Raw genomic sequence first — 288,358 nt, 5'->3', positions numbered from 1 at the left:
AGTGACCTGCCAGCTAGCTGGGCACATCGGGAATGAGCAAAGTCGGCAGCTGCCTGCTTTGCCAATGGATTGGCTCCAAACATCCTATTTTTTGGATAGACATTGACACAGAACATTCTGGTTTAGGGGAGTTTCTGTGATGTGGACTTTGTTCCCGTATAGAATGTAGCACTGGAAAACTCGAGTTTCCCATCAATAGATGTTTTTATTTTGAGCCAATTATAAAGGTGTGTTTCAAGTCTGTGACATGCCCTACCTGTGATTAGGAGGCCTGACAGGGCTGGGGGGGGTGGGTGGGCATAGCTTGGCCCAGGTAGGGCCAGTGCTCCTTAGTTTTGGGATATTTTCGCTTCCACTGAGAGAGGGGAGAGCATCCCCCGTTTTCTCCTCTTGCACTGCCCCGGCTGCCTTTGGGCAGCTCTGCACGGCACCCACCCCCGCGGCGGGGGCCCCTTCCCAGCTCTGGGGCTTGCCTTGGCCTCAGAGAGACCCTAGCAGCCTCACCTTCCCCCAGGGACTGGAAACCTGAGACTGTGAGCATGCAGCTCCCAACGGGAAGAATATCATATTAGCCTGGAGTAACAACCTGGCCCGTCCTGTTTCCCTTGAGGTCTCTTACAAGGTATTATTTCAAACCTGCGATTGCCTTCTCAGAGGCTTAGTATTGAGTGTCAGCAACATCCCATCCGACCCTCTGGGTTTCCAAACATCCTCAAATAAAGTTGGTCGCCACTCTAATCTTTCTTTTCTCCATTTCTTCTTCCGTCTGCACCTTTTTTACCTTCACAGCAGCTCTGTGTCTAGATGGATCGGTACATTCTTGGGCTACATTTGTTATTGCTTGCATTCTATAAACCCCACTCCTCCAAAAATATGGATTATTGTAGGTTGTTAAATATAAATGCATTACGCTTCCCAAAGGATTATGAAGTGTCGGTTTTGCGTGTTTAAGAACTCCTTACTGGAGCTTTCCAAGTCCATTTAAGTCGAAAACTTACAATAAAGCACTGTCAGGTGGAAGTAAAAGAGATTTTGAAGAGGAGATTTAAAACCCATTAGTGAGAATGAATCTGTTTTTCTTTTGTTTAAATCACATAGAGATTAAGACTTTATTTTAAACAAGTCCTTGACTACTCCTAAGAAGCACAGTAGCATCAAAAGGAGTCTTTCAAAAATGCTATCATTACATTGCCTGTTGCTCTGACAAGAGGGTCCAGAAAATAATAAGGCTAAGCTTCATATTGCTCTTTCAGATTCCTTAAAACTGTTCTTCATGTGTGATACAGCAATTACTATCTGGATGAACAAAGCTATCTTGCAGAAGTACTTCTGAATGGTTGAATCCCAGATTAATAGATTGAAGCAGCAAGCTTAATTATTCTGAAAAGTATGCAAATGGTATTATTTTTATTCTCAAAGAAAAAAAAAAGACTCTTCTGAACTAATTTGTGCATACCCCTATTTTCAGAGTGGATTGTTTAATTCCTGTTTACAAGTATTTAGCTTTTGTTACTACAGTTTGCTGTAAGCCCCCCCCGCCTTATTTTCTTTTTCCCATTAGAAAGCCATGCTGCAACCTATTTGTTTAAATAATTGTGTTTTCTCTCAATACATCACCAGATGAGCTATTGGCTTCATAATCTTTACTTAAAAACAAAAATATCCACATGGGTGCACAGCATTTGACTAATTAATTTCTGATAATTTGCAATGTTAACAGCCAGCTGCCAGGGGCTTGTGTGACTGTTAATCTGTGGAAGAAGCCATGGTGAAATGATTGGAGATCTGCTCCTGCTGGTTGCCAGATAAATTCTTCTTATGACAATGTCACTAGGTTAATTAATTCAATTAATGACTCCCAGTGCAATGTTTTTCTTTGTCTTTTTCATTTGCCACAGGCTGCTGAACAGGTATTCCTATGGATGTATTCTGAAGTTATGTCACAGATAAGGAATAATGTACCATTTTCATGTCTGCTTCTGAAGTGTCTTGATTTTTTAATGAAGTTTGGTAGCTGTTAATTCTATTAGAAATCATTTTCTTTTCTGTTTTTCTTAAATGTAAGCAATCGAATATTCATCACTATGATTTTCGGAAGCAGTCATGATTTTAGCTAACTTTAATGTTAGATCTTTTTTTATGTTCACTTAAGAAAAGAAACTCAGTGTGGAACTTTGCTCTTCAGATGCCATGAACTAAATATTTGGTTTTGCCCTTGAAAAGAGGAAGTGCCAAGCCAGACTGGACTTCAGGTGTGCCTAGCTTATCATCCTAGCTCCAGTAATAGCAAGCACTATCTGTTTCAAAGTTCAAGAAGCAGAAAAATGCATCTTAGGTCTAGCTGATTTTTTTTTCACTAAGGGAAAAATGAAAGGAAAATTACTTCCAAAAGGGACATGTGGAAGGGGTCTCAGAGGCACCTTATGAGACTCTCAAGAGTCTTGAGTCCCATCTCATTTTTCTGAACAGAACTAGGAGAATTTGGAGACAGTGCTTTAAGAAGTATAGCCAATGCTTTTTAGATTAGGTCATATAAAAATGTAAGAAAAGCACAGAGCAAGCAATGAAGTGGGAATGAAAGTCATTTTTTCTTCTTGATCCTCAGCTAAGGAGCAAACCGGGGCAGAGCATCACGACACTCCTCCAGTTTATGCTCTCTGTTGATCTGCAGGTTTTGCATCACTGCCTCTTGGATGTCCTGCAGACCACTCTGGATTAACATTATATGTGGATATTTGTACTGAGGCTGCCCTATGGACTTCTGTATTCATTCTACTGTGTTTCCCATTCATAGTTTTAATTTCATTCCTTCTCTTGAGTATGAGCTGAAAACATGCTCAAACGTTAATTCCACATTTGGAACTGAACTGAAGCAAGTTGTAAATCCAAATCCCACTGACACTGAAGTTCTGCCCTGGTAGCTGTTCGGGGTTAGCCCCCATTTAGTATGTGAGTGATTCAGATTTAGAATAACTTTAATCATCTGGATGACTGATTTAACCCAGTGAAGACTCTGAAAGGCTTCCAATGAAAGCTAGATCTTACCCTGGTGGATTACAGCAACCTAATAAACCTGGAGAAAAAATGTAGTGAGGAACAGCTTGAGCTATTACTAGGAGATTCATTCTGGCTATCAGCATCACTCAAAAAGCTGAGGAACAGGTGATAGCTGATGTTACCAGTACAATAGAGGTGTGTATGGGGAAAGCTGCTGCCCTCTGAAGTATCAGTGGGAGCCTCATGCACCATTTGCTTTGCATAGGAATATCTGGCATTTTGGACTGTTTTCAAAGACCGTTAACTGACTTCACCATAGCTCTCTCTCCTGTGCAACATTAGCCTTGCTGAATTGTTGATGCAAGGGTCATCCTCCTCTTCACAGGTGAGCCGAGGGTAAGTTCTTCACTGTTTTTGTGAACCCTCTGTGGTTTGTGGGATGTCTGCTCTTCCTAAAGCAGATGCACACACTTGAATAGCCAGTTAAGGGAGGACTCCACAAGTTCACTGCCAAGCTCTGTGCAGCGCTGTGCCTTAACAAAGCCTGCCGTGAAGTTTATGGCATCTTTTGACACTTGTTATCTAATGAAAAGACTATTATCTCACTAAGGGGGAAATCACCATGTGCTTTTCTTTAAATTCAATCCAAACATATACTTCTTAAATAGAAACACTCTGGTGTTTCATGTCAGGGCCTTTTAGCATAAGCAGCTGCCCAGGCAAGCCATACACGGGAAGCACAATTTGAGCTGTCATTTCCCTGTAGTAAATGCTTTCCTTTGTCTCTAGGAGCTGAGTGATAGAAATCAGGATATGTAAATTTGGGCAATGGATCTTAATTATGAGCAGCAGGTGTCTGTGCAAGAGTGCTCAGGTGAGGGGGGGTGGTAGAGCTACCGTGACTTGTTTGTTGTTGGTGTACAAAGGGAGGGCTACAAAGCTCCAATTAATTATCCACATTAATGAGCTCAGCGACCCAAGTGAGAGTGCCTTGTCTGCTGCTTCAGTTTAACCTTCTCAGCATACAGTGGTTTAAAAACCAGTTATGCAGCTCAGCCTCTGAAGAGCACCAACAGTCAACAGTAAGGTTTAAATTACCATGATAAACCCTGAGAAATCAATTTGTGGGAGTATAGACTATGATGAATAATCCTGTTGGAGAAATTAATTGTCTGAGGAACATTTGTTTAAGATGTCTTGACCAGAGCAACATCTTCCTAGTGTGTTTGTAAATGTGACTGTCTTTGGGGAGACAACACTGTTTACCTTCTACTGATTTTAAAATAGGTAATTATTATGCTTTGCTATTTTCTTTTTCTTTTTTTTTTTTTTTTTTTTTGTCAGCACACCACTAATCACACTGAAAGCATTCAAGTCAGGTGAGCTGGGGGGCATAATTCATGCTTAATGTAACATTTAGATTACTGTTGGACTGTAGTGTCTCTGTCTTATGTCTAGCCAGGTACAGGTAAGGGAAGACAAACAGGAATGGTGCCTCCAGACCAGGTGTAGTCCACGCTTTGTTCACTCTGACCCCTAATCGGAGTGGGTAATTCAATTTCTATGCCCATTCAAACATGGCTTTTCTACCAATGGTGTTTAATATTATACCATTTATTGGAAAATAAAGCATTATTGATCTTTTCTGCTGAAGTTACTAGTCTGCTTTGCAAGCAAATGCATTTTAAAAGTTATATGTTATGATATGAGCTGATTTAAGGTTTTGCTGCTGTGTGAAATGGTGGGTTCCTGGTTGTGTGATGCTGCCCTCGTGCTGGCTTTGACATACATGAGGCTCTGTACTGAGTCAGTTCAACTTGCTGACCAACAGAAAGCTAACCAGAAAAAACAACAGATGGCTGAGATCTTCCTTCTTCGTCCCTTGGTGTTAGACTGTCCTTTTTTACCCTCACCAGAGACACCATAATTCTCTTTTAAGTAGGGCAGTTGAAATAGTAATAGACAGGAGCCCCACCATGTGGACAGCAGAGACCAGTCTGTCACCTGGACAATATACTTAAATCAAGTTGTTTTTCCCTTCCAACTTGCTTCCTGTTCCCTGCACTGATGGGTTGGGACGTTGGGCCATTCCCAGGATAACCCAATTTTGTTATAACTCCTGGCTTAGAGCAGGTTTCTGTTGGCAGGCCTTCAGTCAGTCATCTTCCCAACCTTTTTTTTGTCTTTTTCTTTGTTTGTCCCCTCCAACTGTGGCAATATCTAAGCAGACATATGGGCCCTCATTATGCATTGTCCTACACCTTGTGTGGCCACTGAGGTTGGTGCAAAGTGGGTGTTAAACAGCATCATTCTTATGTGGCAGTGTTTTACACCCCCTTGGTAAATGATTACATGAGGTCCAGAGAAACAGTCAGCCCCAACACCACAGTGCAATTTTGCTACAAATTTGGGGCACTGTAGTTTGAAGGAACCAAAGCCTGTTCTCCTCTGAAAAGCAAAATCAAAACCAAATGAAATAAACCCTGTATCAACTATAATCATGTGAAGGGAGAGAGTTTGGCTAGGTTATAGCAGAGTAACTTGATGGGTGACCTCATGTGTCAAACAGTACGTATAGACAAATAACTATTAAAAAAACCCACTTGCTTCTCTAGCTCTACTGCTTCTTGCAAAGCAATAGTTGCCATTTGTTTTTCAGTAGAAAACTTGTGTATATGGGTGCAAGTTTAAAATTGTAGCATCCTACCAATTTGTAAATCTTTCCATAGCCAGGAATATTTCTGAGTAAGTACCAAAGCATCTCTACTTGTTTAGAAGAAATGTTGTTACACAATGCAGGACAAACCAGTCAAGCCACTTTAAATAGGATAAATGAATGAAGGCTTCAAGGTAACATCAACTGTTTATTTACATCCATTGTCTCCTTGTTTCCCACACAAATATATTCTGTGTTTAAAATTTATAAAGCTGGGCAAGCCCTTCTCACGCTGTTCTCAGTAAAATATTGCTCACTGCATCTCTCTGAGGGGCTACTGACAAATAGGCTCTTGTTGTCTAACTTTCTCTCTGCTGAGGTTAATGATTAAGTGGTTCAGAAGGTTAATTCCTGAAGATAGTGTTGTCTTTGGCTTGAACAGATGTTGGTAGTGCTTTAATGTGGTTATCAAACTCTGCTGCCCTTCATTCTTTGCTCTGTGCAGTCCTGGGTATTGTTCACCAATGCATTCCAGGCCTACTCTATGGAGATCCAGCAGAGCTGAACATACCATCGCATTACCGCTGCAGAGCATCGGCTTTCCTGAGGTCACGCTGGGTAGTGCCTATATGTAGCATGTAAACTGATAACAACAGTCTTGCTCTTTAAAAGATCTGCAAATATTTGGGTATGCATAAAGATACAGAATACCTTTTGAGGATCTCATTGAATGATCTGTAAAGCCACTCAGTCTTTATATCGTCAAATCTCTCAATAGCCCCTATAGAGCAGCACATCACTGTGTAAACCCTGCCCCTCCTCCCCTCAGCCCCTCATAACTTGTTCGATGATATGAATCTCAAGGGTGTCTGAAGTAATCTGTTGTGTAATCGGTACCTTTAACAGCTTGTTAAAACACTGGGGGTTGGACCAATATTTATAGCACTCCAAGCTATGTCGTTATAGGAGCCGCTGGATATGCGCAGAAGCCCTTTATTCCCACATCCACTGTGTCATAACCATCCATTAGCATCTTGTGTTAGGCGGTAGGAAAAGCAGTGTCAGGAATGCGTTTACCAGGTAGCCTTGCAAACGCCTTCTGTCCTCTTCCTACACACTGCTCTAGACCTGCTAGCAGAAAAGCTGTTGGAGTTAAAAGTATCTAACCTCACTCTGTTTGCATATGAAAATATCATCATTTTAATTATCTTATTACATGTTTTTTAGCATCACTAGCTCACAAATTGTATCCAGATTCAATACAGTGTAAAGCACTGTATTTTAATTTGGGGAAGAATTACTAATAACTTGTAGGAGTTAACTGGCTTATGAAATTCAGGCATTTTCTAAGAACTTTGTGCTTCTATAGTATGGAGATTTTTTAACAGCAATTCACAGTTGTAAAGAGAAGGTGGGTCCAGTGACCAAAATACATGCTGGTATTTTAAATAGTAGGATGCAAAAGAGAATATAAACTTTATAATTTCTATAACCAGTCTTTGAAACAATTATTTTTAAACCAGCCTCGTGGTAGGAGTCAATATATTAGTATGTCAGTACTAACAATGCCATAAATTAATCATCATCTTGGACTTTATTATCTGTGAAACTGTAAATGGAGAGGAATTGTTGCTTATTGTTTTTCTTTCATTACCGGTTAGGATTAAACTTGAAGGTGATGATACCTGTGTCCCTACCCGACAATGCTGTGTGAGCAGCTCTGCCCTTGTCGTGTTGTGCACTCCTGGCTCCCTGATGGTTACCAACGCTAAGCAGTACCACACTTGGTTTTTAGGATCCCTGGTGCAGTCTTAGTTTTAAACCTGTTGGAAAACATCGGTGTCATTGCGTATGGTCACAGGCAATGCCTTAAGGCCACAACCTTTACCACAGATGCAATACCAGGTCCTCATCCTGACAGATTCAAGCACAGTTGTGCCCAGAGGCTGATCTGAATAAGGCTTTTTGGTGGTTCAGCTGAAGCTGTGCCACGGGGCAGATGGGAGTGAAAACTCCTAGGGCCAGAAAAAGAGAAAGAGCAAATTATCACAGTAATGACGGTGCTTCTTTGGGGACAGACTGCTAGGTCCCTACATCATGTGACTCTTCTAAAGCAGATATTTTGATTTTTCTTCAGATTGTCTTTCAGCTGAAGTAGCCTTTGCTTTCCCTTCCTTTTACCTATAGACATCTCTTTAAAAAACAATTTGTACCCCAATTCAGTTGTGATCTGCAGGAAGTTCTTTTAATCTCCTTGTGTAAAGCTTTTTTTTTATTATTTGCACTGGATTTAGGTTGGATCCCACTTTCTTAAAGAGAACGAGTGATTTTTATATTTGCTGAGGTGTCTGTGGTGTCCTGTTGGGAGTTATCAGTCCCTCCCTACAGCCAGCAAACAGCCCCCCCAGCTGGGCCCTGGGATCACCTTTGCCTTTTTTTGCAGCTGCATCACTTCAGCAGATCTTTGTTGGCCTATGATTGATTAGAAAATCCCTCCCACCCCATCTTTCCCTTTCTCTGTCACTTCCAACTGATGAACTTGCCATCACTGCTTTTGCTCCTTACTTAAGGCTCATTATATTTGCTGGTGGTGCTACAAAAGACACGGCTCAGAATTACAAGCTCGGTGTGCCAAGGGCTGGAAGGCATTCACAGCTTGGAGGAGTTTCCAGTCTTGGGCATAAGCCAGAGTGGGCAAAGCAGCAAGGGCAAGACTAGGTAAACTGGTCAGCCAGACTTCACTAGGCAAAGTCTTTGCAAAGTGCTCATCCTCTTCACCTTGCTGAAGGTGGAGATGTGATTCCCACAGATTTCCATGACAATTAAAAAGATCCTTTCCTAGTTGATAACTTAGACTTAGCCAAGGTCTTGGTGAGGCTGAAGCTCTCCATGCTGCTTGTATATGTATTAAAACCAGAGACTTACAGATACACACTTGACTTGATAAGAAATTTCTAGTGAATTTTATCAACTCCTGGTTGAATATCCCTCAACTATTTCTCTACCGAGCCATGCACACTGAAACATGGGATAGCTAGAGGGGTGGCAGCAGTGAAGCCCTGCACCGGAGGATAATGACCAAGTAGTTGACGCCAGAGAAGCCCGCCTGCCTCTTGCTCTGCTGCTGCGTGTGCAGCGGAGGGAGCACAGGGCACCGGGCAGCTTGTCTGAGCCCAGCACCGCGGGGGCTTCGGGCAGCCCAGCTTGTGGCAAGGAATGGAAAGGGGAAAGCGAGGGACAATTGGTAACATCAGAAAATAGTACTTTTATGTATGTTTAAAAAATCCTGACACCTGGATAGAAATACAGTGCCTTAATAATAAAGTGTCCAGTCTACCTGGGCCTTAGCGAAGCCTTTGGCACCGTCTCCCACAGCATCTCCTGGAGACACCGGCTGCCCGTGGCCGGGGCGGGTGTGCTCTGCGCTGGGCTAAGAGCTGGCTGGGCGGCCGGGCAGAGCGTGGTGGGGGATGGGGTGACATCCCGCTGGCGGGGGCACACGGGGTGTCCCCAGGGCTCAGCGCTGGGGCCGGCCCTGTTTGATATCTTTATCGATGACCTGGATGAGGGCACTGAGCGCACCCCCAGCCGGTCTGCGGAGGACACCAGGCTGGGGCAGTGCTGCCCTGCTGGGGGGCAGGAGGCCCTGCAGGGGGTCTGGGCAGGCCGGGCGAGGGGCCCAGGCCGGTTGTGTGAGGTTCAACCCGGCTCCGTGCCGGGCCCTGCCCGTGGGGCACAACAGCCCCAGGCAGCGCTGCAGGCTGGGGCAGGGGGCTGGGAAGGTGCCCGGCGGAAAAGGGGCTGGGGGGGCTGGCTGGGCCGGCTGGGCAGGAGCCAGCCCTGTGCCCGGGTGGCCACAGGGGCCAGCAGCAGCCTGGCTGGTGTCAGGAACAGTGTGGCCAGCAGGGCCAGGGCAGTGCCCGTCCCCCTGTGCTGGGCCCTGGTGAGACCGCCCCTCGAATCCTGTGTTCAGCTTTGGGCCCCTCACTGCCAGGGGGACGTGGAGGGGCTGGAGCGTGTCCAGAGCCGGGCAGGGGCTGGGGAAGGGGCTGGGGCACGAGGCTGATGGGGGGCGGCTGAGGGGACTGGGGGGGCTGGTCTGGAGAGGAGGAGGCTCAGGGGGGCCCTGACCGCTCTCTGCAGCTCCCTGGCAGGGGCTGTAGGCAGGGGGGTCGGTCTGTTCTCCCAAATAATGATAAAATAAAGATATCTTATCCCAGATAAGGGTAAGAGGAAACAGCCTCAAGTTGCACCAAGGGAGGTTTAGGTTGGATATTAAGAAAATTATTTTCACTGAAAGGGTGGTCAAGCATTGGAACAGGCTGCCCAACCACCATCCCTGGAGATACTTAAAAAACATGTAACTGTGGCACCAAGGGACATGGTTTGGTGATGTACTTGGCAGTGCTGGGTTAATGGTTGGACTTGTTGATCTCAAAGTCCTTTTTCAACCTAAATGCTTCTGTGATTCTACAGTTTATCTAGACAGAGCTGACTGCAGTACAATAAAGCAAATTGTTCTGTTTCAAATTCACAGAAAATTACTGTACTACAGAATCTAATCCCCTCCAAATTATCCCTACCTATTTGCATGGGTCTTTTCTCATTGGTAATATATAGGAAATTATTCTGACATTGTCCAAGGGGTGTTTTGAGCATAAGTAAGAATATACTGCAGTGAACAGATTTTAATTTCTCTAGGGCTGTATTTCTTCTGGTGAGCTGTTGTGTACTTAAGTGTGTTCATTGCACCAGGATATTAATTAACATTGCTAGATGTCTGCATGTAATGACAGGGACTCCAGAGGCTGGGAATGGTTTAATTTGCATGTGTATGAATTTCAAATTCCTAGTGGTATTCCTGTGATGTATCTGTTGTAATTGGTGTTTGTAATGTCTGAAAGCAGATGAAGACCATGATAAGCATGGTTACCTCTGAGGATGCCTGGCTTTCCCTGATCCTTCAGGAGATGACTGTTCTGTGAAGGTTCAGTGGTGACTCTTGCAGAAAAGCAGTCCCTTGTCCCTGACGCTGATTTCCACCTCTGGCTGTGGTGCTCGTAAGCCACATCATCAATTGAGACTGGCTGAAAAGCAGCCCAGCAAAAAACCAAAAAAATGGTCCTCTTCCACCTGGAACAATTTCACAGCTTGGTTCATCACAGAACTGCACAGATGACTGTGCTGTCATGGCATAGGCACATATAAGAGGGAGGAACAAGAAGCCCAGGATGGAGAGGGGGATGTGGCTGTTATCACTGATTTAAATGTACAGCAAACCCTGGGCCAAATGCTTTTTACCAAGCTGGTGCTGAGCAGGGCTTAGCGTTAATTCTGAATTAGAATTAATGCTAAAAAATGTTAGCATCCCTGAAAATATAAAGTCCATGTTCAGCAGTTTCCCACAGTGGAGGAGAAATATCATTTAGAAAGAAATATTTTTGTTTTGAAACCTTCCAAAGAAAATCAAGCCCAGCTCTCCACTTCACAGGGCTGGGGGATGTGACTACTTAGCCAGAGCTGCAGGGCCAGGTGCAGACCTCCTGCACCACAGGAGCCTGGAAAACCTGGGAGGTGAGTTAATTAACCATCTAGCACAGAGGAATGATCTTGGTGCTGGCAGAAAAAAACCCCAAAAAACTACTAAATAAAGGAAGCCTCTAAAGAGGAATCAGGGAATTAGGCTTGTCAGGGAAGCAGAGTAAGCAACTCTGCAGTAGAAAAGCATCACAGTCTGAGAAATGTGGAAGGAGTAAGGTGCTTTCTCAAGGTCCTTGTTAAGAGGCAGCGGAGTTTGATGAAGGTGCTTAGGAGGTGGAACATACTGCCAATGTCCTGCTGTGTGCCAGGGATGACAGGAAGCAGTGACACTGAGATAAGGGCTTGTCATAGATGAATGAAGACATTCAAATCATATTCTTAAAGAATTGTGTAAAAGTTGGTGAAAAGGGGAAAGGTGAGGTACAATAAGACAGTCTGGTGGAATTTCAGAATGGAGAAAAATTATTTTCTTTTTAGTTGAAGTGATATAATAGAGCAGAAAGTCTGAAAGATGTTTTTCATGACTTTCAAGGAGGGAGGAAAAAGTGCAGGTTCCTTTATTGTTTCCTTGGTTGCCTGTGTGAATTTTCAAAGTCACCTAAGACAGTGGGGTATACAGATTACAATAAGATTAAAAATCAACTAAATACTTATTGGCATCATCAGGTTCCTGTGGAAAGCCTTGCTGGCTGCAGAATGTGTGTGTTCTATCTGTCCTTGTCTATAATGAGCTATTTACCAATGCAACAAAATAAGCCACAGTGTGTGTGTCACCCAGGCAGGCTAATGTTTGAGACTGTTGTTATGAACATCTGTCCCACACGGGCATGGGTAGCAATCAGGTGGCTGAATTGTATGTTTAGGGAAGTCAGCCTGTGTGAGGCGAGCACAAATAAAACCTGGATTTGAAAAATGTGGAATTACTTGCTGGTACAGAACATGGGAGCCCTCAGGTTCTGTGAAAGTCCTTTTCAGATCACCATTCCTTGCAATATCCAAGAGTAAGACCAGAGTGATGCCCCTGTTATTTAAATGCCTGCTGCTCTCTAGAGGATGAAAAATTGTGGTGCAAGAACATGTCATGGATCCTCTTTTCTTTGTCCACGTTCCTGGTTGCAATATTTTTGGACTTTGAAACAATGAAAGTTCACAACAGAAATGTTCAATTAACTGTTAAACGCTCTCATCAATTCAGGGATCATTTCCAAATCTGATGGATGAGTTCAAAATATTCAATTCATTCTAACCATCAGGCGGAAAAACAGTCTAACTCCTGAGGAGAAAAAAAGCAGATAAATGCTGAAATGAACTTGCATATCTTTAAGAGGTATGGTGCACTGGAGACATTGAGTTATGAACAGAAAAACTTCCCAAGTGTGTACCATAAGCGGAATAATAATGGGCAATGCCTCTAGCTAAGCGTTGTCTTTCTCTGACTTAATTTTGATCCAAGTTTAAAAGGCATGGCATTTGTTTTTGGGTACACATGGAGAAAGTCTCATACCATGCACAATTCAATTATTTCCCATGACAGTAAATAAAAAAACCCACCACTGTTAAACCCAAAAAGTTTAAAAGTATATAAATTTTTAAGTCCAAGACTAAAAACTGAAAAAGGATAAATCCTTGGCTGAGTAATTTTTAGAATTCTCAAAAATAATGCCATTTTAAAGTTACTTTGTTTGGATAGTTAGGATATATTTTTGATTTTCCATTGGTTCTGTTTCTCACAGATGCATCCAATGGATTCATGCTGCAGAAACTTTTGAGAGAGTTTTCCAACAATGCAACTTGTAACCCACTGTGAACTGAGTAGAAACAAATGCAATTTTCTGCTTTAAAACAGTATGATTCTGTTTTGTACCAGCAGTGCTCTTAATTTCACAGACTCTATTATTAAAAATAGGTTATGTAACACAAACCCCCATTGTAGAGTACATTTTGCTGAATCCTGTTAGTTTCCTGTAATTCTGCATTATGTATTAACAGACTCAATTATACTTCCACTAGATTTTTAGACTCTGGTTCCATGGGCTTCCATTCAAAACTGCAGTTTGAATATGTGCACTGATAGCAACGGAACAGTCTTATTGCCTGACAATATCCACACTATTGCTTTTCAGAATATCCACAGTTTCCATAGCTGAGCTGTTTCCATTGTTATGGAATGATGTGATGCACTGCATAAGTGATATACCCAAGACAGAATAGAGGTCAGTATGTTTGCTTAAACAATCATTTTAATAGTAATCATTTTAATACAAAAATGTATCACAGTTGCTAATGGATTCCCATGAAGACAGCATCCATAATACTGTGCTTGGGGTTGCATAGAAAAGGTCAGGAATTTGGAAGAAAAGGAGGAGTTAGTAAGTCTCGGGGTGCAGTTCCATAGGGCAGCTGAGCTACTAAAACTGTAGCTCCCAATGAAAAAGGAGACCTTACTGCCTTTCATCTGCTCTCTTCTGCCAACGCTGGTGCTTGTTTGACCAGTCATTGAGCCAGTTCAGGGAGTCCAACGGGCAAGAAAACCAACTCACCCCCACTGCTGGGAGTGAGAGAAAGGAGACCCGGAACATCACGGGGTTCTCCTCACTTTCTCTTGCTGTGTTTTTTGAGTCACTGCAAAGATCTGATAATGTGTGAGCCTGTATCAACATCGTAATCCCAGGGCAGCAGAGGTTTGAGTATTGAAAAGGGATCCCGCCCTCCTTTCCACCACAGCTACTCCTTGTTCTGCTCTGCTAGGGCCTGGAATACTTCAAGCACGGCTGCTTGGGTTTCACTGTGGGATCCCTATAATGTATCAACAGCGAAACACAGACTGGGTTTCTCCTTACCAGCTAGGTACTGTGAAATAAGCATAGAAGTAACTGAAGTTGGCAGAAAATGTCATGTATCACTTCCTATCATTTGCCAACTCTATAAAATAACAAACTTCATCAGCTGACTCAGATGTAAGTATTGAAAATACACACATTGGCAACACTTTGCTTGGTCTTTTCAGAATAAAAATCTTCTCTTATTTAGAAAGCCTGATTTCTCCATTTCCCTTAATACACTAACCTTTCTTTACTGGCCTGCTTATTAGTAACACTTACTTTTGGGAGATTGTAATGTTGCTGAAAGCACACAAAATGCAATTCCTCTAGCCATTAATCCTTGTCTTGATGCTACCTCCACAGTACAATGCCTCCCTCTTTTACCCCTGGCTTTTTTTCTTTCCCTTTTCTTTCTGTTTTTTTTTTTATCCCCTCTGTTTACCCCAATGCAGCCACTCCACGAGGTAATTCCTTTTGTGGCAAGCCTGCTGCAAACTAACTCCTATTTACACTGGCTGCAATTTTCAATTAAAGACAAGAAATTAACTTTAGTGGCGAGTCCTATAGAAGCTGCAGAGTCCAGCATTTGGGACTTAGATTTGCTTTCCCAGCTTGAGACTTTGAAGCTGGGAAGCATGAGAGAGTGCCTGGATGAGGCGTTAAAGTGTCTTTCAGATAAGAGCTTTAAAGTAGAAAACATGTTAAACCAAGGGCTGTGAGGTTAGGGAAAAACAAAAGGTAGGAAAACAAATCTCATGCAGAATTGATGTAAAGGCCTGGTACCCAGAAACATGATTTAAGGCAAACAAGTTGCTGAATTACCCTTTGTACAGTACAATAATGTCAAGGACATAAAAACTGGACTTCTTTTAAAGAATATCTCTAAGGTGTCCAGTCTAAACCAATTAGGCTTTAAGCAGAAGACTGTGAAATGCCACTTAACATGCTGGTTTTAAGCTTATAAAAAACAACTGTAGTGAGAAGGAACTGCAAGCTTTTTGTTTTGCTAAATAAGCAAGCCACACCAGAAATTAGATTCAGACAATGAGAAAAATATCGGTGTATAAAACAATTCTCCTTACAGTTTCTCATTTAACTCTATGTATATTGGAATAGTTTAGTAGACTGCAAATTAATTTTTGATTTTTAAAATGACATGTCTACATGTGCCATTTTTTTTGTCTGTGCCTATCACACTATGTCATAAAAAAATCAGCCAAAATTTTCTGGGTACATAAAGTGATACATGTCTTACAGTGGACAGGAAAAAATCCTGAGCATTTTGCATCCTGTCAGCCCAGCCCTCTCCCCCTACAGATATGCACAACCATAGAACAACCGTATCGAAAACAGTCTTTTCAATTTCTTTGTCAGCTAATCAAACTTAAAAAACCCTACATGTTGTCTGCCAATAAGAATTAAATCATATAATATCCAATGGATAAAAATATTAGTAGTACACAAACACAATGCTCTACCTCTTTAACCATTTTTATCATTAATTTGAAGCATCCAAGAAAAACGGGGTCTGAAAAGACTTAAATCTGAATTAGCTTAACTACTTTTGACAAGTTTACACATGAGAGACATCGAGACTGTGTGTACTACTTGCTACTTTTAAGTTTCATCCTGGCTTTCTGTTTGAAAGATTCCAGCCAAAGTTAAATCAACCCACCCTTTGCTGATTTCCAACATTAGCCATGTCCCCAACTTTTTTTTTTTTTTTTAACCTTGCTTTCAGGCTGACTTTCTCCCAATTGAAATTCAGTCCCTGAATGCTTGGTTTTTTCCTTGCTTCTAAACGTTGATAAAAAAGGGTTTTCTTCACTCCCTCAATTTGATGTGACAGGGCCCTGACATGAATAATGGACGTGTTTCTTTCACAGGCAAATCAACTTAATTTAGCATGCTTTTATACTTTCAATAGCAAAGCCACAAGCCTGTAAATTCCATGAGATCCTTTAGGTTTGCAGAAATCTTTAGAATTAGCAGAAAACGTATAAAGTAAACAGCACTTATTTTGTCAAAATACTTGAATAACTTTTATACAGGAGTTAGAGATGAATATATCACTTCCTAATCAGTTTGTGATTTACATGCAGTTGAGGATGGGCTGCCCAGTCTCAGCCTGCTCTTTTGCTAACGAAGAAGGATAAGAGGAATAGATTGTCACAAACGTTAAATAGAACTAAAACCCCAAACTCTTCTGAAGCTGAAGGAAAGAAGTGGAATTAAAAGAGGTTTACGCAAGAAATGCCGTGTTAGGAGAACCCCGTTCTGTGCCTATGTCCCTGAACAATCATACTCAGAGGAGTTGCTGCTTTGCACAGGGTCCTGCTGCCCAAGAAACGAGAAGAGAAAAAGAACGTTATTTACTATCTACACAGGAGAGTGAGTGACCAAAACAATCCACCAGCTTTAGAAAATAACCTGTGTATGTGCCGCCATGTGCACTGATAGGTATTGTTTTAGAGATGTCAAACTTGGTGCCCTGTCTAGCTATGATGTCATTGTTTTAAGGGTAGCAGCTCCACCTACATGATGCTGGACATGCGCATTAATGAGATGCTGTAAGATTTCCTTTATGTTGAACAAGCAGCAAAACTCCTCTTTGAAACTTCAGAGAGCAACTTTGGATTCCTCCTTGTTTGTGTGGTTTCAGGATGTACCAGAACAGACTGGTTCCTCCCTTTTGACTTACTATAAATCTTAAGTGAAGCCAGCAACTGCAAGGGTGAGCTCTGCTCTTGCCCCTACAGAACTCCAAGGAGAGGAAATTAGGGTAACTTTCTCAGCTTGTCCTTTCCACCATTTGATCTCCCAGGATTGCTGCTGGTAGGAAGCAGCCTGGTAACACTATCAGAGGGAAATAGAGGTTAATTCTATTGTAATTACTTATTACTGTAACATCAAGCAGCTGTGACAGCTCATTCATTAAAATATCCTGATAGTGTTGATAATGTATCAGTTTGAGGGGTACAAAATCTGTTGCTAAAAATCATTTTGTTTGCATAACAAACTGTTAAAACAATTTCCTTCCTTTTCTTTGTAGTATTAAATAAATAAAATAGAAGCTAGTTTTAAAAAGATTCTTGTCAAATGAAATGCTACTTGACTTTAAACTATGAAGCTGGGTAGGAGGAAAATGACCCATACAGATGATGTGCTGCATTCAGCCTTGCTTTGCTAGATGAAATCAAGTTCCGTGGCTAACAGGATCCCACATACCTCCAGGTCTGCCTGTAATAAGTAGTTAATCAGCCAATTAGGGGAACCAACAATTACAAATTGGGAAGAAGAGAAAAAGGAAAGAAGAAGGGGGAATGAGTCAAGGTAGTCTGTAATCCCTTTGAAAAGATTTCTAACATTAACTCCTAAAGAATTACGTTCTACCATACCTTGACTGATTTGTTTTCCCCCTTATTCCCCCTTCCTCTTTTCCTACTCGTTGGGTCAGTTAATTGGCTGATTAACTAGCAATTACCTCTGGGACCAGCTCTATATAGGGTCTCTTTTAATCTAGAATTTTATTGACAAAGGCACCAGAGCAAATTCATCTTTGGTGTAAGCTTGTTGGAGTTAATGGGCTGACACCCAGGACAGAGTTGATCCATTGTATCACAGGCACTGTGTTTTTAAAGCATTTGATTAACTCAGGACTTTTAAAATTACATTCCTTTTCTGCAAAATCTGTTCATTTTGGTTAGAAGAGGGAACAAGAGATTGCAAGGGAAGTCGGTCAGATGGCTGATAACTGTCTGGAGGAGCAATATCCTCCAGCTGCTGTGTGTGTGTAACGATGTAACAGCTAAATAGGGTGACACCTTCCTTCTCTCTCTGGCTGGCACTGTTGCAGTCTTGCTTGCATGGACTTTTCACTTATGACATTGTGCATAATGATTAATTGGACTAAATTCCATTCTTAACCAAGCAGCAGCCCTGGACAGTAGGGGATGTCTCTTATCTTTGGCCCCTAAGCCTGGTACATACAGCTGACTTCCCCAGTGAGGGGAAGGTGTGCCTGACAGTAACTGGGCACTCAGTAGAGTGCAGCTCAGCTGTACCTGGTCTCCTCCAGGTCCCTGTTTGGGCCATTCTTTACATGACTTTCCCTCTTTGTGTTCCTGGCATGTCTGCCAGCTTCCTGCAGCCCTCTGAAGGGTATTTTGTGCTATGGGAATCAAATCCAGTGCAGTTACTGCAGTGCTCTAAGCTCTTATACGGGACACTGCAAATAGAAAACTTTCCTTCTTGCTTGTGCCTGTGCTGTCTGGAGGGTGGAGGGACTGGCTGCTCCTGTTGTTTCCTCGGGCTGCTCTGCTGGGGAAGGAAATGCTAAAGGGGGTGGACCTTACATGCAGTTACTGGGCAGTAGGGAAAGCAGTATACAGGAGGGGATGGAGATCCTGTTTTGGGAGAACTCAGACCAAAGAGCCAGCTCTGAACATTGGAGCCAAAAGACAGAGGATCAGATTATTGAGGGTCTGGCAAATTCCCTAGAACACTGGGACCTGGCAGGAACACATCTCTCCCCTCATGAAAGGGGCTCTGTATTTTAGTTTCGAACAGTACATGGGCTAAAGGTAGGCTAGCCTGGGAAGAGAACAGCTTAAAGACAAGTAATGTGGTTTATCTATGGGGGTGGGGAATGGAAGAAACAAGTCTTTTTCCCACGATATGCAAGGACATAAAATCCTGCTGCTGGGCATTATTTTCTGGGCAGACAGATGGGACAGTAACAGTTTTAGCGGCAGATCACTAGCTGCCATCCTATTTGTGATACTACAAATGCTGCAAGGAACAGCAGGTGGAGCAAAGCTGTTCTGCAAATTTAGAGGCAAAAGCTAGAGACACTAGTCATAAAAATGACAGTGGATATTTTATAGAGGTGGAGGGACAGAGGTGAGAGATATGGTTGCATCCTGCCCATCTACAGCTATGCCGCTGTCCAGAATCACTGTGCAGTGGTGGCATCTTCTGTAGCCAGCTCTGCAAGCTGGAAAAGTCACCATTTCTACCTGGAGCTCACCTCTGCATGTGAGTTCACTCTCAGTCCTGTGGTGAGGGCATAATGTGAACATTTTCTCCTTTCAGACAAAATTCTCCAGGCTAACCCAAGCTATCTTGTTAAAAATGTATAAATTAAGCCATCCAGGTTTTCTCTGGAGCAGTCTGAGGGCACTCAGAGAAACCAACCCACAAATCAAGCAAGCAAGTGGACAGTGGTGCTTTCTGGATTGCGGCAACAGCTGCCAGCAGAGTGGACATCTGCCTGTATTGCCAAGAGCTAAAGGAAGGACAGGGGGTGGTAGTTCCTTCGGTGCAGCATAAGTATGGGTAACATTTCCAGAGGATATCATTAATGACAGAATTTCACCTTTCTAGCCAAATCAGCTTGGACCTTTCATAGAGCACTTGAGTTCAAAGGACTGCTGTCTCCCACAGACTGAAGCGTTGTCTGCAGTAGAAATGCCACCAGAGAGAGCTGCGCCTGAGAGCTGGTGAGTACAGTGCTGCTGGATAAATGATAGCTGTTCTGCTTCTGTACAAAACTATTCTGACTAGCCATTTGGGTCAGGTCCCTAAATAATACTGGCATTTAAAAAAAAAGCCTAGTCCATTCTCTTTCAGACTTCTGCACTGTAGTATACTTGAAATGAGAGGAGATTTGGGCTGGAAAAGCAAAGAAAAAGAGGGGAAGGTGACTTTTTTTCATAATGAAAACATGCTATCTGGTTCAGGGAGCAGCTGAAAAGAATTGGCAAGAAAACAGTCTTAGAATTGGGTCTCCTTGCTTTGCTGAAAAAAGTCTGTTATACCCCTAGTGATAAGAAACTCATAATACAATTACCAGGATCTGAGGGGTGCGGGTATGAGAGGGAGATACTAGCTCTTGAGTATCATTTGACTAAGTTCAATCCCACAGGATATTTCTGAGTCTTAGGAAACACCTGATACCTGGTTTACATGTTTATTAGAGCATAATACATGTGCAGTATCACAAAAGTGATAAAACAGATTCCTCAGATCTGGACAAAGCCAGCACAGACTTGTTGCTTTGGTGGTCATAGTTCTGGATTCCCTGGAACACAGGTCATCCTAAACCTAGCCATTTAGCAGAGCTGTGAAGGGGCTTAGTGGAGAATTTACCCAGAAACCATGTGATTTACTAAAAATCATTCCTGTCTTTGCAGCTCTGAATAGTCCTTAATGCTAAAGGGTTTGGAAGCCTCAGATTAAAGGTAGATACTCTTTACATGCCAAGATTTACTATATACACCATACGGGCCACATTGAGACAGGAGGCCAGACAAAATAATCTTTATAATCATTTTAAAGCAATGTACGTTTGTCTTATAAATTAAGATCCGAATTTACAGACAGAAGCAATACCACCATTACTGAACATGAACGGAAAAAAGAAGTACATGCAGTGAGAGGATCAGGATTGAAGTAGTGTCTCTGATTCATTTAATCAGTGAAGGTGTTCCTAGGATCAAATCCCCCAGGAATGGCTTAGGTGATCAGTGTCCCCGTCCAAGGATAAAGCTTTGGTAGGAGCAGGTCATTCTTCATTCTATCTTCCTCCATCTGTGCTCTTTCCACAAACCATTAGCAGAGGTTTTCATGACGGAGAGTATGAAGGCAATGACTGGCAGGTCCAGGAACATATCCCAGCCCCTTGATAAAACTGGCCGGTTTTTTTTATAGGCTAGAAAAGCGCTTTTCATCCTGAGCCTGTTGAGGTCTGTAAGGAAAGGGGTGGGTGCTATGCTGGGCTAAGCACTTAAACGTTGCCAGTTTTCTGTCCTTGTAAAGGGAAGGAGGCAAACAGGGATTCTGTGCCAATTGCTTAGTAGAAGAAGGGATTATTAGTCCTCTGTAGCAAAGGACACCAGTTAGGGACTTTCCATGTCTAGGAAAATGCACATGTTAGAAGTGATAAATAAAAAGTTAGTCATTTCCTACTGCTTTTGAAACTTTTTTTGTCATAAACTATACACCTGTCATAATCATGGTGAAAAGGTGTGATTAGTGTGGTTTTGGGGTTTGCCTTAGAAATAAGGACATGGTTGCAGTATGTAAAACTAAGAGGAGAATTTTTGTTTATTCTATTCTAATTTCCTAGTCATTTGATGTCTCTTAATGTTGTGCTGCCTTCAACAATCTCTTGTATGATGGGGGAGAGGGAGGGGAGTCTTTAATTGGTGCTAGTCTCCAATACCTGTGTGGTGTCAGCAGCTGGGTGCTTGGGTGAAAAGCGGCTTGTTTGCAAAGGTGTGGAATTGCAGGTTCTCTTTCAGTTCTGGACTGGCATTCAGGCAGCTTTTGTTCACCACTAAATATGGATTAGAGACAGCTTAAACAGTCAGCCCATCATAACAGAAGTAAAAACATTACAAAACAGAACAATGGGAAAAGAACTGACTGGTTTTTAGTCAATCAATCAGTTCACCCTTTGGGCCGAACTGTGCCTCTGCCCTGCTCCCCTTCTTGCCAGGATGCTTTCCCTTCCCACTGATGCCAAAGGCAACCACAATAATACAAACAAGTTTAGAGCAATGATAAACTGTCACCTTTAAAAACCTAAAAATACAAAAATCTCGTTCTCCTGTTTTCCTTCTCATGCCCTCATGCATCATTGTACAGGCTCTGAACAGACAAGCCCACTATTACAATGTTGTCAGGGCCCTGCTAGTTTTCTAGTTCAAATCCTTGTTCATGCTGTTTGCTAAGTACTTGTTCACTGTGACAGCTTTCAGCAAAACAGAACACACTGAATGCTTCTTTCCAAACAGCTCTGTCCTGCTGGGCTTCAAGTGAAACAAGCCCTTCAGACTCCATCATGTGAACTTTTCATAAGGAACAATCTCCTTTAGACAATTCCTTTCAGAGATACTATCCGTGAAACTGGGACTTGGGGATGAGGTGACATCACAGCCTTCTTCCTCTGGCCAGGGTCATGGCCACCAAAGTTGTATTTGTCAGGAGGCCTCCACATGACATGGTGCATGATTTCCTTAATTACCTAATGTTTCTCCATTAAAAAAACCCTAAAATCTACAACAACTTTAAATTGCATTTTAGTATGTTTTCTGTTGGGAGAAAAGTAAATGCTTTTGTGCAGACAGTCAAATCCTGGGTTGTAGAAATCAGAACTGATTACTGAAAACATAACTCATGCAGTTAAACCTTAAAAGCAAATGTGCCAAAGCTGGTGGACAAAAACTGAGACAGATCTTTGCTGCTTCCCTTATCGGTGTCTGTGTCTTCTGCCAGTCCCCTCTGGCTCACTACCTGTGCTCCTCTTGGTAGCGGTCATGCACAGAAACAAACAGGAGCTTTGATGAACAAGGCAAAGTGTACATGCTCTTACCCCTAAGTTAACAAGTAAATGGGGCAGAAAGGGCTGGATTAGAGAGTTTAGGAGCATGCAAAATGCTGTGTGCGCTTCAGCAGCAAAAACTTAGCCCCCTGTGTTTCCTCCCAACCCATTGCTGAGGAAAGACCTTAGAAAAGTACCACCACCTTTCCAGGAGATGGAGGTTGAACTGATGACCCATGAAAGCTGTGCCAACCTAACTGAGCACTACCCAAGCCTCTGCCATGCATGGGCAGGGAAGAAACTGAAATATGGTAAAAGCACAAAAGAAACAGTGATGTGGAGGAAACTGATGGGAAAGAAAGGTTGCAGGTGTATGATTTGATGCAGAAAATGGTCCTCCCGGTAGTGGTGTATCCCATTGATATGGGAATGGAGCATTGATGTGGTTTTCTGCTTTTTACTATTCTCAGTTTGTAAGTTGATATACAAAAAAGGTATCTCATGAGTGACTTGGTATTTTGTACTGATATTTCTTTTTAACTTTTATATGGCATTAAAGAACTGTTCTTCTGCACTGCTTTACAAAAAAAAGAAGTTAATTCCAAAATGCTTTATGAAGGCATTGACCTTAAATAACTTCAAACAAAATGCCGGTTGGAAAACAAATGTAAATAAATGCCCTTTAACCCCAAGTGGTGTTTGGTCCTTCATGAAAACATGCTAATAGCATGTTAGCTGCCTATTGGTGAAATTGGTAACTGAAGACATTTTGTTTATCCATCTTCCATGATGAAATATATCCCAGTTATGAGCTCCAGAATGTGCCTTTTCCTTAACAGAGTTGTATATGATGTTGTTTTCTAATAATGGATACAAAGATTATCAGTTCAAAGGGAGTCTGGTGCACAAAGAAATTAATCATAAGAAGGGATTCTGAAATCACAACCTAAACTTTGTGTTTTCATCAGGCTCGTGTACCACAACCAGAATCATATGAAGTAGGTGACAGCTTTGGGGTGTAGCTGTATGGACCCACACATGAGCAGTGCAGTTGTGGTTTGACAATGCAGATGAGCCAAACCCAGAGCTATCTGTTGCCAGAAGGATTGTAGTCTTGCTGCTTCCCTTGCACTGCTACTGTCATTCATCTGAAACCAGCAAAATTCCTAGCCGGGCAAAAAATTATGGAATGATGCTCAAAAATATTACAGAACAAGATGTATTGGAGCACTATATTCATGACACGGAGCAAAGGTGATACAGCAAAGGTGACCAAAGGCGACAGCAACTAGAGACCCTCACATATCTCTGAAAGCTGTGGATCTCAGATGGTATTTCTTCCCTCTGTGCTTCTATAAATGGTAGTTTCCAAGCAAGGTTTTATTTATCTGGCTGACAGAGTCACTCTGTGGGCCAGACAAAGTTAAAGGACAAGTGATTTATGTGAAAATTTGGTTTACAACATGTCTTCTTCAAGATATTTTCTGTACCATCTTTGGATGAAATTCACTGAATAGACTGAAATTTTTTGCTTTCTTAAGTGCAGAAATAGAAATTTCATTTTTCTATCTGACTTCTTATAAATGTCATCCATTTTTAGTCAGCAGGGAACAGCACTCACCTGTGTGAATATGACCAGTAATCAGGGTTTTTGAACACCTGCTGTGAAGAGGCCAGGATAACTAGTCTGAGACAATGACAGAACATGAACTTCATGAGATTCAGCAATGACATCTCTTTGGGAAAGTCCAGAGTGTAGGCTTATGCATTTTGTGGCTATGCAGACAGGCAAACCCTTACTATCCTACGGTATTCCCATATCGTTAATTCTGTTTCCTTTCCTAAGGGAGCTGGGCTGCTTCAGCTACTCTCTGTACAGGCATCATCCCTTCCCTCCTGATTCCAGTAGCATAGATGAAAGCACTTGTGTCCAGGACACAGAGGTTACTATACAGCATGTCGTCCCCACTGACAGCATATTGAAGAGCCCTGCCAGATGGAAATTCCAATAATGGTGTCACTGGAAGATTAGAAAAATTAGGAGGTGTCACAGAGGCACGCATCTTTTGTGCATCACTTCCATTTTCTCTTCAACATCAAGGGGGTTCTGTTGGCTTGAACCACGTTGATGCCTCAAAGTTGAAGAAGCAATTGGGATAGTGGCAGCTTCTTTTTAAGATCATAGAGTTTAGCTCCACTACTCAGTTTAGCAGTAACTGAACCAACCAGAGCAGCATCCTGGATCACTAGCAGTGGTCCAGGGCTCTTTTGCCTATGCAGAAATAACTAAGAATGTGCAACACCAAAGCAAAAGGTCTTTTTATTCCATGTGCTTCTACTGGGACATATGTACTTATGAATGAATACACAATTATGAGTGAATATGTAACTGCTAGAAGTTGTGTACTGGCTGCCTTATGCATTTTTCCTGCAGGGTTCTAGATCAAGTTAGTAAAAAAATGAAACAGGCTTGGTGTAATTCCACAAATTGCTCATACTCCTGTGTAAGTTTGTACATACTTGGAGTTATCCTATTGCTGTTGTGGAAGCTATTCTTCTTTGTAGCTGCATCCTACCTTAGTGAGAAATCACTTCCATGTGCAATTTCACAGGTATTTCTATGCCCAAATAAAGAAGGAAACCTTGAGGCCAAATTTTAAAGATATTGAACAGATAATAGCTCTGCTACATTTCAAATGGAGATGAAACTGCTCAGTACTTGTGATTGCCTCATTGCTATGGAAAAGGAAGACCACCTTCAGGTGCAAGTGTTTATTTCTTTTCATCACTTGAGACCACAATACTGTGTAATTCCCACTGAGGACACTGGGAGTTTTTCCTACACAGTGATTTTAGATACTAAAGTCATTTTAGCAACAATTATTAATCCTGCTAAGGAAAAAATAAAAAACAGCAGAAGGAAAAGACCTCTGAACAATCCAAGAATATTCACAGATCAGTTTGCTATAATGTCTATTTTAAATGTAATCACATGAAATCATACTTGACATTAATAACACTGCTTTAATGTTGTTTGCATTAAAATGCTCGTCATATCCCATGCTGTCTAGTTCACATCCACCTGGACCAGCCAGTGATAAACAACCAACTTCAGGGTCAGCCAGGTGTGGAAGTTAGTCATACAACTTAGACCGTGTAACCTGTGTTTGTATTTTACATGACCAGCTTCTGCCTGTTCCTTGTCCTTTAAATTCATGTAAGACCTTACATATACACACAGAGGAAAGGAGAGCAAGAAGAGGAATATACTCCAGATGGGAGAACTGGAACAGAGAGTTATCTACAATCATGTATTGCATTTGTTTATGCTGTGTGGAGGAACGTAACTTCTGCGCTAAACTATTTTTCTTTGAAAGTGCGTATCACAGATTTCAAGTGCAGGCTGTAATAAACACAAACAAGTGTTGTATTCATTCAGCTGTGGGTTTCTCCCGTTCACTCCTCTGCATTCTCTCATCACTCTCAAAAACGAGAAACACACGTTTCCAAGTGGGGGGATGAGAGGGCACTGGGATTGAGTTTTTTCTATGCAACCCTTGCTTTTTCACGATTCATTAAACCCTTTCTCCCTCGCGTGTAATTGGACCCGTCTCATTTACATGCATGAGGGATGCATAATTCTGAGAGGTACTGTGGTCAAGGAAAAAAAAAAAAAAAAGAGACGGCCCTTGGGCCAGGGTGCAGGAGACTGGGAAATCTTGGCAAGCGCAACCCGAGTAGCAGCATTGCGCCTCTGGAGTGAGCGAGCGGGTCCCACTGCGCAGTGCTGGTGCTGTGCGGGGAAGTGAACTGCCGCTGAGAAAGCTTTGGGCTGCCTTGACTGACCCCAGGGCTGGGGCTTACTTCAAAACCAATCTTTGCAGTGACCTCAGCTCCCCAGAGAAGTGCTGCTCTGTGTCTGAGGCAGCAACCAGCTCGGCTGTCTGGGATCCTCTGGACGTTGGCACCTGATAGAGCATCCAGTGCTATGGTGCAGCCTCCAGTGTTTAAATCCCAGCCACTGAAGCTGAACTCCTGGTTATAGGGAGGTAGAAGAGAAGAGAAACTGCTTCTCCCTTCCCCTGCATGATGGAAAATAACTCTTCATATCCAAAGGATTTTTCCTTGCAGGACAATGTCAGATGTTTAATAGCTTTGTTCTTCCTGTTCATGGTGGGGAAAAGTCTCCCACCAGAAGGTGAAATATTTTAGTTGGCTTTTTACTCAGTTAAATTTTTACTTAGAGAACTGTACCCCATGCTTGGTAGAAACTGCTTCTCTCTTCCTTGGCACGGGCTCTGTTCATCTTTACACAGCTCTTAAAGCTGTGTCAGTGCTGAGCTATGTTAAAAAAATAGCTAATTTCTCTCTAATGTCGTGTGTCCCACTAGTAACTCCTGGTTTATCAGTAAGATGAAAATATAATCAGGCTTGTTATGGTCCAGATACTGAATAACAAAGCTTATTTTTTAAGCTGGGGTTTTGACTATGGAATGCACAGGCCAGACTGTGTGTGGGTCAGACAAAAAAATTAGGCACTGGTGCCTGTCCTGCAGCAGAACCACTGCCTCCCTGCTCTGTCCTCCCAGGCAGCCCTGCTGCAGCTGTGCTTTCAGCACTCCTTTGGGGGGAACAAGAAGAATTATACTTTTCCTGGTACAAAGAACGCTAACTTTTTTCTGACTGATACTGTGGGCAAAGTATGTATGTATCTTCGCTTTTCATGGCAATTCGTTGCAAGAGAATCTGCAGGGCATGGAGCCTTAGAATTTTACTTCTAGAGATAGCAGTGGGCTTTACTTGCCTTAAGGGACAATGCTTTATGGGGGCAATAATTTGGTCATTTTCAAACCCTTCAGAGAATAAAAGAATGTGGTATTGCCCTATGGTCTAGCACTTAGGATTGGGTCTATTGCTAAATGTCAAAACTCACTTCAGATTTATTTATTTATTTATTTATCTGATTATTTTTTATGAACTAGTTGAGTACATTTGATGGAAAATTTATTTAAACACTATGAGGGCTAATATTTGTTTGGTCATTGTCTATGGGAAAAGTTTTTAAGGAATGACATAAAAATATTACATAAATATATTAATGAGCGTTTCTTCTAAGCTCTTACTTTATATGCTCAAGCCCATCTTTTTTCTTAACTTCTGTTTAAAAAGTTGAAAGAAACTAGGAAATCCCTGCAGAGAACGGCCAGCCACACTTCTGAATTTCAATGTGTCCTTCTAGACAAGCGCCTTTGATTTTAAATGGTAACGTTGTTGCTTTAATCAGGAGACAATCCTTATATATTAGTTGTACTGGCCTATAATTGTAAGAGCTAAATGATACACAAAACTGGATACACATCTTTGCAGGCCGATTAATGGGGAGGACTGAAAGCAAAAGTAAACACTAACCTTACAAAATAAAAGAAGTTAAAAGATAAGTGTTAAGGACCTTTTTCTTTTTAGAGAATAAAACAAGATTTAGTAGCTTTCCACTTAATTTAAATGAAAAGAATCGCTACCTTACATATTGCACTGATAATGGGGGGGAGAGCGAAAACAAAACCGTCTTTGTAGCAGTGACACCTCCTATAGTTGTTGTGAAGAAACTTTTCCCCTTGGTATCTACTAACCAATTCTAATTAATGCTGCACATTCCTCCACTGAAATCATTTAATGCATAACAAGGGGGGGAAAAAAAAAAAAGAGAGAGGGAGAGGGAGAGAGAGAAGAAATTCTCAGTGCTGATGATTGCCCTGTTCGAATTATGGGAGTGAAAGCCCGGGCCCCCTAACCTACTGTCTATAAAGCAGAGCTTTGAAAGAGAGCTGCGACCTACAAAAGCTGTCAATCTCCCTTGCCCCGAAAGCCTGGGTTCACATGGATTCAAGTGACAGCCCTCCTCCCCCACACACAATACATCAATCTGTCTCTCCCCCGAGCACCCACAGCCCATTGTGCGAGCCGCAGGTGCCTAATATAGCACCCATGGCCGCCCCCGGCCCCCCCTGAGAACCAGCCCCCGGACAAAGGGGCCCCGGGCAGGGCGGCCGCGGGCAGATGGGCGCGGGGAGGGGGCTGCTGCATGCTCCCCCGGGCTGCCAGCACTTTTGGGGGCTCCCTCTGCTTCAGGCTGGCATACTCCCCCCGTCTTTAGCAGACCTGGTCCCCCACCGACGGCAAGGGCCAGTGGGGGGTGTTTGGTGCTCAGTTTCTGACACCTTGAAAAAAATGGGTGTTGCAAACGGATGGCAGCATTTTTTAAGGTATCAGTATATAGAGAGGTGGCGGCGGCTGTAAAGGGGCTCAAGCTGTCTTCCCACCGTCTTAATGGGCAAACAAGCCCTGGGGACATCTCTGTTCTGACTGACCTGAGTCTGCTTGGCACAAGGGCAGTGTCGGCACCCAGCTGCCCAGGCACTGAAGGATACTCCTGGGGGGCTGCTGCTGCTGGTGGCTCTAAAAGGAACCCACTGCCCGTTTGATACTGGGCTTTGGCTGGTGAAGATCTGGCCTGTAACGGTCCCCCAGGTTTTCTGTAGATCATGAGTAAACTGCTTTGTCACTTGATGTCTCAGTTGCCTCTACGGAAAACAGAGTGAAGGTTTTACTCTTCTATCCACTCCTTTCCTTGCTGGTAGAAACTGTAAATTTGGGGAGATGGGGATGAGATGTATGATTGTACGTTTCCCAACTCAGGAGAACATTTCTGCCATAAAACAAATTAGTGGCAATGGTAACGTAGACAGTGAAGACAACTTGCATCTTGTGCTACATCCTGCTAATGCACAGTGATAAGAGTGGCACTGATTCATCTGCTGCTGCTTTCCATGCCTCAACTGTGAATGTTGGCCCTCCTCCCCCACCTTTAATCTGTATTATTGAATAAGGTTTGGAGAATCCAGAGGACAGCCACCCATGCACATGCCATTACAAATGGTGCATAACTGGCTATTAATGTTTTTTTCCCAACACTTACAGTGCAGGTCTCCTATTCTGATGTCTTTCAACGGAAGTACATAGTCTGCTCCTGAGCAAACCAAGAAGCCTTGTAAACCCAAAAGTTACTCAATAACCTTGCCTTTACCAAAGTTAAATTTGCATGAAATAAGCTTATTTCAATTCCCCTTTATATACATAGAGCAAACAAGCAAGCAAACAAAAAACAACTGTGGAAGCTTGACTTCAAGTTCCTTTCTGGATCATTTTGTTCTAAAACATCTCAGCAAGTCTCCCTTTCTCATCACCAGTGACACAGGTCCATTGCTCCAGAGCTGCGCTCTCACCTGCAGGCTTGGCTGGGCAGGGGCACCCCAGAGCTCAGTAGCATGGCTGCTATAGCAGTGTGACTCCTGCAGCACTGAGTTGAGTGCAGGCTAATTGCTTTTGGTGAGGTTTTGCTTCAGTGATTGCAAATTAAAGTGACACTGCAATTGAAGTCAGCACAATGAAATGATGCTCTCCCTGCTTTGATCTTGGCCCTTAGATAGATAACTCTTAAAAAATAAAAAAGGAACTGCTGACTAATTTGGTACTAAGCATCAATCAGAGATCAAAAATGTCAAAGTGCAGAGCCTCCTTGTAGGTGTGATGATAACATCTGTAGGTGAAGACAGGTAAAAATTTTCTGGTTCTCCTGCAGCAGCTAAGTGTGTTCCACTTTGCTAGCTGAAGAGCTACATTTAATCTTTCATTTCAGAAGGAAGTTTTCAAAAAAAACAGCCAGAGCTAGCGCTGAGAGAAACAGCAGTGCGGCACAGTCAAAGGCAGCCAGGTGAGCCTAGTGGCGAAACTGTTCATTTAGTGGAGAAAATCACAGATGTAGGATGCCAGATTTGTAGCAATAAAGCAAGAAGCTTCATCATCATGAATGTATGAACAGAAACAGTTCCATGACTGTTAACTTCTTCTCAGTTTGGACTGACAGAGCACCTTCAGGCAGATTTGGAGCCTCCTGCCAAAATGTATGACAAATTCAAACTGGCACTGGCTTGTCTCAGCAATTTCTTGCAGTATGAGATCAAATGATTATGTTGTCTGATACATACGGTGTTCTTCACCGGCCTTCAACACTAGATGAGTGGATTATTCAGTATATCAGAACATGAAAAGCTCAGCTATTACAAGACAAGCTTTATCTAAACCGTTCCTACTGCTGTAGATAGTAAAGAATATCTAGCTTCAGGTGTAGGACCAAGTCATCAAATTGGAGGCTTACAGCAATTCTCATCTTCACTTCTGGGAAAGTTTGTGTCAAGTAGCAGCACCTTTTCTGGGTTTGGTCAGCTCCAAAGTACCTTGAAGAGTCCGTGGTTGATATAATAGCTCATTTAAGACAGGGATGCCCAAACTTTTCTGGGACAGGACAGCAGCGCAAAACAAAAAATGATCTTAGTAGCATCACATTTCGCTTTCTTTCTTGCCCTCAATCTTAGCTTTTAAATTCTTGTGACCACAAATGACATGTAAATGTTTACCTGAAGCTGTGCTTCACTAAAGATTTTAGAGAGACACCCTTTTGCCTTGAGAGGTTCAACCAGGCAAAAAACCACCCTGACGTGCCCGACCTCTCTGTCATGGTTATCTACACAAGAAGTAAGGGTCTGGCAGTCCTGGCTAAACAATGCTCTGAATCAAGCTTTGTTCTGAACTTAAACACCTTAGAAGAAGTTTAAATCTATGCCCGGTACAGGAAAAGGCATCCTAAAAATGACACTTCTCTTTTAAGGTAGCTGCTACCACGGAACCATAAATAAAAATAATAAAAAGGCTAGTTCTTCAAAAGACCTAGCTGCTTCTTTCTTACATAAGCAATCTTTTGCACAGACACACAAGTTAAAAATAAAGGCAACAACCTGGACACTAAGATGAGCTCAACTCCTCTGAAGTACAATTTGCAGTAAGGAAATTGAAACTGAACTATGGAAGTGATTCATTAGCCATATATTCAGTTCCAGCACGGTGTTGCAGACAGTTATGCTGGGCCTTAATTGCTTCTGTTAACATCATATTCTAGAGCTCATTAGTGATAAACAATGAGTATTAATATCATTCAGACAAGAACTAAAGATTAAGGTGGAAATCCATTTGCTGTGATGGCCATTAGTCAATTCAGAGATGTTGAATGATGCTTGAGAATCTAATATGAATTGGAAGAGTCAATATTTCATCAGGCAGATCCTCTCATCTTCCTGTGAAAAGTTCTTTGTCTAAAAAAAGTTGCTTAATGAAAAGTGCATGCTTGAAAAGGACACATACTAAGTACTGCCCTATTGGTCTCCTCAACAGTTTAAATTCTAAAGAGTGGATAAAGCCAATTTGGGATCTGAAAGAAGCATGCCCACTTTAGGAGGATTGTGCTGCTTGTCGCAGTGGTAAAATTTGGCCCAGCATTTCCAACCTAAGTGCTTTCAAATATAGAGTTCCCAGCTTCAGTTCCATTTTCAAGCTCTGGGCAGGTCACTTGCGTTTTTGTAAGTGACCGTATGCTGGGATTTCTCCAGACACAACTGACTGAAAGCACCATTTGCTGCTTCCTGTTCTTAATTCAGGGTAGAGAGATCCCACAAATACCCCAGCATTAGATATATGAACATTAAATGTGTCAGTGGCACAAATAGTCTTGTTCACATTCAGAGGCTGTTGTAGAGTAAGTCCACCTGCTCCCTCCCCACACACCGTTTCATCTCCCCTCTCTTCCTGAGTGCCAGCAAATGTCTATTTCTATTCATAACTTTGCTTTGAATGTGCTTTTCCTTAGGATGTAGAAGACCACATTGCTGGCAGCATGCGTGATCTGAGGAACAAATGTGGTGCAGGTGATGACAAGACACAAGCAGCAGCTGCAGCCCTGCAGTGGGGCTCCTGTTCCCGGGTCTGGAGGGGTAAGTCACATCCATCCTTCTGCTGTTTGTTCTCCCAAGTAAAGGGAGGGAGTATATCAAGTAAAGGAGCTGAACGGGGTCCTGCACATTTGAATGGGAACCCAGTTCTGGGGTAGAAGTTTGTAGGAAGATCTGGAACATCTTCAGAGAGTTCAAGGGAACTTGAAAAAAAGGAACTTAAAATCTATAAGGTTAAATTTGAAAAACTGCCTTGTTTTAGTTTATTTTTCAAAATAGTGGAGAGGTAGTTTGACTATTGAGTTACTTATAAAACAGGAGCTCTGGAAAGAGTGCATTTCTATATGTCTTTATAAAAGGCATAGCAATATTTAACAGCTAGAAGCAGAAACTTGCCACTTCCAGTGAAGCTGCCATTTCTTACTAATAAGCAGATCGTACACTGAAGGCTCCTGCTTGAGTGAGCCCATATAGCATTATTCTTTGGAATGCATCTCCAAGATATACTTTATTCAACTTCTGGGAAGATTTTTGTAAGCTCTATACACAGGGGTTCAGACTAGCCCTCAGAACACAAACTTACATGGAAGTTGAAAAAGAGCTGGAAAATCAGCTGGATGTATTTATATATAATTGCATGGGATTTCTCTTGATGAGTTGCATGTATTAATTGCCTGCCCCTCACCAAATGAACCCAAATTTCTCCCACATTTTTTGGTTGCTACCTGTGATGTGGTTCATCTAAAGATATTACTCCAGCCTACACTTGAGGAAGGCAGCATAAAGGTTTCTGTTATCAGAGATCCCCTATTCCTGATACAGAACGTCTGCAGTGGTGTTTAGGGTGATAATTGCTAATGTCAGCGCAGTCATCCCATGTTTAGCCCTGTTTCTTATTTATTCTCCAATGTATTCATTTCTTTCTCTTTTCGTGTAATTAAGAGGATATTTCGGTTTACGGGAGCAGGGAGCAGCTCTCTCCTATTTGTAGACAGTGAGCGCCACCTGCCGCAGGTACCACACTGAGCAAGATGCTTTTGGGGCAGGCAGGAGCTACCTGTAATATTTTAATTTAACCTCATCTCCAGGATTTTTCAGCTGCTTACCTCGAGGCTAGAGCTCAGATAATGCCCTCCTTAGCTGTCACTTATGTCCAGGGTACCACAGGAGGAGAAGCACTCTTGGGGTTACTACATTAATTGCATGTGAGTCCTCTTCTGGTTTGATTTTTTCAAATGTAAAGATTTTTTTTTTAATTATTTTTTGAGAAGCAGTGCACTTTCAGATGTCTGTAATACTGGTATCATTCAAAACTACAGGATCTAAAATGAGTACCAAAGATGCAGTTCTGGTATTTTTGTAACCTAAGTCTTTAGTGGATCATTTCAGCAGGCAGAAAGCAGGTAATCACCACTATTAATCAGAATAAAATCTAAATTTATACCAATTGATGGTGTTAATTTTCTAGTTTAAATGGTGATTGGCAAAAAAAAAAAAAAGTTAAAAACAATCTGTCTGTGAGTCAGGACCCTCTCTGCACCATATGGTCTTGCAGACCAGTTTGATCGATGGCTGTCAGAGCCCCGAGGGCATGAATGAGCCTTAATGGCCCTGAGCAGCCTCACCTGGGGCCTCCCCTCACACCCTGCCCAAGGGCACAGGAGCCAGTTTCAACCTGAGCCCTGGATTTTCAGTATCTCTTTGAGCTGCTCTGCAGGAAAGCTTGGACCTGGCTCAGCTTTTGGCTGTCCTTGGACCCTCATCCGTGGACTCGTGCCCTGGACCGATACTGGGATGTGTTTTATAACCATGGCCCTGCCTGGCCATCCCAGGGTTGTGTCTCATGCTGGATATTTTTGCTGGACCTGATCCTGAGCTGTGGATTGACTTTCTAAACTTGACCTCAGACCTGCTTTATCATCATGGACTTGTTTGGTGATCCAGGATCCTGGCTGAACCTGACTGACCCCCTGGCCTGCCCTGCTCCCTCGCTTGGGGCGGGGGGCAGGATGGGTCCTGGCTGTGAGGTCCTGATCTGGGCCGCCAAAATGGAGCCAGTGGCTGCCTGAAGCAGCTTTCTGAAGGAAATATTGCCCAGCTCTAAAGGCGATGGAGCAGGAGAAGATTTGAGCACAGGAAGATGCCCAAAACCCAGCCATCAACTACAAAGAGCTGATGTATAACTGAACAGGACTATTGTTTCTTCTGCTTTTGCCATCGTTGTTACCTGGCAAAAGCAAAACCTCTGATGGGCAGAGCTATGTCCTGTGTAGCAGCCAGGGGTAAGTGAAGAGCACTGCTGTGCTGGTTTTTTTTCTTGGTCTCATCAGGTGCTGTAGGTGCATGTGCTTGTTGACTCTGGAGCAGTGCCTGAAGCAGGGGCACTGCAGATTTGCAGGAGGCTGGGGATAATTCACCAGATCAGCTCTGTGTTGTTCAGATTTTGCAGAGGGGACTTCAGATGAAGGGGCTCACCTCAGCTGGAGCATTTTGTTCTAGAGAAAAACTAAAACTCACTTCACTGAAGTGGGAAACAGGCTGGGGAGCAAATGCATCAATGTCTTTCCACAGAGACCTGAAAACTGTACAGAGATGTTTTACTTGGCCTTTTGAACTCGAGTCATACTGTGCTGCTTTTACTCGGGCTGAAAGCAGCCTCATTTGCACATCTCGGTAAGCAGCCGTTACTTGTTCCGTTGGCCAAAAAAATCCCCCGGAGAATAACAAGACTGAGGCTTTGGTTTGATGTTGCCTTTAGGAAAGATTAGAATATAAGCTTTCCATGAAGGTTTAGAAATGCAGGTAACAGTAATATAAATACTCTGAGCAACTTTGTAGCTGCTCTCTTTGCAGTTGCGCTGGTACCAATCTTCAGCATGAAAACCCAGCTGCAGCAAAGGAACCCAGAAAGCAGTGCTGGTTAACTGTGTGCAGCTCTGCCTCAGATGGGGGCAGAGTACTACACTGAGATCAACACCTCGCTGTCGTTTTCTGCTTATCTTTCTTTTGTATACCGGCTACTGAGCAGAATGTACTTGTACAGTTGTGGGTCAGCCAAGGGAGTTGCTCTGGCGGAGGATGAATCAGTCTGTCAGTGCCTCTAACATTTGGAGCTGCTTTGCTACTTATTGCTTTACAAGGTGTGTGAATTCTGGAAGTTACTTTTTTCCCCCTCATGTTGAGCCACTTGCAAACCAAAAGGTAGGCCAAGACAGTGAAAAGGATGAGCAGCAAAATTATCATGGCTGCAAAGAGTATAGAGTTGTTCTGAAATCCAGGGTTGTTCTGTTCAAGGACACCCCTGCCAAAATAATGAATAGTATTAGTCTATATATAAGTGCATCATGTTGTAAAAAAACTTAAGAGTAACAGGACTGATTTATGGAGAACTCAGGCACAGTGGTGTGCACATTACTGATACGGGGAAATAGTGTTCCAGTGTCTCTGGGATGCCATCTGGCATAGACATCCAGTGCAATGCATTGAAAAAATGCCTATTCTGTGCTCTATTGCTTCAGGAAGAGTTGCTCCTCTCCTCATTCCCATGCTTTCCTGTACCAGGAAGAAGTGGAATAGGAGTTTATTCCCATCTTTTTTCCCCCCATTATTTTCAACTAAGAAAAAGAGGCAGTTATCACCCTCCCTTACGTCTAGAACTGACACAATGGTCTGGCAAGGCAGAAAAAACCCTGTCTCAGCAAGGGTCCGGCTGTAAAACAGGAAGGAAAATGAAATAATCTGGAATTTCCTAGATTGTGAGAGAGCTTGCAGGCTTTGATTTTGGATTTGGTGGTAGCTGAATTAGTTCATGTATGTTCTGGGGGGGAATCATCTATCTCAAGTCACCTCGCCTTAAAAAAGAGCTGCCCCCGATCGGGTACCCCATGTGGTACAAGCAGCAAAAAACTGCATGTCCCATTGCATGATTCACCCGCGATTGCACCCAGAGTGCTAATGGGGGTGTAAATGAGAGCAGTATTGGGGGTACTTTCATTGACAGGCACTTTTCTGAACTAAGGTGAGTCCATCAGATCCTTTTCTAAAATAGTGTCTGTGTGCTGCCACTAACTGCTTTTGGATTGCTGGCAGTGACACAGGCTTTTGCAACAAGCAGCAGTCCCTCACACAGCCGGTGCTCCTGTTCCTCAAGAGAAGTGGTTGTGACATAGAGGAGACGGAGGAGCAGCTCCAACCCCAGCCCTGGACCACACATGCTTATTCTTCCTCTGTGCCATGTGGCTGGTGACAGGCTGCCCGAAGAGTGTCTTGTCTTTGGAATAGCATGAGAATGAACATGGTGAGGCACCATGCTTTGGATTTTATGATGGCCTTTGGTGCAGGAAGTCAGTAGAGTTGTGTTCACTTATACCCCTTTGCATTTCTCCCACCTGATATTGTGTAGTACGGTTTTCTTTTTCATGTCATGACAGCTGGAAGTAGGGCTTGCTACTCCAAGCACTTAGGGCTCTGGTGTGGAACTTGTCTCTTGTAAAGACATCATGTGAAGCTCATTTAGTGCTTCTGGAATCTGTTACTTGTGAGGTAAAAAGTCTTAAATGGGAGATAAGCTGATAGAAGGGGGAAAACACTTTTATTGCAGACTGTGAGCATAGTTCCTGGGTGTTTAAAGCAGTTCTTGTGCAGTGAGAAGGTTATGCCGAGACCTTGATGACTGCCCCAGCTTGAAAACAGCTTGTTTGAGGCCCTGTTGCCAAAGGGAAGGGTGTGCAGAGATGCTGGAGCAGAGCTGCGTGCAAAGGCTGACCTGGAATGGCTTGGTCCGTGGAGTAATTCAGGTCAGAGGGGACTTCTGGAGGTCACCTGTCCAGCTGCCTGCACAAAGCAGGTCTAGTTCTGGCAGGTGGCTCAGGGCCTTGTGCCACCGAGATTACAGGTGCCTCATGTTTGGAAATGGTGGAGTTCTTTCTTCAGGCCCTTGTGTCACTGGACTATGTGGAGACTAATAGGAGCCTTGTGTGATGTCTGGGCTATGCGATGGCATGGTGTGAGACCTGCAGGGAGAGATGAAGCTGTGACCTTCCTGTGGAGAAGCCACAGGCAGTGCTGTCCCTGCTGCCTACTTTCTTTTGACAGGGCTGGATTCTTGGTGAGGTCTGGGTTAGCCCACGTTAGAGGTGATACCCCTTTCACCGGCAGATCCAGAGGTAGGTGCCTTCCCTGTTTACAGCAGACATTTTAAAAGTGCTTTGCAATGATCTTTGGTTCTTCTGCCATCGCGTGGCTGACAGAAGGATGCAGAGCTGGCTATCTGCTGTGCCTGGTAAAAGCTCGATTCCCTTAGTAGTTACAGCTTAATGAATAAAAGATCTTCTAATAAGGATTGGCTGGGAGCTTTCTCCCTTGGCTCAATCCTCTATCAGGGAAAAGAGGATTTGCAACACTCGGGCAGCTCTCCACTCCCTGCCAGAGCAGGGCAGTACGGGGAAGGTCTCCTCAGCTTGGGGTGGCTGGAGTTTGGGATCCTTGTCGCAGCAGAGTCTGAGGTGCAGGGCACCGAGAGCCTCCAGCAGCTGAGCTGTGCAGGGTGTTGCTGGGGGGTGGGAAGTGGTAGTGAAGACCACATGCTGTCTTCAGCCACCCTGCAGTGCTTCAGCTGTGCCCTGCATGGCCGCTGCAGAGGGGAGCTGGGTCCTGCCCCACCGCGACTGCTACAGAGCAGGATGCTAGAAAACCAAGTCAAGTGAGTGCCTACTACCATAGCCCACGGGAGATGCAGAGCAAGGAAAAGCAAAGCTGTTCCCAGCGTAGAGGTTCTTGCCAGCAATATCAAGGTACAAATGACTGCAGTGTGAACATGCAGGGAATAAGCCCTTAGGGGTGTGATGGGGTCTCATGGCTGACACCCTAATCTGCGTCATCCACAAGCTATCCTGGTTAAACCACGTAGGCACTGGTGGTGGTGTGCGTGTAAGTGGATGAAATTGTGTAAGAATGCACATAAGTGGGTTAAATCATGTTATCTGGAGATATTGTAAATAAATAGCACTCCTACAAGTCCCCCCACTGCTACAAAGGAATAAAGCAGATGGAGCTTTCACTTTCCAATATTTATTCATATTAAAACAGTGCTACTCATACTGACTTGTGACAGTGATTTGTGGCCTTACAAATCAAATGTATTAGTGTGAGCAGTTGGAGTTATACTTTCATCGCTTTTGTAAAAAGAAGGAGAAAGCAAGGTGGTACAAGAACATCATTTATAAAGGGGATGGGAGGGAGGGAAGGAAACAGTGGGAGGACAGTTCCTTCCCCAGCTGTGATGCACTGAAAAGAAAGGAGTGATGCAGCTGGGTGATGAATGAGACTGTCAGCTGCTGCCTTTCAGCACTGGCAGCACAGCAGTGTGATCTTCCCAACAAGGACCTGGGTGAAAAGCAGGGGATGAGGAACCATGTGAGCTGTCCGTTTGTACGCTGAGCTCTGGGACTTTTCTGCTGTGTCTTATATTAACCAAGTGTTTCATTGTCTTAGCTGTGGCTTTCTCCAGATCTCGTTCCCAAGAGCAGAAATGATGCAGCATGTTGCTAATGTGGAATTCATGTTCGGATGTTCGTCAAGGAACAGCTCCACAGTGAGGGGAGCACAGGCTGCTGGAGGCAGAGCATGGGGGTGCATCCAAACATACAGTGAGAATTACATGCTTTAGGTCTGCTTCCTTCCTTCTGAAGCCTTTTATTGATGGGTAATGAATGCTAACTCCAGTGATTACTTCTTCTGCAGGTTATCTGGAAAACAAGCTCACTTACTCTTTGAAGCTCCAGCTGCAGTATCCTCAGATGGCCCCAAACAGCAGGTCAGAGCATGGGCAAGGATGAGTTATGGGCTTTTCAACAGCAAGCACCTGTGAGTCCAAAAATGCACCTGAGCATCTTGGAGCAAAGGGAATCCACATCCCAGCTTATCTATGCCAGTCAGTGGTGATCTGATGAGCAAAACTATGCCATAGCTTGGTTCAGAGGAAACGCTTCAATAGCTCACAGCAGCTAAGCATCAACTGCTTTTTGAAGCAAGGTAACAAAAACTATCTGCCAGCCCTGGGGAGAAGAGTTAATTCATCTGGCAAGAGCAGCTAGGACGCAGCACCCACCTCCTGCTTGGCCATGCTTTGCCCAGCACTGTGTGCACATTGACATGCTGGTATCTGGCACAGAAGTGATGCCACCGGGTCGGTATTGGCCATTCCCAACAGAGCAGGTGATCCTCAGCTCTCCTAGGACTCTTCTATCACTGCAAAAGGAAAAAGAAACATCGCTTCAGAGCTTCTGCTGTATACATATCTTCTCCCTGCACTGCCTGATGGCAACTCTTCCCTACAGAGATTTTTAGATGCCTTGTACAAATCCTGCCTCACCTCCTCAGAAAGGTTTTCTTTTCCCTGCTGTGTCTCCATTACTTTCATTACAGATTTCTTGATGTTCTAAATGAACAAATGCAGAGAGGAGGAGGGAGGAAGAAGTTAAATCAGGAGAAATTAAGACAGTTTTCCATTGCCTTGCCCTAACATAAGCACCATAACAGTAACATGCCAGGAAAGTAAGATTTACAAGAAGAGCTACGCTCCTGGATGCAGAAGCTAGAGTAAACAAATTATTTTTAGCAGGCTATTAAGTAAAGTGGATGCTGAGAAGCACAGGATAACAAGGAACAGCATTAGGAGTAAGGCATGAGTTAGCCTCCCTGTTCTTTGCCTAGCACAGCACCAACAGACTCAAGACTGGGCCAGATGCTGCTGAGTATGGATCAGCTTGTCTTCTGCCCATGGGACTTTTCCCAAAGCTCCAAATAATCAGAGCAACTGGTCCTTGAACATTAGTTACAGACCTTCCTAGGAAGCACTTTTTGTTTGCTAAGCTGCTATAACTCATTCCACTGCGTGTCACAGCCGTCCACCTACAAGCCCTAGTCACTGGGCCTTAAGGGCACCACCTCGGGGACTGCTGGGTCCCCTCGTTTCAGCCTCTGGGCAGCTAGCGGTCAGGTTCTGAGAAGTGGATTAGGATTTAGATTTATCCACTCACTGGTTCAGGGTGCTTCCGTATCTTCTGACACTGCTTGTCTGGGGCAGACTTGTGCTCTTCACTGAGGTTTAAAGCTCTTTCTGTCTTCATTGTATCAACACAGCATTATCTGTGTTGGCACAAGACTCTTGCAAGGAAAAAAGAACAAAACTGTAGCCAGAAGAACATAACTCTTGTGCAAGTTTTCCCAATGGCAGCTCCCTGGCCTATATAAATTTATATATTGCTTACAACACGAGACTGAGTTTCATCCAGGACAGCATCATTTCAGTAACATAGTAAGTCTTTAAACAGATGGCATCCATGATCCCCTAAGGACAGAGTCTGACTTGGTGCCATGTTTTGGTCCCTTCTACACCATGCAACATATATTTACACCCATGGTGCGGGACAATCGTACAGAAAGCTCCACAGCCTTGCTCTGGCAGTACTCAGCCAGCCACCAGTGCTACAGCTGGCAACAGCCAAGCAGGATGCAAGAAACTGCATTCACAGCAAAACACAAGGACAGCTCATGCTCCCTTTGCCCTGGTCAGAACGGAGACACAGCCCAAGAAATACAAGCATTTATACCTCGTGGCTTGATGGCCGCTTAAGAAGATCTTCATGTGTTAGAAAGTGTCCAAAAGTTTCCTCTTTGCACTTTTCTCCACCTTGATACTTTCCTGTCAGAAAAGAAAACGGTGACTATGCTCCAGCTGAAACAACTCAGATCTTCTGACTCCTTTACTTCAGCCAGCGATGCACCGTGCCCAGCATGATGGTACACCTCTCATACCCAGTGGGGTGCAGCTGTGAGCCCAGGTTACACCTTAGACCCACAAAGTAAAATACACAGGGAGCTTATGACATTATCCCCTACAGTTTCAGAAACATACCCATTTAACAGATGCCTCCTTTTTTTCTGAAAAAGCTGCCTGCTGACAGTGCCATGCAGGGCATGGAGCAGTAAGGCTCAACAGCTGTGCAGTGGTTTGCAACTGGCTACGGGTACCAGAGGCTTTCATCTTAATCCCACCCCTCTGCCAGCACACATTGCATCGTCTGCATACATGCAGGCCTGCTCCGAGTACACAACTGTCACTACAGAGCTACGTGTGAAAAAGCTCATTCCCCTGCCCAACAGCCACAAATACAAGGTATAAAGAAGATGCGTGTCCTACACACAGCTATTCCCTTCAGCTTACCTCTAGGACATTTCCTACTCAGTAGACTGAACAGGTCCATTTTCCTGACAGCCTCTCCTTCCTGAAACAAAAAGGAAGATACACCGTGTTCCGTGTGTGCGCACATGGAGAACCATGTCTCTATGCCCAAAATTTTAAGTATTTACACATACAAACACTAAAAGCTTCTTCATAACTTCTCCACTCCAGAAGGCGAGGGACAAAAGAGAGGTTGTGAAACATGATTTAACTTAAAAGTAGCTAAACATTTCACCCCAGGGGCACCGCAGTTCCAGAACCCTCCGCAGCATTACACAGACATCAGTCCACAGATCCTGGAGTTCTACACAGAGCACTTAACTGCCACTATGCTGCAGACAAGAGGCTCAGATCACTCAGCAAATGAAGATCTTTGAACACACTTAATTTAAAGCTAAATATAGTATCAGATGATGCTTGAGAGTGTTCTTTTAATAAAAAAGTTATTCGCCCACAGATTTATACTTTTCAAATGAGAATTTGATACCTGATGATATCTCTTTTTCAATTACCTATGCTTTCCATTCCTACAACTGTCATTTTATCTACCATAAAATCTCAAAGGCTGTATTAACTTGAATTAAACTAAGAACCTTTGAATACCCATGCTTCAGTTCAGGTACCCAAGGCACAAAAGCCAGCGATGTTGCCTCCCCAGCATGCTTGTGGCGTCAGCAGTGCTCAGTAATTCAGCTACTCAAAATAAGACATAATAATCCACTCCTGTGGCTTGCTGAAGGACACAGAGCAGACCTAAGGGTTTACTCTTGAGTTTCCCAGCAGACAACCTACAACACACCACAAAGTATGTTGCGAGTCAGCTGCTCAAAGACGGGTTACTGTCACAGACCTGGCTAAAGGAGAGTAGAGCTCTTCCACTGCTCTGTGATAACAGCCTTCGACAACTTTATTCTCTGCTTCTGGTGGGCTGAGCCCGCTTCCATTTGGGAGGGCAGATGGTAGAACCATCCAGAGCCACCACTCAAGATGACATTTGCATCCTGCGAGTCTTCAATGTCACCTTTCCTCTCTGCTATATGGCCCTGTGTCCCCAAAACACCCACTGTCTCTAATGAGAAACCAAGCAGAGACACACAAATGATAGTTCCCAATCTCCCACCCAAGCCTGGCTGACATCCCCAATTTCTTTGCTTCTGAATACCTGCCTCTAGCCTTACAGCCAAGAGAACCCATTGCCCTGCAACAGCACATTTGACGTTTTGTGCTGATGCATTATACTTTCTAACATGAATTTCAAAAGTGCCCCAAGATTGTCAGCTGTAAAAGCAGCTAATATGGCAGCGGAGGTTCATCCAAGCATTGCTCCAAGCCATGAGACTGGCAGCTCATCAATAGAGAAGGGACACCAGACACTGAAATGCTTCAGATCAAATAACACATCCTTAAAGAGAACGCTAAAAATAGAAAAGCAAACCCGCTCTTTGCCAAATGCACAGCTCCCTTAGTGCTACTGAACATGCCCTGTTCCTAAAGCCAGCACAACAGACAAGTATCTGCACTGAAGTCAAATACGCAAGGGGTGTGCGTGTCTCTCACCTGCTTTAACAGCCACTCAGCAGAGTGATTTGAAGTTCTCAAAAAAGAAAGTGGCCTGGACCAAGAAAACCTCCCAGATACTCCCAAGCTCCTTCTGGGGGCCTAATGGGAACCTATGCTCCAAATACAAATGCTACTGAACTTCAGCAGCATCAGTAGGTCACCCACGCAGGGGACTGAAGAGCACCAAAATGTGGGAGGAGTGTTTCTTAGGATATTGCCAACAATTCCCTTCCCTACCAGAGGGTGTAAATGCAAGTGGAATAAGGAACCAAAACTCATCTTTGACTTGGGCTTACTCAGCTCACTGCCAAAAGTACACAGCAAGTATGTCTGAAAAGCTCGACAAACCTTTTCCATGTGCTCTTTGCTGCTGATCTCTCCTTCCGAAGTTTCTTTCCTGTCTCCTTTCCCAGGGCTCCCTACGGAGAGCTGCTCAGTAGCACAGGAAGCTGAAACAAGAGAAGTGCAGGTATCTGAGGAATTTGCATTATTGGTGCTTTTGCTTTTTTTGGGTTTGGTTTTGGGTTTTTTTGGTGCGGTCACTGGATTTCTAGCAGCTATTCCTTTTACACTGCAGCACTAGTCTAGGAGCACAGGCTCCCACTATCAAGTGACTGAGTGTCAGCTGAGACATAATTGCTCGCCACATACACAAAGCTTACTGCCATGGCAAAGAAAATGCACCAGGCTGGGGCGACCGAAGCAAAGGCATTTGGCTTGGTACCTTGAATTTGCACAGTGAATGACTGCCTAGTCTGACAAGCACGGGTCTGGGCCCGCAGAAGTGCAGGAGGGTTTATCTGCCTCAGTGGGACCGGGCTTGGCTGGCAGGCAGCGTCTTCATTCCCTTTTCACTTTGCCCAGCAGTTTGCTACCAGCATATTGGCCCCGATTTCAGCTAATAGCTCAAGTAGGTTCAAGTCAAGGACAGGTAAGTTCAGCTCAGGTTGTTTCCAGTTGGGATTATTTTTTGCATTTTTAATAATATGTAGTCACAGAGCATGTGTAGGATACTTTACTACTCTGAAAATGGACCATGCACTTGTTACATATTTTAAAAGGTGGGACACAAATTAGCAGAAATGACGTATGTGACACCTCAGCTCTCACCTTCTCTCTCTGGAGACGTGTTCCTCATGACACAGGAGTTACTGGCTTTCCTCCCAGCTCCCAACATACATTCACTGGCACAAACAAAAGTTCTGCTAGGCCAGCAGTTTAAGTCTGAAGAAGCTTGTGCCCATGGCAGGACAGCAATAAAATTTAGGATGGAGTTTATGTTCAGCTAACATTATCTTCACTTTAGCAATTACCATAGAATTACAGAGTTATTTAGGTTGGAAAAGACCTCTGAGATCATTGAGTCCAACCCAGCACTGTCATGCCCACCACTAAACCATGTCCCTAAGCACCACTTCTATGTGTTTTCTAAATACCTTCAGGGATGGTGATTCCACGCCTTCTTGGGCAGCCTGTTCCAGTGCCAGACCACCCTTTCAGTGAAATAATTTTCCTAATATTCAACACAAATCTCCCCTGGTGCAGCTTGAGGCTGTTTCCTCTTGTCTGGTCGCTTGTTATCTGGGAGAAGAGACCAACACCCACATCCCTACGTCTTTTCAGATAGTTGTAAGAGCAGTAAGGTCCCCCCCGAGCCTCCTTTTCTCCAGGTTAAACACCCCCAGTTCCCTCAGCCTCTCCCCATGAAATTTGTGCTCCGGACCCTTCCTCACCTCCCTTGCCCGGTTCTGGACACGCTTCAGCCCCTCCACGTCCCTCTTGCAGCCCTTCCCAGTCTGTAAGCAGCCAGCCTAGGGGGACATCTCCCCGGCTGCATCACTGACCTGCTGTGCCAGGAAGGTCTCTTCCACACACCACAGGAACCTCCTGGGCTGTTTTCTCTCCACTGTGTTGTATTTCTGGTGGACATCTGGTAGGCTGGAGTCCCCCATGAGCACAAGGGTTAGCGATCATGAGACTTCTCCCAGCTGCTTGTAGAATTTTTCATCTGTTTCTTCATCCTGAGTGAGCAATCTATGCTTATTAACTTTCCTTCACCCACAGATACAGGTAGCTTTCAGAGGCAGCTTTCATGGTGCCAGGGTCACTATACTTCAGCAAACAGACCTAAATTTAAGTCAGAGGACTCCAATTTAAATAATCAAAGCACAAACAACACAGAAAAAGGGGGAAAAAATTGCTAGCTTGGACCCCCAAAAAAGTAATCACAGTACTAACAAAACAATCTTCACTGGTGCAACTTAAGAGGAAGGACCCAGAGGCCCCAGGAGGCCAGGCTGCTTAACCAAGTCACCATGGCTGGAAGGTGGGAGATAATCCAAAACCCAAAAATGTTCCCTTTCCTGGGAGGATTGGATACCTTTTTTTCTGAAATCACTCAGTGCAAACCCTTTGTATATAATGAAGAAAAATTTACACAGATTTTTACTTAAGAGATGCCGATACCAGAGGTAGCCAGATAACTTGAATCGCAGCAGGCATCATCAGAGCAATGACGTCGTTACTGCCGGGATGATGGCATGGTGCTCCTGCCCGGATCTGGGGCAGCCACATGGCAGGCAGACCCAGGAAAACTGAGCAACACCTCTAATGCCACAGAAACTGATCTCCAAGGAACAGTTCACATGCACGGTATCACCGAAATGTACTGTGGGGGTCTGACTGCAGCTTGTCTGGCTGTTCCTAAACCGAGTTGATTTTAAGAAATTGCAGCAGCATGGATTTTAAAGTGCATTTGCTCTAGTACTTAATGTGGTAGGTGCCTCATTGCTACAGTCATTTGGCTTTAACCCTGCCATATGGGACACGTCTGCATAAACTGTGGTACCATTGTGGTGCATAAATCTGCCGTGGATAAGAGAGAACAATTAATGACTATAAAACTTTGTGTTGTTTTTCAGTTGAAAAAGAAGTCTAGGAATTATGAAGGTTGTTTTTTTTTAAAAGCTGCCTCATATGTCAGGGGAAAAAAAGAAGAAAAGAAAAAGAGAATCAGCCTTTTGCATGTGATTCATGTCTAAAAACACCCACGCAGCTCATCACATTGACCTCAAAAGACAGAAATGCTGCAGCAAGACATTTCCAGAGAAGGAATCCATGGGCACTAAACCACAGTGAACAAAAAGCCTGTGAATTATCAGCTCTTCAGCACTAATCTGCCAAGCAAATATTAATACAACTAGTGCTGATCCCTGAGTCTCATCATTTTCAAGTTATACTGGATTTTTTGAAGGACAGAGACTTGTCACTGCCTTCAGCGGATCTGAGCTGGGAGGAAAAAAACCTGAGAAAAACCTAACGAATCGAGGAACCATTTCTCTTCTCTCTGTGTAAGGAAGCAGCAACTGGGTATGGCCAGAATGGCAGAGATGATGCTTAGTGCTGCTTTCATTAGGCTGTTCCAGAAGCACTACTCTCCTGGCTCTCAAAAAGCAGTATCGCCCATGACTGCTTTCTGTGCTGTCTCAATCTGTCGTATCTCGGGCTGGCCTACACTTTCTGAGAAGGGAAAGTCTGAAGGGTCTGTCATTGCCCTATGCTCATGCTCTCTGTGCCTGCACAGTAAAACAGCGCATGTGAAGAATGTCACACACCCTAACTGTAGCTCAGGCCAGCCCAGGCAGGAGGTTGCTCATGGCTCCCTAGAAGTGACGAGGCTGCATACTAGGCTGTGATCCAGAGTGACAGGCCAGCCACCCTCTCCTCTCTGCAATCCCCATTGAATCCAAGCAAAGAAAAATCCCCTCTTTCTTAATCTCAATTAGAAGAGTAAAGAAGAAACCTACTGCTTGGATACACACAGATAAACCTGCATGAATAATCACAAAATTATCTTCTGTGACTTAAAAAGTGATCAAGACCCCAGAGGTTTTCAGCCTCTTTTCCAACTGCTTCATGTGTTTTCCAGCCAGGTTCCGACTTCTCCACAAATTTTTGGACTCCTTGTAAGGTGAACCTTTCCACGGTGATAGAATCACCAAAAGAGTTTGCACAGAGACCCTGGTTTGCTCAGTACACATTTTGTAAATTGTAACCCTCAATGTTCAACCCAGGCAATTCTTGCTAAGAAACAAGGAGCAGACCGCAGCTACCTGTTGTGCGAGTGCTGTAACCAGTGGATCAAACACATCTGTCCAGAAAAGATGAACAAGCAGAAATACACTGTCCAGCCATGAAATCCACAGCAAGGATATCTGAACGTCAGCTACAGCTTCAGCCCTTTGAAGATGGGGGAAGCCTCTATATATCTTCAGGCTACCAGAATTACAAGATACTCATAACTAAAAGGAAAAAACCCTACTATGGCAATACTCTTGCAATTCATTCATACCTCATGTGCATCCAGGATAGTTTTTCACATTATTAACGTTGTTAAGTATTGTTCTGGGAAATTCCCAAAGTATTACTGATTGTGGTTCAAAAAAAGACGTGTCCCTGAAGGTAAAAAACCTCCTGAAAATATGGAACAATACCAACATGCAAACTTAACATGTTTTTTCTAGAAGATGTATGAAAAACAGTTAGCAACACTCTAACAGAGCTGTTTAAGCATTTTGTAAGAATTCATTTTTTACTTTCCAAATATAAGCACTTTTTAGAGTTAAAAAAAGCCTGTATTGAATAAAAATCACGAGGACACAAAATTCTAAGTTTGAGAGAACACCATAATGACTCACACGACTGTCCACCAGTCCTAGTATGTCACTTCTAACAGGAGCCAAAAATAAAGGGAAGGAAAGAGCAAGGCAAGACCATGAGATACTAATGTTCTCTAACACCTTAACCCCCTTTCAGCTTCTATGACTCTGAGGCAGACGTGATTCCTCTGCCTTTAGCAGCTCTAGTAGGAATATCTTTCATTAATTGATCATTTCCCCATTGATCCCGTGTAAAACTTTGCCACACGTGATGTCCTTTGCAGGAAGATCTACAGTCCAGCCACCAGCTGAGTGAAGAATCCCAGCTTTTTGCTTGCTTCCAGACTGCTCCTATCAGTTTTTATTTGGTGCTGCCAGCTACTAGTAGTGGAAGAGAGGTTAACAGTCAGTGCCCAAGCACTCACTCTGTTCTGCTTATATGTATACATGTTGTGAGCATATAGATGAGATACTGGAGTAGGTATTGGGGAGTGTAACAGGACAGATAGTGGAATTCAACGTGAAGTCTTTTGATAGACTGATTGGTTCCCCCCTCCAGGTTGTCACCGGGCAAGAAATTTCAAAGGCTTCATTTTTAACATTTCTGCATGAAAAACAATTTTAAAATAGCAGAATTTCCTTTCATACAAAAAAAAAATTTCTGGTTTCTGTTAAGCAGTGCTGTTGAACAAGCACATTCTGTGGCACTTTTCTTCTACTGTTTCTTTGCAGAGACAAGCTCCATGCTGTCCCCTTTCCAGGTGATGTCTGTTACCAGTGAGAGGATGCGACAGGCAGTTTAGAAGTTCTCTTTTTCACCTATTCAAGGAAGGAGAGCTCTGAAGCTTGCAACGGTGAAGTGATTTCTTGCCATTTTCTCTCTTTGTGCTTAGCTGCAGGTTTCCACCTCTAGTCTGCAGCACCCCAGGGAAAATACATACTACTTGTAAGCTGTCAAGACGAGGTAACTCACTGAAGGAAGTCATAATCAGGAGGCTTAAATTAGCTGTAGAGGAGGCTGTATCTTCACTGGAAAATACTTAGATGCTGCATAGTGATCAAATTGAAAACAGAGAGGGCAGCCCTGGATGCAGTGGTTAGCAGAGAAATTACAGAAGCAGCATCTCTTCTTCTCTCTTCTACATCCTGAAATATTGCTTCTCAATTTCTGCACACTTTTGGTCTCTGTCCATTTTAATCAGAGCAGTGCAGAGGCTTTCCTCTTATAGATGCTTTGCATTATTTGTTTTTGGTTGGGTTTTCCACCCCCCACCCCCCCTTCTCCTCATTTGCCCCTTTTTCTTTTCTCTAAAGAGCTTTCTTGCATGGAAAATGGCAGCCACTTGCTTCTATTGTGAAGCTGCTGGGAAATTCGAGCAGCCACTTTACTGAACACAACTGCCTTTGGGCAGAAGCAGGCCCAGCTGGGACTGAGATCTACAAGTGGACAATTAGCAGCCAAGTAGTGGACTAAAGCTGGTTATTTTTATTGCTGCCCTGAGGAGATAGGTCAGGCAAGGCAAAACATTAATATAACTGGCAAACTGTAAGCATCTGAAGCTTCTGCAAGCCCTGAAATGCCTGCGTGCTACATTTCTGCACAGCACCGGGTAGCAGAAAGATGTTTCTCATATCGTGTTTGTAGCAAGAAAGCTATTGAAAGAGACGCGTGAAGCACCCTTGATTATTATTTTGTGTGTCTCAGTTTTAAAAGCTGATTTTGTGGTTTTTCTTTGCTCACCATGTTATGATTTTTCAGTGCTGGCTGCCAGCACCACTGGTCACTGACGGTGCCAGAATGGCATCTTCCACTTGCACATGCATGAGACGAGATGGTGACCCTCTGTGCTAAATTCACATCCCAGAGACACAGGGCAGACTCCAAGAGACCCACCTGTCCAGTCCTGCTGACAGAGGACCTCGAGAGAAGGTGGCCACAGTTTTCTCACATTTGTTTGCACATCAGTGCCATCAACCAGCACTGCTGCTTGGTGGAGCAGGGCTGCCCTGCGAGGTGAGGGTGTAGATCAGAGGTGGACGTTGCGATGGAGAAGTGGCCTTAAGCTGTGGATAAGCCAGTGCAAAACTACAAAGTCTGCTGGGAATGACTTCCCTTATCACAGGCATCTGGCTGGACTTTGCTTCATTCCAATTTTCAGGCACGTTTTATTGCAGGAAATGGAACATTAGAGACAGAACTGGAACCTGCTTGTCTAAATCCTCCACGTACTGTTACAACTGTTCTTCAAGCCACAGTGACACCCCACATAGTGCCAACCTGGCAGCTGAGTTCTCAGAATAGATGCACATGATCTTTTTTTAAATCTGTTGTGATGTCAGAAAATTTCCTTTTTTAGCTTTTTCCTCATCTATCAGCTATAACTTGCTCATGGTTGCTGAGCCATAAATAGATTCTAGCAGTTAACGTAGGCTAAGATTCACAGAATCATTTGAAGAAGTTCAAGATCATTAAGAGGGAGCCAGAATCTCCTTACACTGCTTTTATTGCCTTGACCTCATGGCACAATGAGAAGCATGAAAATATAATGGAAAATACACAATATTTCATTGTGATGCAGGAAAGCTCTTCCAACATATTTTATATCTATTACCATGAAAGACTTAAGGCACCAAGTAGATAAATGTTTTTGCTTGGCCTAAAAAAGTCAAAGGCTGAGAAGTGGGGGTCGGACAGAGGGACTTGTACTCTGCTTCCAGAGCATGATTTCATCTCTCCCTGCAGTGACTGGAGGGAATCATCTCCTAGAAGTGGACTATAAATTCAGCTTTGAGTGAAAGCTTCATAGAGACATTTGAACCATAGATATGAGAAGCGAAACGAGGAATTAATCTGCCCACTTGTGAGTGCCTGCAGCTCCACCAGTGAGACCCCCAGCAACCAGGGTCCTCAGCACAAGCTGAAAGCTGCTGGGGAGCCAGCAGGGTGAATCCAGACTGCACCCCTTTCGTTCCTAAAACCCTCTGTCACCTTCTGAGGCTGTGCCAGTTGTCAGGGCACTATTAGTCTTCCCAACCAAAACCCACCTCACTTCTAAACATCTATTCAGTCAACATATTGAACACCTCTGCCACAACCAGTGAATCAAAAAAATCACGGAGTCCAAAAAACAACATGAACCTGGCTAAGAAGTTCGTATAGATGATATACATTTAAGCCAGAAGCATTTGCTATCCTTTCTTCCTAGTTATTTACGACAAAGCAAGAACATGCAATGACAGAACAGCTGCAGCAGCCCTCACATGCATCCACTTCTTAAGTAGCTTGTGAGCATAGCTAGGGATCACCTATTGCTGTGGCAGTTGATGAAAGCTTGCTTTGCAGCATTAGATCCCATGCAGGAGACAGTCCAAAACTTAAGGGGGGAGCAAAATATGACACACACACACCCCGCCGCCAAACCAACAGCAAAACACTTTATCTTTTCCATCCCCATTCACTTCCTCCTATTCCCCCAGCTCAGAAATGACAGCTTAACTTAAACACTCAGAAAGAAACCATTAAATGGTGAATTTTGGAAAGTAGGAAGACTGCTTCTTCATGTGTGACTGAATGTAAAGCAGTTTGCCTTAGAAATCCCGGAAACGTGGGACAGAAATCTTCCTCCAATTCCTTTATTAAATGCTTCTCCTTAAACAGATTTGTGAGGACTCACCCGTGCCCACTTCAGCCCCCCTTCATTCACCTCTGTACTTTTTCCTGAAATTCAGTTTATGCAATTCCAGATCACCCATTACAGCTGGTAACCCTGAGGCAAGCAGAGCATAACAGAAATGTGGAAAAAAAAAAAAAATGGAGCTAAGGAGCAAACCTTGCCGCACATCATGGGAAAACTGCACCCAGAAAGCACATTTCATCACCACAGACACGCAGAGCTGTGCTGCATCACGACAAACGGCAAAGGTCAGAGTGAGATGGGGGCTGGTATCTAAGCCAGGAGATGGCCCTCTTGCATGTAAATCAGGAAATCCCCAAATGGGATCCACATAGTGTAAGAGTCGGTCTAAAGAGAACAATATTGTCTCAACATTGCCAACAGAGACCTGGAGATAGAATGTGGTCCTCATGGACACCAAGGCACAAAGACCCTGGGAAAGAGAACTGCACGGTACGAGGAGTACTATGCCGTTCTCTGCCACCTGGGATTGAATAAGGCTGCATAACAGCTGTCCAGAAGATGGATCACAACCGTGGTCATAACAACGAACCAGAAAACAATGCAAGAACACACCTCCTGGTCTGAAGCTACCCGCCTCTGGGGCAAGATAACCTGGCTCGAGAGGGCGGAGACTGGCAGCAGTCCATGGACCAGAGGAGGAGCAAGGTGTGTTGCTTGGCATAAAAAGATGCCTTCTTAGCAACTGAACTCTGGAGATCTTCCCCACCAAGGATCACGACAATCGGAAGGACCGGCGGGATGCTGCCTGGACCTGGGACCACAGGGACGCCTTGGACCCGTGGTGGTAGCTATAATCCTCTTTCCTTTTCTTTTTAATTTATCTTTTATGCAATTTCTGTCTTTCTAATCGCACGCCGCTTTACAGGCAAACAATAAAATTGTGCTGTTTGATTGAAGCATAACCCCTTGGCGTGGTTGCCTTGATTTTTGCGCTTCGAGATCATAGTTAACGAACCATCACGAGTCCACTGAGTGGACCGTGACACATAGCCATGAGATAAAGATGCCCAGAACAAGGGGAGTGAATGGTCTTCAGTGAAGATTTCTGAAACTGACAGTCTTTGCTCCCAAACAATTAAAGAATGGAATTATAGTTATTTTGAAAATACAGTCGTAACCACTCCTTTCCATTACTGTAGGACAAGCAGCAAGAACACAGTCCTGCCAGGAATAATTTCTTCAAGAGAACTGCAGTGAGGTACAGAAGATAGCGCAGTTTATAAAAGCACATCTCTATGATTATTTATCTCTGTGGTATAATTGCAGGTCTCCGTCTGGTGACTTTCATGTTGTTTCAGATAGGGATTCTTGGAAGATTTCAATTTCAGATTAAAGATTTATGAACTTCATGTTAGTGACAGTATAGCAAGTTTGCAGGTGATCTGTCCAAAGGCATATGGTATTTGAGGGCAGAACTATTTTAATCCAGAGGAGTTTGGTTTGGTTCTTTTGCTTTGGTGTTTTTTTTGTTTTGTTTTTTGGTTTTGTTTGTTTTTGGTTGTTTTTTTTTTTTAAAAAAGAAAATAGACAGAGGAGACTTTCACCTTAGTAACGCTTAGATACATACCTAGATTGACAGATTGAAAAACAAAGCTCAGTACATTTGCTTACCTCTTAGACTTTAATATTAGTTTTGCTAATTGCAGACTCAGTGCTCTTTCTCTTAAATCAGTACAGAGCCTGCAGTAAGGTCAAAGATGGAGCACTACCATGCAACTCCTACTCGTGCCTGACAGGTTTTCATCTTTCTGCCAGGGAATCCCTTCAGGGATAGTGCCTGTTCACCCAAAACACCTGCTAGTCCAGACATGGCAACGCCATTATAAGTCTTCATGATTTGTCTCAGCAGCCCTCCGGTGCTGAGCAAGTTGACCATAAAACTTGATGTCAAGACCTTGATGGCTTCGCATATTCAGAGCCCCTGATCAGCTCCTTCTCATCAATCTCTCCTAAATTAGTTTCCAGTTAATTTATAAGGTATTTATCATCTAGGATTTGTTTGCTGCCTTCAAGCTACACTTTGCAAGAGAGTGAAACGTCAAGGGAGCCATGGCTGGTAAAACAAGTATATGTCATCCTTTTCACCTGGAGATTCAGGGCTGAATTTGTGGGAAGCCAACAATTCATGGAAGCATAACTCCAACTGAAAGACAAAATTCGTGAGGGGAAAAAAAATAAAATAATGGGAGAGCAAGGGAGTATGAGGTTACGCAATCTTCTGGGATAGTTTTGTCTGATTCAAGACTTCAGTTCCCAAGGCCTGCCACTAGATGGCAATAAAAACCAAAATAATAAGACCGACTTGGCATTAACATATTTGCCAACTGCGGCCTCAGCAGCTTCTCAACACTGCGCCACAGCCTCTCTCAGCCTGCGAGCCCAGGAGAAAGCCACTTGTCCCTTCAAAGCCCAGCAGACCGGCGTTGCCTCCTAACCACAACCACTTGCAGCAGCTGGGCTGCTCAGCTGGGCTAGAGAGGCCCATTGCACAGTGGTACCTGCCACAGGGCCAGTGGTGTGGGCGCAGGACAGAGCTAACCCACGCTACAGTCCCCTGTAGTGCCCTGGCTACTTGCCACACAGGAGCTTTGGGCAAGCCTTTGCTCCGTATTCATACAGACACCCACGTTCCCAGAAGCTATCCATGCTTTATGCACTGGTTCCAACCGAGCTGGGTTTCCCCACCCCCAGTTCAGACAGGAAAATAAGTTTTTCCTGGACACATCATGTCACAGGACTGGGAGGGACTGCCAGGCTTTGTGTCACATTAGTCCCTTTAAGCCTGGTTGTGGTTCCGATATCCTTCTCCACTGCATTTAGGATAAAGGGGAGATATGCCACCTCTGCTTTCTGCTCACAAAGATCCCAATTTCTCCCAGATTGCTTCATCTACTAAAAAGTATTCAGTAAAGCAGTGAATAATTATAGCCTTCAGCTTGCCTGGGGCAGATATCATACCAGACATGGAAGCAGGTCTGATTGGATCTTTTAATAGGGTGGCATCATTTTGGGGTCCAAGATCACCTGAGATGCTCTGGGACAGAGCCAGACTTTCAGCAGAAAAACTCATTGCCAAGCTTGAGGATGCCTATGGATGGCAGGGTGTTCTAGCAAAACAATCCCCTCCTAAACAGAGCTTTTTAAAATGCTAGGTACTTGTGGAAAATTACTGGATTTTGGATACAAAACTAGTCTCGAAAACAGTATGAGCTCAAAGGCAGTTCAGAACTCTTCTTTCATCATCTAGTCATCAATAAAACCAGTGCTTTGTAGAAACACCCAAGTGGATGCACCTGTTTTGTCACCTTCCCCCGCCCCAGACCATCTTTTATATTTTCCTAACGTTCAATACCCTGTGGTTACTTGAACTGGTTTGGTCTCATCTCCTGTTGTCAGTTATGATGGCAGCGTGGGGTGTAGCCCGTGCCTGGGATTTTTCCTTCCTTCACGTAACTTTTGGCCTGACTTTAGCAGAACCAGCAGATTCAGAGCTTCAGCTGCCCATTTGTGATGTTTCTGTGTGCACTAGGAGAAAGCACCCCTGGTCTGTGTTGTACAAAGCAGTCACACGGCTTCAGGAGCCCAGCTTCTCTTCAGAGGCAAGACAACACGCTTGAGGAATGGGAGAGTTTTGCTGTTGCCAAATAGGGTCATTCTTTACATTTCTTGTAGAGAGGCAAACCCAGGGCACTGTGGTCCTGGCCGCAGAGTGCTCCCGGGAACAGACACTTGCCTTTCCTCTTAAGGAAGGTCTCCACAGAGCATCCCCCTCGCTAGGGCACATGCACCCAGGCAGGGGCTCCACCTACTGCCACTTCCACAGAGATTACCATCTCCCTCTAGCAGGGCTTGAGTAGTCTGGAAGGAAAATCTGAAGTAGAACATTTAAAACACTGAAATAAGTGGGACTGCTCGAAGCACCGCACTGCTCGGAAGGTGTCAGGAGCTAAATTATTCCAGAAGCACCCAACCATATGCTGTCAGGAGCAATCCTGCGTTGGCAGAGAGAGGATGGACAAAGCAGCCTGATAGATCCCTTCTTTCCATCCTAGCATCTATAATTTTTCTGTTAATGACTTGTAATTGTGTCCCACATGTCAGGACACATTTTGATTCCTTTCTTGATAAAGTGCTGGGGCCAGTAAGATCATTCAATTAACCGCACAGTCCAATACCTCCCCCAGCACCAAAACTCCTGTCCCAGATCAGCCAGGATTGCCTTTCTGTCCCTCTGTAAGGGCCCAAGGGGGACGGGAGCAGAGCAGAGAGAAACGTTCATTCCCCTTATTTAAAAATGTAAAACACATTCAGGACTGCGTGTAATAGTGTTGTAAATCTTATTTCCATAAAGTACCTCCAGGGCTAATTCACAAGACATTAATCATATTCCAGCTTCTCCCAGCTGTTAATTGATCTGCAGGGTTTTTAATGAAAGATTTCATGTGCGTTTTCAAGAGACAAAATCATACTAACAGGGGCTGGTCTACTCAGAGAGGACATGTCCATGGTCTGGAACAAAAGCCACCTTAGAGGCTTCCAAGCCCCTTGCCTGGCAGGTTTCACTCCATAGCTCTGACCAGGGTTACCTCACCCTCCGTTCAATGACGCCCTATGGTGATGAGGTTTGGCTAAGGGACAGGCAGTAATATATTTCCAGATCACTTCCTTCAAGTGCAATCTGATTTATTCCCAGCCAGTTCATTGGCATTGCTCAGTGGCAGAACCCTTAATTATTCCTTTAAACCTCATTTCAAATTCCAAGCACTGCCTCCCTGCTCCTGCCCGCCTCCCTCTAGCCTCCTGGAATTGTAATCTGATTTGTGGATAAACACACTGTTTCCTTTTATCCCACCTGTCTGAAAGCTCTTCTTTCCAGGAAAGAGCTTATTTCACCTCTGCGTCATGTTGGGCAAGTGACAAGCTCTCAAAGGCATCAGGTCTTCTGTCTCAGGGACCAGGGAACACAATTGTCCTCAACTAGGGAATGCCACAGGACATCCAGAGAGATGGGATACGCCTCTTTAAAATGCTGCACATACAAATCTCCCTTGGCAAGACAGCAAGTGACTTCAAGTTGCAGCAGCAGGGTGACCAGGCATCGGTGTGCTGCATTACAATGTCTGTTCAAAGTCCTCCTCCACTAACATCTCCCACTCTCCCCCAACCCACAGCCACATCTGCATCTGCTCACTCATCCCCTGGGTCCCATCAAGTCCTTGTCTCTTGCTCCTTGCAAAAGGAATCTTTCCGATTGCCATGCTTGTGCCTCCTCACACATCCTGCAAGTTTTTCCTCCAGGTGAGCCTGGGATAACAGGGGAGAGCTGGCCTTGCGATACCAGCCAGGCAGCAGGTCTGCCCTCAGCCTCTTCTTCCTCAAGTTCCTTTTCCATATGCAAATCCAGATTTGGGAGGATTGCATTGTCTAACTCCATCCCCTAAATCAGCTTGCTGGCTAATCCTAGTTTAAGTGTACTCCACTTTCAAGGGAATGTCACTGTGGTCGCAGAAGCCCCTCTCTTGCTCTGCTTAATTACACAGAATAACATTAAACCCAGCCTTAAACTACAGAAGCCCAGTTGTCAAAGGGAAAGTGGCAGAGGCTTTCCAAAAGCAGGATCTTCTCCACTGTGACAGCTATAAAAATTAAAAGCCAGGAGCCACTGGCATTTATTAAAAAGGGAGAAAACTGGACATCTTCCCAGCATCAGGACAGCTAGTTTGCAGTTGCAGTTACTCACTCAAGGTAGTATTCCAACCTGATGATTCAATTTTTGAGTTGCTTAGCCACTTAAATAAAAAAAAAAGCCAAGCCATTTTTAAAATGAAAAGTGCCACTTCACACTGAACTGTCCTGGTGTTTAATTTGTTATTTTCCAAAGGAAGCCTTTCAACTTTTCTTTCCTTTTCTCAGGTGAAGTTAATCAGCAAATTTGCCTCAATTCTTTTAAGCTGCATCTTTAGAAAAAGAAATCACTGGTGTTACTAAATTTAGGAAATTTTTTCTTTCTTTTGAAAAAAGGATGTGAGTAATAGAAAACCAAATTAAACATGGGTGGGACCACATTAGATTTAGACAGAACCACAGTGAAAGGAGAGACATGTCCTAGTTTTTACAAGGGGAAAGAAGATGTAGAATTGATGAGTAATTGTTGGTGGGCAAATAAACTTCCATATTTCAGCTTCTACATCTTTCTCTGTAATTTTTTTTCTTAAAGACCAGCTTCAACTTCCTACTTTTATCGCAAGCAGTTGTGATGTCAGCACCCTCCAATGATCCCAGATGTGGAATGGGATGAGCAGCTATTCCCAGCTTCCCTCCCAGATGCTTTGCCAGCTTGAAGCAAACCAATGGCTGGTTTAAGACTAACAGGTGGCCTCCAGCTGCTCATAAAATTCAAGCATCCCCCAGCACTGGGTCAACTTTCAGCCAGCTGCATCACAAGCTACGTAAAGGCAATCAGCGCCTGGGCAGGCCGTGGAACCAAGGGACTGTACTCACACATGTTGCAAAGCTGTGCCCAGGCTTGCTGCTGCTGCACAGCGGAGATGGGGAACCAGCATTTGCTGGGAAGGGGGATGTGGCTCTAAGTCCACACTGAGCACACAAACCAGGGGAGGTCTGACCTCACCAGTAAGTCATTCAAATGTATGTGAGGATAAAGCTACAAAAAACCACAAACCCAAACTGAGCAAATCAGAGTCAAAAATGCTGATTGATGCTGCATTTTGGGTAAGAAAGTCTAGTCCATGCTCCAAACCTTTTGTCTGTCGACATCTACAAAGCCCATCTCCCTAAGTTCAGCACTGGCACAAATGCATCCCCATGGGACTGCAGCATTGTTTTTCTCCATCTACCGCTCTGTCCTCAGAGGAGCTTGCACTGCCCCTCTCCTCCCTTCTCTTCACCTGTGCTTCTTCCTTTCTAGGAGCCTTCCTGCAGAAATGACAGTCCAATACTGCAGCTATTCCAGATATTCTGCACTCCAAAGAAGGGGGGACATTTTTCCTACGATTAGAAACCTCTCTCCTACTAACCCACTGCCTACCATGCTGCAGGCCTCACTCTTCCTTCCTGTTGCATCTCAGCTTGATCTTTAACACCATAAAGCAGCGTTACAGGAATACTTCATTAAAGGCAGAAAAATTCAAGAGCATGCTATCTGGCACCCTGACTGTATCACAGCTAAAACGTGGTCTTGCAAGTGACACAGCCAGCAAAATAAATTAAAAAAAAATATCAACAACTCTGATTCCTTTCTTCACCTTTCTTTGGCTTTCATTCCTAGAAGATTATGGTTTTGTTCTAGTATTTCTGTAGGTTCCCCACTGTCCCATACAGCCTTTTATTATGAGAAAAAACAGACTCTTCACATCATTATCAGACAGTTTTATTCACACTCTGAATTTGTTTTCCGTGTTTCACCTTGGAAAGTACCATTCTTATCACTGCCATTATCTGTGTACTTCTTTTATACAGTAAAAAAACCAACACCAAGTGCTATAGTGCTATTAAACGCATGTGATACCAGCAGTTATCTTCATGTTTTCCACTGCATGAAGTGTCTATATTTCCCTTCTCCCAGCCCCCACTGAAGAACCAACCCTCTCCCCAGAAGTTCCAACCACCACACATTTGGAAGCTAGCAATAATTATTTTGGAGTCCCACAGCTGCAACTGAACAGAACCACCATGAGTTCTGTGAGCAGCTTAATTTGGTCATCTTGGATAATCTATTTGTTTTCTTAGTGTTAGGTAGTTTAGATTGATTTTGCTATTATTTTCAGCTCCACAGGAAAGAAAACTGGTAAATAACTTTTTTTTTTTTTTAAATTGTGACAATCATTAACTGTCAACAGACCATCAGACAATCAAACTGCCACCAGCAGAGATCATTCTGTAGGAGGGAAAAGACCACAAGCTCCACAGGCACTCTCAGACCAAGCTCAGGCAGAGGTAGACCCAGCGAACACAGCACAAACCAGACAGCCATCCCACTTCTGGCCCCACACAACCACAGAAATCCAGCTTTCCTCTACGAAAAGAGGGCTTATGGGCCCATGAGGCTGCAGCATGTCCTTGCACCTCTGGGAGGGTACAGGCACACACAAGACAGCTCTGAACCTGACCTTCCCCTCCAGAGCTCAAACCCTGCCTGGTCAGATCCTGTACCCATGCACACAGCAAGCTGTCTGCCACTGCTCTGCTCACAGATCACCTGTTGATACCACCCTGCATCGTCTCAGTAACACATCCCAGACCACTGACAAGAAAAATTAAAACCACCCCCAGCTCTAAACTCCAGACCTAACATACAGCCAAAGGCAACTTTTCTGTTCCCCAAGCCACTCCTTACTTTGCCTTTTCTTCTCTGATTTTTCTTGCTCCTCTTCTTCCTCACCACTTCCCCCGTCTTTCAGGCAAATCTGTAGCAGCAGCTCCACATCTTCAGACCCTCATCTTCACACTGAATCTTCCCGCTTCACTCAACCCCTAGCCAATAAAGCAACTCAACACACCCCAACACTTCCCAAAAAGACTACTCTCCAAACTCCACCACTAGCCCAACCTTCCTCCTAAAGCAGCCCTCACCTGCTGGGCTTTGCCCCATTTAGCTCTAACTCGGTACAGCTGTGGCAGGCAGGGCTGGCTGAACCGGGCTGGGGAACAACAGGGTGATGTCGTATGTGAGCACAGTTCTTCTGAGATGAGGCACTCCATAAGCATGGAGGGTGGGCAATCAAATATTGCTTCTTTTTCCTTTCCAAATAGAAGATTTCAGGAAGCCAGGGAGAAGTACACCTCCTGTTTAGAAAGCATTGTTCCTGTAGCAGCACTACAGGGCTTGATGCTCTTCTACAAAGCATCTGCAGATACTATAAAACAAAGCTCCTGCTGCTGCTTGCTCCCAGAATTAAAAACATTGATCCAACATGATATTCAGGTGATTCAAGCACAGGAATCACATGCAATGCACTGCTTAAAGAAAAATATTGTAATTTCTTGTCAAGAGCATCAAGATGTTCTGATACGAACCTTCTCCCCACATCTTCCATATACTTCCATCGAAATATGCTCTGCTATCATCCATAGCCAGATGGCCACAAACCCCTCAGTTTTTTTCTAAGTGAGCATCATAGGACAGATTTTGTTCTTGCACACTCTGGTTATGATGACTCCAGGGGAGACTCTAGTGCAGCATTTCCAGTGAGGACAGTGCAGGACTGACAGCACAACCACTTTTGGCTAAGGAGAGGTTTGAATAACAGACAGAGAGAAGAAGCAGCAAACATTGAGGCTTAGTTTTATATTCAGCCAAACCTTCACATCTCCTTCTCACTCAGCTCCATATGACAGGCTACCCTTTTCCTAAATATTTTTTGAAAACAGTTCCTGAGTTTATCCTGGGAGCTGGAAAGAGAAACTCTGATTGTTCCTGTATCTAGCAAAGCTGCCTCTGTTACACCAGCCCAGCTCTGTCTGAAGGCAGCGTCTCTATCCCTGGGCAGGCTTTTGAAGAGCTGTTACACCGTGACATCTAACATCCAGCTCATGCGCCTTGTTCTTGAACACCAGCCTTTCACCCTTTGTACTCAGTTTCATTTCACTCTCAGAACAAGAAGAGCCACTGTGGAAACTGCAGCAGCCAGAGTTGCTGGAGCTGGAGGTGGCGTAACCTCTGTGAGAAGAGGAATGATGGCATGGTGGCAGCCAGGTGACCACTGGCAACTTTGGTCTGTTTCCTTCTGGCATGAGGGCCATGTTCTGGCTGAGTGCTGGCACTGACACCTCAGTTTACCTCCTTCCCAGACAATTCACCAAGCCTTCCCTTTACTGCGTGGTTCTTGGAGTGTTTTGTGAGGCAGGGTGGGACTTGCTTCACTTTCCCCACCCAGGGCACTCTCAGTGTCCACGCTCTTCCTTTGCTACTGTGGTTTTTTTGTAGCACTTATCTCTATTGGGTAAACGACTAGTGTACATGATGATCAAGGTTTTCAATCAAGATGATTGTCTGATAAAGGAAAAATCACACACGTTACACCAGAAAGGGAAACAAGAGATTTTTTTCAGGCCTTTGTGTGCACTATTAGGCTTTAGTTGCCTGGACCAGCCTCATCTGGGACTCGCACCCATCGCCCATGGGTCTAACAGCTATATTAAGCTCTGGCACAGTTTCTGGCTTTATTTTCAAATACTTCTGACTGAACGGCTGTGTGGGCAATATCTTCCCTTGCCTGATGGTGACCACAGGCTCACCAGAACCTCTTACTGTCACCAGGCTGCCCCGTTCAATGTACTGAGGTTGCACCCTGCTGGTTAGGGTACTGCTGGCACTGTGGTCATCCTCTGCCCCTGGCTTGGTTTTCCTTTCCTTGGTTTTCCTTTCCTGCTAGATTTCATGGGTAGACAAGATCAAAAGGGAGGATGGAAGAAGAAAAACCTGCCCCTGTGCTCAGACTGTCACTGGATAAACAGCAAAGGCTGAGCCAGGATGTGATGGTTGTTTGTGACAGGCAAATCTAGAAATTAAAGACCAAAGTCACTTGGTAGGTGGGGAATACAGTGAACCACACTTTCGACTGTCCTGTGCACAACCCTTTACCAACCTCAAAAAGATGCAGGGGATGACCACACAGCTCATGTGCTTGACTGTGAGCATATGATTAGCTCGTTGAAAGCTGCATTTCCAGGGTGCAGCTCAGCTCTGGTGAAAGCCTCTGGCAAACTCCTACTGCTTTCAATGCATGGAGAAATCCAGAAACACCAGGCGCTCTGTTGATGTAACTTGATGGATTTGTCAAACACATTTTTGCAATTTCACCATGTTTTTATGTGGTGCAGAATCACGAGCTTTTTCTGCATTTGATATAGCTTAAATGCCTTGAATTGCTTATAATGGAAAGCTGACCTTTTGCATGCTGGTGCTGTACCACATCACGTTGAGGCAGGGAGTTTGGAGGCAGCATGTGCCAAGGTTAGGAAAAGAGCAGTTTGCCATGGTGGGACTGTATTATGTGTATGAGATGAGTCTTGACTTGGGAAAGTGGGAGGCAAGCTGAACTGGCTTTGGGAGGATGGGAGCATGTACCTGGGATCAGCAGGGCTCCCTTGCACTGGGTTTGCAGGACGGCACAGAAAAAGTGTTCCGGTCCCTTGGCAGATGATACAGGGCCCCTGCAAAAGGCAGCAGGGAGGACACAACTCCTGGGTGGTGGGGACAGACCAGATGGCCTCCTGCACACCGTAAGGGATAAATGTGTCTTGCTCTGCCAGGTGGTGTGGCCTTGTGGTCTGAAGAGAGGGTAAGCGTCCCAGAAGATATGGGGAAGGAAGTGTCAGATCATGCTAATTGTCCCGTGGGTGAAGGAAGGGGGAGCAGCCATGCTGTGCAAGGTACAACTGCTCCTGTGAAGTCGGCTGCATATTGCATGAGGAGATGTATTTACAGTTCCATAGGTGACATACTGGTACCCTGGGTCCATTAGTTAGGGCTTTTCGCAGCCCAGCTGTGTCCCTAGCCCTCCCTGTCCCTGCTGGCGAGGGTGGCCGGGCGCAGAGCAGGTCCTCAGTGTAACTCAGGCTCAGGTCCCTCTTGTAGGGGATGTCTTGTGCTTTCTGCCTCTCCCTCTGCAGCATGCAGGCCCCCCCGATAACTGCTGTATTTGGTTAAAGGAGCTCATTTTCTTTCAGCCAACCTTCAGAAGAGTCCCTCTTGGAGCAATTTAAAGTTTTTTCCTTTAAGTAAGGCTTTGGCTGACAGCAGCTGCTCCACTGTCAGCGATGACAAGCAGAGAGGAGTGTGGAGCCGAACGTGAAGGAGAAGCAAAAGGCACAGTAATGGAGAGCAGCAGCATTGCAGTGCCTTGTTGGTTTTGGCATCAGCTAAACTGGAAATGGGGACATATGGGAAGCAGGGTCAGGGGAGGGTGAACAGCAGAGAAGCTGCTGAACATCCCAGTCAAGACTTTGTATGGTTGCTCAGCACCAGCACTGCCGGTGCTGTTGTGAGGGCACTTCAGGCTGTTACTGGTCTCTGAACCTCGCAAGCCTAGCTGCAGCAATGGAAAGGGGGTGGGAGCAGGGATTCTTCAAGGCCGAGCCTCTGACTGCTGCCTTCAGAAGCTGGTGGTGGGTGGTGCTGGGGTCCCCCATGCCTGTGACTGAGGTCAGAGCCTGACTGAGCTCCTTTACAGGCCATAACTATCTATGTTGCACTGCATCTCTCGTCCTCACAGATGTGACAAGGATGTATAGGCTGATGGGGCGTGAAATTATGGTCTCAGCCATGTCTACAGTCCACTTGAAGAAAACAGTGCTCTGCCTTCTTGTCAGGGAACAAATGAGGATTCTTCTGAATGCACGTGGAGTCCATACACAGCACACAAACAGACCCTGTGAACTACAGAGAGATGTTGCCCATCTTCACGCAGGCAGGAACCGCTAAGTGGGGTCAGGCAGTGACACTCAGGAAGATGGAATAGCTTTGTGCTGGAGACTTCTTCCCCACCTCATACACATCCTCCCGGCTGGTCCCAGCCAGAGAACATCAGCGGCCTTGCTATAAACACTTGGTGGAAATCAGAAGAGGTGGAGGAGGTGTGGGTGCTCCCACACGTGTGGATAGCAGTGCAGGCGTTGAGGGCTATAGGAACTCACTCATACTCTTTCCAAGGCTAACCCTGGCTCTTGGACTCAGTGCAAAGAGCCTCAGACATCAGGTACATTAACAAGTAGGCTTTAATGGCCCTCAGCAGGCAACCTTGGCCCTGCCAGGCTTCCCGCAGCACAGTTGGGAAGATCAAAGCTGTCATGCGTGAGTGCCAACTTGACTGATGGTGACACAGGGGAACAAATACAATTAAGCAGGAGGGATAAGGCTCTGCTCAGGTCTTCCCTGACAGCAGTGGGAGTTTGGAGAGCAGCTGGTGTTGATCTGATGTCTGGTCCTGGGTTGGGAAGGATGAGGAGCAGGTAGGGGAAGAACTGGTCCCCAGCCCAGTTTCACACAGCACTATGTGGGAGTAACTCAGCTCCTGGCACTGCAGTTTTCAGCCGTTCCCTCTGCTGTGAGTGCATGGGGATGCTGTCTCCTTCTCCCCGCAGACCCCCGCACCACAACTGAAAGAGGCACCATGATGCACACCGAGCTTGCATCTTTTCAACCCCCTCATCAGGAGCTCGAGAGGGGGATGGGGGATTTCCCTGCAGTGATCCCACTTCTGGTGCTGACTTTGTAACAGACACTTATCATGAATTAATTATGCATTATTAGCATCCATTATTCATTCCTATTATGTGTACATACATGTGTGGTGCTGAATAATAAGGGAATTATGCCAAACAATTAAATGACCCTCCACCGAGAAACAGCCTTGAGAGGAGGGAGTGTATCACAAATGGAGAGGGGTTTAGTGAGGACGAGCATCAAACTGGGTGGGGGAAGGAGGCAAACAGACCGTGCAGGAGGAAAGCCAGGGCAGAAGGCAAGAAACTGGAAGAGACGTGTGAATTACAGCTGGTTGAACAGACTATTTTTCATGCAAATGGCTGAACCTAAAACAATCAGAGGAAATTTGGGTCAACCATTCTGGCAAAATAAAATTAGACCCTAAAGATCATTAAAGTCAAGCCTACGTAGTTCCTTCAACAGGAAGAGAAAATTGCCTTTATTGTCCAGTGTGGTTTTAAACGTCAGGCTAAACAAAATTTGCATCAGTTTTGGAATTTTAAAAAAGGCTGTTTCAAAACATTTCAGTCTGATGTCAAAACAAAAATGTTTCAACATGTCCCACATGCTTTTGGCTGAAACTTTTTGTGTAATTTGACCCAAATTTGCACACAGGTTGGATCTACCTCAAAAAGGAATTTTTTAAGCAATTTGGCACATTTGGTTTGATTATTCATGGCATGGTGGGGAGAGGAGAGGAAGGAATCACCCAGCGCTTAGGCCAGAAAAGCAGATCAGCCAGCATGGCTCAGAGATGCCATTTGTGTACAAAACACCAGAGCTGCAGCAAAGCCCAAGAGGGGAAGCTCAGGTTTTCAGAATCCATCTCAATTGATGGAGATAATTACAAGTGCCACATTCCCAATTTCTTCTTCTGGGGATTTTCTTTTTTAATAAACTCATTCTAACAAATTGATCACAGCCTCTCCGGTACTCAGCACATATCAAAGCCATTTTCAAGATTGAAGAGAACACTTTAGGTAAAAAATAGGAACCAGTGCCAGACTTCGTAGAGATCTAATCTACCTCAGCTATAATACAATTGAATTAACTTGCTCTCTTCACATGCCAATTACTTAATATGTTCATGGATGTCTGCTTCTGAGCTTTGGTCAGTGCTGAAACCAGAGGCAAGGACCGGTAGGACCTGCCTACGGTGTTTCCTGTATCTCGCACCTGCACAGGGGAGCCCTTGACAAGCTCAGATGAGTAACACCCTGCAGTCACCTACCCAATGCAGCTTGGAGACATCTGGTCTCTGTGCTGTTTCGGGCTGACTTCAACAGGCTGAGCCCAGCAGGACATTCATGTAAACCTTCTGCAGGGGTTTGAGTACACAACTGTTTGGTTGGGTCTAGATTTCTTCTCTTGGTCCTTTCCAGTACTTTCTTCTATATTCTCAGTGAAGTGATTGTACCAGCATAATTCTAGTGAAATAACTAGACAAAGAGTAACTTTCTCATAGGAGCATCCAGCATGCTGAAGACCTTGCTTTCTAAACCAATATAACTAAAACTGCTCCAGAAAGAAAATCAGCAACTGCCTGGGTGAGCTTTAAACCTAATGCTTTTAAGTGCATTTCATTAGACCTATGCAAATGCTGGGAGGATGTCCTAATTTCCTATTGCAAGTTAGTCTAAGCCCATGAGGAAAACATTACAATTAACTCCCCTGCCTCCAAAATAAACATTTTTTAACCCAAACTGAGAGCACCCAGACTGGCATTGTTCACTTGAATCAGCTACCAGTTCAGACAACCAGCGCAGACAAAACCTGAGCTGTGTGGACTTGGTTTGCTCTCCACGCAAAGGGCAATGACCCATTCAGCTGTCATCTGGCCCATGTTCTTCCACCAGCCCAGGCTGTCAGCTGTTTACCGCAAGCAGAAATACAGGGATAGGGCTTAGCCTGGACTGTTTTCCTGGTGTCTGGTTTAAACAGTGCTCGATCTAATATGGACTTCCCCTTCTGCTCTATAAGCCAAGCTGGGGGTGAGAAAATGGTTTGCTTTCCTCAAGGAGGCTGGGAAGGAGCAGCTGAGGTTTGCATTAAGAGCCACACATCTCAAGGGAAAGAGAGGTCCAAGGCTCAGTACGGCACATTTGTCTGCTGCAACTACAGCTGGGGTTTGTCGTAGTTAGGTCCTGTGGGGAGTTACAAGTCACTTTTCCCCAAGATGCAGGAGCTTTTTTGCAGCTGCTGAAATTCCCAGAGTGATGGGGGCTGAGTCAGAGATCCCCAGCCTCCCCTTTCTGTTCCTCCTGTTCTCCCAAACCTGCCTCTCTCGTATACCCTTTCTACCCAGGAGAGGCTTCATCTGCACGAAAAAGTTGCATCAGTTTTATGTAACATGCAGTTGAAGCCAAGACAGACACCTGCACAAACCCTCTTTTGGCACCCCTTGTGCAAGCTTTCGGTGCCAAAGGCACCTCCTCCTGCTCCTCAGTGACAGCATTGCTAGTCTCAGGGCTTCATAGGCAGCCCCAAGAAAGGGAATGGCTACTCTGCATCTCTCCTTTGCACTCCTGCCTCCCCTGGTCAGCAGGACTCAGGTACTGACTGGCCACGTTTCCTTTCAGCCTCAGGAGAAGGGTACCAGGAGCATCCCACCAGTGTCCTCTGCTGGGTGGCTAAAAGCAGCACTGCTGGCCTTGCGGGGGGCTGTTCAAGCTCCCGTCACTGCCACAGCCACTACACTATGTTAATAGCCAGAGAGGGATGTGGATATCACAGCACAAAGCCAGCCGCTGGCACCACACGCCTTTGGCTGGCAGGAGCTCAGCACCGCAGGCAGGTGCAGGCAGACCAGGGGCACAGGGAGCGTGTGGAGCAGCCAGTGGTGGCTTATCAGCAAGATGCTTCTTGGGGCATCCCAGTGAGAGAGATCTGCTTTTGCAGGCACAGCAGCAGCATTTTGCAGGCCTGGGACTGCAGAAATGAGTTGCTGGCAGGCTGCTTATGCCCAAAGGGACTTTGCAAAGAGCTGGGTGGGTGGCTGACAGCCTGGGAAAGGAGCCATTCAAAGCAGTGGGAAATAATTCTTCCAGTTCAGGTGTGGTTTTGATGTTTCATATGCATCTTTTCAGCCTAAATGAGGAAGAAATTTTCAAATGGAAAAATAGGTTCTAAAATGGACCAAATAAGCACATTTGAGCTGCTGAAACATTGTATTGGCAATTTTTGTGTTTAATTTCCCTGTTGATCTTTTAAATGCCCTGTATTTTGAGCTACAAGTGGATATAAATTTATGGAAAAAAGATTGACCTTTTTGTTTAGAGCATTTTTTTTCAGTTTTTTTTGGAAAATGTATATTTTATTGAGACCTTCCCCGTCTCACATCTACTTTTGGCCTTACAGAATTGTTCTGTGATTACTATAAAAAGAAAAGAATTCACCAAGATGCTCACAACCTCTCTCTATCTTCCTGCGAGGACTATGTAAGGCAAGGCCATGATTACATTCATATGCCCAAGGGATCCTATATCTAGACTTCCAGAGGAAATGGAAAAGTTGGAGGCCTGTGGCCTGAGGCTCATCCTCCATTAGTTCAAAAGTGCTGGGCGACTGAGGCTAAATTTCAGCTTCGTAATAAAAAGTGAAGGAGGGCAGACATCATTCGCTCTGCGGGTTTTACCCAGTGGCGGGAATCAAAGGTAAAGAGAAAGCCGTGAGTGGGTTAAAAGCAAAGCTCCCAAATCCAGGATCCAAATCTCAAATACCAGCCTGGATTTGGTTTATAATGGCAGAGAAGAAAGTTGGTGGAAGACTAGACAGCACCTTTGCTGCAGGGAACTGGTCTACTTTTGCCTTATTGCCCACATGAAGCTCCACAAGAAGCATTAGGGCAGCACCAAGAAATAGATCTAAAACGTGCTCAGTGTTGCACAAAGGTGAAGGATAGAGACTGCTTTGCTCCGAAAGGCTTGTACCTGCACATCACCCGCTCTGCAGTGGCCACTGCTGTGCTGGGCTGCCCTCCTGGGGACACCACATCCCACTGCTCCAACCCCAACATGGTGGCAGTTGTCAAGCAGGGCAAGCACCATGAGCTGTGCCACATTGGTGTTTGGGGAGAAAAAGCCTTTTCTGCTGTGCAGAGAAGTGCCCAACCTTAGCACTAGGTGCCTCCAGCAAGCTGGTGGCCTGAGAGCTTTTTGCTGGGTGTCTATGGAGATGTTATATGGCCATTGCTCTGGTGCCTTTCCTTGCTATCTCACCCTCATGCAGCTTCTCAGCCCCCTCCTGGTACTCCCTCCTCTGTGTCCTTGCCACTGTCCTGCTGTCAGCCTGCCTCTTCCCTCCCCAGCCCCGTGGGATGGGGCTTGGCTGACTGCAGAGGAACAATTCAGAGAAACTCCACGAGAGACGAAGGGATCACGCTGCTGGTCAGGGTGAGCAAGCAGGACACCTGGCTGTGCCGTTTCCCCTCCAACCTTGCTGTACTTTCATTTTTGGCTGGGGAGGGAGGTCAGGGGGAATTTCATTTTGCTGCTTTAAACACACACGGGCTCATCTGCAACGAGAACATTGCTGCAGTCATTAAAAGCAAACAGAGCACGCTGACGCCCAGCATCAGCACCACTGCAGAGGGGCAAAGTGAGAGCTGGCAGCCCTCCAGGGAGCCTGTGACTTTTCTGAGGTGGGGACAGCTGTCCTATATGGACGAAGGTGAAGACACTCTCCAAACCAGCCTCCAGATAAGGAGCCCATCTATCCCCTGGAGAACAGAGGAAAGACCAAACCACCTATCCCCAAGATGTCAATAATCGGTGCAAGATCCTCAGCTGGAAAAAAAGCATGTTATTGCCTTGGCTTCCCATCACCACTGCTGTTTCATCAGTTTTTCACAAGACAAAGCCACACTGATCTGGCCTAGTGATGGTAGCAGCCCTATGTTGGCCTGCATGGTCCCTACCACCAATGCCTAAGGCATGGAAAACCGATGGCCATCTGAAGGGGGTTCCTCCCCAGACCCCAGCAAGACTGGCCAGGCTTCCTCAGCATTGCTAACAGCAGAGGAATGGAAGGTTCTCTCAGGCTGGGCAAAACCTGGAGCTGGTGGGCTCTTCTGCACCCCCAGCTTGGCTCGCAGCCTTGTGGCAAAGGATATATTATTTCTGAGACACAGCAAGGTTGAATTGTGGTGTGGTAAGGCCCCAGAGTGGCAGTGTATTAGTAAAAAGGCACTGGCCTCATGCAAGATCAAGCAAGAAGGGTCAAATCTATTACATCACCTTCTATTCTGGCTGAAAATGTATTCACTTTTAGCGTTAAAGAGAATTTTCTCCTGGGGTTAATATTTTTGTGGCATTTATGGGAAAGCAGACCACTGCTGTCTTGCTTTTCAGGAATATTTTTGAATTTGTTAGGTCTCCTGGGGTGGCCAAGCTAAAAATATTATTTGGGTTTTGGCTGTTACTGCTGCCAAAAATAAATCAAAACCAAATCCCTAAAAAGAATTTCATTAGGCATTGTTTAAAGGTCAATTTAAAGAGTCCTTACAAGATGGATTATTAAGTTTGTGTTAGGGCAGCCTGGCCTGGAGCTTGGCATGGGTCTGGAGAAGTGAAAGTCCTGTTCTTCTCTGCAGGCACACTCGCTTGCCCTGGCGCCTGCCAGAGCCAAGCGCCATCCATTCCTGTGCTAGAGCAGCAGTGATAGCAAATAAAAAAATAATGAAGTAAAAATCTTGGTGCCACACAGGGCCTGAAGCTCCTGCTCCCCCAGGGCACATGTCAGCAGTGGCATTTGGGAAGGAGATAAGCACATGGAGAGAGGGAGCTGGGGATGGGGAGGGAAGAGACGCAACAGTGCAGATGAGCCACAGAAGCCATGGTAGGACATCACAAGTTCCCCCGAACAATCTGTTATATGCAGAGAAATTCATTATGACGAATTCTAAGTCCTGAATTTACATCTTCAAGACTACCATCATAAGGGAAAAGGTTAGACTATTTTTTGTTTGTTTGTTCATTTTCTTAAGTGGCAGCTCAGATTAGAGCTGACACCAGAAGGATAAGCACTGAATCCCAGGCTAAATATTTCATCTCCACAGATGCTGACATCAAGTTGGTTACAAAGAAACTCTTTTACTTTATTTTCTTTTGTTTTGTGTTGTTTGAAGGCTTTCACTTAATTTATTATTTTTTTTTTAAACAACCTTCTGCTACATTTTGGGGTGGACAAGGAAAAAGACATTTCAGCTCAAAAAAACCGATGTGGAACTGAAATGAGGCAAGTTACAAGATAAAGAAAAGGCTGAAGCAGCAAAACAACAATATCTCTGCCTTCCTTACAATTTTCATGAGTTCAGCTGCTCTGCCTCACACAAAGATCAAGGAGGGCTTTGCCCTAATTCCTGGCAAAAAAGAGATTTTTCTCAAGAATCAGCAGAAACGGGGTTCAAATTTAGGCAGAAGGGACTGCAGCCACGGTCATGGTAGGTACCTCATCTTGCTATTCCCTGTGTCATGACAGGTATCACTGATGTCAGGGAGCCCACCTGGGACATGCTTGGCTTTAACAATCCCAAGGGCATACTCCCCTATGGCACCACACCTCAGACAAGCGGGTAACACATTGCTTCTGGTACAATCAGTGAAGGGCAGCTAAAGCAAGAAGTGATGCTGAGGAGCCACAGCTTCCCTTTGTTGTATTTCAGAGAATCACTATGAAACTTCACAAGGGAAATTATGCTTCAATGCAGTGAGCAGAAGCATCCCATTTCCCTCCTCAGCCATTCAGGCTAAATGCAGCTCTCCCTGACACCGGTATCATTGGAATACATCCATTCTGGATTTCCACAGTGGCATGTGGGAGCAGAACATGGACCTTATTTATTTATTAAGGCTATATGGGTTTGAGATTTGTTGTTGCAGGAGGAAACTTCCTCAGCATGTTTTATGCTCAGTTGCGGAGGACTCAGTGCTCCATCCAGAGGAACGGAGCCAATTAGCAGAGACAGGGCTGCAGCTGTCTGCGCACGGCAATCCTCCCGCGCCGCTGCCGAGTGCCAGCTTCCAGGAGATCCGACCAGGGTCTTTCCTGGCTGAGGAGCCTTTGACGTCGGCACTGATGCTGAGGCAAGGGAGACACAGATGGATTAAAATAGCACCACTATCATCAGCTTCACTCGAAATTCTGTTTCAATTTAAATTCATTTGTCAGGAGAACAAGAAAACTGACTTTTTCTTTGAGCAGTTATTCTCCCTCCTGGCTCCAGAAGCATCTCAGTGCCAGGAACAGCAGACTTCAAGGCCTCATGACAGAGACACTGTTTGGCTTCTGGGGATGCTCCCAAATTCTTTCCAAACACAACCAAGCGCTTGGTGGCTCATGTTGCTTATCCCACTGGATAGCAGTGGGATATAAGGGGTCAACGCCATCCAACTGCCCCAATGGCTTTCAAGGGAAGGAATGAGCCCATGCAAGGAGAAGTCCCATAGACCTGCTGTGGTCAGAAGACACCCTCTAGAGCCATTAACTGGAATTCCAGTTTCACCTTCATTTTGGGGAAAGCGGCTCCCTCTCTCTTCTGCTCCACAGCACTTATGAATACAGCCATTAACAGCACTTTCCACTATGCAAAAAGTGTTATCTCTGAATGCAGTTCTCTCTGCATTTGTGCAGGCTGGGATGTTCTCAGACTGGTCTTTAGGAGCTGGCACATTAGGTTTCCCTTATAAACACACTTAGGTACTTGGTGCTCCAGAGCTTGGGGACATCCAGTAGAACATCCCAGCTGTACATTGGTCTAGCCCATAAGAGTGGCCCCAGTGTCTCCTCCTTACCCCAGCTCTGCCCTCCTGCCTTCCCACATTATATTACTGAACACTAAGCACTGAACAGTATTTCCTTCCCTTCCCTCACCACTCAAAAAAACAGGGCTAGCATCCATACAGGGTGCCTCAATACAAACAAGCGTCTGCAGAAGTGGTTTAATTTTTCTTGCTCCTTCCGAAGGGAAGACATCTCTACAGAGCCCAGTGTGATGCTAGCACTGGGCTGGTTGCCTAGTCTTCCTGTGTTGAAGTACCTTCACCACGCAAGGCTGCTCTCAACCAGGTGACTTGGTAATGCTGCTGACATGCTTTTATTTCAAGCCAAATTCCCAGCTGTTTGGGAAGCTTAGGTAGGAAGAGAAGAAAACCATTCCCTGGCCTCACACAGGCTGTTTCCAAGTCTGAAGTAGGGTAGGATCTGCTGAGTAGCAGCAGCAAGGAAAAACCTACGACCCAATTCATGGTTGCACTGCTCCCTGAGTGCTCAGGTACCATGAGGGATAGAAAATGCTTCCATATCTGAAACGAATTACCAGTCCTCAGCATGCATGTGCCAGAGCCAACATCTGCAGCTGGGTTTTGGCCATCATCCCCATCAACAGGAAAAGACTCAATGCTGGTCCTGCCCTCTGTGCTGGAGTAGCATAGCCCCTTCCTTGGGTACCTCAGACCCCAGGGTGCCAGCTGCTAAACAACAAAAAAATACTGAAAAGCTGATGCCAGCGCCCACCGTCTCGATTCCTGAACATGAAAGTACTAGTCCCCCACCATCCCCAAGCAAGGAAAATGATAGGAATGTGATGATGTGACTCAGAGGCAACTGCTCCTCCTTTCAGTACGAGGCACATTAACACGTTGTGCTCAGCGGTGAGTGCCTCCAGCTCACGGCACATGGGCAGGACAGGGATGTGCTGACAGGCAGAAACCCAGCCAAGGAAGAGTTAATGGGTAGAGACACAGGTGGACCTAGTTCTGAACAGGGTCGTTGTGTGGCTTGGCCAGGCCACACACACCACCACAGCCCACCCTGGGGAGCTTCACGCACGCAGCCATCCCTGCGGCAGCTGACAGGCAGCTCAGGATTTGGGGTGGTGAGCTCCTGTATCCCACGTGTGAGGCAAGCTCAGCCTGCAGGAGAACAGGGAGAAGCATGGGCAATGGAGGAGGAAAGACCATCACACTCAACAGCCAGTGGGTTCGCAGTACCTCTGCTCTAACAGCTACAGGCTGCCTCAGTTGCCCCCCGCCCCCCCCCCCCCTCCACAGCTCTGCTTGCCTCCCCACCTCACTCAGCCTCTGGATCAGAAGATATTTTCCTTTCCCTTTCCTCCCTTCCCGGTGGTAATTCTTGCTGAATTGATGAAAAAAAGATGAACATGTTTCACACACAGCTGCCCATCCCTGGAGACCAATGGAGCGAAAGCAGGAGCTGCATCACTGGGTACTTTGCGGCAGAGCCCCTGGACCCATCCTCCCTTTCCTTGGGGATGGGGCTGCTCTGCTGACGTGCTTGGCTGGGCATGAGAAGGGCTCGTTAGGGACAGAGGGGTCCCACAGGCCCTGGCCATGGCACAGGCAGCACAGCCCCGACACAACCCTCGCTCGCTCTCCTCTGCATGTCCCTGGGGAGGGATTCACCTCCTCCCTACCCTCTCAGAGCCACCCCTGGACTCCAGCTGGAGACAGACACTTCCTGGTCATCCACCCCAGCCCCACAGCACATGGGCAGCCTGTCCAGGGAAGTGGAATTTCAGATGGGGTTTTAATTTGTTAAGTGCTGCAGCTACTTCCCAGTAAGAAGATACTGAGCATGTGAAACGCCTCCCCCTCCTCTAGAGCCTGTCATGAAGTCTGTAGTGGATGTCTATAACCCTCCTCCTCCGAGGGGCTCTCCAGGACCATTTGGCCTCCCGAGTGGCTGGTGGAGCAGCCTGTGACTTGCTGCACCCCAACTCTCACTTTGCAAACCCCCTGCCTCTGACACAGGGGTTACCAAGGCTCTCGCTAGCTCTGCTCCCTGCCGTACTGCAGCCACCTCGTTGGATTCCGGGTGTGCTCTAGGCCTCAGCTCTCCATCAAAAAGGAAAGGGTAATATATCACCATGTCAAGGGGCTGAGATGGGCAGAAGCAAAAGGCTACCAAGCAGCATTCAGATGCCTAAAAGATGAATTCAGCAGATGACAGTGATTTTGCACAACTTCCCTTCATTGCTGACCACACAGCTTTCAGTGAAGCAGAGTTGGCAATGCTGATTTTGGGCAGGATAGCTGCATTTGCCCATAATGGCACTTGACACAATAGTGCCCCTGAATCCTGACCCCACCACAGAGCTGGTCCCTGCTGGATGCTTAAGTGTGGTTCAAAGCAGAGCTGGCATCAGGAGCAGAAGTATACCCGCTGGACTTGTGGACTGGCCCCATCACTAACTGCAGTGACACAATGTTCAAGACTCTTCCCCAGACACCAGGAAGAAGTCTCCACTGATCTCTTGCACGTCTGAGACCTTTCACTGTTCACTGAGGTAACCTGAGCAGGATTCCCCCTTCCAGGCACAAGCAGCATCATGCTGATTTGGACAGCTATGTGGGTGTGCTAATTGCTACTCACATCTACCTCAGGAATGCAAACCATGGGCTGTTAGTTGCTTCTATGAGAGTACAAGAAAAGACTGGTGTCATAGCTCTTCAGCTGCCCTCTCCAAAAATCAGGGACCTCACCATTGAGAAGCACCCATCAGTAAAGAAAAGGTCCCTGGTTGCTCTGAGGAGCGGTGCTTTGTCCCAGCCCACACAGTAGCTGCAAAAACATACAAATTCCTGACTAACTCATCTTGTTCAATTAAATCCCAGAACTGTTGGACCAGAGCTTGAAAAGTAAGCAGAGGAGAGGAAAGCAGGAGGACTGGATCCCTTTGCAAAGATTTGCTCCCTATGCTGGGAAGGCCCCATGCTTCCCTCCTTCCCCAGCTCTGGAAGAACTGCCCGCACAGTTTTGATTTGGTATTTCCCACCTCTCTCCCTCATTTCGCATCCTTGTGTTTGCCGTACCTTCTGCACTGGAAACAAAGCCTTAAAATAAATTTGAGGAGAAAGGGAAAAGAAATCACACAGATCTCCCAATTAGCACGGAGCAGTTAAGCAGTTAGATCTTTGCATTTCAATTGTAATCAGTCCAAACACAAAAAGCTGAAGTGACAAACCCCACAGCTAATTCTGGCTGATTAAGTCACTCTCCATCCCAACACTTGTGTGTGTTTCTGGTTTAATTTCTTGGCCTCTGGGCACAGCCCACTGATAAAGGCAGTGCTTTATTTTTACTCTCCTCCACCCAAATCAGTTTGCTTCACTGAATCCTATTCCAAAGTAATATCTGCACACTGGAGCTCTCTCCCCTGGTCAGGGCCGTGCCCTTAGATCTTGTGGTGCCAGGGACATGCCCAGCACTGAAGGCTGGTGGTGTGGGCTGAGGAGCCCGTGAAAACAAGGCAAAAGCCAACACAGGGTTCACAACATCCCAGAATAACTCAGGTGGGAAGTGAGCTGTGCAGGTCGCTGGTCTAAACCCTGACCAAAGCAGGACCACCTTTGAGGTTAGCGTAGGTCCTCAGGTCTGTCCAGTCAAATAACGAGTATCTCCAAGTACAGAGATCCCACGGCCTACTGGGCCTGTGTTTTGATGACTGCCTTCCCTATGGAAATTTCTTCCTTTTATCTGATAGGATTTCCTCTGTTGCAATTCTGCCTCTCATTCTATTACTGTAAAAATAAATTAGAATCAAATTAAATCAGGGAGTACACAGACCCAAGAAGAGTTCTCGATCCTCTGTGAAAAAAAACACACAGGGTGCACAGCCCAGCCTCAGCGCTGAGCACAGCAGACTCACACCAAGCCGCGGATTCAGACTTGCTGGGGCTTTAGCTCCAGATCAAGATGTGCAGAGCTGTGTACACAAATAGATAAGACTCTCAGTAAGCAGCTTCTCCGCAGTCTTCCCCAGAAGGGGCTCCTCTTTCCAGTATTTAGCACAGATACAGTGTTGATCTTCTGAAATGATCAGTCCACTTTTTCCACCCCCTACACCACATATTGCTACCAGTTACACCTCTAATCACAGGGACTCTCTGAACCTGTTATGCTCTCCTTCCAGCCACAAACACCCAAGGTAAAATCACAACAGAGACCAAAACCGGAGACATTTGTTACCAGTTGAATCAACATCACTAAAGCAACACTGTGTGTGGAAGGACACACGGTGTTGGATCACACTTATACCAGAACAGTGCAGAAGGGGATGTGTGAAGAGAACCACAGCTGTACACGCTGCTTCAGACCCTTTACGTTATTGTCTCTGCATCAGGTCCTAAAGATGCCAAGCAACATCACTTATCAAAGCAGGATGAAGGTGCAGACCTTCAGCTTTGAGACTGGCAATTCTTTTTGAAGGTCCTGAGAAAGCTGGGACAGACATCAAGAAGAAAAAGAAGTAGGAAAACTGAGAGACTAGTACGGAGCCCTGTAACACAAGTATTAAAGACGACAGTAGAGAGGCAGATAGGAGCTGTAAGTCTAATGTGACATTACATGGAAAACTCCCTCTAAAGTGGAATCTGAAGAGCAGAATGACTGGGACCCCACTGCTTCATGGCAAGATGTTCTGTGGTAACCATGGCCCTACTCAGGAGGAGCTGGTTGTTGAAGGACCCAGGTGACTGAAGGTTTGCACGACCTTTCTGGTGCCCATTATTCCTGTTGCTTCAGCACAGGAGGCAGCATGAAATGTCAAATTGGTCTTTTGAGCTTAGAAGCAATGAGGTGCTGTGGCTGTTGTACAGAACTTACAGAAGGGTTTTCTTTGTTTTTCATTGCTTTGTAAATTAGTTCTTTTAATCAAAGTGTTCTTTACTTAAGAGCGATTCTTGGAAGCAAAAGTATAAGTAGATATAAGAACTCAGCTCTTCTCTAGCACACATCCCTCTCAAGTCCTGCAGCTGGGTGCAAAGGGGCTGGTGCAGCACAGCTGACACCAGCAACCAGGGGAGAAGCTGGCCCTGGTCATCACCACTCCATAGGACAAGGGATGCACAATGTCACCTCGGCTCTGCCACTTCTAGTTCTGCGGGTGCTCAGCCGCACGCAGGACTGGGTCTGGTGTGGTCAAACATGCACTTCAAACATACCCCCTTTCTGTAGAAAGGATGGCTCAGAGACTCTGTGTTTAGTACATCGAGTTAAAGAATACCAGAGCCTGAAACTGTGAGCAATGCTGAATTTTCATTTCCTCCTGTAAGTAGGGCTGTGCTCACACAAACACAGTACTTTTTGTTAGTCAAAGTGAAAAAGCACTTCTCACAGGAGGGTGGGAGATGAAGAGTGTATGGCTTTACACTGAATCAGACATTTCATACAGAAGGCTTAATTGGTTTTTTAGTCCCGTAGGAAGAAAACAAATAAAGAAACGGAGTAATCTTACAGGAATGGGGCAGGAGGAAAAATCCCGATCCCAACATATGTTCAGCAGCTGCAGCCAGGATGTGGGCCCACTCAGCTCCGTCTGCTACCCAAAGGGGTCTGAAGCAGGAGATCCAACATCTCTAGGGTGGGGAGGACATATCAGGTTGTTCCACCCCTCCCATTTTGATGGCTTTCCAGTTTACATGGGTAACAAAATGTTCGCTATCGCATGAGGTAGAGGTCATAGACTGCATTCCCAGAGCATGCTCTCCAGCAACAGGTAGGCAGTGGGTTTGACCTTGCGCCTAGGAAAGGACTGGGAAATGGTAGTAAGAAGGCAGCAAACTCAATACCCCTCTGCTCTTCTATTGCCTGCTTTTAAGGCCTTTTTGGCTTTGTGTTCAGGGAAACTCCTCACCTGTGGGAATATCGCAAGATCACCCCATGCACCATATAGAAAAAGTTCTGACCAAAGAAGCTTGCTGAGAAAGGAGAAAATAAAAGCATCTGCACATCTCCCCACTAAGCAGAGTGAGGGACCTGGCAGGGTAAATCCTGAGATGCTCAGGGAGAGGCCACTTCTACTGCCCAGGCTTCTGACTCCACAGACCAGCAAATCACACAGATTTTCACTGTGCACACTACGAAGTAACCACATCCAGGAGACCAGCTCTTTAAGCCTTTCTGCCAAGGTCTCTGAAAAGAGCTGTTTGTCTATGAAGAGCCAAGGAGCAGCCCAGACATTTGGCAGTATTGATCCCTCACCTCCTGATTAGGCAGGAGGACAGGACTGCCCAGCGAGCACAGCTGGGGCAAGGAAATCAGGCATAATTTGGTGATCAAAGGGAGCCTGCTCTATTTGCTCTGGTGTCTCTCAGCCACCTTCCTTCCCTCTTGCTACGTACTTACAGAAATAAATCATTTCATTATATCAGCCTTAAAAGAGAAATACAAACCCCAGGTAGGTAATGAGTTTTAAGTCTATTTTTTTAACGTGGGTTTTAACAGTTGTGCTTCTAGGGACAGAAACCCAGATCAGTTACTGGAGATCACCATTCATTCATCTACGTTAGCAAATGCATTTGCCTGCCATTCCAGGCCCTGACCACCCAGGTGCAGTACCTGCAGGCGTTACGCACGGCATTTAACAATGTCCACTGCCTTCATGTTTTCCACAACTTCATGAGCAAGAAGACCACAGATCTCAATGGTTTTGATATAAAGAAACACACTGTGCAAACCTGAACTCTGAAGTACTGGGCACCATGGAGGACACAACACATCTCAGGAAGTCCCTTGCACACTTCAAGGTTTCCTTAGAGAGCTTCTGCCACCCCATCCCTTCTCCTAGAGCTCAGGGCTCCTTGCATCCCAGCCTCAGAGGGCAGGGCTTTCATCACATGTGTTTTGGCTGTCTCAGATTTTACCTTTTTAAAGTGAGTTGTCCCAGCAGTCCTGCTACCAAATACCACTAGATCTTCTGCAATGATGGGAAGCAGCAAAAGCAAAGATGCTCCATAAGTTGTGACAAAGGCAATCACAGCACCCAAGCAGAGCAGGACCAGTAACAAGATCAACTGACAGCCCAGTAACTGTGGGACAAACATAAGGCAAAGAGACAAATCCAACGCCAATCCCGCCAGCAAGCCAGGACAGAGCCAAGCACAGCCCCACCAGCAGCACAGTTCAGACCAGGACTAAGTCCCATGTGAAGCTGTTCAGGCTAATTAAAGCCTGTTAGTGCAGGCAGGGCCCTGACACAGGACAGCAAACAGCCTGACTCAGGTGTGCATCCCCTGCAGGTGCCTGGTTTGCTTTGGGGGGGTTTGCCTGCTGCCCCCCCAGCACGCAGCCTGCTGCAGGGGCAAGGCCCAGCACCTTCTGCGGCTCACCAGGCTAGCACAGCAGCTTCAAACACTTGCCAAAAAAGAGAGGAAAGCCACTTTTCCTCCTTTCTCTCTTTGGCTTTAATGTCTCTTGCGTCAAGATGAGGTGGAAATGAAGGTGTGTTGGTAAAAGGAGCAGAGCAAAGGCAGAACATGACAATAAGCTGCATGGCTCAGTCCCTACAGCTGCAATGAGGAGGTGCAGGACTGGGCTCATTGGAAGCTGCCGCACCCCAGAGGCACAAAAGAGAGCAAAGACAAATCTTCATGGGTAAATTTGCTCTGTGTGTGTGAGAATCCACCATGGTATTGAAAAATTCACAGCACGTTAAACAAAACAAAGCTATTCAACCTGCCAAGGGACTCTGGCCACTGTGACCCCGTTAGCTGTCACTGGTACCCAGTCCCTTCAGCCCCAGTCTTACTCCTTATTTCTTTCTTTTCTAAGTATAACTGATAACTGTGCCTGCCCTTCTTTGTTTCATGCATACTCTTAGGAGCCTCTCTCCTCTCATTTTTATTTCTGCTCTGTGTTTTGCCTTTGTATAATGCATCCTGTCTTCGTTTGCCTTCTGGCTGAAACACTTAACCAGCTGAGGTTTCCTCCTCCTAACATTTTCTTCTCCTCCTGGAAAGCTTGCAGAACTGCTGAGGCTGCAGCCTTTGTCTGTCCCAGGAAGATGCATGGAGCAGGTAGGGTTGCTGTCCTGGGACTGTGGGATACTCTCAGGTTAATTTAGGAAATTAACTTCAGACTCAGCAGCTGCCGCGGCTGCTACTATTTCAAGCGAGAAGGAAAATGCTGATGGTAACAGCTGCCTCTATGATTTATGAGCCATATAGGAACATCTAGCAAGCTCTGGAGAGCTGCATATGGAAGGGGATTTTCCTGTGAATGACCTTTAAGAAGAGGTTCTAGGCACATGTTTGAGGGGAGACTGCAAAAGAATCCCTCAGTGGTGAGCAGTTTCATCTTCCTTTTGTCTGTCTACACATCACCCCACTCTCTGCCAAAAGGAATGATGTCAAAGTGGTGATCTGAGGACGTTTTCAGGGAAAGGATCCTCTTCTGTAAAACACTGTCCACTCACCTCTAAGGTCTGTGAAGAAGATGCTTTTCACTGTCCCAGTACCTCAGCTTGACTTTGTCTAGGAACTTTGCATTGTGGCAAATAGGTCGATATGTGTGCAGATTTGTAGGGCACTGAGAAGATGGGTGAAACATCCGCTTCTCTTTTATCCTTCTTGACACCCTTGTGTGGACAACCTTTTTATATGATTACAGCGACCCAGGGTGCACAACAGCTTCTGCCAATACAGCACTCACATTGTCGTAAGAGGTTGTAGGAATTTCTCTCTAAGTCACACAGCAGGTATCTTATCCTGCCTCCAAGGACAGTGCAATGCTTCCCCCCACTCCAGCTGGACAGCTCTACCAAAAAATAACATCAGCTGATTGGGATGACAGTCCTGTCTCATCTTTCTGAACCATCACTGGAGGGGCACCAAGTTCTCCTCTGCAGCAGGAACTCTTGTAAATTCCCCATCAAGATGCTAAATGCTCTCTGCTCCAGTGGATGGGGTGCTGCACCAGGGGATCTGGAGAACCGAACTCTGCATTTCTGGTTTTATTGTTTATACCGTTCTTGGGTGCTTCCTCTTGCTTTGCTTACGTACCTCCTGGGGCATTCACTTGCTCCTGTAGTGTGAATCATCATCGCTGTTTCATAACATGAAGCCAGGTGGAAACTTTATCCAACAAAATGTAAAATGAGCAGTCACATACTTCTATTCCACCTTTGCTTGCACTGCATAAATTATGTTTTTTCCTTTGTCCAGTAAAGCTGATAAGAAGCAGTGGTGCAAAAGTCCCATATAAGAAAGTTAAATTCTTCTGTGGGGTTAGGGATGGTATACACACATTTGTATGTTGCAGGGGAAGGGAGCTCAGGAGATTTTGGATTGGGTACAGAAATACCGTCAGACACAAATATTCAATAATCATTAGTTATTTGCCTTTTCAGTTCTCCAAAATCTTGATTTTGACTTGAAACCTATTACCTGATTAATAAACATTCAATGGCAGATTCCTTTAATTTATCTTCTGATAACAGGCTCCAGCAGCCACATCTATGAGAGCTTGTTTCCATGACAGAAAGTTACTTTTTGTTTTTAAATGCAAACAGAGTCCTGGATGTATTCCCATGAATTGAAGAACATGTTGTTGTTTTTTTGAAGAAGGACTTAGAACTAGGCTCATGATTAATTCACCAAATTAAATTAAACCAGTTGGCAACTCTGATTTAAAGTTGGCTCATTTTCACTCATCTGACTTCAAAATGGCAGAATGGATTTGGCTCAAACTTTAGGAAAAAAACAAAAGAGCTTGCCTTTAGGAAAAGGAACGGAGACTAGAAATAGAAATATGCAATAGTATTTGTGCATCCTCTGTGGTCATCCCATGTTAAATAGAAGAACCAGCTTGCCAGCAGCTCTTCCTGCAGGTGCAGGGCAGTGGAGGGATGTCTTTGTCAGATGGTGATGGCATCCAGGTGCAGAGCTGAGACACCGGAGTGGTTCCTGCTCCAGAAGGAGTGTGACTGGCAGCGCTCAGCAGAGTGCTGACTTTCTGCCCCTCTCCTAACAAAAGGCTCCATCTGTACCTGCAGCACCCATCTTTAAACCCAGTGTTTTAACAAACTGGGCAGCAACTCCTGTTGTGATCTTCACAGCTCCCCGAGGAGGGTGCATCTCCACATAGCAACTGAGAGATGAATCCAGTTGAAAATGTACTCATCATTCACCAGTAAACCCACAGAGTGAAAGAATATACAGTGTGAGGATGTGGGTGGGTGAGGATGGATCTACCCAGTGGGATCAGGTACATGGTAGATGGGCCATCTCAAAGCAGTACTGCTGTGAGCTCTGTATCATGCCACCAAAATGCTGGCTTCTTCTGCATGGGGAGAGTTCTTTCCTGAGGGCTTGCACAGCAGAGATGTTAGACACAGAGCGTAAGGAATACAGCCTCGTATCTGCCATATCTGCTGATACTGCTTCTTACTTCAATGACTTACAGTTTCTAATTGGTCTTGCATGTTTACCTGACAACACCTCCTAGGAGAGTAGTGTGAGTGCTGACACTGAACTCTTCTGTTGTCCCATGAGGGCAAGTACGGGGAAAGGGATGAAATCTTTTTTCCATGTAGTTGGATACAGGCTGAAGCCAGAACCTTCCTTGACACAGTATAAAAAGCTTTAGGGAGCTCTAAATCCTGATTTACGACCTGACCTGTAAATACACAACACAAATGAGAGCGATATTTAACATACAGGCTACAGAGGTGAATTTTCAGTCCTAAAACTGAGATGATCATGCAAAACCACTGTCCATAACAGCTTGTATAAATCACATTTTTAATGAGGAACTCCTCTGGAGACTATTTTTCCAGCTACAGACCTTGGTTTCATAGGCCTTCACTACTGCAAGGCCAGACTCCTGCACTGTGCTTAGTATGATGTCAAAACTTAGGTGACCCCATAAGCCAAAGATGGTGCAGACCCTGACATGATGCTTGTCAGCAATATCTGTTGCTGGGTTGTTTGGCCTCAAGCCCATTAGCTTCTGGTGGTTTCGAGGAAGCAGGTTTTATGGTTTGGGTTTTTTGGCCAAGTAGCCAAAGACCTCAAACCTACCTGTTTTGGAGGTAATAGGCCCTCAGTTTCATGGAGAAGGAGCCTTCATCCCTTCAGCAGACAAGTCCTGGGATGCCGAGTTACTATCGCCTTGTGTTAGCAGCAGCCTGCCCAAACAGACCCTGCAGTCATGGAAAAGTCCTGTCTGCCTGCGTAGCCCTTTTGTGTAAGAAACGGAGTGACAGAGGGGGCTTTAGGAAAGGCATGTGGGCTGTCTCCAGACTGTTTGTGACTGAATAGTTCTGTTTGGGGGAAAAAGTCCACGAGCAGGATTCAAGGTTGAATCCTCTGGCTGATACTCCATTTCCCACGGGCTGGTGAGACCACATGGACCAGTTAATATTTAAACTGTTGACACAGTGCCCGATTTAGACAGCTGCTTCTGCGTCACCCTCATTTGGAGAAGTGTATTGTCTGGGGGAAAGCCACATGATCTAAACAGCAAGCACAAAATGTCTAGGCTCCCTCAAACCACGTGTTTGGGTGGCAGCTGAGTTGGCTCAGCTTCTTCTACTTGCCAGGCAGAGAGTGACTTGCAAGGGTTTTTCAGCACAGGGTCTATTAGATGAAACTTCACAAGACAACTGGCTGGAAAATGTGTGTTGTTCTTTTCTTTTTTTCCCCCTTCTTTTCCCTTCAGAAATCTGTATTTTTCCAAAAACAGTAAAAAAAAAAAAAAAAAAAAAAAAAGTGAAATCATGGTGATTTGAATGAAATGCTTTTCAGCTGCCTTGAAATAAAATACTTTATTTCATTTAAGCTTTAGTATCCATTTTGCTCTCAATTTTTCTTTTTCTGTATTTCCCTCCTGTCTCTGCCTGCCTGAAATTAGTCAATGAAAATTGTGTTGATACAGGTCAAAACATAATTTATTCTTGGACACAAAATGCTCCAAAGATACATCAACGAAAAATGAAACTTTTTTCACACTGAATATTTCACATGCATTAAAGACATTAGTTTGAAATTTCCAAAAGAAATCTTTTTTTTTTTTAGAATCTCTGTTCTTTCTCAAATTTAAGGGGGTTATATATTCGCTTTAATGCATGATAGTTGGCAGAGCAATGCACTAAACTCTGCCTTGTTGCTACCTTCCAAACTTTTGGAGGCTGATCTGCAGTGGTATTTCCTGCAAATAGAGTTAGGAGGGATTGTATTGATATTCTTGCATGCTGTTATACAAACTGATCTTGAGGATTTTTTTTTTCCAACAGCAAGAGAATTCCCAAAATAAACCAATCTAAACATGCTATTAATGTTTATACAAACTTTGCATATCACTTTGGATATTACTGTTACACAACTTAAATGCCCAAGCCATTGAAGTCAGAGGAACTTGGATGCTTTAATCACTTAAGGACTTTTGAAAATGTGGAGCTCTATCATTATTTGAATATTCCATAAGTTTACTAGCACCATTAATTATAACAATATCCCTGCTGTTACTAACAAAAATTTCCTTTCAGTACCCCGTAACAGAGGTGGGCAGGTATTGATTTAATAGGGTGTTTGTTGCTGCACACAGTGTAATCCTGCCCTATCTGGGCTTCCAGGGTGTTTGGTTATGTACTGGTGCCGCTTACTGAAGATATGGATTAATACAGCAGAATTGCTGAAATTCTAATCTAGACAAAATATTCTTCATAAAAGGACAGAGGGTAGTTATCTTGGGCAGGTGTCAACCCTGAAGATTGTCTATGGGTGTGAAGTGGTTATTAGCACCTTGTCCCAAACTACGACTAAAAGAAATCATTAAAGCTTTTGCCCTGTTGCAGTATGAGATCTCGCCATGGAAACCCAGGGGACAACAGATTAAACAGACAAGAACAGGAAGGTAAAGTGAGATTGACAGGGCTAAAATCTCACTTTAAATTAAATGAGATGGCAAGATGAGGAGTTTTTCCAGCAGCTAAACATAAACACAGTTATCTCTTTAATAAAATGAAGGCAGGAGGAAAAAGAGCATCACAGAAGCTCTCTGGAGTGGCAGGTTAGCAGAAACTGTAACTCACCATCACAGCTTGAAAAGATTTCCATTGTGCTGCTCTCCTCCGCTCTGTTCTCCCATTATATAAACACAGCAGACACTATCCACTTGCTATTTCTCTTTTAAAGCTACCAAATAATTGACTTTTGCTATTTCTATTGGGGTGAAAATCCTCTTTAGCTTTCATCTATGATTTTAGCGAGGCTGAGACTCTCAAGAGTTTGGGCATCCAGGACTGAGAACTGGAAATCTAGCTCGTGTGTTAGGTTATGAAAAATTTCAGCTTTAAGCAAATATGGGGTCAGTGGGAAGGAAGCCCAAGGGGAGCGGGCAGCAGCGCTCCCAGGGCCTCCCCACCACTGCGGCTTTGCCAGGAAAGGGCATCCTCTCAGCTCAGCAGGGCTGTGGAGCTTTTAAAGACAAGAAGTGTCCCAATGGCTGGTGAGGAGAGCTAAAAGATGAATTCTCATATTTGATGAAAGCAAGGTAATGTTTTTATATTATATATAGGCTTCAGTGAAAAAAAAAATCCAAAGAAAAAAAGAAACTCTCTTCTCCATCACCTGCCAGGTATCATACAATCAGTCTGCTGGACGGGTGGTGGCCTCGGTTGGTGTTGGAGAGGGGAACAAGGACTGGATTTCATGTGTTGAGTGCTGAATGTAGCTCCTAGCATCATTTTTTTCCTGACTTTTCATCCTAGCACCCACAGTGATCCAGCTGGCAGTAGGTCCCAGCCGAGAAGAGATCCAGATACCTGAATGCCTACCTGGAGCGTATCGGGCAGTGTAAATTTTCCTATTTTCCTGCCTGAGCGTGGGAAAGAGAGCATCTCTCTGCTTCAGGGATGCAAGGATGGTCCCATCAGTTGCAAGCAGACTTCCAGCAGCCCACCAGCAGCCCTGCACCACTTAGTTTCCCTGTATTTTTAATCCTTGGATGTATGCTTACAGTGTAAAGCCGTGGAGGTGTGGAGCAGACCAAACTGTGAAGAATGCAGCCTGGATGGAAGATGGACACCCAGTGCAGTTGTAGTGAGGGATTTTGGGGTGGTAACATCAAATTACACCACAAAGAAGTGGGGATTCAAAGTCAGCTCCCTCCTTCTACCTGCAGCTACAGCTGACCATGTGTCCCACCTCCCTACCAGCACCCTCGTGTCCCCACAGTCCCTCGCTGAGCAATGCTGACAGGCTGCGGCACCTTGGCTGCTCAGCACACTCACCCACTCTGCAACGGCTGTCCAGCCAGCCTTATTTGCACATCCAAAAAACTTCTAGATGACTTCAAAAGGCCAAGACTTTTAAACTTCTAAAAAGAAATTTGGGAGCTTAAGACTCAGCCTATTAACATGAAATACGCTTTGCTCTAAGTGCATCAGTCGTTTCTGAGCATGGTCCTGTCTAATCCACTTTTGGTCGGCATGGCGAAGTCTGGAAGTGCTTGAGCACTTTATTTGCTTGTGGAAATAGGGCTGAAGAACCACTGAAAATGTAACCTCTGCTCTTTTTTCCTCAAACTTAGGGTAAGTTACGCACCTTATGGTGGAAGAATAAAGTAAGATTTACTCTAATCTAATTTTCCCCTCTTTTCTAGGTGGTGTCATAGAGCTTGTGTGTATCCCAGTTATTGGCTCATCGCGGCAGAATGCTTGGACGTGCAGAACACTTTGCTTAAGTCCTAGCAAAGACCTTGGGACACACATGTCAAATGGCATCGCTACAGTTACGATCAAAGTTAAGGACAAGTTTGAGTGCTCTGGATGGTAAGGCTGATCTGCTTTTCAGAGGCCAGTAACACAGATTTGGCCTAAAGACAGTGCCTTGAAAACAAAAACATGTAAGAACATTGAAACCATCAGAGAAAAAGTTGACTATTTCTTCTTTACAGGCTGTATTTTATAAGTGTTACTTTTGTTCTGGGTAGGAAAAAAAAAAAAAAAAAAAGCAAACCCAAAAGCCAAGAAGGACTCCTAACTGATTAATAGTTAACAGCGTTCAAGTACATTTATGTCCACATACAGCATTTGTTAAAAAAGAAATGGTTTTGTGTTTTAACACCTTTTTTTTTTAAAAAAAAAGAGAATAAATTAATGTACACATTACATTATTTGGCACTGGTATGGACCATTTTTAAAAACATTTGTTGTTAGTATTTATAATGGTTTGTACAAAATTGTAAACTATTTTCAAGTTTGTTTGCTTTTGCTTTTGTTCATCATCACCTTTCAAAAACTGTCAATGCAGGAACAAAAATGGCCCAGAGAAAACCCCAAAATAAAATCAAGGCAACTTTCCTCACCCTTTCCCACCCTTCCCCCTGCCCTCCTGCCCACTCCCTATAAAAGAAGATGAAGGAGACAGTTTTTGAAAGCACCTGGCAGTAGTTGGTGAGCACACCCTTCTCAGCGCCCTGCTGCAGCATGGGTGGGCTCCCTCGCCTCTCCAACTGACACAGGACGCTTCGGAGAGCAGAAAGTGCCACCCACCAGCCACACCCCACACCTTCCCACTTCTAGAGCAGACAAAGATGGCTCTTTAGGTAATTTTATTTTATTTCTTTGTTGTTTTTCTCTTTTTTTTCTTTTTCCCTTTTTTTTTTTTTACAAAAATTTCTACATCTAAATCACTTTGCTAGAAACATTTTTCTTTCCTTTTTTTTTTTTTTTTTACATTACTTAAAGCAGAATCTGCTTTTGTGAAAAAAAGACAAGGATCAAGGTCTTATTTCATGCAGAAAATGCAAATTAAAGATCATAAAAATGGGTGGTTGGTTCTGGGAGTTTTTTTGTTGTTTTTTTTTTGTTTCTTTGTTAATTAGCGCTGTACAGGATGCAACGCAGCCACTCAGTGTGTTAAGATGGTTCACAGCAGTCCCTTAGATAGTACACATTGACATTGATCTCCCTGTCCTGTTGTCATTGGTGTTCAGTTAGTTGTTTGACTGAATTTCAGGCCACATAAGATGTCCCCAGTTAGAGAAGACGTTGGCTCTTCTTCATCTTTGAGAGGAAGATGGATGGGTGCAGTTTGACAGGATGATACATTGGCATAAATGGTCTGGATTTTCCTGGGAAGAATGCCCCAGCCTTAGAGGTCTAATCTTGTTTGCTTTCATATCTCTTGGCATAACATGCCTGTAGTGAGCACATCGTGGGAGGGCATTTGTCCTTCAGAAACTGGTTTACCTTCAGAAAGGGGATGTGATTTCACACAAAGACACAATATTATGACATGCCAGGCAATGGAAAGAAAAAACACTGCAGACAGGACAACGGTCCTGCCACCAGGGTCATGTGTACTTGCCAACAGATGGGATGTTTCCAGGTAACTCTTGAGGCTTTCCTTTATTCTAATTTTTTCCATTTTCGTCTCCAGCACCTAGCTATTAATCTTTCCAGATGTTAGAAACTCTTCTCTGTGATAACTGCTGAGTCCTTCTAGGGGGTTGTCCACTAAGAATCTTCCCTTTTGGCCCGCCAAGCAGATTGGCCCCAACCCAGTGAAGCTGTCAGATCCAGGCATGATTTTAAGCAGATGCGCTGTTGTCAGGTCTGCTCCTATGCTCGGACCTGACAAAAAATGGGGCTTTGCTGGACTGGGGCACGGTGTGGGTTTAATCCCACCATATTTCTCTGCTATTGCCCTCTTGCTTCAGTGCAATTGAAATGGGAGAGGGGAAGTCTGGGGCAACCTCACCTCCCTTACTAACCTCTTCCTTCATCATCACCTAGACTTGGCAGGGGCTGAAACTCAGGGATTTCTGCTGAGTTTCTGCTTGTGAGAGGCTCTGGGACATGCCTGCCTTCTCTGTGCTTCCAAATTCATGGGGTATGAGGCTGGCGAGATCTCTAACAACAGTCTGTAAGCTGCACTAGCAAAAGATCTATTCCTGTTAGAAACATCCCTGATGGGTCCTCAGAGGTACCTGGAGGCAGGTAGCACAGCGATCCCCAGAACTTCAGGTCCTATGGGCCACTGTCTCTGAAGAAGCAAGGTTAAGCATTGCCGGCTATGCCAATACCAGCTTTCTCACAAGTGCACCTCCCCTTTGGCCTCCCACCTGACATGTCATGATATTGCATAACACCCATCTGCTTGCCTCCTGTACTCACCAGTGAGACCCTCTGGTCTCATTGGGAACAGCCATTGCCTTGGCAAGGCTTGGTGCTACAGCAGCACAAGCTCCATGGCCCTGGCCACAGCCAGGGGATGGTGACGAGAAAGAAGAGACCAACCAAATGCACCGCACCCTACAGGTAAAGATAAAGAGGACCTGCTCAAGGACTGAGTGGTGTTGAGTGAGTCTGTCCCAGTGTGGGGCAGAGCATCTGTCAGCAAAGAGGCAGTGCCAGTTCCTTTCTCTGCAGAAAGGAGTTGAGATCAGCCACAGAGAGGAATGCCCCTGCTAACCTGAGATAGGGTGTTCCTGATGCTAAAACCCAGGTCATTGTCCCTTGTCTGAGTCCCCAAGAAGCATCACAACAATTGCAGACACATTTCCTTCCTTGCTGGCCTGGCTTCTCCTAGCCTGTTGGTTCCCAAGCCCTCCTCACCTGGCTCAGCACAGCAAGGCTATCCGTGCAGCTGGGCAGTGTAAGCCACGTGACAGCATACCCAGTAAAGCACGCTGCAGTCAAAGACGTGTCCAGAGGGGTGGGAAAGTCAGGGAAAAGATCTTTCACCCTCCTGCCTGGACACTGTCCACTGGATGCCCAGAAAGGTCCCCAGATAAGACCTGGACCCAGCATCTAACTGAATATTGCAATTAACCCGGAGCCGCCCCATGTCATTCAGCAAGCACAGCACTGAGGGATGGGAGGCATTAGCCTTCAGAGAAGGCAAACCTATCCTGATGTACTGTTTAAAACACATACTGGAGGAGAAACTATCACCTTCTTCAAAAAAATGTTACTCACCGCTGTGCTATCTCATCCTTTTTTGAGGAAAAGTCTGCCGGTATAAATGCCAAGCTCAGCCTGTGCAAATGATAAAATGTGCATCCCTGTATCATAAACGGGTCTACCACCTCTCCTCTCCCCACTTTGTCATACGCATATGCAATGCTACTCTGTAAGTACTTTCTGCCTGTGACACTGGCAAGTTCTGACTATCTTAGATGGGAGCAGGCAGCCCACAGCATGGAGCTGAGAACAGGAGGTTTGGGATGGGTTGGGTCCGTTGTCTCTAGTGGGAGATGATGACAGTATAAGCTTCTTGGAGCAAGGGGCCACATTTTGTTCCAGGTTTTTCTAGTCTAGAGCACAATGGGGTGCAGGAAGTCATGCACACACAACTCATCCTTGTTTTGTCTCTGCAAAACACCTGTCCTTGCTTATGTACCAGTCCTACTTGGCCTGCTCATCAGCAATGGCTGAGTCAGGGCTGTGTGGCTGCACCATACTGATGCACTCTAGCTGGAACGGCAACTGCAGTGGAGAGAAGCCTTAATGCTGAAGAATGGCCTTCCCTAAGAGGATTGAGACTCCCCTGTGGTCTGCCTTCCACGTAAAGTTTTTTTTTTCTTTTAGCCTTAATGCAGTAACACAAAAAATACAACATTCACTGGCCCAGCTGTAGAAAGACGCCACACTTCAGCCCCGTAGAGGCAAGACTGTCCTCTGCTTTTCCAAAGCACTAAACATAAGACAAGACAGACGGACAATTTCTCATATTTTCACCCTTGACACTCCCCCCAGTGCGGACAAAGATGGATTATAACACAGAGGGTTACCCATAAGCCTCAGACCATCATCATCCTTGGCATTCCCCGTCACTCAGTTCTGCTACTTGAAAGCTGCACAGAAACCAGGTGTCCCTCAGTCCAAATTCAGTCAGTGTCCTACACCTGAGCCCACTCATTCGTACTTCTGACCCTTCTGTACTTCTGCTGAAGAATTTGCCTCTGCAGGGCCAACGGCCACTAAAACAGATAACTAAGCTTAATGCAAGATCCCTGCTTTGCACTCTCTTCCAAACTCATTCTTCCCAAACAGCCAGGACCCTACAAGTAAAGTTCTATTGAATTGCAGTCTCTTAACAAAAGTCTTTTTACATGGAAGTCTTTCTTTGCACCTCTTCTGAGAAGCTGGGCATTTCCTAGCCCGTGTCACTCTAAAGTAAGTCACAGGGCAGAAAGCAGCAGCAGCAGCAACAAAAGCTTCTCAAAGAAAGTTCAGGCTCATACTGCCTTTACTCCACCTGCATCACTTCATTTATGCAAGTGATGCCTGATATCATCTTCACCCCCTTCACTACATCCCAGGATACAGTAAGGCATAGTGCAGGTTGGCTTTACAGGAAGAGACCATGTGTGCAAGAGGTTAGAGTCTAATACACAGCCTCCTCCCATTGGCCTCAGGGGTGTTTTGATCAAACACTGAGAAGTTAGTTACATACCATCACTTCCACCTCCACTGCCCACCTCTTCTTTACTGCGCTTGGAGGTGGATCAGGGAGCCAGCCCTAAGGTCACCATCCTGGCGGGCTGCGCCTCCATACAGGCACAGGCACAGGTTTGCCCTCCAGCCCCTGTGGGAAAAGTCTGGGGAAATGCGTTATAGCATCAGCCTGGAGGACAGTGCTTCTTTATTACACTTGTCACCTTTCAGCTGTTCTTTACTTCTGAATGTACAGAACCGTTTTTATTTGGTTTACATCAAGACATTAGAAATCAAACATTTTTTTTTCAAAAAAAAAGAGAACAAAACCAAACAAAAAACAAATGAAAATAAAACCCAAGCCCCAACACTATGTACATCTTCTCCTCCCCAGTTTCCACTCCCCTCCCACCCTCCCACCCTCCCAGCATCTGCATTAGGTCCTGCTTCCAACATGTAGGTTTCACATCTTCAACCCAACCCATGTCCCTGACCCAATTTCCATGTCTACTGTAGAGACATCCCACCCTGCTTGGTAAGCCCAGTCTCATCTCAAGGAAGCATTTGGTAACCCGCATGGTGTTCCTTGCCCGGCTGGCTCCGACCTCTGACACCAGGGCAGAGCTCAGCCACTGCCCCAGCTCTGCACGGCAGTAGCTCCCCTGCACATCCCAGCCCAGCTCCTGCAACATTGTCCGGATGCAAATGATTGTCCCTGCCTAAAGGGACTGAGCTCATACTGGCGGCAGCGCTCGCGCCGTGGTTCTCCCTCTATTTTCCCTCTTCCTGACCTCACCATCTCCCAGAGACCACGGTCTCTGCCCGCTGGGGACTGCTGCCACGGCTGGGTTTCCTTGAGTGCTGCCTGCAGCTGCACCCCGCCTGTCTGCTCAGTGGAGATCTCTGGTGTTCAGTGCTCCAGTCCCTTCAAACCTATTGTATTGCACATTGTCCTGGTTTATATTTTCACTACCTCTCTACTATTTGCTCTGTATCTGTAGTTACAGCTCTCTCTCACTAACAACCTCTTCCTCATCCCATCCTCTCCATTAGGATTTCTGTAACCACCTTCCCTAAAGCCACTGTCCTTTGATCTGCAGCTCCAGAGGTTTCTCTTCTGCCTGATAACAGCTCAGAGACTTAAAACCCCTTCCTCTCCCTGAAAAGAAGAAAACAAAACCAACTCCCTCCCCCACCCCTTATCTCCTCCTGCCAGAGCCTCTGGAGCAGATCTGGTCAAACAGACTGGCCGGATCAGTTCCCCACATGGCTCTGTTTCTGGGAAGTGGATGTGCTGTCCATTGGACAGAGGAAGTGCCAAGACTTGGCAGGTTCCCTACTTATTTGCAAGACATAAGCTGCTGGCATGGTGTCAGATGTGCATGCAAGAAAGCTGGATGCCAGTTAAGACCTACAGTCCTGTTTGTTTCATGCACTGTGAACTTATCCTATATACACTACGGGCTGGTTTATGCTTGCAGGCATGAATATAAAGGTATGCATTTTCCTTTGACTTTAGTAACCAAAGCTTTACCTTCACCCATGGAATAGCAGGGATTTGCTAGCAGGGCTCTAATTTTCCTCATTCGCTCTTTTTCTCATTCTCTATTCACTTCTTAATACTCAAGGTGAAGGGGGGATAAGCGGGGGGACAGGTAGGATTACAGTCCCAAGGTCCTAGTTCCTAAAGGTCCCTGAGTGACAGCACTATACAGTGTCAGAAAATGAAGCAATAGAGTTGCATTGGCCACGTATATCCTGAGAGAGATTTAATTTCTAATTCTCCTCTTCCTTCTCCTCCTCCACATGCCTGCCTTAGGCTGTTACGCATGGGAAAGGTGCAAAATGTTCTCCCCCAGCCCAGTTACCTCAAGCAGCCTGGAGCATCCCTCATGCTCGTGTTATAGTCTCCACTAAAAACCATGGCCCAGCAAGCAGCAATCCTGCCCCAAGCTACAAACCAACCAAGCCCCACTCAGAATTGCCTCCTGCACCACTGCAGTGAAAGTCAGAAGCAGCTCTGCTTTGGAACAGCACTCACACCCTTTCCTCCCCTTTCCCCACGGCTCTCCCTTCACAAAGAAAAGGTGGGACAGCAGCAGGCACACAAGCTGCAGTGTGGAAATCCCCTCCACCATTCCAGTAACACCAGCTTTGCACCCACTGCATGAGAGGTTCATGCCTTGCCTTTCCTCATGGCTTGTGATGGCTTGAAACCTCTGAGCCTTGAGCATTATCAAAATACCTTTTTTTCCTCCACTATCGCCTTTCTGGATCACTGGACCTCAAAATGAGAAATGGGTTTGTTGTCTTTCTTGGGGGTGGATGCAGACAGCTACGGAGGGGGAAAATGGAGATGCCACCTTGGTTCTGAAGGAGGGCATTTCTGAAGGAGGGCATTTCCAAAGGCCATGGGCATTGTTCCCCCATCCCTGTATGGGAACATATTTTCTATTACTCATCTGAATCACAGGACACTCAGTTGTTCTCCAGCGTTCTGCCCCATCACCAGAAATTATAAGGCAGTTCCTGAACTGTGGAAAGTCCTGACTGCACACTCTTTGGCAAAGATTATTGTGTAGGACCTAATAGTCCAGATGTCTGGATATACTAAGACTGAGTCTATGAAGTAAAACTGACCTGGTAATATGAGGTCAGAAACATTCAAAGAGAGAAACTAGGATGACTCCTGATAAGAAAGAGAACCCAGCCAACAAAGAACCAAGGCAATAACAAAGGAGTCTGGCTCCTAGTCCCAGCAGGTGAAGAAATCAGCTGAGCAGTGCTTTTTGCCTGGAAAGCTTTTGGATTGTCACTATGAAATTCTAGGCTCAGTTTCTGATTGAAGCCTCAAATATTAAACACAGCCTCCATGTACCTGATCCCCAGCTGCTGGAGGCCCTGGGCTGTCTCTGCAGGGTGCTGGGTGGCGTTGGCCAGGACCTCACTCCGTGTGGGGCTCAGTGCCTGAGCAGCAAAAAGCATAGGTGGGTTTTGCATCATCTGTGTGCTGCCGCTCCTGCTGGTCTTTGGGACCAACTGAGAGAGTTCTCAGGTGCCTAACTCCTACCACACACTTGTCAGGCTTTTACTACAACTATCAAATTCCTGGAGTTTCTGAGTCACCTCCCTCAGTTTCATGATTTCTTACCACGTGGCCATTTTTCTCCCTTCAGTCTTCATAGGCTTCTTAAAACTGCCTCTTTTTTTCCCTTCTATCGTTCTGACCACCCTTTACATCGCAATCACATATATAAAGGGTAAGATATTTTATTTAATCATCAATCAGCTGGTTAGACTCCCCTTAAAAACTGAACCTGCTGATAGGCAGCCTCCCTCTGGAAACTGCAGTCATCTGACATGCATGTATCCACCAACATTATACTGTTGATGTCATAAAACATGACTTTTATGACTTCTATTAAACTATTAAAAAGCCATTTCCAAATAGAATCCCACTAGAAAGCGTAACTTTCTCCACTGGCCAAGCTTTAACTTCCCGCATACTGGGTAGACAGAACTACCTGTTCCAGCCCTAGCCCTGTCATCCAGCACTGTTCACTCCTCAGATTCCTATTCCTATACAGATCCATATAGACCATAAGCTGCAATAATATTAGGAAATCCCACGTTTAACAGCATCACTCTTGAACATGGAAACCAGCAAGAGACCATTCTCCAGGGCAGCTGGGAATCTAAGTCTGATTTAACAATTGTGCTAAAACCTTGGTGAGTCCAGGGAGACCTGGACCAAATGTGTGCATGCATGAACATGACTGAGAGAGGGAGACAGAGATTGTGGGCAGTTGAGAAGGATAGATGCTCTGCTTTTATGCTTAAGATTCTGTTAGTAGAAAATGCATAAGACACATTACTGATATAAAAATAACAATGCTTATTACTCTGATGAGCACTGATCCTGTTTCATCCAAGTCGAGGCAAAACTTTCCATGGTTTCAGTGTTACAAGGTCAGGCGTACAGTGATTCACATTTTCATAGCACTGCACAGACATAAATTAGTGAATGTAAAGATGTGCATTAGATGCATCTTTTGCCTGAAAAACAGGAGTTTCCCTGGCCTGAGGATCACTCTGCTCTACCCAGCAGTGAGAATCAAGGAAAATGGAAAAGGACACTAGCAGGAAAATAAAGAGATGGTTGGATTCAAGGCAGTGTGTGTGTGTGTCATGCGTCAGTAAGTAAAAACTTCCATCAGGTAAGAACAAGGTTCTCATCATTATTCCAGGAATGGCAGAATGACCCTAGGGTTAAAGTTTTGCACTTGTGAATTTATTATTTTCATGGCTTTTATTAACCTTATCAGGGAGATTATCAATCATCAGTGATTGCCAAAGTGGCCAATAATTCAGTGATTTTCCTGAAAGTCACTGGCTCCTTTGGAAAAAGTTGACCTTGATGTCCAAGGCCAAGTTACCCTTTTGTACCTTTTTAACAAGTGCCTGTGGATGGAAGCTGCTTCCACAAGCACTGGCAAGCTCAGCACTTCCATTGCAACCTTCACCCTGCCCGGTCTTTGAAGACCATCGTCTTCCAGTGGGATGACGATCCATGGAATTCTACTGCATCCTTAGTTACATCTTCTGCAAGAAGGGACACAGGGTGCTCTTCTCTACACTCTGCATGTAATAACAGACACAAAGCAAGGCCTGACAGAAGCAGTACAGATCAGAGGGTGTCAGCCCACCATTTGCTTCTGAACTTCTTAGGAAAGTGGATAGTTATAATTTCTGGATCTTTTTTGTCCTGAAGCACAACAAAGTTAAATGACATCCACCTTTTCCGGCACCTTGCCATAGGCTATGGTCTCTCAGTGGGCTGGAGAGTGAAGTCCCTTGTCTGGCACAAGGAACAGGTAGAGGGGGGGAAGGGTTCAGCTTTCAGAGTCCTGCAAATGCTTTTCTCCCCAAACTCAGTAAGAAAGATGCAGGGTGGGGATGATTACGAACAACCCATCCTTTCAGGACTGAATCAGCTGTCTACTAGAGATCAGATGCCAGCAGCACCGCCCCATTGCTGATCCCCAGAGCCCACTATTTCCTCAGCAAGTAGATATTTGCACAATCTGCCTCTCCAGCTCCACCTTTCTAACACAAGCTAGGACTCCGACCTCCAGCCTCGCACAGTTGCAATGAGCAAACAAAACCCTGCTATTCCCCCTCAAAACACTGCCGGTTAAATGTCATCTGTGTTCTCCTTCTACAAAAGACATTAGAAAACCCCCCTCCCCAGCTCCCCTCCCCACAAAACATGCTTGCACACACACACCTGTACCTACATACATGTGCTCACACGCACACAGATGCGCCGTGCGCGCACACACACACACATTCATACAGGAAAAACAGCTTGCAAACTCCTGAAGGTGGAAAAAGGCAACTTGCAAATGTGCCTTTGATTTTGATAAGCTCCCTCCTCCCCCCCTCCCATAACCCCACATTGCCCCTTCCCTCCCAAATAATTGCCTTGTCCTCCCCCCTTCCCAGCTCTTCCAAAATAAATATTCGTTTTATTTGTTGGTTTAAAAGATTCTTTTAGGCTTGTAAGCAAGAGAGAGGGAGAGAGAAAAAGAAAAGAGAAATCTTGTAGCATGAGAATGAACCCCCACCACCTCACGAATCCATGAAAGAATCAACATGAAGGGGTTAAGGGCAGTGACAGAAGAAAGATTAAAAAAATGTAATAATACTGAGAGGAGAAAGATGAAATTCAGTAGTGAAATGGAAGTGAAGATAGCGCATTAGTGAGCACAGCCAAAGATAACCTATCGCCCCCACCAGTTTTTGACTCAATTTCTTTAAATCTCCTTCCCCCGCTTTTTTTGATTTTTTTTTTCTTTTTTGGGTTTTTTTTAGTAGTTTTTTTCTTTTTTTCTGTAATTTTTTTCTTTCTTTTTTTGGTTTTTGGTGGTTTTTGTTTTTGTTTTTTTTTTACAATGGTTTAAGTCCTTCAGCAGGAAACCAAAATCAAGACAAACACATCCCTCCCTGAAACCAAACCCCTTCCCATACACCCTTCTCTCCCTTACCCACCCCCCCACTCCGTGGTTCTACATGTGCTGAAAAGAGAAGAGTAAGCTTAGAATAAATCTAATGAACCAAAGGAATAAATGATAATGATAGTAAAGAGTAAAACCCAAACCCAAAAGACCACAACACTCCTGTGTTGTCATTGTCTGAGTGTCTGTCCCTATCTCTCTTGGAGGCCGCAGGCATCAATTTACATAGTACAACCAGTAAACAAGGTTGAAGAATCCAAAGGTGATTGGAAAAATGATTCGTGACCACTTGTCAATGGTGCTGACGTCTGTCAGGTCTGGGATTTTGAGCTTCAGCTTAGATGACCGCCGGCGGAGACGGCAGTTGGCACGGTTGCGAGCCGCAGCATGGTGGGTCAGTGGGACATGGCGGTCCAGGGTCGGGTGGTGACCAAATCCATCCCGAGAGGCCAGCTGCTTGCGGAACTGGATTCCTGAGCCTTCAAAGGACATGACAGAGTTTCGAGAGTCGCCAACGCTGCTCATCATGTCTGTGGCCAGCAGCTCGTTGTTCATCTCCAGAGTGCTGAGGAGGATGTTACCATAAGGGTCAACCTAGAACAGGGAAGACAGAGAGAAAGGTAGCAGGGATGTCCTGTGCACAATGCACACAGGGCCACACCATCAGGGATGATTTCGAACTGTTTTCTGGGTAACAATACCACTGATTAGGTCATTTGTGCACTCTGAACCTGAACTTCTGCGGTTGAAAATGTTGTCCACTGATGCTGGAGTTGAAGGACAAGCCGCATGTGCTTGCAGCAAATTTTGAGCGGAGTAGTGTGGTTCTGTCAACACAGCAGGACCAAAAGCCACAGGGGTACTTTTGGGTACGCCTGCCCTGTGAAAGAGGATGGTCCTGATGAGACTGGCTTGAGGATGATGACAAAATGATCAAGGAGAAAAAATTCCCAGTAATCACCAGACAGGGGAACTGGAGTTCATCTCTTGTGATGAGGAGAAAGGCTGCTCCACAGCTCACCCAGGACTGAATGAACGGTGGAGAGTCTGAATTCTCCTGCCACAATGAAAGAAGGGGACAAACCTGCTCTCTCACCCTCTTCTCCTCATAACGGTGGCGCTCATTGTTGGCCTTGCTGATCCGTTCACTCTGTTTCTTTTGCTGCCGGGGGCCTCGCCCGAAGAATATGTAGTTGACAAAAGCATACTCCAGGAGCGCCAGGAACACGAAGACGAAGCAGCCCATGAGATAAACATCAATAGCCTTGACGTAAGGGATCTTGGGGAGAGTCTCCCGCAGATGGGTGTTGATGGTAGTCATCGTAAGTACCGTGGTGACCCCTGTAAGGAGAGGGTAGGTGCTCTGTTACCATGGCGGGATGGTTTCCTGAAATACCACTCTCAGCTTCCCCATCCCTTCTCCCAGTTGGACAACCTCAGGAGGGGTGACAGCAGTGCAACTGGGAAGAAAACTACCATTGTTCTAAGCCCAGCTGCCCAGTACAAATTGCAGCAGGAAATAAACCAGCCACCAACAGTGGGAGAAGTTGTCAAAGCTGAGTATCATTAGGATGATGGGGATCAACATACTCCAGACCTTGGTTCTTTAAAGTCCTCCCTGCTCCTCCTTCTTTCCCTCAGTGGGGTAGGAAACATTCAGTTTTGCTCTCAGTCTCTCAACCTCTTCTCCTCCCTTTTTTCCACTTCAGGAACACCCTGCACACTACTGAATGCCTCAGTATCTTTGACATGAATTTATAATCTGCTGTGTTTTTCCAATGCCATGAATAGGAGAAAGAGTGAAGAGATTATCTTTTCATAGTGGTCTCTTTTTTTTGCCTGCCTCATAGGCTTCTGTCTACATCCCCATCAATTCCCGCCTTCCTCTCATCAGCTTTACCACTCACTACTTCAATTATCACCTGTACACACTCCTCCCGTGGTTCTCATGCTCTCCTTTTTAGGCCTACTCATATTTCCTGCATCTTAAGCAAACATTTCTTGGTCTTATTGAACACTTTTTTCCCCCATCTACTCAATCTCCAAGAGCCTGGTGCACCATGATTACTCTCACAGCTTCAGTCCTCTTTCTTCTCAGCCTCTTCCCTTCTCTAGACTGTCAAGAGTGGCCTCAGATCTGTCTCTGGCAGCCTTCATGCTTCTTTTGGGGGCAGTAACATTCCCTCTTCAACCTAGGCTTCTTTTCCCACTTCCCTAGCTCAGCTGTCCTGCTTTTCTTACTACCTTGCTGATCTTTTCTAGTGTCCTTTACCCTCCTCTCTCTCTCTGCTGGCAGCTCTCTTAGTCTCCATGACCTTAATTTGCTCTTCTGGTGTCATCCCTGCCTCTACAGTGATGGCTCTCAAACCTCTCTGTGCATCCTGTTCCCCTGCTCATCCTGTTTGCCCTCCACCCTCATTGTGTCTGTAGTGTCATTCCTGATAAAGGATTTAAAGAACTAATTGTCTTCAGGTCACAGAATAGTAAACAGAAAGGAGATGTATTTATATACATGCAATATATTATATTGTCTATATTTAGACGGTAGTCTAAATATCCAGAAATCTGGGGCAAATAAAGGGAGACTAGAATGTTCTCCACATCTCCATTAAGAACTAGACAAATCACAATGGAGACATAGGAGAGAGGCAAAGAGGTTTTTAACTGTGCGAGCAGGTAAATCTGGAGTACCTAGAGTACCCAGAGGAGGCTGTGGAATCTCCTTCTCTGGAGCTTTTTAAGGACAAGTTATATAGAGAACTGTCAGGAAGAGTTTAGAGAGAGCCGTTCCAGTTCTGATCTACAATGTTTTTCTTCTGTCTTCTCCTTTGAATCCAGATGTCAGCAGAAATTCAACAGCTGTGTGTCTCATGTCCAGCCCTCTTCTTGTACTTTCACTGTGCCAGCAATGTCTACCATGGTCTCTTTTCCTTCTCTCACTTATTATACCCTTGTCAATGCAACTTACCTTTTTAATTTACCACATGTTCCCCCCCTGTGTCCCTGCTCCAGCCTCTCCACACGAGCACAGCCAGATCATCTATATTATATCTTTGTACACACCATCCCTCCTCTGAGTCTTCTCAAACTTTGTCTTCTCCTAGAGCTAGTTTAAGCCCCCAACCTTTTCTGTAAGACCCAGCCTCCACCTGCGCTCCATTGCCTCTCTGGGCCTTTTCCCCCTGGCAGATGAAATCCTTCTCTTTCCTTGGCTCTCCTGTTTCCTCTGAAGTTTCTATCATGTTGCACAGCCCCATTCTCAAATGCCAGCCATGACCCCTTTCTCCTGTTCCTTCTTTAAAACCCTCATCTGCAATCCACCCCCACTTCCCTTCTGTTGCTTAAAAGACCTCATTTTTTACCCTCTTGTAGGAGAACATTCCTATTTAGGGGAGCATGTTCTTAAGAAGAACTTTGACTTCAACTACTGTCCCATATTTGCCTTGGTCATGAAGGTCTTCAGCTACAAAATGTGACTGTATGGGGCTTAAAATATGAGAATGTGTAAAGCCAATTCCTTTACTTTTTTCATCTTTTAACCATTCACTCATCATTCTTACTACTCTTTGGCCAGCCACCCTCAGCATTTATTATCCAACTAATAGGTCTTGGTACATGTGTTGACCAAGAGATGCCCAGATTTATCCTCTGCAGAAAAGACATACAAACCAGAGCAAAGGACCTGGCAGGCTCATGGCGTCTCTGAGAAGCTGTGACCATTTATGCCTTTGTTGTAGAGTTTAAACATGCACCCACAGAAATTTATGGCAGAACTTTAACTGATTCAAATAATACAGAGTCAAGCTTGGGAAATACTGATACTTCTGAACAAAAAAATAAAAAGAAAGTAGTTCTTCTGGCTGAAAATTTGAAGTTTGTTCTCAGAAAAAATGTCCTTCATTTGGGATGACAAATTTGACAGACCTACGTGGCTTGCTTAACTGCTACAGCATAAAGAAAAAGGTATTTTCTTTCTTACAGCTGGTCCTAGCTTATCTCTCTCAAAAAAATGCCTTCTTCAACATATGACGAAAAGGTACCTACCTAGTGCCACTCGTGCAGCAGAAGCATCATAATTGATCCAGAAGGAGACCCAGGACAAGATGGTGATGAGAATAGATGGCATGTAAGTCTGCAGGATGAAGTAACCAATGTTCCTCTTAATCCGGAAACTCAAAGATAAGCGCAGGTACGAACCTGTCAATGAGATATGAAAGGGAGATGCTGTTTAAGAGGAGGCTAAGGGTGTATTTATGGTAAGAGCTTAGGTTAGGAATTGAAATTTTATTTTGGAAAATGTTCTCAAGAGGCAACTCAAGAGGCAAGGATAATGAGAAATCTATCTTTTTTTTTTTTTTCCCTTCATTTGGTTTTTGCAGATTCATCAGGTTTTTGGAAGGGGGCTCTTCAGAGTCTGCTCAGTTGGCTCAGAATATTAAGAAGAAAGGAAACTCTACATAAGTTACATTATTATATCCAGCATCATGGGGGAATGTCTGTTCAGTACTGAAATTGCTATTATGGTAAGTGCTGATTTGATGCAGGCTTACACAGGAGACTTTAACCCTATATCTGGATGCAGTGAGATGATTTTCCAATGTTTCATGTACTAGCTTTTCCTCCAAACAGCAATGAAGGTCTGAATCGTATTTTTCCCATGCTGTTCTAAAAATAGATTATGGTCAGACTGGGCAAATTCATATGCAAATAGAATACTCTTAGTTAATCTGTAGGGTTGGGGTTTTTTTCCCAAGTTGTTGCAACTTCCTCCTAATCTTTTAGCAAACCTATTGGGGATAGTGATAGACAATAAGTACTTTTTACAGTCCTTCCATGGGAGCAGGGTCATTTTGACAGGGACAAAGCCTCTCACATTGCTGTGAAATAAAGTCCAAGTCATTCCTCCTTCCCACCTCCGTCCCTTAGGCAACACAGCAGCCTGAAACATGGGTGTAATCATGGGGTGGCAGCTAAAGTAGCAAAAGAACAATAGTCTTTAATGATCAAGGAGGTAGACTGGGGAAAAGGAGGTTATGTTCTCTCACCATTATGTGCCATTTACGTAGCTTGAACGCGTATTTCACCAGTTTTGTTTTTTTGGTTTTTTTGTCTTGTTTTGTTTTTGTTTGGTTTTTTTTTTTAAGATCTTACCTATTTAGACTGCAAACTTCTTTTGGAGGAATGTTGCCTCTTGTTGTGGGTCTCTAGATTACCATCGCAATGGGACCCTGCTCCCAGCATGCCCCCGAGGCACTATTAGAACAACATCACCATCTGCCACCACAGCTGAAAGACTCAGGCTGTGATTTCATGGCGTTTCAAAAATTGTCCTATTTAACAGGTGTGTGGCATGCTGCTTTGGCAGTGAACTCCATGCCAGATCGAAGTGAAGACAGCAATCAAAATCCAAGCCCCTCCAACTTTCCAGCTAGCAGTATCTGAATTGTCCAAGGTATGCTCTCCAGACCTTTTTAGTGCTGTGGACAGATGGGTTTGCATCATTTCATAGACCACTTGCATTTCAACCGATATATTCTTCTGTTTATTATTGCACCTACATTAGCTTCAAAACCCAGTTGCAAACAACATCAAAATAAGTTAAGGGCTGAAAACCTCCTAAAGAGCTTCTACTTTGAGCTCAGTTGGTGTTTTGAAAGAAATGAAAACAAGTTGAAGCCTAGATTCTAAGTTAGTGCCTCCAGCATCTCAATCAAAGGAAGAACCACACTGACACTGGTCAGCAGAGGGTTTGCACATTCCATGGCCTCCCTTCAGCAGACACTCACCGGTGGTGAAGACCACTTCCCTGCTGACCAGCCTCTGCTCGATAATGGTGAACTGGGGCAATTCTAGCACCTCCATCCCCGTGACGGCAGAATCATTTCCTTGCCAGAAGAAGACAATGTCATCAACTGTGTAACCATCTGCAGAGATGAAGAAGCACAGAGAGAGAATTAAGCTGACAATCTGGAGCAGGCGACACCCCCATTTTCACTAATGTGATTTGGAAGAGGATCCAGAGGAAAGCCCACACCATTAGACAGCAAGCATAGCCCTTCTCTGCAGACATACTTTTCTTCTTCAGCTGAGCTTGACAGTACAGACCCCAGGAGAAGAGGAAAAAATTGGTCAGAACTCCCACTTCTGGCTAGAATTCAGGAGGAAAAGGTGAGAAGTGGCCCATCAAGCCTTGACTTCACCACATAATCTCCATGGCTGACATGACAGGGACTTGACCATCAGAAGCCTCTGTCAAATGAACCAAACACAGCATCTTGCTTTGTAAAAACTGCCTCCTTGTACCAGAAGGGGGAGACCACACAATACATCCTGGTGGGGACTAGGTAAACAGAGCACCGAAGTATTTAAAAATTCCCAGAGAGAAAAAGACCTACAACAGCAGCTGAAAAGAAATTTAACCATCAGAGCACCTCCCTCTTCTAAGTACTTTTGGCCAAAATTTGGAGTCAGGAAGCAGACGGAGTCTCTGAGATTGGGGGCTGCTTTTACCAAGTGCTGGCTGAAAAGAGCGGTAGTGGGAGAAGAAAGGGGAGTCAGGCTGCTAACAAATACTCATCCCTTGTTTCAGGGTAAGGGGTTTTTTAACTCAGCCAACGATACAGCCTCCTACTTTAACCCCAAAGTATACATGCCAGAGAGGGCTGCACAGGCTGGAAGTGCTGAGGAGCCTAACGCCACAATCCCAGGAGAAAGAGTCCCCAGATGCTCTGGACTTATGGGGAATGAAGCCCAGGGGACAAAATCATGTGTCTCCCCTTTCATTGGTGTGATGTTCACAACCATGCCTGTTGCCTTTGTGGGCAAAGATTCACCTCCTCTTGGAAATTAATGCTGCTTGTGACAAGCTGGGTTTTGAAACACTGTGGCTGTTGCTGCACAAGGGGTGGCCTCTTATTCCAAGCAAAGTGCAGAGCTGCATGGGAGCACCTCTGTGTGCAAGAAATCACAGAATCATAGAAGGGCTTGTTTGGAAGGAACCTTGAAGATCATCTAGTTCCAACCCCCCTGCCATGGGGAAAGACATCTGCCACTAGACCAGGTTGCTCAAGGCCACACCCAGCCTGGCCAAAGAAGCAGTAAGATACGTACAGGCTTTGGTGTGGCGTGGTGCAAGGCTTCCTTTAAAGCATGAACTTCACCTGTTCCCACAGACTCCTTTTATTCACCTTCTGCACTGCAGCACAACAGCCTGCCCTATCCACAAGCCCTCACAGCAGAAAGGCAGTTGGCTAGCAATACCCAGCAAGGCTAACATCCACCAGGGAGAGATGCCACCAAAACCAGCCTCACTGTATTAGTGGGATCAGGGGAATGAAGAGCTATTGAATGCACCATGGAAGAGAAATTCTTCTACCTAGCCTTAGAGACCAAGGGTTAACCCAGACGTGAGCTGAACCATTGAGGATGGTGTCAACCTGCAGGTCCTGAGTGGATAAAGAGCTGAGCAACTTGATCTGATCTCATAGCTGACCCTGCTTTGAGCTGCAGGCTGGACTAGAGATACCCTGAGGTCTCTTCCCAAACAGGAATGATGATAGTGTAGTCTCCAAGACCACATCCTGCGCTCTCAGTCATTTCTGCACTTATTCATGGGTACTAAAAAATAATAACAATCTTCCAAATGCCATGCTAGATCTGCTTCTCATCCCCCATGTCATGATCCTGCTCCCATGGCAGTAAGGCACCCACACCCACAAGCCCATCAAGAATCAGGGCCTTCAGGTTATCATCTCATCTGCTGCAGACATTGGGGAGTCACAGGATATTACACTACCTCGAGTACCCCAGCTTTGTGCACAAGAACTGGTATTTGCATCTGGCTGCAGCACATCTGGCTGTAGCATCTCTCTCAAAGCATCCGAGACCAAGTGTGGAAAGCAGCAAGAAACAGCCAAGTCCCCCACTCCTCCCGGTGGACGATTCCAGCAGCTCAAACACTCTTGCAGCTAAAAAACATTGTGTGTAATTTTACATCTGAATTCATTGGGCTCAGACTTTCAGACTCCGGTGGTTGTTCTGAATTTTTCTAGGAGGATACCGAGCCCTTTCTACCCAGTGCTCCCCCTCTGCAGAGGTGCACCCAGCCTGTAAACAAGTCACCTCTCCACCTCCTTTGCAGTAAACAAACCAGATTGAGCTATTGAGGTTCCTCGCTGCAAAACATCTGCTCTAGCCCTTGAACCACTTTTTAGCTTCTTTTCTCAACCTCTTCTGATTTCTCAACTTCCTCTCTAAATTTTGGAAAGCAAATATAGACAGAGTCCCTTTCCCCATCTCATCAGCAACGTATTCAGAGGCCAATCGATTCCCTGCTCTGACTCACAGCTCCCCTGGTTTATATAACCCAGGCTCACTCCAGCCCTTTTTGTCAGAGCCCTGCTACAAAACCTCCAGCCGTGGTGCTCAGGGCTGCTGTCCCTTCGTCGCTTCCCCTGGTCAATACCTGCACGGGTACGAGCCTGGCAGCCTGGCCCGCGCTCCCGCACACCGGCACAGACCTCCGCATTTAGCTCTGTTCAAACGTATTCTGGATGTATTCAGATTGGGAGGAATTCAAATGTGCAGCAAGCAAGCTACGCAGGCTGCTATCTTCATCATCCGCAAATTTAACAGCAGTGACTTCAAATTTACTTCCTGATCAGCAATGAAAATGTCAAATTACAGTAACTAATTTTAGGAGATTTTGCAGTTAACTAGCTCTATTCCATTTACGCTATGACCTGCTGGCATTGGGTACCAATTTTTGCATTTTTTTTTTTATTATGGCATTATGCAATATGAAATCAAACGTTTTTCAGGAAGCCATTTTTAAAAAGTGAATCTAAAGGGAAAGGTTGTTCAGTCTAAAAATAAATGCTTCGCTTTGATTTCTAGCTTTAAAAAGGAAATCAAATTTCCATTTTACTTTTAAAAAGTAAAAGAATGTTCACAAAGACAAGTCATTTCAACCTGAAATATCATAAAGTATTGATACAATGTCTTAAAATGTCAGATTAACAGCCTGTTTGCAGCCTGCCTCAGCAGGTTTTTGTGGAATCCTGACACGTGGCTGGGCAGGGGCATACGTGGTGAGAGATGCTTTAGGGATGGAGCGATGGGATCAACAGGCAGTGCCAGCACTGGCTTTCCTCCTGCAGGTAGGTGCCCCAAGCTGCTGCTTTACAAACCCAGCACCCCTGCACCACAGATTTTAGCGGTTTGCTTTGTTGTTTGTTTTTGGTTTTTTTTTTTTTGTTTTTATTTTTTTAAAAATATAGTTTGTTTTTTAAACCAGCCATAACAGGACTGTTATTCCAGAGTTGTGTGGACTTGGAAGCAAACAAAATGGAGCCCTGCAGATTTCAAAAGTGGAAGTGTGTAAAAGATAAAAGCTCCAAAGAAGAAAACAATTGACTCTCTTCATCTCTGCATGGATCTTAGAAATACTGTAAGGAAACATAGCTTTAACTAACAAATTGGCTCGATGTGTCCCATTAAGAGCAAAATCACTACACGAGGAACTGTGTGGGTAATTCTCTGTCTTCTGTTTTCTTGGTTACACAGAAACTATTCTCAAAATGCTCAGGAGTACCAGAACCAACATGTCATGAGTGCCTGCAGCAGGACCTGATTTACATCCCATTACGCGACGGCCACGCATCCCGAGCAAGCGGTGGATGGGAAGAAGGCTCCCAGGCGCAGGCAGGGCTGGTAAGGCGGCACGGCACCTTCTGACTGTGGATGCTGTGGGACCTCTTTTTGGAAAACAGCAATTCTGTGATAAACACCACTGATCTGCTGCTCTGGACCGCTCCTGCAGGGATACTGCAGTGCATTTTTATGAGGGCGAGCCAGACCTCCTCCGCTAGCATGGTCAGAAGAGGCTTTCCATAGGAGTCAAGGGACGATCCAGATGGGAAGGGACTGTGGGAGGGTTTGAGTCCTACCTCCTGCACAGAGCGGGGCAGCCACGAGTCAAGGCAGGCTCCCAGGGCTTTCCTAGGGCTAAGGGAGGCTTCCACCACCCTTCCGAGGGTGAAAGTGATTTTAATGCCCAGCCTGCTGCTAGAGCTCCATTTTCCTGGGCATACTACCCACGAGTTCCCCTCAGGGTAAAGTTTGGATGAGGAAGCCAGGTCCTGCCCCGGGGGACATCCTCCAGGAGGGGATGGCCTGTAACACCCCTGGGAGGCATCCCATGAGTGGGAAGTGGCTGGGGCAGGTGGCATCAGGTGGCACTGCATGGCGGAGGGTAAGCACGAGGCATACGCACAGCTCTCGATCTCCAGCGTGCAGTTCTGCTGGTCCAGGGGGTACCTCCGCAGGTCCATCATGCAAGCAGCCGTAGTGGTGATCCTGAAAGGCGAAGGGAGAAAAAACATCAGTTGTGCATTTTTTCTTACCTAAAAAAAAAAAAAAAAAAAAAAAAAAAGGAGAAATGAAAGGCAGACGTGAAAGTCAGGCAGCATTTGGGGCCGCTGTTTCCCTGGAAACCAGGGAGATCCGTGGTGGGAGGTGTGCAGAGTGGGGGCCTGGATGCAGCTCACCCTCAACTGCATGGCATAAACCCTTCGTGACTCATGTCAGCAAGGCAGTATCTCTATTAACTGGGTGGGGAGGGATTTGTGTTCCTCCTCTGTCTCTCCTGTGAGAGACAAAGAAACCGGCAGTAGGCAGAGCTATGGGCATGGGGGGGGCGGAGAGGAGAGGCATGTTAGTTTGTAAGAGGGAGACAGCTGACACGTGTCTGTAAAACAGAAGATGTATTGATTACAATGCCCAGCAATGACCTAGGGAGAATAGCTGACTACATTATCACTTCCTATTCTTCCCGAGCTGCCTCAGTGACCTTGAACTTGCCCCCCCCCCCCCCCGCCCACACCCCCTCCATCACACCCACGTTAACACGGCGCCCTTCCACTCCTGTAGACTCACAGCTCTGGTAAAGAGCCATTCCTGCACAACCCATTGCACGATCAAGATCCATGGAAGACACGTTGTGGGGCGCGCATCCCCACGAGAAATAAATACGGGGAGAGAACGAAGGTCTGTGCTGCTTTGGGGTGTCAGCGCGTGGCGTGGGGGCACAGCAGCACAGTGCTGGCGGTGGGGCTCACGTGAGGGTGCGAGCAGGGTTTGTGTGTGCTACGTGTCGCACATGGAGGAGCATCGCTCTCTGCGATGGGATTAGATGAGGGAAGAGGGCATGAAGCAGGGACAGAGCAAATCAACAGCTAACTCACCAGCCTGGCAATGCTGCCCGGGAGTTAACAGGCTGCCCCTGCATCTCAAATATATCGCTCCCCTCACCCTTCAACACAGTTTTCGTCCTGTGCAATGCATGTGTGCAGAGTGCTGAAGGGGGGGGGGGTAGAGATTGGTGCTTTTCCCCCCCCTCCCTCTCCTTTTTTTCAATTAACCATCTGGAAGACATTAATCAAGCTACACATTTTTTACTATGTGGGCATAACCAGTGAACTGTTAACGAGAAAGCTTTATCTTCTGAGCCCTGTGGCTTGGGAGAGAGAAAAGGGAGGGGGGAAAAAAAAAAGCAAGAAAGCAGAGAGGATGAGATGGCGAACCAGCAAAAAAGAAGGGGAAAAAAAGAGAAAACTTATAGAAAAAGAGACCAGGAAAGGGAAAAGGATGGATGAAGCTGGACAGAAAATTGGAAAGGAGGGGTAGAAGGTGGGGGGTGGGGGGGTGGGGGAAGGCAAGCATCCACAGGAGAGGTCTGCCCCCGTGGGGGTATCAGGGTGGGGGCTGTAGCATGGCAGGCACACAGCCCTGCAGAGCTACTGGCTCTTTAAGAAATCTCGTGTGCTAAATTTATCTCTCTGCTGTCTGTGAAGTCTGTTTGTAGGAGATGAAGCCTTGAGGAGAGCCTTTGCCACTGCCTGCCGTGCTATAAATAGATCCAAAGAGACGGAGGGAATTTATATATATCCTCACTGGGTCTAGATACAACATTGCAACTGCCCTCTCTCTGAGCAGGGGGCCCAAGTGAGCTCTTAACCCTTTTATCTGTAATGTGGTTGGGGTGGAGGAGAAAGCTCCGAGGGGGAGAAGGATATTAGGACAGGAGCCACTTACAAACTATAACCACAGCTTTGTAAAAGCATGTATTGCTTTTGCAGCCTCCCAGTTTGGCATCTCTCAGAGGGCTGCTGGAAACGCAATGCCTCCCCCACCCTAATCCTCCTGGACCGGGGTAGCTGGGCACAGGAGACCACGGCGGAGGAGCAGATCCAAAGCACACCTGGGGGGAGCTGCACTTTGCCAGGAAAGCCCAAAGTGGCAGGTGCAGAGTCCATCCTGGCCAGGCACCGAGACCAAAGAGTCATGCACAGGTATGACTCATCCCCCTATGCCGCACACGGCATATACTGTATATATTATACTGCACTCGTGGGAGATCGCAGTTACAAATGCCTTTTCCTGTTTTCCCTAAAGTGTGAGATGCAAAAATGTATTAAATGAAAACTTTCCACCCCGTTTGTGGGCCCCTGTGGGCTAAAACCTTTTCACAATGTCCATCCTAAAATTGCAGCCTGGCTGGCTAACTTGACCACACAAAGGACATCCAGGGGAAACCTTTTCTGGCTCAAGAGGGACCATCTCACCTCGCAACAGGATTTGCTTATCGCCTGCAGTGCTGGTTGGAAACGCAGAGCACGACACAGTGAGCTATGGCTACCACACTCCATGCGCCAAATCCTGCTCACACTAACAGCCAGCATAAATCCAGAGCCACTCCAATGATTTTTGCAAGATCACACCAATTTATATCAACAAAGATTTACATCAGGGCAGAATTTAGTCCCATTAATTCAAAAAAGAGAACCTTATGACAAGTAAGACGGAAAGGAGAAAAAACCCCAAGATTACGAGGGCATCTATCCTCAAAAGCCAGATAATTTCTCTTTCCTTCTGACTAAAGGGTGAGTCTATCCACACCGTACAGTTCAGAATCCTCTGGAGATACCCTAGTTGGCTGCAGGTCCCAAAATCCTGGTGATTTGCCTATGTAATACTGTCAGGGAGGTGAGAATCGGGACCTCGCAGGGAGAAGGTTTTGTTAGGTTTTCATTGTGGAGGTAGCACAGCCACGCACGGCTGTCCTAGGCTGTAGTCACCTGCTTGTCTGGAGTATTTCAGCTGCGGTGCCATCCCCACAGTAAGGTGTGCCTGGCAAGCCCAGGGACACCAGCACCCCAGGGCCACCTGGATGTGGGGCTCCTGCAGCGTGACCAGATGCAAGGGGCAGCGGGCCTGAGGCATCAGATTCAGTTCAGATCCTAGGTTTTCGAAACCATGATAAATCAGCCCTACTTAGGATAAAGCAAGTGGTATCACAGAAAGGAAGGAGAGATGTTTAATTCTTTAGACTTCAAGTCTCAAAAAGCACTCTGGACACGAACTTCCCTTTGCCGTACCCTGCCTGACAGTGATTGTGGGTGACCACAGCAACACAACAGCTGCCATTGTTGGTGAAATGTCCACCTGTGGCCTCTGACTGACTCAACATTCACTTGTTCCTAGAGGGACCAACAAGAGATTTCTCTAGCTCCTTTGCTAGCTGTGTGCCATGGGCAGGTGGGACTCAAAGGGGTGAGAGGCTGCACCCACCTTTTGCAGCTAAAGGGGAATGGGAGCAAAACTCAGGCACACAAGTGACCTTGTGGGGTCACAGCACATGCCATCTTTAGTCCAGAAGGCCACAGGACCAACCTCTGTCTGATTCCTTGATGAGTATAAACGTATTACCTTGATACACTCTGAGCTATTGTGTGAAGAGGTGTTTGCTTGGCACATAGAAACAACGTGGGGAGGACTGGATGGAGAGACATGTGGAGGATTGACACTACGGAGCTCCTGAGTGCCTCAACAGGGTTAACAGGCAATAAAGATGGAAGGAAAGTAAGAGGTGGAAAAATAAAGAGAGGATCGAAGAGTGATGGTAACATGAACACTGATGGGGGAGGCAGGGGTGGGGATGAGAGACAGGCGGCCACTGAGGTAAGGAAACAGAGGAGAGGGATCAGGGGAAGCAAGGGGTAAAAGCAGCTGGCGAGGGAGAGCTGGAGAAGAACGAGAAGATAAAAGACAGAAAGCAGAGGAGTGGATACTCACTCTGTAAGAAAGGAGATGAGGAGACAGAGAACAAACCATCGCCTTGTAAACAGCTCTAGACAGAGTATGCTGCCTCCAGGAGATGCAACCGAAGTGAAAGGGAGCAGGGAGTGCGGGGGCCAGAGGGAACGCTGGGGAAGGATGCCACCTTCCCCGTGGCATTAGCGAGAGGCACTGGCACCCAGCCAGGCTGCGTCTTCTCCCTCCCCCTCCTCCTCTCCCACTTCTCTACCCACCTCCCTCCCCTTTTAAATTCAAAAATTTGTGTGGTGTGAAATTTCATCTGCTTTGACCGCAATTCACAGAGACACTGCCCATCGGAGGGGAGAGGCTCGCCTGCGCTTTGTACGATGCACTCAGTGAAGCGGTCCCACTCCCTCCAGCTGCCAAGTCCGGCCACCACCACCAGCCTCCGTCTCTGGCTCCCCTTTCCCCCCTCAATCCCTGCCCATCCCGTGGGCCTCCAGGTCAGCCCCCTCACATGTCACCACCTTTACACCTCTTTCCCCACAAAAAAAGACATTTGTGCCCTTGCCCTAATCATTTCTCCTGAGCTCTGTAGGCAGCTGTGCTACCAAGCAGCCAAGTCCTCACTGCCCTGGTACTCTTCTGCACAGCTGGCAGGCTGACATAGTTCATCTGGGGCTGAATACACCTCAAGAAAAAAAAAAAAAAAAAAAAAAAAGAGAAAAAAAGGGACATGCACTTATAAGGTGTCAAGCAGCTCTGGCAGGCTGTTGACTGACAGAGATCCCTATTCTCTACCAGCACCCAGTGGATTCAAGCAGAAGCCAAAGTAGTGTGGATACGTCACTCTGAAAAGCATCCTTCCAGCCCAGGTGAGGTAGAGACCGTCTCTAGAAAAGCAGCCACAAAGCTCTAAGTCACGCTGGGTGAGTGCTAGGTCTTTATTTGTTACAATGAGGAAAGCTCTGCTCACTTGAAGCTTGTATTGACAAAGCAGATGCTGGCGCAGAAAGGGTAGCGCAGCTTCAGCCCGCCGTCCCTCCACCGCTGCCTGCTCTGCAAGCTGAACCTGGCGGCAGCAGAGGACTGTCCCACCACAGCTGCAGCTCAAAAGGGAATGCTCAAGTTTATGCGAACCATCAGTTCTTCACAAATATTTCAGTTCTCGGACATGAACACCACCAGCCATTTCATTCCCTCTCTGATCTTCCTCATCACTGTTTACTTATTAATGGTTTCTTCTATGTTATTTAGAATGATTATGTAAGTCCAGAGACAGGAGCAGCATAGAGCTCCAACCTGCCATTAAAACCTGCCACAGTTGAAGGTCTTCTTTCCATCTCCTCCCTATCCCATTGCCGGCCGCCTCCAAGGTAGCTGCCCTTTCAGCTCCTGCCCCAGCCAGATCTCCCTCTGCCAAACTGCAGCTCTGAAGGTCCTTGGCCATCAATTCATCCTCTAGATCACCTCCAGTGTGTTGGGACAACCAAATTCACCAGATCTAAGTGTAAGGTGCAAAAAATGACTTTCCCAAAATATCATCTGATTTTGAAAAGAGCAGGTCCAGACTCTCTAAGGAGGACTGGGTGGGAGAGGGGGGAAAACTAACAGTGTACTCCCTCTGAGAGGTTCCTAAAACAAGTGGGGTCCCTTTCCCCTTAAGCTTATCCTTACAAAATAAACTACTGCACTGTCTGCGTCATAACTGTCTATACCAGAAAGCTGAACGTGCCTGGCACTGGTTTCTAGGGCTGATGTCAACTGGTACAGAACAGCCTTTGTCTACACTTAAGTTCTTACCCTCCAGAAAAAGGGTCTGGCCATGCGCAAAATGCCTGTTGAGAATGGTCACCATCCTCTGCCGTGTTCTAACTGGGAAATGCCTAAGGGACAACGTTCGTGGACACAGACCAAACCCAGGAAAAAAACTGATTTTGCAGGCCACTGACATCCAGTGTCCAAGAATGTTCCCCGATATCTTTGGCTTCAAGGATGCTACCTAAAATTCAGTATGGGTGAGAAAAGATGTATAGCACAAATACCCCCACCATTACCTTCTTAATTCAAGGGAAGACAGAGCCAGCAGTTCAGGCACTTACCCAATTTTGCAGTTACGGATTGAGTGTCATTATGCAGGGGCTAACACAAACAATCTCATAGCAAAATATAAACATTTTTTAAGCTGCCGGTTGCAACTTTTTGGATTTCAGATCTCCCAAGATGCTGAAGATGCTCCTGTCCCCCTGGGATACAGACTCTCAGAGCTCACAACAGTTTGCAGCAATAAGGAGAATGGATGGAAGCAGCTTGGTGTTTCGCAGGACTTGTGCAGGCTCACCCCATGGGGCAAGTTAGACTCATAAGGGAATTCTGGTGACTAAGAGTAGAAAGAGGCAAAACTGCTGTTTTGCTGAACATGGGGAAAAACCAAAACTGAATTTTTACTCTCTGCATTCTCAAAGTCAGTCATAAAAACATGCTGGTAAATGTCACCTTCTGCCTGGCAGTAAGCACAAACTTCCAAGGGCCTGAAGGGATTTATAAACCCATGGTGAATTCTGCCATTCTTTTAACATGGTCTGATCTTTGCAGACTCCTGGAGGTCATGTTAGAACCAAGAGAAAGGCAGGGATATAGAATATTTTCCCCTTGCGTCTGTTTGCCTAAAACTGACTCCATAAGCCTTGGCACAATCCTGCTAAGGCCACTCTGTTTCCAAAAGCATCTGTGCTTGCATAGGCATCATTTGATAAATAAGAGTGTGCACTGCACTCAGATAGGGGAGGGGAAAAAAAAAAAAGTGTGCTCTTCTAAACTATTGCTCAGGCTACCAGTCATCTAAATCAACCATTTTTCCACCCTGAGAGAGTACAAGGCAGAGCTGCCCTCACTGCAAGGTTTTGCTTTCCTGCCTCTATTCTATTTGAAATGCAGTGTGTGTCTGCAAGTTGTCAGCTGGATTGGGGGACAAGAGAGACCCAAGTGGAACATGTTTAAAAAGAGATTAGTTTGTTATTGTTGCTCCAGACAACAGTGATCTGCATTTAATGGAGCAGGAGGTCTCTTCCTTCAACAGCATCGGGCTGGGATGAAGCTGAATTAATAAAACAGTAACCTACAACTTAAACCTGCGGGATTTGGCAAAGAATAGATAGGGTTCAGGGATGGGCTCAGACTGGTGGCTGGGACAGAATAAGCAGGAAGACTAAGAGGTGCTGCCAGGGTGAGCCAGGGGTTCAGGGCATGCAAGCTGCTTCGGTGATCTTCAAGGAGGCAGTGGGAGTCAGCTGTTTGTGGATACTCCTTGACCAAGTCAAACGTATAGATGTAGGCCCTGATGATGCTTGCCTCTGTTCTTGCAACATTAAGGGTGGAGAAGCAGCTCTGGCACACTGTTTTATCCTGTTTTATTGAGCTCCGATTTCTTCCACAGCTTCTAAGACTATTCTGAAATTCCATATTAAGCTTCCTTCCAATGTTTCCAGCTAAATTCCCTCATCCCAGCCCTAGAAGGCAAAAATGCAGAAGGCAATCTGTCCTTAACCTCAACTGGGAAGCTGAGCTCCTAATTAAATTCTCATTTTCCCTCACCCACCTAACGAACTCTTCTCTGCCCCCACACCTTTGTGCTAAGGAACTGGCCCAAAGCAGAGCTCCATGGTAGGAGCTGCACAAGGCTGCAGGACCAGCTGGATGGACATAAGCCCAACTGTTTGCACCCGAGCTGCCAAAGGAGAGATTTTTTTGTTGCCTTTGCCTAACTTGCAGAGGGAGCAGGCACAGTTACTAGGGTAGAGCCTGAATAATCTCTCACATTTCTAGAGAAACCTCTCTCAGGGAGGGGAAGCAAAAATCATGGATTCCTTCCCTTCTGGCCTGTAAGATGGGAGAGGAAAATTGCTCAGTGGTCTCAGTACAGAAAAAACTCCTGTCTTAACCCATCAGGACACCTTCTCTGCAGAAAATCAAATAACACCCATCGCGAGAACAAGGACATGTCTGCAAACAGCAGGCTTCGAGTGAGACAGGAGTAGGAGAAACCATCCTATCAGCTGGAGAACCCAATAACCCCAGACTGGGACCTGGGGAATGTAATGCAGACAGGGCTGGGTCCTGATCAAGAGGCAGGTTGGAGATGGGAGCTGTGATGAACTCCAGTGGAGTCCCAGCCCCTGGGAGCAGGCAGGGCAGCCCTGGAGGCACTGCACACCAGGGCGGCAGGGGGTTCTGGCAGCATACCTGCTGTTGAATGAGAGAGTGGGTGAGATGCCTGACGTACATCTGTTAGCTTGCATTGTTTCCCTGTGTAAGGTGAGCTAGAAGTGGTGCTCTAGCTGCTGCCTTGCCCAGGAACAAGGTCAGGTCCATAAGCGGGTCAGCAGCAGCTTGCTGCAATGCGAGGGCTGATGTCCCCCAGGAGCCGCTACCTTGCAGAGAGGAGCTGACTGATGGCAAAACTCACCCCGGGAAAAGCAGAAATTAAGTGCTCCAAAGCAGATACTTTTCTCAAAGCAAAGCTTTTCTCAGTTTAAAACTAAAAATTGTGAGTTGTTTGAAGTATGACAATTGTCTCCTCCTTGCTCTAAGCACTGAACAGGTATTTGCACTGATGAGAACAGCAGGGGTCTGCTTCCCCAGGAGAGTATTCCCTGGGCCCAGAGCCCCGCTATGCCTTGGCGCCTCTGCATGCATCCAAACTGCTTCACCTCTAAAACACATCTCATTGCAGCTGACTATCGTGGACAGGAATAAAAAACCCACAAGACATATGCACACGCTCCCCACCACAACTACCACCTTCACAGGAGGAGATTCCTCATTCTCTCTGCACAGGATTTAGTCTCCGTCATCAAATTCCTCTGCAGTTTTTTAGTTGCTCAGTTTACATTGCTTGGGCTCCTTGCCAGCCAGGCACTGCATCTCACTTGCTGTCCACCCGGCTTCACGCCTGCTTCCCAGCATCCCAGCCCACCCGCTCCCTCTCAGAGAGCTCAGGGATGCAGTCTGGGCTTCTCAAAGCACCTGTGTTGCTGGAATCCGGTTTTGTCCCTAATTAGAATGAAATTAAATAGCTTCAAGATTTCCCAGAAGGATGTTTTAAAGTTGGTTTCAAATATGATTTCAAATTACCATACGAGAATTTCAGCATTGTTACAGTTGTGTCTATTTTTAGGTCTCTGAAAACGGATAGCAAAACACTGATGACATCAGCATTTGAAAAGTGTCAACTTGTTTCACTACCAAATGGATGCTACATGGTCTAGAAAAGGAAGTAAAAATCTCAGGCCATAACGTATAGCTTGTATGTGGGATAATGTAAAGCTTCCTGAATATTGTGGCAGGTGTGGACTAGACAGTCTCTGGAGGTCCAGAGAAAGCCTTTGATGATTCTCTCTGTTACTCATACATCAGCAGTGGTAGTAAAGCAGCTTGAAATGGTGAGGGAAATATTGACTTAAGTGAAAAATTCTCTACATAATATTGGGAGTGAAAGATCAACATTCTCTGAAATGCTTTTTCTTAAATGAAAAATTTTGCCCTAATTTTTTGTTTAAAATTTGATGAAACCAAGGCAGTTTTTGACAAAAAGCCATTAGGAGGATAAATACATTCAATTCAGCCAGTACTATCCAGCTCTTCCTCACTATTTCATCCGCCTCCCTCTACTACCCAGTAGCCGATCACTTTGTCTCTGTGGGTAGCTACTTTCAGCCTCCCTTCATATTGCAGCTTTTCCACATCATTTCAGTGCTTCCCTGCCACGTGCCCAGGGTGACCAGCCCTCCCGTGCTTCCCAAGCACTTTTAATCCCCGCAAGGCGTTTGGGGGCCAGGCGAGTTCAGGCACCATTGTGCCAGTTGCACCTCTTAAACACCCTGTCAGCTCTGCAGGTTTGCATCCTCCCATCCTGCTCCGTGTTTGCAGAGATGAGAGTGCCCTCTGGGTTGGATCCGGGCTCCAGGCCCCTCTTTGGCCTTCTGGGATTTACGCCATCTGCTAAGTCGTTGGGAAGGGGGTAGGGAACACCAGTCCTGACTCCAGCCCTGCAGCAGCCCAGCACTGCCACCCTGGCGCAGCCTGCTGCTGTTTATGCATTCCTTTTGTTGGAGACCTGGCAACCAGCTTTTAATCTGAGCCCAGTGGGAATTAATTTTGGAGTAAGCTTTTGTATCGAACGCTTTCCTAAGATGTAGCTATATTACATCTGCCGCACTCCCTTCATCCATTAATTTGCTAATTCTACCAAAACCAAGCATATGCTTTTCTGACACACAACTTCCACAATGGAGTGGAGCGGAGGAATAAAGGGCTTCATTCACTCGCGCAAACAAGTTATGTGAAGCCTGATCTTGTTCTCACTGAAGTCAGAAACAAAATACCCATTGACTTCCGTGTGAGCTAACTTGGACCTTGGGGTCCGATCCAGCGCTTGAGCTGATCCTGCCGGTTGCTTGAACACCTGCTGAAGACAGGGCCCTGCCAGGGTGTCATCCCTCCCGGTCTCTGACATCAGAGACTGCTGGAAAGAAAAATGACTGTTGTGCCACAAATAGCATGATTGAGTCACTTTGCTACAGGATAAGCTCAAAGGAGGGGGAACTGGCTGGGGAGAAGGTAGCAGGAGAAAGAGCAGAGCTGTGGTTTCTTGCTTGGGGAAAAACAAACAGACAAAAAAAGGAAAAGAAACAGAATTCTCCTCCTTTGGCTTTCTTCCACCAGGGAAACTCCATTTTATGAATCCTTCTGAAAAACTCAGGAAAAGACAAGAACAGGCTTCAAAGGACAGAGGACCCACACTTTTCTTTGCAGGACAAACGTGGGTGCATTTTTACAAAGATAAAGGGAGCACAGATGAACACTCTGTGACTATTTTCTTACTTGCTTACACCTACTGTGGACATGGCTACATATTTTTGAATAGGATCACAGTTATTTGCACCTGCAAAACTGGACCGAGTACTTCTGTTGTCAGCAAAATCGCAGGTGCAGGACTCAGTACATAAAGCAGCCCTAAAGAAATCATTGTCTATACCACTATGACTAAAGCTAGAGGGACTTTAAGCATTCAGGGCACCTGGCTTGTCCCTCAAAATCCCAGTGCTTTCAGGATAGTAAAAGCCAGCCGCCCTGACCTGAGGCACTGCTCATGAACAGGAGCTTCAGTTGCTCAGTGCTTCATTTTTGCAATTGCCATTTTCTCCAGGGGAGGAAAACCAGCCAAGATTTAAAACAACACAGGCAGCTCTTACTATCACCCTGGAAATAACAGGGGCAAACAGCTGTCATTTTCTTTCTTTTGGCCTAGATGCAATTTTCCTCATCTCACCCGTTTACACAGGTCATCATGCGAGGAAGCTCCCTTCCCTGCTCTGCTGGGCCCTGTGGAAGGGGACGGGAAGGGACATCCAGGAGGTGCTTGCACAGTGTCCCAGCCTGAGCCAGGTCGAGTGCAAACCCTTCAAGGACTTCTACTGCCTGTCGCCTGTGCTGCAGGGTTCACACTGCTCTTTTGAGCTGACTAAATGGCAGCTGATAAAAATATACTAGCATTTCTTCTTTTGCCATGCAGGTGTGTGCAAAGATTTCCCACCAGCCTGGGGGAGGCAGCTCTACGCTCAGGTGGGCTGGCTCAGCAGCAAAGAGCAGCCTGAGCTTAACAGCAGTCTTTGCTCACTCCTTCCCAACAGGCAGAATTTATACTCCTACCTACCCCAAGTGAAAGCGCCTTCTTGCCTAACCTTCACTCTTGTTTTAACACAATGAGGAAATTCGGGGTAGTCAGCTGTGGGAAGGCTGCTCTCTTTCTGGTGGCTCAGTAGAGCTGGCTCAGGGCTCCTTGGCAGTATCAGCCAAGCAGCACCAGCCCAAGGTATAGAGATGGATGTACCTGGCCCGGGAAGGAAGGGGGAAGAACTGGAACAGAGTCACAAGGTTGGGCTTGTTGCATGTTTTGCTGTCTCCTGGCTTGGAGCAAGAGGCATCCACTAGTTCGAAGGGAAAAGTAGCACGTACATTCCCCCACATGCTGCAGCCTGTCCCTCAACACCAGCAGCAACTGCTGCTCCCTCGGCTTCCCAGAGCTCTGCCACGGGGAAAGCCCAGGGCACAGCCACCTTGCTGCCCTGGCAGGATGATGCCCTGGGCAGCTTCCTACTTTGCTATGCCGAAACCCAGCCTTACCCTCCCCAAAACAGCTCTGCTACTTAAATAGGAGGGAAAAAAATCATAACAAGTCAGACTTTGCCACAAAACACGAAGCAGCAGAGGAGCTGATACTGTAAATGGGAAGGGTGGGTGTACCTTCTTTGAAGGAGAAAGGTCTTTCCTCCTCCTTTGGTGCACTGGGATGTAAGCCCAGAGCTGCTATCGCAATCATTTGTGAATGTGGAGGCAGGTCTAAAAAGCCAGCTGTGAATTTTGGTAGTTGAAAAGGAAAAAAAAAAAAAAAAAAAGAAAAAATAAAGAAAAGAAAAGCTCAAAGCAGACAAATAAAGGGTTGGGAAAATCAGTGCCCAGATTTCAGCTACAGCATCCAAAACCTGCACTCTTACCTACAACCACAGACTCCCTTTCAGGCCTTTGCCCCACCTCCATTTGACTTTCTTACCTACCCTGGCATCTCCACGTATCCAAATCATACAGTAAAGCCAACCTTTGCCACTGCACACAAGCACAGCACTTTCAAAGGCTCGTGTCCCTACATTAATTTATTCCAGACACCACAAAAAGCCTCCTCACTGAGGACCATTCCCCTACCAAACATCAACTTTCAAGCCTCAAACTTCAGAATTGTTCTGGGAAAGAGACATTTTTTTTTTTTTAACTGTACAAAAACATGCCTCCTATCTCATACTCAAAAATGACCAAAATGATTTGATTCAAATGCTACAGAAGTTCAGCCTTAGATACGAGAGTAACAAAGTCTCATCTCGATAGGCCAAACTTGCAGAAAATTATAAGCAATCGAAAATGAGTCTTTCAAATGGAAGTGTTATGCAACATGAATGACAGTGACCTGAAATACTCAGAGAACACTATTCCCATCTCCAATATTTGTCTACAGCAGCAAAGGAAACTTTGGAGGCCTGAAGAAAACCATTTCCACCTTGGAGAAAGAACAGATACTTAAAACTGCAACACTTGAGTATCTTTGGGGCTTCCGATTCCTTGCCTTACCAGAATACCTTTGGAAATGGAGGAGGTTTAGATGATGTGTCATTCTCAACTACAACCAACAAAGATTACCCTTAGACTTACCTCAGGCCGTACAGGACAGTCCCATCAGGATGGAGCCGAATCATGCGATTCTTCACTGTCACCCCGTGCAGAAAGGACTTCTTGTCATTCAGGAAGTAGGTGTCCGGCAGCCACAGCTGGTCAGCCACCCGGTTGTCCAGGGTCAGGTTGAGAGGAAGGTCGTTATACGCCAGGCGTTTGTCCCGCCAGCTCTGCTGGAAGTACATGGTGATGGTGTAGTCCTGGGAAAGAAAAGTGCAAATGTCAGCCCAGATCTAGGGTAGGGATGGAACTCCATCCCTTCACTACTGCCACTGCCAAGACTTTGGTGGGTCTCCAAATTCCTTGGCATCAAAATCTTTGGGTCCACACCTCCACCAGCTTGGGGGGCACTGTGCTTTTTCTGGGAAAATGGAAACAATCCTGAGCTTTGCAGGTGACAAAATGACATTACATGACTCCAGCAAAGCAAAACTGCATCCCACTCACATTGTCCCGGCCTGCTTAGAGTTTGGCTGCAAAACCAGTAGTAGTTAGGACTATGATAGCACTAAGGGATGTCAAGCAAGTGGGCTACACCACGCCAAAGACTTCAAGGACTGATCTCCCAATTAAATCATGTCAAGGTGTCTGGACACAATGCCCAGCCACTGCTTGTTACCATGCAGTTGGTAAAAGCCAATTTTATTTTGAGCAGAAATTCAGGAGATTCCAAAGGGCACATGGAGAATCTGACCTCGAGGCCAGGGTTTCAAAGCCAACCCAGGCCAGCCGTGACAAGCTATTAGCACTTGCCTTGTTATATGAGCTAAGTTGGGAGTTCATTCACATTCTCAGGAAGGGACATATGTGGAGGAAATCTGTCATCAGTGGAGCGTGATCCACTGGTAAAGGGGCAGCTCCCTCACCATCCCCAGCCAGCACAATGCCATACATATCTCCCTCTCCTCTCCTTTTCAATAGTAAAAAGTTGACACTTAAACTTGCCAAGACAAGCATTTTTTAGAGGACGGGGAGGGCTGTTTGGTGGCCCACAGCTGTAGCTCTGCAGAAACCACCCTACTTGTTGGCTAGTAACAGCACCATCCAGGGGAGATCCAGAGCCCCCCCATCAGCTTGTTCAGAGGCACAGCACTGTGGCACTGTACTGGGAGAATGATCATTCCTTCTCAGGTAAACGAGTGGTACAGGAAGGGGTCTTCTACACACCAATGACAGGAAACCTTCTCAGAGCAGGTCTCAAATAGGCTAGGATCCAAGATTTTGAGGGTAAAATAGCTAGTGTTAAAATAACAGGATGTTGATTAGGAAATGGGCACAAGCCTTGCTGACAGTGGCCTTACAGAAGTCAGTGATTTTTCACAATCCCTTAAATAAAAAGCATTTTTGCAAATGCATGCAAATGATCTAGAACAGATGGGGCCAGAGACTCGTTCTCTACCCAAGCAGATACCTACAGTGCCACAGTAATCCTCTTGACTTTTTTGATTTGCATGATGGACATTTCTGCTCTGCAAATTCCAGCTCTGCGCAAGGGGCTGGTGATGACCTTGCTCATGCACTAGCATCTGGGCTGAGCACAGAGGCATCCTGCCTGCCTGTCTTCTCCCACGGACTTCATTTGAAGCCAGGTTTGATTAACACCTCTGAAAACAAGCTCAAATAATCCCACATTATTGGTATGCCAGCTTTCGGGTATCTAAGTATGATTCAGAAATCTAGACCCACATGCATATCCGAAAGGTCACAGAGTAAATCTGTGGTGTAGACTAGATACAAAAGCTATATCTGTCACTTTGTGTGTTATATTGAAAAGAACAAAAACACAGTGACAGCTTTCTGGCCAAGAAACTGTTTTGCTTTGCTTTTTAAAGGACTGCTAAACTCCTGCCTCAGAAGCCTCACAGTCCATCTCTCAGGGGCACAAACATTTTTCATTTTGGTTAAGACCTTGCAAAGGAAAATGTTCTCTGGGGTACCCCTCCTTGGATGTTTGGACCTGCACTGCAGTGAGAGCACAAAGGAGCAGAGCTCCTGGATTCTTGGAGCCTCTTATCCTCCTTGGTGACAGATTCTTCCCCTGCCTGTAGGAAACTTGGCTACAGAGGCATCATTTCCATTCTCCCCCTTTGAGAACTCCACCCGGACATCTTGGCAAGCTGCTTCACTGACCTGCATTTTCCTAATCCTTGACAGAGCCCTGCAACAGCTCACCCCTAACCAGGCCACCCTGCTGTCATTGCAGGCTTCTGCTAGCCTTCAAGCACCAGCAGACAAGAGGTGGCACTGATCTCAGAAAACAAAAAAGGCAAGCTGTTTACAAAGTGAACAGTCATTAGCACCTAAGAAATTCACCTTCTAGGTGCAGAGACCTTTCTGGGGAAGAACAGCCAGTCAGGCCCTGGGCTGAGCTCCATTTCCCAATCTTCCCAGGCTTCTTGGCACAATAGATTTCTTTGGGCATCCTCATGGAAATCCAGAGTACTTGATAGTCATGGTTCATCTAGTGCCTGAGGCTTCCCTCAGCCCCTCTCTCTGCTGATTCCTGTGCTCCACTTCTCATTCTCCTGCTCTCCCTGTCCCATCACGCTGTTGAACAGTGGGCAGGATTTCTGGGCAGAAGGAAAAGAGCAGGACAAACGTCCACCCCACAGAGTTCAGCCCTCTGTGGGAGAACAAGTACCACTGACATACTGATGGGCACAGCCCTGAGCTATGGGGAAGAGGGATGCTCTGCCTCCAGCCCCTGGGAGAGGACAGGGCGCAGACCAGGGGTCTGGACGAAGCACTGATATGGCCCACTAAAGCAAATGAGAGGGAGCAATACTCAGGAGAGAAAGCAGTGAGCTTTCCTTCCCCTATAAGCCCCATAGCCTGGTCAGGCAATTATGAAGTACCTGTGTGACACCCTGACATCATCACCTGGCCAGGCTCCAGGCCAGAGCTGATGAGATCTTAATCATAGCCTTCCTTTCAGAGGCATGTAAAATAATGACCAAGGGTGACATCGTTCTGCAGAAGCAGAATGGCCAGATGGAGTCAATGCATGCAGTGGTTCATAAGTTCAGGAATCAGAAGTAATGAAGCTGATTTTCCTCCAAGTCTTGAACGACAATCCCTTTGTTGTAGGGTTTTATCTGTCATTCAGCTAATACGAGGCTTTCCCAAACCTCCCAGTAACCAGTGACATTCACAAGCCTGCTGATGCCACAGGTAACACCACAAGCAGGGTTTCCCAGCATCATCAGCAGATAGAAAGTTGTCCCATTTACCAGGCTCAATGTTAAGCTTCAAAACCAAACACACCTAGAGCCCATACACCCCTCCAGCTCACCACTGAACCGCCTTAGCAGGACAACACAGCAGAATTTCCCCACTGCCTGTGCTAGGAATAAGCAAGGGGGCTTTCTCCATGCACACATACCCAGTAAGCAGCTTTCTCCACTGCTGCTGCTCGAGGAGCAAGCAGACAGTGCATGCAAATATGATTTTCCACTTGCCTTTAAACTAGAAGCCTAGACCCTCTTCCATACTGCACCAGTGTAGCTCCAGTAGCAATAAAAATGCTTCCAAATTTCCTGTTACAGATTCCACTGGGTCTTTCTGGAGGACCATAAAATGCTCAGGTGTGGCCAGTCTAGCCAAGGCCGGTCACTGCTGCAGCTAGGATGGGAGAGCTCTGCAGAGTTCCCAGCTCACCCTGCCAGATACACCTGCTGCACTGGAGAGAAAAGGCAGGACCACGCTGGAGGGAGCATGCATGTTGCAGGCCAGCCTGTGCAACCTCCTGCCTCATCTGGTGGCTACCATGGAAGGGGAGGCAAGCATGGAGGAAGGGAGGTACCACTTCTCATCAGAAACTCTGTGCAGGTTGCACTGCAAAGACCTTTGGAAATTATTCAGTATGAACTTAGATTTCAGTTTTTTTTAAAAAAAACCCCAAAGGCTAGGACAAGGGAAAGGGGCTTCTGAAGCGTGGACGTGACCAGAAGTTATGTGTCTCCACTCAGTCCTCTGTCTTCCACTCCCAGGAAAAACAAGCTTTCCAAGGATACCTGCAAACTTTCTCTGGGTAGGCTTTGCTACGGTAGCTTCACTGGCCATGTCAACCTGTACCTACCCTGACCAGCATCCCACCGCGGGAAGCTGAAATGAACAGCACTGGCAAGGGGAAAGCCTGTTTCAGACCCAGATGAGCCCTGCTGAGTCTCATTGACCTACAAATCATGTGTCGCTTAGACCAAAAGAGCTTGTGTTTTCCAAAACAATCTGTTTCTCCCTCCCTATCTCACTAGTCCAGCAGCGGCCAGATCCCTTGCTCTGTCCCAGAAGTCCGGTACCCAGTAGCTCACAAGCTGCACAGCTCTAATGCTGCTTCCAGCCTTTTTACTGACCGTAGCACCGCTGTGCTGCCCTCCCTGCCTTGCAAGGCAGACCTCATGGCCCAGCTGCGTGCAGGACTGCGCTCAGCACTACAGCTCCTCTTCAGCCCCTCACGAAGCTGAGGTGGCACCTGAGCCTGCTGGAAAGCTGTTCTGCATGACCATCCCCGTGGGACCCCCCCTGCACATGCCTCCATTCGCTCTGCTCTGCTGAGCAGCTCCTTTCAAGCTGTCAGTCCCAGACCCCCTGCCTCCCCCGCTCCCAGGTTTTGCAAAACCATTGCTCTCTTTCTCTCTCTCCCCCTTCTTGCTGTGTGACGCATATACAACAGAGGTGAGAGCAAGATGTGGAACTGGCAGACGCCTATGTTGCAGAGGTGCCTCCCTGTGAGGAGGGAGGACAGCTCGCTTGGAGATCCACAAAATCCCTGGGGAAGGGGAGCTTACCTGAGGAACTCACACGCTGAAATGGCAGTGCACCCTACCAGCTACCGAGAACAGGGCTGCTAGCATCCATCTCCAGACGAGAGGAAGAGACTGATAATTACAGCCTTTCCCGAAACTCAGCAGAGACCCCAGACCAAAGATGTTGTGAGAGGACTGAACAGCGAAAGGCTGAAATATTGACATGAGAGGGGCATGGATGAAGGAGGGTATTTCCTGCAGAGCCCCAGAGGCAGCAAATTCAATCAGGCAGGCACAGGGATTCCCCGGTTTCTCAGAGGACAGGGTAGGTAAGGTCTAAGGGAACACAGCTGAGGCACAGCACAAGGGAAATAAGCTGGCACCATTAGTATGAATTCAGGAATGGATTTCCACGGGCTTATATTCCAAACACCTTTATTAGCATCTACCATATGAGCCCCTCCACCTCACAGAGCCTCTTTGGGAGTGCAATGCTCACCGATCCTTAGAAAGAAAACTTGTACTCATTCATCCTGGACCCCTCCCCACTTGTGCTGGCTCTGCGCAGCCTGGGAGCAGAAATGAGCCTACTGTCAGAGGAGACCAAAGCCGTCTCTTGGAGCAGAAAAGTCCCAGGAGGTGGATGCCAGATCTGAGCCTAATGAGAACAAACCCACTTGTGTAGAAGAAGGCAAAGTTTAGGGCGGCCAAGTCAGTGAAAGGACACACGGGTCCAGGAAATGGAACTAATACAGGACAGTGGGTCACTCCTGGCACCGTAAGCACAAGTTGGTTGCCACCGAAACACTGACAGACTGGAGGGTAGGAGGATGCTGGAGCACTTAGGGGTAGCAGATACTATCTGAAGCCACCACAACCCAGGTGAGGACATGGGCATGTGGCCAGTTGCTTGTGGGCCAGCCACGCACATTGAGCAGTGTGCAGGGATGTGCCCAGACCGCCAAGGGACACAACAGTACAGGGAGTCGGTTCAGGGTGGGAACCTGAACTTCCATGTCTACAGATCTACGAACAGCAATGGGTAGAGCAGGCCAGTTAAGGCACCTCAGTAACAAGGGCAGCACTCTGCAGAGAGCACCTGCAGTCTTTAACCAGAAAGCCACCTAAGGCAGTCCTTTGCACACACTGTTAGAGTCCCTGGGCTCAAGGATGCCCCTTTGGAGGTTAGCATCATGTGTCCCTTTCTGTTCCCTGCAGTGAGAGAAAGGGTCCAAAATTTAGGACCCCCTCTTCTCAGAAAAAACTGCTCTTCCACACAGTTTTGTGCCAGCACGCAGAACACAAACATGGTATATGTCCCAAGTGGTTTTCTTACAAGTATGCTTATGCTGATTTTGGAGACACAGTTGTCTTGTGTCAGACCAAAAGTCTTCCTACATTAGTATCCTCTCTTCAATAACAGTAAAGAGAACAGCAGAGAGGAATATAAGCAAAACAGGATCTCTGTTGTGGTACTTAATTCTCCAGCTATTTGAAGCTTAAGGATCTCCTGAGCCAGAGCTGGTACCTTCTTAATTGAAGATAGTCAGTTTCTTTTCTGAAAATTTGCCTTAGAATATTCAGCCTTTGGCATCTGCAGTCTTGTGGTAGTGAGTTCCACAGTTTAGCTCTTCACTGTATTTACATCACTTTAAAACAAGTACCAATCAGTCTCAGTCTTTTCTGATTCCCTGTAGTGCTTGCATTAAGTCAGTAAATAATAATAACCCTATGCTACTCAAGCTTACAGGGTTCCACCCCCTTTTAGATACTTAAGGGTTACTGAGCAGAAAAAACTACATGAAATAATAAATAACTACATGAACTCTCAAAAGTGGTAGAAAGGCTCTGACAAAGGCAGAAAGCAGCAAGGAGGGGGGGCAGAGGGGGGAGAAAAGTTGCATAGGTTAAACAGAACAGAGACATATGATGACAGTATCTGACATTCTGCAATGGGTTGTTGCACAAGAACAGACTGAAGACAAAGTAACAGAAATAACTTTCCACAGAGCCTGTGGAATTTGCTGTTACAAAAGCATGAAGTCAGGAGCTTAACAGTATTTTGGAAGGTCTAGGCATTAATGCGGAAAATACAGTCCAAGACATAAAAGGGAGGAACTAACAGGAAAGAATAGCCCAAGGACACAGACTTTCCTGCTGCAAGGCAGAAGCTCCATCTTCCAGTAGAAAGTCACCAGAAGCATCCCTCCTGGGCAGGCTGTTTCATAAACCCTCAGCACCGCTCCTGGGAGGTGCAGAGCATTGGCAGGTTGGGTCAGATCTTTTTCCTTTGTGCTGTGACCTATAGAGTACCCAGTACTAAACTTGTCCAGAGGCAGAAGTGTGCACGCTCATCGGGAGCTACACTAGACTCAGAAGCCAGGATTAGAAATGGAAAGAATAATGTATGTGAAAGGGTCAAATCTTTGCTCAGAATACAGTATTTCTGGTAACATGGATGTCTCCTGTGTCTAGTCCATTTACGTGGATGACAAATGACTTTGATACCTTTTGGAGGGGCTTTGAAAGTGAAGGTGACTATTCCAGGCTGCTAGTGGAGGTTGTGTATCACCAAGCACTTGTAATGTACTGGAAGCAGTAACTTCTCTGCAGGAGAAAGTACACACTGCTCTTCTGCTGCTGCATGACTTTGGGCATGAGGGATCAAGGTTTTGCAGCTTGCCTCTAGCACTAGCTGTGCCACTTGACTGGGGTTTCCCCCCCCCCCCCCCCATATCCCCTCCACCCTGACTTTGATAAAGCACCTCTGTTTGGAGAAGTGACCAAATAAAAGTCCTTCCCCATAAAAGCAAATGACATATGGTCTCCTTATCCAAGATCACAAAAGAACATTAGGAAAGCCAAGATGCTTCAGAAAGAGAAGGAAAAAAATGGAACATCTGACTTAGTAAAAGCCAAGCTGCCACTGCCAGAGACTAATGAACAGTTTGCTGGCTTCAACTTCTTTGATGATTAAACACCATCTCCTGTTCCTGTCATTCTTGGGAAAGAAAGTAAAGGACAAAGTAGTCCTCAAGTATGTTTCATTTTAAGGAGGGGGTAGGGGAAATAAGAGGAATTATTTTTAAGGGGAGGAGAAAGGATGTGCCTGCAATCAGTTGCAAAGAACTGGAGCAGTGTAAAATGTACAGCAGAACACAGGAAGGACAGAGCAAGACAGCCACGGTTCTTCCTTAGCAAGCTTGTTTAATAAAACCACTTTGCCCTCAATAAGGGGTTTTCCATTACCACACAGGTAAATCAATGGGTTCCAGACCTTAACGAGCACCAGTTAATCTGACATAAGTTAATACTTGATAGCAGTCTCTCCAGCTCTGAGACAGCACAAAGTCTGTTCAGACTCTCACCTTTGCTTAGGGCAGGAGGCAGCTGCTCTTGTACTTACTGTACTTTTCATGGGGAGGGTATTCTGCCAAAATACTGCTTTTAATTTCTCTTTTGGTGCAAGGCTGTGCCCAGTTTTACAAGTCTGAAGCTCTGCATGACAACTGTTATACATAAAGTGACAACAATTTTAGGTACTGCCCTTCTCCCTACCTTTCAGTTTAGCAGGTGAGAAAGCAACAATCTTTTTTCCACTTCCCTTATTCTGAATAACCAGATGCCAGCACTAACTTGGGGATCAGGAAAAGCACCTTTCACCTGCAATCTCTCTGTCAGTAATGCAGGGGACAGGAATGGTTGGCTTCTGGGGTAAGCTCTATGCCCTACTGTGGTGCAGGTCTTTGTGCTCTTGAACTCATTTTCTTTAGGACCTGAGAAGTACTTTGCATGGAGATGCTCCCCTCGCTGATCTACTTTTGTAGTATTTTGCATGTGTTTAATTGCTGAATGTATGTCCAGAAACTGGGACAGGCATCAGCTGTATCCTCAACAGCTAGGGGTGTGCAAGTAAAGTGTCACTTTGTCGCCCTATTTCTCTCCTGCTGTGCCCTATCCCTGCAGCACCTGGATTGGTGCTGGTCCTGCAGGTGGGTCGTAAGCCAAAAGGGCATTGATGTGTTCATGACAAAGCTTTCAGACTTTCAAACGCGTATATCAATGCCCTGTCTGAGCAGGAGGCAGCACTACAGTCATCTGCTTAACAGCCTCAGTCATGCTGGAAGCAGAGGTCAAGAGGAGAAAGCCAGAACTGATAGGCACAGGGATGCTATCACCTGCTCTATGAGCACATGCAAAACAGCAACATTGTTCAGTGTTACAGGCAGCAATCCCAAAATCACCACCTGCAGCATGACATCTTCCTCAGGCAAGATCTTAGAAAACAATGCCAGGCAGTTTCTATTCTTAAGCCATGAAAATCTGTGAGCTACTTACTGCATACCATTTCTGCTGGTTTAGCCTCCTCCCTCTGTTCCCCATGAACGAGTAGCTGGACAAAACCCAGAGCCCATTCTACCCACAAAAGCAGGATTGCCTGACCTTCCCATTTCTGCATAGCTTTCACTCCAAACCTCATCATAACTTGAGAAATTGTCTCCCAGAGAGGAACCACTTAATAAGAAAGGGTCAAACTAGTTTTTGTTTCCTCTACCTTCCCATGCCAGACCAGCACAGGAGGGCATGCTTTGTGCAGACAGCCAACTAGGGCCAGAGAAGCAAGGCCATACATTAAGTTTAGAAAAAGACAATGCATGAATTTTACCAATTTTCAGGCAGAAAGTCAAAGGGAGGGTGCTTACACTATCCTCTCATCCTGGATGGTCTGGGAACTGGTAAGGACTGATTGTAGTACCAGGATAGCTAAGAACAGGGAACACGCTCACTGAAACAAGGAGGGAGCTCAGGTCCTCATCTGAGTAATTTCTTCCAGGAAAATAGCAAGTTAAGAAGGGTGACTGGCTTGCAATAGTGCAGGGAGGGCAGCAAGCCAACATCTCCCCCCCTGAGAAGCACAATGTGTGTTTTCCCAAGTGAAGTCTGTCCCAGGAATGACATGGGTTCTTCCCCTTCCTGGAGATCCTGAAAGGTTTATTGCTTACATTTGAGTTCTGCTAGTACATCAGATGTCTCCAAACGGCTTCATCAAGCTCTCTCTTACTGTATTTACTCAAGGCAAAATATTAACTTAGCCCCTTCTATTGATTCTCTTAACCTCCCTCTAGGTATGCACAAGGTCACCCATTACCACAGTGTGAGCTACACAACCATTAATGCACTATCTCTGTGGAGTCTCAGAGAAGCATCATGATCACGCACCGCATAGCTGGGAAAGGGAGTCTGAGGGCATGCTTATATTACAACAAGCTTTCTGGTTTAAAGTACTTGGTAATTTAAAACAGATTATGGCTTCTGCTGACCCGTGACAGGAAAACATGGTGCTTTCAGAAAGGTTGTCTTTACCTTCTACCATTTGTCTGTTCTAATCCAGTATGCTATACAACTCCCTTCTGCACACCGCTGCCGTGGGTCAGTGTTGGTGCCTGCATCCCAACCTCTTCACCTCCCATCTCCCCACCTAGCTTCTCCCAACTATTTTTGTACGTTCCTAGCACCACCCTCACTGTCTTACAGCCCGTCACAAGTGTCCTCCTGCATACACATATGGACATATCTACTATACAGCCATTACAGCTCAAAAGCATTTTAAATAATCACTTTGTATTTAATTAAACATGCAACAACTAGCCTATTAGAGTAAATTAAATTTGAGTGAGACATCTGAGCAGTGACTAGTGAAGATATCAGTTTCTGAAGCCCTCAGAAGGATGGGGAGAGAAAATTAGATTATGTCAAGGGGAAAGTGATGCTGGAAGACCAGCGATGCTCCCTGAACCTTTTCAAAGGGGCTTCACAGCCTCTGCACATATCCTCGAAAATTTTTCACCCTATAGTGACTTTCTTACCCTTGGTTGCTGACAGGTGCTCACTTCAAGTCGTTAAAACTCAATAGTCTTTCTAGCAGGAGCAACCTGGTAACAAAAAAATGTAATCTCCAAAACATTCCCAGAACTCTTCACTCCTCTGTACCTTTTTTATATTTAAATGAAACTTACTCTTCACCTTGCCAAGAGTTTTACTGGACACCCATCCAGACAGACTGTGCCCCAAGCAGCAGAGGTTCTGCAGCCCTCCACATAGGAGATCAGGGGGAAGAAAGGCTGGAGGAAAAAGTTTAAGGGGCTTAGTAGCCCATTGGAATTAGCCACTCTAGAAAACACCTCTGCGTATCAATTCCAGCTCACCCAGTGATAACTCTGTGGACTTTGGGTACTTTCACCTATGCTTTATTTTCTCTTATCTGTAAAAATAAGACATTGATGCTAACTTGCCTCCATGTTGCAGTTTGCAACCCCCATGTCTCTAGGCAGGTGTTTAATGTGTAATGAACAGAAAAGATTTTTCTCCCTGGGGGGGAGAAATAAATAAATAAATAAATAAATAGGGCTTTTAATTCTCCTTGGCAGCGAAGACCAGCAATGCAGTTTGCAACTGCATAGGTAGGGAATCATGTTATGAATGAAGCAGTATTACTACTTTACATGGCAAAATAAAATGCTGTATGTACACCTCTGAGCGCTGAAACCACAGACTCTCTGCAACAATATCAAGGCACACAGTGATTTAAAGACACTACTTAACTTAGAGAAGGAAGGTTTGATATTCCAGATTCTGAAAATTGCCATAAAGATGTCATTTCCCAGGAGGTAGCCAGAGGCAAACAAATCCTTTCAATGATGTAAGGTGACTAACATGTCCTGGGCAGAACAATCACCTCAACTAGGCTGGCACAGATTGGCTTGACCAAAAGGTCAGAATGGTGCTTATTTGCTGTAGAAAGCAAAGTTTGGTCATGTAGGAAGGATAACTGGGAGTAAGCAGATAAGATAGTGAAATGCAGAAGAGCAGGATATATTTTTGGCAATAGGGTTCAGTTAGGACAAGGGTGGTCTCCTAAGGGTAAAGAGTAGCAGCCCTGCAGTTTGAAAAACTGCATATTGCACTTGAAGACCCTAAGACTCCTGCACACAGAGACCCAGTTCTATATCTGGGGAGATTGTTTCTACATATAAATATTCTGCAATGCTATATCTGTGGTTCCTAAGTTGAGAAACTCCGTAAGATTGAGTTATCATTGGAGAAAAGGGCTAGCAAATCAACTTTCTCAACTGTGGTGTGAACAGAGCACAGTATAGTCATGCAGGAACAACCAAAAATTACAGGAGTATCAACTGATTTGTTCCAGGAAACAATTTCTACTGTCAAGGGTACCGACCAGACAATGTATCATCACAGATTTAGTCTACCTCTGCTTCTATCCACAGGTTAGTCTGCCCTTGGTTATGCCAGGGTAAACCCAAGGGAACCAGTCCAGGCTGGCAGCAGCACACACATGGTCCGTACTAACCTTCTTCCACTTTTAACGGTTCAAGTCTTGTCTGCAGGATCATAAACCTGGTGGACAGGTGCAGTGTAGTTAACTGACAAAGGCATTCAAAATGCAGCTGTATGAAACACTCCTGATTCTGCTGGACAAGTCAAGCTTATTATAAGAAGCAGGAAGAAAAATGAGATTTCAGCAGGCTGTGGAGGTCCACAAGCAAGCAGACTTTGACTTCACGGCCAACTGGATGGCAGAGAACAAGCTGCAGTCTCTGTCCATGCTGAGTGAGTGCTCTCTGCAGTACCAGGACCAACAGTCCTGGAGCCAAGGAGCTCCTATTTGCAGAGCTGGCTGAAAGTTATTGGCAGTAAGCCCATGCAAGCTCGGTAAATAAAGTATCCAGATAATAAAAATACCCAAAAGCACTGTTTAATTTTTGTAAGGCTCTGATACAGCCAGTAATATTGAAAGGGAACAGAAATCTTGCAGACAGGAACAGAAGCACAGGGCAAAACCATCCTTCCAGAAGAGTGGAACACAAGGCACCTGGCAGATCTGATGGCTCACAGCTTGTACAGCTAAATACCTGACACTCATTTATGGGGGGAACTGCTTGCAAAGGAAGAGGGTTTGTGTTCAGGAACTAGACTGGGACTCAGAAAAACTAGGCTCACACAGGAGCTTACGTATTGTAAATTCTCAAGTCCCCTTGAACCTTAGCTGGAAACCCTTGATGGATAAAGAGGTCAGTATTTTGTGCATCTGTGACCTGGGAATGCATCAAAGGGGATGGGCAGGGAGATACAAGCAACAGGCTGCCTTCCCCTGGGGTCACGCTGAAGTTAAGGGAGATACTGTGGTAGCAGGTTGCTGCAGAAGTGGCAAAGGGAGATGAGGTCCAGCTTGTAAGCAGTGAGTATATTTTGGGTTTGCTTCCCTCTTCACTGGAGCCTCAGTTGGGAGCTCAGTGCAACTTGCCAAGGGGGGCAAAAGAATGTGTAAGAGGGCATACTCCAGTCTGGCAACCCTCTGCACCCTGGCACAGACAGTAGGAGGCCAGTTGTGCACACCTTGCAAGCAACGATGTGGAAAGGGCCAGTGGATCGTGCCTTTTACTCCCTCCTCTGCCATTTTGCTGGCTGAAGCTGGTCTGAAACTCTCCTTGTGTCAAGGCAACAGGGACTACACACATTTCATCCCACATGCATGCACACCCTCCTTCCCCAAAATGATCCCTTTTGTCTGACTAGAGGACCTTTCTGGATCTACAAGCAGCTCAGCAGATCCTCTTCCTTTTACCATCCCCTTTCCTTGAATGTTCATTTTTCTCTGTAGCCTAGCAACTCAGCACAGACTCAGAATATTAACAACTCCTGTCCCCACACACTATCTTCTCCAGAGGCCTGAAAATGCGATAGCAGAAAGGCTGAGAGGGGTAGGAGCAAGCACGGGATATGTAGGGAGCATGCAGGGAGCCTCTACCAGCATTCGGAAACAGCAAAGCTATTCAGCTGTCTTATCTGCCACCTTCACTTAACATGTACATAACATATAGAGCTATATATAGCCCCATTTATTTACATATTCAAATAGCAACGTGCACGCACTTGTATTTGGATTTAGGTTCTATATTGAGGTACTGACACTCTTGCGCACATACACTCTTTATTGCTAGATGCTTCAAATGTATATATGACAGGATGTCAGAAGGTCAGAGTCTCAAGATCTGATTTGGTTTTCAATCAAACCAGACGAAGTTTTCACTTGTGGGAAGATACTTTAGCATTCTGAAGTAATCCTCTCCAATGCTGCAGCATTGCTATTGAAACAGGTGGCAGTTTGGAACATTGCTCTCAAATACAGACAGCTTTTTTATACATACATACATATATATATATATATATATATATATGAAGGCTGTGGGAGTTCTGCCTGTGTAAAAATCTGAATAAAAACTTAAGCAGGGAAAAAAAAAAAAAAAAAAAAAAAGACATTTTTATCCTGGGCAAAGTTTTCTGCAGTAGCAATTCTAACTACTACAGGCATGCTGGTGTGCAAGCTGAAGTGGTTCATACCAGCACCATACACCACTGACATGTTCAGATCTAAAGATAACTTGGCTGATACAGGAACAGATGGAGCACTGCAATACATAGCATCACTGAGCTGAAAGTATGCAGCACACTAGACTCTCTTCCTCTCCAACATGACTTCTCTCCTGCCATGGGGTGGAGTCACCTACGAAAGACAGAGTGAACCTAGCCTCTTCAGTGACAGCACAGAAATGTTCTCATTTGGGAAATCGCCTAGTGAGCAAAACACATGAACTCTGTTTCTCAGTATTGGAGCAGGGTTGACTCAGCCCTCCTGAGGCTTGAACTTGGAATGCTGGAGGACTTGCAGAGCTGCTCCTTAGGGATAACAGCATCATGGAAAGATGCACAGGGGGGAATAATTTGCAGCAAGCATTGCCACCACATTTTATTCATGCTGCAAAAATCAAGGTCTAGGCTAGGAATAAGCCAGTCTACCCAACAGCTTTCCCATAACCATGAATTTCCAGTTATGCAGACAAAAAGCTTTCTGCAAACTCTCTTATTAAGATATCACGTGAAAGCTACAAGAAATAAGCATGGTAGAATAGAAAGCCTCAGGGGCAGAGAGTCATTCTCTAGTCAGGCAGTTCACAGCCTTTCTTCAGCTGAGAGCTTGTTTCAGCAAGGTTTCCACAGTTCACCATCTACTGATCTATGTACGCGGCAAAAATCATGCAATTCAGCCAACAAAAATATTTCATTCAAGGACATCATTAATGTTCAAAGCATCAGAGCCCTTCAGCACAAGCACAGGAGACCTCTTTACAGGGGAAACAAAGCTGTCCTCTCTCACATGAGACCTCCAGACAGTACAGCAGCAAGGACCTGGCAGGACTGCTGCTTTACCAGGCTGCTCTCTGCTACACGGGCACTGGAGTCCTTGCGACCTCTGCCTCAGAAGGAATTCCTGGTAGCTTGTGCAGACCCTAGCTTTCAGCTGGCCACAGCATTTGAAGAGTCCATGCAGTGATCTTTGGGTTGTTACTTAGCAACTTGACTCTAAGATGTAGTGAATTTACTGGGCTGTCTCCGCAGCCAAGCAACACCAGGACCAAGGGCATAGGAATAATTTTTTCATGGAAGTGGGATAATCTGTGAAATATTATGGAAGACAGATAAGATTTTTCTCTTCTACAAGTTGCCATAAATGCTGTAAATATTGACATATGAGTCACACTGACCTATTTTCTAGTTCTTAAGCCGGGACAATCTCTTTGCCACCGATTTCAGAACCAATGAATGGGAAGCACTCCAGAGCCCTTCATAAGTTTTCTTTATTCTTAACTATTTTAAGCAAGAACCCTACCATCCTGTGGAAGGACCATCCCTGTCTTTTGGGCAGAAAGGGGATTGCTGCTTGTTTAAACTTGAGCATCCACTCCCCCCTACCACCACACTGCAGAGTGCCCTTGAGGCCAGATGCTTTACTGGTCCTCATGCACTACGTTAGTCGAAGGGATCTTTCAGCACAATCAGTGGGACTTCTATTAAAGAAAAGCCTAATGTGGTGTGAGCAGATATCCACTTCTGATTCTTGACTTTCTAGACTGTATCAGTGCTGGCAAAAATCACCCTGAGTCCCAACATCCGCAGGATGTCACCACTGCAAAGATAAACAAAGTAACCTCAAATCTAGCAATGGTAGCTAAGATGAGTCCCTATCATTTGCTTTGCTGCAAAGTTGTTTCTAGGAGCTCAGTAAATTTCTACTCTTACCTTCTATCTAGATGAGCCACAGAGCAAGAGGTTGCAGCTCCTGCCTGCAAAAGAGACCAGCTCAAAGCTGCCATCTCTAGAGTGGCTTACAGGTTACTCTCCACCCTGCTATAACCATCTTTCATTTCTCCAAACACCCCTCTAGCACAGAAAAGCATCATGACGCTGTTGCTTCCCTTTCAGCTAGCCAAGTCATTGCGTGTTTATACACAAGCTACTTCCTATTGCTGGAGAAGCAAAGACATGAGAATGTCGCCAAAGTGACTATACGTAGCTGATGGCAGCGTGCACAGGACACTGCACACAACCATGTACAGGACTGCCTTTGGCATCCTCTGATGACTCTTCCCTTCAGGAAAATGTTGTTTCACATGTACAGAACTGCCACTGTTTGATTTCCCAAGCCAAGAGTCATCCAATGCATTGCAGCCCTGCACGCAGAACTTGAAGGGACAATAGCTGCATAACCTAAGTAGTACTGAAGTAATCATTGGCAGAGGAAGTCACAGACACCTGCCAGCCCTGAAGAAACCTTCCATCTCAGCTGCACATTTGCAATACTTTAGTCTAAATCACGGCACACAGAAGCTCCTAGTGTGTGGGGGGGGGGGAGAAGCACATAACCACACCTGTCCCTGCCAGCAGAGAGCCTGGGGATATGTCACCCTAGTCAGAGCTGTACCATTCTCACCATGCCACACTGGTAGGATCTGGCCCCTCTGCAGCACCAAGACCCCACAGCATCCTCTGCTACCTGCAACGCTGCCATCCAGGAGCCTACAGTGATCCAACAGGACTGCAGCCCCTGCAGTACCATGACAGCACACCATCATTAGCTCAGCACCAAAGCTGTCTCTTAGTTTTACCTTATTTTGGCAGTCTTCAATATTCAGCAGCCTTAAATACCAAGATGTAATGTATACACACAGACACAGTTTAGATACCACAGTGTCACAGGGCTGAAGATACCCTAGGCTACAGAGAAACATTTACAGTACTGGAGTGTCATGTCGTACTTTTATCTCATAGCGTATAACTCCAGAAACCTCTGACTGTAGAATTTAAATGCTTTAACCTTTGCTTTTTTAAACCCCTCGGATACCCAGGGACATAGAATAGACTGACTGGGAAATATCTGCACGTTATTTTTCCATTAAAATGAGACTGCAACAAAACAGAACACTTTCAGTTAAGAATAAGAAAAATGCTGATATATTTGAAGAGATGTATGGCAATATAAGGTACAGCATAATAGCAGAAACCTGTTCCTAAAAATCTTGAGTTTTAAAGCTCAAGGCATCAACATACCAGTGGAAAATCCTTTTCAGAGCATATTGCAGCAAAGTAGTTTCTGTTCATTATTGCAGGCATACAGGTCTGCTGAGAGTCTGCAAAAGCTACTGCCAACACTGCATGAGCCCCAAGAAAACTAGGGTTTTGCACACACAGTTTGACTGTCAGAACAGTTTAAGCATGGATTGGACATCATGCATCCACATCAGCAATTCCACACAGCTATAAATTTTCCTGACTTTCCCTTCCCCGTTCCTGAAAGGGCTCAAAGGTCAAGAGTTCTTACAGGAGAATGTACAGCCTAAGAGGCTGCTGTGTTGTGTACCAAAGAAAGCCTCTCATATGAAGCCTAGCCATCCAAGCTGCCTTCTTTCATCAGTTATGCCCAGCACACAGCAGATTCAGGCACATATATTACTGTGCACAGGTTACACTGAAACAGATTCAGCTAGTCAGTGCATATTCGTATTCCAAGGAAAACAGAACTGCAAAGCCTGATCAGGACAGATTCCTCCACAAAGGCTATTTCAAGCATGCCTAATAGAAAATTTGACATACTGAGAAGAGTGATGCCCCCCTGATAATGGCATAGCAGGTTGTAGGATGAACTTTCCTAGTCAAGAACACCCTTACACACAACCTGATCCACTTTCTTTTGGATTAAAAGCCAATTTAAAGCCTTTGCAGCTCACCACTGTCTTCAGACATGCTTTACATCTCTCTTGAACAGGGAAAACTTCTTTGCCAAACAAGACTGCTTGTTTTTCAAGCAAGCTTTGGGAAGTTGTGAAATAACAGACATGATGCTTCCTTCCATAACCCCCAAGAGTTCCAGTGGAGCATGCCAATGGGAGTGCACTCCCTCTGACAAGACAGTAGTGCGGCAACAGGTGATACAGGAGCAGGAGACAATGAAGCAAAGCATCAAGGTCAGCTTTGCCAAGCATCTTGCACCAGCCTTTAACCTATCTGCAGACTGTGCCCCAACAAAAAGTATTGCCAATCCCACAGGCATCCTTCCTTTGACACACATATTCCTGCAAACATTTCTGTTTGAAAGCCTTGTTTCTTACACTAGCCCATTACAACAATTCTCTTGTAACTTTTCAACTTGTCACCAGGTTTATAAAACTTTAAAGCTAGTGCTATAACAAACTGAAACAATGTTATTGCAGATGTAGGAGAGCATCTTGGGATGAATAAATTATAGGAGCCACAAAGAAATCACAACCGTAACGGCTGGATGCTCCGAGCTGTCTACAGTGTGCAGATACACAGGAGGAAGCAGGTTTAGGACTGCACAGATCATAGGGCAGGAAAATTGAAGCGTTATGAAGGGTAACCACCTCTTATTTCAAATGCACACAAAACTTCTTGTTGTTTTCCTTATTGAAATAGTTCATTAATGCTTGAAGGGAGTCTGAACCGTCTGGTACTAGAAAAATATTTCCCCAAAGACTACCTGGAGAGAGAAAAAGCTACAGTTGGAAGTATTAGCCTCTAGTCCCACCATGCAGCAAGTACAATATACTCTGAACAGGCTAGTCCTTAGCTGTCTGTTGAAAGAGCATGCAGGAATGTGGGAAGACTTCCAGCTCGTTCTGCAGCCATCGGTACTGGATACCATCAGAACTGGATCCACCAAAGCAGGCTGGTTGAACCAGACCATTAAAGTGATAGGGGCTTTGGGCAGCATTCAGGCCACGTACCAGAAGGTGTTCTTCATTCTCTCAGGTCAGGAGTACTGCCAGGCTCCTTAGGAATGTAGGTACCATACTAAGGGGTCTGAACATAGCACTGTCCAAGTAGCACTATACACCAACAAGCACCTATAAATACCTGCATGTTATTCCATGCTTACTGCAATTCAACTACCTGTAGAAAAAAGGCATTTACCAGATAACTTATACAACCTATTTCCTTTAATGAGAACTAGGACATACCATCCTTCCATTCTTTGCAGATCATCTGAGCTACTGAACATCATTATGAAGACGTTTCCTCCTTTCAGCCTGCTTTTAAATCCCCAACTTGCAAATACGCACAGGGTATGAAAAGACTCCAGCTAGGCCTTTCATCTTCATGGATCAACACTTCTTAGAGGGTCTGCCACTCAAATGTGCCCTCCCCAATACCTGTGTGGCCTGGCCCTGGCATCCTTTCCCAGGGATTTCAATTGATGTCACTGATCTTGGCCCAGCAAATAATCCTTCTAATCACTGACAGGAGGAGAGGCTGCAGCTTGGTGTTGCTTAGCAGGGCTAAGAGCAGTACACAGTAATAAAGCATTACTCTGGCAGGTGAGCTTGCAAATAAGGCTGACCACACACAGGCAGCAGCTGTGATGAGCAAGAAGGTGTCATTTTTATTTTTTTTTTAAATAAGGACTGTACTTTTGGTCCCTCATCACTGAGAGATCATTACAAAGCCAGCACTGTACCTAAGAATGTCCTGCATCCTGGCATGACTCCATCTTCTGAGCTGTACCATGGCACATATCTGGGCATGGCCCTCAAGTAGATGGAGATGCATTGACTTTGTGTAGCAAGGCACCAGGAAACACATAGCATGTACCGGCAGCTAAAAAACATTCTGTGTATCAGAGTGTCTGGGAACTTCCAGCTTAAAAACATGACTGTGTTGCCTTTACAGAGTCCTGTATCCTCCAGGATTGAAATGTCACCACATCATCGTTTTGGGAATACAGTTCTCATGGGAGTGAAGGCAAGAATTGCTCCTTAGATCATGAGTGGTGCTGTATTCCGCCGCAGCACTGCATCCAGCTGGACTCTGTGGAAAACAACTTTTTGATTCATGCAACAGCTAGTCACTAACAGCACTTGTTCCCCACCATCACAGACCCAGCAGATGCCAATAGTTCCAGGCAAAAGCATGGGAAAGCTGGGGGCTTTCCTCAACCTGCCCAGCCCCAGAACCAGGGCCATTGTTCCCAAAAGGATGTCTGAGGTTTAATTAATTATCCTACAAGGGGCAGTAAGTAATAACACTCCTTGTAGAACAATAGAAACTATTTGGTTGCCATGACAACTCAGCTTCACTTGTGTGCCTTTAATTTATCCATTACACAGTCCCTTTCCCAATCACACATGATGCCAAAAAAATGCCTTGTTTTTCTTGCCAATATCCATTGCCCAGAGCAGGGGTAAGACACAGACCTTTCCCTGGGGCATCTGTCACATGGAAGAGTGATGCACATAAAATCCCTTCAGCTTGGAAACTTATATCACATGAGAACTCTTCTGCTCCCTAAATGTTTGGGTTTTAAGATTATTCTGATTTTTTTAACCCCTTTTGGAAGCTGCCTCACCACAGTGCTTATAGACCCTGATCTTGAGTAGGTTCTCACATACGGCCACTTTGTCCTCCACTCTCCCCACACCCCATCCCAACACATGCAGGAAGGATGGGTAGGAGATTGTATTTGTCACGTCAAAAAGAAAGCCATAAGGGATAACCAAATACCCAGAAGTGACATGCCTTCATAGTATCAACAGGACAGACAGTGCCTGGTGCCCAGCCTGATTACAGCCATGCCACAATCACCAAAACTCTCAAAGTCCATCAACAGTGCTGCCCAAATTCTGCAAGATCCAGAGCAGCATGTGAATGAAGGTCCATGCCAGGAAACCTGCACTCCCATGCACCCTACAAAGATGATATCGTTGTTTATCCCCAGCCCTGAGCACGCACATTTGCCCCAGCCACCCAGAGGGAAGCAGATGTTCACTGGAGAGGAGAGGACACCACATTCATATGGCAAGGGTTGAAAAGTGGTGTTAGGAGAATGGCTACTAGCCTAGGACAAAGCATGCCTGGCCATGGTAGATCACAACAGGTGTATGACAAAACACTCAAACAGCCTTTATAGTGCCTGCACACATCTCCAGCAGGAGGTTCATCCTGAAACAGCTTCTGCGGTTCTCAGCTATCTTCTCAGGTCTTCAAAGCAAGGTCAGGACAGGTGTTACAAGTAAGCTGGGAACCAAATCCCTCATTCCTTCCCAGTTACATTTGTGCAAGCTGGGGACTTAAGCTACAGGTCCAGACCCCAGGTTGTTCATGCTGGCTCTAGCAAGGAGGGTGACAGCTGGTTCACTATGTAAGAAAATTCAGGTCCAAGTTGAGACTGGGGGAGGACATGACTCCAAGTTGAGCTCTGCCCTGACAGGCAAGATAGATGGAACTAGGTTAAGCCATCTGGCTCTTCTAAGTTGAGCCTAACCTCAAGCACAGCTACCCAATGCAATGGGGACATAGGTCTGTACCTGAATTTCCTACTGTACACACTGTCCAGCATCACTGTTACTAGTCTGGGGTGTAAGATGCCATGCAGATAATTACAGTAATGGTGGGATGATAGCAGCGAGTCTTCAAAATAACCTGTTCCAGATAAGAACCTGAAGGTTCATTATAGACATTTCACCCTGGGTCATATCAGCACATGCATTCAGGTTTTTCAAGCAGGTTGGAAACCAAAACGATGAGTCAGATTGTCTCACCTCCCCTCCTCCCCACCATGCAGCAGCAGAATAGCTGGTGGGCCAAAGAAACAGGGCAGGAGAGTCCAGAAACAGATAAATAGGACAGGAGCATTGGGAGACAAAGGTTTTAATTGACTTGAACAGCAAGAGCTCTAAACTAGCCTAGGATTCTCCTGCATGGGTCAGGAACTGAGGAACAGGATGGCTGCTGCCAGAAGGTCCCCACTAACCTTCCACTCCACTCAGCCTCTTGGACAGGAGAGGAGTTTGGAGGAGAAGCCTCTGGGCAGGAGGGAGGAAGGCAAGGTTAGGCAATGATCAGTGCAATCCATGATTTCAGTTTTGCTGGGTGTTAAGGGCTTCTGAGACAGACAGCACAGACCTGGGTGTGTACCCAAGCCATGACCAAAACAATTAATGAATTTCACCCCAAACCATTGCTATCTGAGCAGATAACTTTTTTCTCCTCAGTGGTATGAAAAGCTCCGGTCTATTAATGCCACCTAAAACCAGATCTCCATTAGATGCCTCCCTTTCCAGTACAGATCTCCAAAGAAATGCCAAATTAACAACAGCAAACATGAAAAGCCACTCACTTTTTCAACTTGTGAACTTTACAGCCTGTGCCTGACTGTAAAACCACCGCTGCCTTTACATCCACCAAAAATTACAATTCACATCGACTCTTTTAAGGCACGAGCATTGATGGCTCAGAGAGGTGGCTGTGCAACCAGCACAGAACTATAAGGGATGAGAATCTATTGTGGGTAAGATGCTACTAGCTGAAGAGGTGCCAGCAGAGATCTCCATCCACACATTCACAGGTAACACCAGGGACACTTCAGCGTGCCAGTATAGATACTAACCCTACTAGAACTTACCAAAGACTAGGAAGTGAACTACAGTCTTTCAGCATGTCCAACCCTATCACAAGTACCACCAGAAGGGGTAGGTGTGTACCACAACAGTCCCACATGCCAGTCCTGTTCTGCAAGTGTTGTTTGGGTGATTCAGGATTGTTTCAGCCTGGAGCTGGGCTGAGGCTGTGGGGACAACTGACAGGCAAAGTGACACAGGCCACTCAGCAGGTGGAAGGAGCAAGGCTCAGCCTGAAACCAGTATGCTGAGAAAGAAATTTGGAAAAACAAACCTCATCTCTTATGGCTCAGTTAAGTGTTTGATTTTCTTTTTCATCACACATGGAGAAATCATCCTTGAATTCCTTATGCTTTAGTGAGGAAGAGTTCTGTCTTAAGTCAGATTTCCCATCACCCCTCAAAATTCTGTGTCCAAAGCAGAAGAAAAAAAAAATAATCTTTCTTCATTACCCGACAAATGTCACTCTTCCTCCAAAAACTTCCCAGCTGCAAAGACCATAGAATCATAGAATGGTTTGGCTTGGAAGGGACCTTAAAGATCATTTAGTTCCCACTCCTCTGCCATGGACAGGGACACCTTCCACTAGACCAGGTCGCTCAAAGCCCATCCAACCTGGCCTTGAACACTGCCAGGGATGGGGCATCCACAGATTCTCTAGGCAACTCGTTCCAGTGTCTCACTATCCTCAGAAAATAATTTCTTCTTAATATCTAACCAAAATCTACTCTCTTTTAGTTTAAAACTGTTATTTGTCCTATCACTACATGCCCTCATAAAAAGTCCCTCTCCAGCTTTCTTATCTGCCCCTTTAGGTACTGGAGGCCACTATAAGGTCCAAAGATGTTAAACAGTGCCGGTCCCAATACCGACCCCTGAGGAATGCCACTCATTCTGTAGCAGAAGGTGAAGGAAGTAGGGGTGTGACTATCCTGCTTTTCAGAAGTGCACCCTGAGATCTCAGGTGGCTCCAAGAAGCCATTGTTTTGGAAGTACACTTCAACCAGAAAATGGAAGAACAGTTTATTAGAGTTCATGGTCTTTTGTTTGTTTGGTTTTTTGTTTGGTGTGGGGGTTTTGTTTTTTTTTTTTTTTGTTTATTTGTTTGTTTGGTTGGTTTGGTTTGGGGTTTTTTTTGTTTTGTTTTTTTCTTTTCAGACTTACCATGTTGACTTCAGAGATCTGGTCAATGCTGGAAATATGGATGCTCATTCCCACTGTGACAGGATTACCTGAAACACAAATGGACTGGATTAGGACCATATTCAAGCCCTCCTTCCTCTATCTGTTATCAGAGAATTGTCTAGAAATGCAGAGATATGATTTGAAGCAGCCTCACGTTCCTCAGGTACCAAGGGTTTCCAAGTCACGTGTGCTCAAATGATTAAAGAGGAGTAGATTCCTGAAACTCCCAGCCTTACAGACTCACCCCTAGGAGCAGTGCAGCCTAAAGTTGATTCTTTAATTCCTGGAAGTTAATTACCCCCTGGTTATACAATTATCTCCAGTTATTCCAAATAATGCCTTCAGAAACTACCAGTAGGCTCCCAGCAGGCTTGTGTAAAGTGTTACTGATTGACCATACAAAAAACATAGCAATGAAGCCCATGCAACACATGGGCAGGAAAGATACTCCAGCTCACTTCTCCATCACTGTCAGCTCCGAGTGCTCAGTCTGAAAACTCCAAGTAAATTTTAATACCCAAGATACCAGACAAGTACAGGAAACAGACCTATGAAGTGAGAAATGTAGAGCAGCTTTTCAGAGCAGAGCACTGCTTGGATTAGAGAACCGAGTCCTTGTTTTACCATGGGCATCAGGGCTCCTTTCACCTGCAGCCACGGAGCTGTGGTAGACATCTGTGCACAGGTTTGCTGGGAAATTCAGAAATTCCCTTATCCAGTGACCAAGCTACCCTCACGTCACAGTAAGTGCCACTGGCTGCAGCATGCAAGATGAGCTTGTGAAGAAACACCACGCAAGGGCAGGCGCAGCCAGACCTGTTGCCCCCTCTTACCCAAGTGCAGCAAGAGCTGCATTACCACTTCCCACAAATTTGTAGAACTGGGGCAGACACCAGCTAATTCTTCCAGCTGTGTGGGCATTCCAAATAGATCCAGACTCACACCCAGCTCTGCCCAAGCCCCTCTGACTAGCAGCTCTCACAGCCAGGCAACAGGACAGCCCTTTCAGTGGAATTTAAGCTGTGTAAAAAAAATTTGCAGGGAGAAACACATCCACTACCAAAACCAGCAGAAAACTTCCTGTAGCTTGAGATGGGGTTTCTGAGAGCTGCCCCTCACTGTCACCCTCACAGCCCCAAAGCCAGAGCCCAAACCCAATCCCACCGCAAGTAAAGCCCCTTTTCTCGCATGTGTAAGGTGGAAATTTTTTCCTTGCAATGCAGCACTAGAAAGGGAATGGCAAACAATTATGCCACTCAAGGTATTAACTCTTTCATGGACTCATTAGTAGATCTAAGTGCTGAAATATTTACAGATAATCATGAAATGGCTTAGAAAGTAATTAGGAGATTGGGGGAGAGGGGAGAACCACACAACTGGAAATGAAGTGATTTTTTAATTATGTGTTACCAGAAGTAGGGAAGTAGTGTCATTAGGGCTGCCTTGTGATTGGGTGTACTGTTAACCGAGACCCTCTGCTGCAAATTAAGCAGCATTATCCTTTAATGGAATATGAACAACACGGAAAACATCAGAATCAACAACTGTAATTAGACTCCGCTATGCAAATCTCCTTAAAGAGGCAGTGCTCTTCTCCAGCCCTCCTGGCTCGCTGTCAGGGGTGCCGGAGGCAGGGGTGCTCAGGAGACCTTGCAGAGCCTCTGGAAATGCCTACAGAGGCACACTCCTGGCCACATCGTTGCTGTACTGCTACATTTATCTTTCACAAGGGAACCAGGTGGGAAAATAACCAAGAGTCACTCCGGGGTCTCCTGCATCCTCCCATGCACCAGAGGCAAGCAGTGGCACAGGGAAGCTTTTAGGGAAGTCTCACTTTGGTAGTTTGCTCTTTTCTTTCTGAAATCAGGGCCTTGTGATGGAAGCCATAGCAGAAGGAGGAAGGCACCGTTGCCTTGAGAATCTTAAAAGACTAATTGGTTACAGGAGGAAAGACAGGGCCATGCACAGGGCTGCAGCAGAGCTGGGGAGAAGCCAGCTCCCAACTCCTGAGCCTTTCTGCCATGCAGTGCTGTATCCTCCAAGAGTCACCCTACTGCCCGCTTTGCTTCCACTCTGTCACCACTGGTACTGGTGTCACTGTGGTTACATGTCCCCTCCTTCCTCAGTGCAAAAAGTGGTTCTTCCCCTCCCTCCTGTGTAGGAAACCCACTGAAACCAGCAGGCTGGGCAGTTATAGCAAGAGAGCACTGACAGTGGCGATATACAAATATTTGTCAAATACAGAGTCTATCCAATCTAATCTATCTGTCTAGACATTTGTGCTGTGTTCATCACCATGGTATCTGAGTGCCTGAGGTCATGCAGTGACTCAGTGTCAGAGCCATGGATAAGATCCAAAGCTCCCTACTCCCAGCTCTAAGACACGCGCTGGAGTGGAGATCAGCCACACTGCTCCCCGTCAGCCTGGGCTCAGCTGCGCTCCGGTCCCGTGCACAGTCAGCAATGTTCCTCTTGGCCACTCTGGGCACTGCCAAGGCCTCTACACCCCATCTATCATAGCAAGTGGGACGCTCCACTCCCTGCTTGCAACCCCTGGGCTGTGTACCCACCAGCCCTCAGGCAGAAGCACAAACACTCCAGCTACAAAGGTGTGTAAAGTCCTACCTTTACCGCACCTGCTCCTAGCTTGATCACAGGGAAGCCATTTCACTTTCTCCATCCCTGTTGTGAAGACTGGCTTGCAGTCTCCTCAGGACAAGGATGCAAGAGCATGTACACAGCCAACAGAAAACACATGCCCTACCTCTTACTGCAGCCCAGCAAAAATCTAGACCGGCTGGTGTCCAACACTCAGGCTGTAAGTAGTACACAAAATAAACAAAGGACATAAATTCTGCCAATGTTAATAGCTTCAGGCAAGAGGAATACAAAAGTAGGGTATTTAAAATATGAGATAACGTCATCTGTAAATTTGTCCAAAAAGGCAGAATTCTGCGTTTGTCGACCTGAGACAAGGCAAAAGAAGAAAACCTGATATTAAACCTCCATGCTTTTATTTGTGCCTTGCCAACAAGTGCAAAAAACTAGACCTTCTCCCCTTAAAGAAAAAGCTTATGCTTAGGAGAGATTTGTAGGCCAGATCACCAGTGAGGGAGTGTGAGAAATTCTGCCACTTTCACCAGCGAACGACACCCTCACATGTCCCCATTTCTCACCACCACTGGAGAAATCACCAACACTTTGTCCTGAAAGTGGTCTGATGCCATGAAAAATGTACTTGGGAAGTTGAAAGGGAAGCAGACAAAAGAGTTATAATAAAACCTGTCCTTTTTCTGCAAGTGATCCTTGTCAAATGTAAAAACAGTCAAGGTAGAGAACAAGTTGTGCTAATCCGCAATATTTTCCCAGCAACCAGTTATTACTTTCACATTTTATTTTATAATGTTTAAAAGCCCCAGAACTTAGAGTCATGTTGCTACAGAAGTAATTCCCATGGCATGACTGCAGAGGACAGGTCGTGTTTTCAAGCCTGCGTCTGCCTACACTACAGCCAGAGGTGATGGCAGCCTGGATCAGGACATCTCTTCCAGATGTCAGCCTGGTACCTGAGCTGCAGATAGCAGCAAGGACAGTAGCACAAAGTTCACTGTAACAGGTCTCCAGACAGTGGATGCTTACTTGGACAACTGCCCTGTACTAAGGTCCAAGCTGCCCTCTCTTCACTTCTACCCAAGAAAGTCAGACTAGAGCAAGCTTGGGTTTTGTCTGCCACCAGATCTCCAACAGTGGTACAGACACAGGCAAAGGACTCAAAATCAGTGAGCAGATAAATAGAGCTTACTTTATCTTCCACTGAAGCCACACCATTTTTATGAACTACAGCCACTGCTTTGAGGAGTCTGGTTCATGCATTTCTGACCATGTGAACTTGGCAATGCTGGCAGAGCCAAGGCTTGTGGTTGCTAAGGGAGAGGCATCAGCCAAAAACCAATCCTCTAGCCTTAACTGCAGGAACAAAGGCATTAACAGGGATCTTGGGAGGTTGCACTTCCCATATCTTTCATGGAAGCAGACCAGATCTTCTTTAAACCACCAGTGTCAGAAATTCGACAGCTCCCCTGGACAATCTCTTCCTACATTCCACTGCACCAATGGCTTTTCCTAAATATCCAAACTAAAGCTTCTCTGCAGTGTAAATGTAGTTTTGTCTCATCATTTCCCCCCAGTGATAGTGAAATAACAAATCAATCATCCTTCCTCGACAACAGCTTTTATGTGTTGAGAAACCACGATATCCATCTTCCTCTCCCACAAATACTGTCTTGCCTAGATTAAATGCACCCGATTTCTTCACCCTCTCCTCAGAGGTCATGTTTTCTAAAGCTCTGACAATTAGTGCTGCTCTCCTCTGGCTTCTTGCCAACTGCTTTACATCTCTATTTTAAAGCATGGTATCCAGAAACCAGCCACTGAAGCAAAGATGTCACCAGTACAGAGAAAAAAAAACAACCAACAAACTTCATATGCGCAGCATTCTCATCAAACCACAAAAGCCTCTCCGAGCCTACTGCACCCATCCTGGGAGCTGCTCACTTCTGTAGGAGGTTAGAGATGTTAAAGGGACAGCCTAGCTCTTGCCATTAGAGCACATCACGCATGCAGGAAGAGGGAATACAGCACTGTGTCTTTTGGACAAGAGGCAAGATTATTCAAGACAGCTTTGTGCATGAGCCCCAGCGTTCCCCGTCCGCACTCTGCCTGTGGCATCACCAGTCTGAGATCCCTGCAGCAGCAGGAAAGCTGCTTTAAGGTCTTCTGCTGAGTAAACAAAGCCAACCAGAGAAAATTAGAGGCTTCAGCCACTGAACCTACATACAGAGCAGGTCTGTGCCTTACCCTGCAATGGTAAATACCCACAGGCAAAATACTCCATCCCATACAGAACTCTGCTCCTCATCCCCAGCTGTCCAGAAGCTGGAGGACAACAGTGGCAGTAGAGCCCAGGAACAGCAAGTCCCAGACAAGGTTGCCCTGCACAGGTTGGCAGAACTGTTTCTGCAAATGCAAGACTATAGTCAGGCATGAAGAGGGTGAGGTTTGCTGATACATGTAGCAGCTACAGGACTGCAATGTGTCATTTGCATTTCCAGTGACCCCCCAGGATCAGCAGTTAGGATATTCTCAGGCTTGCCAAAGGCATGACATGGACTGTAATTTCACTCCCAGGACTTTTTCCTTCAGTCTTTTTCCCTGATCTCCTGCAGAAGGGAGAACTGTTCCATAGCTCCTTTCTCTTTCTGCAGAAAATGGTTTGCTCAAGCCACCGCCTCTGCTTTGTTCACAGCACTGAACCTCAGGGCACCCTAGCTGTATGTTTACAGCTTAGAACCATGACCCACGTCACTGCTACGTGCAGTGAGGGGTTGGTTATACAAGGGCTGACAGACACGGTTAGTTAGGAGGCAAGAGCTCCCAGGTAAGAGGTGCAGAAGGCTGCACGTTCAGCACAAGGCTTGTCACTAGCTGAGGAGCCTGGATGCAGCCATATGTTCTCCTCAGAAATCCCACTCTGTCCCTCCCAAAACAACTTTCATCTGATGGACTAATAATTCCTGGGCCATATTTTTTTAAACACACCTAAAAGATAACTCAGAGGCCAGTCTATTGTCAGGACACTCAAATTCACCATGGAGGAGGATACCTACACCAGGGGACAGGAAGGGTGGAAGTGTTCCTGGGTTTTCATCATATAGAAGGACTGCAAGAGGAATTCACAGATTGCTATCTGCATAACAGCTGTGCTCACAGATCTCAAGACTGAGGCTCTGCTACAGCAGTTAATAGGAAAACATCTAAAAGATGCCATTCCAGCAAGCTACAGAAGCTAAATCCTAAAGAAGTTTCCCAACACTAATTTTCCAGTTCCTTTCCTATTTTTTTCAAGCTTACGTTCAGCATCAAGCACAAACTTGGTAAGTGTTCATGTTACTTGAGAAGTGAGAAGAGTTGGCCACATATCATGAAAGCAGAAATGTTTTGGGAATCACTTTCATCCAGCATCTCTGATTTGCAGTGACATCTAGAAGCACTGAGTTCAGCAGGGTCTCTTAAGAACCTATTTAAATTTTTCCAATGAAATCTAGGTTTAAACATCCATTAAACACTCCAACCCTTTCTCTACTTGTTTTTTTTAACTCATATTTCCATGACCTCTCCCCCACCCACAGCCAATGCTGCACACTAAGCTTGCCAGCCTCAGCAGAACAGCCAGGAACATCAAACACATTCGGAGGCTGATATCAAAGCTCTCTCCCAAATCTTAGCAGGTCACTCCATCACATATGTTGGGTTTAAAAAAGCGAAGCATACCATGCCATTATGTTTTTGGCCATTGTTAAACATTACCAGAAAAAGAGATGGTCTCATGGCAAGTCAGCAAATATTACATTATCTTCTTCTCTGTGGGACTATGAGGAACTTGCTGCTGCTGAGGAATCTCCTCCACACGAAGCAAGCATTGCATTTTGGAGCTGAAAGACAGGGCCTTGGTCTCCAGAATATCTGGGGCTGTCAATGTCTGCTACATCCCCATGGATTCATTGTTCTGCTGGGGCAGGAGGGGTATCCACCACCACTAATTCTCACAAAGATGGTAACTTGTCTCCAAGTAGGTCTGGCAGAAGATGGTTTCTTCTGCCTGATAGGTTTACAGTGATTATTTAGGGAGCGCTTGTTACTTTTGAAGCCACTGAGCCCGCATGCAGACCAAGATTGTGCCTAACCTTGCTAGGTTCTCCATCCATTCACATCAGACCAGACAGAGCATCACTCTGCAAGAAGGCTAACGAGATTTTCCAGCCTGTACCATTCCACTCTCCTGGCAGCCCGGCTTTTCACTTCATCCAGTCAGATGACTGAGTTTGCACTATTCATTTAAGAAGGGGGAATACCAGGGATTTCCCAAGAGAAATGAAATGTTAAAGCACGCTCTCACCAAGATGGTGATAACAAGGACAGCACACACATTTGATGGAACATCTAAGGGAGGGTACATCCATAGCATGGCTCTTGAGCAGACACTCAGAAAATCCAAACAGTGAGCAAATCAAGGGCTTCAGTAAGAGGCAGGCTTTCCTCCAAGCAAGCAATGAGGCCAATTCTTCAGCAAGGAGCAAAGAGACATAGCACTTGCAGAGCAGGCAGAACTGACCACTTCAGTACCACTGTCCTGTGATGCTCTTTGCAAACACATAGGTTAACCTTGATAATGGCAGCCGCATTTCCAGCATGTTGTCAAATGAAGCTGTCCCTGTAGATCTGAATAGATACAGAGCAGTTTCTCAAGCAAGCTGTGCCTGTGTGAGCCAGTGCTGAGGGATCCTTTTGGAAGAACAATCCTTTCCCAATGCAGATGCAGCACTTGTTCTGTGACTATTCTAGGGAAAGCAGAGAGCTAAGGAGCACAATCTGTGAGGCACAGTGGATTACCTAATCTATCTCATGGGCATTTTTAATGAATTAGTAGGTATTAGAGTGGGATATTGCAAATATCCCATGGAAATTTGGAAGTGAGAGAGAACAATCAACTGGCTGTAAAAACAGTGTAAAGGTTGTCCCAGAGGTATTGAAGAATTACAAAGGAAGCTAAATCAAGGTTGATTTTAAAAGATGTTGGTAGACAGCTACCCAAGCTGAATAAAAACAACATCTCAAATGTACAGGCTTAAAAATGGAACAAGAGAGTAAACATCAACCCTTACAGCATCTGTACTACTGATGGACTCAGTTCAGAAAAGCACCTGTACACACACACACAGGGCTTTCAGCACTAAGAAAAATCACTGGCTACCCAGAACACCATCTGCTCTTGGGAGAGACCTAGGTCAGTGTTCAGGAGACAGATTTTGAAAGCTGTTTCATCCTCGGTGAGGAAGGTAGTCTTCCAAAGCCTTCCGTGTGCGTATCTCTGGCCTGTGTTATGCACACCCGCTAAGGTTACAGCAAAGTGAGTGGAAAAATTCCCAGTTTTGTCAAATTGCTTATTTGGTGTCATTTACAGACATGTTCAGTGCATCACCGTACCAGACCTGATCATTAACAACCTGGCACCACCAGTGGGTCCCAAGCAATCACTTTAAGAGTAACTTTACCGAGAGCTCCAATTCCCAACTACCACCCATCCCTTGAAGCAGGCAACACCCAGGTCAGACCACAGCCAGTTTACTTTGCATGGCAGCCACAGCTCTCACTTTCTGTGTCGGAGCAGGGTGGTTGCAGAAGGCAGATCCAGACCTGACTGTCAGGAGATAAAGGCAATGCCCTGACCTGGTGCACTGTGCTACCAGAGCAAGGACTGGCTACCTGCCCTCCCCTTCCAGGGATGTTCCTCCCCATGTCCTCCAGGGCACACACACACACACACACACACACACACACACCAGCTCAGTGGCTTTGCAGTCTGAAAGGCACACACTTTGCATTTTGCTTTTATATCTCTGCAGATATGGTTTCACTATGAAACATCGCATTTCCCTGTGGTTACACTGAGCTAACCCTGGGAAAAGCAGAGGCACTGATCATCCCATATCCCTTCAGCTCTTACTCTGCACCAAGAGTTGCAGAAGGGCGACAGGGCTTCCCAAAGCAAGGGTATATTGTAGACTAACAGCAGATCAACATAAGCCAAGCAGTTTTTCCTCCATAGCAATATGAAGCATCAGACCCACACTGATCAGCCACCTCCACATTTCTCCACCTGAGAAGACTTCCCTCCTACACCTGTCAGGATCCTGGCAGGCAAGTGCATCTCCCCTGTAGGCCCTGCCAATGCAGCCGTGGGGCACAGTTCTGCCCCCTCTGCCTGGGAAGCTGAGGGAGGACTCCGGAGCAGTCTGCTTTTACTCAGGCCCTCAGGGCTTGCATTTGCTCCATCTCCTCACAGCCAGCCTGGACACTTGTCTACGCTCCCAGACCCGCACGTCCCCCCAGCTCAGGCAGGCTCAGAAGCCTTTGGCACCCTGCTGCTCCCCATTCCCTAGCCCACCACCTGTTAAGAGGGCAGAACTTCAGAAAGGATTGCAAACAGACACTAAGTATGTTGAAGCCCATAGGTAAATGAGCAAAAGGGAGCAAGGTATTTAATCATGTGCCTACAGCTTTCCACCACAGCACACTCATCACAAGCCTCAGGGCAGGCAGCTGCCCCCTCCTGCCTTATCTCCAGCTCACAAGGTTAGTGTCAGAGCAGACCCCCTCCCAGGGCTCCTTCACAGCCTGGAAAATACTCTTTACAACCCAAAATGCTGGATTCCTGCACAAACATTTGTGCTACAAGGTCCACAAATCCACACAGACTTTTAAGCAAGATTAGGGCTGAATCCCTAGAGCTGGAACCCCCACAGCACGACGACATCTCTTACAGCAGCCCAGGACATAGAAGTGGAGCAGATTACCTGGGGAAACCACAGGAACATCCTCCTACCCCACAGCCAAATAGCTCCTAACAGCAAGGGTGGTGCTATATGTGGGACATCTCATCCCATCCCAGCACTTGCTGGGGACAGACACAGGATCCAACCACTCAGCTCCCTCCCTCCACAGGACCCTCCGCCCCACTCAGGTGAGGTTGCCAGGGTGGCACACAGGTGAGGCCATTTTGCCATTTTTTCTCCATACCAGCTGACAGCTATGGAAGTTTCTCCTATGTTGTCCATTAGTCTGTCTCACTTCCCACCAGCCCTCTCAGGGCACAAAGGTCCTGACCCACCTTTTCAGTGCTGAGCTCTTCTGGCACATACCCGTAAGCATCTGCTATATGGAGGAGCCTCTCTCTTATGTGTACTGGATACATCACCCCCCAAACAACTGCCGACCTGGCCTGTACTTGAGTATGTGACCTGTCTGGGAAAACACTCTCACACATTGCCAAATCCTGAGCCATCTAATCCCCTTAGCTGAAAATGAGCTGAACCAAATTAATTTAAATGGGTTAACACAAGCTTCTCTGTTCATATCAAATCCATTACTCTGTCTTGGATGTATTTGTAACAACAACAAAATATCTGGACTTGTCATTTTTATCAAAGTGACAACAAGAAGGTATTTTGCTTTTTTTCCCCGTTTTCAACTTTTAATGAGTCAGTCACACCACCTCATGACTGTTTAAGAGCTCTTGCCTTTACAGGATACCACATCTAACCCCTGAGCTGAAGAAGAGAAAGAAGATGGCTAGGTCAGGACATGCCAAACTGGCACATATATTGAAATCAGGGCTGGGACATCCAGGAGCAGCAGGGGACAGCCCTGCTGTGGCCCCATTGCCATACCTCCACGAGATTACTTTTTGGTGGTGCCAGACATGGTCCTTCACCCCCCAACACAGTGCAAAGTCAATGGCTGGGGTCTCCAAGGTAAAGTCACTCATTTCTTGTTACTTTTGTCAAGCCCTTTACAGAGAGCCTTTCCCGGAGCCCACCTCATCCTTTCTGACAGAGCCTGCTCCTAGGGCTTTTGTTAATGTTGACTTCAGATGCCTCCTACCACCACCTCTCCATCCTGCACGCTCATCCTTTCCTTACCCTACGAAGGGCCTTTGGCTCAGCTCAGAGGCAGAGCTTTGGGGCTGCACAGTGCCCAAGGTTTATGCTCAGTGACAGTCAGGACAATTTTCAGAGCAAGTATTGAAAAAAAAGAGTGAGTCAGGCCTGAAAATACCATGACATTCACATTAAAATCATGACTCTGAGTTAGAAATCATGAGAAACAAAGCACACATACAAACAAGCCTCTTGTCTTTCCAAATGTTATACATGGGATTATATGTTTTTATCTCCCAGTTTCTGAGTCTCTTGGATATGCCTTGTTCAGGTTGTTCTGCTTTTTCTCAAAACAGAAAAGCTTACAAAATTCAGTGATAACTAAGGATTGTAAGAGTCTTGTAGGAAGAAGAATGTGAGTTTGTAAGTTGGTCATTTTTGAAAGACTGACCTCTGTACTGGTGTTTCCACCATTTCAGTAATGATTGATTTGCAATAGTGTCTTGGAAATTCAGCAGGACAAATGTTACCAGGTTACCTTTTACCCCAGCACCTCTTATTAAAAGCTAGAATTAACTGCCATTTGTTCACCAAAATAATTGCTTTCACTCAGGATGCATGGATGATCAAATCTTGCAGAGCTTTTACATATATATTCATCTCCAGCAATTCATCAACATAATAATCACACATTATTAACTTGAGTACTCATCAAATTTTTTTCTCTAGCTTCAAATACTAGCAAGGAGCTAGTGTGCAATAGGGAAGAAAAACATGTAGGGGAACTTGTGATGAATGTTCTATTTTTGCTGTGAAAGGAGAATAAGAAGAAAAATTCAGCTCATAGCCTACCCTCTCACTCACTTCCAGAAATTTCCTACCAAGCTAAGACCCTTCCCTGGAGGCCAGCAGACTGGACTTTCCTGCAGACCTTCTCCACAGCTGGAGGAGTTTTCCTTCTTCAGGTGACAATGTCCCACCAGTAAGCTCCCACCCATAACCTGGGTGACCTCCTCTCCTGGTTTGGCAGCCTCTGATGTTACACCCAGAGCTTTGCCACCTGCAGTAGGCAGCCCCATTCTTTATACATCATTCCCTGTTAAAGTGCCCGGAGCAGCCCCTGAACCTGGCCTTTCCCATGGCATAAGTTTCCCCCGTCCTAGAGGAATCATCTGCTGTGGTCTCACTAATGCAAAGCTCCTTAAAGAAAGAAGCCTGCAGGTGGATTGTCTTGCTGTGGTCAACTTGTAAAAGAGGAGCAAGAACACCAGGAAGTGGCTGGTAGCTGGGGAGATGTGTTTAGAAACATCTCTTGATCAGAAAACCCATCCTGGTTCTGCAGCACAGCTGCCGTTACGGCCTGTGGAAAAGGACAGGGCAGACTGATGTTCTCAATCTCACTGATGAGCCTCAGTCCCAAACGCAAGCACAGGATGATAAACTCTCATAGGAACCAAGGCACGCTACTTTCTCTTGGTAGGGGCATAGTAAAAGCCTACTACAGCTTTTAGTGGCTGCAATGACCCTGCAGGCTCAGAGAGCAGAGTCTTGCACTGGGACAGGCAAGGCTCTGGTGTCCCTTCCTGCCGACAGTCCATGGGAAGATTCATTACAGAAGAAGAAGAGTGAAGGCTGGAACTAGTGCAATAGCCACGTCACCCCTTCTTATTTTTTCTACTATATGACATGATTCAATGCAGTGAATATATTGCCTGCCACATATAATTTTTTGAAATATTCAGCCAATGACCAGCTTTTCAAAATTTCATTTTTTCTGAAAAGTATGGTAAGGAATGCTCTCCTGCTCTGCCCACCAGAAGGGGAACTATTTGTGAAAAAAAATAATGCTCATTGCATATAAGAGCCTGCCCTATGGCTATACCCCTTCCATTTCTCTGTAGCAAGAAGTGGGCCCACCTGCCTGTTGCGTTTGGGGATTTCACAGGCTACCACAGCTGAAGGAAAAGTCATGGTTTGGTGACCAAGCAGTGGACCAGAGCACTGAGGGTGACCAGGTTTGTTCTCATGAACAAAGAGCAGTACCAGGAAGCAGGATTTCACAGTGCTGTTCCTTGCACTGCCACAGGTTTTCTGTGTCGTCTCCAACAACCTGCCCCCTCTTGGTGTCCCCTAGATGTAAAATGGACCTAGCAGTGGCCCATCACCCCACAGGTGGTGGGCAAGATTTGTTAGTCAGTGTTTGTACAGCACAGGAGCCTTGCTGCTATCTGTCACACAGAGCTTGTAATACTACCTGAGAACAAATTATATTCATGCATAATCAAAATCACATCCAGCTCAGCCCTTATTCGAGAATCCTTTTTGGCTGGTGATGATGTCCAGAGCAGAGAGAGCACAGTTTGATTTCCAGAGCCCAGGCTGAGCTGGCAGAGCTGGCAGGTAGAAATATCTTGTTTTGACTGGTAAACTGAGCAAGTTTGACACGGAAACCACTGAGGGAGAATAAATATGGAACAAAAAGATGTAATTTTTACAAAGGCTCTTCTGCAACTCTAACTGTACTCGGAGCCATCCCAGACTTGAACTAAGAGGTCCTGAGGTCTGGGAGGGAAATTCGGGCAGTGGTAGGTCTGGCTGAGGCTCACCCCTGCCACAAGCGCAGTAAGTGCACAACGACTTACCAGCGCTGTGCCTGCGGGACTGCAAAGAGCAGGAGAAAGAGGAAGGGGAAAGATCAGAGAAGAAAAAGAGGTTTTAGCTCTGACACAGAACTAAGGGTAAATGCCAAAACAAGAAGAATAGCCTATAGGAACTGCGTGATCAGTGTTCCCAAAACCAGCCTGAAATTCATACCCTGCTCAAAGCAAACTGCAGCGCTCCTACAGCCTGGGAGGGAGGGCTGACTGAGAAGAGCTCAGTTTCTTTCCATTTGATGGGAACAGGATCAATCATTGGATCTCCAGAATACCTGTTTATTTGACTGATCCGTTCATGTTATAGGGGCTCCACCACCCAACATCTCTCTTTCTTGCATACATGTTGTGAATTCCTTTAATGAACTTTATCCCATCATTAAGCACATCATTTGTCTTGTCCACATTTCCAGTCATGTTTTAACAAGTGCATGGTATTTCATATGTTATAGGATATAGACACCTAACAAATCCTACCAAGAGCTCTCCACAATAATGGATCTTACAGACTCCTGCACCAAATGCTGTCACTACCACTGAAGAGCCATCTTACATCATTTCAGCCTGACACTTTAGTAGCCTCCAACTTGTTTTGCTTTGAACAAGACATAGGTGAGAAAAGTGACATGCACACACAGTCTCTTTCATGTAGCAGTAAAACTATGGCATATTCCTTGGCTTTTATAGTTCATGTTATGTGAGTTAAAAATATTTTTCTGCCTAACTGGGATATTGGGAGTCTTAGGAAATGAACAATGCAGATATGTAAAGCTGCTCTGATGAACAGCTCTAGGGCTGTGGGAATATGTTTTGAGTAATCAAAAGAACTTGTACTAATGGGTTTTACACTCTTTAAATTTTGTTTTCAGTGGCAGTCCCTCAAAGGCAAGTTTACCAGCAGGAATAATCTCAGAAATGGTGAATGTTATGTAGATGTTAGTCAAGGAGGAAGATGGGTCCAGGATGAGAGGGCAAACAACCTCCAGACTGGCTATAAACAGCAATCTGCTTTTAATCAGTGAATTAATTAAGAAGTATTGGAATTATTCTACTAATCATTCAGTGCATTGTATTCAGTTATAAAAAAACTATGACTAAGAGAAGAGGCAAAATTCATGGAATAAATGCTTTATTAAAATTATTATGATACCTTTCTTTAGAGAGATATCTCAGAGCCCCTTGCTAGCCATGGTGCCCTACCAGGGAAAGACTGCACCAGCCAAGGGTGAAAAGAAAGAATGAGGGCAACCACGCACAATTATCTGACATGGGCTTTGGCACAAACATGAGAATCAACATCTTCTCCAGTTCCTGTGGAAGTATACTGGCCTAATGGATGACAGCAAGACTTCATGTCCTCCACTAGATACCAAATCCAGGAAACTGCTTGGTACTACCAAGCACAGCTCTAGGGCAGGCACACAGATTGCTCAGAAACCCACGTCCAGTTTATCTCTGGGCTGAGACTCAGGGGAACTCATCTTCATTGCTGTCTTTGTCATGCCACCCAAAATTCTCTCTACTGCCCTGTGTCAGAGCTTTTTGTCTCTGAAGGAGGACAACAAGGATCTTGTGGGGCCACAGATGCATACACAAAGATGTTCAACATTCAGCAAGAAGTTCACAAGCTCTATCACACTGGAGGAAGAGACTGGTCTAATATTCTAAAATATTATTGCAGTAAAAAAAAAAAAAAAAAAAAGAAGCATGAGAAAATAAAATGGATGAAAGTTAGGTGGAAGGTTGCCCACTGCTGAATGGAACTTATGGAGCCAGTTCTTAATTAAACAGTCCACAGGATCCTTGTTCATTCCTCTTCTTTCTTTGATAGAGGATGGATTTGCTCTGGGGATGACGCAGGATTATATACGGGAGGATAGCACTGATGGGGCTGGATGTGTCACAGCGCTCCTTCCTATGCAAGCCACCTAAGCCTCACAAGTCTACATGAACTCTGTATGTCTCTCTCTTGGGGCACTGGGGCTGAGCACTCACAGCTGTGGCTGAAATCAATAGGAGCTGTGCTTCGAACATGCAGTGTGCTGGCTACAATGCTGCTAAGTATTCTGGAAAATCGGGTGTTTTGGCTGGGCTCCCCACAGCAGGGGATACCTTTGACTCCTTGGAGGGAAGGTGTGAACACGCTCATGCTGTACTGGTGTGCCTGACAATTATAAAACCAACAAATTCTGTGTTGTGAGCGGGTCTGAATAGAGAGAAGTCAAGAAAGCATGAATCCAATATGGTCTTTGCCTACTCAATCCCAGGATTTGCATCAGACATGCGTCTCACTCCAGTCTGGCTCAACCTGTCCTTATCACCTGCTGTGACCACCTCAGCTGGTCCCCACTGTCATGGTCCCAGCCCATCCCCCTCTTGAATGAAGGGAACAAGAAAGATCAGGTCCATGCGTAAACAGCATCTCTTGTGTGCTCTGCAGAGGTGTTCAGGAAGAAGCGACTGTTGGACCTTGCCTCCTGACGCACCCTTACAAGGGGACCAAATATAGATCCAGGGAGAAATCCCAGTTTTGGCTTTTCTGAAGTCCTGAGTGTCTGACTACAGCCTCAAAGTCCTTTTCACAGCATGTATTTCCTATAAAAAGAGCAAAGTGAAAAAAATAGAAATTCTATCATGTGGCAATGTGTTAACATCCACATATGTCCCAAGAAGGACTGGATCCTTTCATTTCCTGCCACTTCAGTTAATAAAGTAAGACACAACAGCAGGAGGTTGTCATCTTCCTTCTGGATTAGCCCTAGAGAGGATGTGACCCACGGTCTGGAGCCAGAAGTCACATAAATGGGGGAGGAAGCAAGGGCTGCACAGCAGCCAGCTTTACTGACCAAGAGCATCCTTTTCTTAACACCCTTTTCTCAGGAAGGAAAGTGGGACTACCAGCAGCCCTGGTGGCACATTCACCTTTTCTTTAGCCCCAGGTGACACGGGGTTTGCAGACTTCTCCAGACAGCTCCTCCCTCTGCTTCCTCAATATTCCCCCCTCTGCTTTCAAATCCAGAGCTGCTCCTCTGCCCTGCCAGGGTATTGGGAAGGAAGGGTGATATTTTCCACCATAGTAAGGCTCTGTGAAGTGCAGCATTTCAGGTTAACCCTGTGTCCAGCTTTGGGCAATTTCTCCTGCAGACAGCGAAGGAGATGGCTGTGGCAGCAGGAGTCCCTTCCTGCTAAGTCTCAATTCCCTGCCCCGAAGCATGCAAAAGAGTTGGCTCAAGGCATCTCAGAAGCATAGGGAAAATTGAATCTGGCTGCTCTGAGATTTAAACATTTTTGCCGTAGAAGTGGAGGGGAAGAGAGCTGGAGATCTGAGGACTAAGCCTTAGAAAGGCAAGTTTGCAGCTTCTACTGCCCCAGGACAAGCAGCTCAGGACCAATACCTGCCCTGCTGCCAGGCTGCCCCTTCCCACCCTGGCCCTCCGGCAGCAGCACCATCACCCTGGGATGCTGCACCAGCACTGGAGGCAGAGGGGCCACGGTGCTTGTGCCATCCAGGTCATTGGCGGTCCTGGGCACCTGCCTGCTACACATGCACCAGAGCCAGCCCTGCTGGAGGTGCTGCCAGTTTCATCCCCCAACATTTTATGAGAGGAAAAAACCCCAGCATGTAGTTGCCTCGGCTTGCTGTCAGAAATTTCTACATCATTTTGTCTAGAATTTCCCCCCTCCCCTTCAAAAAGTCTTAGCAAGCCAGCTGCACGGAAAAAAACACAACCACTGTGGCTGAACCTTACATGCAATGGAAAACAGGGACATTTTCAGGAAGCCATAACAATGTGCAATACCACCAGCCTTGACTACGTAAGAAACCAAATTCCCATTCCTTCCAGTACAGGACCACTAAGACTAGCTGTTTCCAGCCACACAGGGCTGGTGGGCCAGGGCTTGGGCCCCCCTCCACCTCCTGCTGCATTCGTGCCAGCCAGCGCAGCCGCTCAGCCTGCCAGCTCCGCCAGTTTCAGAGCCCTGAACTACTGACGATGCTTCACTGCAACACTTTATGCATCAGCAATCATTTATTTTTACAGTTCTGGGTTTCAAGTGGTGCTGTTATGCAGGGAAGGGCTGAGGGTTTCATCCCCAGGTTCATGGAATTTGGAGAGGACTTTGAAGGAGAAATGCTGGGGAACAAGCAGGATGTGGGGGCAGGCAGGTCCCCAGGAGGGTTCAGGTGTGGTGGAGCAGAGAGGGGCTAAGGGCAGGAGGGGCAGGGGAGAGAGAGGAGGGAGGCCAAGATATTACAGCTTAAGGAGGGGGTTGGGTGTCAAAGGAGGAGGGGTGAGACTGGGCAAGGGTGACAAGAGCTGGGGAGCCAGATCCATGCCACAGAGCAAATGAGGAGCAGGACACAGGCTCGTTTCAGTTCAAGACCCCCGAAGCACTAATTCTCCTTAGGGAAGTTTGAATTAAAAATGGGGCAGGGAAAGCTGCTGGCTCCACAGGCATGAAAACACGGGATTTACTGTGTAATCCTGAGGGCTTCCCAGTCATTCTTTTTTTTTTTACCAGTCATTCTCAGACACTGTGCACAACACCCAGGAGAAACACTAGGAACCCAGCACTCTAGGTGGGCTGGATGCAAGGAACAAAGAATGCCCTCACCTTGCTTTTGGCTAACGAGATCTGTAAATGATGCTGGAAAAGCATAAAGGGTCCCCTTTCCATCCACTCATGAGAAGCGGAGCCAGCTGCTGGAAACTGTTGTTAAGTTTTGGGCTGGAAATGTTGCACCAACAGAGAGCAGCTGAGTCACTGAGCTTCAAGTGGGATCCTCCTGCCATTCCCTCACTGAATTCTTACCCTGGGGCAACAAGGTCTTTGTTTGCTTTCTTCCCCCCGCCCCCCCCTTCTTTCTTTTTTTTTTTCCTCCTATGGAACTAATGTTTCTGAAAGTGAGTGTCAAAGAGTACCTACAAGAACCAGGGTGCTGCTTTGAAAGCTCCTTCTCTCCCCCACCCACGGCCCTGCAATGCTTCCCAGACCTGATCTGCAGCATCCCCTGCTCATACAGTCCTAAATCGTGAGCATCCTGCTTGTCTTACTGTGGTGTGATTATTGTGCTTGCAATATACCCACCAAACATTGCTCCCCATAATGTCCTTCCCCCAGGCCAGGGCCAACTGGATGACACCTGCCCATGATTTGATCTCCCTGTGAGATACACTGCATGCTCCCCCAGAGAGGAGCAGGCTCCCCAGCACACCCTGCCAAGAGACCTCGCTCTGCATAGTTGCTGATCTTGCAGTACCAGGACAGACATCTCCCTCTTCAGTATCCAAGAGCCCTGGCTAGATCTTCTTCCTACCCTGCAAATCCTTCCTCCAAGGCTGTTCCAGATCTTCACCACTGGCCAAATGGCTTAGACCTGCTTTACGATGACCCTCTGCCCTTTTGGTCCCAGATCATCTCCTTGCTCAGCCCATGAAAACTGGGTGTTGTGGTCCCTACAGTCCCACTCTGCCGCTGTCCCACATCTTTCCAACGTGGTGTGCTACACCAGGGCTTGGGGGACTGGCTGAGGGGACTGTCCAGGGCCCCTCAGGCTGGAAGGGTTTATCACCTGTGCCCCAAGGACCAATGGACCTGCAGACCCTTCAATGCTAGCCCCTCCACCTCTCCTGGTGCTTGACCCCCCTGGGCTGCCCCCACTGAGCCAGAACAGCTTTCTGGAGGAGTTGCTCCCAGGTTTTTCCATCACCACCACATGGCTGCAACTTTCCCCCTTTCTCCCATGTGTCCCCCCCCCATTCAGCCCAGCTCCCCAGCTGAGCACGTCATACTCATTGCCACAGAACCACCCCTGAGAGCCGACCTGCTCATCGGCCTAATGGGTTTCCAAGAGGGTGGGGGAGAGGGGAGGAGAGCGAGTGGCTGATGCTTCTCAGCCACTCAGCTCAGCCCAGAGCTAACGAGGCATCTCAAAATTAAAAAGTGAACTGCAATCCCCAGCAGGCCTGTCCTCCTTTTGGCATTAGTCGGAGTTCTCTTTCTCTCTCTCTCAAAAAAAAAAAAGAGGACTGGGGAGCTGTGAGTTGCATTTGGAGCTGTTGAAGCACCACATCCCAGGGACAGTGTAGGCGCTGGAATGAGGAGGGCAGCCCAGAGCTGCTGTGCCGTGGAAGCACTGTCTCTCTTAGAAAGGTTGTGAGGTGCAAGATCTGCTTCACCATGGCAAGGATCATAAATGGTACATGGGAACAGCCAAAGTCCCCAGCCCAGCCCCCTCCTGCTCTGTGGGCAGCAGCCATGGGTGCACAGAGGAGGCACCCCAGGGTGCAGAGGTGATTGCCACCAGGCACCGATGGGGGAGGAGGATGGCAAGAAGGAAACACTCCTGTAGGAGGAACACATGGGGAAAGCAAGCGGGGAAAGAGCAGAGCGGGGAGGAAGGGAGGGCATGGCGAGCAGCCTGGTTTATTGCTTTGTGGGTGGCATTTCTCATATAGGAATCAGTCCGGGAAGGACCTTTCTCTGCCCACACCTCTGGGGTGCCCAGCACCAGCTACTCTGACCTCCCCTGCCCCCAGTGCCCTCATCTGTGAGCTGCAGAGGGCCAAGGACTCTGGCTTGTAGAGGTGCACTCTGAGGCAGCTGAGCCTGGTTCACAGGCAACTGAGTGGTAGCTGCTTTGCTCCAGTCCACTCCTGCAGGCAGCTGCCTTGGTCACTGCTGGGACAGCCCTGAGACAGCCCCATGACATTCCTCCAGGTCATGCAGCTCCAAGGAGGACCTGCCACCATTCTGAGATGCTGTCTTGCCCATTCACAGCTCACCATGACTGGTCCTCCTGGGGCTAGAGCACAAATGGGTGAAGAGTGATCGCCTCCCCCAGCAGAGATGGCTTATACCCATCTTGCCCAGATTGGAAGGCAGTCAAGGGGAGGCAGGACAGTCCAGGAGGAGCACAAGGCAGGCTGTAGGGCAGTGTTATGGAGAACAGCCCAGTCCTCCAATGGGTGGAACTGGGGTTCGGTCCAGCCCCACACACCCCTGAGAGACAGCAGGTCTGCATACACACAGGTTCCAGGGCTTCGCCCAAAGCGTGCCTTTTCCAGCTGTACACAATTTACTGGGGGGAACTTCACCTTCTCCACAACCCAGCTGTGGATGAGCTTGAAGCCACAAAGGGTTAGACATGTCCTGGAATGATCCTACTGGATTTCTCCTAGCAATGCATTTGGACCAAAATCTCAGAGAACTGGTGAGCTCTGGGGACAGCAGTGGAGCGAGGAAACTTCCACCCCTTTTCGCTGGGGTTGTAATGCTAATGATCTCCAGCTTTCAGACTCACCTCTGAGCTCACCCTCTCCTCTACTGTAAATGATGCAGGAGCAATTTTTTTCCAGATAAGCTTATCCTCAGGGGAGGGGGCCAGACATGCTGAGAGCACAGTCACTGGTGCTGCCAGCCAGGACTTCACATTTATGAGCAAAGGGAAGGACAAAAAGGGGTGCAAGGCAACAGCGAGATGAGTGCAGGAATGAGGGTTACTGTCATCTTTCTAATTCTCTGCTTGAGTGAGGGGAAAAAGCAGTTTTCTACTTTGGGAATTCAGAGTAACATCAAACAAAATGCAACGGTTGCCCAAAACCATCCATTTTGCAGTCAGGAAGGACGCAGTGCCCGCTGAGCCCAGCCCGTGCACTGCACAGGCTGGCAGGGTCAGCAGTACCGCCCGCACAGAGCCCCATGCTGCCTTGCCCAGGCTGAAGGAAGGGGTGGCCCATGTCCTGCGGGGGTGGCTGGATGCCCTGGGGACCTGGCATCAGCGCACACAGGCTGTGAAGTGGACGTGGGCTGCTGGACCTCCAGCCCCGTGGCTCCCCTCTGCACCCCTCTGTTCTGTGCCTCCGTGGAGCCAGATCACCTACTGGTTTACTGTATCATAATCATCTCAGTGGCTTACAAGATGGTTTTCTTGCAGTTTTTATGTCATCTCTGCAGTTCTCCCCCTCATAAAATGTGACTGCACCAATTCCTGTGATTTGGGCTGGTCAGCTAATAGGGACATTTCATGTTTCCCAGACAGTCATTAAATCAAATCCAGCCCTATCCCATGTCCAAAGGAGAGAAGGGGCAGGGGGCAACCCCTGTTTCCTTGTGGGCTGCTGCAAGCCCCTCCAAACGGGCTCACCCACTGCACTGATCACCCAGATGTTTCTGCACACTATGGAGGGGTGAGTATCTCCCCCACCCCACAGTCCTTCCTGATGCCAAGGCCTCACAGCACTTGGTGCAGCCACCTGAGCTCCCTGCTCCGTTCCAGGGCAGAGCACGGTGGCGAGGGCAGTGTGGGCAGTGTGTGTGAGGAGGGAAGGCAGTCTCTGCTGAAGGGGAAGGGGCAGCGAGTGGATGGGGGCAGGTTTGGATGGGGTGCATGAAAATCAGATGTTTCAGGAACAGGTTCATTCATGGGGTCATGGGAAACTGGAATACACTGGGGTGACTTCAAAATTTGATGAAATTAGTGGGATTATTCCTCTACCCCCAATTTCAAGGAGCTCTGGATCACGCCCTTTGTGAGAAAACTCCTCCCTTGTATCACCACGGAATTGGCCCTGGCATCTCTCCCCATCCAGAGCACAAGCATGAATCTGCTTCCCAGCAGTCATCTGGAGGACATCTCAATGTGGTTCCTGTTCTCCTGCAGGCTGAAGATCCCGCAATCCCACACATCTCCTTATGAGGAGGAAATAGCATTGCTCAGAGAAGACTGAAAACAGCCAAGCTCGGCAGGCTGGAGCCAGAAGCCCTCCAAAACCCCCTTTCTGTGCAGTCAGCTGTAGTTCTCCACTACCTGCTTCTCCCCAACAAATGGACCTCAACTGTGCCCTGGAGTATGACGGTACCCAAGGATTATTTCGTATTTCATCTCCACGAAGACAACAAAGAGAAGGCCCTTCCCACTCTCCTTTTTGTTCACAGGACACAAGAGAGGAATTGCAGATTCTTGCACCTCCTCACATCTCCTCCTGAATACCAGCCAGGACACCAGCTCCCCAGGGAATATTTTATCCTATATTGTTGCTGAGAGGGCAGCCTGGCAGACCACCCAACAGCCCTGCCAATGATGACCCCAACCCTCTGCAGGGAAAAGAGCTAAAATATCTGGCATGGGGAACAGAAGTGGAGAAGGGATGACCTGTTGTCTGTGATGGACAAAATTCTGGAGTAGATGAAAAGCAGAGTGTCTCTGCCCCAGAAACATCACACCATGGACAACCCAACTGTCTGCAGAAATGTGTGACAGCAAGAGGAGAAGAGCCAGTGAGAGGAGGATGGAAACCAGAAGGCAAGAAAGAAATGTGAGGGAGAAGGCAATAAAGAGATGAGGACTAGCAAACAGGGGAGGGTAGGAGACATCAGATGGGAGTGTTTCATGAGGTCAGTGTGTGCTGTGAGTGCCCAAACTGGCAGCACAGACACGTGATGGCCCACATGCTCTGCTCCCCACAACTGGTTGTCACCATACCTCCAAAGTCAGGCCTGAGTCGGACGTCATAGCCCTTCAGCAGTTTGTCCACAATCTCTTTCACCACAGAAATATTCCCAGTGGATGGGCTGAAAGACAAAAGAAGAAAGTCCTCGTCATCCTGTGTTCCACCAGCCTGTGGGAAGGGGTCCTGGCCAGGCAGTACCACCACAGCATCCCTCGTGCCCCATGGCACCACGTGTGTGCTACAGACACCCCAGCCACGGGCAGAGCCTCCCTGTTTCCTTTTCTCATTCATGTTTTGTCCCAGGCACAGCTCTCAGCCCCCAACCCGCACATGAGCGCCGCAGGGCTGCCAGGGCTCCTAAACCATCCTGGGGTGTGGCACAGGAGTCCTAGCAGGCTCCTCTTCTGTGGCTCACCATGACTTGTAGGTACCCCAGACTCCATCCCCCCATGCTCCCACCTGGTGTGTGCCTGCATCCCAGCAGTCCCACTGGGCTCTTGCACCCCTCAACGCAGGCACCGCTCACCACGCACACTTTCCCCCTGGCCACCAACCCAGACACTCAGGGCACATCACTATGCCCTGCCCGTAGGTGGGTGCACACACACACATGCAGGCAAGAAGTTGTCCTTTCTGTTCCACCAAGGCATGCAGCGGGCAGCTGCAGCCTCTCTCTCGCAGGGCTCGCTCCCCTTCCCCTGCCACGCTGGGCACTTGCTCCTGGTCTCACAACACACAGCACAGACTTGTCAACGCACTGAGGTCCCTACTAGGCAAGTCCCCCCTCGCAGGCACCCTGCACTGTCACACACACCAGTGCAACCTCTGCTTCTCAATGCACCCAGGTATTCCTTCATATTATTGAAAAAGCAACTCTCCTTTTGTCCTATGGCCTCAACATACAGCTGATCTTTGGCGTGTAGACTCATTTTGTCACTCAGCATCACCATGACTTCTTAGCAACGCAAATCAAGAGACAGAGACACGGAAGGAGAGTCCATCTTTCCCTCTGTATGCCAGAGCAGTGATCCTTCCCCTCCCAAACCCCTGACTTGCACACGGAGGGGGGGTGGGTGGGGGTGGGCAGGCGTCCTCCCTAAAGCTGCTCCAGCTCCTCTAGCCATTTCAGCAAGGAGGGAGCTCCCTCTAAAAACAGCCCAAGAGCCAAAGCAAAACTGAAGGTGGAAAACCAGAAAGCAGAGGATGCTAAAAATATTGAACCTATTCAGTGCTGCAGGGTATATAGGTTTTCTACCTGAATACCCAGGCTCTGTGCCACCCTCATCCCCTGCTTTGCATGAGAATAGAGACCCTGCCGGTGACAACTGCTGCTCTTTGCAGTCACCCACCACAACAGCATGTCTCCTTGTCAACACCGCCTCACACATCCATCCAAGTCAAGCTGCAAAGCTGCACCATAGCACTACCTCTGCCAGCCAGCCCCGTGCCTCACTGGACACCGGGGTTTGCACGGACACATCTGTGTGTCTGCACACACACACACACAGACATACATGCCCTCCTGACTGTATGGAGAATATACGGACTCCCTGTCTGTGCACAGACACGCAACATGCAGACACATGAACACACTGGAGCTCAAGGGTACATCTGTACAACATGCACAAACATGTGTGCACATGTGTGACCCCATCCAAGTCTGTGTGGAGGTGACTGTGGGTGCAGATCCATTGGGTTATGATGGGACACTGAACTGTGGACACAGAATTTATGCAGGAGCACAGAAACAGGCATTTGTGGGTGCCCGAGACTGGGTTCCCAGGTGTTCAGACTCTCAGTACAGATGTGGGTGGAGGCATGTGGGACCACTGGGGAGTCTGGTCATGTGTTAAAGCTCTGGGTGCACAATCTCTGTGTGTGCAGGGATTTCTCCACCACACAGGCATGTGCAAATGTGAGACAGCACACTTCCCAGGCCCAGCTTTGATGCACGGGCAAACTGTTCAGCACTTGTGCTGGGGAGGGAAGTATCTGAGCTGTACTCCAGAGCATGCACCTTAGAGGGGTACAGCTCTTCATTGCATTGCTTTAATAACTGTAAAAAGGCCAGAGAGGTGCACACAGGTGGACATTTTCACAACACTGTGTCTCGGCTTGCAAGGTCTGCTTGCACCTGTGGATTTCTACGCAGGTGTGTGAGGTTTTGCAACATGTTTGTGTATACGTGCTCATCATGGATTAGTAATGTGCACCAGCATTTGTTCATTTCTAGACAGTCATTCCTAGGTACATAGATTTCCATATTCATAATATAGCCAGTACGTATTTCTCAAGGGATTTAGACACCTCTCTTTAGCTTCACACAGGACATAAACTCAGGAAGCAGTGTTACTCCTTAATATAGCAAGGAAATTGAGGCAGACAGTAACCAATGTGCCAGGGGCCATACAGAAAGGGGCAGAGCAGGAAGAGGGAAATATGGGCTCTTTCCTCCCCATCAGCTACAAGTTGGCCCAGTGAGGGCATAAACTGGCATCATAATTAAGGGCAAGGTCTCTTGCCTCTCAGGGCTCCTTTTGATCCAAAAAGCCAAGTCCCTCCCACCAAACATGCAAGTTGTACATTTGCCCAGCTGTGGGCGAGCAGCTGCATGTAAGTGCTATTCCTGGCAAATATGGGTCTGCATCCGCTTAGGGAGCACGTACATCCAGGCTGTGAACTGAATTTTTGAGTACTGTGTCCCTGATACTGTGTGGATGTGCATGTGCTTTGCATACACACATACACTTGCAGACAAACATCCACATATATGCACACCATGCTGCTAGCTGGGATGTGTGGGAGTAGCTGAAGGCATGTGCACATGGGAGAGTGTCTGGTCTCCAAGGTGTGCACAGATATACACGCAGACTATACGTGAATGCTAGTCCTGGACATAAGCAGATATAAGCACACATTCAAGGACACATCTGAGCAAAGCCTTTTGATATGTGCATTGCTCTTTACGCCTTTGCTTGGACACTGCCTCTATGCATGCCTGTGTATGCGCCCATACACAGTGGAACCATGCATGAATGGTGTGGGTAAGGTGGGCATGAATCTGCGCATGTGCATGTTTATAACTGTGGGAACATAAATCTGTATATACAGATCTGAAGCCTGTGCAGGGATCTGCATGTGTGCTTCAGGAACACACCGCTCGGTGTGCATGGCTGAGCAAGGAGATGCCACAGCTTCCCCCCCCCCCCCCCCCCCAAGCAGACTTCATGCACGCCATTGGCACAGAGGTAGAAACCCACCTGCCCGCATGTGTGAGGAGGGAGGGTGAGGAGGAGTAGGCAGCGCTACTCCCGTGTGTGAAAGCAGGGAATAAACGTCTGTGTCGGAGCAAACAGGTGTGCTCTGTACACCTTGTCCAGGCTGGATGGGTGCCTGCACCTCTGGTTGCTTGGAGCACTCAGTGCTCAAGGCATATACCAGGAATAGCTGCAGCGTGAATATGCAGGGGTTTAGTGCAAACATTTACACGGCTATACGCAGAGCAGGTAAAGCGTGCTGTGCTCTGTAGGTGTGTTGTGATACACATGTGTGTGCACCCAAATGGGCATGGATGAATGTGCACATGCAGGGATGTATCTGAAGGGACTGCGCCCACAGATGATTCTGTTGCATGCCATAAATCTGTGTGGAGGCACAGACGTAGGCATTGCCTCCCGTACACTGCAGAGCCAGAGCTTTGGTACAGGCACAGCACGCTTGGATGTGAGTGTGGCTGCCTGTGTACTGTGTGTGTGCAGACCCCGGCATGGCCAAGGCAGCCCTGCGCCGGGGTGCGTATGCCCACAGCTTGGTGCCATGCACTCCCTCGGCTCCTACGGACACCATGTTCCTCAGCAAAACACTTCATTTTGCCATTTTCCCCCAGGTCGCGTAAGCCGGGGGGGGGGGGGGGGGGGGGGGGCGGCACACGCTGCAAGCGGGCTGGTAGGTGGGCTCCGTCTGCAGAGAGCCTGCTCCACGTCTCATGTATGAGCATCCCTCCTCCCCCTAAAATGACACGGACTGGGAAATAACAGCAGCAGGCAGCAGGGAAAGCAATTTGGGGAAAGAACCCCCTCCCCTTCCCCACATACAGATCGATGGAGAAAACCCCAAACAAAATAAACAAATCCTGTGTCAGCCCCCCTGTCCCTGCAGCCTGGGATCGCAATCCTTACCTTTGCGCACAGCAGGCGAGACAAAGAGCTGCTAAAGCAGAGACAATTCCACTCAATCTGTCTGCCTGAAATGTCCACATTTCCACAAAGACGAAGGATGAAAAAAAAATCTTTGGAGGGGAGGGGAAAGGACTGATCTTGTGAAATCCCCCTCCAAAAAAAGGGGGGGAGGGAAAAAAGAAACCAACCCCCCCCAGTTAATGATTTCCTAGAGAAAAAGAATAATGAAAAAAAATTAAAAATGTGGGGGAAAAATATCCCCCCCCCCTCCTTCAGTGCCAGTCAAAGAATTCGTTTCTTCTTCCTTTCAGCATCCTCTCAACAAGAGACATCCTCTGGCAATGGAGAAAATCCCAAGAGAAAGAAAAATAAAATGCCCCAAAATGGGCTCAGCAAAATGTGAAATCGAATCTCACAGGTATGCAGAAGAAGGAGAAGAAAAAAGAAAAAAAAAAAAAAAAAGAAAAAGAAAAAAAGAACTCAGTGTCCCCTGAGCACTCCACTTGGATTATTTTTCCTCCTGCTCTTTTGCCATCCGGTTCTGCAGATGTTGCATGGCTCCTGCTACCCACCTTCAGAGAAGAGGAGGAGGAGGAGGAGAGAGAGAGAGAGAGAGAGAGAGAGAGAGAGAGAGTGTGTGTGTGTGTGTGTGTGTGTGTGTGTGTGTGTGTGTGAGAGGGGGGAGGTGTGAGTTATCTAGCAATATGATTTTATTCTGGATTTTACCTACTTGCTCCCCCTTCCTTCTTTATTTTCCGAGGGGGAAGGGGAAGCAACCCAATCCCACTGTGCAGTTATTTTTTAGGGAAATCTCAGGCTCATCAATTGGAAGGTTTGGGGCTTTTCTGAATGGGTTAAAAAAAAAAAGGAAAAACAAATGCAACCCAGTAAATAAATAAATACATATATGCATGTGTAGAAAATAAATAAATCCCTGTCTGCGGAAAGAGCTGCTCTCCGAGGGAGGACTTGATGTCTCCCTAGTGCTGTTGCCGCAGCTCCTGTGGAGTTTTGCTGCTCATTGCAAAGTCACAAGAGGAGGGGAGGAGAGAGGGAGTTTGTGGATGGGGAGGGGGACTCTCCGGACAAATTGGGATCCTGACGTCATGGCTGACAACATTAACCCCTGCTGGCTTGCAGAGGGGAATTTTTTTTCTTTCTTTTTCTTTTTCTTATTTTTTTCCCAGGGATTTGGGAGCAGGGGAGAGGATAGGAAAGGTGATAGCATTTTGGCAAGCGGGGGGATGCGCCTGGACTAGAGTGGCTCAGCTACAAGCACTGATGGGTGCTGGGGTTGCCTAAAACAGTGTGATCAGCAAAAGCTGAGCTTCTTCCTTCAGCCACAGAGATAGAAAAGAAGGTGATGTACTGAGACTCCCTCTATGCCATGGGGCAGAGTGACCTAGTGGCCTCCTCCTGGGGCACTGGGGAAGATCTGAAGCCTCTAGTGGGGCTGAAGGCTTCCCCAGGCCAGGGAAGCCCAGCTCAGCAGAGATGTTCAGCTTTCCCTGGAGGTGCTGTGTTATGGGTACCAGAGTTTGTGGGAAAAGGGAGCCTGAACTTTTAGAAATACTGCTGAGGATCAGCTCCTGGTGCTGTGGCTTTGCAGCCATAGAAATCTTCACAGTCACAATCTCCTGTGCATCAGTTTCTGATCTTTATCTTGAAAAAGTAATATAATTAAGGAGGTCTACATCTCTACAACAGGCATGCAGTAATGTATTTCCATGAAGGACTTTTTCCTAGGAAATAAAAGAGATCCAGCAGTACTTTGAACACAGAGCAGAAGACATGGCTCAAGGAGGAAATGTCCAAGCTCTCATGCCAAGATCATCCCAGATGCTGTCTCCTCTGAACCTGCCTGGCAGCTCAGAGTAGACCCTCTGAGGAGGTAAGTCTCCCCTCCCCTGTCACTGGCTGACACCTGTGTGTGGATGGTTTCCAAAGCCCTCTGGGCCAAGAGTGCAGAGCAGATGTGTCACTGCAGCTCAGCAGGGTGATGTCCAAAATGCCTCTGGAGAGGCACCACCACAGGCACAGTGGCTGCCGGGCAGCACCCCTGTCCTGCCCTTCCCTGCAGGGACATCTGCCCTCGCTGGGCAAATCCTTGGCTCTGGGGTTTGTAACGCTCCCTTCCCTTGTGCTTGGCATGGCTCTTCATGGCTTCCTTATCAGAGGCATGCTACAGACCACATGCTCTGCAACTCCTTCTCCCAGAAAGGAGGGTAGAGAGTGACCATTTTGAAGAGCTTCCCCATTGCAGGCCAGACTGAGCTGTTGTGATGCAGAGACATTAAAACAAGGAAAAGCTGGGTTGTGTGATGCACTATCCTGATGTCACAGCTTAGACCTTCTTCCCTGTGGCTTCTGTCACAGCAGGGAGGTCCTGGGGGCAGTCAGCATGCAAGGCTTGTGGGGAAGAAGAGGACTCCAGGAAGGTTTTGCATAGACAATGAGGCCGTGCTAGAACAGGAGGGAAAAAACTCTTCTCACCTGCTGCTGAGGCTGGTAGAAAACAATCTCGGCTTGGGTTAGACCCTGGACCACACCTGTTCCTCCAGACCTCTATGAGTTAAGTTGAAAGCAGTGATCTCTTGCTGTGTTTTCTCTGGGGCCAAAGCAGGTAAGTGGCACTTGTCATATGCCAGCAAATATGCCTGCATGTGCAGAGTCAGGAGTTGGGATGTATCACGCTAGTCATGAGCTTTCACTGCAGACCGCTTGCTGTGGCCTCCCAGGCTGCAGTTAGAAGCAGGGACTCAGCCATGACATCCAGCTATGGCTGGTGCTATTTAGCTGCATTGTAGCCCGAAGCAACCACTGCCTGTCTGTCTAGGCTCTCGGCGGTGGGCTGCCCGCTGTGCCAAGGGTGTGCGCCCTCAGGACATGCCCTAGCTTTGACATGCCCTGGTATCATGAGCAATACATGCTTCGTCAACTCCCCCTGAAGCTTGCAGCTCCCCGATTCCTGTGGCTGAGGAGTTCACCTTTGCTAAAGGGCTGGGGGCAGACGGGTCAAAGCAATAGGGTTTCCCCATGTACCTGTTGAAGAAGAGGAACCAGCCCAACAGACCTGGGCTGTGCTTGGTCAGGCTCAGCCCCGATGTGAAAAGCACCTGGTCCCACCATTCCCACAGAGCAGTTTGTCTCCTCGTGGTCACTTGTGCCTCACGTGGCACGCCTGGCTCTGCAGTGCAGGGCACAGCCAGCCATGGCATGGATATGCTAGGGTCCTCCAAGATCTCCCAATGTGTGTGTGTACCACCAGGAGCCCCGAGTCTGGGATGAGCTGCCCCTGTGCCTCTCGGGTGCCTGCCACTGCTCAGGTGCGGTATTTACCTCGTTTGCTGCTGCCAACACACAGGTCTCCTGGCAGCGGTGTGTTTCTGAAGCACTTACTCTGAATTAAGTTGCTGGGTACCAGGGCGGAGCTCTTGGGGAGACAAGAAGCATTTGCCTCTGCCAAGGCTCTGGGCACCAGAGGCCCCATTTAGCCCCCCCTGAGCCCTTCCAGTCCCCCCCTTTTCTGACCCCTTAGCACTGCTCTCTCCCACCAGCTATGATTGCATGTTACTGACAAAAAGGTAAGTGGAAAGCAAATGTCAGAGGCATACATGAAGAGGAAAAATTATGCTCACAAGTGGTGACATTTGTGCTTGCAAGTTCACCCAGTCGGGAGCAGAAACCATGTCACATGAATTATCTGACCACTCAGCCACAACGGGAAACTTTGGAAAGCCGATTGAATGTATTCACTGCTAAGCAAAGAAACTGTTGTGTGTTCTTGAATAATCTACCTGAAGCCATGTTCATGAATAAAGGACTGCTTTGGAATTAGTCACCCATCTCTGCTGAGTCTCATTAAGACTGATGTACACTGATATGTGATGATGCTGAGGTATTTGTTTCTTGCCCTCCAGAAGATGGGCATTCTTCAGCCACTTGCAGCATCCCAAACACTGGGTCTCCCTCCCCTGCTGGGGGGTTGTCTGCTCTCCAGTGAGAGCCCAGCAATGGGTTTTTCTGGAGCTCATATTCCAAGTCTGAAAAAAGCTGTGAGAGGCTGCTGGAGATGACATGCTGTGGCTGTGATCACCCTGAAGAGGCCATGGAGGATTGTGTTTGTGACCATTTGCTGTCCTCCACTACTAAATCATTCTTCTTCACTCCTCTCTTACTTGTTGCTCCGCTGCAAGCTCCACACACGGACTTCCCTTCTTATCCTGGCGGCCACTGCTGACTCCAAGTTGCAGTCAGTGTGACAGTGTTGAGCCAAAAGCCTCTGCAGATCATGGCTTATGGTCTACAGCCACCAGAGACACCACAATTTCATTTTTTTTTCCTTTTCCCCCCTTTTTCTCCCCCCCCCCCCCCGCCCCATGTCTAACATTTGAGCACTTCCTGGGTGTTCATGTGTGTGCTACCTATACCTTTGGGTTCATGGTATAGGACAGAAGGATCGGTGCTGTCCTGAGGGGGTTGCACAAGTAAAGTAGTGAGGCAGTGAATCAGATTGTCTCTACCTCTTAGCAAAAACAGGGAAAGAGAGGGAGGCTGAGCTTTGCCAAGACCAAGACATGCTTTAGTCCTCCTCTCCAAGCATGCAGATGCACTCAGCAAATGGATTCTAGGGTAGATAATTCAGTAGAAAGTATCCACCATAAGGAACTACTATAATTAGAACTAGTGCTAGGGAGCATCCAAAATACACGTCCACCAGTACCACTTAGCTGTGTCACCTCCTGCCCTGAGGAGGTGTCATGTGTCCCTCTCACAGCAGGAGGGAACAAGGAGCTCTTTCCCTTGCCATCACGGTTATCACAGAAGTGCTGCTTTTCCCATGGGCTTGCCATCAAGGTGGAAAATCTTCCTGGTCCTCTCTCCCTGCTGGTAGGATGGCTGGCTTTTCTGTTAAGCCAACAACTCCCAGCAGAAGATCTTGTTGTTCTTCTAAAGCAGAAAAAGGACAGGAGAAGAGAAAGCAAAACAAACCAGGCACTAAATCAGAAGTTTAATAAAAGCCCTGCAGGAAGGGAGAAAATACTCAGCCTTAGAGCCAGCATTCCCGCATGGAAGGTGGAAAACACTCTGAAAGTAAGTGAAGTGTACTTCATGAGGCAGGAACAGAGAAGGGCAGAGACAAGGGACACTTACCCACCTGGTGTAGCGCACAGCCTCTGTCTCCTGCTGCAGTCCAGGACTGAACTCACCAATTTCGAAATTCCAGAAAGAAGGGTTTTCCCTCAAGCTATCCTGCAGGACAAATGTTCCATCAGCAACTACAGGACTACCTAATCACCCTCAGGCTTTGGCAAGAGAAGACCAGAAGTCTCCACCTCCATGTACTGATGGGGCTGACAGCTACCAGCAACTGCTTGGACAGCTGGGACTGTCATTTCAGCAACTCTGTGTTCTCTAACTCACAAATCACTGCTAATGTTTTAGCACAGGAGCCCCTCTGCTTGGACACACCATATGCTAGATGTTATATATTCCTGAGGAAATATCCCAAAGGCATAGTGTATATACAAGGTTCATTAAAGATCCTTCCTCACTTTGCAAGACAGTGCAGACTCCAGAGTAAGTGGAAATGTTGACCATTCTTAGGAACTGTGAATGGGTGAACTGGTGAGTAGAGATTTGCGTGCAGTCATGTGTCTCTGCTGTGCTCAAAATGTTTAACTACAGGATAGAAAGTGTGGAGGGAAGGGAGAAAGGATTGCCCATGGAAATGGATTCATGCACCAGCTCCCATTCCAGCCTGTCTTCTAGGTTATGTGGCTGCAGACACAGTCTGGGCTTTCCTTCACTTGAAAAATGTTGTGGCCAAATGAAGGACTTTTGATTATGAGAGTGCAGAATTGCTGTGATAGCTATGGTTGTTGCGAAGGTTCAGCTCCTATGTCTACAGTGAAAGAACAGCCCTATGCATGCTGGTCTCCCCATACCACAGCCTTCTCCTGCCATGCACAGACAACCTGCAGGGTGACGGTGACACCATGATGTGCCCATGGTACAGGGACAATCTGCTCCAGCCATACCTGAAGGCTGGTGATGGGGAAGGCAGGTGAGTCAGGTCTACAGGGCAGCCTTAGAGCTGACATGCAGCTGCAGCAGAGCTGTGGTACCCTGGGAGATGTGAATTCATTCCTGTGTGCATGTGGAGGGATGTAGAGCCTTAGTCATCTCATGAATGCATGGATGGCTTCGTCTCTTGGCTACTGACTGCTGTGGAGGTTGAGGCCAGGTCCTCTAAGGTGTCAGCCAGCCTGGTCCTGCTTACTGCAGGTGCCTGTCATCGACTTATCCCGCTTGCATATCTCACCTTGGGGCTGTAAACACAAACTCCTGATCTGTGGCAAAGGCTTGCTCAGGTTTGAGCTTAACATATAAAAGGCCATGAGTTTATTTTTTCTTTGCATTTCCATGATGGTGGTTAAGAGCAGCAGCGATGCCCTTTGGGACCAGCATTTCTGATCATATTATGACTGGCAGTGTGAAGGGCCCAAGGCAAGGAAAAGGCCCTTCAACCCCTGCAGACAGTTAATAAGTGCCAAAAAATGCCTCCCTGCTCATTATCGTTAATGATGGAGATCTGCTTTGACACAGAGCGTGTCTGTTGGGCCTGTGTCTCCATGAAGCATCTCCATTTCAAAGGATGTAGCACCTCTCACTCCTAGGGATGCTCTTTCCCATTTACACCAGCAGGGAAGTCCCCTTCTGAGTCAAAGCCCCTGGTCTGAGTCATGGAGATCCAACAAAAAGTGCTGGAAGCAGCAGCTGGAAAACAGATGGCAAGGATCTAGGTAAAAAATTCCTCTCCTGACCACCACATGGAGGTGTGGATGGTGTCAGCTCCTCTTTCTCCTCTGCCCCTGCAGATCTCCTGTCCTGAGAAGGGCCAGGGCTCAATACCATCACCCAGGAGGCAGCAGGAGCTGAGAAACTCAGTTGCTGGTCCCTGCTGGCCAAGGGGACAATGTGTTCCCAGAGCAGGTGCCACCTGGAGCTGTCTTCTCCCAAAACCTTGCAGCATCCACCACCTGCGCTGAGGGGCCACAGCAAATGTGATAGAAAAGATTGTTCCTGCACATCATGGGGCACCTGCATTTGATTTCCCCATCAGCCTCAGGGAGGCCAAGCCCTTGTCTCCTGCATCCCAGGCATGTAGGAGAGAGAGAGAGTCCTCATCTGTACTTTATTGCATGGCAAAGCTTATGGTTGTGTCTTCCACAGGCAATGTCCTGGTGGTTGGAGACAGATGGGGGTCTCTCCCATGACGCTCCTGCTCAGCAGGGGCTGGTTGGGTCACCAGCTCAGGGCTTGCTTGCAAACAGAGCACCCTTCCACAGGAGAGGCTATGCATAGGGGCTTGCAAAGGTCACCAAGGCAGAATCACACTCTGGACAATGGCAGGAAAATATGGCCAGTGATGTCATGGGTGGAGGGCAATGTCAAGTGATGATGTCACGGGGGGAACACATGCTGAAGGCAGCATCCTAAAGATACGTGAACTGCAGTGAGGGGCAAATGCATGAAGTCCCTGGGCTGTGACACCAGTGAAGGACACTGGTGTCACACACATCAGGGTACCCATCTAGGCTTTCTACTCTGAGCAGAGCTGAAAGAGAGAACATAGAACTGCATTCAGAGTTTCCAAGACTGAACGCAGAAGGAACAACCCTACTCCTTTGTTCATCATAAATTTCTGGTTTTATTTTTCAGGTGGGAAATTGAGGCAGATACTAGCTTAATTACCTGCCTACAATGTACAATGTCAGTCCTTTAAAACTCCTGCCTCCTATTTAAGTATTAGAGTATTCTCTTTGAGGTGATTTAAAAATCCTGGACCTTTGTAAAGTGACATTAGAGATTAACAGGAAAAAAAAAGAGTATGAAAGAGAAGTTTTCCCTGAATTGATGGTTTGAATCAAGAGCCAGGAGGTTGTCTGTCCAGAGGCAGCTCTGTGAGCAACCAAGAATCCGGGAAAGCGCAGCCAGGGCAATGCCACACTGAACAAGCATCTCACCCCAAACATGATGGATTCCTGCAGTTGAAAAGGCAAATGTCAGTTCTTTGGATCTTTCAGTCACTAGGATATTTCGGCTCACTGATGATTTCTGAGAGGCTTTTATTACGTACTTCTGGTTCAGAATGGAAAGTTGAGACTTCTGATGATCAGATATACAAAATACTTGAGTAAGGGAGGAGAGACAGGTGCCATGTCTGTGTCCTGGGTAAAGCTCTGATTTTGTTCTGAGCTACAGAGACTAGGCAGGGGTGGTTATTTATATGGGGAGTGCAAAACTGGGTAGGAAAACTCGCTCAGTGTCAAGTGGCACCAATCCCAGTGACTGTTCCCTCCAAAGATTTACACCACAGCTGACCCCCTTGAGGCAAGGCACTTATGTTCGTGTCCCAGTGTCTGTAGAGCATTTAGCACAGTACAGCCCTGTAGGCAGGGCCATGGACACTGTGACAGCAGAAAGTCCTGCACCGCAGCCCTGTCAGCCTGCAGCTTTCTAGTGTTACACCATGCTGGGAAGCTGCTCTGCTTAGCTGCTTCCCTGGAGCAGACCAGGACCCCCTTAATTATGTGCTGGATCAAGAGGTTCCCACTAGTAGTGCAAGTGCCCCATTCTCACTTGGGAGGTCTCTGACTGTCCAAATTTAGTCTCTCTTAGTTTTGACTGGACACCTAAGCCAACTCACAGGCTTGTTTCTGCGATGGAGACGGTATACTGGGTTCAGTTTTTGGTGTGGAAATGCAGGACACATCTGAAATGCACTTTCTGAAGTCATATGCTGCTTTGGGAAAGGCATGCTTCCTCTAGGACTCGTCCTGCCTGGGACAGGGTATTTGTAATACATTCTCGCTTGGAACACGATGTGTGCTCCTTATTGACTCAACATTTTATGTGAGGTAGTATTTATGTGTACTTTTCCATGGTGTTTAACCACTGCAGTGGTTGTAAGGGGCTTTGGCTGACAGCTCTAAAACAGGTGGCTGAGAGCTGAGTGACTTTTACGACCTGGAAAGAGTGATAATTGTGCCAAAATTTACTTTCAGGGGTATTATATGGCTGTCATGAAATGCAATTTGTGCATTATAGGATGGAAGATAGTAAGACATGTTTCTTGTTCCTGAAATAGGTCTGACAGTCCATCAGCCTGCTGACAACAAGTAAGCTTGGGTCATGCCTCAACTTCTGAAGTCATTTTAGCATTCACTCTGTAGATGTGAAAACAAAATTCCTGTGTAAGTATGCAGAGTACCAAATTAAAGCCAGCAGACTGCCAGTCCTGTGCAGGCTGAAGGTGAGGCATCAGTTGAACAAATCCCTGTGGAAGACAAAGATCATGCCAGTGTTTCCTACTGCTCCCAAGTGTCTGGCTTCCAGCTGCCTGTGGGCTGTGCCCGGAGGGAACCGTTGCCTTCAAACAAAACTGAGTGTGGGACTTCCCAGCTGTAAAATTGGTAGACAGGAGGGTAAAGGGAGGAGTGGTGTGTTACGTATGCCTCTGCCTTGGAACAGAAAACAACCGAGATAGGCTCTGTGTTCCCTCTGACACCAGTAAGAAACGGCCTTGATCCGAACCAGCGTAACAGAAAACAGTACTGGTCCCGCACGTTGGCTGAACTCTTGCTGCCTGTCCCTTGTGACTGCAGTGTAGGTGTCAAGTATGGGCAAGCTGGAGGGGAATGAGGAAACTATGGCCGGTTCAAGCAGGAGTTACAGGTGCCTCCTCTCTGCCTTCACCACCCAACTCTGTCCCAGCTTTCCTGATCCAGGCAGAGCAGCACCCCAGCAAAGCCAGCAGGCAACAGCGGCTGCTGGAGAGCCCTTACCTTCTCAGACCTGTCAGTCCCCATGTCCACGAGGTTCCTCATTGGAGAAACAGGAGGAAAATCCCCTGTATATACAGTTCATTTTGGAGCTTGGGAGTGAAATCCATGTGATGCTGTGTTGCCTGGCAACAGGCTGGGAATGGTGGAACACAGGGCAAGTCTTCTCCAGGGCTGTGTTGGAGAGGAGCATCTCCAGCCACTGTGCAGATGGAAAGGGAGCATGCTGCAGCAGAGGGGGACATGTCTTGGAGCAAAGGCACAGGCACAAAAACATGAGAAGAACAAAGAGGGAGATGAAAGTCTAACTGAAGATAGGAGAAAAGAGAGAAGTCAGAAGGGAAGAGAGGAAAGGGGAGCCCAGGTAAGACATCTGCAGACTCATTGAGCTGCAAGGGCTCATGGCTGTCACCTCCCAGGGACAGCTGCTGTCTCTCTTCAGGTGTGTCCTAGTTTTGACCCAAAGAACTGCAGGAAAAGGCAGTTTTCCTCTGAGCACTGGTAGCATTTCTTCACCTGTAAGGGATTCACAATGTCCTGCTGCCCTCACCATCCTTGGAGACCTCAGACAAGTTCAGATGCTCATTGCACTGATTTCGGCTAAGGGAATTTTTCTGAGCAATCAGCATCCACACAAGTTTACACTGGGAATAACACCACCTTTCAGACAAATCCCTGAAAAGATCCCACTCCCAGTTCAACTGTCCCAAAGGGACCACGCTCAGACTAAGGGGTCAGCTATACTAAGCAATGGCTCAGGGAGGGATGGCAGGCAATGGGTACAGCCAGCCCTCAGGGGAGATCCCTGGGGAAGGCCACCGAATCCTTTCCCACTGGGAAATTCCAGGCCTGTGACCAGTCACTTGTTCACCACTGCTGATCCCTCCCCAGGGGATGTCTGTAAATCTCCCTTACCTAGAACATGGCACCATGAGTCCTGGCTGCAGACCTCTGCCCCAGACATCTCAAAGAAATTTTTTGGACTGCTGTTTTGTCTCACACATGATGTTTCCTCACCTCCCTCTGCTTGCATTTCAGCCCGTTTTCAGCACTGATTCAGGCAGGAGGCTGAGAGCTCAGCCCTCCACATCAGTCCCCCGACACCTCACAAGACTGCCCCTGCACAGAACACATTGCAAGCAGGATGTCAGCCATCTCTTTGGCCACCCTCTGGCTTTCCCTTTTGCTTTTTTTTTGAGTAACCACACTATCTCACAGTGTCCTCAGGAGGAGGCATTCATCCATGTTGCCTCTGGGACACATAAAACAAGGTATCTTGTTCACACTCACGTAGTGAGGGAGTAGTAGGGTTGCAAGAGACTGGTTTCCCCCATGCTCAACTGTAGAGTCTTAATAATTAAGATAAACCTTTTAGCTCAGTTCTTTCCATCTGCTGCTTTTCCCACCCAGTCCAGCCAAAACCAGTCCTGTAACAGGACTTTGACCTGGCAGGAAATCCCAAATCCAGCAGTTAATTTATCCCAATTTGGAGAGATGAGCAAAAATATTTTTTCTAAGTAAAGCTTCTTCTGAGATGTTGGGATAACATTTTCTTTTAGCTGTACCTTTCTTGTCATTTCTAATATGAGGCAATACTAAATTTAAACTGGTAAGGACTGCACCACTTATCAGAGCGAAGTCTATTACAATGTAGCATGAATATTGAGGGGAAAAAAACAATCCCTCTCTGCAGAAAATTTCCATTTTGTACTATGTTTTCTGAGAAAATTAATCTGTTGCTTTCTTTTTAAGAGTTAAGGTTCAGCACAGCACCTGAGAGCATTAGGGGAGGCCGTGTTCCTTGGGGCTGGTGTTCACAGGGTGAAGCAGCTGCAAGACCAGGACATGCACCGGTCACAGCAAGTTTGCCTGTGTCAGCTGTGTTGCCAGCTATGTCTGTCCTTGCTATAGCCTGAGCTTTGCAAGGAAAAGAACTTTTTCATAGAGCGATGCCCAGAAAACTTGACAGAGAGGAGGGTTACAGCATGTTCCCTGCACAGGGTAGAGGGGAGCTATGAATCCTTTCTCAGTCATCCTCATGCTGGGCTGCTGTCCCTCTCACTCCACTGCCTTTTCTCAGGCAGAAAAGTCTTTTCTCGGGAAGAGCTATCTATAATTGAAGCAATAGCTGAAACATCTGATTTTCCACCAGCCAACACCTCCTGCTCCAGCTAGCACCAGCCTAAAGTGAGTGCAAAGACATAACACTTTAGTAGCATGTTACATTTTCTTTATGCTGGTGCCAGCTGCTGCAGAAGGTAGTAGAAAGTGAGTTGAAGCTAGCACAAGAGCTTTTGGAAAGCTATTGACATAAATTTAGTCTATATCTCACATGTACTGTGAACCAAGGCATGGATATAGGGGTGCAGGCTTTCTCAGTGCATGCCCATTATTTCTTCACCAAGGTGCTTCAAGTTACTTCCAGTCAGGTTCCAAACTGATGTTTTCTGTGCTCACCAAATCCATTGAGGGGAAATGTTTCCATCTAAAAACGTCCATAGGGAAAATTAACTTTTCCAAGGAAACTGCAGGGAGGCAACAGAACAAAGCAACTGGAAGGGAAAGTATAAAGCATTCCTGCAATGCTGCTCAGTACAAACCTCCTCTGAGAGGGGAAGGTAGTTTCCTTTATGAATGGGAAATAGGAATGGTCACAGTGCTCAGCCTTCTTGTGGGATGTGCAGGCAAGGGCTTGCAGGAAGGAGCAGCAGCCCAGATGAGCAGGGCTGTGCTGTCCTGAGACTAGTACATTGGGTCAGTGGTGGGTTTGTGACCACTGCTATATGCTCCAACAGGCTTCCATTTGACTTCCCAGTTCCTGGAAATTTAATTTTCCTCTGCTTTCTTTGCAGTTTCTGGCTCTCATTTGAAAACCAAAAGGCTATAGGAGGTGACCTGAACCTAGGCTAAAAAACAGACATGGTGTGGTCACATATTTGGCTGGACATGATTTTCCAAAGAGAGCAGCTAGCCATATTGGGCTTGCAGATATCAGTGATGCATTTTGTTTTGTTTCTTTAATTTAATAAAAGCAAATCCCACTGCTGCCTTCCCTGGGGACCCCAGTGGAAGTATACTGCAAAGCCTACAGAACCCACAGCTCAAGCTAAATCCAGACCTTCACATCTTCTTGGGTCCTCTTCAAAAGAGGACACGGCACAATACTACCCACACTGAAGTGAGGTGACCTGTATTTCTGCTATCCCCTTTCTCCAGTCACTGTTACCCAGAGCAGGGGCCACTTTTCTTCCAAGCTGAAGAGGACAAAGCACTTTGTAGACATAACCATAAGGTACAGCCTCCAGAGGCAAGCCCAGCAGCAAAGACAGAGCTGCGTGTCTGTGTCCTCAGGGAACTTGCACTGAGGCTGCCTCAGACAGCAACCTCCCAGCAGCTTCCCAGCCCATTGTCCCAGCTTCTGGCTGTGAAGTTGTTTGCCAGACCACCAACATAACACTTCTTCCAGCAATGACTGCCCAGTTCTGCAGAGAAAACAACCAACAAATTGGTGGTGCTCAGAGATTTAATCATAGAAACACACTGGTTGCAAGGGGGCTCTGGAGATGATCTAGTCCAACCTCCCCTCACACTGCAAGCCATCCACACCTGCTTTGCAGGCAGAGCAAGGGACACTCCTGATCCAAGGGGATTTTTGTTTTCCCAGTCTCAGGTAAGAACTGGTTGGTACTCCATTGTTTTCTCTTCCAGCACAAGCCCTGTACCCCTTTCCCCCATGCTGACATTCCCTCTGCCTTGCCCCCAGAAACAGAAGGAAGGACAGCCTGGTGTAACCTTGGGACCAAGCAGGAGATCCACTGTTTCCCTGTCCTTGGCGTCAACCAATACCCTAGGGGAGGCTATCTCCTGGTGGTGGCACTCACATTTACATCCACAACTCTTCAGCAAGCGTCTTCACCCTGGCAGAAAGAAGCAAAGCTCATCAAACTTTCTCTTCTTTGTTTCCTGACCAGCCCTGCAGGACATAGTGCTTTAAACACACTCTAAAGGAAACCATGCTGGCACAGGGCTGGGCAGCTCGGCTCTGTGGAGTCTCCACTCCCCATTCCTATGGATGTGGAGAGAAGAGTGCAGAAATAAGCAGGCAGAGGCCCCACAGTCCAGTCTGATCCACAAGCTCCCTCCCCACGAGCTGCATGCTCACCTCCAGCAGCAGCAGCGAGGGCAGGAGGGTGGCGAGGCATTGCGGGAAGTGGAAGAGCTGTTTGCTCTATTGTATCTAATTCACAGTGGAAGCACAGGGGTCAGGAGAAGGCTGTTTTTCATGCCAAGATGTCCTGATTCATTCAGGCAGTGATGATGACATCTTAAAGGGGCTGATGAGGGGTAAATCATCTCCTGGCATTGGAAGCTCTGGGGAAAAACTATCAAAAAATGCCCTGGTTTGGGGTCAGCATCAGCTGGGCACATGCACATCCCTCTGTCACCAGCCCGCGGCCCCCAGGAAAGCAAATCGTTCCCTCACGACACAGGGGATGACAGCCTCTGTTGACATGGCAACGCAGGATGCTGCGGCAGGGATGGCCGGGCAGGAGTTTGCAATCGGCAGAACGGGGAAATGTTTGATAGATTTAAAAAATACCAACCGCACGCACTCTCTCTCACTCACTCCACCTTGTGCTGCCAAGTTGAATAACGATGTTATTGTGGTGGGAGATAAACAGCATAATCTGTACTCCAGCAGTCAGGGGGAGGGGAGAGAGGGTTTAACCACTTTTCTTCTTGATATCCCCCCCATTTTCTTCCCATCACCTCTCCCTAGGGAGGCAAAGCCAGGTGATGGACAGGGACCTGGGGGTGCAAGCAGGAGACCCAGGCTCCGTTTGTGCCGTGACACCCCATGAATTTCATCACCATTGTGGACTGCTTTACCCTCCTCATTACAGGGTGGAGAGAGTCACTCTCGTTTACTTTCTTTTTTACAACAGTTCGAGATCCTGGGCTTTTCAAGTATTAGGTAATTCTTGTTCACTATTAGAAATCATGCAGAGTGTTCCCTAAAGAACAAAGAGAAGTGAAAAGGTAGAGAGGTTAAAAAAAAACAGATCTGTCTGCATGGCCAAAACCTTCACTGCTTCCACCCAGGATCTCTGAGATGCTGAAGAAGGCACCAGGACTCCTGCACAAACGGCAACTGCACCAGCCCCTGTTCCCACCCTGGAGCGGTGGGAAGGGGACCTCCCAACCCAGAGGGGTTCATCCATGCACCCATAGCAGGCAGGCGCATGTTGCCCTTATACAGATAATTTGGGACAGTGTGACACACCACACAATTTCACATCGTTTTAGTTAACACCAGGCTAAATATTCTGCTGCTTTTTGTCCGAGTATGTCAAGGGGATGTTTCAGTCTGGTTCTGGTTTATCCCTGGCCAAGACTGCAGATTGCTCCAGGTTGCACTTCAGGTGGCTTGTAAGGGTTCACTGAGGTCTCCCTCTGAGCAGCATCCAGCTCTGCAAAAGTTCTGTGAGACTTTTACTTTACACCGGTGTGTTGTGTGCTGCTCCTTCCAAAACCAGAAACAACAGCATAAATCTAGATATGATGAGCAGAAAAGTCACCTGAGACACCTAAAAATGCCCAACCATCAGGATACCTACCCCTGGAGAGTTTTGCCTTATGTTGCAGATGTGTCAAGACCTTGAGTGCACCACCAGGACTCAATTGCCCCAACCAGCCTCACCTGGGATGTCCACTGATACCCACTCACCCACTGGGCCATGACTCTATTTAAGCTCAGGCCCATAGTCTCACCCCATGCTCTGGGTAATGCTGTAGCTGTCTCTGTCTCTTAGAGCATTCTCATGTATTTTGCAGCTTTGACCCTGCCTGGACTTCCTAGATCTGATCTGTTTGCCTTGTGTGGGAGACTGTGCCCTGGGTGGTAAGGGCACTGCCCTTGCTGTGTTCACCTTTGCTCCTGGTTTGCTCCCACATATGGAGTGGCCCTGTTCTTGCTGCTTCCCCAGCGCTCAGTGGGAGTAGCTTTCTGAGGACCCTTCCATAGCTCATATCCAGAGGAAGGCAGATAGCAGATGTACTCCTGGAAAGAAAGTACCAGTTGAGGCCCCTACACTGCAATTTCTCTTGCAACACTTTCCAGCTGGGCAGAGCCTTCCATGGGATTGGGCAGAGCAGGAGCCATTCCTGCTGCTAAGCATCCATCAAAGTAATAAGATCTTAGCTTTGGGAAGAGGGACAAGAAAAGAGGAGTGTCCTAAGGTCACCAGAGGGTCTTTGTCAGAGATCAGAGTTTTGTCACTAAAATACAACTTGAACTTAAGGTAGGCTTTCAAGCTGTAATTTCTGCACTTGGACATGGTTGGGCGTGATGCTGAATGGGTGGGTAGGCAATTGCGTCGCTTTTTCAGAAGTGGATCTGGTCAGTGGAAAGCATGTGATCAAGGTCCCATGTCTACTGGGCTGCCTTGCTTACACCTTCTGCATGTGCAAAAGCACAACAGCTTTGCAATTGCAAGACTAGTTGGTGGCTGAGTATCTGCTTCAGGACCACAGCATGGCTGTGGGGTTGAGGGATGTCTTGATGCCAGCAGCAGAGAGGTGTTGCCTTTCACAGGGACTGTGTTTTTGCATCCCTTCCCCAGTGCTCTGCTGGCACAGCATCCTTTCCCTCTGTATCTTGCAGACAGTTTGAGTACAAACCCCAGTGGATTTCCCTGTGAAGACAGGTTGTATGGTTTTGTGTGAGTGCTCAGCCCTGGTACAGAGCAACCAGCAACGGCAGAGGAAGGAATTCCGCTTCTTGGGAGGGGAGGGTGATGGGGCTGCTGTTTTCCTACACATCTACCACATATGCAGGGAACAGAAATCCACTCCAGCAGCTAGTCACTGTGTGAGGACCAATAGCGGGTGGCAGAGGGAATCCCTTTGCAGGGGAAAGCACTGCTGAGCCCAGACAGCTCCTGACAGGGATCCTCAACAGAGCCCCAGTGAGCAGCATCCTACCTCCCCAGAGAGCCTTCTGAGTTTCCACTTTCCTCTGTTCTTTTGTCTCCCTCAGTACAGCCACCTCCCTTTCCTGCATTTCTTCTGCCTCACTCCACACTGCTCTGCAGCTTTCTCTGCTCAAAATAATTTCTGCTCAGGGAATTCCTTTCCCTCCCTCTCTGCTCTCCTGCAGTATTTCTCCCTGGCCTTTGCCCTAAGAGATGTAGTTGAGCATTAGCCCAAACATCATTTCTCACTGGTGATCTGTAGCGGACTAGATGACTTCAAAGCCCTCCTGCAAAAACATCTTGTTGCAAAACCAGGGCATTAGAGAGGAAGGCTTTGCTCTCCAGGTGGGGTGTTTGCTGAGGAATTATTCTAAGCACTGATTATCTTAGCGAAGTGCTGTGTTCACTCAGGGCACTCCCAGCCTGAGCAGGAGCAGAATCTGAGCCTACTAGCAGCAGCCAGCACTGCACTGGCTGCCAGCATCCATCTCCTCTCCAGCCACAGGGAGGTGCCAGCCTCCAGCAGCAAACCATGCCCACCTGTGATACTATAAGCCCCTGTATCCACCCCACAGACTGCAGTAAAATCATCTGCAACTAATCACCAGCAGACACAATCAGCATATTTACTGATTGGTAGGTGCTGTGTTTTTGTAGGAGGTCTCACAGGCTGGACTTGGTTCATCCTTGCAATGCAGCTGAGGGGCAGAATGCTGTGGACCTTGGTGAGGGACCAAACATTAGCAGTGCAACAAAGTGCCCTCAGAGGCTGGGGCCTAAGGCTTGGCTGAGCCTGGTTTTTTTAAGTCCCTGCTCTAATTAGGCACTGTTTCTCAGGTCTGCCTTTTATTTCAGTCTTCTTTCTATGGTGAGTTTCTGAGTCTTGTGATTTATCTGTGAAGTGTTGAGGGGACCTGAGCAATTACTGCCCCATAGCAGACGTGTCAGGTTTTGCCTATTGAGCTGGACCAAATACTTGACAAGCCCTAAAGGCAGAGTGGTTGCCAGGGTGCTGTGCATGCTGTAATGTGTGTGTATGTGCTGTAGCTGCTGACCAGAAATTTAGAGAGGTAAACAGAAGGAAGCTGCATGTATAACCTTTCTTTTAAAATGCTATAGCAGTCTAACAGAAGCTTGTGATGAGGGTAGAGTAGCTATTTGTAGCAAAATGCTTCAGGTGAGTCAAAACTTCCCACTTTGCCTGTGTCTTCAAAGCACTTCTTTCAGCCTGAAGAAACAAGGCTAATAAAACCTTGTTGCTTTTTAGTTGTCCTGGTGGTAAGTCTACAGTCTCTTAGATGATGCTGCAAATTTGGGCAGGGTGTTCCAGCTACAGCCTGCACTGCTATGTGTCACAGCGCTAGGTAATAAAATGAAGTGATATAAAACTATCACGGATATAAGAAAGCTGGCAAGCCCTGCATGTGGTCTTTCCTTGAAAATGGGTTGGGATGTATTAGCAGCTACTCTTCAGAGTTTCTGTGAACAATGACCTGGATTACCTTAATATACTGCAAAGGAAGGTAATGCTAAAGCTGTAGCTACTATGAAGATGTAGGCTGTGGCAGGGGCATTAGGAGGGTGGTAGCCTTATGCTTTTTGTTGTGGTATGCCCTCACCTAGCTAGGTTATTGCCCAGAGGGGGCTGAGGGTGCCATTTGCCCAGCTGGTGCTCCCAGCTGAGGAGGAAAACTGGCTTGGTAAAAGGCCATGATCTTAAATGCATTGGGTAATACTGAAGATTGTTTGCTTTTTCTCTAAAAGATACTCCCCCCCCCCCAGGTGACTGGTAAAGCCAGCTCTCTAGGGAGAGCAGTCTTGTCTAACCTAATTTTATACCGTGCACTTAATGCAACAAATCTCCTCACTTTTCTCAAAGATCTTTCTTACAACAAGATCCCTTGGCACCCTTTTTTAAAAAAGAAGCCTTGCTGACATGCCTTTATTGGGCTGTTCTTAAACCTGGCACAGATAAGAGCTGTTCTGCAGTTTGCATTCAGTTAGTAAATATTAATGCTGACTTCTTTAAGGTGAGTGGTGTGTTCCTATGTTGTTGGCAGTTAGCTAGTCTAGTATAAGAAATGGCTTAATAGTGCCTCAACTTTTCATAAGGATTCAAGATGATTTGAGCTCTTTGAGTTTGAGGCTAGAAAAGGGTAATTTGATAGATTGTTCTATCTAGAGTGCCCTGAAGTTTCAGCTGGTTAACACTCCACATTTGATGAGTCCAGTAACTTTAGCTGGATGAAGGAAGAGTATGTGATTGTCAAGGCCAGTTTGTTACAAGAAATGTGTTTTGGTTTGTAGACCTCTTGTAAACAGAAGCTCCTATGCAACCAGATAGACCAAGAATGTAGTTGGAGGGAATGTAATATTTAATTAGGATTGCCATTAGAAATGTTTGGTTTGTGACTTTTTTCTTGGGTAATTTCAGACTCTTAAGGTCACTTTCGGTAGAAGCAAATCTTGTTTCTCACCTTCTTCACCCCTCCTCTCCCATGGCTAAACTAACTCTGCTTACTGCTGAATTTAGAGGGCTTTGCATTCAAAGCTTCATTTTTAATGACGGTGAGCACCTGCAGTCTCCGAACATGGGTGCAAGGTGTGGGAGTTGCTTAGATGGGAAAGCAGGTCCACAACTCATGGGAATGTTTATTTGGCATTTAAGCTCTCCTCACTGGTGGCTAATAAGGATGTCCTGTGTTGGACTCAAGTCCAAGGAATTACAAATGATCCTGTGGAAGACCTAGGGTGAATGCCAAGTAGTCTGTGCTGTCAGTGTGATGGTATATTACAAATGCAGCTTATCCTCACTCTAAGACTTTGAGGCCTAATGGGTCAGGTAAGCACAAAGGGGAGAAATCTGTGGTTAAAGCTCTAACTGGAAGGCAGATGCTAACTCTCAAGGCCACAGAAGCAGGTCCTGACCATTAGCAATCCTGTGTCATTTGCTATGTCTCAGCTTGAGGCTGCCAGGGAGGTGTCAAAGGTTTCTTGGTGCCTTTTTGCAACACAGGTCCTTCATTAAGTTCTGCAGGAACCGGTGCTACTTGGACCCAATTAAAAACTTTATTGAAAACAACAACAACAAAAAAAGTCAGGCTTGGCTGGTGAGACATTGTGTTGTGATGCTTTGCATGGAAATTTATATAATGAAAGCAATTTATGCACCTCTATCATACCTGGTAATGAATATACACATTTAACACAGGAGAAATTGCCTGCTCCATGGGGATTGAGGGCTGTTTGGCAAAGTAAGCACTCTGCCATCAAATGAAGAGATCAGCTATGCTTCCTGGAGCCAGCAAGCCTCTGTTACATTTAACCCAGCAGTTCTCACACTGGGAGAGTAAATACACTCTTTAAATCTCATTTCTGTGCTGGGTGCCACGTTACATTGCAAATATGACAGAGGTGATGCGTTCCCCATTAACACCTTTACAGGCTGCTTAGCACATCTGATGCTCCTGGAGGATGGGTGAGAGGAGAGGGAGGCAAAAGCAACTGTAGAGCTTGGAGCTTCTGGTCCTGGATTGTAACCAAGCTCTCCTCCCTTCCCTGGCTGGCTTTCTGACCAACCTTCAGCCCCACAGGTGGTGGAGCAAGCAAAGAGTTGGGTTCATTCTTGAATGTTAGGAGCAAGTGAAGAAACCAAGCAAATGGAGGAAGAGGTGCAACATTCCCATCTAAGAAGTCTGGGGTGGCTCTGGAGTGTGACAAAGTGCTCTCCTGCCCTTTGTAGGGCCTGGCTTTGACCAGGGTGGTCACCATTTTCTCTCAAGCCACCTAGTTCAGACTGGGATTAACCTCGATAGACCAAAACTGAAGCAAAGCAAGCTAAGCAGGCGAGCTCTGTGGTTGCTGTCATGTCCTCCCTCTCCTCCACCATCTGGTAGGTGCTGCTCCATTGGTGTGGTGCCCTGTGTGTGGCCAGGTTGGGGACAGCACTGCTCCTCTATGGAGTGTGAAGGGCCTGCTCAGGGACTGCTTTCCCAAGAGCAGAAAGACATGAAGAATGTGATGCCTCAGCCTGGAAAAGCGTGTTTTCCAGGCCTGGGGCTGTGTGCTGGACCAAAGAAGGGAGAGCAGTTAAGGCATGGGGACACCAAATCCCCTTCTCACCCCAAAGGTGACTTGTCCCCTCAGGCTGGGCTGAGGCACACTGCTGTAACAGCATAAGCAAAGGGGACCTCAAATGTCATGTTGCTCATTATTTGTCTGTACCCTGGGGGAAGGTGTAGCACCCAAAGTCTTCAATTAATGTTAATCAACACCCCTTCTCCTCACGGAGAGCCAGGAGTGTGAGCTGACGGGAGCAGAAGCTGAGCCGGAGTGCACGGAGCGGCTGCACAAGGGGCATGAGCAGGGTGGGCAGGGGCTTTGCAGCCCACTCCTCTGTTCCTGGGGAGGAAGGCCTGACTATTGCAAGATCACTGCTGAGCTATTAACTCTGCTTTCCAGCCCCAGCAGAGCACGGAACAGCCCTTGCAGCTATGTCCTGCCCTGGGGAGGGTGATGGCCTCGCTGTTCCTCCTGTCTGTCCCATGGCAGAAACAGCGCTGTTCACAGGTATATCTGGAAAGCTAAAACTGCTTTTCAAGAGCAGGCTTATAGCACCAGTCCATTTTAAAAAAATAGGGAAAACTTAAACGTGGTATCATAGTAACATGGAGGACCTGGGGAACTACAGGCCTGTCAGCCTGACCTTGGTGTCAGGGAAGGTTCTGGAGCAGATCGTCCTGTGCAGAACTACACAGCATGTGCAGGACAATGGGGGATCAGGCCCAGCCAGCGTGGGGTTATGGAAGGCAGGTCCTGCATGATGAACCTGATCTCCTGTGACAAGGTGACCCGCCTAGTGGCTGAGGGAAAGGCTGTGGCTGGTGTCTGCCTGGGCCTTGGCGAAGCCTTTGGCACCGTCTCCCACAGCATCTCCTGGAGACACCGGCTGCCCGTGGCCGGGGCGGGTGTGCTCTGCGCTGGGCTAAGAGCTGGCTGGGCGGCCGGGCAGAGTGTGGTGGGGGATGGGGTGACATCCCGCTGGCGGGGGCACACGGGGTGTCCCCAGGGCTCAGCGCTGGGGCCGGCCCTGTTTGATATCTTTATCGATGACCTGGATGGGGGCACTGAGCGCACCCCCAGCCGGTCTGCGGAGGACACCAGGCTGGGGCAGTGCTGCCCTGCTGGGGGGCAGGAGGCCCTGCAGGGGGTCTGGGCAGGCCGGGCGAGGGGCCCAGGCCGGTTGTGTGAGGTTCAACCCGGCTCCGTGCCGGGCCCTGCCCGTGGGGCACAACAGCCCCAGGCAGCGCTGCAGGCTGGGGCAGGGGGCTGGGAAGGTGCCCGGCGGGAAAGGGGCTGGGGGGGCTGGCTGGGCCGGCTGGGCAGGAGCCAGCCCTGTGCCCGGGTGGCCACGGGGGCCAGCAGCAGCCTGGCTGGTGTCAGGAACAGTGTGGCCAGCAGGGCCAGGGCAGTGCCCGTCCCCCTGTGCTGGGCCCTGGTGAGGCCGCCCCTCGAATCCTGTGTTCAGCTTTGGGCCCCTCACTGCCAGGGGGACGTGGAGGGGCTGGAGCGTGTCCAGAGCCGGGCAGGGGCTGGGGAAGGGGCTGGGGCACGAGGCTGATGGGGGGCGGCTGAGGGGACTGGGGGGGCTGGTCTGGAGAGGAGGAGGCTCAGGGGGGCCCTGACCGCTCTCTGCAGCTCCCTGGCAGGGGCTGTAGGCAGGGGGGGGTCAGTCTGTTCTCCCAAATAATGATAAAATAAAGATATCTTATCCCAGATAAGGGTAAGAGGAAACAGCCTCAAGTTGCACCAAGGGAGGTTTAGGTTGGATATTAAGAAAATTATTTTCACTGAAAGGGTGGTCAAGCATTGGAACAGGCTTCCCAATCACCATCCCTAGAGGTATTTAAAAAACATGTAGTTGTGGCTCTGAGGGACATGGTTTGGTGATGGACTTGGCAGTGCTGGGTTAACAGTTGGACCTGATGATCTTAAAGGTCTTTTCCAACCTAAATGATTCCATGATCAATATGTTAGCAAGTCTCACAGTCAATAGTATAGGCCTTGAAGGCTTCCACAATCATAAGCAGGGTTGGAAGGTAATCTGGAGCAGGGTTGGGAAAGTACAAGGGGGTTAAATATGTCACCTGTACAGCAAAGGCAGCGTATGCGCCTACTGAGGCCTAGGAAGGAGTGTGTATGCAGATGTGGAACAGAGGCAAGATAGCAGGGTCTGGAAACTACTGTACATAGGCAACTGGCCAGATGCACATTGCAAAGGACAGCAGGTGTCCTGGCTGACAAAGAATCACTATCTGAGAAATGGGACTTGGGGCATGGGGTGGGAATGGGGGAATGCTGGCAGTTTCATTTCAGGTTAATGAAAATATGATTAACAGTTGTAATTAGCTGATGGAATGGCAGCTAGTTCTCTGCCCCCTCCTGATGATTTATGAGGCGCAGGGACTGCCTGTGTCCGTGGTTTCTGCTTATGACAGCACTGTGCAGCTTCTCAGACTTTCTGCCTCTAACTCAGGCCTGGTTGGGGGTTTCCATGGCTCTTGCTGCTGAGATTGGTGTGTGGCAGTCCCCTGCACCCCAGGTTTGCTGATCATGATCCCAACCCTGCTTGGTTGGGAGGTTCGATAGTGATGGAAATCCTGGGAGTGCTGAGCAGGAACTGAGAGGGGATGTTGGTGTGTGATAGAGCAGCTTCTCAACAGCAAAGCTGAGAGATGAAGCCTTGACCACAGCTCACTGGGGGCTGAGCTGATCAGGCACCTGGATGAGAGACCATTTCTTGATGTAGGGGCTGCCTGTGGGTCTTGTTGTGTGCCCTAGAACTGTAACACATGCCAGACCTCAGGCCAGAGGGGCTTGGGGTGTGCTCACGGGTTGGGGCTGATGTCGCAGGTTCACGCTGTGACTGGGCTGGCTGAATTTTTCTGATTGCCCTCTCAGCAGGTCTTCCAGTCTCTCCTCTTCTTTACCCCAGTGCTGAAGGGGGTGGGGTGACCCAGCACATGTGAGTGGCATCTCACCAGCCAGAAGGTGCTGAACTGATGCTGCATCATCTGCTGAATTAGTGCCCTTCTTTTGGTAGCTCATTCATGGCAAGGTCACTACTGCAAAGTACCAAGAGTGATCCTTTCTGCCTTTGTCTTGTCCAGGTAATGGTTAACAGACAAGAGAAAATGGGAATAAAAGTACCCATAGAGCTGTACTTGCCAATTTAAGGTAAACTTGTACAAATAGGTGAGAACAACACTAGAGGAACACACTGTATGCATGAACCCCTAATATGAGTAGGGCAACAGCATGGGTGACAGGGAAACAACTTTCTTCGGTTTGTTCCAGTATGAAGGTAGCATTTGTCCCTACAATGAAGACAGATGGCACTTCTGGTGCATGTGCCCAAGGCAGATAAGAAACTGGTGCTCTGTCCCATCTGAATAGCTATTGCTTTCACTGGAGCAATTCTTATGGATGTGCTTTTTGCTGTAAAGGGGAAGAACAGGGCAGGTGAGCTATATTTTGTTTATGTGATTGCATATGCATGATCTAAAAAAAGTGACTATCCATTTCTCTAAGGATGCCTGATGAGCATTAAAAATACAATTGCAAGAATAATCAGGTCAGACTTCAAACAAATGCAGGGAAGCAGATCTGTTGAAGAAACAGATACCCTGTTATGTCACACTTTCTCTGAACACTTCTTACAAGCCGATCTTCTTCTTGGAGATCAAACCAAGGTTTTTCAACCTGCTTGCCCACAAGTGATGAATAGCCAATGAGTTATAATAGGAAAGAAAAGCAAAACCCATGGTTTTATCGGGCCTCTGTAGCTGTGCATGACAGGTGCAGGCTTTCAGAGAGGGCTTGTGCCTCTGTGGCTTATGAAGGGTGCAAACACAGGACTGCTGTGGGTTGGGGGGTGTGGGGACTACCCTAAGGTCAGTGAACTGACCTGTCTTCCAGTGGGTCCTGTTGCCTGCTTGTCAGGGAACATTTGAAGGAGAGGAATGAGTCTGTTGCAGTGACCGCATGGTATGTCTGCAGTTGCATAAGCTGGCAAATATTTAGTGAGAAGTTGCTGTCTGGGTATGGTTGAGACCCGGAGCGAAGAAGCTTGTTTGTACTGAAGCTCTTTCTTCCAGCAGAGCCGGGGTTAGAGGTGCTGCCAGACGTCTGTGGGGTGTTAACACAAGTGTAGGAAGACTGAATTTCCCTATCACTCAAAAACAAAGCCAATGATTTCTCAGATGTCCAACTGGGACAGTTGTGCATTCAAGGCATTTCTGCAGATCTACATTTTCTCGGTAGGGTTTTAGTATTTTGCTTCTTACCTTGCTGGGTAGGTTTACTGGCTTGTAGCTCAAACCCGAACGCTGCTGAAAAGCAGTAACTTGAAGAAGGAACTACTGATAGCTCAGCCTGTAAAAAAAAAAAAAAGTCCTGATATCAGATATGCAAAAATGCCATCTTACAGTCACTTTACCTGTAGAGAGACACTTTCATGCATCACTGGGATGTAAATGCTTGAATAAGCTTTAATTTAAAATGGAAGTTTATCTGGGAAAGCAGAGGTCTCCTGTGGACATGTCCACTTCCCAGAAATGCACTGGTTGACCTGAATGGCTGTGGCACATGTCTGCAGGTGACGCTGTTATTGCTTTACAGCTTTTCTTAGTATGTGAGCAAGTGATCCTAGCAAAGACACTCTGGGAAGCATGTGTTAGGGGCTGCTAGAAATGCTGTGTAAAAACAGATGGGGGGAGCCTCTCTGAGAAGACGGGACCGTGCCCATCTAACTAGAGAGCTTGGGTTTTGCTGGAGTCCAGAGAGCGGCTCTTGAATCAGTCTCCTTCCTTAGGAGCCAGGTACCAGCGCTGCACAGGAATTCCCAGGGAGCTCCCTGCCTGCTGTTTGATCATGTCTCTGCAGGAGTAAATATGCATAAATAAAACAAGCTGTACCTTTGTACACTGAAATCACTGCTGCTTCTGCTCTGCAGTGCTCATCTGGCCATCAGCTACAACCAGCCGCGGCGCAGACGGCTCTGTCTAACGGGTGCCCCGGGCTGGAAGCGGGAGGAGCGCGCTGTGGCCGGGCCGAGCTGTGGCTCTGTCAGCTCAGCCCTTGCAGGACGGCTGGGGAGGTCGGAGCTCTCCCTGCCGGTCGCCGCTTTGCGAGTCCGTTCTTGTTTAACGCGGGGATGCTTCCACCTGCCTGTGTGGACCCCCAGCAGCGCCCCCCTCCCGGCCCTGCCGAGCGGCGCTTCCCTCCCGCGGCGGGCAGAGGGCAGCAGAACCCGCGGAACCGGCGCCGAGCCCCGGACGGGCCAGCGAGGAGCGGCGCCCCCCGGGCTCGGCCCGGCGCGAGTGCGGAGCCGGGTTTGTCCGCAAGGCTGGTGGGGACTCACCAGGGCCGTGGAGATGGACAAGGTCTGTTTGGTGAGCTCCTCCGCTGGATTCATCCAGGCGCCCTCCAGGTGCCTTCCTTGGGCATGCCTGCAGGCAGATGCTGTTGCTGCCAGCAATACTTCTTGCCCTGATCTCTGTGCCTGCCGAGACGGTCTGCGCTATCTCCAGCGGGCCTTCTGCTGGTACGTAGGTTCAGAAAGCAGCGGGATCTCTGCTGGAGCAAATGCATTTCAGTCCCATGTTAGGAATCAGACTCATAGCAGTGGCGTTCCCCAGCAGGACTGTGGTCTGGCTGGCCGTTCAAGCATATCCGTTACTGCTGTGGCTCCTGATACAGCTGCAATTCAGGGAGCTTTCCTCACTACATGTAATTCTCCCTTCCAGCCTTGTCTGGGAACTGGGAGGGAAGCAGCTGGTTTTGGCAAAACAAGCTTCCCAGAAGTTGGTAAGCCTGTGCAGTGGTGCCCAGGAGGTCTGCGCACCCTCGCAGGCAGCACTGTAGCTTGCTGGCCACAAGCTGCCCTGGGACCAAGGCACAGCCCTGCCCCAGGAACAGGAATGGGACTGTGACCAGCAAGGGCTGTGGGCACAGGAAATAAAGAGGAAGTGCAGAATGATGCTAAGCAGCCAGGGGAAACTCAGTCCTGGGGTGAAGAGAAGCTCTTGGAAATGTGGTGCAACCCCCTGGGCTCCCCTTGGTGTGCAGCTCCCTTGCCACAAGCTAGGCAGGGCCCTGGGACTCTTGGCCCCAGGGCGGCACAAAGGGGCTGGCCTGGGCTTGGCTCTGGATGGAGTTTTTTCTCCCCAGAGTAGTTGACTCCAGCCTCATATTGATTTCCATTTGAGTCAGACACTTCTTAAAAGCCCCAGAGGGAGCTTGCACAGCATCTGTATCTCTGCAGTTTCCACAGCAAGCCTCTTGCCAAGTATCTTGGTGCCTCAATAGCTGAGGGAATCCCTCAGTAACCTCCTTTTTATGGATGCCTCTTTCTAGGTCTCCTGAAACAAGATATTCTGGTGCTAGTCATTGCCAAAGCACAACAGCCCCTTTTGGACAGAAGTCCTGATCTGCACAGCCCAGTGTCACCTCAGATGTGGCTTTCCTTCCCTCAGTATTTTAGGAAAATGTGCAGCAGTTTTCATGCAGGCTAAAATCTCCTAATATCTGAGCAATTTTCACAGGTGTGTAATCCCACTGTAAAACACCTCTTGCGGCTTGTGGTGGTGTTCCTTGGCCCTGTCCTCATGGCCAGGACCAGACCTGGGTCTGTTCACTGATGGCTGCACTGCAAGGCACAATACTGCTTGGTTCTGGAGGCTCTGAGGTTTGTTTGTGAAGGGGTAAAGGCAGCTTTATTGTTTCTCTTTGCTGTCTCATCACAAGGCTTTGTTTTTCAAACTGGATGATATTTTCAACCCAGGGTAAAAAAAAAATACCTTTAGCAGCAAGTTCTAAACCCTCTTTTTTTTTTTTTTAAAGAGAAATGACTTAGCACAAGAGTTGAAGCTGGTTCAAATGGGTGGTTTCTTGGTGAGAAACAGCTTTTTCTTTCTTTGAATTTTCTCATCTATTTTCACCTGACAAAGATTTTTTGTTCTGGTTTAATTTTCAGTTTTCTAATAGGAAGACTTATCAGGCCTTTCCACTTTCCTCAAACTGATGGAAAACCCTCATCACTTTTCTAGTTGGTAAAATGGGAGTAAAGAAAGGGATGAGGCAGTAGCTACTTGCTGAAATATTCTGACTTTGTTGCTCAGGTGAAGATAGAAAGATAAAAAGGAGAAAAGAACTGAAAGAGACTGTTTAATCTGAAAAATGCATCTTTCTTACTGCTGTTCTGGCTGGTAGAGAGCTTAAAATGGAACTGTAAGACCTTGAAGAAAAATGCAGTTTTTCAAAGTTTCATTTTACATTTTTAGAGTTAAAGTTTTTTTTTTAAAAAAAAAAAAAAGTAGAAAATCGAGCAGAAAATATTTTAAAATGAAGAAGCTGTCATTATCACATCCTTGTAACTCTGCCCTGCTATAAGAACCAGTGCTGAAACCTGGTGCAGCTGATGTGCGTTGAGGTCTGTTTGGTTCTTGGCAGTGGCCCCTCAGCTCCATCACACCTTTGCACTGTGTCTCTTTCTCTTAATTCCCCTCTGTCTCCTTCAGAGGGATCTGGAGCACTATCACCTGCTGTCCTTGTCTGTGTGCCCAAAAGCAACATGACAGCTGACCACCTGCTTCTGTGCCGTGTTCCGTAGAGTCAAGACAAAATGAAAACTAGCCCAAAAAATTCATCTAAGCTTTGGTGTGAAAACTCCATGTGAGGTTAGTTGTACCTCCCCCATGCTAAGAAGGCAAGAGGCCTCAGATAATCCCATTTCTAAATGTGTTAACCAGCATCCTGAGTTCCCTCATGTTAATGGATAGCAGGTGAGACTAAGGCAAAGAGCTTTTGCTGGAGACAGCTATAAGTTGTGCTGCCATGTTATAAATGTGAATGAGAACGAGGCTGCTATTGGTTTCCATGGGATGAACTTTATACAGAATACAAAATGATGGAAAAGAAAGTGGAGTCATGGGCAAGATCCTTTGAAGCTGGCACATGAAGTCAAAGAGCTTTGGCTTTCATCAGACCAAACCACCTGACAAATCATTGGGATGGAAAACAGTCTGACTCTGCCTGCAGGAGGCTCACGTGGAAAAGCCTAAATTCACTGAAGAAACCCAGAGCTACAAGTGAGCCAGCCTAGCCTGTTGCAGTGGTTCTGGGTCTCCCAGGCACAGAATTGCCATGTCCAGAGCAAAGGCCAACCAAATGTCTGCATAGGTGGCCACAAGTATGGCTGTCTTAAACTTCTGATTAAAAACATCACAGGGAAGGCAATCAAGTAAAATCCACATGATTAATCCTTTCTTTGCCAACAGGAGTTTGCCATCCATAACTATTCCAGATGTGTTTGCTGTAGTCTGGAGGAAAAGGGCAGCTAGCTGCTGATCTGTGAGGCTGTCCTGGTTTCAGCTGGGATAGAGTTAATTTTCTTCTTAGTAGCTGGTGCAGTGCTGCATTTTGGATTTGGTGTGAGAACAACATTGATGGCACACTGATGGTTATATCTGTTGCTGGGTAAGGTTTATACAAAGTCAAGGACTTTTCAGTTTCTTGGGTCCTGCTGGCGAGAGGGCTAGAGGGGCACAGGAAACTGGGAGGGGACACAGCCAGGACAGCTGACCTGAACTAGACAAAGGGATATTCCATAAATTATGATGTCATGTTGAGTATATATAAACTGGGAGAAGAAAAAGGAGGGGGGTGACATTCAGCATTATGGTGGCATTTGTCTTCCCAAGTAACTGTTATGCATGATGGAGCCCTGCTTTCCTGGGGGTGGCTGAACACCTGCCTGCCCATGGGAAGTAGTGAATGAATTCCTTGTTTTCTTTGCTTGCATGCACGGCTTTTGCTTTACCTATTAAACTGTCTTTATCTCACCACATGAATTTTCTAGCTTTTACTCTTCTGATCCTCTCTCCCATCCCACTGTGGGGGGAGTGAGTGAGTGGCTGCGTGGGGCTTAGTCGCTAGCCAAGGTTAAGCCACAATAGAGGTGCAAACAAAGCAAAGGCATCAGACAGCTGAAAATTACACCCCAGAGTCTGTGGTGAGACCTCATGGGTGTTGCAATCATAGGAGGGGTTAGCAGTGCTTGCCGAGTGTGCTTTGCATGGCTTTTAGGATGCCTGGAGTCACTCTGATAGCCCTGCTTTCACATGTGTACCTTCACACCAAGAGATGCAAATCTTTTTACTGCTCACCTTCCCTTTCCCCTGACCTCTGCACTCTATATATCTTTTACTTATAACAGCCTTTTCAAGAAGTCATGCTTCCTTGTAAGTTGCCAAGCCTTTTTGCAAACCTGATATTCACTACTTTGATAAAAGACTAACTTTTTGGCCCAGCTGTTACTCTTGGGTTTTTTTTTTCTAGCTTCATTTTTAACCTGGTCTTTGCCAAGCTTCTCTGTACTATGTATGCTGATGTTACTGGAATGTTCAGGCAGTGAAGCCTGATGTTCAGGAGTCAGGAGACTAAAACTGAATGTGCCTCTTTTACCTTACCCCACCCCATGCTGTGCATATGCATCAATACAGCCCAATTACCTGACCCCATGGATCTTCTCTGAAGTGCTTCTGCCTCACTCAGTGCACAGGATACCCAGTGCTTGCATCAGTGTGGCTCTCAGTTTTTTTTCTTTTGCCTATTGTAGAATCTGCTTCTTTGCTGCACAGTAGTACTCATCCCTATTGTATCAGACTGCTTCACACATGGTAATGAATTTAAATTCACACCACCACTACTGGAAGACAGGTTATTTTTATCCTTTTTAAATTCGTGAGAATTGACATGCAGAGCCTAAAGCAGAAAAGCGGTGAATGCTTTTGGCTGTCAGGCTGAAGATATCTAGGGCTGCTGTTGGCAGCAGACACTTGTGGCCACAGCGGTGTTTATGGGCTTTGGTCCCCTCCCCAGATGCTTTGGCTGCTGTTTATAGTCCAGGGTCCTATGTCTCCAGCCCCGCATTTGACCAATGTGGCCTCTTCTTGTTGTTCCTACCTCCCCAGCCAGTCCCATCATCCCTGACTTGACAGGTAGAGCTGTCAGCTACTACACTTCTCCTTGTCCCTTTTAATCTGGAATTTCTACTGTGAATGTTCACTATGTGCTTATGCCCTTGGTTTTTGAAGGGCATTCAGAACAGCTGCTTGGGGGCTGAGTGGAGTCCAGCTCTCTGCAGCAGTATGGGAAATATTTGTTTCTTTGTCCATTGCATTTCTGCTTCTGTTAATACTGATGTTGGCCAAGACCCTTTCAGGGATGATGATGAGCAAGGCAAATATGGACTTCAGGCAATACCATGTGATCATTTTCCCTGTGGATAGATGCTTGGGTTGGCTCAGCAACACTGCTACAGAGCAAGTGTGTGAGCAAGAAATGGGAGAGGAATGCAAGAGGAAAGGAAGATGGCAATTCCTGCTGTAATATGTGACTAATTGTTGTGCTTTGAATTCAGGAGGTTTGAAAAATGCCCAGAGTTTTGACAGAGGCTAATTAATTAGTGGTGGCGGCACTCTGTTAGCAATTCCAGGGCAGGACAGCTGAAACATCACCTTTGGATGTAAAGATAATCTTCAACAAAGTAATCTGCATTAAAGATAATGTGTAGCAACTTTAAGACAGCCATAGCAAAGCTGGAAATGCTGCCGCTGTCAGGGAAGGAAGGGAAAGGGAGCTTGCCCTTTTGTTTTGCAACTTGGTAGAGGAGAGTGTGTCTGTGCCTCTCTGAGTATCTCTCTGTCCTGGAAAGGTCTGCTGCTCAGCAAAAGCTTTTCTGCAGCACGCTAGTCCCTGGCTTCCCTGGCATCTGAAGACTGCTTCACTAAAAGCTTTTTGTAGCTTTTGAACTTCTCAAAGAATCCTCTACACAAAAAAACACCAAAAAATCCCCAAAGCCCTACATTTTCATCCTTAGCGAAGTTCTGCAAGTATCTTCTGTGTGGGTCTGTGTGCAAGGCTGGACACTCTGCAGCAAGACACTTGAATTTGGATGAAATTTTGCAGGTTCCCAAAATGGCCCTTTGCTAAAGGTGGGCATTTTTTTTTCATTGGGGGACAAAGCTTTCATCACTCCCTCCTAACAGTGCTGAAGTAAAAAACTTGGGAGGACGTGTCTTCCTACAATGGCGTGTCAAATCTCTTTCTGCCTGGGGGTTGCTTTGGTTTTGTGGAAAAAGTTAGATATCAACAAGGGAATTCTGGGGCTATTGCGGTGAAGTAGGGTTGAACCTTCTCTTCCCCTCAGCCTCCTTAGTGTCTTTTCCTTTGCTAATTGGTTCCACTTTCTTCTCACCTGATTTTTTTCCCCTCCTTTTTATATGCTTTTTTCAATTTTGTTATTGGCAGCTCCTGTTTCAGATCCTCTTCAAACTTAATTAATGTGCTGCTTATTCCCTCTTCCAGATCAGTAATTTTATATTTAATAAGACCAGATCTAGTACTGATCTGTGCACTACCTCCTCCTCTCAACACTTTTCAGTTTGCCATGATGTTACAGCTTACAGTAATACAATAGCACATCAGTCCATGCAAAAAGGTCCCTACCAATCTAGTCAGAATGTCTTTCTTTTTAAATAAAGAATAAAAATATATCAGACCTAGGAAAAGAGACCCCTGCTTGTGCTGTTAAAGAGAAGGTGGAAAGAGAAGCTGCTGTAGTAGTGCTTTTCCTGCCGCAGCTCCTGGCACCTTGAATGGCTCCAGATCTGCAATCCATAGAGCAAGGTCCGCTCTGCTGCTCCTGGCAGAACATGTGAGCCTGCTCTGTCTGTGAAAGCTGATTGTGGGTTCCTGGAATTTAGCAAAGCTCTTTTTTTCTTTCTCTCTTTTTCTTTCTGCCTTCCTAATTATCATCTCTGCATCTGCAAATTGTCAGGTTTTCATCAAAATCTTGGGGGTTTGTATATGGAGAAATTTCCATTTAAGAAAGAAAAAAATGTCATATTGAAAACCTCTGGCTGGAGACCTTTCAGATTTGCTCCAGAACATGTGCCCTACCAAACACCACCTCCACAGCCTCCCTCCAGACAAGGGAAGCTACCAGGGGGTTGCATATCTAATACCTAATGCTTCCTACTGATCACTTTTCCTTTTGCATAAGAAATGTAACAAAGTAGCCTGATTAACTGGGATTGAAGGAATTAATCCTGTGTTTGTGGAGATAACAATGAATGAGGTCTCTTCTAACGCACTTGTTACTCTGGGCTTCCTTTGATTGGCATATCAGCAGCTACACACCATAAATTACCTTGACGGATTCCCCTGTGCATCTGAATTCAACAGAGATGAGGCAGAGGGTTATTTTAGTTAATATTCCACTGTGTGATTTGCCAGGTGCTCTGCAACTTCTGTCTTGACTTGTAACCTCTGTTCTTTCACTTCTAAAGTCCTGCCCGTGGAAATAGCACTGCAACTGTCCTTGAACCTGCCTCTGGGCTTTCTATAGCTCCCGTATTTCTTGAACTAAGACTCCTTTCTGCCTGGAGCGTTCCTTAAATGGTATGTGGTTGTGATTCCTTGAGGAGGGAGCAAATGCTGTGATACTGAGGCAGTTTAATTACTGACACAAACTCTTGGCAGGACCTAGCAGGTTCTCTCAGGTGACTAGCTGGGGCTGCTGGCATAGATCCTGGAGAGGATTAGCTAAAGAAGTGTTTCTGGATGCATGTGGGTCCACAGCAGAAATTTTGGTGCTCCCCACTGCAGTCCATTAGAAGTGAAGTGAGAGGCTGCCTTCCGCGGATTAGAAAGCACTTGAGGATGTCATTTACTCAGGCAGATTTCCCAGCTGACTGAGCATTCTCATTCCACTAATTACAAATCAAGAGGGTGGCATGTGCAGTGGCTCCCAGAGAGGAGGAGCTCTCCTCCCTAATGGTGGGGCTGGCTGGACAGGGAAAAGCAGGATGGATCCTACTAATTATTATCCTCTCCCCTCCGATCAGTTGGAACAAAGTAAAGCTTGCTCTAGTAAATTCTAAAAAGTTTGATGCTTAGATGCTGCAGCTGCTGTCCTCTAACATGCGAGGCCCAAGCTCAGCCCTGCAGATCAAGTGTGTCGGCACTGGGGGTAACTCAGAGCCAAGACCCTGGCTCAGGCTGGCTGATCCTTTGGAGTCACCTGAATAGCCCGTGACCTGAGACTAGGGAGGCATGTGAAGGAAATATCTAACATGAATCTTTGGTAAGTGTTTGACCAAGCCATTTTAGGGCTGTCTTGTTCTGACTGTTTTCAGCTTGTGTGGGAGGGAGGAGACTTAGGGAAAGTTGCTGTTTCAAATTTCCTGGTATTGAAGGATGGTGTGCTTTGGGATATGGGGCTGAGTGGAAGCAGCGATGCTCATCACAGCCCAACCAGCCACAGGACTTCCCTCTGTGTAGGGCTGTTCTGGGTCATGCAGCTTCGCCTGTTCTAGGTATTGCTGTTTTGGGGGCTCTTACAGCATCATCTTGAGTGTCCTTTGATTCCCTGGGCCTGTGTTTTCCTATTTGGCTGAGGCTGACTGCATTGCCAGACAGCTGATAGCAGCAGCAGAACATCTGCCTGTCTCTGTGCCCTTTGGCACTTCTTCCCATGTATAGCTGCACTGCTCTGCTGTGTGCCTTTCTATCATCAAATGCACAACTCCTCTTGCTGCTTGTCTCTGATCTGTTTACACTCAAAAATACTTTACTGAAGCAGACAGCGGATTGGGAAAGCATTGACTATCAGTGGTACATTTGTAGTCACAACTACAGCTGGGTTCTCCAAAGCACTGTGCCAGGAAGGAGTCCCAGCTGCCTGCCCTGGGAGCTGTAGCCTAATGTATGTCTGCCTCAGTGTTGGCCCAGTTCTGGCAGACAACTTGTGTAGTGGTTTCCAGTGCACGTGTCTGAAGGTGTTTCTGAGAGTGGGGGTCACCATTGATCCTAATGAAGTTGGGGATGGACAGGACCTGTACTGATGGGTAAGCCAGTCCTCCAGTATGCTTCCACCCCTGGCACCAGCTGTGCAGATGGTGTATGCATAAGCTGTGTGAGTGACAGGGAGACAGCCCTCGGGCTATGAACTACCCCTTTTTCTGTGCTTCACCACATGCCAGGACAAGGCTAACACATGAACCATTTCTGAGCAGTTCCTCCTTTCATTACCTACTGAGCTTCTGGCTCAGCCTCAGCTTCCCACGTGGGTGCCTCCAGGAGCCAGTGGTTGAAGTGTCTTGTCTCTCGCAGCGACCGCTCACCTTAACGTCTTGAAAAGCTTTTATTACCTGGGTCTCTGCTGTTTTGTTTCAGCTAATTAGAGCTGATGAGACCCACTCGGTGTTAGGCAGTTGCCTGTCCCTCGGCTTCCTGTGGTCCTCGTAAAGTTTACCAAACATGACAGGATATTAATCCTTTCAGGGACCATACCACAGGCAATGTGGTGACGTTTAGGGCTCTTGTTAAAGTAGCAGGTTCAGCTGAAGTCTTTAGGAAACTTCTGTTTTCCTGCTGACTGGCTCTAGCTGCAACCATATTGTGCAGCTAACTATCCTGTTTGATGGAGAGGATCCTAAAACTGCTGTTTCAGTGAAAGTGCTCCCGATGTGGTAGGTTTCTGAGTGCACCAGAGTTCATACTTCCCTTGTTTGGGATTTATTCTCCTAATGGCCTTTGCACCTGAAGCTGAGCAACACCTTTGCAACAGGAGGTTTACTGTTGTTTGGTGTGCAGCTGTAAACTGAGCTCAGTTTATCGAGCTGTGACGAGACCAGGGTCTCCTTTGAGTTGACAAAGAAAGCTGATGAAGGTATTTGAAGGGGAGGGAAGACCTGAAATAACATATTCCATGTAACATGAACATAGGGCGTTTTCCAAACACTTCAGTTAGTGTTTTCAACTCTTGCAAATTTTAGCGTGAACCTCCTCATATTTGGCCCTGTTTCAAGTTCCAGGTTTTGGCTTTATGCCATTCTCCACTTCCTTTTGAAACAAAAGATGAGTTCACAGCTTTGTGGATGCAGAGACAAACTCAGAGGGACGCTGGATCAGAAAAGCAAACAAACAGGACTCTTAAAGCCAGCCTTCCTAAGCACTTGATTTAGATGAGTGTTAGGTACCTAAATTGCTTAAGCATATTTGGACTTGACAAGCATGCGCAATGTAAGAAATAGAAATGCTGAGGCATCTAAAACCTTATGACTCTACAGGGAGATTTTTGAACTGGTGCTGCTATTGTAACTGCAGAAGAGAAAAGAAAGAGTATGTGAACAGGTCTTTCCAGGTTTATTTTTGCTCTTGCCAAGGGACTGCAGAACAAATACAGTCCTTTCAGGCCCATTAGCTTTTATGAATTTGTTCTACTGCCAGTATATAGTTTTGGAAATTCGAGACAGCTATCCCTGCTGAAAGAGCTCTGGTACTTGTCTGTGCAGATAGACCTGGCTTCTGGAGATTTGGATGGACATATTTTGTCATAGAAACAAGGCTTCAGCTCTTTGCTTTACCAGGATCTGCTGAGACGCAGACCTTGAGCTCTGCAGTGTCCTGCCAGAAAGTTTTTTTTAGCTTTTTGAGTTGTTGTGTGGGTATGCGTGCTGAGCATCTATGCAAAATGCTCCTATATAGCTACCCCAATGCCTGCTTCTGGAATTCATTGGGCATGTCTAAGCTATGGGTGAAACCACAGATATACTGAAGCCCTTATCTAAACCAGCAAGGATTATGTGATCTCGTATAGAAACACCACATTGTGCCTCAGGCATCTCTTGGCATTATATGTGTAGATCAGTGCCTCTCAGGGAATGTGGAAAGGTATGGAAAAATGATCATCTTTTCCACTAGTGCATGTTAGACCTGTCTTTTTTGTTGTGGTTGTGTCTGTAACCTCAAGTGGCCGTATGATGACTCTGCCTTAGCCCATCACCTTCCCCTTCCCACCAGCACAGCCCTGCAACACCCCAACATCTTCTAAAGATGATGCTTCCTTTATTGCTTACTTTGCCAGGCTTCTGTAGCCTAAGCTTCTGGTGGTGGGAGCCACCTTGGCATTTGTGTTGCCAGGATTTAACCCCAACATCATCAAGTGCTTGAAATGTATGGATGAAGTGACAACTTCCGTAACATGTGGGATACAAAGAAAAAGCTCTCTCCATTTTCTAAGTCTGAGGGTTAGACATAGAAAGTTTCAGCAGCAAGAACACATTTTTGCTGTGTGTTTGAGGGGTTGGAAAGAGCAGCATGTCCTGCAGCCCTTTCCCAGTGCTATTGGCAAAAAGCGTGTGGGAAAGTCTGGTAGGGTCCAGCCGATTCTTACCAGTCACCTGCTTCTAATTTGTCAGCACCTATGTGGTAACAGCCAGTGGGTTTACTGGTAAGGTGGTGCCCAAAGGACAGTCCTGATGAGAGAACACTTCGAAGAAGAGTCTCGCCTTTGAACTGTGCTAGGGAAAAGGTTGTTCTTGAGCTGTTTCTGGATACCAGGGACAGCACAGCATTTTAGCTGGCTCTTTGTTCCCTTCTGGCAGGCTTTGAGGACTTCACCATAGACAAGGAAGGGAGAGGGCTGGCTTACCATGGGGGAAGGAGATGCTGCATTTCTGCCTCAGCCCAGTGCTATGCCTGTTTGCTGGGGGCTAAGCCCAGAACTCTGCTTCCTGCCCTAGGGAGAAAGAACACCAGCTCCCTGCTGGCTTGTATGGGTGGCTTCAGTTTGCCTGCAAACTGGGAAAACCACTAGCTTTTTAATACTATTTCTTTAATTACTGTTAGACTTTGCTTGAGGGATACAAACATGGTGCCACAGAGAGCAAACAGCATCCCTGCCGTGCCTGTTGCGGGCATGGGACAGCCCCAGCAGGGAGGCTGGGACAGTGGCAGCAAGGCTCCCAGTAGCACATAGGATGAGTGGTGACCCCTGTCTCCAACTGAGGACGCAGGCGGGTGGCTGATTTATGGCTGAGGCGAGATAGGGGTGTCTCTGAGTTAAGCTGTAGGCGAGTTGCCATGGAGATGGGCTAATAAAGCACCAAGCAGCAGCCGGCTCTGAGGCTGCTATGGTTGCAAGGAGCAGGCGGGTGGGGAGAAGGGGCAGCTGGCCTTGTGGGGATGAAGAGTGAGAACAGGGTAGCACCAGGAAAGCAGGGCAGGAGTTGGGTCTGTAGGGCTGTTGAGATCACCCTAGGTGCTTTGAAAGAGGAAATGGTGATGGGAGAAGAGAGTCTCCTTCTTCCAGCTCTTTGGGAAGTAGTTACCAGCATGGTGTTTCTTGGTGGTTGTGGGACCAGCAGCTTTCAAGGAAGGGGTTGAACCCCTATGCAGCCAGAGTATCTTTTGTTCTGGTTTCCTGCCTGCATCAACCTCCTATCTGCTTAGTGACGGTAGGCTGGCTGCTTCCCTTGGCAGCATAAGAAGGCCTCAAAGCAGATGTGGATGTCAGCTTGCAGAGGCCACCTCATGCAGCGCTGGTGCAAAGGACTCTGTTAGGCTCCGTGTTAGCTTATGTGTGGGGAAAACAGGACCTGCTCCATGCCAAGGCAGATACCTGCACACAAGCAGCCAAGACTTTTCTAACTGCAGTGCCCTCCCTGTGATGATGAGCCTTCAGCCTTGCAGCAGGTCTGCACTACCCAGTGCCCTTGGGGAGTGGTGTGTTACTGGGACATGTCTCCCTTGGCATGCTATCTTTCTGCCTTGCAACACTGGGGAAGGTCACCTGTTCCCTGGCTTGGTCCTCCATCCTGGCCATTGCAATGTAACTGCAGCCAGCTCCCTTGGATGCTGAGTATGGGTGTTGGGTGGGATGAATGAGAACGGCATGGACTTGCCTCCAAAGATATGGGTGTACTGGAAGTGTGCTGCACATCCCTAAGCTCTTGCTCCAACCTGCACCTTCAGAATGGACCCTACTGCTTTGCTATGGTGGGAGTTAAGTCTGCAATCCCATTCAGCTCAAGTGCACTGTAGGTAGCATGGACCTAAAACTAAGCATACTTTTACTCTGGCTAGTTGAGCAGGTGATGGCAGGCAAAGGCTTAGCTAATTATTAGCAAGATATTCCCAGGCTGTTGTACTTCCATTTTGAGAGATTACTTTTCAATAATATGGTGACAGACATATTTTAACCTTGATCGCCATAAGAAGGGCTTTGCCTCAAAGCCATCAGCTCCTGGAGTATGCCACAGTTCAGGCAGGTGTTCTAGAAGGTAAAGGAGAGCAAGGTAGGGGGGAGGGAGGTTATATATTTTAAGAAGGAAATAAAAAGCCTTATGATGGAGTGATGCATTAAAAGATAATTGCTTACAAGTTTCACAAGATGTTTTTATGCCTCCTAAATTGATGGATGTATCCACAGAGACTGATGCTCTTAGTGGAGGGTTACCTTTCCTTCTGAACAGAGCAGAGATCAAGATAATTCCAGCTAGCTAATGCCAGCTATCGATAACATTATCTCTAACCCACAAAGAAAAGGTTGGCTAAAGCTGGACTTCTTAAGCTATCTGATGCCTTCTTTCCTGGCCAAAGCCTCTCTTCCCTGACAGCATCCTCTGTTGTTCAAAGCCATCCTGGGCTACTGCTGAATAGCCATCACGTCTTTAACTCTGTCATCATGCACTATCCAGATGGTAGGCGTACTCCCTTCCCATATGGGTCAGTTGGCTTTTGGCACTGGCTGGGATGAAGGAGGACTTCACTGCCTCCACCATTAACTGGGTGTCCTTTGATGTCTCTGCTGGGCTAGCTGGTGGGGTGAGCCAGCCTGCTCTTATTGTTGCAGCCAAACCATAAGGGGCATAGATCATGCAAAGCTTTGGAGTCTGTCTGGTGCAGCCTCTGTAATCCAGGAGAGATTTGACTGGTGGAGATTTTGATTATCGCTGTTTGGCAGCTAGAAGCAGGCCTTACTGTGGTGCACAGGTGTCTGCTCTGCCAAGGACTTGCATGAGCCGATATGGTGTGGATCAGCACATCTGGAGGAGAGGAAAGGGTTGCGATATGCATGTCCAGTGATCTCCTCATTAAAGTGCTACTTAGGTGCTGTTATCTCTTGCTTTGCTCTTAGCAACTCACTGTTCATGTGGCTACACGCTTGTAATTCCTTACCCTGTTCTTTCTTTCTTGTCTGACCACAATTATGGCCACTTCCCCCGCCTTTGTAAGGAGACCTTGGCTTGTGGTGTGAATACAAGGGGAGGGATTTCATGTGAGTTTTAGATTCTTGGAAAAACTTTTCCAGTAAAGGCCCTTGTGCCCATGACTATTTCAGGCTGCTGGCAGTGCCACCGGAGACCGCTGAGCAAGGATGCAGTCTTTAGAGAAGACCTCTCAGAGTGGAGCGAGATATATTGCTCCTGAGGAAGTCTGCGTGGCTGTTGCTCATGGATGAACAGGCCTCAAGAGAAGCATGGTTTCCATTGCCTGTGATTACTTATACCTGTAAATCTTGGAATGTTCTTCAAATATGAGCCATTTAAACTCCTGAGTCATTTCTGTCTCCGGATATGCTTGTCTCGCTGATTCTGTTTCATGCCTGTTCTCATATCCAAGGCAGTTCATGCCAGCAGCTGAGTCAGTTTGGAAAGAAGGAAGAACAAGTATTAGGGCCTTTTCTGCTCTCAGCGTCCAGGCAACCAATGTTCTCAAGTTAACCAGGTCCTTTGTCTGGTCCCACCTCTGGGCATGGTCATCTCTGTGATAGCTTCCCACGGAGCATCACTTTCTGATGACAAGATGGTGGACCAGATCCTTGGGGCTTTTAGTTAAGTTAATGGCCGTGCCTTGGGACTCCCTCTAAGCTCTTGTCTGTTCCCTTGCCAGCACTCTTGTATTCACAAGCATACAAATCAGGAACAGAAGATGTGCCATGGAGGAAACTTAGATGTAAACAGAAATTCAGTGTGAATAAGTGTGGCAAACCTGTGCTGCTCAGAGGGCTCTTCCCTAGCTGACCATTGTTTGAGTAGGAGGTTAGACTAGATGATGTGTTGAAATCTCTTCTGAAGTGAATTTTCTTATGATTTGCACCAGTTGTGAAGACCGGCAAAAAAGCTCCTCTGCTGGCATGCACACACAGCTGTCTTCTTGAGTGATGCTTTAGGCTATGGCAGGAGGAATTCAATGCAGAAATGGATTTATTTTTTTTTAATGGGAACAGCCCCACACCATGTGATGGTTGCTGTCATTCACGTATGAACAGTCTAAGGACAATTAAAACATTAGCTGTCCCCACAAGATCTCAAAAGTAAGGTCCCTGCAGCTCAGTCAAAATGTCTTTCAGAGATCAGAAAATAGTAACTTGAAGGTCTGGTTGTTGATGCTTCAAAATTATCCTGTGAGTATTTAATCTCCATCAGCTAGGGTTGGGTGTGGTGTTGAGGGCTGGAGAAACGTGTCTTGATTACACACAGTTTGTGGTAGCCATAGAGTTCCTGTAAGAGAGCCAAGTGTTGCAGTAACACCTAAGGACTCTTCCTCCTCTAGTCTAAGAGATGTCAGATTTGATTGTGTGGGCACTGAGTTGGACTAAACTCAGTTTTTCCTAAAGATGTTGGTCTTTAGATCTAGTGAGGCTCATCAGGTCTTGCCCATGGCCCCTATCCAGCAGAGGAAAGCAGAACTCTCCTGGCATTTGTACTGCTGCTAAAAGATACAAGTCTGACAAGTCTGCATATCTGGATTAGTAAAGACCATGCTCAGATCATAGACAGCTGAAATTTTGCTTTGACAGAGAGCCTATGTTCCCTTCCTACTCTCCAGAAACAAGTCATGATGAATGCTGCTGTCTCACCAAAGTCAGGATGGCTGTGGTATGTAGGAATAAGGTAGAACAGTGATTGCCCCTAACTTTCTCCTGGAAGCAAGATCTGGGTCATTTTCTGATATAAAAACGCAGAGAACAGACAGTTAAACTGGATTTAATCACTCATGCCTTGAGGGCCCTTGTCCTGAAGTATGTTTGCATGTTATTTTGAGTATTCAAAACCAAGAGTATTTTAGAGGAAATTTGGGGTGGTCAGTAATGCCTGCAGTTATGATTCTTTACCTCATCTAGCATCCTCAGTGATGGAGGAATGGTTATGTACCTTGGAGTCACGGCTGCAGCTGAGTCTTGCAGTGCGTGTTTAACAAGGAGAGCTCTGCAGGGACAATATATTTTGAGTGTGCCTTACTGTCAGCTTTCGCCTTCCCAGCTTCACTGTCGTGTGGCTCCGCCAAACCTCCAAAGCCCAGCCAGCTCTGTCCAGCACATCTCGCATCGCCCTTGCTCTGGGATCCCCGCACTGCCACGCTGAATCTGTCCGCGTTTTCACTGCCTACTCCTTGCTGCTTTTTAACCTCTCTTCCTCCTCCTCCTCCTCCTCCCTTCTCCGCATTTGTTTTCCTCTGCGTGCCATCTTTTTGCGGTATTAAACCTCGGCAATTCCAAGTTGCGGGCTAAACTTCCCTGCCCTGCCGGCAGACCCGGGATTCGGCCAGGCCTTGCAGCGAGGAGGCAGGTTGGCAGGAGCTGGGGCGCAGCGCATCCCTTGGGGTGCTGGCCACCTCCTTGCAGAGCACCCGCGCCTTGGGGAGCTCCCCCCCTTCAACAGGTAGGCGTTGGGAGCAGCCAGCCTTGCTCTGCTCGTACTCCTGCGTGGAAAGGATGGCGGGGGCTGCCGCGGCGCTGGGAGGCCGGGCTTTGGCGGAGGGCCCCGGGGCATCGCCTGGGGGGTTGGTCCCGACCCGGGGCAGGGAGGACGGCAGCGACCCGCCGCCGCCGTGCGCGCTGCGGGGAGGGCAGCTCCGCACAAAGCGGGTGGGTAAACCCTCCTCCGGGGCGCAGGGAGGAGGAGGAGGAGGAAGGCGGGGGGATGCTGCTTCCTTCCCTCCCTCTCTCCCTCCCTCGCCGCGGCCGGAGGAGCGCGCAGGCGGCGGCTGGCAGCCCCGGCTGGGGGGCTCGGGGCAGCGCTGCGGAGCGGAGCGGCTCCGGCCGCCCCCCGCTGGGGCAGCGGCGCGGTGAGTGCGTGCGGGGCGCGGCGGCCGTTCGCGTCCCTGCTCCCCCGGGGGCTCCGCTCCGCGCCTCCCCGGAGGCTGCGCCGGGTGGCAGACAACCGCCCCGGCGGGGGCTGGGGGGCGCGGGGGGCAGTGCGGACCCCGGCCGGGGATGGGGCTTCCGGGTGCTGCGCCGCCCCCCGGCTATTGTCTACGGGCCGGCGAACAATAGGGGGAGCAGCGGCCCCGCGGGGGAAGGGGGGCTCTGCCCTGCTCGCATCCCCCGGGCTGGGGGCTCGGGAGGGCGGCCGGGGGGTAGGAGCAGCTCCGCTCCCGCAGCAACTCCGAAGCGTGTCGCTCCGGAGCCGAGCGGCTGCCTGAGCCGTGCCGGGTGCCCCCCGCCCCCCGCCGGGCACCCCCGGAGCTCCAGCCTGCCCGCCGGCACTGTCGGCTGGAGAGTGGGGAGAGGTGTGAGAGGCTGCGATGGAAAATGTCTGGCCGAGGACAATACCGAGCCCCGTTCCTAGAGCCGGACGGTGAATGCAGGGGAAGGGCTGCGCAGGGAGAGCGGTGTAGTAAAGCAAAGTCAAATTTCCCCCTGAATCCTGCAGCCAGGCCTAATGGGCCCTGATGCTGTGGCGGGGTGGGGAGGAAAGGGGGGAGGGAAAGGAGTTTGGGGGACTGCAGTCTCCGAGGCTGATACGGGAAGAAAGGGAAAAGAGCTCCAGATCTTTCCTCCTCCCCCCTGAGTTACTAGGACTGAGATATGGATCATTAAAAAGGAGTAGCGTAATGCCATTAAGCGTTAGACAGTCCCCACTGCAACACTTACCCATTGTTCCTCACTCTGCCTGCTGCCAGAACGATTCTCGTCTGGACAAGAGAAGTCTAATTGAACAAATAGTTCATTTCCCCGGCCAATTGCATCTGTGGTCTCTCCTCTGAATCTGCTGCTGACTGGCTGCAAACGCAGCAGCGTCCCCAGACAGAAATGGAGAACCGGGACCCTTTGGTGAGACTCCCACTGTTGTGGGCTAGCTGGTAAGAGCAGCTCTGAGTGGCTGCTCACCTGAGTTGTTCTGACGGCAGTAGCAGAGCAGGTTTGCTGCCTCACCTCTTAGTTTCTGTGTGGGGAGTGTGAAGAAGAAAAATAACAGGTGGTGAGGCAGGTCCAGCCTACAACTAGAAGATGCTACGTGTGGTTCAGGCAAGTTCTCCCGTTTCTGTAGTCTGTCTTTCAACTTTCGCTTTACCCTGGAGGATAAAGGATTTCAGGCTGTTTTGAGGCAATGCTGTTTTAGTGGAGTTTGCCAGCCTGCCCCTCAGCCTGTGCCTGTGGTGGCTGGGTGCCCTGCAGCATGCGCGCGCACACATGCACAGAGGCAGCGGTGCGCGAGCCCGAGGCTCCAGCTCTTTTCCACGGGCTCTGAGCAGCTGGAGGGGTTGCGGCTGCACCTGGGCCCCTTGGTACATGCTTGGCTGGAGGGTGTGTCCTTTCCCCTGGAATCTCCTCCTGGTTTGCAGTGTGCACCAGAGCTCAGAGCACAGATGCATTGTCTGCACCGCTGCGAGACATGCTCAGCACTGGGAGGCTGCTGCTTTTCCTCGCTTCTGGAGCTTATCATAAGCCTGCATCATGCACCTTTCCTCCTTCTGTTCTCTCTCCTTTCCCCTTCCTTCTTTGTCTGTAGACTGCCGCCTGTCCCACTTCACTTTCAGCTTCTCCTTCTCATCTTTCTTGTGCTTAATCCATCCTTTCACCTCAGTTGCTTTTTCTCTAAGTAGACCTTGTCCTCTTCAGCCTGTTCCTCTCAACACTAGAGAAACTGCCCAGCCCCTCATCTCAGTCGGAGTATTCCTGCCAACTCTTAACAAAAAGTAGCACAATACCCAGGCTGAACACTGACATAATTACATACCCAGCCAGAGAGTGTAGTAAATAATCCTGCCTTTCAAGCTTTTGCCCAGTGGTGAGTCTTTTGCCATCTCCTTTGCCCGTGGGCTAAATGTATTATACTTGGCTTGTATTTACTTACGTTCTGGAAATACTAAGTCAGCACAGTCAGTGCACAGATACATGGTATCAGGGCGGATGTATGTTGATGTCTTGCACCATATACACTTACTGTGCCTGTATGCATCATGTGCCTGAATATGCATCATACAGCTCTGCTTCTGGGTTTAGGCTTTGACAGCCGTGCTTGGCAAGTGTGAGGGCTGTCAGGGAAGGAACAGTTACTGAGGTATGGATATTGTTCCACTGGTGGAGGAAAGATGGCTGTGAGGTGAAGGTCAAAAGTGCCAACAAAAAGCGCAGGGCTTGGCTAGCCATGTTTGCATTGGTTAGGGCGCTATCTAGTTTTCCAAGGATTTGTGCATACATATGATTTCAGACTCTGGATATTGTCCGCACGGTTGTATTTCCAGTTGTGCTTGTGAGCCTGAGTCTGTCTGCAGTTGCTTTGATTGTGAGTCAGTCTGTCTGCAGTTGCAGTAGCTGTGAATCAGTGTCTGCCTGTAATTATGTGGGTGAATCAGTGTTGGCTTGTTACACTTTGAGTGCAAGCGGTTTCCCATAGCGGTTGAGGGTGTGAATCACTCTACAGTCCCTCTGGATGTGTTTTTGAGTAGAAAGATGCAATACTGGGATTAATTTTGTTTTGATGAGGAAAAACTGTCAAGCAGTTTCTCGTTTTGAAAAATTAAAGCTGGGTTGGCAGTTGGGCATAGAGCTTGTTTCTCTATTACCACCTTTCTACAGAAGAGATCCACTTTAAGGCTTGCTCCCAAGATTTTCATGTCGATCTGAACTTTTAATTTCTTTGCCCTGTGCTTCTGGTTCCGAGTGTCCTATTCTGCTGCCATCTCTTGCAGAGCTGCAGATAACACATTCTGTAACCATCACGTGTGCCTTGCACCTTATGTGTGTGGCAGATTCATGGGAAGGTTGGTTTTGGCTTCTGCAGTGCATGTGTTTGTGGGAATGAGCCAGTGTGGGCCTTTTGGGCAAGTAAGCTCAAACATGTTCATGCTCATGAGTTGAGGACTGTGTGGTTCCTCTGCCATGTGCCTCTTGCTGTGAGACAGCGTTGTTTCCCTAAGTAGCTGGTAAACAGCAAGTTTCATTCAGGTAGGTGGAGGTACTGCTACCTGTTTCTTGTTTGCTGACTCCTATAGAATGCTGTAGTAGCTTCTGGCCTTCAGCAGCATCTGTACAGCACAGTACAGCGCTAAACTGAGAGGCAAGTTGGAGAAATCTGGGCTCTCTCAGGTGATTGAAGCAGAGCACTCACCTCAGTCCAGGCTAACAAACCGAGCCTTCCTCTGCGCTAGCTGGTGCAGGTAGGGTGTGATGCTGGCAGTGCTGGACTGCTTCCAGTATGTGCTGGCTTGGGTGTCTCTGCCTGCGTTGTGCAGTGTATACGTGCATCCCAGTTAGCTCATTTCAGAACAAAGGGACACAAACAACCAGTAGGACAAGGTCTTGTGAAACACCACGGTGTCTTATTCTATCGTTTCCAGGCTTCCAGATGAATCTTGTCTGCTTATTGCTGCCCCTGCCCTCAAATTAAAGAATGGTTTTATTCCAGGGGTCCCTCCTTCCTAGCTGAAGTGATTGAGAGCTGGAGCAAAACCTCCCCAACAGGGACACAGGGCAGCATGCGCATCGCCTGCATTTCTTGCTGCTGCTGCTGCACTGAGTGCTTGCTGGCCGTCCATCTCTGCAGAGAGAGCTTGGAGCTTTACCCAAAGAAGCACTAGAAGAGGCATAGCAGTGATCGCCACAAGGCTAGTGTGCTCACAGAGGACTGGGGAAGGTTGGACAGAGCACAGCCCATGAAGTCTGGATGATTTTGGAATCCTTGAGAGGTGTCAGAGGACTCCTGATATCTAGGACCGGTTTTGCAGAGGCTCCAGTGCAATGAGGAAGGGCAATAAGGAGCTGCTTGTGCTGTGCAAGTGCACCTGGCTTTGGGAGTAAATATGCAGGTGTTGTGAGGTCACCTATAGTGCTGTGCTTGGTTGTGCTACTGTGTGTGCAGGTGGGTGAATGTGCTTGGGTCTAGATCACCCTTTTCTCCCTGAGTGGAAGTGCTTATATCTGGGCTTTTGGACTGAGGCTGCCTCTACTTCCCAGTCTGTTTTCCAGCTGGCTTCCCAGCATCAGCTCCTCATTGCATACCCCTCCCTGAGATACCTGACTTGGCAAAGATGTGGAGCAGCTGCAGGTCCTGGGGGTTGCAGGCTGAGTGGGAGCTGTAAGTGCTCAGCACTCCTTCAGCTGATGCCACTGGTATAGGTGCATGGCGCGTGGGTGTGCTGACCTAATGACACTGCAGGTACACATCTCTGAGTGCAGTGATGGGGCAAATATGTCCTTTGGGCTGCTTCATGAATGCTGCCTGCATGATGAGATTATTGCTAAGTGAATCAGATTGTTCCCTTGGCTGTGCATGTTCCAGGGAGGCAGTAATTTGGGAGAGATACAGATGTGACTCTCACAAATGCACCCAGGTGGGTTTATGGGCCTTTTCTGTCTTCATTCCCTTTCTGATGGTTGCAGTATCACCCTCTCTGGGCTGTTCTCCCAGATTTTTTTGCAGGCTTTACCTTTCAGTCTCTACTGCTGGAGCTCTATCTGTCTTTCCCTTGTCAGCAGTAAGCCTGTGCTAATCACTCCTTCCTAGGAAGGCATTTCAGAATATTTAATAGTTTCTAGAATTTGGATTTCTGAAAAGATCAGGCTCAGTACGCCAACTCAGGAGATATATTCAATGTTAACATAGTACTAGGGTACCTTGCTGATCTGGAAGGTATCAGCACTTTCTTGGTTCCCAAACCCACCTCAGCAGGAATAGGGGCTGGAGCTGTCTTCGGGAGAAGGAAGCTTTTCCAGTTCTTCATTCCAAAACTGCACATCCAATAGGAAGGTTGTATTTCTCAGGAGTGTTGTTATGCCATGATGCTGTGGAGATTGGACAGACTGCATGTGTTGGAGAAGAGTGGGTATGCTTATGATGCCTTTAGGTATGTGGTTATAAAGACACCTGCCAAACTCCAGAGTGCACAGAACTGTAAACTTCAAGTAATGCTGGATTCCAGCTGCAAAGTGTTAGCAGGACTCCTTAGAAAATCTGCATTTGATTCAGCTGTGGAGGTTACCAGCAACTGCAGAATTAGCAGCGAATGCGTTTGCTAACTGTGCCATTAGGAAATGAGCAATGGACAGATGGAGGAAGAAAGTGCAGAGCTGCTTTGAACATGTACAGTCCCTATAGGCTCCATCTTGCATAGCCATAGACAAGAACCAGATGCTATAGTGTGATTTTCTTTAACTTATGTGAAAGAGGGGTCAATCTAAATAAGTTTTCTGAGCTTAGAAATCTTTGCATTCTGCTTTTTTTCTTCACAGATACTATGCAGTTTCCTTTCAGCAAGACCTAGTAAGAGGTTTTGGGGTTTTTCCTTCTTTGAGACAACTACCATCCAATTAACATTCCTAAACCCTCACTCGGTTACATGCAGTTAACTGCAAGTTGCCTGCATCCTCCCTCCCCTTCCCAGAGGATCAGGGATTCCTGTAGGTATTCAGATCAAGACATTGACTGTTTCAGAGCCTTCCTGAGTGGGAAGTGACAAATGAATAGCACTTTATTCAAGTACCTTCTGCAAGGACAGCACCAGTTTGGGATGGAGGAGCCTCAGGATTTCTTTTCCTGAGGCATACTCGTGGGTGTTTGCATTCCTTCGCTCGAGATGGTGCTGCACACCAAGGCCCCCCTGCCTGCCTGCCCTGCCACAAGCAGTAGCTGCGGTGGGGCAGGCAGTCCCCTGCAAGAGTGACTTTCATGCTAAAATCTGAGGAGCTCAGTTACTGGAGTCTTGAAACCAGGACTGGTTTTACAAACCTGCGAGGCCAGAAATCTTGTTATTAGAGAGGCTGTGTGGCCAGTAGCTATTTGGCTTATGAAGCACTTGCACTGGGTGAGGTTCTGTGTGTCCCTGTGCTGGGCCTGGACTAGTAAGAGCCTTGGGAAAGGGGAGAGGATGCTGAGAGCTGTTGTGCTGTGGGGACCAGACTAGGCTTTGGCTATGAAAAGCTTTGGAAGATTCCTTAAGGTATGAATGGTGAAATGTCTTCTGCAAAAGCCTCCTTGCATCCTCCAGAAATGTGTTTCCTGGCTGGCAAGAGGGTGATGAGCACCGGCACTGGAAGGCTGTTCCTTCTGCTGCTCCCCCAGCAATGCCTGACCAGCCCTGGCTCAATGTCACCAAGGCTACTACTTTAACCAACAGTCAAAGCCCCTGTGTTAATCGGGAAGGTCAGCCACAATCCTCAGGACCAGGTCTGCTTCTCAATCCATCTCTCAATTTTAACAGAGAAAAAGAACAAGGAAAATACCATGCAGCCTCTTCTATCCAGCTCCCCAGGAAAAATACAATTCAAGCACCAAAGGAAAGTGGTAGAAAACAGTGCCAAGCTATTTTCAATGCTGTGTTGTCCTTTCCGAGTTCATAAACGCAGCCACAGCAAACCAGCAGTCCATCTACTCTCACACCCTATTTGGAAGGCGTTCTCTGTGCCAGCAAACTGAGCCATGGCTGGCAAGGTAATCACTTGGACAACAGTGATTTTTCTCCCAGTGCAGGTATATAGAACTGGTTCTGATGCTTAAAATGAGACTTGTGCATGTATTTAACTTTATTCAAGCAGCCCTGTTATCCTTGGCTAGCACCTTCCTCAACAGAACTATCCAAAGTAGAAGATTAGTCCTTCTTCTCTGTGTAATATTGAAGGAAAAGTATATGAACAAGGTTTGGTGGAAATGCAGTTTAGAGCTTCTTGGCACAGAGAGAGACACATGTCTCATGCCTGCCTACATGGAAGGTGTAAGTGCTTCTGGATTTTGTCACTGTTCCTCATCTTACATCTTTCTGAATTACCTTGCTGCCCCATTTTCTGTTTCTTTTTTCTTCAGCTGCTCTGTCCCACCTTTGGTGCCTCATCTCCCCCACCCACGGTCTCACCAAATCTAATAAAAATGGTCGAAAATGTTCTAGAGTCAGAACAGTTCCTGCAGAGCAAGGAGGCACCTGCTGCAAAACCAAAGGGTCCTCGTTTGTGTGGATATCCCTGGTCAAAAACTGATGGCAGTTCAAATTCTGCCAAAACAAACCATTTATTGATATCAGCAGTTGAATGGGAAAGTATTGCTTTCAATGAAGTTTTTTGGTGGTGGTGTGGGAAGGGGAAGAGGCAATGTTGTTTTTTGCTTTTGGCTGGTGTTTGAAATTGCCTTAGAATAAAAACATCAGTAAAATCCTATTGTATAATATGCAAGTTTAAGTGAAATGAAAGGGAAAAGTTAAAAGGAAATATGTCGAGGAGCTGCTAATTGAAGGAGTTTTGAATTTGCCTTGTAAGAAACATCGATGTTTCAGCTGTCCTTGTTGCAATTTGGAATGAGAGTCCCCTAACTGTTGGAATTTCCCACAGAACAGATGTTCAGCCTCTTAATTTGTGCTTCATCAGCAACTACTTGAACTTCCAAGACTGTGTCCCTTCTCAGCTGGAGGGTGGCAGGAGCCAGAGGAGCCATCCCAAACCAGAGTTTGCCTCACCAGAGGTGTAGATGTGCACATGCCAGAAGGCTCCTGCAGCCTCCGGTAAGCCTGTGCTCCTCTGGTGTGAAGGCTGCACTTCCCTAGGTAGCATCCTAATTAAATAAGGCCCAAGTACACTGGCAAATGCTTACATGCACAAAATTAATCTATGCACTGATAATCTGCAAAGATTTTGAGTGATGAGGAGGAAGATAAAGGTAACACGTGTCTTAAGTATGCTTTATGAAAGGCAATGCTAGGACCCTGTGCTATTTTTTTCCCTGTGTCTGCTATTAGTGAATATCCTGCCAGAACAAAAGCTGACGTGGGTGGATAAGGACTTGTAGTGTCTGGCTCTTACCTTCTGCCTGCATGACAGCTCGTGTCCTCCTAGAGCTCTACTAAGCTAAAAGGCAAGGATCAGGCACAGCACCCTGGAAGACTGTGTAGGGTCAAAATATTGCAGGGTGAGCAGGGCAGATAAATGCAGAATTCTGGGGTATCGCACAACCCAGCCTGGCCTTGTGCCCCTTCTCCTCTTCCAGTCGTCTGTGGCAGAGGGAGCCAGATACACATCGCTGCACATACATGATATACGTGATCTCTAGGTGTTTCCATCCTGCTTGACTGAGCTGCCTGCTCTCTCTGCATGGAATTTCTGCTGGGGGTTCCAGTCTCCTGTGTGGCGTGCAGAAACTCACTGGTAGCACTTGCATAGCTCACCTGCCCCCTTCATCCTGGGGCACCCCCCACGAGCTGAGAAATTCCATTCAGGTGGTGTGGTTTGGCTTTCAAGCCAGCATCTCCTTCAGTGCTGAAAGGAGGTGCCCAAGGCTCTGCGATGTTAGTGCCCATTAGGTGGGGAAATCCAGAGGTCAGGTTTGGCTGGCAACAACATCTTGCCCTGGTTTCTGCAGACTGCGATTGAAGCGAGCCTACCTTTATGACTCTGGATAGCCATATCACACTGGCCGGTTCTGCCTAGCTGCTGTGTGTGCTGAGCTTCTGCTGGGCTGAATCCTGTGTGCGCCACACATGAGGCATCAGGCTGTGGAGACGTCACAACAAGCTGTATTTATACAGGCCGTCCAAGGTGCATCAGCATAATGAGATACATAAAAGGGGAGAACAGTTAAATGTGCAATAACATCACAATAAAAATAAAACTGAGCATTAATGAAAAATCTAAGCACGCTAAGTGAGGTACAGACAAACACTCCCATTACCTTGGGCCTCAGTGCTCAAATTTAGTAATTTCTGGCAGTGTCATTACCAGAATTAAATGAGGACCTAACTGTCCAGAAAAAGACGTTTGGAAAAAATGGGTCTTGAGACTTTGCAACTGGTTCTGCTGTGTGGGTCCCCAGCGTAGCACAGGTAGTAGGGGAACTGGGAGCTGCTGCAAGGGGAAGGCAATGACTGAGAGTACAGAGTGAGGAAGAGGAGGGAGCGATAGCTGAAAGAACCAGTTGCTGCAAGATGCTGAAGCACTTGGGGAGCTGCCAGACAGACTGTGAAGATGGGGTGAGAGTTTGTATGTGTATGTACATGCTTGGCTCTGATCCTATGCTGCCACATCCCCTGGGCCAGCAGTGCTGCACAGGATCTGGGTCCTCTGGGTCCCTGCGGGGGGTCCTCTGGGGCTTCAAATACAGAACCCCAGAAATACTGACTGCTGGCTAACATGGATGAACTGCTAGGAAAAACTGAACTAAGTGGATTGCTTCTCTCCTAGTAAGTAAAATCTCTTTTCTCTTCTTTCCTTTCCCTCTGTGCCCACCCTGGCAGGTTTTGGAGGCTTGCTTGCTGGTCGCCACGTGCTGACGCCATGGCGCTGAGGATCCCGGGAACAGGGTCGCTCTCTCTTGTTAGCCTTGGAGTCCTAGTCCTGGTTTTGGCTGTCCCTGCTGATGCTGGGTAAGGTGGTGAGCGCTGAGGCTGTTGGCTAAGGCTGCAGTCCTCTTGCTGTGCTTAAGTATCCCGGGGCCAGTACCTGTGTGAAGTAATTCAGGGCAAAGCACTAAAAAGCATCTCTGCTGTGTTTGACCCTCCCCTTGTCACTGTCCCCGTGCCTTTCACCTAAGGACTATTCAGGCTGAACTGACTGATTACATTAGCATTATCTGAGGTGCTCTCACTAAGGACAGTTGTCAGCGTTTTTTGCAACGAAACCAATTTTCAGATTTGGCCTCTGCACAATTCACTCTGGGCAAGGACTTGGCTTGGATGAGTTTTAACCTGGAAGAGAGACTCCCCCTGCTTTAATTTTTTAATACTCTTTTAAAGAAGAGAAAATGAAACTGCTTCGGCTGTGTAGCTGTTTATGGTGTAACGACCCGCGAGCAGCACACCTATCTGCTGCAGCATGGGGGCTCTGGCTGGGCATGCTGCTCGCCCTCTGCCTGGGCTGGTGTCCCTGGGCATGTAGGCTCGGGCTGCCCCAGCACAGAGAGCACTGCCACCAGCCTCGCCTTCCCAGCTTCTGGGAGCTGTCGGGAGAAGGCAAAAGCGTGTTAGTCCATGACAGGCTCTGCAGCCCTCCTCTGCATCTGGCTGGAGCCTGTGCTGAAGCTCGGTGAGCTCCGAGAGCCCTTCGAAGAAGGGAGCAGAGACACCCCCAGCGCTGCCTGCCAGCTGCAAGGAGGGAGGAGCTCTGTGCAGAGGGAGAGAAATGCAAATAATACATGACTTCTATAAAAAATTTAGGAAAACCTTTAGAGTGCCAGGTACGGACACTGAAATGCTATCTGTTGAGTTGCGAGTCCTGCAGCTATCAATGATTTTCATGCATGAAAAGATGTCAGTGCTGTCACTCCTGCTTCACTCATGCACGCCTCTGCGTGCAGCGAGTTGCCCTGCTGCACACTCCTACCCTGTCCTGCCCACATCACTTCACCTGCTTGGATCTAACTTTGCATAAGCAAATGCACCCCGAGCATGCCCTGACATGTAGATGCTGACCCTCCTATGGATGTACAGCTGACTGCCCCTGCCTCCCTGCATGGGCACAGGCACCCCAGGCACTGGCCTCTCACCTTCCCCTCCAGCCTGCTGGGGCTGGGTCCCCGTCCCCATGCCAGCTGGTGGGGGGGTGGGGGTGGTGTCAGCAGCCCCCGTGCCTGCAGCCCTGCCTCTTCCTTCCCCACCACTGCCCTCTTGCTCTCCATCATATATTCACTGACGCTGCTGCCACCGCTGCTGCTCCTTTGCCACCTGCCACGTGGGTATTGCTCTAGTCCACAGGAGGATTTGTTTCCTAAATTGCATGTGGGGGACCCTTGTTTGGAGGTTAGCGTGCTGATGTGGCAGCCAGCTCTCCAGAGAGCATGTGCACGGGGAACGGGTGGCAAGGTAATGACTTTTTCTCAAGCCCATCCTAATTAAATTTGCTGTAAAGTTGTCTTCCCTGCCTGAGGGCTTCTAGTTATTTTAAAACCACGATCCTCATACCTCTTTGCAGTTCCCTTATGCCTTGCTAAAGGGCAGCTTTAGCTTTATGTTAAGGCTAGGTATGCCTGCCCAGACCTGGGCTGGGTTGGGGAATTAGCCCAAATCAGGCACCAGGCAGAGGTGCTGCTGGCTCTCCCCTGCCTGCACCTTTCCCTCGCCCTGCATGCACTGTTTTTTCCCAGCACCTCCTGAGTGAATCCCACGCTGCTCATATTGAAGTCGAAACCTCAAATGTCAGGCTAAGTAAAATGGCTTTGAAATTTGTAAACTCATTTTTTCTATCACTGCTGAGCCTCCGCCAGGAGTTCCTTCACAAAAATCTGTCCTCTCACTCTTTATATTACGGGTAATTTTTAAAGATAGCTTATAAAACATTAATGAATGAGCTTTCATGAGCATGCTAGCTATTCATAAGTTATAGATGGTTATATACCCATCAGCAGACACTGGTACAGATTGCTTTTAACCATGACATCTATTGAAAGCTGGTACAATTGAAATCTTACTAATTACAGTAGACATTTGTTAAATTCCTCAAAATTCTGCTTCCCGGTAGGGAGTTCAGCTATTTCAAATATTTCAAGTCCAGATGAAAAGCCAAAACCAGTGTTTTGATTCGAATGGAAAGTCTTGAAGGCTGTGATGCAGTTTATAATATCAATGGTGTTTTGATGTTTTGGATCTGACAAGTTGAATTAGGGCTGGGACAAGTGTTTTCCTGACCATGCCTCACCCCCATGCCCTATGGGAACTCCAATTTAAGCACTTTATTACTCTTGTTGGGCTCTTGTAGGCTGAACTTCCTGGCTTGGCCACTTCTCCCATGATAGCAAATATTGGTTTGATAAAAACCGGAGGCCGAGCAGCTCTGTGAGAGGTGGCATCCGATCCCTGGAGAAACAAACCTCAAGCACTTGAATGCAATTTCCCGGAGTGTTTGGTCATTGATGCCAACACAAATTAATGTCAAAATTGCCAAAAATGGAATATTTCAATTAGCTGCTGCATGCTAAATAGTATTGATTCAGCCTGACTCTAAAAATACCCGTACCCTGCTCTCAGTTTTTCTTCTTTTGCTAGAAAATACTTTCTGCTCTTCTTTTATCTTACAGAAGCTGGGTTTTCTGTTGGGAGAGGATTTTGATAGAAAACTCCAAGCCAGTTCTGCTACTTGTCACCCTACTGACCCTTCACAGGGTATTTACAAATGGACCCTGTCAGGGGTAACTAGTCTAACCAGATGGGATACAGCAGGATTAAGCTTTGAACTCTTTAAATTATATTCCTCTCTCAGGTCTTTTTCCCCCCAATTACTTCCTGATGCACGCTTAAAACAGGGGCTGCACACATCAACTGGAGCAAAAGAAAATGTTGCTAGGGAGGAGAAGGAAAGAGGCAGAAGTGTTTGAAAGCAAAATTTAGGGACTTCTTTTCCCCCAGCTGTGGGGAGTGGGACCCTGCTTCAGAAGGACACGGGTCCCCTCCCTGGTAATTGCACCCACATGTTGCATCACCAATGTCCCTTAGTTTGCTGCATTCGTGGCCTTCATCTGGGCAATGCTCCCCAGCCACTTACCTCTCTGATTAGTGGCACGGAGCTGATCTGCCAGTAAGGGCCCTCCCACTTCTGAGGGGCTCCTGGTGCAGCTGCTGAGGATCCCTCTGCTCCAGCAGCCTTTTCTCCCACTGCTTGGCTGGGCTTCCTCAGCCATCCTGCTGCCTGTCTGTGCTGCTTAATATTTTTTTGGCCTCATTGGTGTCTCTCTTATTTCCCCTTCCATCTTCCTTACAACCTATGCATCTCTATAGATTTTTCTTTAGGTTTGCTGTTACTTAATCTTCTGCCTTTTCGTTTGTTTTGGTCCTAACAGCAATTTCTGCTGGGGAAAGCTGTGCGTGGAGCTATAGCGCTGGTACTTGGTGTTGTCTGAAGTCTCTTTTAGAGACAGCCAATTTCAGAAGGATGCACCGGCTCTTTTTCTGTTGATTGAAAGGGAGACACAAAATTCAAAGGTGTTATTTGAGCCCCTTGGGCTTGCAAAAGTACATTGAAGATTTTGTTCAGTGAGATGAACTTTGTTTGAGAAATTTACTGCCACCTGGGGCAGAAATTGCCCTGAGGAAATAATCTTATTTGGGGGCCTCCAGGCTTCTTGTGTTGAGCAGAGATAGGAATGTGAAAACTCATTTGGTTTTATAAACAGGGAAAGTTCAACAAATGGTTCACAAAGAGTTTTAGTGATGGACTCAGGCTTCAAGCCTGCTTTGCTGAATTCCTGCTTTTCTACCTCCCTTCCCTCTTCCCAGCAGAGAATTTGGGAATGGCTCTATATGGCGAATAACTGGCATAATTTCTTCCATGCTGCCTACAAGAAGATACTGGCACTTGAGTAACTAAGGTACCCGCTGCCTCTGTTTGTAAACTGCCCTTTCTTAGGGACAGGCAAAGGATGCTGGGGCAGCGGAAGGCTTCCCCCAAAAACAGGGCTCCTAAACCACTACCCATGGTGCCACTGACCCTCAGCATGGAAAGGTGGGGATGGGGCAGCAGGGATGCCTCAGCTTCTGTGGTGAGGGTTGCAGTGACAGAGGCCAGAGGGGAGTTGATTTGAGATGCCCTGTGGGGAATCCTGCAAGCACATGACCTTAATGGGCGTACCTGGTCTTGCAGTTCAGAGCCCACTGCAGCACAGGCTGGAGCATGAACCAACCACCCCTTCATTTCCAGTAACTGGTCACAGTGTGTAAAGAGTAGGTTTCTCTTCTGATGGTGTGTTTTTCTCTTTTGTCCCCCTTGCATGCCAGGCTTTCTCAGAAGCATGTCTCAGACGTCGTTGATGACAGCAAAGATAACATCACCATTTTCACCCGCATCCTGGACAGGCTGTTGGATGGATATGACAACCGCCTGAGACCTGGACTTGGAGGTCAGTTGGGTGGAGAGATGATGTTTTCCACAGCTGTGTAGCTTTAGAAATGACAGTCTGCACAGATCACTTTAATAAGTCTGGTGCTGCCAGGAAGAGAGGCTGGATCAGCGCCAGAGTCAGTCTGTTGCTGGTTTCCCCATTTTGGGTCTGTGCTATCTTGTTTGGTATTTTGTAAGGTGAGAGGTGCAAGTCTTTGACTGCTGTGGTCTTCTATGACATTACTTTGATAGGCCTGTAGATGGAGCAAATATGATTAAATTTATTTCTGCTACTTTTATAGGCATTGCGTTTTCAGAAATGATGATACTACTAGCTTGCAGGACCTTCAACTTGCATTGGTGTTGCTTTTTGGTTAGTGGGCTGTCCTACAGAGTCTCTATCTCAATATCTTCTATTTCTTATGTAGTTGTCACCTGGCAAGCTCTTCTCTGTGTGCTGGTCTGGGCACCGGGCTGTCAGATGGGCTCTGCTGTTCCCTGAGCTGCTTTTAACACTGCTGCCATTATAGATACTGCTGCTGAGTTCCTCTCCGAGCGCCTACAGATGTTTAAGGTGCTTTAGAAAGCAAAACTATGGTAGTCACCTTCCAACGTTTATGGCATACATTTATCATGATATAAGGAGGCAGAAGCAATGGGGAGATGTGTGGGGAAGACAGACGAGAGCTTGCTTGGTGAGATGAGGGAGACATGGGCCTATGTGGTTTCTTGGTACATTGTTGCCAAGGGGCATTCCTGTGGCAAAGAAGATGACCCCTGTCAGGTGCCAGCAACTGTGTGCCACAGGGGCTGCTGAGGTGATGTCTCTGCACTGCTTTGAGCTTTCCTGCTTGGCTGCAGAGGTGTGCTGCTGGACCACAATTCCCAAACAAAGCTGGAGTCACCATGTGCTTCCCTGTTCCCTGAAGGTCCTGATGCCAAGGGAGGTCGGGAATGAACTTTCCTGAGCTCTTGCATGCTGATGGGGGCTCTAGTGATATAATAATAGCCTGGAATTGCACCCTCCATTCCTCAGAGCAGCCTCGTTGTCTCTTGCCAGCCCACACCTGCCTCTGTGCCAGCCCTCTGCTCTGCACCAGTTCAGGAGTACTTTTATCCCAATCAGAGACCATGCAAAATCTGGGGAAGAAGAGTTTCTCCAGTAAGCATCCCCACTCTGATGGGCTGCTGTGCTGCAGTACCTGGGTAGGAAAGAGTTACTGTGCCTGCATAAGCCATCCATCAGTTTTATTGCTTTTGTTGCTTGTTTCTTTCCCCCAGAATTAACTGCGGTCCCACTAATAGCTTTGCCTCCTCAAGTCTCCCCGATGGCTGTATTGATTTAACTGAAATGAATTCTGAAAGGGGACTGAGGAGGCATTTGTGTTCACTTTGGGCTCGGTTGCAGACAACCCCATGCAAAGTATTAACAAGAGGACTCCCAGGAGCCCCTTGCTGGGGAAGTTAAAACCTTTCTTGGAATCTCTGCTCTGTTGCTTTAGATCCTTTAATAACGTGCTTAGCATAATACATTGCCTTTGCCTGAACCAGACACTGCATGTTTATAGACTGCTTTCACCTCTGATTTCCCCTCATGGAGCACTCTCGCAGACCCAGATGGGAGGTTTTGACAAGGGCTCTTGGCTGCACATGAGTTGTCCCCACTGCTGGATCTGTTTTCCCCAAGTCTGGTCTTTTATTCTTTGGAAGTCTGTCAGGGCTGCTTATCAGGAAGAGCACTGGAGGAAAATAACTTTCTCACCGGTGCTGGTGGCCAGAGAAGCAGAAATAGTCCTGCTGCAGACTCTAGACTTAGGGGTTAATCAAATAGCCTGGGGTGGTAGTGAGCAAGAGACTGGGTTCCTGCTGTCCAAGGTTATGTGAGATCTCTGAAAAGGATAGCTTTGCTTCAAATTAGTGGCTGTGCTGCTGGGTGATTCAGTGACTTACAAGGTACATTAGTTTTCCTGTGAGGCAGCAATGGGCAGTCCTTTTAAGACCCAGCAGCACTGGCTCTCCCCATTTTCCTCGGGAATATATTGCTTTTCTGAAGATGTCAGGTGAGAGCACCATGCAGTCCTGCTTTGGTGTCCATGGAAAGGGCAGACGTGGTGGTATTGTGCCCATGCACAAGCTAACGGAAAGACGGACAGGCCTAAACTGTGGGTAACCAGGAGGCAGGACACAGGGGGTCCCTTCTTGGCCTTGGTTTCCCTGCTCTGTATGAGACAGATCCCCCTGAAAACACTGGGTTGGGGCACAAAGGGCTGAGCGAGGTGCAAGGCTGCAGCACATCTTGGGGCTGTGTGTGCCCCGGTGCCTGTCTTCTGCTTTCGGCAGAGCTGCCTCCTTGTGCACCGGCAACCGAGCAATGTTTGTTTAGGCTTTGGGAAAAGAGACTGTTTAAGCAACAGAGTGTCGATGTGGTGACTTCTCCCCTCAAGATAGCCTCTTTGTATTTATTTTCTTATCCCCTCTGTTTCCACCATCTGCTGCCACCCACTCTAATAGCTCCCATGCCAGAGCTCATCTTCCTACCAGGATGCTGCAGACACAAACTGAAGCAAACCAGTGCTGAAGCTGCTCGGGAGTGCCCAGTGCTGCAGAGCCAGGCTCCAGGCAAGGGTGGCCCTGTGCTTTGCTGCAGCTCCTGTCCCCAAGAGGTGGCTCAGCACATTCTCTCCAGCGAGGAGTCCTTGCAGTCTTGACAGCACGTAGAGGTTTGTGAGCATACTCTAGGCTAGGTTAGATGAGGGAAGGTGGGGGTGAGGGTGGCTGTCAGACCCCTCATTCTGCAGGAATGCCCCATAGCACTGGGGACACAAACATTAGTGTCACAGAGAAGTCTTGCATGGCTGGTAGGAGATTTCTGCCTGTGTCTGCCAGGTGAGTTGGGGCTGGTTTGCTCTTAGTGACAAAGCTGAGTCTTTCATTTGGCTCCATGACCACTGAAATAGAGTCTGGGCTTGGGAAAGGGGTAGCTGCATGAATAGATCATGTTATAGGACTCAGAGTGTGGAAGGAGAGGAACTATTAGCAGATAACCTGTGTTTCCCCTGGGAAAACACAAGGCAGATTGGTTATTAAGTCTGAAGAGGAACAGAAATGGACCCTGAGGGGATGGAGACATCTGTTGTCAAGGCCAACCTTGTAGGATAAGAAAATCTCCCACCGAGAGTTTCTATGGACAGCGCTGGCCTCCACTCCTGGTCTGGAGCTGTGCAATCACGCAGATCCTCTGCCCAGCCCTGTGGGGGCTACAGTGAGGGGCCTCTATTTATAGCTCCCAAATTCTCTTTGCTGGGGCTCCCTGCAGAGCTGGCACATGGAGAGGCCTCAGCTTTGAACCTGGAGTTTGCCTGGCTTGCAGGAGTAGGAGGGAGTAGATGTGGCCATGGGAAAGAGGTAGAACTGGCTGAGAAAGGGAGAGACATCGTACACCCAAAAAAGAAGAGATGCTCAAGGAGTGGGATGTGAGCGATGGGAGTGTGAGTGATCCTCCAGGAATGCAGGATGCACAAAAATACCCTGTATATCCTTGTGCTGCTTACTGTGAAGAGTGAATGAAGTTCTGCAATCCTTACGTGGCCAGCGTGATGCCCAGCACAGTTACCATGAGAGGGGATGCAGTGGCTGGGTTGTTTGAGGTTCAGTGATGGTCCCTGTGCAGCTGCACCTCCTGCAGCCGTATTTCCTCACCAATGAAGTTCGGTTTATTGCGCTGCAACTGACCACAGCCATCTAGTGAATGCCTGGGGAGGTTTCCAGACTTGCCCCAGCCTTTTCCTTCCTTACAGCTTTGGTAATACAAAGCTACTGGGGGGCACCTTACTGCTCAGGGAGGAGGAACATGTGGCCTTTCTGTAGCTGTTTGCAAAATGGGGTAGGGATTTCTTCAGCTCAGCCAGAGATTGACTGCTTCATGGGGGCTGGGAATGTGTCTGAGGTGCTATTTGGTAGAAGGATGAGGAACCCACGGGGCATCTGGAGCAGTGGTGAGCAAAGCCTCTGTATCAGGTGGTTTTGGGAAGCCTGCACTCCAGAAAACTGTTGACCTTTTCCAGGGGATGCCAAGGAGGAAAAGATTTTTCCCTAAGGAAGAGAAAGAACGAGTAGGCTGTTCAGTTTTCTAAAAGATGGGCTGTAAACATTCCAGATAAGACAGTTTCTCCGATTGCAATTAAAAAGTAATTTGTACCATGTTAAACAGCTAGTCTAGGATCGATTGGTGTTATCCCTCTCAGATGCAGCATTGCTTACAAGGTATCTCATGTTATTTCCTTCAAGTTTGTACCACCTGTCTCTGGAGTCCCTAGATGGCTGACTCAGCCCCACTGAGGGAACGCTGGCTGGTGAGCATCCTGCCGGGCTGTGTCTGCATGATGTGCTTCTGGACAGTTGAGAGTCAGCAGCCTACTGAAGTTTTCAGAGCATGGAGTTTACTGGGACCAGCAAACACAGGCAACTGGATTAAAGCAATTCCAGACTTGGTCTGGCCTTGAACTCTTCCGCAGTTTTTCAACCTGTGTGTGATGAGGCTGCCTGTAGTTTGTCGTAAACATTATCTAGATCTGTTTGTGCAAGAGAAACATGAGATGACAAACCCAGTGGTCCTTTGTGGTTTGTTATGATTTCCAGGGTTTCAGGACTGTGTTTAATCCGGTTTTCTGTCTTAATGTTCCACCTCTCCCAATTTCTCATCTCTTCTCATCTTTTCTCTCTGATCTGACTTCATGCCTTGTACTGAATACTCCAGGGAGGAATCTGATCCTTTCTTAGAAAAAATCCACATCTTATCTCAGATTTTTGTCTTTTTCTGAGATTCCTTGATGAGTTTTAATTTGAAGCTGAGGCATTGCCTGAACAGCGTTTTCTTCTATTTACCTTTCTGGGCAACGGGGACCCTGCTCTGTCTCGTCAAACTTCTGAAGTTAAGATCTGTGAACAAATTGAAAAAAAGGTTGTCTTCCCCTTGGGTGCAGCTCTCCAGAGGCATCTTTGCCATGGATTTGCACAGCCCTGATGCTCTCCTCTCTCATGCAGAAATTCCCAGTTGTGCTGCTGTTTAAACCCATGGTGTACAGAGGGAGGGAGCTCTGTGTGAAAAGGCATGCACACATCAGAAGGCAAGTGACGAATGCGGGTTTGACAGCTATGCCTAAGGGTGAAAGTCTCTTAAATAAGTTACGAATTTGCTTAGGGCAACAAGCCTGTATCAAAGCTTCAGGGATATCACAAACACTCTACAGGGGTCAGAAACCCGCTGTGAAAAGGAGTTCCTAGCTTTTGGTGTGAAATGGCACCTGGGCTTCAGGTCAGCACCAGATCCTTCGGGGGCATCTTGCGTCTGCCTGTGTCCCTGCAGTGCCAGGAAAGACTGGACCACCATGGCAGGTCCCTGCCCAGCCACACTCTCCATGGGGCAGTCATGTGGGCAAAGTCGATGACCAGTGACGAGGCTGTCCCTGGGCTGCATGCTCCTGGGCTCTCCAGAGGGGCTGCAACCAAGCCCCCAGGCTGCCAGGGTTATGAATGGGAAGATGTTACTCGCACTACTTTGTATGCCTTTTTTTGGGTGATGCCTTCGTTTGCTGTCAGTGGTTCCAATGAGGAGTCTGCCCCAAGCTGCTAACCCCTCCATATATCCATGCATGTAGGCAAGAAGTAAGATTTTCCCCAAAGGGTGAGAAATTTTTCTAGGAAAGCGAATCCATTTGGAGGAATTTTTTACCCCAGTGATTTGTACTGGAGCAACATCTCAGAGCTTCAGTGCTAGATCAGACACCTGCAGTGAACCCCTGCAAAAGCTAAGCAGCTGATCCCTGCCTGAGGGGAAGCTGGTGTGTGTGTTGGAGATGGGATCAGCTATTTGTTTATAATGACTTTGGAAGGGGGGAACTGATGCTTAAGCATGTTAAACATGTGTTAGATGGTTTTAAGAACATTAGTAGATGATGTTATAGATGGCTATAAACTGCTTGCAAAGATGTCTTTATTGATCTGTTGGACTATGGCTGCTACTCGTTTATTAGAAATTTCCATTCGTTTAGTCCTCTGTAAAGGATTTATAATGTGTCTTTGATATGGATTGTGAAATAAGGGGTTTTTTTATTAGGTATTGTAGAGTTTAAAAACAACTTTAATTGGTTTATTCTGGGAAGCTGGTGGTGAACCAACTGGTCAAATATTGAGGAAACAGCAGTTACTTTATTCGTTGAGTGAAAGGATAAAACCTTTGCAGCAGTTCATGTACCTATACAGAGGCACTGATTAAGTCTGATGAGGCAAAGTCGTTGATCATGTTGGTGGCGAATTTCAGCCCAGTTCCATCTGGAAGAAGCAATCAAATATCTACCCAGGCCCCCTGTGGTGGGGGGATTAATGCTGCTGATTCAGACCTGTTGGCTCATTAGTGCTGTTTCATTTATTTAAAGCTTATTGTTTGATTAAATAAAAATATTGGAATGTTTGTGAGGCTCTGGGAGATGCACGGGGCTTTGGGGAGTGAGTTGATGCAAAACTATGAAGCTAAACCATGCAGGGTCCCTTAACTAAATACTGTTAAAAGTCAGAGTGAAATTCTCACCCCACTGAAGTAAATGGCAAAGCTCTCAGCAAGTCTGGTGGGGCAGGAATTTCATGTAATGATTTCTTTGTCTGTGTGTACTAACCTGTAGCTTACTTTAAAAATCTGCCTCTGAAGGATATACAGCTAATGTTTATTTAAAAAAAAAAAGTCTTTGTGGACTACTGGCAGTTGTCCATATAGCATACAGTATAGCCTAGAGAGAATTTTTAATGTGCAATTTGTATTGTGAGAAAAGGACACCCCGTTCACTTTACCTTCTGGAAGAACATAGTTCAAACCAAAGTGATGAGAACAGGCATGGAAAAAAGCATATGATTTTTCTTCCCTCCCCCAAAACCTGCTGGAAAATCCTATTGATGACAAAGTTCAGACTGAATCAGTGGATGAAATGATTCATAACTGGAGTGAAATAAATTGTGTCTGAAATTTCAAGATGCTATATCAACATTGCAAAAGTCATTTCAGGTGCCTTTTTTTTTTTGGAAGGATCAGTTCTGGTACAAGAAACTTTGTCAAGGAAAGGATCTGATGACCATTAAAAAAATCCACTAAACAACAACAATTTGCAAAGGGGAAGGTGGCAGAAGCTGTGCACAAGACTTACTGCACACATCTGAATTCTTGTCAAGGAAGTTTGTGTTCATACAGGCCAGATCAGATTTTTGCAGTCCTGCATTCCTACTTACCCACCCGAAGACATGCCTCCTGGAGAGCTGTGAATGTCACTTTAGCCAGTTAAGGCCACTTTCTTGCAAAAAATAAAGGTGCAAACTCTTCTTTCCACAAGTTGTGTTTTCTGTAAAGGGTCTGTGCACACGTGGGAATTGAATGACAGGCTTTTGTGCTTGAAAGATTAGAGCTCTTCCCTTTGGAGAGATGCACCTTGTCTTGCCTGAGAATTTGAGAAAGCCTTTTCCTAGAAAAGGGCCCTGTTTGCTTGCATGAGGAAGGGTTAAAGAACAAAAGCATGAAATCTTTCCTGATCAATCTAACCATCATTATGAGAGAAGCTTTCTGATAGCTTCTCTTTGTCATGTAACGTTAATAACGTTAAGTCCACTTTGGCAAGGAAAAGCAACATATAATTAATTTGAAAATCAGGAAAGCGAATGTGATTTTTATACAAAAGAGGTAGTCTTTAACTGCAGAAGGCATTGTGTGGGCATGGCCGTGCTGCAGATGGGACCTCTCCCCTCCAATGGGGCAGGAGTCCCTCCTCCAGCATCCCCCTCCCATAACGTGATGTTGGGGCCTGAGGTCCCAGGCTGGGCTGGTTCCCCCATGTGCCCCCCCTCTGTGCACACACCTTCAGTGGGTCCCAGTTTGCCAGTCAGAAAAGGGATTGAATCTGACAAGTAAGAGGGGAACCAGGTGGGGCAGGGGTGAGGTTAGGAACGTACAGGTGCCTCTGAATACCTGCAGAGCAAGTTAGTTCAACCAGGTGGAAGTATCTGAGTCTCTGCCTCCATCCACTGTTCTTTTCTTTCTAGAGCCTTAGCTCTACTAGAATTATTATTTTCATGCAGAATGCATTAAAAAGGGAAAAGGAGAAAACTCAAGCCCTATCTGAACTGATTTGTTCCCAGAAAGATGTTTAATTTTGTATGTATAATTGAAAGGGGCTAAATATAGCTGTATTAATATTTATGGGCCTTATGTTGGAGTCAATACAAGAGTTGCTGTTCAAGGCAATTAAGCTTTACCTTTTCACATCTAGGATTTCAGCGTTTGGAGATGACATTAGTTGTGTGACCTGCATGCAAGAGAGAAAAAACTAAAAGCATGCCATTATCTGTCGAATATTATACCCTGTATTTAATGCTGTTTGCTGACAGGCAGTTTGTCTCCGGCAAGGGTGATCTCTCAGAAGCAGGACTGCTATCTTAATAGGTGGGAAATTGGAGAAATGAGTAATCTCAGAGGCTTGCAGGAGAACTGTCCCCACAGCCAATGCTGTGTTTGGGGAGGAACTGAGTGACTAGACTATCTCACGGCATCAGAACGTGGGCATTGTCCACCTCTGCTGCATCGGTAGCTGCTGGGGACGAGCAGAAAATTATTATGGTGGCACTTCATGGACTCCATTTGTCTTCATACTGCTGCCACCATGGAACTGGGGTGTAAGAAACACAACCCTCAGTAGCTCGCGCGTGGGGCAGGGCGGGCTGGTTGCACCCTACTCCTGGGCTCAGGCTATCTGTGCATGTCCGCAGGGCTAGTCACAACCTTCATGTCATTAAAGCACAGGGAAAGCAAATCCTGTCCAGAAATCTGAGCTGCTGTAGGGAGCATGTGCATGGGGAATTAGGTCGAGGCTGTAACGATGAAAACAAGTCAGTTTGCGTTAATAACAAAAGCAAAATGATGATGTGCTTGATTTCTAAAGCACCGCCTTTCAAGAGAAGGGTATCACTAGGATAACATGACAAGAGTCCTGGCAGTGGTTGAATTGCCCTGCATTGCTGCTTATTGGAAGCTGTAGCTCCTCGCTGCTCCAGTTAACAAAGAAACTGTTAGATGCTGTAAAGAAACTGATAAGGATTGTCTGAATCCTGCCTTTCTACGAAATTTGATCAATGCGTCAGATTCTTCCTTTCTTCTGTCTGGACTCTAATAACTGCCTTTGAGCAGGAGGACAGCAGTAAGGAGCCTCAGTCAAGGCTGCTCTGCAGCCTCCTCGGGGAGCGAGGGGTTAACCTGCCCTCCCCGGGGCAGATGCTCACAGCTAGGGCTGCAGCTGGAGGTTGGCTCAGTGGGGTGAGCTTAGTGTTCATCCCTTCTTCTAGGATTCGTGCACCCCATGAATTTTGAAGCTTTGTGTGGGTGTGTTTCTGTTCTTTCACTGGTGCATTGTATATTTTGGTAGCTGGAAGCCTTTCAACCCCCTTCAGTAAGCATCAGGGAAAATGTGTTTTCTGATGGCTTTCGTTAATTTTTCTTGTCGGAGCACAATGGCTGCTTAAACAGGGAGGGAAAAGCTGAAATCAACTGGCACACCCACGGAGGCAGAAATGGTGGCCACACTCTTAGTGGCTGGAAACGAGTTTTCAGATCTAAATGGCCCCTCTGAATTCAGCCTTGGCTCTGGGGATTCGCACCAGGTGACGCTGACCCCAGCAGACCGGCATTTCCAATCACAGATGACAATATCCTTGCCAAAAGGTGTTGGCTTGATAGAAAAGGATTGTTCTCTGTTGTGCCTGAGAGCAAGTCAGCTCAGGGCTGAGTCCCACCTCGTCTCTATTCCTGAACACAGGCAAGCCAAGCTATATATTAAGGAACAAGGGAATTGCACCAGTTAAATTTAAAAAACTCATTTAGCTAAAGCAGCACAAGCCCCCATGAATATTTATCTAATGTTATGGAAGCATGTGGACTCCCACCTACTTTATTAAATTGATTTTCAATAAAAATGCCAGTGGAAGACATTTGATTAATGGCTGGTGGGACAGCACAATTAATGTGAAGTCTGGAGTCAGCAAGAAGTGTCCGCTGAGCCTGTGTCCCCCTGCTGGAGGCTGGGCTAGGAAAATGTTTTTAAACTTCTGAGGGACAACTGTGATGTTTCCCCATGTGGTTGGTTTCCACAATGAGGTGAACAGGAACTGCTGTCTTGCTGCTGTTTGGCTGGTGCATGGTTTTGCTGAGGGCTGATGTCCTGACCTTAAAGCTGGTGTGTGACTTTCAGTCCCAGTGCTCTGCCTTTTCCTCTGCTTTTCACACCCCTCCGAGCAGGCAGCACCTGAGAATTAAGCACAGCAGTGAGCTTCAGCAATCAAGTCAAGTTTGACTGAGGCTCCCTGGGCCTTTGCATTTAAACATTCCTGGGATTAGCTCCATCAGCCTCTGGATCCACTCAGCTCCTACCAATTTACCTGCTTGGATTTGTCTCCTGAAGGAGCACAATTTGAAGCTGTAATGTTACAGCTCTATTAAAGGGCTCCAGCACGGTTTCCGTCGTGACCCCCTGCCAGGGCTGGCACTGCCTCTTTCCGATGAGCTGCCAGGAGCTTGGGTGGGAGATGCTGAGCGTGGTGCAAGTGAGGGTTGCAGGCACTGCAGTCCTGGGGCCCCGCTGAGCCGGGGAGCCTGGAAATCCCTGTGGCGTGAGGGGGGCTCCCTGCCCTGGGAAGGCAGCAGGGCTGGGGGCTGCCTGCACAGCCTGGAATAGAAACTGTCCCCAGGGATCTTGCAAAAAATGTTTGGAAGCTGCTGTGGGTGGGATGTTGCATCACTTTCTCTGCAGGGGGTTTCTGAGCCAGAGGCGTAGGTTTTTCGGGTGTGATGGTTAAGTGAGGACTGTGCGGGAGCAGAGGCGGGTGGCGTGCCTTGGTGCAGCAGGGAAGGCGACTTGTTGGGCAGGGAGGTGTGTTGATCTCATCATCCCTCGGCTCCACACCTATGGAGCCCAGAGAGGTACTGCAACACTGTGTACTGCTGCAATGGGGGTGCCCGAGTGGCACCATGTAACCAAGACCAGGGGCATGAATCCTTCCCCCAGCTAATGCAGGAGCCCCGGGCTAGGGTCCTGCACTGGAGAGCAGGATCAGTGCGCTGCTGTGCTCACCCATTCCCAGAGGGCACACGGTGCCCAGCAGGCTACGGCCAGATGGCACGGGCAGAGCAGCCCTGGGCAGCAACAGGGCAGATGTTCCTGATGCTGCCCTCCGAGGCTGAGAGGCTCTTGTAGTAGTCTCTATTTTGCAGTATTTTGGGTTTTTCTCTGCATGCAAATGTATAATCATGCCCATGATGGCGCTCTGCCTGCAGGAGAAGAGGGGGACCCCGAGCAGCGCCCATGCCAGCAGGCAGGGAGTGGGTGCAGATACTCCAGCATGTGCTGAATTGCTTGGGCACTCCCGTGCTGCGCTTGCATTACCAGGGAGCTGGGCTGAGACTGGGCATTGGGGAGTGCTGGGAACAGAAAGGAATAATAGGGAAAAAAAAGGGAGCAGGTGCTGGCTAATATGTATGTGGCAGAAAAAGAGAGGAGAGTTCTGGCTGAAAACAGAAGCTGAGAAAAGGCAGATTGGCAGCCAGCATATTTCTGGAGACAGCTTTCTCCTCTGTAGGCTGTGAGTCGCTTAAGAAACGTGTCAGTAAAGCACACTTGCAGCCACTGTCTCTAATAAATATATATTTAAGAGAGACATTTCTTCAAAACTTTGGCTGGGAGATATCTAATGCTGAAGGGATGGCATGAAAAATGCCATCTCCAGTGGAAGCAGAGGGTTGCCATGGGAACTGGAACGCTTCGAAAGCATGTTGCTAAAACAAGAAAACATTCTCCCCAGCAAAGGAAATTAAAAATTACATCTGGAGGCATCTGCCCTCTGCTTGTCTCTGATGGGAGTATCGGAGTATTATGCAGCATATCATGAGTCAGGTAGTGGACAGAACTGAAATTCGATTATTTGTTGCCCAGTTTTTGTCAGTAACTGTGATAAAAACCCTTCCTGTCCGTGGGACAGACAATGCTGGTGTCTGAACAGTGCTGGGGAGGTGGGAAGATTTAAAGCCATAATGGAATTTCCTCTAAAAGCATTTTGCTCACCTGGAGATAAAACAACAGCCTGAGCACACAAATAAGCCTGTCTTGCCACGTGGACCACCCCACCGCTCCTGGGGTTTGCTGCCCCTGTGTTTGCTGGCCACGTACTTCCCCGAGAGGCATGGGGAAGCTGGGTGAGAGTGGATGTGGTGGAAGGGCACAGTGCGTGTCCAAGGATTTATCTTGCACTTTGGACACTCTGTTTATCCTTGCAAGTCTGGGATAGCAAACACAGGAGTTATTTCCATGCAGCAGAGGTGGACTTGCAGTCTATGCTGTCTAATACATTTCTTGATGTGTTGGCAGCAGCATGCGCAGAGGTAACATGGGGAGCTAGGTGAGCCCAGGCGGTGAGGAGAGCTTGCCCTGCCGTAAGAGAGGACTCCAGCATCAGAGGAAATGTTAAATTGACCAGTGCAAGGCAATGTGAATTAAACAATTTCATTCGTACAATGTCTTGGTATTGCTGAAAAGTAAATGAGCAGCGGTCATGCAGCCCGGTGACCTGTGTGTGATGAGGGAAGAGACAACTCGGTGGAGACCTTGGCTCTGTGCACAGCTCAGCAGCCACACAAGCAAAGACCACTTGGGGTGCATGGATGTGGAAGGGAAGGCGTTTGTCTGTGTTGCCCTGGGGGTGGTGGTGAAGGATGCCAGAAGCGTCACTGGAGGCACACTGTCGCAGGAGCTGATTAAGTTCTCCCACTGAAGGAAATGCCAGCCAGGAGCTAACAGATAAGTGAACCAGAGTGCAAATTACTGTGTTGCTCCCTGCTATGGTTTTCTTGTATTTTCATCCTAGTACCTGGCATTGGCCTCAGGGGACAGGCTGGAGAATTAAATGGACTCTTCCTCCCAGCTATACAGCAAGCCCCAGGAGCCACTTTCTTTTTCTTTTTTTGCGCACTACAGTCCATCATGCGGTCTGGCAATCCTCAGCTTGCAGAGCAACCTGGAAGAAGATATAGCTGGAGGCATGGGGAGGCTGCACTGAGCCTAAAAGGCAGACCGGGAAACCTAGGCACAGCAGAACTGCATTGCGTGCTCAGTGCCATAGTGCAGATTAGCACCGATGGTGGGATTGAAGCTCAGAGCTCGGTCTGCAAACATCACGCACTTGATTGAGATGTCTTATTATTTCTCCCTCTGCAATGACACAAAATTAATGCAATGTGGTGTGTCTTTCATTTGAGTTTTCTTACACTTCCCTGCTTGCTTTCTGGCTTTCCAGTCTTTCCAGTTGTTTCCTATGTATCAATGATTATCAGGTTAGCAGTAGCAGTTTTGTATTGCACCCTTGTGCTTATCTTTTTCCTGGGGATCTGCCTTGAGCTCTGATGAATTGCAGAGCTCAGTAATTGCTTTACAAATGCTAAGGATTTTACTGGCACCGATCTGAAGTTTTTGCAGTTCCTCTTCAAGCATGCCAGTGACCTGATGGGAGGTGATGAACTCTGTTAAAGACCTGCTGAGAATCAGTTAACCAAAGGTTCAATGTTTTTAGGAAAGAAAGTAAGTGATAACCCGATAACCTGTGCGGGCCGGTCTGGAAGCTCCCTGATGGAGAAGCTTCAGAGGTTTACCATGTCCACGCAGCTTCTGGATAAGCCTGGTCTAATGACTGACTCTCCCAGCTGAGTTATGCATGTGTGAAGGGATACAGCAAAGGCAGCAGCCTCGTGTCTGCTTTGTTCTGGTGCTTTATCCCTCCTGTGTCTCTGCAGCTTCAGCCACAGTACTGAGGCACGGGACCTGCTGCAGTCTTTCCCTGAGGGTGCTGTTCACCAAGATCCCTTGAAGTGGTCAACGAGATCATCACTGACCCCTAAATAGGGAGATTAACTGAACATGAGGTCAGGAAGGCAGGGCCAGAACAGAACACAGGTGTTTGGCAGGTAACATGGAGATGTTTGCCTAACACTGAAGTACCAGCCTGGAGGTTTTGCCTGCATCTCTTTGCTCCCTCCAGTGCATACAGCCACGCAGGCACCCTGCAGGACTGTGGCCAGCAAGATTCTGCTGGCTTTGGTTTCATTAGGGCCACATCCACGTGTACCAGCCAGCAACATAGCATTCACTGAATGCTCTTCCCCATCCACTGGGACCGCCAGGGATTCCCTTCCCCGAGTGCCTCTGGCTTAGCCATCAAGGACAGACTTTAATACTGAATATGTTAAATTATGCATGCTGATTTATATTCACACATTTTCATAGAATCGTAGAACGGTTTGGGTTGGAAAAGACCTTAAATGTCATCTAGTTCCAAGCCCCCTACCATGCAGGGACACCTTAACAAACACGTTTATGTATCATCTGTATTCCATTACCACAGGCACTGTAGAACCTCTAAAAGCATGCTTATACATACATATTCCTCCTCTGTCTTCATCACATCTGAGGGTGTCCTGAGTCCTTAAAATAGTAACTACAGTAGCTTTGTTCATTCCATCTTTTCTGTCTGTAGCAAAAATAGCACAACTAATTTGTAGTCTCTGTTTGTAGTCTGGATGTGTGAGAATGAGGGGTGTGTGTAAAGCCTCCATGACTGCACATTCTCCAGCAGTTGCTGCTTCTGACTCTCTCTTCTGTTCTGCCTGGACTTTGTCAATAATTTGCACCACATCCTAATTCTAACCTCTGGATGTGTATTTTACGTCACCTAGTGCAGTAATAAGAATACATGCATGAGCATGCCTGCCCAGGGCAATGGGGGAAAGCTGAGTTAAACTGTATGAGCCAAGTGCATAGTTCTGTTGAGTCGTGTGGTAGTTTTTTGCCTGGGCTCCTAATGGAGAAAGGCTTATCACATAATTCTTTCTGCCTTTTGTCTTCTAAAAGCTTTTGAGCCTGTTGGCTGATCTGAACAAAACCTGACAGAAAGGTAGATATCTTAGAGATTTTAAGTCCCTGCAAGATTTGTGGAATTACGCAGCTGTGTGGAAAAAGACCCAAAGCAGAGAGAGGTAACTGGGTGGGATCAACTAGTGTTAAGCATCAGGAAAACAGGCTGGAAAAGCTGATTTGTGGGAAAGCAGGGCTTATTTGCTCCACCACTAGTAAAGCAGCATCTCTCCTAGGCTGTTCTGCTGGATAGAGCTCTAACCTGCATCCCTCACTCTTTCTAAATGTGAGAAAATGCCTTTCTCTAGCATAGGAGGGTGTGAAATCCCTATAGCACCTTCTACAGCAACACGCTGACTTACCCACCGTGCCAGGTATGCCCTTATCCATCACATGTTGAGACAGAGGGACAGCGTAGCATGCTCTGTGCGGCGCATTCAGACTGGAAAACCGGGCTACCCTGTGCTGTTATTCACGTGGAAGTGCTAAGGAAGGAGTGCACTTGCTCACCCAAAAGGGGCAAGCAGATGCCCTGTGTGCCTCTCAGCGCTGTGCTGAGACGTGGGCATCCTGCTCATTTTGGAAGCAAGGAGGAACGAGGTGTGTCTGACTCCTCAGCTTTCACCAGTAGTTGTGCCTTGATCCAGACTCCGTAGCCAACGCGTTACATAGGCATGGAGAGAGCTCAGACCTCGATCAGAGCCACAAGCAATTGTATAACACATTTGGAGACTGCTTAGGGATTTCTCTTCTAAGAACGGAGCTGATCTTCCCTACGTAACCCAAGGAGTTTGTGCCCTGGGTGGCTTGTTCCCCGGGGATCGCCTAGGAATTAGACATCCATCTAGGCATTACAGCGTGCTGTAAATCCTAGACAAAGGCATGCTCAAGTTGTAACTGGGTCACTTCATGGTCCTGCATCTAGCTTCTGCAGAGGACACTGGGTGCGGCCGTGTTAGAAAGCTGTGTATTGGCATGCTGTGTGAGACAGGGAATAAATCTCTTCATTGCATCAGCTCTCCCATGGCCCTGCTAAGAGACATAGGGCAGCAGGCTGTCTCTTTGAGGGGTTTGACAGGCATCGTCTCACTTCATCTGAGCTGAAAAATTAAGCACATGTAATTATAGTCCATGGTAATCTCTCTCATTATATGTGAGTGGTTTTGTTGCTGGCTGTCTCTTGGGAGCATCCCTGAAATTCTTTTTAACTTCTTGCTCCCCCTGTGCAGAAATATCCAAGTTGAGGGGAGAGAGATCGAGCACAGCTGGAAGTGATATCACACATGTATCTGTGTTTACAGATTTGATGACTTCTGTCTAGTCTGGATGGAGGACATGCAATTGTAGACACTGATGTGCCATCACACCAGAGAGAAGGTAGTGATTAATAACCATGGCTCACAGAGCAGCAACTTGGGAACTGGCTGTACAGCAAACATTGGCAGTCCCAGGGGATTCGTGTAGAATCAATCGGTGGGTGATAAGCCAGCCCCTGTGAAAGGATGCCTTGGCATGAGAGGGACAGGCTTGATGCTTTCATGGAGAGCAGCAGATAGCCTTGTCTCCTGTGTAAATGTGGTGCCTTTTTGATCATAACTCTGCAGAAGTCACCAGGAGTGTAACGGAGGGGGTCAGATCTGTTACACAGCCTGAGTTATTTCAGCTTTACGAGTGAGACAGGGCAACCACTTCTGGAAGCAAGCAAACAGCTGAACAAAACTGCATTAGACAAATTGTTCATGACACATAGACAGACCTAGATAAGGATCTGATCCAAAGGTCTCATTGGCAATCCCCTGCAGGCTTTTACTCACCCCTGCTTCTGCCGAGATAAGACATTTGTTTCAGACGTTTATATTGTTTCTTTCCTTACTGTGTGGTTTATTCTGTGGAGTACAAATTTCCCATTGTTCAGTCCTTGGCTGACCCTACTTTGCAGTAGAAGAACATCCCACCATCTTTAACCATGTTGTCCCAGGTAGGAGCATGGGGCTAAAGCCAGCCTTCATCCACGAGAGACCCTGGTCATCTTCATCTCTGTGGTCACTAGAGAGAGGCAGATGCTATTGGATGCTGTCAGGTCTGGGTAGGCTGACCTACCTCTGGGATAAACCTTCCCTCCATAGACAAAATGGGGCCAAAGGGGTCTCCGTTGTGTCTTGAAGCTTCTGCCCAAGTGAGTTTTCCCGGAGATGTTTTGGTGGTTTAGGTAATTCAGGAAATTAAACCTGATGCTGCTGGTAACTCTGTCTGGCCTGCGAAGGACTGGGCCAGCTGCCAGACCTCCTGGTGACACTCTTGGCTGGGATCACTGCCGTTCGGCACTGACTTCTGTAGGCTGTGTGGTGAGCTACCGAAAGCCTTTTCTTCTTGCTGATTTCTACCATTTCAATTCTATATAATTCTATATATGGAGGCAGTTACAATTTATTCCTGTGTAAGAAAGACTGCTGACAGGACTGAGATACCCTATATATGTTCTAGCTTATTATTCTTCTAACAACATGTGCACGCTGCCGTCCACTTTTGGGAAAGATGCCCAGGCTGAACTTGTCAAACCTGGGTGAATGTCTGCAATACGAGACTTGGCTTTTGCTTCTGTACAAGTAATTTTATATTCAAGGATGCTGAGGCACTAAAACAGCCAAGCAGCATCTGAAAAATATGTATTTTTACTTTGGGACTGGAAGTTTGAAGAGGTTGACTGTGACCTCTCTATGTGTGTTGTATAAGATACCCAAGTCAAAACCAATTGAAGAGAGAAAAGGGGCAGCACTGAGAGCTGCCCAGATCTCTCTGCACTCCAGCTCTGCTCTTGCTTTTGCAGATACTGGAGCAAATGCCAATACCGTCTCATTTTTTGCCACCCCTGTTCCCCAGCTTTCCCCTCGTGACCCACACTCAGCCTCTGCTCCCAGGATACTTGGTGTGAAAGCATTCCAAGTGCAGCAGGGATGTTTGTGGTCCTGACATTAACAATAGCACATGCTGCTTTGGGTGGCAGGAGCTCTGTCAGTCTATGTCCTTGGAGTCAGCTTTTTCCTCTGGCTGGGCTGGACAAGCCTAGGAGGCATTAATAGCACTGCAGTGATGTTCACTGAAATGTTTCCTTCTGTGCCGTTATTCCTGAGCTCCCTAGCAAAAAAATTGCAAGAAAAGCATCCTTAATGTATGTGGGAGAGTCTTGCTGGCCCCACAGCAACAGAGAAGCAGTGAAGGCTATTTCACAGGTTTCTTGTGCGTGGTTGGTGATGTAGATGTTGTGTCTCCATTTCTGCAGCTCTGGCAAGGGAGGTTGTGGGGAGAGGCGTGATTACCTTCTCCCCTCAGGCATCTACCCCTCTGCTTGTGCCTCCCTGTCCTCTCCCAGTACTGGAATGGCAGTCCCAAGGGCAAAGTCACAAAGAGGGTAGCCTGTGCCACAGTAATTCAAAGATGTACCCTTCTTTCTTCAGTGCCTCTCTTCTCACACGAAAGAAGGCACGACTCAGCTCTTGCTTCCCAAAACACGGCAGCACCACAGGTTAAGAGGCCATCTGAAATACCAAGGTAGGAACTGGCAAAGGCAGCAGCCTTGGTGCAATGGGACTGAAGCTGTCAGAGTGAGAGGAGGAAACCGAGGGTGGAGTTTCTGGCTGGGGGCTGCAGCGTGCATCCTCCGAAGGCAAGGGCTGCCTTGAGCTGTGGTGCAGCTCAGCTACAGGAGGCTTGTGGGGCTTGTAGCAAAGGTCATGAAAGCGTCTTTTGTTCCAGAAGCTAAAATGGGAAGGAAAATTAAATCCTCCCCACTGACTGGGTGAGAAAACAAAGAATGGCATATCCAAAAAGCTTTTGTGTGCAGCTACAAAAATTACCTTCTGCTGCTTATTAATTAGCATGGCAAGGATTTGGAAGAAGGCATGGTGTAGATGTTGGTAGTACAAACAAACTACTTGTGTTTCCATTCCTAGGGATGCTGGGTTAGCTGTAAAGCACCATCCTGTCCGGTGTGCTCGCTTTGGGTTATGTGATGTGGAAAAAAGCTACACAGCATCCCCTCTCTCCTTATGGTGACACTGCCCTCACTGCAGGCTGGTAGGAGTCCTTCCCAAAGGATTTTGTGTATTTGAGGTGCCACTGGGCAGGTCCTTGAAAGATGATCACTCGATAAGGGGATGTCATCAAGCTGAGAAGCTCTTGAGCTGAGGCTAAATGCAATTGCAATCTAAGAAAGCGTTAAGGGACATTACCAGCTTGTTAATGCACTTTTTAGGTTGTGACCATGGTTGGAGGTGGGATATTGGGCTGGCTGGAGTCCAGAGCAGTTCATAGGGAGCCTGGTGCAGGAACAGCTACCTCCAGGCACTGGCCTGGAGCAGGTTGAGGGTTTGTACCCCTGGGTGTAGAAAAGCCTGAACACCACTGTCCTCCTTTCTAGTCTCAGCCATGCCATCGTGCACAGAATACCAGTAGACAGACCTGTCACCTCAGAGCTCCCTTAGGTCCCAGTACAACCCTGGGGCAGGGCTGGAGCACCGCTACTCTGAGCACAGCCTCAAGGAGGTCCCCATGCCCTCCCTCATCCAGCTTATCTCCGACATAAGGATGTGCAGCCTCCCTGACGTCAGTCAGCGCAGCAGCCAGGAATCTCCTGCACGAAGCCGCAGTGGCTTCGCCCCTGTTTTAATAGCGCACATTGTTTGGGAGCCTCCAGTGTTCAGATGCAGGCACATCATTTCTGCTCGCTTGCGGCATAGCCTCTGGGAACCCCCGCCTGGGAAACATGACTGCGTTCAGCACAGCCACAAACCTCAAGAGCTGAAACACAACCGGCCGAGTCGATTATATTACAGCTGAGATTCCTAAATAAACAGCACTTGATGAGTGCAGCGGGATGTTTAATAAGAACCTCCTCAGCCCCTCATGCCCCCCGCCTCCCGTAATCAGTTGTAGAGGCAGCCCTACAATCTACAGCCAGCAAGGGGAGAGGCGGCATAATTTGTATTCCAGCTCCGCTACTGCTCCTGGTGCTTCCAAGCGGCAAGTAAAAATAGCACTCCGTCATTTTGTAAATAATAGCTATCTCTTCACGGGCCCGGGGAGTCACGAGCACTTAAAAGGGAGATTGTGGGAAGTGGGAAGCGTCTGCCTTGAGCCAGGGCCAGGAGGATGGGACATGGGGACTCGGGGTGGGGGGGACAGGGTCAGGCGGGTGAGATGGAAACCCTGAAGCACCTCCGCAGCAGCTGCTGCGTTACACCTTCTTCATGCACTAGGGAAGCAACCGACCCTGCTGGTGTGGGGCTGGGGGCCGCAGGATCCGGCCCTCCACACGGAGCTAATAAGGATGTTTATCACCTGCACAAGCAGCTAGATCTGGCGTAGCAAATTCTTGGAGGAGAGGGGTAGCTTTTAAAGAGCAGGCAGGTGCGGGGAGTGCCATGGTAACACTGTGGGAAGGGATGTTACAGCTTTTGTTTTGCATTTGCATTGCAGATCTGCCCAGCTGTGGGGGATTTCTGCAGGCAGGAGCAAGCCAGTGTTGCCGGAGGCAGGGAAGGGGTTTTGTATGCTGTGGGAGAATGGAGGGCATACAGATTGACCTGCAGCACCTTCTGCCTGCTTACACACTTGCTCTAGATAGTTTCAGAAATACAGTTGTGCTGAAGCTTGGGAATCAGCTGAGCCTATAAATGGGAAAAGCCCCCAGACACTGGAATCAGCCTCAAACAAACGGCTTGAGAACGTGGCATGCCTCTTGGGTCTCTAAATTCTGCTCATGTTCAAACGTTGAACCTGAAAATCTCTTGCTCTTCTGGTTTCCTGAGTGCTTCAGTGACTTTCTTTGCTTCCCGGGTCACCATGTGGCAGCAGCTTGGGGCACAGTGAGACTCAGCAACCTGGCCAGAGGGTGCCTGTGCAGCTTGCCAAGAGCAACGCCAAGCCCTCCACCAAGCCTGCATCATTCCTGGGGCTCTGGTCCTTGCTCCATTCTGGCTTCCTACCTTAAGCAAGTCTCTCCTTTTCAGTTTCCCCAGTTATAAAATAGGACTGGCAGAGTATCCACCTGCTACCCCAGCAGGCTTGAAAGCTCAACTCAATTCACCTGTGCATGTAAAAAAACTTCGAGTCACAGGAAAGGATGATGCTAGGAAAGGAAAAATGCCATTTAATGTTCTGCAACAGGTCTAGGAAAAGTGCCTAACACTCAACAATACGGTCCTTAATTATTAAATCTTTGGTGAGAACTAGGCAAAACAGTCAAGCTGCAGTGTGAGTGTATCTGTGGATTGAGAAGGAGATAAGGATTTCCCTGACATGTCTGAGTGGAGGCAGGAGATGCTCCTCTCTCAGCTTTCTCTTGCTGCACAAGTAGATGCAGTTTCTTCTTGTTCAGGCTCAGGGTGGGTAGGTGTGAGGGTAAGGAGCAGGAAGGCTGGCTGAGTAGCTCCTCATTTCTCAGGAGGAGAAGGTTTCACCATCACAGAGCTGATGGGCTCAGGCAGAGCTGCAAGCAGTGCAGATGTTCATGGGCTGTAGGATCACAAAGGAAGCGAATCTCTGAGGCTGGAGCTTACTCTGTTCTGCTGGTGTTTTACTTATCTCTGGATTTCCCAGCTCTGCTGAAATCCCTGCTTGCGTAGTGATGATTTAATTTCAGAAATCCCTCCAGATCCCAGCCAAATCTTGCCCTTAGGAGCACATATTAACAGGGAAAGTTCAGTATGGCTTTTGCCGTGAAAGATGCAGGGAGCCCATTTTTCTAAGTGCTGGGGCACATTGATAAGCCAGCAACTGTGCCAGTCCCCCCAGCTCGTTCCTGCACCAGGCACTGCCTTGCGGGCACGAGGGGGTCTCACCGAGTTCAGCAGGTTGGCACGGCCTGGCCCAAGGGCTATGTCTGCAGTCTGCAAATGGGGGATCCTCTTCAGACCCAGGTGGTAATTAATTAGTAATATTAATTAATAATATTGATAAATTAATGACGTTTATTAATGCAATTATCTTTGATTGGATTTGCCAGTAGATTGAAGGGGCAGGAAGGGGTCTCTGGAGCTCTGTGACAGCCAGGTTACAGCATGATAAGAACATAAAGGCTGATGTAGAGACAGCAGGATCGTATTAAAAGGTGTCCAAAACTAGTTCTGCCTTTTTACCTCTCCATCACTTCCTATACCCTTCCCTCATGCTTGGACCCTGAGGACCACATTGTAAAGTACGGGTCCTTTCATGGACCCCTGTCCCTCTGCCCCTTCAGGTGCAGGGAACAATTCATTTTGCACCTCACAAGGACTGGCTTCACTGGCCATGGGCAGCCCTGGACCCTGCTCTGATAACCATGGCAGTACATTATTATCTTGGGCAAACTGAATGCCAAGAAGGGAGGAGGGGAGGGGAGAGAGAGAGAGTTTGTGTTTTGTCTAAAACATAATTAGCTTTCTTTCACCGCACGTGTTAGCCGAAAGAGCCTCACTTCACTAAATGTTCTTCTCTGCTGTGTATCTCATTTGGGCACTTGTTTGGAAGGAGACAGAGAATACCCCGAGTATTTAAGTCTTACAGAAGTAACTCATTTTGTTCAGGGTGACGTCTTGTTGGCTTCTGGCTGTTTCAGAAAGTGTACCGCATACATATTTCTCTTTAACCTTCTTTTTATCTCATCAAGACAAGATCAAGGGTTACTTATATAGCACAATAATATCAGCCACAGGCTGCATCAGAAACTTTCCAGCATAGTAACTAAAGATACGTATATGTATATTTTAGCCATTAAGGAGAAAACCCTGCCAGAATGCATTATCTTATTTTTGGATACGAAACTGCAAGCACAAAACTAAGCTTCATAGTGCTGCAAAATAACCATCAAGGGACAGAAGGATTTCCATAACTGAGTTGAGCCATCCAGGCTACTTGCAAAGCTGCTGCAGTGGCCAAAATAGAGTACTGCGCATAAAACATGAAGTCTTTGGGGCTCTAAATTAGTTCTTTCATTGGGAAAGCAGCTCAGAGCTAGCTTATGCCATACAAAAGGAGCACAACGGCATGATCTATCCCTAAAGCAGTGGTGATTTATAGTAACATAGGGCTAAACTCAAGACACCTCATCCATCATTTTTTCACTACAACCCAGTGGGCAGAGCATAGGACGATGAATCTGGCAAATCACTGTGCCTTGATTTCCATGTGAAATGGGACAGCAACAGAGATTTCAATTAGGAAACATGCCGAAATTGTAATGAAGTCAGGAATGACAGCTGTATGTGCTGTTCGGCATGTGCTGGTGGCTGTGTTCTGCAAAGCAGTTCAGTTTATCTTTACCTGAAGGTGAGTGATTTTGATTGTCCCTGGGTTTTAGCGCTCAGCGTAGGAACTGTGTGTGTGTGTGTGGTTTGGCTGGGGCGGTGAGGCTGCTGTTCAGCACCCACGAGGGTGGCGCAGCCTGGGATGCAGGGGAGCGTGTGATGCAGGCGAGCAGCAGTTTTGCAAGAGCAGCTACTCGCCAGGAGCAAGGCACTTAGGAGAACAGCAAGCTCGATGACAGTAAAAGGCAATCAGAATATTGGTTCTTTTTACATACAGATAAGCCTGAAGCTGTAACAAACCCAGGGTTTCCTAAAACTGGTGGAACATTGTTAGGCTGTTTATCAGGCTGGGAGACACAAAGGGATTTCACATTAAAAGGAGTTTCAAAGCATCAAGGCTTACCTCTCTATTGAAAACGTGCAGATCTATACCATGTTATGTATCATGTAGTCACATACATTTTGTAAATACGCATTGTCTGGCTGTGTGGGACATATTCATCCTCGATGTAAGTGTGGAAAGCAGCAGAGCTACATCAGAGATGAATTTGCCCAATTACAAGTGATAAAATCAGCCATTGTTCAGGGCACAGCAGAGAGCATGATGCTCACTTGCTGAGGGCTCGCTAGGGAGGCGCCTGGCAGGGAAAACCACCACATAACAAAACCCAAACCCTTTCTTTGTACAAGCAAATTCAGTTCTCTAATTGCTTTTTTTTCCTTTTTTTTTTTTTTTTTTTTTTTTGTCCCAGACAGCGTAACTGAAGTCAAGACAGACATTTACGTGACGAGTTTCGGCCCTGTCTCGGACACAGATATGGTAGGTGCCACTGGCTGGGATGGCTCTTCTCCTGCAGCTGCAGCAGATGTGTCCCACCCTTGTCCCCAGTCTGGGCAAAAGTGGGATTTTCCTAAATAGCAAGAACACAAGCAAGCATCCTAGCTGCCTCTCTGGGCAAGAGTGCACCTCATCATCTTCTCACAGGCCAGGGGAGCTCAGTGTGGGTGGTAGACAGGGATTGTTTCTCACGTGTGTTTGGGCTTTTAGAAACCAACTGGTAATGCAGCCTTGGAGGGGGTCAATGCCTTTGCACCACTCAAGCACACTGCAGGCTTTAGGGTCTTCCTCTTTCGTGCAAGTGCAACCTAATGAAATGGGGAGAACTGCCCATGGGACCAAGACCTGGTCATAGCATGTTCCACCCGTTACATGCCTTGAGAAACTCCCTCACTGCAGCCAGCTATCCTTGACCTGACTGTGCATGGAGGAAGGAGGGTGCTCCCTGGGAAGAGCAGAGGATGCCAGGATCCAGTTTGTTTTGGTGGTAGTGCTGGAAGAGAAGAGTTCACCATCAAACTGTCCTTATTGCTTGAACCCAAAGGGAGACAAAAGAGAAAAAAGAAAAAGAGTGAATTGATTGCAATATTTTGACATGTACAGGGAAAATTATTAATGAAAAGGCCTGAGGTCTGAATTTAGGCTTGTATTCCCACAACAGTTTGTCTTCTAATTAAAACAGGACTGTGGAGCATAATTAATAGTGAGCTTTCTCAACAGCATTTCTTGCAGCTCATATTCCACACACGCCCAGGCACACAGAGAAGAGTTGGCTGTTGATGGTTGCTCAACATTTCAAGGGTGCCACATGAGGACAGTCATGTATTCAGGACTGAGACCCTCCTGCACATCCAGTCCCAGAGGTGACCTGATGCTGGCATAGCCCAGGCTAGCAGTGAGCAGTCCCAGTCTTGGAGGGAACCCACTTCAGGAGCAGGAGCAAGACATTGCTCTCACCAGCTTGGTCAGGCAGGAGCAATGTCCTGTGGCTCTTGCAGCCCCACTGGAGCTGGGAGGGTTTCATTTGCTGTGCTGACATGCCCATGAACATCTCTTCTGCTGCCCCACTGACAGTGCTATGCTAGCAAGCAGAGGAGTTGGGGGAGAATAAAATCTCTGTTTCGTTGAGGTGCTAGCCCCTTCACGCAGCCCCATGTTTCTTTGGAAAGACCACTCCCTCCAGGGTTAGAAGTTAACTTGGTATCAGCGTAGCCAAGAGTATTAATCTCATCTGAGTTCTCTCTCTATCTCGCTTGCTTTCCTACCGCAGTGGAGACCCGTAATATATTCAGCATCTTAGCCCTTGGGGAGTATCTGATAATTACTTCCAAGGTGGAGCATATTTGATTAAGGGAGTGTGTATAATGAACTGTGAAGAAGAAATATGAGGTATTGAAAAGAGGAAGGTATTCTCTGCAATGTGATTTGACAAAATGAATTTAAAATTAGGAAGACAGTTAAAGAATAGTAAATTATTTCCTCTTCACGTGCTTTAGTTCCATGTATTTTACAAATGCATAGCCAATGTGTTTTAGCGTGCTGTTCTGGTGCTAAATGCACTCAGAAATGCGCGAGAGAAAAACCCTGTCTCCTTGGGAAGTGTGGGGAGAACCTGCTTTTCTGAGGTGGTTCCTTTCATCTCTGGAGTGGGGAAGCCCCTCCTTCCCAGCTTGCATGCACAACCATTAGTCATTGCAATGGAAAGCTGCTCCTGTGCATCTTGATGCAGACAGAGACTGTAATTATGATGATGGAGGAGAGGCAGGTAAAGCTGCTATGGAGAGCGGAGGAGAGCAGCTGGTTACAAAGTATGGAGGAGGACATGTAGACCTTTTCCCTGAGATGCTCCAAGGGGCTTCTAATATCTCTTTCAGTTTGGTTTGGAAAGTACAGCCCGATAGGACCTGACATATGCCTGAATCTTTGGTAGTGAGCTCTTGCAGCTTTGCCTCAGTCCCCAGAGGGAAAAAAAAAAAAATTCAAAGGAGTTTTATGCTTTGGCAGATGGACTCTGGAGAGACTCAGCCTTAATGGTTTTGGTCACTTCTATAAGTAGGGAAGAGCATAACATAGAAGTAAGCGTGCTCCTTGGAAAGGGTGGCTTGGGAATGATGCTGTCATGGAAAGAAGTATAGAAAAGAGGCGAAGAATCTGAACATTTCTCTTTTCTTTGGGAATGATTCCTTAGCATACAAGAAGAAAAAGAGGACCTGGGAAGCTGTTATGAAAGTTTTGCTTCTTTCTTTGGGTTTTTTTGATAGGAACAGGGAGTCCTGAATAAGATAGCTTTTCTCCTGAGAAGGACTTTTCCCAAACCTACCTCCTGGGACTGCACACTGGCTCATTCCTTTGTTTCATCCCTTTACTGAGCTTAAAAACGCAAAGTAAACATCTGTTCCACAAAGGAGCAGAGTATCTTGTACAGGGCAAGGCCTGTGGGAACATAGTATCTTCTTTTCCCTTCCCCCAGCCAGGCTCCAGAAACACATTTGAGCAGGAGCAGTTCTGTGGCCAGGGACTGGGGATGAATTTCTTTACCAAGATGCTTTCATTCAGCTGCCATCTGCTGCAAAACCTGTAGGAATTTCTGTGACCTATAGGAAACTGATGCACAGCAGCTTTTACATGCTGCTAAGAAGAGCTGCAGGAAAGAAATCACTCACAATGATAAGTTTAGTTGGTTCTGCAGCCTCCAGGAACCCATAAATAAAGACTATGAGTCTGCAACGGCAAGGGAAGAACAGCTGGGACAGACAGCTTTTCCAAAGCCCCCGTCTCTCTCTGAAAGTCTTGTGAGCTAATGAGATCCTTCATTAGCAAGAGGAGGTGTGTGTTGTAGAGGTGAGCAGTGATGCAGCTCATGCTGACGGGCTGAAGACTTCCCCTCAAGTGACATGGACCCTCAGAGGACACGGGGTGGCTCAGGTCACGAGGAACAGCAATCCCTTATGCCAGGCACCGGGCAGATTGATCAAATTTTGCCTTGAGGTGACTGTGGAGCTGTAGCACCTTGGCTGCTTGGTCAAGTGGTTTCTGAGGCTGCACGCACCGAGCAAGGAGCTGGCCCTGACTGCAGGGTTCCAAAGAGATGACTTCTAATTGCCCCAACTGGAATTTTGCCTAGGAAATGGGTTTCTACACGAGCTGAAAGGACAAAAAAAAAAAAAAAAAAAAAAAAAAAAAGGGATAAATAGGGAAAAGAAGGAAAAGAAAAGAAAGTCACAGAATCTTGTAATGCACGTTTGTGAGGTCCTTGATTCAATGATTTCTAGAGTTAGCCTGGGGAACAAAATAACATTAAGATAATGTCATGAAACTTTCTTTCTTTCCTTTCTTCTTTTTTTTTCCCCTTTTTTTTTTTTTTTTTTAATGAACGGGGTATAATTGCCAGTATCCTGGCCAAATTCCATCTCCAGGAACTTTATTTTTGCCTTTTTCAATTCCTGTCTAGCTACACACAATGGTTCCTTCCCCTGAAACATCTGGCTAAAGGTGGTGGTGCAGCTGGGCTACATGAAGGCTGGACGCTGTAGGCTGTATTGCAGCTTGTCTACAGTGGTCAGAAACACTGAAAGCAAATTTTGGTGTCATATGTAAGTCATACAAGACAGGGTAAATTCCCTCTGTCCTCCACAGATTTCTCCACTGCCGTTAATCTCTACTTCTTGTTGCTTCATGTCAACCAAGATGTGCCAAAACACAGTATGCTTAATGACCAAAGATATTTGCCATTTCTTGAAGTGACTTGTTTGCAATGAAGAGCTGAGTGAAGCAACTTACTTTTCTCTCCTTTCTCCACAAAGGAATATACTATTGATGTCTTTTTCCGGCAATCCTGGAGAGATGAAAGGCTGAAGTTTGATGGTCCCATGAAAATACTTCCCCTGAACAACCTGCTGGCCAGTAAGATCTGGACTCCTGATACCTTCTTCCACAATGGGAAGAAATCTGTCGCCCATAACATGACAACACCCAACAAGTTGCTGCGCCTGGTAGACAATGGCACCCTCCTGTACACCATGAGGTAAGTCTGTGTCTCCTGGGCCACGGTCTTCCAGGTCCCTATACGCATGCTGGCAAGGATGGGACCTCAGGGTACGTTACAGCAGGGTTTGTGCCAACTTCCACTGGCTCTGTTAGTGCACCTGAGTCTCACCCTGCTGCTTTCCCTGCCACCCTTGTTTCCTACATCACTGATCCTCAACTTAAGCACATTCTTACAGGTAGCTTTTTTCTTATCATTCCTGTTGATTTTTTTTTTTCTTTTATGTGATGAAGTAGAAGTGTTGGGATCTATAGTTTGTGGAGTTGGTGTGCCACCCGACTTATTTTTGTTCCTGACCTCTGATGGGATATGAAGTCAGGTTTCCAGTATTGGTAGGGGGCAACATTAGGATGGGAGAAGTTGTTACTCTCCAGCAGCTTGAGAACAGATCTAAATTTGTTCAAGATGTTACACCAGAGCTGTTTGAAACATTTAATGAGCCCAAGCTTGCTTGTGAGAACAATGGCGGTCTTTTTGCTACTTCATGGAATCAAAAATCCAAATCTGTGTAATCAATGCCTATCTTTAGGGGAAAACATCAACAGCTTATTAAAAATTGTGCTTTGGAGGTGCCTGGTTTGGCGAGGCCATTGGAAGCTCTCAGTTTAGCCCAGCCCGTCGGTTGAGCTCTCAGTGGGAGCCCCAAACACAAGGTAGCCCTGCAGCGTGAGGCCCCAGGCAGTGACACAGCCTGTGCAACCCTGCTGTGAGGTCCTCCTAAAACACAAATTGCGGTTGGGGAACCACGCTTGGGCAGTCATCTCTGGATTTCTCAAGAACAGCCATGGTGCATACATTTATCACTGAGCTGCAACAGGGGGAGAGCATGAAGAGAAATACCTTTAGGTTAATTGTATGCTCATTCCAGAACTATTCAGATATTCCTGTATGCTTGTAAGCTATTCACCCATGCAAATAATGTTTGCCACCTGGGCTGAATGTACTAATGCGCCTTGTGAGGTAAATGGGTTTATAAATGAAACAAGCTACTCATAGATGCACAAGAAAGGTATTGAGTTAGTTTTGGAAAGGTGTAAATTTTTGTTTTCAAAAATTATTTTCTCTGCTTCCATCCTCAAGCTGATCCTAACTAGTAACAGGCTTCATTGTGGATTCTGTGTGCTGAGATGCTGCACTTTGACCTCTGTTTTTTGAGGACCAGACAGAATTTCATCTCTTCATAGTTAAGCTGCCTGTGAACCTACATAGTGTCAGCAAGTTTTACAGCCTACATTGATAAACAATGCTTTGCTTTTGTGCAGCCGTTCTCAAATATGAACTAATCCTGCCAGTGCCCTGGGGGTTTAGGTCTCCACACATCAGCAATCTCACGTTACTGAGGCAGATGGGGTAAATGAAGGGAGAAGCCCAACTTGACTTCAGGGCTCAGTTCTGCTCCTGGCTCTCTGACCTGCATGTTGATGACTAACATTCCCTGGGTTTGTATCATTGACTTGTAAAGTATTACAGGAGCTACTGGCATAAGACAGCAAAAAAGGACTCAATTTCAGGGCTTTTATATCATTTCACTTCTTTATCCAGCAAACAGCCATTAGCTTCAGCAAGTTTTGTGTGACTGAGAAAGTACTGGATTTCCTTTTCCGTTTAGGGCTGGGCAGGTGCCAGGATGGCAGCATCACAAGGTTCTTGGGAACGAGCTTCTTGAAGAAAATGGAGTCATAGGATTTTTAAAATAAATTCAACACAACCTTCAGTTTAGATCTCTCCCAAAGAAGGAGGAGGTGAAGGAGAGTCTGAACCTCCCTTTGTGTATGCTCCTGCCCCCCTTAAACGTACCCCTAAGGCTTTGTAAGAGGTAAAGAGCCCACTCAGAGATACTTAAAGGTTGAGGGCCATATATGAGACCTTTTGTCATGTGTTTTATTGCATAGTACCAGGAGCTGTAGTCCATGGAGATCTTTTCCTTACTCAGTACAGATTGCTGCTGTGCAGATGTGTGTGAAGCTCTCCTGGTGGGGCTCTGGACAGTATTGGACCAGTCTGATGCTGGAGATGCAGTTAGAGCTGGCCAGATGGCTATCTGCGAGGCACTGCTCCCTGCGCAGGACAGTGTGTCAGGGGTGAAGCAGGGCTTCTTTGGGTTTGCAGTTCAACACAACCAGGATGGGATGTCTGTCCTGGTGCGTTTGATGATTGCCCCTCTTCCTGATGCTGAAGGAAACACCTGTTCAGGGCCATGCAGGGTCTTTTGAGTGAGAGCTCAGAAAGAAAGGTGCAAGGGCACAGACTGTGTGATCAGGACTGTGCGTCAGTGTCAAGCCCAGAGACCAAGTGCTACCTGGCTCTGCCACTCACAGGCACTCACACCTCAACTCCACAGTAAAATCATGATGATCACCTTCTCTTGTTAAGTGCTTTGAAACCTCCTCCCAGAAAAGGGCTTGAAAGAGACTCATGTTTTACGTCAAGTGGCACACTCACTGTTCTCCCCCATGCCCAGTGGCATGCACGTGTGTCCTTCTCAAAGCAGGACCATGAAGCCAATATCAGCCCCACACAGCTGACATCTGGCAAAGTGCAAATCCCAAAGAGGCACGCTCTGTCCTGCTAACTAGGGACTGAGTTTGGACCTCCACCAGACTTCCCCCAGACTGGCAGGACAGGCCAGGTGATCCTTTGCAGGCTCAGTCTGGACTGGTACATTGCCATGCAGTTGGACTCCTGAAATATATCCTGCTCCTTTACCTTGTACCAGCAAATATCCTTGAGGGATCGGTTCTGCTGATCTGCAATTAGAGGCATGTCTCTTGCTATTTATCCTGCTGTGAAAGCCAACTTCTCTTAGTCAAGGCTTACATTTATAGATGAAGTTGCTCTGGTGGAACAGCAACTCTGACACAGGCATCCAGCAAAATTACACCTGTGTGACAATATTTATAGCTCCTGGAGAGAGCCTCTTTATCACTGACCTGAGCTTCAAGGAGTTGCACACCAGCTGTAGCTGAGTGTCCAGAGATTTCCTTTAGTCATGGCACAGCCTCCTCATGGACTGATGGAACATCACAGTGCAAACATCTGATCACTGACTCAAGCCTTGACACCTGGGTGACAAGATGGCCTTTGCAACCGCAGCACAAAATTGCATTTCTCTATTCCCCTCCTTCGGGCTGCTGAGAAAAGGACAGGATTAACGATCCCTCTGCCTCTTCCCTGCTACTCCAACTGCCTTAGAGGGCATGGGAAACATAGTTTCATTACGTACCCCTGCCTCTGCAGTCTTGTTTGTGGAGCTCCTACAAGATGCAAGTAGTTGTCAAAAGCCCGGGTAGGGCCTCAAAGCTCTGGTATCAGACCTGAATACAACAAACTGGGAATTGTGTGTGGATTTACATAAGGTACAGACAAAAAACTCAGCTGCTGCAGCAATCTCTGGATGTATTCCCTGCCTCAAAATGTGTGTGGGACATAGATGATGTTCTGGTTCTTCCTGGCCTTGAAGCATATGAAAATACTGAAAGCTTAATGCTGTGCCAATGCTATTCAACTTTGTGAACCTCTTCAAAGAGCTCTCCTACTCTTCACATGGAATGTCAGAGTGGCACGTTGAGGCTTTGTGGTTATTGTCAGAGTGGTTCCCAAACAATATGTGTTCAAGTTATGAAGTTAAAGGATGTTTTCTTTAATTACCAAGCTGACGCATTCAGCTGCGTGCCCAAAGGCTTTGCCTCAAGAACCTGTATTGCTAAAGACAACGTGAAGTCCTTAGCAGCAGTGCAGGAGCACTTGGGAAGGACGGTCAGTAAACCCCTCGCTTAGGCAGAGGCAGAACAGGAGGGAAAGCCGAGTACAATGGCACCCAGGTCACGTGCAGCCCTGCCGTGGCTGTTGAACCCCACATAACAAGCCCTGTACCTACTGCAGCATGCTCAGGGGTTTGAGCTTCCCGGGCTCCTTTTTCAAATCACAGAGCTCTGCAGTGTCTCTCCCAGCAAAGGCTTTGGGTTGTCTTTACTGCCTGTTTTTTTTAAGCCCCAGGCAACTTGTGAGAGCTATAGGCTGAAACTTGCAGAACCCTTCCACTTGATGGAGGTACAACTGTCATTCTCCTTTCTGCAACAGCAGCAGCTGGGACATCCCAGCACCAGCTCCTCTGGGTAGTACAGACTGGCAGCAATTTGGCTGCATCCCACATCAGGGCTGATCCTAGAAAACAGCATAAATGGACCCAAGCAGACCAAAGCTAGACTGCTAAACACCCAAGCGGAAGAATAGATGAGATGAGATTTGCACAGCCTGCTTTTCCCTGCCTTACAGATTCCGGGGTGGATCCAAAGGCAGAAATGATCTGTTTTCCAGCTTGGTTTTGTGCGGGCAGACTTTTGTAAGGAAGCTGTCCCAGGAGGGAGAAACTTTCAGAGATCGCCTTATCTCGCTGCTTTTCTGCCATCATGGGCTGAAATCTCCAGGGGCTGGGGGAGGATGCAAAGTGAATTCAGTGCTTTCAGATCCAGCACAAGGATCCTAGAAGCAATTTGGCTTTCAAGCTCAAACCCCAGCAATTAAACCTAACCTAGATTCTCACACAGCCTAAACCGTAAACACTATCTGACCTGACTGTGGTTATTAATGAATCTCCTAGAGGAGAAATCGGGACAAAACTCAAGAATATCCCTGGCATAAACAAAGTCTGTTCTGCTGTGCAGGATGCTGTCATGTTTTTGTACCACACATATACCAAGGGATTATTACATTTGCATGCCAGAAATTGGACTGAGACTCTTGCTCATCCTGCAGCACGATGCAGGTAACGACAGGGGCTCTAATGACACATCAAAGGCTTTGCTAAGCTCTTGGTAACCATGAGAACGAAGCTGAAGTGGTTTGTTGTACCGTCAGCCCTGGGAGAGGTATGTTTAGCCTGATTCATGCTTCTTGCCATTGTGTTGAGCAGTTCAAAGGACTTCCCATGACTTTAAAGAGAAAAACATGGTTTCTGTCCTGGATGTTCCACTTTTGGTGCCATTGCACCAGCAAAGTAAAGAGAACATGAGGAGTTTGGGGGTTGATTGCAAGACAGTTCTGCACAAGTTATTGCTAGCGCCTGGGACAGATGAGCCAAAGGATACAACAGCTGAATTATGTGGTTACTGGCAGCTTGACTATTTTTCACATGCTGTTTGGGTTTTATAATGACATTTCAGGGCTCAGATGTCTGGACCTGAACCGGGCATCAGAGCAATGAAGCAAACCTCTGTGGCTAGCTGGCCATAAGCTCCCTTGTACAGGGTAAGGGGCAAAGACGAGAATTTCTGCAACAGGCTTTTTTACCCAGATGCTGCAGAGGCAGTGATAATTGTCTGGAAAGCAAGGTACATTCCTCTTAGTTTGACATTTTGATGTTTCATTAGGCAAAGCATATGGTGCTGAGGAGTCCTTCCCCAGCAACAGGAGGTGGCAGGGAAGCCAGCGGGGGGGGCAGTGGAAGGGGAACGTGGGCAGTCTCCTGAGCGGTGATTGATTCCACAGCTCACCTAAGTACCTCTGCTAATTAGTGCTCTAAAAGATGAGTGTGTGCAAGAAAGGCTGCGGGAGGGAGGTGAAAGATGGTCAGGGGATGCAAGGGGCAGAGGGGTGAGCAGGAGTGAGCAGCAGTGCACGCACTCTTGTCCTGGGGAGAGCATCTCGGGGAGCCAGCGTACCCCAGCGTGTGTAGGGGCAAAGGGAAGAGGTTTCAGGCAAGGGAGAACACCTAGGAGGGGCAATGCTTCTATTTCTTCCCCCTTCAGCAGGGAAGCTGGCTACCTTTGTGTCTTACCTGTGAAAGTGCTGACTTCTGGCTGGCTGAAGTTGCTGAACCAGACTCTTCTCACTGGAATGATGTGGCACGTTCTTTTTTATTTAATTTCAGGAGACTTAAAAGCTCCTTCAGTTGTAGGTGGAGATGTGGCAGATTAGGTTGCTTTTTCAGTGGTTTGTTGATGGATTTATTGTGTTGTTGTTTACTGGCTCAGCTAATAAAACACACTTTAGATTTAAAATGTGACTGCTGCATTCCCACACACCTATGGAGTCATCCAGCATCCTTATAAAGTTCTCTTTCCCTTGACAGCACTTGCTCTTGTTGGCCATGGCCTGGAGAGGGCAGGAGGGTATGGCCAAAGCCAGCTTGTGCCCAGCTGGTTTCTGCTGCCATCCTGGCTCGCTCTGAGGCTCTTTCTGGCTGCTCTACATGGCGCTCAGCCACCGGGCCCACAATGTGCAGTCCTTTGAGTCATTCAGCCTTATTGATAGTGGCTGTTGATCACAGCCAAGAAGCAAACAGTACAGTGGATGAAAAAGGCCTTTCTGGGTTTTTTTAGAGAGTTCAGGATACATCAGAAGGAAAGCACTGATCAGATGAGAGGTCCTTTGGGAAAGCCAGCTTTGGGAACACCCAGCTAAGAGCCTTTTGAAATAATTAGTGAAGCCAACAGAGGAATAGGAAGGTAAAAAGGAAGCTTTGTGTGGCCTGATGAGGGAGACAGGGGAAATATATCAACACTCCTTTACACAAGTGACAGTGACAAATATAAGAAGCAAAAAGTCCATTGCAGTTGAAAAGGACACAGAAAGAATTGAATGGTAAGATCTGTGAGGACATGCTTGACAAGCTTGCTAACCATTAAGCTCCCCAAGTGAATTTTGAGCTGACAGAAGAAAGCATCACAAAAGAAACAGAACAGGAGGAGCAAGGCTGTCAAGTTTAAATCTTGCTGCTAGGTTTTCATACCTGCTTCTTGAAATCCTAATCTTCATCCAGATTATAAAAGAGAGACATCAGAGCTAGTGAGTAATTTGTTTGTGGTGACCTTTGAGTGTCCAGAAGAAAATCATTCCAATGATGTGCTCAGTATCACTGTCAGTCTTTCCATTGACTTCAATGACTCTTGGTTGAAGTCCTAGAGAACAGGTCTTCTCTCTTGTGTAAAACAGGTACTTTCAGTCCAAAGAAGAGATCAGCAAGTCAGAAAGAGTGATTTGTTTCCAAGGAAGTTACATTGGCCACACAGTGGTTCTTGGGTTGGCTGTGAAAGCCAAGCTGGGGCCAGACATAATGCAAGCAGGACAGTCATCATCACCTCTTTGTCAGCAGAATGGTTATTATGGGACATAGTGGTCACTGTCCACGTACCTGGCTTCAGAAAGGATTGGCAGACTCAGTGTAGAAAAGGTCCTTGGTCTCTGGTGCACAGTTGTGTCTGGATACCTCGTCTGAATCATGGAAGCCATAAGCCATCAGCTGCTGGGAGACAACAGTGAGGTGTAGCTTGCTCTGAATTCACCCCAGTTTCATACTTCTCCCTAAGTATCCACTGGCCTCCTCTACTGGAAGTGGAGTCAGCCTGCACAGACCCAATAAACCCGCTGTGATTAACCTGGCTGAGTCTGGAGCATTGCATCAGCCACGGGTGGGCTGTGAGCCCTTGGGACCCAGCAGGGAATGGTGACTCAACAGCCAGCCTCTTCAGTGCAATCAGTCCCCGCGGGGAGTGTAAGGACCATGTCCTGCTGATGCTGAATAGCTGAGAGCTGTTTGGTAGGACCAAAGTTGTCCTGATTGTGGGAATTGCTTTTATAGGGGGGTTTCTGTCTGTGTCGTAGCTCGTGGGGCAGATGTGCCCAGTGGAGACAGGACAGTGGTACATGGCACTGAACAACAGCAGAAATGAGTATGTGCTGCTGTTGCATTAAGGAGCAGAGAGGTACTGCTGAAACACTGTGGGGCTGGGGTCAGAAGGTCTGCAGAAAACTCACCGCTTTCCTTTGCTAGCTCGTACAAGAATATGGGGTAGACTTCCCCACGGTGCAGGCTGCTCTGCGGCATGTAACCCTAAGTGGCCTCACCTTCCAGCCGCTCCCAAAGGCTGGGTTAACTGGGATTTAAACCCCTGCTGTGGGTGCTGCAGGGGTTCCAGGTCACACAGGGGAGTTTTGGCCATCCAACCCTAGCCCGCTGAAGTTACAGCAGCTTCCAGCTCTGCTCCTCCGCTTCTTGATTTAATGCCTCTGCCTGTCTCTCGGGGGATGCCAGCTTTCCTAGAACCTCTAAAACAAGCAGATGAGGCTGGACGTGGGTCTGAAATCGTGAGGTTCATTTCCTCACCCAGCAGAGCAAAATTCACAGCCAGCAGAGAGTTTCTAGCGCAGCCTGGGCTGCCCTTGCAGCCGGTACAGAGCAGCTGTGCGAGAATTTGCTGCTGCTCCATCCCTCGCTTGCGCTGGTGTCCGCCTGCCACAGCACCATCTGCCGCCTGCAGCCACCATCGCTGCAGCCTCGGAGATCCCCTGCGCCCCCGAGCCACGCTGATTCTGCTTTCTTTCCCCCACAGGGGTGAAGTGCTTCGTTTCCTACCAATTTTTTTTTTTTTTTGGCAAATTTAAAAAGCAGTCTCTTTTTTTTTTTTTTGGTAGAACTATTTAAGGTTTGTCCACCTGAAAGAAATAACCTTTATTTTTCTTTTCTTTCCTTTTTTTTTTTTTTAATTGGATTTTAGTAAACAAAATCTGAACCCTTTTTTTTTTCCCCAGGGTTTGTTTTGCATTTGACTAAGCCTTAATATTTTCTATGAAGAATAACTTGAACATTTTTCCAGCTGAAGGAAAATATCTCAATAGAAGCTTTCCACTGTGCCTCTTCACCTGAGTTTTTCACAAGCCACCTTTCAGCCTTAGGTCTGTTTTAGGTCTTAGGTCTGCTTGCCTTTTGCATCCACCTGTTGCTCCTGTCATAGTTTATTCATGATTTTGCTGAGCCATCAGAAGTGCGTCCTTTTTTCTACAAATAGTTCCTTCAGACAAGATTGTATTAGACGCCTCCTGGGAGGCTGTGTGTCCTGGCTCCCCCTCCTAGGCTACAAGCTTTGCAGTACTTCAGGAAGGAACATGAGTTTCGAGCTACCTTTTTTATTAGAGCCTTTTATAATGGATGGTTTTATGCCTGGCCCCACATTCTGCAGCACACTGCTTTTATGGTTGTGCCTCCCTCACAAAACCACTTCCTGACAAGGTATCCTACTGGGATTTGGTGGATGCATAAAGCACAACAGTTGTCTTGCACCCACCCACACAGCCCCAGGACATGCAGTTCTACATCTGCCCGCAGCATCCTCTGCAGTGCCAGCAGGGAGGGGAGAGCTGGGGAAGGTGGGATGAGGTGCTCCACATGCACGGGGCTGTGTTGTACCCTGGTGCAACACCTGCGCCTTCATGGCTCTGACTGACTTTGTTCAGCAAGACTAGCAGGGCTGTGGCCTCCTGACTGAACAATCTGCCAGCCCTCAGCTCCTTCCAGACCACGGGAAGAAAAGGCCATGTTCCCTGGAAGCCCTTTCCCTCTGCTTTCCAGCATGGTCCATGAGATGTCCCCTGGCCCCAGGCATTAATGAGCTCTTTGTGCACAGTGCATAAGCAAACAGAAGTCCTGGGCTTTGGCAGATTTTCTGATCACACTGAGTGGATAAAGATGAACTCAGTCAATAGGGTTGAGTTTATACAATGGGAAAGGTTGCCAGATCTCTGTGCCTGCTGTTCTCTCCACAGCTGATGGCCTTCTGCCCAGAGACCTAGAGGTTAGTGATCACATTGAGGCCTTTGTCGCCTTTGATGGATGCAGGGCAAAGACACGGTGACAGAAGGGCCAGGTGGGAGCCTCTGCAGCCATGTGTTTCTGATCATGCCCTGTGTTTTGTCTTGTAGGCTAACGATTCACGCAGAGTGCCCCATGCACCTGGAGGACTTCCCAATGGATGTGCATGCTTGCCCGCTGAAATTTGGGAGCTGTAAGTACCCTGATCAGCCTCTGAAAGGAGGTGGGTACAGAGCTAAAGAATAGTCCTTTATGTGGCTGGTGTTTTCCAGTATTCTAGCAACAGCTTTATTAATTATTGCTAATGGTAATGTCACCAAGAATGTGTTTCTGGTATCTTATACATGCAATTCCTGCCGTCATCAGAAATGGGCAGCAAGCAAATCTGTGGTCAATTCCGGCTCACAGGACGGGTTAGACACCGATAGTTTTGCTGTAAGTTTATTAGGGAAGTGGGAAGAGCAGAGGAAAGGCCCTCCCTGCCTTCAGTGGGTTGTGCTGCCTCAGTAGGACCAGCATTGGTGGAAAACTCAGAGATGCTTTTCCTTCATCACAAGATGATCCTGGGTGGACAGATTTGTGAAGACAGCAGTGGTGTCTGCTGCTAGGTGTCCTGTCCAGCATCCCTGCATCACTCCGGCCAGTCTGGGGAGAACCTGAAATCTCTGGTTGCTCTGGCTCCATGCTCTGATGCAGATTATAAACCCCTTGCTTTTCTTCAGTCTGTCAGGCAGGCTGCTCTCAAGTAAAAGGCTTGGGAACTCTGGGAATCTCAGTTCCAACACTCAAGGGTCCTGGTTTAGGGAAAATTTGCAGGCTTCTGGGGAGCTGAAAACTGCTCCCAGCCTCCCAGGCTTGCAACTGCTCATCTGCCTGGGCTTCCCATAACCTGCCTAGAAACAAGTTCCCTCTACTCTCCCATATGCAAGTTAAATTTGTTTTGCTTTTGTTCCTGAAGTGAGTGGGAACCAAATTCCAAGCCACTGGTTCACCATAATGTGGAAATAAATTTCCTAGTCCCACTCCACCTGGAGTCTCCTCCAGGTCCAAAAAACTGAGCACCACTCACAGAGACTGACTGTGTTAGGTGGAAGAGTTACCCACCTCCAACTAAAGAATAAGCCCTCACCAGAAATCTCCCTTTTGGACTCTTAGAAAACCGAGAAGTCACAACCTTTCTGAACTGATAACTTCCTTCCTGTAGCCATTTGTGAGTCAACTAAGGAGAAAGTTGAAAAGTTTGATTGACACCAGAAGAAATCATGTTTATCATGTGCATCTGCTCCTCTGCTTCATGACAAAATGCATCCATGAAACTGGATTATTCAAAACTACTAAAATAAAGTTATTTCTTAGGCAGCAACTAATTAAATGTAGAACTCATTGCCACAAGACATAAAAAGGCCAATAAAATAGCAAGCCTTAGAGAAGAATGAATTATTAATGTTAATTGACCTTGTGAGGAGGGATATAAAATCTCATACCTCAGGCCTAAACTCTGGGATTATTACAAGACTTGCAGGAAGGCAGATTAGTCCACATCTAATTGCTATAATGTTTGTTAGTGGGGAAAAGAGATTAATGTGCACATTTCTGCTGGAACACCCTTTGGGGTTCTTCTGAATATTTTTACTGATTTGGCCTGTGAACGATGAGAGCTGTGACACAAGCAGCTCAGGAGCTGCCCCTGATTAACATTAATATGGCTCTTTCTAAAGCACCCATCCACGTAGCATCTAAGCTCACCTCTCCTGTGTTGGAGTAGGATTAAACCAGTGTTTGCACCAAAAAAGCCATCAACAGCTGGAAGCTGCTCATTTGCAAGAAGCTTAGAGTGGGTCAGATTTATAAGTAGCAGGACAGTGCCAGGGCCTGTTCAAAGGACAGCCAGATTTGCCTCAGTGACCACCTTCCAGTGATCCCCATAACCTGAATGGCTCGTCAGTGGCCTTCCGGCCCTGTGCCACCATGGCAGCCACCCGAAGGGGAAGGCAGCGAGCTTGCAGAGGGAATAAGGGCATCAGGCATTTCAGATAGCTTCAGCTGCCCACCTGCATCATTGCTTGGACCAAGTGCAGTGAAGGTGATGGCTTTACCTATCACCATGCTCCCTAGAAGGTGGATATACACAGCAGAGAACAGTTTCTAAGCTAGTCATAGGACAATTGTACCACAGCTGTCTGAGACCAGGCTTGTAGAAGATGTTGCTGAAGTGACCAGCTCCATGAAATGCCAGAGCTGTCCTTGTTTGGATTGGACTAGACTGCGTGGCAAGTGAGGCGTTGAGCAGAACCAGAACAGCTTCATGGCATTAAATAATGTTCCAAGCATCCATGCCACGCCTATGTGACACCAGATACGCTTCTGTCCCAGACAACCAGATATGTAGACAACTGCGTTTTCAGGGATGATGGCAATGAAAATGTGGGCAAGTTTCCTTTGTAGACTAACGGTGGGTGAACCAAGACCGTTACAGCAGAAGGTGCTGCCCATCAAGGTGGAAGAGCACTGGCAGGGCTGTACAAAGCTAAGCTTGAAGGAGGATGGAGGTTTCTAGAAGCATGTTGAGAGCTGGAAGGAGGGGTTGGAAAAGCAGAGTGTTGTATATCGGATGAGAGGTGCCAGCCTGCATCAGAAGTGCTTAAGCAGCATGCTGGTGTGCTGAGAGGCGTTGGCTGATCATCAAAACCACCCCTCTCATTTTGCACAGCTCCTGCTTAGTATTTGACAAGTTTGCCAAAACCTTTGGTGCAGGGGTAACCATGGTTGTTTTAAAAAGATCAGAGAAATATGGTTGTCTCAGGACACAATCTTCCACAAAGCGGGAGCTGAGACGTATCTGTAGTACACCTGACCCATTGCTTAACCTGACCCCAGCCAAAGAATGCCTTAATGTCTTACTAGGAGAAGCTGGTGGTAAAAAATAATTAAAAGCTTGTTTTAGTGAACTTTGCTCTTGCCTAAAAAACTGGTATAATGTGTGTATGCACGGGAAGCTTGGGCATTACGGGGAGAGGCAGCTCCTAGCAGAGTCTGGAGAGACTCCATAGGACTGGCAAAACCAAGAGCATGCAGGTTCTGTTGGGAGAGGGAGTGACTATGAGGACAAGCAGTGGTTTGGCCACAAAGGCTTGTGAAGGTGATGGTGACTGCCTGTGTTCAAGAGAGGTGTTTGCATATGGGGAGCTGGGCAGGTGGGGCAGAGAGGGGAACTCAGAAGTTCCTGGAATGATGCAGTCCAGCAGCACTTGCCTGCTGTTTCTCTTGCAGTGTGCGGGAAGGCTTTCCTCAGCACTGCCCTCCCCCACTGCCCGGTGGATTGGCCTAGAGGCTGGCAAACGCAGGGTCATGCAGGGGAAAAAGCACCTTGGTGGGAAGGCACACCACCTCTAAAGCTGAGAGGCTTGGAGAAGGTTGCTTCTGAGTGAGGGTAAAGATTTTTTACTTTTTCTCCTTAGCCTAAAATTCAACCCCATGGCATTTAGCCTTCCTCACCAGCTGCTGCCAGCATGACTTTCCCGGTCCCTGGCATGGCAGGGCTGTGGCCATCCCGCTGCCCCAGCAGCCTGCTGGTCTGGATGCCTTCCTATCTTGTCTCTGCTTGGAGCCAGCCCTTGCAGAGTCAGCATGTCAAGGGGACAGCGTGTCTCTCGATGACAGTGCTCTGCCCCCTCTTCCAGCTTCCTTCCGAAAGCCCCAGCTCTCTTTTGCTCAGTTGATTTAACAGTTGCTGAACTGCCTTGGTCTCTGGCCATGCTCGGCTGTGCTCAGCCATGTGGCTCTGAGGAATGCACAGCAGGGATTAATTTGGCTACAGGCTAATTTTGGTATATCTTAGGTCAGGCAGAAGCACAAACCTCATTCTTCTTTCTCCTCCGCAGATGCCTACACAAAGACAGAGGTGATCTATACCTGGACACTGGGGAAGGATAAATCAGTGGAAGTAGCGAAGGGTGGATCTCGCCTGAACCAGTATGACCTGCTGGGCCATGTTGTTGGGACAGAGATGGTTCGTTCCAGCACAGGTACTTGTGGGACCACGATGCTGTGCATGGGCTAAGCACACTGTCAGACGAGAGGAACCCATGGGCTTTAAATGCCATGAATTGGCATAATTATAGAGGCAGTACCTGTGGGCAGTGAGCACCGCAGTACTTCCCAAGCCACATGCTTTTGGAGGATATGGCTGGGGACATCTGGAGCAGTCACCCAGCAACAGTAAAGAGTTTAATTTTTTGTGGTTTCCACTGGAAGAGCCCTATTGCCATACCCTCTAGAAAACTGATTTCAAGCATCTAAAAATTATCTGTTGTGTGGGAAAATTGCCCCACCTTGCCCAGCTGGTTCTTGGTACTGTGGGTTCATTTGTCTTGGATCCTTTTCCAGTCCCTCAGGAGAGCATTGCGGGCAGGGGAGGTGAATGCAACATAATGTTCAGTGTGATTTTCACTGCATCTGCTTACACAAATATTATCACAGCTAATAGAAGATTATCCCAAACAAATGTTTCCTCTGATTAATGACCAATATTAATCATCTTTGTCTCCCATCTGCCGCTCCTCCCTTCCCTTCTGAATCCAGGTACTGATAGCTTCTGTTATTTCGTGTGTCTCTCTCTTCCTTTTTTCTTTCTTTTTTTTTTTCTTCTGTATGCACCAGTAATTCTCTCATTTGAGGATATTTCCTCTCTGATGCACTTGATTTTAATAGTGTCTGTCTGTAACAACTTATATCACCTCCCTTGGGGAAATGTGGGGAGTCCAGGGAACTAAATGTCATAATATCTGGCCCATCTCTCTACTTCAGTTGTTGTAAAAATGTCCAGATGAATAACCTGAAGTGGGAAGAAAGATGCTGAAGGCTCCTGTGTATAATGATTTAGCAAGGCCATGCTCACAACAAAAAGGCACAATAATCCAAAAAAATATTCAAAGCTTTGAGTGGAGGAATAAGGCATTGAGGGAAAACAGGGACAGCTCTTTCTTTGGTTTACAGCCCAGACCTTTAACGACAGAACTTGCCCTGATTTTTGAGACGGTTACAGTGTGAGGAAAGGTGGATTATTTTCAGGATTGTCTGAGAAAATAAAATCCTTTGTCCAGAAATCCCACTGAAGTGCTGCTAGGGTCTCTCTAGGCCTAAGGGATCTCACCCGCAATGTGGCTCCCTAGGCTGAAGAGAAAAAGGATGGGAGCTTCATCCTGAGGGACCCCCAGAAGCATCTTGCTCCTGGCATGAAACAGGGAAAGCCTATTGTGCAGTTGTTTATTGGCACTGATTTGCCTTTGTCCCACAACTGTTTTGTTGTAAATTAAAGAAGTCTCCAGAGAAGTGTTGTGAAAGGACAAATGCTGTGTGGAAGTCACCCAGGCTCCACTGGGGCAGGCGCCTGGCACAGCAGATGTGGGTGTGTGCGCAGGAGATGCAAAGTCAGTGTCAACAGTGTGCTGCAGCATGCGTCCCTCCTTCACACAGCTGTTGGGGTGGCCTGCAGTACTGTGGGATACCAGGGCATGGCAGCCAATATGACACACATGCGATGATTTCATCTAAGAACTCGAAAGTTTGTTCAGAACAGATCTTTGGTGATTGAGAGATGGATTGGTGATGAGCTGGACCATCCTGGAAAGTACCGGTGGCTCATCGTCTCTAACTGCTTGTCTCTGCAGGAGAGTATGTTGTCATGACCACACACTTCCACCTCAAGAGGAAGATTGGGTACTTTGTGATCCAGACCTACCTACCCTGCATTATGACGGTCATCCTGTCCCAGGTCTCCTTCTGGCTTAACAGGGAGTCCGTTCCTGCCCGAACAGTTTTTGGTGAGTTCTGGGAGCATGGGGACATCCTCTCAGGTCAGGGGAGAAAGGCACCACAAATGATGGGAAATAGGCTGAGCATTAGAGCTGGTCTTCTCCAGGCCTTGATTGGCATCAGTGAAGCTGCTGCCATTTCCCAGAACAGCTCTCAGTGTCTTCCCAGTGCCCCTGCTTCCACTGGATCACTGCAAAAATACTCCTCTCCATGTTTCCGCTACAAGCCAAGCTATACATATTAACAGTAATCAAGGTATTGATCATCTAATTATATGCATTTGGCTGTGTCTGCTTATCTATATTGGCTTTTGAGTTGAGGAGAGCATAGGTACATGGGGAGGCATTTAAAGCTCTACATTTGAAATTGCTAATGTGCCCCTGGTCAGCTCCACATAACAAGTTCCTGGGCTGAGGCAGTATAACTGCACAGTAAATATATGGTTATTATTTTCCTCAGCTGGTTTCAGATCATCTTTCCAAGGTAAAGTGTTAGGCTGGCATTGCACATATATTAATAGCTTTCACAAACATTTCATAACAGAATTGCTTCGTGCCTTCCTGCCAGGACCTTTAGTTCAGGATCTACGCACACATGCTCACAGACCAGGTATGATGCTGCAGGGTTGTATTTCCTGGAAATAACGTTGCCCAGCAGATACCACTTAACAAAGAGTATATTAGACAAAAGTTACCAGGCAGAGAGGGGATATATGGTATCACCTGCTCGTGTTTTTGAATAAGACAGAAACCAGTGTGGTTTCAAAGATCATTAAACACTTTCTCTGTAGCAAGAGTCATGATAGAAATACTCCCACAAGCCCAACAAGGCTGACGTCCTTCTTTCTGGACCTTCTCTGCAGGCCTGGACTTTGTTCCCATGCTGTGGACTGGAACAGGACACAGGGAGGGTCACAGTGGTTCTGCACCTTCCTAAATGAGCTAGAAGGGAATAATTATGGGGGTTTTTGTTCTCTGGGGATTGTGAAATGTAGTTCATGAACAAGCTTTTAAATTTACAGTTGACCCCAGTTTCTCCCTGTTAGCACCGAGTTGCCTTCCCTTCTCCAGTGAAGCAAATCCTACAGCGATCCTCAGGGTCGAGTGCAGCTGCAGGGAGCCGGGTGGTTAGTATGACCAAACTGCTTTGCACCATCCAGACTGTAAGAGCTGCACTGAACAGCGGTAACAGTGAAAAAGAGGGGATACAGCCCCTTAGCACCCGTGTTTTGATGTTTTCATCCAATGGAATGGAAAAGGGGGTCCCAGACAGAAATCACGTGGAAAATAGGACCAGCTCTGGTATATAGAGTCATTGATGAACTCTGCTCACTCATCTATCTGTGAATCCTTTGCAACTAAACCCTCAGAGTGCACAACCAGACCCCATGTCTGTCCGTGCCCCAGGTGGGCCCCTAACATCTGCATTGGTTCTGGAATATCTCTGCACCCCTGACACCGGGCACGAGCCCTTCTTTGAGGATATTTGATTCCCTCCTATGTTATCCTGAGACTTGCAATTAGACAGGTTTCCTCGAGCAGCAGCTCAGATCAAGCAGGAAAGAGCTGACTGAAAAATTAAAACCTACCTTTGTGAAAAATGTCTTTGCTTCCAAATTGCTTTGCTTTCCTATTAAGAAGGTAATGAGAACTCCAATTGTTTATCCCCTTTTTTTTTTTGCCTCTCAGAATGTATGTCAACAATATTGTTGAAACTCTTCAATTACCAGAAGTATGGCTTAGGGGAAGTGAAAATTAGTCAATATTTTTATACATTTTTTAATGCATTTTTAATTGAAAAGCACATTATTGGGGAAAATGGATAGCAACAGTTGCTTGCTTTAATGAAAAAAGCTTTAAAAGGCATTTGCAACAGATCATTTTTTGATTTGATAAATTATTGTGGCACTTGGCCAGCAGCTTGGACCACTGACGGGTGCCTGGCTGTGCCAGCAGGACCCAGGATCCCAGGTGTCCATCCATGCAGGTCACAACACTTTTTTGAAAATGTTGAGAGAACCGTATTGCATGAGTGCTCAGCTGCTGGTCCTCAGTGAAGTTCCCAACCATATAGCTGTCCTTTTTACTGTTGTTTTACTATTTTTACTTTATTGCAAAAGCAACCAGAGGCTTCTCTGTGGCATATTCTACATGAGGAGGCTGGGTCTAGCAACACACAACTCATCCAACTGGCAGATGAGGAATTGAATGCAAGTGCCTACCTATGAGCTAGGGCTCTTTTGTAGTGGGCAGAGGTCTAGTCAATGGAGTTTGGGGAAGATTCATCTCATCCTAATGCAGATGTTTGCCATTGATTATCTGAATTGGGGATACTCAAAACTGAACCAGAGAAGGCCCTGAGTAACCTGAAGTTGGCCCTGATTTGAGCAGGGCTTTGACAAGGTGACTTCCTTTCCAACTTGGACTGTTCCATTTTTCTATGGATTGCACAACAGACTTGAGCTGGGTAAGGCTCCCTTAATTATAGCAGGATTATGGGCCACATGGCTTAGAGGATGGCTCTAAATTTACATGATGGAAATGCCAACTGTGTGATTTGAGGAGAAACTGGGTGGGTATATGTGTATAGTCTCACACCATCCTTGTCTCCTGCTGTGTTTCCACAGGTGTCACCACCGTCCTCACCATGACCACACTAAGCATCAGCGCAAGAAACTCGTTACCTAAAGTGGCGTACGCGACGGCCATGGACTGGTTCATAGCCGTCTGTTACGCCTTTGTGTTTTCTGCGCTGATCGAATTTGCCACGGTCAACTACTTCACCAAGCGCAGCTGGGCTTGGGATGGCAAGAAGGTGCTGGAAGCCCAAGAGATGAAGGTCAGCCCTGTGACCAGTGCCGGGGAGGGGGTGGGGGTGAAGAAACGCTGCACGAGAGAGCTGCGCTGGGGCCAGGAGTGGGTAACATGCAGCCCCGCAGTGCTCCAGGGGGCTGGATGCTACTTACTGGAGTCCCCAGCAGAGGTCTCGACTGGAGCGGTTCTTGAGGGTCGAGGGAGGAAGGACTTTGAGGGCTCGTCACTGTGCTTAGCTGGAGAAAAACACCCAGGCATGACTGCTCACTTTTCCCGCTGTCCTTCTGCACGACCATTTGCCGGTGGAAACATGAATGCGTGCATGTTTTGGTCTTGCTCCGCCAGCAGCCTCCTCTCTCTTTTCTTCTCCCTCCAACCCATAAATGCTCTGCGCCGTGTTGCTAGCATGCTAGACAAACCCAAATATGCCACGGGATGCCAGCCTCACCAGTGGAGGTGGTCCCACTCTGCTGTGTCCCCTGCAGCTGGTATCTCCAACTGTAGGTCTCCCCTGGCATGGGCGAGCATGGCGCAGCGACGTGGAGGTCTAGTGCTCATGCTGTTGCCCACAGCTGCTGGCAGCTGCTGCTTTGTAAGCTCGCGCAGAGAGGGTGGGTGGGAAGCAAGCAATCAGAAGCGGCAACTGGCAGTAAATTAGTGCCTGGCATCACCCACGGTTTCCCTTCTTGCTCAGGATCAACCTCGCTGGCAGCTTCCTTCCTGACAGCCACCACTACCCCTGCTTGTGCCCTCTCCCTCCTAACTAATTTAATCTCAGCTGCTCAGAGAAATCGCTTACTGTAGCATGCTGCTCCTTGTTTATATTTATTGAATCAATTTGAAAATCAGCTTTGTCCTTGTTCTTGGTTCTGGAGCCTTTATATTTTTCTCCTTTGCATTTTAATGTGTTTTTTAAAATTGTTGTGAGGCTGTATGCAAATACCTGGCAGAATTGCAGTAACTTCTGGGAAGACAACAGCCAATCATCTCTATGGTATGGAGGTCAAAGCAGGAGAACAGAGACCTTATGGAGAACCATAGCCATCACTGGGTGTTCAATGCTTCTCTCTTGTGTTTCTTGGATGCTATCTGTTTGCTTTTGCAGCTGTGGTCTGAGCAACAGACTCATGGCAGAAAGGCTCCAGAGGAGGCCAGCTGATGGTCTTCCACTTCCATCATGAACAATAACGCTAATCTGGCCTCTAGTAATGAAAGAAGCCTTTCCCATATCATTGGCATCAGTGGAGGGTCAGAACAGATCCTCAAAGCAACCATGTCCCTTTCAGGGATCGGCAAATCAGCACAAAGTCAGGATTCACACAGCTTTGGGCAGTTATGTGAGTAGGGCACAGCTGAAAAAACACCAAAGGCTCAAAAGCTTCAGTTTGTCATAGAAGCAGCATGAACCTTAATTCATTCATTGACCCAGCACTGTAGGACTAACAGTGCTGAAACAGTAGGATAAGAGCATGCAGAACGTTTATGCATGTGGTAATCAAGAACAAAACAAAGCAGGACCAGGAATGTTTCGCGAGTGCTCTTTGTGAGTGTGCTGCAATTGATATCCGGCTGGAGAATCAGGAAGGACTCCAAATTTGTGGATGCTTTTTCAAGCTAACCCTGATCTGTACCTTAGAAGGCTGACCCACTCCTGCCGTCTGCAGCTCAGAGAGCTCCATGAAGACTGGTGGGCTTTCAGGGAACTTGGGAATAGGATGTGTCAGCATATTTGCTTTTCATCTTTATTCCATTGAATATTTCCAAGAGGGAATTTGCTACGCAATGAAGGTGCCTCATTGGCTCAGTTTCAGCCTTTAATTAGCACTTCTTGAAACAATTGACAAGCTGGGTGGTTGAAACCACAAAACAAAGAGGAGGCAGAAGAATAACTATTGGCATTTTAAAGTGTTTGTACCAGGAGTAAAACTACCAGTGACAAGCCCAGGCTGAGCCCTGGTCTCTGGAGAGCCTTCCCCCCAAGCCCAAAAGAATTGTCTTTGTTGATGTGATGGCAGGAATCCTCACTCCAGGTTTGATTGCTTCCGTGCATGAACATGAAAAAAAAAATAAAATCAATAAGCATCAGCCCTTCCCTCACCTCAGCTGTAGGCATCCCATTTGAAAGCAATCACTGCCTTGCAAAAGCTGCTGGTTGCTGACAGGCATTCCCAGCGTGTTCGCTCTCTCAAGGCTGGTTCCATTCTTTCTTTCTCCCCTTCAGCCAGCCTATGAATTTAGATGTGAAGAGCATTTTTTCAGGTAGCATCTAACATGACGGGCTGGTCTTGGTGAATCGCTGATCTCTGTATCATAAATGATCATGATGATGTTCTGGCTATAGCCACAGCTGGGTTCTGGTTCTCGCTTTGAGCTACTCTGCACATTCTGTGCAGTTCTCCTCTAATAAAAATCAGGTAGAGATCACAGATGTCACCAAAAACTCCCTTTAGTGCACACTCTGATAAGATTTGACTGATGTTTCTCAGACCCAAAGATCTTCCAAGCCTTTTCTGCCTGCCACCCATAATCGCTAACTGGGAATGAAGGATTTATAGTGGCTGCAACCAACCTGGAGCTTCAGATCAAATTGGAGAGAGGTATCTGGATCCAACGTGGAAAACTTGTTAGTAAAGATGATTTTTTAAAAAACATCATCAGGAGGAAGGCGGGAGATGACAGTAGTTGAGGAGGAGTGAGAGGCCAAAGAGATTGAAAGATGAGTGGATTCAGTAGCCAGCAAAGCTCCCTATCTCCAGCATCCTCAAAATATCTTCTTAAAAGGATCGACTTCAGGACAGAATGGGTGTGTCTGAACAGAGTGAGATCCATCCATCCATCCCATCCCATCCATCCATCCCAACCACAGGGATGGCCATCTCTGGAGCCAACAAGGTCTCTTCCTGAGTGGGTGTTACAGTGCAGATCCGGAAAGACAACCATTAACAGTGACTTCACCACTGGGAAACTCATCAAGTCTGCAAGGATGACATTTACCAGGGAGTTTCCTGTAAAAAAGTGTTGTCTCTTCTTCAGGATGGAAGATGCTTTGGATCCTTGGAAGATGCTTACTTAAACACACTTCCACCTGCAACACCATGTCTAGGCATAAAATCTGAATTAGCTCTGTACCTGTGCTTGTATGACATTGCCCTGAAATCATGGGTGGCAAGAAGCCAAAAAAACCAGTACAAGTAGCTGCAGACACATGAAAAGAAGGAAAAACATACTTTGGATGGAAGAATAGTCCTGGATCTTTATCCTTCTCATCCTTAAGACAATAATCCTGTAGTGCATCTTGAGAAGATTAGGTCCAGACTTTTAATGTACTTTTCACATATCTTTTCACTAAGGGAAAATCACCAAAAAAGCATCCTCCAAACTTCTCTGTTGATACAATCATCATGGTTTTCTTGTATTTTGGAAGTGATGGGCATGCTCACCATTTGCACTAGGTGCGTTTTCCACGGGGTAAAGCCTAACCCACTCTTCAGCAACTCTGAAGTTTTCCCCTTGATCCAGGTCACTTGGGAACCATTCTTCTTTCTCCTTTGTTTTTTTTTTTTTTCTATTTGTGGCATCTTTGTTTCAATCCCCTCCTTGCCAGCAGGGAGGAACTAGAACCAACCTTGACAAGTCACCATTTTCTCAAGTCTTACAGACTCACAGGCTGGTTCACACCCATCTCTCTTTTTTTGTGCCTCGCTATGGTAGCTGTTTTTGCTGGGACCTTCCCTTGCCGGCCATGCTCTGCAGCCCATGTGTCCTTTGTCCTGCTGCACTTGCAATCACCTGTAGGTCTCCATAGCGCTACCAGTGATTTATGTTCTCTGCATCTTCACTAGAGTCCATGTATCATTCCTCAAAAACATTTCACCCTCTTTCAGCACGGTCTGCATGCTGTGTTGGGCTGATTATTGACTCCATCCAACCTCTGAGTCTTTGTCTGGTGATCCAGGGAGCATAAGATCATTGGGCTCAGTCCCACATAATCTGAATGAAGAGATGGGAGGGATGAGTGGTGCCAAAGGTTACACCAGCAGCTGACAGTAACCTGGCATTGGCACAGCCTGCTTGTTAATGCAGGATTGCATTGTTCGGAGCCCTTGGCTCTGCTCGGGGTGTAGGCATCTCAATGTAAAACATTTTTCTGCTATTGTCTGATAGGATCAAATCTTTGGCACACTGCAGAGGGGAACTTTGGCTGGCATGAGGAAGGAGTGACGTGTTTGCTGGAGCAGCAACTGCAGTTGCTGGGCTTTGAATTATACGATACAAGTACGTCAGAGACTAGAGCTGCTTGGAGGTCATTAAAGTGACTTTCCTCTAGAATTGCAAGTGGCAGATACCTTGCATTTCTCAAGTACTGCAGATATTAGTGATGCTGACCTTCAGAGTGGCCTGTCAGAGGGACAGTGCTTCCAACCCAAATTTCTAGCCAAGGAGCAAGCACAGAGAACTAAATCTCCAGCAGGTGATAGGCAGAACCAGTAGTTCCCATAATTCAGACATTCAGCAATTAATTCCTCAACAGAGAGGCTTGAAGACAGGAATATTTTACAAAAATGCTGTTATTTTCCAGTATGTATGTTGTGGAAGAACTTGTCAGACTGCAATATTCAGGGAACATAGTTATCTCTAAACCAGCTTCCACAGCTTTTCCCTCAGGAGAGCAGCACAGGGAGAGCATTGTACAGCGGTTCAGTCTCCCTGTGCCCAAACTGGGCCACGAATGCAGGAGTTGCTTTGCAACATAGATATTTTAAATAGGACAAGTTTTCAAAGCAAACATGAAGTTTCCTCCTGTTTTTCCACTCTTTCCTTCTGTTTCAATAGGCTGTGGAACTCCTCACAGATAAAGGTGCAGGGGGAAGGCTGGGGGCTACTGTGCAGCTGACAGCAATAAGCACGTTTTGCTTTGTTTATTTGTTTGTCAAAATCTTGCCCGAAACACTTATTTATAAAGCCCAGCCCAGTAAACTTCAGGCCAAGCCATTTCTTCTGACATCTCAGGAGCAGAGCCCATCCAGCGCACACATGTGCCTTGATGTGAGCAGCGTGAGCTCTGGGTGCTTCCCCAAGGCTCCCCAGGCTCCCGGCTCTGGCTAGGGCAGGAGACCCCATAGGCAGCTGGAAGAAGGCCCTGGCTGCAGGCTCCCGAGCCTCTGCTCTGCCTGGACAGCCTGATCTGAGGTCCAGAGAAGCCTGAGTTGATGCCTGGGGGGCTCTGGATCACACTAATACGAGCAGTAGCTTACAGTCACCACCAAAAGCATTTGTATTTGCCTGACTTTACCCCTTTTCAGCCAGCTGTTTTCAGATGCCTTTGGCCAGGCAAGACAGATCCACTTTCCAAGCCCTGGGGCAGAAAAGCTAACCAGGTTGAAAATGTCATGTCACTTGTAGTCATCTTATTCCTGTAATGAGTAACGTGACTGATTAATACTAAAATAATCACAGTGCACTTCAAATTACATTCTGTGAACAACAATCTGTTTTTCGTTTCATTACTGATTATTAATTGTTTTATTACCTCCTGTAGCTGTGTTAATAAGTAATCATACTTAAGCATATTTAAATATTTTAGAAGTGAAACATCTTTAGTCCCTTATTTGCTCTTGTGAGCTTTTCAGCAGGAAAAGTTCACCTGCTGTGCAGGGGGTACAAGTTAACATGGCTCTAATGATTGCAGACATCAGTCGCTCAGTTAATCGTTAAAGATCCTAACACTGTCTCCCATAAAAAACTATGGATATGGTCTGGTCAGTGATTCAGTCTGATCTGGAGTCCGAAGACATTTAGACCTCTTTCTAACAGCAGGTTAATTTCTGTAATTGCTGGCATTATTACAAGGCTGCAGGACTGGCTTGATGTTATTGGAGAGGGGTTTAAAGATTGCACAGAAGTCTGCTTTTACTGTCCCCCTGAAAATCACTGTGGAAAATTAATTTCCTAAGGTAACTAGAAATATCTGTGGTGATTGTGGACAGATTTAAAATGGAAGTACAGCATGAGAGCTAAAGACCTTTGAGTATCTCTGCAGAGCAGACTGGGAAAATCTGGCCTTTCCAGCTCCCAGTGCTACCCAGTGATGCTGCCTGCTACCAGTTCCCAAGCTAGAGCGGTGAGCTGAACAGAGCCTGCTGGCTGCACACTCTCCCCTTCTGAGAAGCACTTTGTACGTGGTTCCCTCACATGTATGTGCAAGACCATGCCAGGCACCCCTGGGAAATGGCTGGATGAGCCTCACCTTGTGTTTCAGTTGCTTTTGAATAGAAAATGAGATCCAAAGTCACACCTTGTTCTGAATTTAGATATTAGGTTCCCACCACGAGTCATTGCTGTGTCTAATGCTGGCTCTTGGTGTAATTGTAGTGGACACCACATAGGGTACGTGAGTGCTGGGACATGTAGGGTGCCTGATGTCTGCATACTAATAGATTTTGTTCAGTGGGATTCTCCTGGTAGACCTGGATTGTTTTATACGATACAGTCCACGGTGCAGCTGGTCTCAGGTCCCTGACAGCAACAGGAAGATCCCCAGAGTGGGGACAACACCTATCATGACTTCCCAGCTCCATCTTCCCGTCCACTCCTCTTCGTTAACATCTGAACTGTCTACCTTCAGCACCTTCCATCATCCTTCAGTACATCGTGTCTGACACGCAAGTGCCTCTTCTGCCATTTGCTGTGCAAGCTCTTCTCTCTTCAGCATGGACAGCATGGTTGTCCCTGGAGCCTTGTGGAGAGGGTGCATTTATCTCACGTTATTTGCAGCAACTCTTGGATACGAAGGCAAGATGAAAGGCTTCCCTCTGTCCTGTAGTGCCGTGTTGAGCAGTCCTGAACTCCAGGGCTAGTGTAAATGCCTTCCATCTGTTCTGTATCTTACCTGGGTAGGTCATGAGGTGCTTTAAAGTGTTTCAGAGGCATTTTGGACACCATGATGTTAAATCACAAGGTATTCCTGTGAGGTATTTGGGGCACTGAGGCAGTGTATGATATGGCCTTGTAATATGGTGCGAAAATATTGCAGTGCTGTCACAAACATTCTTAAAGCCACTGACTTTCTGCTACAAAAAGAAAAAAACAAACCTGTAATCCTCTGTGATGTCTCCTCCTCTCACCTGACCCAGGAAGCAGGCCATCAAAGCAGAAAATCAAGTTCTTTCCCTGGGATGACCACACTGGGTGTCATTCTTTTCTAAAGACCACAGTCCTGCATCATCTCTCCATGGCTGAACTTTTCATGCAACAGAAAACACTGCCCAGCTGACAGAGAAAACAAGGAGTTTCTATAGTTTGACCCTGCATTCATTTATACTGACCTGGTACGGAACATAGACCCGGCAGCACTCGGCTAATCAAGGATTCACCCGCCTGGGGCGGCTGCTACTCCAGTGCAGCTGCACACACCTTTTTATACCGCTATGCTGATCTAAGGGGCTGCAAGGAGGCTACAAACCCAGCTGTGTGGCTTCAGTTATTTGACTTGCAGCAGGACCTAGCTGCCAGACCAGGACCTCTTTGAGCTACATGCCATATGCCAGGTTTACATGGAGTAGCTGATCCACCCTAGTCCAGCACGTCCTTATGCTCCAGCAGCCCTCAAGTGACAGATGTCATGGTTTCTGGCCACCTTCTCACCACATCTTCCCTCCCTTCCACAATGCTTTCTTCTGGGTCTCTTGCTCCTCGCACCCTTTTTCCATCTTCTCATCTGGAAAGCAGGTAAACTCAGAGGACAAAATGTTCTCCGTGCAATTCTACAGTCACTTCATCTCTGTTATGTTTTTTTTTTTCTTCCACCTTCCCTAGAAAAAAGAGCCAGTGGCACTAGCGAAGAAAACCAACAACACCTACAACATTGTTGGCACCACATATGCCCTCAACATTGCCAAGGATCCCGGCCTGCCCACCATCTCCAAGAGTGCTGCTGCCACTGCTACTGCCACCAACGTACCCCCCAAGATGCCCCGCATAGAAGAGAAGCTCCCAGAGAGTAAGAAGACGTACAACAGCGTCAGCAAGGTAGACAAGATGTCCCGCATCGTCTTTCCAGTCCTCTTTGCCATTTTCAACTTAGTCTACTGGGCCACGTATGTAAACCGGGAGTCAGCTATCAAGGGAATGATCCCCAAACAATAAAACCGGTCACCGAAACCTTCCATCAGTGAGCACCATCCAGGCAGGAATTCTCCAGGGCTTTCTTCTTTCATTTTTTGTTTAATTATTATTGTTCATTTGAGATTATTATTATTATTACTATTAGATTGTTCTTTTATAATGTAAACAAAACTGTGATTTTAATTTAATTCTGTATACTTTAGTTTTGTTTTACTTTGTCTCTGATGATGAAAGGAAAAGAAAAGGATCATAACAAGTTGTGCCTCTAACATCATGAGTCTGATGTCCCCCATCTGTCCAAGTCACCTTGTGCTTCCATCTCTCCTCGTCCACCTCCTGCCATTCCACAGTCCACTCTGCTGGGGGCTGCTGCTGTGGTCTGCCCCCCTCCTCCTCTTCTGTGATGGACTGCCCTAGCATGGTAGATGCTCCTGGTGGCCTGGACTCAAGGATGTGGAGGCCTCCAGCGCCAGTCAGTCAGCTGGACTGCTCCTCAGCGCCCGGTGCTTTGTGCTAGGCGGTGCTCTCCAGCCTGTGGATGCAGGTGAGCTGGTCCACTGAGGGAGCAGTGTGGCATGGGACAGCTTGTAGCCCAATGCCTGATGCGGGCGAACCCACCGCTGCTGTGGTCTATGGAGTCATTGCAGGGGTAGAACAGGGTGGCAGCATCTTGTAGGTATCTACAGGGCTTCTTCCTCTCTGTCTTCATCAAACCCAGCTGCTGATTTCCTCCTTGTCTCTGCCCAGACTAGAACAGGTGAGAAAGGTCATGTCTGTCTGCCATCCTGTGCCCCTGGGGCAATTCATGTTAGAGGGTGGAGTGGTTCCTACTAGAGAAATAATTTTTCTCAGGGTCAGTCAGGAAGTCAAGACAGGAGCTTTATAATGCCTTGGAGGAGACAGTAGCTGTGAGGCTGCATGCATTCAGCATCAGGACTGGAAGCCATAGAGCTCATGTTCAGATAGGTGGTTTATCACTTTCTCTTGGCCCTTGTCTTCATCTACTTATCCTTCTTGGCATCTCCTTTCTGTCCTAGCCCCTTCCAGCTCCCCATTCATCCTCTCTTGGCTACTAAGTAGTAGTAGTATCTCACTGCTCATGGGTGGGTTTAGGCAGAGAAGCCCCTACCTCTCAGATAAGCCACACTGCAGAGTCGGAGCACAGCCCAGGGAAGTCCAGCTCATGGTTCCTCCCTGCTCCGGTGCACCAGAGCAGGAACGACGTTGGTTCAGGCCAGCTCACATGCAGGCTGTTTCCTGTGGGACACACCAGGGACCACTCTGCCTGTGGGGGTGAGTCAGAGGACGGTCAGTCCCCAAGTACCTCCCTGCCCCTGGTGAACAGATGCAGCTGAGCATCCTCAGCACCATGGAAGAACAGCATAAGGGGCTCTTTGAATACTGCTGTCCCAGAGAACCGTGTGAGCCAGGTGCCATCCCAGAAAGCCATTGAGATAAAACCCAACTCTAACACATGCACACTCCTCCAAGGAAAGCCCTCCAGTGCCTTGGAGAGAGGCCTTTTCTCCCTTCCCAGCCACTACAGTCAAGGACCCAAAACAGTGGCTGTCACCTTCCCAGCAGCAGTGTAAGACAGAGGAATCCAAGCCATCTGTCCCCCCTCCCTGGTGCCCGGACCCACGGACACACTGTCTTGCTACAAGGAAGGGCATCCTGTGCCTGGTGAGGTCTCACCCCCAGCCCGTGAGCCCTGCTCCCAGGGTGAGATCCATCCCCTCTTTCCTGGGCCTCCCTCTGAGCCGCCCCCAGCACATTTTAGGTGCATGCAGCCAAGCCAAGGCCCCAGCTCCCCCAAGGTGACATCTTTGGCATTGCTTTGAGCCGCTGTGCTGAGCTCAGTTTCCCCCTGCCCATGCAAGAGCAGGGCTGAGCACGAGGCACAGGATTTACCCCACCTGGAATATCCATGGGGACGGCAGGACAGAGCGGGAAAGGCCAGGGCACTCTGCCTGGCAGTATGGGTGGCATTGGTGTGTGTCCTTCCCGTCCCTTACCAATCTTGCTGGCTCAACAGCAGTGCAGTCACCCCCCCTGCCTACAGCTGCAGTGAGGAGAGGGGCTCGGAGACATTTATCTCAGTCCAGGAGTGCATCCACACCAGCGGGCAGCACTGGGCAAGAGGTGGCAACCCCCCCGCAAGCCAATGCTAAGGAAACCAGCTCTCTCCCCATCTTCTCCCACAGCGTCCGAATCCCAAACCGCCCGTGATGTTTCTACAGTGCCTTTCATCCCCGAGGGCTCCCTGCTGGGTGGTGAGGAGGGGAAAGCCTGGGAGCTCTCCCCCTTTCCACCCAGCATGGGGTTGGAGAGGCAGAGGGAGGGTACGCTGTCCCCAGCCCTCCTGCGGGGCAGGGGGGGCATCCCAGCTGCTTTGGCACCGGGGACATCTGGCTCCTCCTGGCACTGGCCTCCTGCTGCTGCCACAGCCACCCTGCTCTGACAGCCCGGCTGCCCCCCGCACTGCCCCGCCACGGCCCCATACCCCTTGCCACAGAGGCCCCCTGTCCCCCCCCTGTCCCCGCCGCCACCAGCACCGTCCCCTCCAGCAGTGAGTGCCATTGCTGCCTCCCTTCTGCTCCCTGGCTTTTGGGCAGGAGCTGCTGCACCAACCAGCCGTGAGGCTGTTTGGTTTAGAAACTACTTGGATGTCATTTTCTTAAATAAGCTAGATGAAGTGTATCTTATAAAACATTCATGTCACTATAATACTCAGGCCTAAGTGAAGGGAATAGAAACCCTATAAAAAGCAAAATAAACACAATAAAATGGTAACAAAGAGTATATTGTGTTTACTAATCGAATTACATCAAAGGCAAGTTTAAATACAGGATCCAGTGACTTAGCTGACTTGAGTTGGCCCCAGGCACAGAGGTGGTCTCCTCTGCTAGCCTGGGCATTCCCCCAAACCCCCTCTGCCCTGAGGGCCACGTCCTACCATGCATCACCTCACTACATGTTCCTCTGTTGGTGCCTTCTTCGTAGAGCTCTCCTTAAATTGTCACATCTTACTGTTGGCTTCTCATCCGCCCGAGCACCCACAGGCACTGCCTTTGCTACCCGCCCAGGGCCACCCAGGCTTGGTGCAGCAGGGTGATGCTCAGGTGCTGGGGCCGGATCTCTCTGCAGTGCTGGGCATAGCATCGGGGCAGCATCTGAGCCTCCTCCCTTCATGAAGATGATCTGATCTGTCTCACCAAACTGTCTGGGTGAGTCACCTGCCCGTTCCTTCCCTCCCTACAATGCCAAGACTCTTGTCCCTCCCCAGGACACAGCCCACCGATCTGGCTTGCTGGTGACACCTGTCTGCTGGCTCATCTTTGCTCTTCCTGACTCCAAAAACGTTGTTCTCTGCCTGATAAAAGGCTGCCTTCCTGGATCCGTGTTAGTACGCCTTGAAAGCCAAGTCTATTCCCACCAAAGCCTGACACTGGCTCCAAGTCTTTTTGCCAGCTGGAAGCAGAAATACCAGCATCCTTTGGTTAAAGACAACAAACCAAACAGGATTTGTAGTTTAGCTTCCAAGCAGGGAAGCATTTTGGGAAGACAGTTATAAATAAGTGGTTTAACATCTCCTGCCAGCAGACATCACAGAGAAGATAATGTTCTTTTTTTTTTTTTTTAAATCTGTCAGCAGCTTAAACTGGGACGTTTCCTTCCCAGCTAACGCGAGGCTGCTGATGGGGGCTTCTTCTAAGGGCACGCCGGGCCAGAGCCGACCTAGCATCAGTTACCGGTGTTTAACGCTTGTTGTAATGGTATCTAAGGGCTCCATTTTTATAGCTGGTGTTGTATAGGAATAGATCTGTACACAGCCATTGATAATCTATTCCACAGTTGTGCACAGAACGGGCACCTCATTTTGCTGTGAACCTCGGTACTCCAATATTTCTTTTCTTCTGGCAATGCCCAGACTCTCCCTAAGTTGATGAGAGTCTCCCAGGCAGGAACTAGAAGTCCTTGAGGGTGATAAAAATTACCTGTTCTGCCTGCACTCCTGTTTTGTAGCTTGCATTACCTGGGACGTACACAGTGCAGTCCAAGCCTGCCATTGGATTCCTTCTGAAAATGTCAGAGGGACATTTGGGCGCTGGCAGCTTGCCTCTTCCCTCCTCTGGGACCGCACATGGGCAAAAGCAGTGCTGCTCACAGAGCTCCGCGCCCTGGGGAGGCGGGGGACAGTTCGGCTGAGGTCCTCCAAGCGGGCAGGGGAGGCAGCGCGTGGTGGCTTCAAGCGCCATGTTAGTGCTGTGACATTTCTGCGGGGTGACATGTGAGGGATGGGGGAGAAGTGGTCCCTCAGTGCCACTCGTTCTTCTGAAGGGCTGATGGAGTTACTCCCATACAACGCCTTGAAAGCTTCTTGAACATCACTGAGCGGGACTGTGACACCCGAGACAGAGCTTCCCAGTTTTCCTCTGTGCACTGAGCTCAACACAAGCAAAGCTGGCTTTGCCACTCTCTAGGGTTTACAGACAAGTGCTGTGGGCAGCACAGCTCACCCCTGTCCTGATCGCTGCCAGCTCGGTGGCACTGGCAGGGTCCTAACTTGTTTGCTGTAGGACATCGCCTGTGCAAGCAGACCCTGTGCTTGCTGTTCTCAGAGACAAGCCATGCATGCAAACAAGGTCACGACCAGCCTGTTTCTGCAGCCTATCCTATGGACATAAGGTACATTCATTTCTCATCCGCTGCCTTCATTTCTTCTGTCCATATCTTGGACTCCTTTCAGCCATCCCTTGGGGAGGATTATAGGGCTGCGTCACGGACCAGGAAGGGGTTTCTCTTGCTCCAGCTCACCTCACATGGGGAGACCCTCTGTTCTGCTAAGAATCTCTGAGACCCTGAGAAACTTGGAGTTGTTGTGTCTTCCAGAGGGTGCTGTAGAAACGGCCTCTTTGCAGCTGCTGGAGCAACAGAGCAGTTAAACACACGCTGCTGTTAAAGGAAGGATCATGGTCAAAGGCAAGTGGCTATTGAGGACAGGTACCACATTCTCCCAGCTTGCCAGGGCATTCCATGAGCAGGAGAGGACCAGGCAGCTCCCAGTGGGCTCGCTTGGGGAGTGGTTTGGCAGGGATGTGCTAGTGCCCCCCTTCCATGTGCTTGGTCCTGGAGGTGGTGGAGAGCCGGTGTGGGGCCACGGGACTGGGCCATCGCAGTGTGCAGCGTCAGGCCAGCCCTTGCTCCAAGCCCTGTTCCCCAAATTGTATGCCTTCCTGGGACCAAACTTTAACCCACTTGATCAAATATCTGTCTGGATTTTGCAGATTGGAGAGAAACAACATTTCTCGGACTCCTTGATGGCTGTTGGGCATGGGGAGGGCTCAGCCAGGGCAAGTGACACGTTCAGGAAAACATAAATGCTCTTAATGTCAAAGCAGGGAGAAAGAAAACCCAAACAATTCACCAATCGTCTCTCCATATCA

The 288,358-nt window shown here is 47.1% G+C and overlaps 2 protein-coding genes across 10 annotated transcripts; one reads left to right on the top strand and one right to left on the bottom strand.

Moving 5' to 3' along the window:
• Positions 1–88,013: 88,013 nt before the first annotated feature.
• On the bottom strand, positions 88,014–199,401 carry LOC308053794 (gamma-aminobutyric acid receptor subunit beta-4). 5 transcript variants are annotated; one of them, XM_080365513.1, is made up of 9 exons: positions 171,688–199,401; positions 167,542–167,630; positions 144,884–144,951; positions 121,126–121,346; positions 108,041–108,123; positions 103,554–103,691; positions 101,812–101,964; positions 98,852–99,108; positions 88,014–98,361 (listed from the first exon to the last, which is right to left on the bottom strand). In XM_080365513.1, the coding sequence occupies exons 1-9, from the start codon at positions 171,765–171,767 to the stop codon at positions 97,984–97,986; spliced, it is 1,467 nt and encodes a 488-aa protein (XP_080221639.1). In that variant the 5' UTR covers positions 171,768–199,401; the 3' UTR covers positions 88,014–97,983. The 5 variants fall into 5 exon arrangements, with proteins under 5 accessions (XP_080221639.1, XP_080221640.1, XP_080221636.1 ...); XM_080365514.1 differs by having other exon boundaries at positions 98,864–99,108; XM_080365510.1 differs by having other exon boundaries at positions 167,542–171,780.
• Positions 199,402–214,045: 14,644 nt separating this feature from the next.
• LOC308053788 (gamma-aminobutyric acid receptor subunit alpha-3-like) lies at positions 214,046–285,288 on the top strand. 5 transcript variants are annotated; one of them, XM_080365497.1, is made up of 10 exons: positions 214,046–214,083; positions 223,859–223,987; positions 228,326–228,447; positions 252,444–252,511; positions 256,333–256,553; positions 266,271–266,353; positions 270,042–270,185; positions 271,830–271,982; positions 274,601–274,812; positions 282,603–285,288. In XM_080365497.1, the coding sequence occupies exons 2-10, from the start codon at positions 223,899–223,901 to the stop codon at positions 282,930–282,932; spliced, it is 1,422 nt and encodes a 473-aa protein (XP_080221623.1). In that variant the 5' UTR covers positions 214,046–214,083; positions 223,859–223,898; the 3' UTR covers positions 282,933–285,288. The 5 variants fall into 5 exon arrangements, with proteins under 5 accessions (XP_080221623.1, XP_080221621.1, XP_080221622.1 ...); XM_080365495.1 differs by having other exon boundaries at positions 214,052–214,489; XM_080365499.1 differs by lacking the exon at positions 214,046–214,083 and adding an exon at positions 214,258–214,493.
• The last annotated feature ends 3,070 nt before the right edge of the window (positions 285,289–288,358 follow it).

The sequence above is a fragment of the Falco punctatus genome (assembly GCF_963210335.1).
Source record: "Falco punctatus genome assembly, chromosome: 15".
In the NCBI taxonomy this organism is placed as follows: domain Eukaryota; kingdom Metazoa; phylum Chordata; class Aves; order Falconiformes; family Falconidae; genus Falco; species Falco punctatus.
This window is presented reverse-complemented; position numbering and strand designations above follow the sequence as displayed.

What these genes read in the sequence shown, in the direction of transcription:
- LOC308053794 (XM_080365510.1), bottom strand. Translation starts at nt 167,800, where the DNA reads ATGAATGAGAAAAGGAAACAGGGAGGCTCTGCCCGTGGCTGGGGTGTC. An exon ending in GGAAGTGGTCTTCACCACCG is followed by an intron (nt 101,965 to 103,553) that starts GTGAGTGTCTGC and finishes TCTCATTGACAG; the next exon opens with GTTCGTACCTGCGCTTATCT. An exon ending in AGAAGAGGGTGAGAGAGCAG is followed by an intron (nt 98,362 to 98,851) that starts GTTTGTCCCCTT and finishes TCCCTGTTCTAG; the next exon opens with GTTGACCCTTATGGTAACAT.
- LOC308053788 (XM_080365495.1), top strand. Translation starts at nt 214,137, where the DNA reads ATGGCGGGGGCTGCCGCGGCGCTGGGAGGCCGGGCTTTGGCGGAGGGC. An exon ending in CTGTCTCGGACACAGATATG is followed by an intron (nt 252,512 to 256,332) that starts GTAGGTGCCACT and finishes TTCTCCACAAAG; the next exon opens with GAATATACTATTGATGTCTT. An exon ending in ACCCTCCTGTACACCATGAG is followed by an intron (nt 256,554 to 266,270) that starts GTAAGTCTGTGT and finishes TTTGTCTTGTAG; the next exon opens with GCTAACGATTCACGCAGAGT.